General features: G+C 45.4%; 1 protein-coding gene across 2 annotated transcripts; it reads right to left on the bottom strand.

The window, feature by feature from the left end:
• Nucleotides 1–66,157: 66,157 nt before the first annotated feature.
• Nucleotides 66,158–283,829, bottom strand: PIPOX (pipecolic acid and sarcosine oxidase). 2 transcript variants are annotated; one of them, XM_069226217.1, is made up of 8 exons: nt 283,543–283,829; nt 212,721–212,869; nt 146,836–147,049; nt 136,493–136,675; nt 89,769–89,921; nt 88,906–89,064; nt 82,001–82,076; nt 66,158–67,109 (listed from the first exon to the last, which is right to left on the bottom strand). In XM_069226217.1, the coding sequence occupies exons 1-8, from the start codon at nt 283,663–283,665 to the stop codon at nt 66,994–66,996; spliced, it is 1,173 nt and encodes a 390-aa protein (XP_069082318.1). In that variant the 5' UTR covers nt 283,666–283,829; the 3' UTR covers nt 66,158–66,993. The 2 variants fall into 2 exon arrangements, with proteins under 2 accessions (XP_069082318.1, XP_069082319.1); XM_069226218.1 differs by lacking the exon at nt 283,543–283,829 and adding an exon at nt 244,579–245,576.
• Between the last annotated feature and the right edge of the window lie 4,529 nt (nt 283,830–288,358).

The raw sequence follows: 288,358 nt of genomic DNA, 5'->3' as shown, positions 1-288,358 counted from the left end.
AGCTCCAAACTTAACATGCAGTGCTATATATAGAACAAGCAGAGGGAGAGTAGAAACTGTTAGGCACCATGATAGCTGTGTACCAATGCATTACTTTCCTGCGGACTATTTCAGTTCTAACTGTGTGTATTGTTTTGGTTATTGGGGCTCACACCGAAATTCCTACAAGTCAGTTGTACACTGAAACTTCATATCCAACAAATACTGTCTGTGTCATTTGTGTATGGGAACATACCGGACAAGATAGAAATGTGTAGGACCTGAGTGACCACCACTTCCCTGAGAAGTCCCAAAGATGTCATGGGCTTGGACTTCTAAACATTCCTCTGTTGTGGGAGACCAGAGGCACTGCTAGTCTGTCTGAGCTAAATACAATATCTGGGTGACAGAGTTATTTACAAGTGGGTCAAACTTAGTCCCCCACACCATTAGCAATCCTGCTGCCTAGAAAGCCAAGAATCACATGTAGGATAATGAGAGCCCACCCAAACAAATGTCCCTCCATAACAATAGTGAAACACCGAGAGAGGAGTAGGACAAAAAAATGCATATTCCAAAATAATTACAAATCAACACCTAGAGATGTCCTGGCAGGCATGTCTGATAGCTCCATATCATATATGTGACACACAGGTGGGCCATAGGCCTACAACAATGCCCTATGACAGACAGCAGATACCAAGACAAAATCAGAGTACAAAGTAAAGGCATCCAAAGGCTTGTATCTTAGTGCTAAATGATCTCAACACAGACACACTAATTGTACCCTGTTTCTTTGCAGAGGAACACGGATCTCCTGCCGATATGCCTGTCCATGAGTTCCCTGATGACATGGATGACGAGAACATCAACCTCACACAAGAGACCATTGACATGGTCCTCGAAAGCCTCCAAACCCCCCCTTCAGTAACAAGGAGGAGCCAAGATGAAGCAGCCACCACAGTAGAACCACCCGCCACCCCAATTGTAAGACCTGCCAGCTCCAACACAGCTGAGGACTCTGACGACACTGGCACCAGCTTCGAAAGAACAGTCGTTGGGGTCCAGCGGGAGCTGGCCAAGGAGGTGCGGGTGGGGATGCAAACTATGGCAGCCAGCCTTGAGGGGGTGCGTTCGTGCATGCTGTCAACTGCTGATCAGGCAGCTGCAATGCAAGCCAGAACATCGCTGTTGGAGGAACTTTTAGTAACACAGAAGGCAATCTGCACAGCTGTCATACAGTTGACCAAACAACTCCAACAGCAAGCCAGTCAGCGTGTGCACGAATGCAACATCGAACCCCTCAGGGCAGACCTGGCTGCCTACCATCGGGATGTGGCTGCCATTCTGAAAAACCAGCACGCTCTCCTTGCTGCAGTACTGCCCTTCATAACTGGACAGGGATCAGCCCCCGGGATGTCTGCCTCCATGTCTTCTGACGCTGAGGTGTGTGTTGCCCCTTCAAAACCAACAACAACAAGGACACACCAGGCAACACACACATCAGAAGAAGAAGACATGGAACAGATAACATTCACACGCAAGAGTACCCGGAAGCCCTAGTCCCTGCACCATGCCCCACTCTGACCAAGGTCCTACGTTTTGACACATGCCAGCCTCACTCCAACTACCCTCAATGACTGTTCGGCAATCTACTGTTTAACTTGTCCACATTGGCTGTAAATGTTTCTCTCCTACCATTTGGCAATTCCTGTTCCTCTGCACCGTCTGTGACATCACCCCAGCATGTCAGGAGCATCATCCACACCCTGTAAATAGGATCACCATTTAAGAATGCACCAGAACGGACTCACCTAACATTGTTAATGGACTTTTTGCACTACTCCACCTAAAAATAAATATCACTTGCACACCAATTGTGTCTCTGTGTCATTTCACACTTCAACTGTGCAGTACATAACTCCAAAGTGGCTGTGTGGCAACCATGTTGATTCTCTAGACTACTGTCCTGATTTCATGTCTACTGAAACATCTGTGCAGTGGCCAGGATTGCATCATAGCTTTACTAGACTGAGGAAAATAACTGATGTAGGGACTAAGCAGACACAATCATGCTGTGTTGGACAGAATGAGGCCCCATCCATAGCTATTCTAGACAACTAATGGTGGATGAGAAATGTAGGCACCTTGCGATACTAACACAATACATTATGCTGTAAAATGAAAGGAATGTTAACCAAATTACACTGCATCAATCACCCTTACAGCGTATACTACCATGAAGGAAAGTCATGCTCAAGCAGTACACACATGATGTAGGTCAGCAATGACAGCAACAAGACAAGAGTGTGAACAAATACTCATCTACAAAGCTCTCCCTGAACTTCACAATGCTGTCCGACCTATCTATTTACCTACAAAATCAACTCTGGAAGCACTCTTTGTGAAGTAGGATACATACCAACCCCAAATCTTGATGATCTATGCAGACTACCAATGGTGGCTCTCCCACACGGTGGATACTTACCAAGTTAGCACACGGGTAGCTGGCATGTTAAACCTCAATAGCCTGGGGATAGCGAGCATAGGACACAAATGTCATACTAAAACTTTCTGCTACACTGATGTCAAGGCCATGAAAAGGTAGCACCTAACGCATCTGGTAAAGGGTTAACAAATTTTTTATTTCCAATAAGTAAGAAAAGAGGCAACTAAGGGAAAGATAAACCTACACTAATCTAACCTGACTACTACTAACCCACAACTGTCCCTAACTAACCTAAGCTAAACTTACTCTACACATGTAACGAAACGATCTAAACATCAACCCCCCACCCACCATTATGAGACAAGACACATGCAGGACAACACTTACTAACCTACACACATACTATACTATCCTAAACAAACATATATTTTTTTGTATTTTTTTTTTTTTTATATTTTCTTTTTTTTTTTTCTTTTTTTATCAAACAGGAATCCCAACATTGCCCCCCACCCACCCACACAAAAATATTAGATAGAAAGTATAAGGACCCCCCACCCTCTTACCTAACACTAACTAAGCTAATTACCTATACTTATCCTACAACTAACCCCCCAAACCCAACTAACAGTATGAAAAGAGGAAAGAGGGGAGAGGGGAGGGGTAAAAGTTCAGGAGGGCAAAATAACTAAGGATTTGCCCTCTGAAGTGTGCGCCGGATGGAGCGCACCTTCTTTTTGACCTCCGCCATGTCCTCCGTCAGGTTGTCAACCTTTTGAATTAACCTGTCCAGTTTCCTAGACAATGCGTTGAAGGCTGCAGGGTCAATTGGAGGGTCACTGCTGGTCTGCGTGCCGGTGGAGGTGGAGATTGTTGCTGGAGTGGAGTGGCCACGGGACAGCCCTGCTCCCAACACACGGCTGGGTCCAGGTCTTGAGGAAGATGGCTGGTCCGTCGCTGGGTCCCCTTGGGCAGACCTGGTGGTTGTAGGTGGCACAGTTGGTGGAGCCTGTGGTGTGGCATACCACGCCCCGGAGGCCCGTTCCGAATTGTATCTGCGGGCCATCCTCCGATACCCACACTGCACCTGCAGGATGTGCCTGTACCTCATTGCACGGCGCTCAAACTGGTTTCGAGCTGCGGCACTCAGGTTTGCAGCTGTGAAGGGAAAAGGCAAATATTGAGCATAGAATTGACAGTGGGTTGAATACCACAATGGGTAATTTGACCATTACTAGCAATGTATTGGTTGCAGCAATTGTTACAACATATGTCACGGGAAGGCTCAGAGGAAGTACATGTGAATCATGCATACTGAAGGGCATATCACATATAGCAGATCCATGTCTCTACATGATGGATGACATCACCCTAAACTACTCCTACAATTCATACCTAAGCCATTATACATTATGGCACCAGCTCGTCCGCATACTGACTTCACTACATATGTCATTCTATGTGATAAGAATCACACTCCTCACTCAATGGCATTTCAAAATAGTTGTGTGCTAAGATTGAACCCCTGGCCATGGATCATATGTCGACACTATGGGCCAGATGTAGGAATTGATGGGAAATCAACTAGCAAATTGCAAAGCTGAACGGTGTCTCTGACACCGTCTGCGAGTCACTATGGGGTCCCTAAATCCCACCTCAATGAACATCAATGATGTGGGTTCCAACTTGCACCACCTTAGCAACTATGGGCACTCACGGGGATGGAGGCCTGCTGGGAACAGCAGAACTCCATAGACGTGACTGCTTTTAAATGAAGCAAGTTATTTTTCACCAAGTGTAGGCCCTTTATCTGAAAGGAAAATGAGCTGCGATTTGTTTAAATTCACAACAATTGATTGTTCGTAATTTACACAATAATTATTGCTCCCCTAGACCACTGGCTGTTTTGTGCAGGAGTATTTTGGTCCACTCACAAAGGTGAAGGTTCACAATGAGGACCCCTTCCAGTCAGCAAGTTGGTTAGCAGCCACTTCAAGTGGATGATAACAGCTACTCACTTTGCAACCACGTACTCGTTAGCAAATGGGATTGCCTAACACTGTGATTTGCAAGTAGGGCTGGTAAACTCCTTTATTTTTTTACTTTAGAAAAGCATTTTGCGAATATGTACATGACCACCAATAACATTTTGGATTAGGAAACAGACGTTTGCAACTCACTAACATCAAATTATGCTATTTGCAATGTGGAGACATTTTGCTACATCTGGACCTAGGTACAAACTCAAGTCACAAAAGGTGTTAAGTACGTGTAACATACTGGTTGCTACAGTCCTAGGTACCCTGTTTCACAGTAACATCCCAGTCTTTGTGGGTGGTGTGGGAAGAACAAACAACAATCCCATGATCAATGCACAACCAGGAGTGTACTGAAAGTGCAACAAGCATGTGCCTTCACACACAACACCTATGAAGGGCTAGCAACACGTTGGAGTCAGCCCAACCTTGTCACATCCCAGGTCCACACATGTCAAAATGATATGACTTAGCCAAACATAACATACTATTAGTGAGGCATGTTTTACAACACACACAGAGGAGGTAGAACACCCATTCACATGATTCAACAGAACACCTAGGCCATTGCACTCAAGTCACACACACTTCGAGGTCACCTTGTGGAAGTACATGCCCCCGGAAGATCCGACCTACAGTGTACACAGTCCATCCTCAACTAGGAAGAAGCACTTGTCATCGAAGCCATGTGCCTAAGCTATCTGGGAGACTGTCAGTCTGATATGCTGACTCAGTTAATGGCAAGTTCCTGACCAAGTCTAACATTGACCAGTGTGTTCAAAATGAGTCATGCTATTCCCAATAGTCGCACTAATTGAATGACCTACTGCCCCTCAATCTGAGAGATGACTAGGGATTGCTTTACCGAAACATTATTCCAATTTGATATCACACCAAAACAACAAAGCCAATGAACGGCCAGCACATCATATCATGAATTGTCCTGAACACACAGTAATCCATCATGCTTCATTTCCAAACAATGTAAATAGCACTTAGGCAACACTCACTGTAGGTATCGGGGTCGTCAAAATGGGCTACCTCACCAACGGTGTACGGGGCTGGTCCACCTGTAAAGCATGAAAGGAAGATTATACTCAGACTGGGTGAACAGACAAATAATTTCTGTTACAATGACAGTGTGTGAATATTACATGGTAATGATACACTTTCACACATGCTCATCCTGCCTGGCTGACTTTGTATTCTAGATTATCATTGGATGAGTCTCCTGCTCCAGTGACACACCCTACTACACTCATGCAGTGGCCAGGACAGTCATGTGTCGTCCAAGTTACTCCTCCATTAGTAGGCCCGAACAATCACGTGATCCATACATCTCAGCATGTGCATCCCAGAGAGAAACATTTCACAACTGGTTCCATGAGGACTGCATGACCACTCACAATCAAACAGGCTATGGGGACAGGTTCAACACACAGCAACCAGACACACATGTGACATATGTGTGGACAACATGACTAACTTCATGTGACGTGAAGGCAACACACAGGTGTTGCATCATCATGTGTTTGCAATTTTCGGTCTAGCTATGGCGTCTACATATGTAGGTATGTTGTTTCTACATGACGTACTCACTGGCCATTATGACCAGTAGAGTACAAATTGAGCAGTTCACGTGGTGCTTTTCAGACACAAATGCAACACTACATTCCATGCAGCTACAGCCATCTGGTATGTGTTGCAAAGATAAGGCATCGGCCTGGTAGCATAGGTCTTCATACACACCCCGCAACAAATACACATTTGGACACATATGTATACCTTTGTAGCGCAGCATTTGCATCATTTTGTGACGCAGAGAGGGGGCTACTTAGCAAAATACTAATAGATGTTGCATTTTACTGCTGTTATTGGGTGTACATGTGTAGCAAAAATGGGGGTTTATGTGTATGCCCATGGGCCTAGGTTTCCCTAGTATAACACGCAGTCAGCTACTTATTTTGCAGATTGGCTACCAATCATCACATGTTCACGCACACATTCCTATTATTCCCATGTAATTGATTATTACTCACCAACATAGCCACCAATCCGGAGTCCCAGGTGGTCCAGCAGGTCCTGTTCCCTGGTGATCAGATCTGCCCAGCGGTGCTTGAGTTGATGGACATTCCTCATACTCCCGTAGACCCGGACCAGGTGATGGCGCACCTTCTCCCAACGTATTTTCCTCGCCTCCGTGTGATACCCCTGTATCACACGGCCCCCAGCCTCCAGCATCAGTGGGAGGAAATGGCTTACGAGCCATATGAAGCCCCCCAATTCGTCCTCACCCATCCTGGACAGGCGAGGCCTACCTGACATGATACGAGTTTGAAAAAAGTACCAAAGAAAAATGAAAGAAAAAGTGGGAAATGGGGAAAGGTAGAGGTGTGAAAGAAAAAGAAGAAGGAGAAAAATAGCCCAACTAACACCCCAAACTATGCTACCCACAACAGACTCCCACAGACAATACAAACTATCACAGGTATAGACTAAACAACACTAAACAGACTGAGACAATGTTTGACAACAATAAAAGATTGACACAAAGACAAAATACAAGGCACACAGGACACTAAAGCAGTAAAACACAGGACCACACCTTTCACACAACCACACAGTCTAGATAACTCTGAGACTGCAAAGTGAAAGTGAAAGTCAACTCCCAGTACAGATTTGGTAAACAGGATATCCTATTACATCACTTCCTGCATAAAATGGCCGCCGTTTTTATTTTCGCGTAATGCGTCATATTTTCACGCATACACAGATGTGCGTCATATTTTTTTGACGCATTACAGTGTACATGATGCGGAGTGTAAAAATATGCTATGAATATTAATATTTCCAATTGTACATGAGATGACCAACATATTGTGCATGTAGCGTCAATTACACCACGCATACATCATGGGCGTCGTTTTTTTTACACGTACAGTGGTGCACATGATGCGGAGTCAAAAAATATGATATGAATATTAATAATTGATAATGTACATGAGATGACCAACATATTGTGCATGTAGCGTCAATTACACCACGCATACATCATGGGCGTCGTTTTTTTTACACGTACAGTGGTGCACATGATGCGGAGTCAAAAAATATGATATGAATATTAATAATTGATAATGTACATGAGATGACCAACATATTGACCATGTAGCGTCATTTTGACCACGCATACATCATGTGCGTGGTTTTTATTACACGTACAGTGGTGCACATGATGCGGAGTCAAAAAATATGATATGAATATTAATATTGATAATGTACATGAGATGACCAACATATTGTGCATATAGTGTCATTTTGACCACGCATACATCATGTGCATGGTTTTTATTACACGTACAGTGGTGCACATGATGCGGAGTCAAAAAATATGCTATGAATATTAATATTGATAATGTACATGAGATGACCAACATATTGTGCATATAGCGTCATTTTGACCACGCATACATCATGTGCGTGGTTTTTATTACACGTACAGTGGTGCACATGATGCGGAGTCAAAAAATATGCTATGAATATTAATATTGATAATGTACATGAGATGACCAACATATTGTGCATATAGCGTCATTTTGACCACGCATACATCATGTGCGTGGTTTTCATTACACGTACAGTGGTGCACATGATGCGGAGTCAAAAAATATGATATGAATATTAATATTGATAATGTACATGAGATGACCAACATATTGTGCATATAGCGTCATTTTGACCACGCATACATCATGTGCGTGGTTTTTATTACACGTACAGTAGTGCACATGATGCAGAGTCAAAAATATTGTGGATGTAAATCATAATTTGAAGGTGAAATATCAAGACACTTTTGGATACATTTGTATCTGACTCTGCATTGTGTGCACTCATGTACATGAACCAATTATGACGGCCATGCTGTATGCGTAGAATATGGAGCAAATTGATCCAAATGTCTTCATGTGTTTAGCTTTGGAAAGGTGATTTGTCATGGTAAAACGGTGCGATGTGAGACACATTTGTGTTTATATCTGACAAATGTCCGTACTTTTATGTATAGACGGCCTTCACACTGTGATGTTTGGGATACGTTAACTAATGTATTGACCATATTTGACAACATATTTGGTGTAATTGCTGATGGCTATTTTGAAATGAGATTTTTGATACCATTATGTATTCCGTCTCCAAAATGTCCCCACCTTTATGATGGGGATGCTTTTATCTGTAGTCCTAACAGGGAGTGGGAGAGTCACTTTCAGTTTTTAGGGGGCTGACCATGTCCCATTATGATTTTGTGTTTCATATTTGTGTAGGACTTGTGACATTGAGGCCACATATGTGCCTTATGCATGTGTTTAGTTCACAAGTACATGATTCCTGTATGTTTTGGGGGTGGTAGAGGTGGAGTTAGTCCCCCAGCACCCTAGGATTTGACCATCCAGAATAGCTACTGTATCCATGGAGTATTTTTATCATATCCTGGCAAACCTGCAGCAGCGGGCGAATGTAAGGCCATATGGTATGAATGACTGTTGACCATTCATTCATCTCATTAGCCCATTTGACGTTTGCAGTATTGATGATTTGGAGCTAAGTTGCATACCATTTTCATATGACTAAGGGGGTCATTCTGACCGCGGCGGGCGGCGGTCGCCGCCCGCCAAGCGGTTCCCGCCGAAAGACCGCGGCGGTCATTCTGGCTTTCCCACTGGGCTGGCGGGCAACCGCCAAAAGTCCGCCCGCCAGCCCAGCGGGAAACACCCTTCCCACGAGGACGCCGGCTCAGATTGGAGCCAGCCGAGTGGGAAGGTGCGACGGGTGCAGTTGCACCCGTGGCGAATTTCTGTGTCTGCAAAGCAGACACTGAAATTCTTTGTGGGTCCCTCTTATGGGGGCCCCTGCAGTGCCCATGCCACTGGCATGGGCACTGCAGGGGCCCCCAGGGGCCCCGCGGCACCCCCTACCGCCATCCTGTTCCTGGCGGAAGACCCGTCAGGAACAGGATGGCGGTAGGGGGTGTCAGAATCCCCATGGCGGCGGAGCGCGCTCCGCCGCCATGGTGGATTCTCAAGGGCAGCGGGAAGTCCGTTTCTGGCCGCGGCTGAACCGCCGCGGTCAGAATGCCCATCGGTGCACCGCCAGCCTGTTGGCGGTGCTACCGCCGACCTCCGCCAGGGCGGTAATTACCACCAGGGTCTGAATGACCCCCTAAGTTTGCAAGACTCTCAGCGTTCACGATGTGATAATGCGAAGATTGTTTTGCTTGTCTGTGTCCCTTTCTGCATAAACTGGTTTAGTGTCATGTTACAATCTTCCTGCTAGGTTCAAACTGGGACACAACTGTGATGGTCTACTTTCAAATATTAGGTTGGTTGTATGACATATGTGTACATGTGTGTGGGAATGTGGATCCAGTATGACCTGTCTGTGTGTATGTTGTCACTGTAACTTCAAGGTCTCCTCCTGAGTTAGTGGCAGCTGATGTTGTTGCAATTGTGTATTGCTCACATCATACACTTGAGAGAAGCCATTGATGACATGTTCACGTACACATGGATGGTCCCACCCTGTCTCTGAACCCGTGTGATGTGACTTTCAAATGATCTCCAATTTTGGGCTGGATGAGAGACTGTTTCAGTTGTTTGGATCTGGCATGTCTAATTGTCACATTTGTACTCTTGTTGGGCTCTGTGTATGGTAATGTAACATGTCACATCCTACCCTCTGTGCATACAGTTGTGATGTTTATTTTTGGTGTGATGATTTTTAATGGCATTCTTGATCAATGAGACGACATTCATCTTCAGCTATTTCAAACTAAAGGTGGTCAGAAATGAATAGGCCAAAGCATGATGTGGTGTTTGTGATCTGTGTTTATTTACAAGTGTGGAATACAAGTGATTATAATGACTTAAGTAAAAAAATTGTTCACAAGCTGTTGGCGCCTACGCACTCCTGCTGCGGTGTTAGGTTGTTCCCCCTCCTGTTGCAGGCCAGCATCCTCCTCATCATCATCCTCAGGCATGTCTGGGTCCGGTTCAAGGAGGGGAATGTTCCTTTGTACACAAATATTGTGTAATATGGCACAAGTGAGTATAATTTTGCATACCATCTCTGGGGAGTATAGTAGGCTTCCGCCAGTGATGTCAAGGCAGCGGAACCTTGACTTTAGGATCCCAAAGGTCCTCTCCACAATGCTGCGTGTCCTCTTGTGGGCGTCATTGTATGCCCGCTCAGCAGCAGTATTTGGGTTCCCATATGGTGTCATTATCCAAGGCTGGATGCCATACCCCTGATCAGCTGAAAGAGAAACACAGAATGGTATCAATTAGATGTAGGAGGCACTGTTGTACGTATCTTTGATGGCAGTAGTTGTGTTGTGTTGTCTGTGACTATTTTGTGTACTAATGTGACAACCTATGGTTGTTGGTGGAAACTTTGGCATTGTTTATTTTCCTTGGCTGAGCAAGTGTTTGTTGTCTAACTGTTTGTCAGCAGGATGTATTGGTTTCTCAAGTACAGTGTGCCCTCCCTTGCATTGTGACTTGTGACACAGGTGTCCGTGTGTCCTCACTGGGGGTGTGATGATAGTTCCATGCAGAGTTGAAACATGAAAGGGTATTAGAAACGTCCATATGAACATAGCCAGGCCATCCCATCCCTTAAAAGTTATGCATTGTATTAGTGTACAGGTTATTGTGAGACTTCCAATTTGCAAGGTGACATTTAGCGAACCACAGTCATGAATGTCTTCACACTAAGCTGTGGAGTAAATTCAAATGTGTGAGAGGTTCAATGGTGACTTGTGACACATGGCTAGTGATGTGAGTACCTCAGTGTGTTCCTGTCTAGGTGTTGCTATTGTGGTGTATGTGTTGTTTATCCTAGAGGGTTTCTGTGCAGTGAGTATATAAGTAGATTTTTGTCCTTACCAACAAGTAGTCCATTGCCATACCGTCCATCCTGGAAGTGTTGGTTGATGGTGCAGTGACGGAAGATGAATGCGTCATGTACACTCCCAGGATATTTAGCCACGATGTTGCTGATCAGTCCTTGGTGATCGACTATGGCCTGCACGTTGATGGAATGTGTGTGCTTCCTGTTGCGGTAGAGGTGTTCACTCGCAGCAGGTGGCACAAGGCGTACGTGTGTGCAGTCGATTGCACCAAGGACGTGCGGAAAGCCACTGATGGCGTAGAACCCCTGTTTTGTTTCCTGCTGCTTCTGCAGTGTGTTAGGGAAGCAGATGTGGCGGGGTGTCAGTCCAATGATGGCATCCAGTACTTTAGGCAGGAATGCGGAGAAAGATGGTTGTGAGATTCCACCAACCAGGGCGCCAGTTGTCTGAAAGGAGCCACTTGCCAGCATGTGAAGTACGGCAAGCAGCTTTGTTTCTGTTGGGATAGTGCGTGGAGTCACTAAAGTGGGGGCCAATTGCTGTTCAATATTTGTCAGCAGCTGCTGAATGGCCTGCCAGTTCAACCGGTACCTCTGGATGATGTCTCGTTCCCTGAGGCCATGCAGGGTTGTTCTTGGGCGGAATATCCTCTCCTGCCTTCTGCGCTGTCTTTGGGGTCCCTGCTGTTGTTGTTGTGGCTGCTGTTGTTGCTGCAGGGCTCTGCGTCTACGTGCACGTTGAAGAAAAAGCACCTCCATGTCTCCCTGTTGCTGCTCTGCTGCTCTGTTGTTTGTTCTGTGTGTTCTGATTAAGTACAGGTGTGTTTGCCCCATTTTAACGCCTGCCCTGACCCAGGCGTTAAAATGTCACGCTATTCATGCTTTGCGCCATTTTTTTGCGCCGCCTGCCGCGCGGGAGTGATTTTTGCCCTGGAGCATAAATACCACGCACCGCTATGTGCGTCTGTTTTTAGACGGGAACGCCTTCCTTGCATCTCATTAACGCAAGGAAGGCGTTCACGCAAAAAAATGACGCTATTTGCCAATACTTTGGCGCTAGACGCGTCTAACGCCAAAGTATAAATATGGCGTTAGTTTTGCGCCGAATTTGCGTCGAAAAAAACGACGCAAATTCGGCGCAAACGGAGTATAAATACGGGCCAATGTATAGCTCCAGGGACTTCAAGCAAACTTTGAGAATGGGCTGCAAAGGGGTTAAGGAGCATAAATAAAGCACTGAATGTTTGTCCCTATTTTGTTTTCTGCTGCTTTGCCACGTTATGCCAGTGTGGAAGCTCGTAGCGTTATGTACTTGCTGCAAAGCTTTCTGTGTACGACCTGTGGTGGTATGGCGGACCAGGGGGTATATTATTTGGTTTTCCAAAAACAACCCCCTCCCACACAGAAGGTTTGTTTTTGGAGTACCGAAAGGCAATGCTCCTGGCATGGTGAGAGTATTTCTCAGTTCAGGTCTGGGCCAAATCGGGCTTCTTTGTGATGATCTGGTGGTTCGAGGTGACAATATTTCTAAAAATGTAGCTAGCTGAGGCTATGACATCAGTAAAATTAAAGTCCTGATTACGAGTATGGCAGTCCTAAGGCCACCATACCAGCGGTGGTGGTCTGACCGTCGCATTCTTGGCGTCCAGCCACCAGATTTGGGTGTTGGCAGTCACACTGCCACAAGCCCGTCGCCACTGCCTGGATCTGGGATCCTGGCACATTGGGGGTAGGGAAAGCCGTGGTCAAGCATGGCGGTGCCGATGTCGGCTCCGCCATGCTGATTACTACTTGCCTTTCCGCCAGCCTTTTCACGGCAGGCACACCACCATAAAAAGGCTGGCGGAAAGGCAGAGATGGGGCCACAGGGAGGCCCCTGCACACCCCATGCCTATGTAATTGGCAGTGCAGAGGCCCCACTGTCAGCACAGTTAGAATGCACACTGTCTGCAGTGGCATTAGTGCGCATTCTGACTGTGCTGGTGGCGGAAACAGTGCGGTGGCATTAGCCTTGGCTCTCCCTTAGGGCCGAAGCCAATGCCACTGCACTGTATCCGCTGTCCGGTCTGGTGAGAACATCATAATACGACATTGGGGAGGCCTCTGGCTTAGCGTCCTCTCCACTGCCGTATTGGCAGTCCGGTGGCCCGAACGCCAAAGTTCTGATCAGGCCCTAAGCCACTTTTCCCACCTCTGAAAGAGCCAGGTGAACTGGGAGGATGGTAGAGGGACATCTGGCAACCTTTGATTCTGTTACCTCCTACCTTTAACAAGCTTTGGCAATGCCAAAAGGTCTGGCTTTAAAGGAATATATGGAAATTTGAAGCATTACAAGTAAATAGCATGGGAATAGATATGTATTTGTATGGAAGCAAAGAACTGTTGAATAATATTGATTAAGTTTAAAAGATCAGGTGACAGTTGAACTTTCAAGCCAGGATTTAACAAAATTGAAAATGTGAAAACTTTGTATATATTTGCTTGTGAATTAAATACAATATTTCAAAATGTTTGAGCATTTGTTTGGTGTATAATTGGTTTTGTATTTTTGTGTATTCTTTTGAGGTTCAAATAATAGAAATTGCTTAGGCTTGGGTCCCCAGCGTCCAATAATGATTCAGTGGGGTGTCTCCAGATTCCAGTAATGTTTCAGTGTGAGTCCACAGAAGTCAAATGCTTAGGAACCGCTGACTTAGTGCCTCTCCAGTGTCTGCAGCTTAGCACATTAGAGGTACATGTTGAATTGGTTCATGTCCGTTGCCTGTTCAACCAATCAACAGGGAAGGAGTCCTCGAAGGTAGGAGACATTTCTGCGGAAGGTAGTTTGTACCTGGGTCAGTGCTGCAGCACTTAGGATTTAAATGCACTACATGGCCATTCAAGGAGGCACCTGGCATGTCAGGGCAATGCGTGGGCGCTTCAGGGTGTACCTGGGTATAACTTGGTGTGTTTGAAGCATTGCACGCTCATGTAATAGCTTTAGCCTTTATGCAAGCCTTTACACAGGCATATGATGCCTTTACCTGAGCATGTGATGCCGCTCCATGTGCATATGACTGCTCTCCAAAGCTCATGATGCCGTGAATAAGTATATAATGGCAGCAGGTGCACTTTTTTGAAGAGTAAAAGGTACATATCTTCCACCAGTTATGGTGAAGTGGGTGAAATGTTAATGGAGGTTATGCATTTGACCAAGAACAAGGCTCCAAATGCAAGTGAATCCGAGAATGGGCTGCCAGGGTGCAAAGGACCATAAATAACAATGGCTGTTTGCCCCTTTTTTGTTTTCTACTTGGTTTGCCATGTAATGCCAGTGTGGAAGCCCATTGCATTGAGTACTTGCTGAAATTCTTTCTGTGTATGGCCCATGGTGGTATGGCAGACCAGTGGGCATATTATTTGGTTTCCAAAAATAAACCCCCATACAGAAGGTTTGTTTTAGGAGGACCAAAACTCAGGGGCCTATTTACAAGGAACTGGTGCATTTGCCCTGCACCCCCCTTACAACATCATGATAGTGCTGTATTTACAATGCAGCGCACCATAGCCCACGTTAGCACAAGCTATCTGATGCTGTTGTGGTGCTTTGCTTGACTAGCGACAAATATTTTGGAGCTAATCCAGCAAAGCTCAGGGAGGCCCATAAGATATAGCACTAGTGTCAGTTTAACGCCTGCCCTGAGAAGGCGTTAAAAAAGTACATAGGAATGGTGCAGGGAAATCTTGTAAATTTCACTGTGCCATTTTTTTGGACCTGCCTGCGGGGGAACGCTTCCCTAGCATACATTATCCCTGGTGCACATATAATGTGTCGCAAGGGGTTACAAAGTGGCGCAATGGTACCATTGCACCACTTTATAAATACAGCACAGGTTGAGGGCCTGTTTAGCACAGCCGTAGTGATAACGCGTCCCGCCCTAGGCAATTTACTGACTCGGAGACTCGTTTTAGGCCAATGAACCTTTTGACCCTGATTGGAGACACCTTAAGACGAGATAACTATTCAGCATTTCATCAACAGATCAATAACCTCATCAATATTCACAATAGCAAATCAATCAAATTAGTTAATGACATTAATAAGAATCGAGACACACCATAGCCTCTCAGCTATGAATAACCACACAGAATTTAGTAAGATTTATGATATTTATTCCCTATTTGTTACACTCTACTAGTAAGTTTATTAGTCTCAATACCAGAAAACACATCAATAAAGTTACAATATGGCAACTTGAATAAGACTTCATCAAAGCAAAGATCACAAACATTAGAGCAAAGCACGACGTCAACATGAATCAACTTTTAGCAGAATACCATTAATACATTATTCAACAAAGCAAAGAATTCAGTCATTTGTCTATTTGCGTCCATTTAGTGTATCCCTTAACTAACCTCGAATTAGCATTAGCATGTTGGGCTTCATGCAAAACAATTTAGTAACACAAATTTAGAAAACATGTAACTATTGTCTCTATCAAAAGAGCAGTTGGTACCTAGAAAGAAAAGGCAAACAGACAATTACAATTTCGGTATCATATAGTTACCCTCCGTAATGGGTCAGCATACAGAGTCAGTCTTCGTCCTCAGGACATCAGTTGATTTGCCATCAGCCGGGGTACGGAGCAAAGTCTTAGCAGGGTAGGGCAGTAAGGAATACTTCCCTCATAAGGAGGAAAAGTAAGTATCAGGCAAAACAAAAGGTGAGGATGGTTTGAAGAATCAAACAGCAAAGTCTCTAAGACAGAAAGTCATAGAAACAGCACGAATGTCCCTATAAAGGCTCAGTAATGGCTAATTTCTCCTTGTGACACAGCATTATATCACTCTTGTTGTGCAGGCTCCTAATTTCCAACTGGGCAATCTTTGGTGCATCATAATCTCTATCCAATGATCACCTTACTAGAATGTTCACTTAGGACAGTTCTCATGTAGTTTATTGGCTCCTGTAATTGACGTCTTCAACGGGTAGAATGTCAGGTACGAAAAGTTCCACTTCACTGTTTCAGTCAGTAGTTCCATTGTCTTTACCAGTTCAGGTGACCTTGCACCTGTTACGAATTACACTGTTGCATTCAACAAGAATGTCTCCTAGAGCAAGTCAGGTCTCATGAGAAAGAATTTACTACAGATACACACACATCTCTAACTTCTGGAAAAGTACGGTTATATGTCATTCAGCAAGTCAGCACATTGCATGTTAGAAAAAACACATTTAATATGAGACCAGGCAGCTAGGCCCAGACCCTTGCTAACTAAGGCCTAATGATTAATTTAGCAAAACCTTAACATGTAACTCTTAATGCTAATACAAAATCATACCTTAGTACATTAATAATTCATAATTAGTCAATTTCATTAATTATCGTATACATTGGTGGCCACTCCCCGTGGGCACATTTTCAAACGCGTATAATAGAAGCACATTAATACATTTTCCATGTGGCATCAGTGTACATTAATTTGCAAGCAGTTCATGTTAATTTTTTATTATAAGAACTACACTCCAACAATCCCTCCTCTGATGACTCGTCATCACACAAATCCCTTCCTTTTACAATTCATTCATCTTCTTATCTCTTTCATTTCTATTTCTTCCCCTGATTTTGTCTTTTCATATTTTGCTCTGAACAATTTTTCCCTCTTCTTTTCTTCCCTCTTCGCATTGCGTTTTGCCAATTTTGCTTTGATCCTTTTACCAATTTTGCATGATACCCACAGCCCAAGTAAACAAGCCAGAACAATTACTATTCCCTGTATTAATTTTCAAAATATCCCATGCCAAATATTACTAAACCAGCTTCCCACATGAGCAAGTCCTTTTCCAACCTTTTCCCAAACTCCTGGTTCCTTCAGTTCCTTCAAATCAGCACTATCTCTTGTTAGGTTAATAAGCATACTTCTAATCTCATTACTATTTTCAGGTATGTAGGCACAGCAGTGACGCTCATTAAGCATCTTACAGACTCTGCCATTTTTTGCTAAAAGAATGTCTAAAGCAAGCCTGTTTTGAAGAGTCATAGCCCTCTCCGCAGCAAGTTCAATATCTATCAGGAGTATAGCTCCTGTGAAGTTTGTCAGCATGTAATCCACAATAGTAGACAACTTTCGAATCTTTATGGAGTTTAAAATAACCCCTATTGAAGGAATTATGGCTCCAAATATGTCTCCTACTACACCAGCTTTTGTCTAGTACGAAGTAATTCAGTCACTTTCGGGAATTTCTTCAAATCCTCTAGCTGGTAAATCTTTGGGAAAACTATTCCCAAAAAACATATCCTATACCATCCCTTTGGAAGACGGTAATCAGCACTAAATCCACAAATATAATAGACCCTTGGGATTGCTTGATCCATTCCATTTAGCATGAATGTCCATTTACTCTGAAACAAAAACACATGCTTACATTCACTCGTTCCCACAAACACATTGTCATAATATGACTTTGGCCGCGTAATGCAAAGCTTTCCTACATGTCGCGCATCTAAAGTTAGTTTCCCTTGTTCTTTCACCCCATTGTAACTACCACTATTAATAAAGGAACGTTGCTGCTAGCCTTTTTCTAATTTCCCCTTTAAAACCATCCTTCTATCTTCAGTGTGATCTAAAAAGCTTTTCTCTACAGGTGTAAGCAAGCATGTCAAGTTATTGCGGTGTGCATAAGATGTACTAATTGTTACTCTAGGTTCAAAGAACCCCTTAATCAGCTTTATGGCATAACATTTGGCTACACTAATCAAATCTTCTATGATAGGCACATAAGAGAACACAAGGTCATAGTTAGAATAAAAATATTGCACTTCTTCTTGGTTATAGAAATGTGTTAGTAGCAGACTACAACTTATCCCATAAGTTAGTGGCAAACTATGATATGTAACTCCCTCTTGCACTGAAACAGGAATTTGTGTACACACATAACAGGCTTTTGCATCCATAGTATCAACATACTCACTCAGCAAGCAATAGAAAACTTTAGTAGACAGTTCCCCTTTCGTGTCAGTTTCCTCATGCAGATACCTTGTATCTTGTTCAAACCTCTCCCACGGTGTTAGTGTAGCAGTCTCAGAAACTGTAGCATTGTTAGCTTCATTCTCATCCACCAATCGCATCTCTACAAACAAAGCTATAATGAATATCATGCATACAACACCCAAAGCGATGCCCAAATATTTACAACGCCTACTCCCCTCACTATCATCTCCCGGGCTAGGCATGATCTGTAAAGAATCAGAAAGTAAAGTGCTATGAGTGTAAACAACTAATTTGATGATGGTTAGAAACTCCTTTTTTTTTTTTCAGCAAAGCTAAGAAAAGTATTTCTCCAGCAAATATTTACAGCTTTCTCATTCACTCCCAGGATCCTTGTCAAATTAGGTTAGCAGCTTGTCACAATCGTTTTTCAAAAGTCAATTCAAGTTAACAGTGTCACATCCGGTAATTTATCAGTCTCTTTCTCAGGTTTCTTTTACTCAATTTCAACTTAACACAGTCTCTTTTATTTGTGGCCAACTTCATGTACCATAATATTGCCCTGGGACTTCTCGATCAAAACAGAATGCCAAGAACTCTTGTTGCCATTCAGCTGAAGTTGCATAAGCCCATTCAGGACCTGCGTATCTTCTGTTTGCTATTCTCTTTCTTTTCAACTTGCGGTCACCCTGCATTTCTCCTTCACTCAGATCTTCTTTCCTTGTGGTATCGACTTCTTCCTCTATTGTTTCATCAATAACCACCTTTCCTTTTGTTACTTGCGACTCTGGCCACTTATCTCCTCTCAGTGTCCCTTTACTGTTCGGCTTTCCAGGTTGCTGTTCAATGGCCTCCTCTTGTGCTATGGTGTTTTCTCTTGCTGGACCTGCAAGTGGCTCAGGAGGAGTCTGGACACCCTGACTTCCTTCTGCCTCTTCTCCCTCGCCTTCTGGGTCCGTTAGGGGTTCAACTTCAAACCTGTATCCGTCTGCTTCTGGGAGGACCTCTCTTTGGGTCGGTCCTCCTGGCACCTCAGTTGAGATAGGCTCCCTCTTGCACTGAAACAGGAATTTGTGTACACACATAACAGGCTTTTGCATCCATAGTATCAACATACTCACCCCTCTGGATCTCGTTTACTGTTTGAGTGACCAAGCCATCCTCAGTTCCCCTTTGATCGCTCTCCAGCCCTGAGACTTCCTTTTCTGTAGTAGTTATTTTCGACAACTCAATTTCCTCATCAGTTGGACACGTCACCTTCTTTGTGTGACTGGCATGGATCCAATTTGGAATTCCCGCACATTTCACAGCAGTAGTAGTTGTCAGTATCACTTGATACGGCCCCTTCCAACGTGGCTCCAAACACAACTTTCTGACCTGTTTCTTGACAACAACCCAGTCACCAGCTTTCAGGTTGTGACCTGGATAATTAATCGGTGGCAGTTTGGTTGCTTCCACCTGGTGAGAGAAAGAGCGGACCATGTCAGCCAGACCCTTGCAGTAGTCCAACACCATATCATCCGTGATATTCACAAGATCATTTGCAGGCACTGCGGGCAATCTCAGAGCTCGGCCCATGACAATTTCATGAGGAGACAGTCCTGTTTTCTTGTTGGGTGTATTTCTCATTGACATTAGCACTAAGGGCTATGCATCAGGCCATTTTAAGTTTGGAGCTGCGCACATTTTTGCCATTGTCGACTTCAGGATACCATTCATCTGTTCCAGTAATCCTGAGGCTTCAGGGCGGTAACTGCAATGCAACTTCTGCTCAATGTTTAATGCTGCACACAAGAGCTTAACCACCTCATTGTTGAGGTGACTTCCTCTATCTGATTCTAAAGAGATCGGGAACCCGAAACATGGCATAAATTCCCTAAGCAGCAACTTCGCTACTGAGAGACTGTCATTCCTACGCGTAGGGTAAGCTTCAATCCAGTGACTAAAGATACACACAATCACCAACACGTATCTCAGACCTCCACACACAGGCATTTCAATAAAATCCAATTGCATTCTGCTAAATGGAACTCCGGCTCTCCGAATGTGGCTCAAATTCACCACTGTCCCTTTCCCTGCATTCATCTGCTGACAGATGATGCACCTGTGACAAATCACTTCTGCAGCTTGTCTGAATTTCGGGTTAAAGCAATCAATTTTGAACAACCTGATCATGGCATCTCTCCCAATATGTGCTTGACTATGGTAAAACCTTGCAAACTATGACAAAAGACTGTTTGGCAAAACCATTTCCCCTCGTATGACACCCACAAATTATCAGGTCTTTCTACACACTGCATTTTAAGCCAAGAGCGTTTCTCTTCTCTGCTGGCACGTCCCTGCAACAATTTTAATTCTTCCATCGTGTCAACCACCCTCAATGCGTAACCTGTGCACGTCTCATTTTCTGTTTCAGGTAACAATTCCCACTGATCTTTGAACGATATACAGTTCAATGCACAAAACCTTGTGACTTGATCTGCATATCCGTTTCCCATTGACACAAAGGGGGTCATTCTAATCTTGGCGGGCGGCTCCGCCAGAAGACCGTACCGTGGTCAAAAGACCGCAGCGGTCATTCTGAGTTTCCCGCTGGGCTGGCGGGCGACCGCCAGAAGGCCGCCCGCCCGCCCAGCGGGAAACCCCCTTCCACGAGGATGCCGGCTCCGAATGGAGCCGGCGGAGTGGAAAGGGTGCGACGGGTGCAGTTGCACCCGTCGCAATTTTCAGTGTCTGCTATGCAGACACTGAAAATCTTTGTGGGGCCCTGTTAGGGGGCCCCTGCAGTGCCCATGCCATTGGCCTGGGCACTGCAGGGGCCCCCAGGGGCCCCACGACACCCGTTCCCGCCAGCCAGGTTCTGGCGGTCAAAACCGCCAGAACCAGGCTGGCGGGAAGGGGGTCGGAATCCCCATGGCGGCGCTGCCTGCAGCGCCGCCATGGAGGATTCTTCAGGCCAGGGGAAAACCGGCGGGAAACCGCCGGTTTCCCTTTTCTGACCGCGGCTTTACCGCCGCGGTCAGAATTGGCCTGGATGCACCGCCAGCCTGTTGGCGGTGCAACCGGGGTCCAATGACCCCCAAAGTCTTGTGATTTCACATGAGTGCTGCATTTCACCACGGCAATTTCAAGAGGTAACTGAATTGCGTGCAACAACTCCTTAATTCTTTCGCCATTTTTCACTGGTGAGCCAGAAGAGGTCATGAAACCACTCTGTGACCATAGCTGGCCAAAATCATGGACAATTCCAAACCTGTACCTGCTGTCAGTATAGATAGTGACTTTCAACTGTCAGCGGCATGGCATGCCCTAGTAAGAGCAACCAGTTCAGCCACTTGAGCAGAATATACTCTTTCAAGCCAAGATGCTTCTAGGATACAAGTGATTGTACACACAGCGTATCAGTCTCTCAGTACTCCTACTGAGTCTCTCAGGCATGAGCCATCAACAAAGATAATGTAATCATTTTCTTCCAATTAGGTATCTTAAGTGTCTTGTCTTGGTTTGGTGCACAGTTCTGTTACCTCAAGACAATCATGTTCTACCTCCTCAGCATTATCAACATCTGCATTCTCATTTGGAAGCAAAGTTGCCGGGTTTAACACAGTACAACGTTTCAGTGACACATTTGGTGACCCCAATATAATCGTTTCATACTTTGTCAATCTGGCATTTGTCATATGCTGCGTCTTGGTTCGGGTCAACAAAATTTCGACTGAGATGTCCCATCACTATGCCTTCACACTGAGTAAGGCTTTGACCAACTGCTGCGATTGCACGCAGACAACCCGGTAAGACTGCTGCAACTGGGTCCAAAGTAGCTGAAAAATATGCTACTGGGCGGTTTGCACCTCCATGGACCTGCGTCAGGACAGACAAAGAACAAGCATCACGTTCATGACAAAACAAGACAAAAGGCTTTGTGTAATCAGGCATACCTAAAGCTGGAGCCCTGCACATACACTCCCTCAGCTCAATGAACGCCCTCATCTCTTTATTGGACATAGTAAGGGTATCCGGGCCATCCTTAACCTCCTTAACAGTCAGTCTCACTAATGGCTTAGAGATAACTGAGAAGTTCGGGATCCACTTGCGGCAGTAGCCCACCATTCCCAAAAACATCCTAACGTCTCTCTTGGATGTCGGGGGATTCATTTGCAATATGGCTGTCACTGTCTCTTTAGATATTCTCCTCAACCCTTTCTCAATCAGATGGCCTAATTATTTCACTTCTTTTTGACAGTACTGCAGCTTTTTTGGGGACACTTTATGCCCATTCTTTCCCAAGTGGTTCAGTAGGGCAATAGTATCATACCTGCAGTCATCTTTCGTTTTGGATGCAATCAACAGATCATCAATGTACTGCACTAGAGTCGAATTAAAAGGCAATTCCAATGATTTCAAATCCTTCTTCAATATCTGATTGAAGATGGAAGGCGATTCCGAAAACCCTTGAGGAATTTGACACCAACTGTAAACCTTGTCCAGGAATTTGAAACTGAAAAGAAATTGTCTGTCCTCATGAAGAGGCACAGAGAAGAACGCTTGAGACATGTCAACGACTGTGAACCACTCTGCGTCACATGGGACCTGGAACATAATCACAGCTGGATTTGGCACTATTGGGCAGCATTTTACCCCAATGTCATTAATTTTCCTCAGGTCTTGGACAATCTGAACTTTCCCACAGTCTGAACTTTCTCAGTCCCATGATTGGTGAATTACATGGGCTGCTCATCACTTGCTTCAGGACCCCTTGCTTCACAAATTCTGCAATTATCTGCGTCACCTGTATAAGGACATCTTGTGCCATATGGTACTGCGGTACCTGGGGAAACACGACATTTGGCTTCACATCTACTTTGACTGGTTCTACTCCTTTTATCAGTCCCACTTCCTTTCCTGTCAAGTCCCACACCTTCTCTGTGACTGTGCCCTGTAATTCTGTTGGCAAATCGGTCACTGTGAACATCGGGAAGAAGCTTATCAAAGGGTACTCTTCATCTGTGGTCTCCGTCTCTGGCTCCGAGAGCTGACCATCATCCCCTTCATCATCACTGTTTGTCTGCACCTCAATTCCTTCATTGGAACAGGCGATTGAACACCTCGTCTTACACAGTAAGTCTCTTCCCAGTAGGGACACGGGACTTGAATCACAGACTACAAACCTGTGCAATCCCTGAAAGGTACCAATCTCAACCTGGACCGGATCTGTAATCGGATTAGTCAGGAGCTGATTTGCCACTCCTACTAGCTTAATTGTACGCCCTGAAAGAGGCAACTTCGGAACCTCTGCACTTCTGACTGTAGAGCACGTAGCTCCTGTGTCAACCCATCACTTTCCCTTGCACATAAGGTCCCCTCTGATCTACTTCGAGGGACACTGCAAGCCTGCACTCCTCACTATCTGAACAGTCATCCGACCATTCATCATTTATTCCATTCTCAACACGCAATGGGAACTGTTGTACTGCATTATTTTGACTCATGGTTTGACCTGTGACCTGTTGAGGAACCATCACCTGTCGCTTTGGAGCTAGAGGCAACTGCATTTGCTGTCTAGGTACCATGGGAATCTGCTGTTGCACTTGCTGCACCTGCACTGGTTGTACACGTGGTATTTGCACTTGTTGCATGGGTTGGAGACCCTGCATCTGAACCATGTAATTCTGAAAATTCGGGTTTGGATCCCTCATTCTTGGTCCTTTGACATTTGAGAATGCATTGACATCATTGCTTTGTTGAACAACACCCTCCTGCTGCATCATCAGACATTCCCGCTTCCAATGTCCCACGCCCCCGCACGCATGGCATGGTAACATCTTCTTCATCCCTTGCACGTCATTTTGGACTACTACAGTATTCATGTCTGGACCACGGTTCACAAAACCTCCTCGACCTCTCGTTTGCATCTGAAACATTATGGGGGTGATTCTGATTCTGGCGGGCGGCGGAGGCCCCCATTATACCGCTCCGCAGTCAGAAGACCGCGGAGGGTATTATGAGTTTTTCCCTGGGCTGGCGGGCGGTCTCCAAAAGACCGCCCGCCAGCCCAGGGAAAAACTCCCTTCCCACGAGGATGCCGGCTCGTAATCGAGCCGGCGGAGTGGGAAGGTGCGACGGGTGCAGTGGCACCCGTCGCGTATTTCAGTGTCTGCAAGGCAGACACTGAAATACTTTGCGGGGCCCTCTTACGGGGGCCCCTGCCGTGCCCATGCCATTGGCATTGGCACGGCAGGAGCCCCCAGGGGCCCCGCGACCCCCCCTACCGCCATCCTGTTCATGGCGGCTTTCCCGCCATGAACAGGATGGCGGTAGGGGGGGTCAGAATCCTCATGGCTGCGGAGCGCGCTCCGCAGCCATGGAGGATTCAAACGAGCAGCGGAAAGTCAGCGGGAGACCGCTGACTTTCCGCTTCTGACCGCGGCTGAACCGCCGCGGTCAGAATGCTCGTTGGAGCACCGCCAGCCTGTTGGCGGTGCTCCCGTGGTCGGTGGCCCTGGCGGCCACCGGCCGCCAGGGTCAGAATGACCCCCTATGTTTCCTTGCGGCTGTTGCACCATCTGCTGTACTCCATTACCCTGCATCACTGCATCCCTGCATCCCGGCCTGCGCTGCCCTAATTTGCATTACCATCACCTTCCCTTTCAGCTTTCTCTGCTTCAACTCAATCTCATCACTACAGTATTTTGCATACTGCAACACCTCATCAATCGGCTTCGCTTGCCAACAAATCAAATGATTTTTAACCATCTCACTAATCTCTGGCCTCAGTCCCTCAACAAACATGAACACTAGGTGATTCATATCTTTCTGCTCTATGACCTCTGTACCACTGTAATGCTTGAACGCCTTCAGCGATCGCTTATAATAAGCATGTATTGACTCTTTGGCCTCTTGTGTCGTTTGCTCAATCTTCTGCCAATCAATGTTTTGCGGCGACACCTTCTGCTTCAAGAATTCAATCACCTTATAGTGGTACCTCATCACCTCAGGAGACGGTGCTCCTGTAGCTCTGTCCCTTGCCGGTTCCACTGTCAGCCAATCCACACTTCTCTTGCACTCAAGCCACAAATCAGCTGGAACTATAATCTCAAACAGTGTATTCAAGTCTTCCCAAAGACATTTCGCAAGCTTCACAAACCTGTCTGTCTGCTCATACCATTCTATCGGCTTTTCCCTCAACCTGGGAAAGTCATTTGTGAATGACAAAATGTCACCTCTAGACCACAGTACATGGACTAGAACCCCTCCAGCTGTTTCTCTCATTGGTAACATCTTTATTGTTCCCGTATCTGGCACAGCTTTCGACTGCTGCTGTTCCAAGCAGTCACTTTTCCTTTTAACTCTCTTCTTCGCCCATCTGCCTTCCCACTTCTCTAATGCTCCCCAAACTTGAGCACTCTGTAGTATTTCTTTAAGGTGTGCCTTCATCCCAGTAGATCTCATGTGATCAAAATCTTTAGGCTCGAAGTCTAACGTGTAACTCCTCTTCAGATGCTTAGTATTGTCTAAGTCTATGCCAAATTTGTCTGCCAAATTTGCTAACCTCTGGTGCACCTTACTCACTTCTTTGGTTATCTTGGGGCACAGATACCTCAGTTCTGCTTCAGTGTATGATTCTAACCTGTTCACTCCCATACTCCCTTCAAGTAACTCAGCTGCTTCCACGCCCAACCTCACAAAATGTAGGTATTCCTCTCTTTCTGACCGCTCTGCTGTCGCAGGAGTAGTCTGTGGTGAATTAAGCTTGTCTAACCATTCATTTAATTATCATCATTATTAGCTTTATTTCGGTAAATATAAATACCATAAAAGCACATCAAAAAAGAAAGGAACGGCAAGCTACATGATAAACAATTTAAGTCATAAAAGATTGAAAAGGAGAGAAAAAAGAAAAGAGAAATATTTACACATAAGCAATTCCCTCATGGAAAATCGCACCTTATAGTTATGTAAAAACACATTATAGGTAAAAGAATAAGATACAAGCCTGGCAAACCATATCAGATAAAAAGGACATTTCTATTTAAAAAAATATCTAAGAAAAATAAAAACAGCAGGTAGGGAATGCATCTGAACCAATAAAAGTGATATGTGCATACAATGATAAATCCATCAATTGTTGTTTACCACATTCATTGTTAAATTTCCCTCTGCTTTTTTAAGCGTGTTCAGTCTGATACGCCAGATTGAGTCTAAATATTTTGACAAACAACAAACCACTAAAACCGATGAATCAGATTTAAAAATTCTCAAAGCTAGCAAGCAGTTTTTAAAACCCTTACTTCTGCACAGAGGAATAATCCAACGGGCTCTTTGTTTGGAGTATGCGGGGCATTGGAAGAGAATATGAGTTACTGATTCTTCTCTGGCACAGCCCATCGGACACATCTTAGAAGAACAACTAAAATTAGACCATTTATAAGTGAGGGAACGCAAAGGAAGAGAGCCCACCCTGAATCTAATGTATAATGAACGAGCAAACGGAGAAGATACTATATCCATATATTGTGCAAATTCATAATGGCATTTAAAATATAAAAAGTTTCCCGTCATGGATGATGACGAGACAGCGGACAATTGGGAAAGTTGAACGTGGAGCCAGAAAGCATCCTTTAGTGTCTGGGTTGCGTTCTTAGGGATAGATAATGGTTCCTTCCAATAGGACCCCAAACCAAGAAGCGAGAGGGTCCTTTCTACATATGCACACCACTTGATTTTGGAGCTAGTGTTGTTGGCCATCAAGTTAGCTAGCGCACATCTATAATGGACAAGAGAATCTGATGACCATAAGCGAATCCAGTACAACAGGGGCTTGAGTGCAACGATCTGGCTGATAGAAGGGAGATTTAGGTCCATGCGTATTGGGAGCAGTGGGGTACTGGAAGGAACTCTTAGCAATGACCTTAAGAAAGAGTTCTCCACTTTTATCAAATCATCCAGGCAACAGTGGCCCCACAGTTCAGCTCCATAGATTGCTCCCCCTCTTGCTTGTAGTTTATAAATTTCTACTGCGGGCGTCATGGCAAAGCTAGGAGATCTAGCTGCAAATCTTGCAATGCCACTCGCTCGCTGTTGCAATCGTAAAGTTGCCTTCTGGATGTGGCGCTGCCACTTGTGCGAGTCTTCTAGTTTCAGGCCTAAATAATCAAAATCGCTGACTCTTTCCAGCGCGGCACCCTCTAAATAGATAGGTCGTCTCATTCTGCCTTTCCTATCGCCAAACACCATGCACTTGGTTTTTAATCGGTTGATTTCGAGCCCATAATCATTGCAATAGACAATGAATCTTGAAAGCAGGGTTGAAAGGCCTGTGGCTGTTTGAGAAACCAGCAGGGTGTCATCGGCAAAAAGAAGGCAGGGGATCTTCTGCCCTCCTATTTTAGGCGAGTCATTAGAGCACTCCATAAGATAAGGGATGCATGCGTTTATGAAGAGAAGGAATAAGGTAGGGGCAAGAACACAACCTTGTCTTACACCTCGGGCAGTAAGGAATTTTTCTGTTAATTCACCTTGTGGGCCCCATCTAATTCTACCATAGTTGCCAGTGTAAAGATCCCTGATAATATTTAAAATAGAGCACGGGACTCCTATTTTAGACAGAACTTCCCACAGTTTGTGGCGGGGTACTAGATCAAAGGCCGATTTTAGATCTACAAATGCTACATATAGGTGGCCTAAGTCAACATCGACAACTTTCCATTTAATAGAAGTAAAACGAAATATCTGATCTAATGTGCTAATTTTTTCTCTGAAGCCCGCTTGTAGATGATTTAAAATTTGATTTTCAACTAGCCACTTGTTCAGCCTGCTCAACAACTGATAACAGAAATTTTTTTGAAGGTTGTCGAGGAGGCTGATGGGTCTATAATTACCCGGGTTGTTCCTCTCTCCTTTCTTATGGATGGGCACTATAATCGCCTCTTTCCATGAGTCAGGATAAATTCTACTAGTCAAGATGGCATTAGAAAGTCTGTTAATATATGGGCCCCAGGTGTTCTGGTCCACTTTAAACATATCAGAGGGGATCCCGTCCATCCCAGGGGCTTTTGCTTCTTTCTGAGCTGCAATGGCCGACACAGTTTCGTTCAGTGTAAAAGGGGGCAAGAAAGCCATAGACTCGTCAAAAGTTGTTGGCTCCTCCGAAATTATGTCAGAAATATGACTTGCCAACAATGGTCCATACAATTCCTTAAAGTAGGAGAGCCAGATGTCAGGAGAAATATAAGACTCCAGGTGAGATGCGCGGTTCTGATCACCACAGGAAACTAGGAGCCAGAACCGTTTTGAATCATGGACGGTAGCTGCCTCAAGTAAATTGCTCCATAGCCCCTCTTCGTACTCGAATTTACTTTTGTTGCAAGTGGAAGCATAATGACGTCTAGCAATGATGATGCCTGATCTGTCCTTGGTCTTTAGCGCGATGGCCAAAGTATTTTTGGCCTCCCTACACCTCTTGTTGAACCATTTAGTATGTGGTAGAATACAGGAAATAGTCAGTGGCCTTGGACGTTTAGTAAACAGCTCTTTCAAAGTAGAAAAAAGGTCCAAATGAAGAGGCAATATTTCTAATGGAGCCAGAATAAGGTTGGTATCAAATAACTGGTGAGAAGAGGTTAGGGCACGCAATTTTCCTTGAAGCTTGTTTGATTGCACAAAGGAGACCCACCTGACTGTACGCCTATTACTGGACAGCTCCATAGCAGTAGAGGAGACAGGGGGAAGTGCGACCCCTACTAGGAGAGAACTCTTGTATGTGATCTGGAGGGGAGCATGATCACTAGTATGGGGAAGACCCACCTCTAAGTCTAGAATATGGTGCCATAGTCTTAAGTCAAAGAGGATATAATCCAATTTGTTACTATATGAGCCCCTGAAGAAGGTTGGTCTGGCCGGAATGTCCGCTGGAAAGCGGCCATTACCCAAACGAAGGCCATGGGATATCATGAGGTCCACTATCTGTGAGGCCCTAACGCTTGGTTTATATGAATTTTGCTGGGTAGAATGAAAAGTCACAGGAGGAGGGATATTCCATACACTATCTTCAGACTGCATGACCTCTATGTGATCTGCATTAAGTTCAAGTAGAACGTTAAAGTCACCAGCTATTATGATATGATATTTGAGGCGAAGGTCTGAGATTAAGATATTCAGTAGCTCGACAATGGGAGATCGGTGATTTGAGGGTCCCGGTCTGCTATAAATATTTAGACAAAGGACAGGAGTGCCTGAGGCTGGGTAGATAGCAACGGCCAAAATATCATGGGAATCCACATATATCTCCTTTGTACCACTCCCCTCTATAGATTTTACCCATGTGATTAAACCCCCTGCCGCCCTGCCAGCTAAAGATGGCTTAGCAGGCTTGAAAAAGGAACTATACCCTTGTTTGTATGTACAATGCGTTGCCCATGTTTCCTGTAACATGCAGACGTTAAAATTTCCAACGAGTGCCCCCCACTCAGTGTCAACAAGTTTGCTGTTAATGCCAGCCACATTCCAGGATAAAAGTTTTGCTGTGTGCTGGACACAAGAAATATTTGAGTTCGTGGTAGTATCAACTTGGACGTAACTGGCAACGGGGTTCGCCTTGAATAAACTTGTGGTATTATTAATAGTTCCAGGTTGTGAGTCCGATAAAAGAAGAGAGGCTGGGCAGGGTGAATTAGATGGAAAGTTCATGGCTGCTGTGGCTGTGCAAAGATTGGTGAAACATCATTTAATTGTTGCACAGTCAAACCTTGCTACAAGATATTCCCAGCCTGCATCATCGGTGTTTGTGACATATTCGCACTTGGTATCTGTGGAGTTGGTAGTCCCAAACCTGCTTGTCTCATTGTCTCTAAAGGAACCCCAATCGGTCTGAAGTCTAACAAGGATCTAGATCTCCCTGCTGTCTGTTCTCCCGGTGTCATCCCTTGAGAGCTCCCTGCGAACCCTCCTCTCATCACCTCTTGAGTCATTACCCCTTGGTCACATACACTAGGCTTTGCCTGTGCATACAGCGGTATTGGTGGACCAACGGTAATTGGCAAAGATATGGCGGCTGGCACCTGTCCGTTTCCCAGACCCTGTGGAGCATTACCTCCCATAGCTTGATTCATTACAGGGGCTGTGACTGGCTGCGATCCTGTGACCGAATTGTAATTTGGAACCACCTGTTGCTGCGGCTGGGGCAGCTGAAGTGGAGTTGGCTCAATCTGTACTAACTTTGATCTCGTGTATACTGGATCAGGCGGCACCATCAAATTCGTAGTCGTCTCTGGGATTTCAGGATAGAGCCTCTGAACTGGTGGTGGCTGCAATTGTGTCTGCATCTCTGGCGCAGTGGATACACTAGCACCATTCTGTATCGGGCTGATGTGGTAACATTATTTGCCAGTGCTGTATTCGTGGTCCCCTGGGTCTGTGTCAAATTTACAGGACCTGCACTAGTACTCGGTCTATTGTCATTTATGGCATATGGTGGTGGTCGATCATGTAACAACTGATTGAGAAACTCATCATCATCAGAATCGTCTGCATCTACCCAAGACTTCTGAGTCTCCTTTTGCTTGCTAGAGCCTTTGTCCGTTTTACAAGTGGCATTTCTTCCCTGCGTGTCAGCTTCTTGAGTTATTGCCGGAAACATTCTAACTCCGTCTATTATTTCCCTTCTCCACATCCTGTTCTCACTATCCCATCTAGCCTCCGCTAGTGTCTTTTCTGCTTTCCTCATTCTCCTCTCAAATTTCTGTTGCCTCTGTCGTATGGCCATTAATTCCCAAATCGCTAACGCCTCAAAGTGGGCTGGCTTTGGAGGCGGCTTTTGCTCATTTAACGCCTTCTGCAAATTCTCTAGGATCTCTATGTTGATCGACCCATACTCTGGAAACGCCAAACACCCATCTTTCTCTGTTAATTTGCACCATTGCTTTAGCCAAAGACATGGCGCGAATCCCTTCTCTTCCATTACGGCATAAGCCGGAATATCCTCTGGTGGTGTAGGCTCCCCCACACTTGCTGTAATGTACACATCACCCCTCAAAGCACTCTTTAAAGCCTTAAAAAACTTCATCTTTGTGTCTTTTATTTTGTTTAGAATCGAATCAGGAAGTGACTTTAATTCCCAGAACACTCTTTGCCTACCTTCTCAACCAATTGCCTCTCACGAACGGCTGCCAATCCGTGCGCAACCCTTCTCACTAACTGACCTATCGAAGCGCAGCTCCAATGACGTCACACTCACACACACTGCGGCTGACAAAGTCTTGCGGCTTGTCTTCCTCACTCTCTATTCACGCAAAACTAATGCAATTGCGAGCACTTTAACAACAAAACTCAAATTTGCCGGTTTACTACAGGAAGGGTAACACAATTGCTTCAGAACTTTAGAGAGAATTCACTTGAAGCCTCGGCCGTTACTCTCTCCTTCTCAGATCCCGCATTCGCAAGCAGAATTCAACCCGCAAATTCTACTCTCGATTTGTCAATGGTTCGTCCTAGTGCACTTTAGAACTTGCCAAATCTCCATCAAAGGTTTTCACTCACGCACTTTGACTCAAACTTGACTCATCAATCACGCCCGATTGACCTATTAAACCGCGCAAATTACAACATAAACCAAGTGTCTCATACACTTATCAATATACTCCGGAGTCTTAGACCACGCAGGGTCCGTACATCACCAAAAACCACGTGGACAATTTTTTTTAGCACAAAGCACCGCACTCACATGAAGTTCACCGACTTCCCTACTCTCATACTGCGGAGTAGCACACTCCTACTAAAACATCACCTGGCCTAAATTCTCACAAACCTCAATTCACCCACCCACAATCAACCTTTTGACACTGATTGGAGACACCTTAAGATGAGATAACTATTCAGCATTTCATCAACAGATCAATAACCTTATCAATATTCACAATAGCAAATCAATCAAATTGGTTAATGACATTAATAAGAATCGAGACACACCCTAGCCTCTCAGCTATGAATAACCAGACAGAATTTAGTAAGATTTAAGATATTTATTCCCTATTTGTTACACTCTACTAGTAAGTTTATTAGTCTCAATACCAGAAAACACATCAATAAAGTCACAATATTGCAACTTGAATAAGACTTCATCAAAGCCATGATCACAAACATTAGAACAAAGCACGACGTCAACATGAATCAACTTTTAGCAGAGTACCATTAATACATTATTCAACAAAGCAAAGAATTCAGTCATTTGTCTATTTGCGTCCGTTTAGTGTATCCCTTAACTAACCTCAAATTAGCATTAGCATGTTGGGCTTCATGCAAAACAATTTAGTAACACAAATTTAGAAAACATCTAAATATGGTCTCTATCAAAAGAGCAGTTGGTACCTAGATAGAAAAGGCAGACAATTACAATTTCAGTATCATATAGTTACCCTCCGTAATGGGTCAGCATACAGAGTCAGTCTTCGTCCTCAAGACATCAGTTGATTGGCCATCAGCCGGAGTATGCAGCAAAGTCTTAGCAGGGCAGGGCAGTAAGGAACACTTCCCTCATAAGGAGGAAAAGTAAGTATCAGGCAAAACAAAAGGTGAGGATGGTTTGAAGAATCAAACAGTAAAGTCTTTCAGACAGAAAGTCATAGAAACAGCATGAATGTCCCTATAATGGCTCAGTAATGGCCAATTTCTACTTGAGACACAGCATTATATCAATCTTGTTGTACAGGCTCCTAATTTCCAATTGGGCAAACTTTGGTGCATCATTATCTCTATCCAATGATCCGTTGATCACCTTACAAGAATTTTCACTTAGGACAGTTCTCATGTAGTTTATTGGCTCCTGTAATTGACGTCTTCAACGGGTAGAATGTCAGGTACGAAAAGTTAAACTTCACTGTTTCAGTCAGTAGTTCCACTGTCTTTACCAGTTCAGGCTACCTTGCACCTGTTACGAATTACACTGTTGTATTCAACAAGAATGTCTCCTTGAGCAAGTCGGGTCTCATGAGAACGAATTTACTATGGTTACACACACATCTCTAACTTCTGGAAAAGTACGGTTATATGTCCTTCAGCAAGTCAGCACATTGCACGTTAGAAAAAACACATTTAATATGAGACCAGGCAGCTAGGCCCAGATCCTTGCCAACTAAGGCCTAATGATTAATTTAACAAAACCTTAACATATAACTCTTAATGCTAATACAAAATCATACATTAGTACATTAATAATTCATAATTAGTCAATTTCATTAATTATCGTATACAATGGTGGCCACTCCCCGTGGGCACATTTTCAAACGCGTATAATAGAAGCACATTAATACATTTTCAATGCGGCATCAGAGTACATTCATTTGCAAGCAGTTCATGTTAAGTTTTGATTATAAAAACTACACTCCAACTGTAGTGTCATAAAAAATGATGCTATGGCAGCGCTAAGGGGCGCAAGGGGCTTGTAAATATGCCCCTCAGTGTCCCTGACATGCTGAGAGTATTCTTTCAGCTTACAGCAGGAAAAAGGCAGTGCCATAAGTGCTGGGCTAATTAGGGCTTCTTTCTGATATCATGGATTTGGTGGTCCTGAGGTAACTGGCCCAAGACAACAATATTTCTGAAAACTGAGCTAGCTGATGCTATTGCATCAGAAAAACAAAGCCACTTTCCTACCATTGAATGAGGCAGGGGAACTGGGAAACTTTGATATTGTTACCTCCCACCTTTAACAAGCACTGGCAATGACAAGAGGTGTGTCTTTAAAGGAGTGTATGCAAATGAGAATCATTACAAGTAAAAAGCGTGGGAATGCATATGTATTTGTGTGGAAGCAAAGAACTGTAGAATAATATTGGTTAAGGTTAAAAGGTGAGGTGACATTTGAACGATCAAGCCAGATCTAAACATCCATGTAGATTAAGGACTTCCCAACTCATATCTGTGCTGCCAGAAAAATACAGCATAAATGTTCTAGTTATCTAAGACACTTTTGAGTTGCTGAAGGAAACATTTTAATTAGTAGAACACTGTGCTTTCCGAAAAGTTCATGTTGCTTTCTCTTTCACGCTCATCCGTCAAGTAATAGGATAAAACATATCCTTTATTGATACTTTTAATGCCTGTTACACAGGTTCTCTATGGGACATATGTACTGTTGTCACCTTAATGAGCACCTCACAAAGACTGTCTTCAAATAGTCATTTTCTAGGGACATTGGTACTGTGGAAACCCTTTCCAGATTGTGCTGAATATTGTATTTCAACACTATTTTCCTTTGCGTTAGACCTTTCCAGTCTTTTTTCCCCTTTCGTTTTTATTTCCTCTCCACCAATTTCCAATGTGCATCTTTTTTTTAACTGTTCGGTCTGGTACTTGTGGACCATGCAGCACAGCACCATCTTTCTACGTGCATTTGAACTTTGGGGAATATAAATATGCAATTTGAACCACCCCCAAAGATTTTGTAGGTTGAAAATTTGCTAATATGCTAATAGATAGGAGGAAATTAATTCTTCTTCATTCCTTTAGCTTAGAGGGATAAGAAAGGTTCAGAACCCTACTCAAATCTGAGCTACCAGAGAGACAGGCGGACTAGGTTGATTTGGCAAGACTGGGTAATTACTTCACACCCACTTTAAGCAGTGCATTAGAGAGATTTTTACACTAGACGGCAAAGGGAGACCCACAATTTGACTAATTTTTAACTACATTGAAAAACGTAATAAACCACATGAAAGGTTGATATTATAACCAATGATATGTTGAGGAATCAGGTGATGGTCAATGCCAACCATAAATAAATGCAAGAGAGACTATTTCAGTCTTGCTTACTGTCCTTGAACCATGTGTTCAATCCATTTATTCTTGTCTGATCTTTGTCATAGCACAAAAGCAGGGTGGTAGCACTTGAGCAATCCTGTACTTGCCAAAATGTGGCCTACAAACCATAGGCATTAACATTGACAGTTATAATGCAATTTACTGATAATGAAAGGTTGGGGGGTAAGAGGCTTTGATGATTTGTTTTTTTAACGTTCCCAAAAGCATCTTGCTCTTCTTGTTTCCACACGACCTCTTCACCTTTATGCAGCAGTTTCTTTAGTAGCTCCATTAAAGACCTTCTCAACATTACCACAGTATTCATGCACCCCATTAAATGACATAAGTTTCTCATTGTTGAAGGAGTGTTTTTAATTTTAGCTATTAAGGATTCTTTTCCACCCTCACACAGATGGTGTGTCCCAAATCCTCAATTTGTGCCATAAACAACTAACAATTCTCCTCAGACAATGCCAACCCTTTAGAAAGCAGCCTAGGGCATATTTCATGTAGAGTCTCATAATGTTCTTTGAGGTTAGTGGAAAAAAACTAAAATATTATAACGAAACATCTTACATTTTCTTCTATGTTCTTCTAAATGTGATACACTGATTGTTGAACGATGAACACCATAAGTACAAATAGCACTCCCTTGTACTGAGATACCGCAAATGGGCTTAAAAATGCAGTGAATGGCCTGGATACTTCATCAAGCTCAATCTGATGATAGGCGCCTTAATACCCTCACAGGTGATTTACCGTGCTTTATAAATGACTGATTGATTGATTGATAGACATTTCGTACGTCAAGAGTTGAAAAAACGGTTTCTCCATCTAGAAGGAAAATTATGTCATTTATTTAGCAAGTTATTTTTAGAGGACAGCTGTTAATTATCATGCAGGCATTCAAAGCTATGAGGTCTACACATAGATGCATATTTCTATTGCTCTTGTGAGCCAACACCACAGGTGTTGATGATTGATGATTCAGTCTTTTCAGTAATGTCACCCCTCTGTATATTTTATTTAACAATGTCTGCCTTTGAGACACCTCTCATTTCCTGGCTTCCAGGAGTTATTGCTCCATCTCTTAACTTTATTTGGTGCACAAAACCTCTCTATTTCCCCAGCTTGTTGGTGAATATATGTGGAAAAGAACTAAATAACTGGGTACTCCTATTATGTTCTGTAATCGTAAACACAGAATCTGGTGTACATTGATTTTGTGTAATTTTAAGCTTTCGTTTCCACCTAATACACATACACTTTTGAGTGTGACATAAATTTTAATCCATGGATTTCACCCATTGAAACTCACATTTTTTTTCAAAATGCCCAACAAAGTCTGTCCTCCTTCCATTGAAAGTCACAGCCTTCACATCAGGTTTTAGTAGTGTTAAACTTTATGCCAGAAAATGAAACATGTTTTCATGACGATGGTAAGGGAGAGCCAGAATCTGCCATGACTTCCACCTTAAGCATCTCTCAAATTGGATGATTGATTTCTCTCGGCCTAAGACGAGAGAACCTGAGCTACTTTCCCCATAAGCTTTAGCCCCAAGCCCAGACTGGTAACATCTGTTGTTGTTAATATTAATGGTTTCAGAAAGAAAAATGGAGTCCCTGCTTCAAATCTTGATGGAAGTAAGCACCATTGAAAATTACTTCTTATTCGATGTGAGACTAGGATGAGAGTCTTGTACTCAACTGATGAGGATGACCAGTATTGCAGAATATGACGAACTACACAACTCAACTGCACTGAGCCATAGGAATTATAAACACAGGCTCTACTTAAAGAAGGACACAAAAAAGAGAAAACCTTAAGATGTCCTTTCTCATTAGGCTAAGAAAATGACAAAGTTTGAAAAATCCTTGCCATAATTCACTCTAGTCCGGGTCACGCTGGTCACATCAAACACAAGGAGGCCCACAGAATCATCACTCAGCCCCCACACTTTTCAACATGTTCATGAATCCTCTGGCTGACATCGTCATATCCCACGGAATCAACATCGTCTTTTATGCTGACAACACTCAGCTAATTTTTCCATCTCACACAACACTGTCACCACCAAGACAAACTTCAAACGATGCATGACTAGCGTGGTGTAGTTAATGAAAGAAAACTGCCTCAAGCTCAACATCAAGAGAACTGAACTGCTGACCTTTGGGAATAAGGGCTCACCTTGGGACTGGACACTCTAGGAACATAGACCTTATTCTGGACACAACCTCACCATGAAATCCCAGGTCAATGCCGACACCTCTTCATGCTTCCAATCCTTCGCATGTTATGTAAAATTTTAAAGTGACCCCAACTGGCCACCAGACGTATCATCACACAGGCCCTAATCACAAGCAGATTGGACTACAGCAATGCTCTCTACGCCAGCATCCTAACCCATCTTCTTCAGAAGCTTCAAACCATCCAAAACACCACTGTCAGACATGTCTTCGACCTCCCTCAGTGATCCACTCTTCAGAGAGCTCTACTCTACTGACTCCCCATCCAAAATGCTGCTAGTTCAAATATCTCACACACACATTCAAATCACTACACAGTGCAGGACCCACAAAACTCAGTCACTGGCTTCACTTCCACCAACCCACCAGAGAACTTAGCTCACTCTCATTCACACACACATCCTGCTTCCACAGAACAGGAGGTCGATCATTCTGTTACAAAGCCACCAAATCCTAGAACGACCTCCCCCAACACATCAGGGCCCCTCTTCACTTCTTGAATTCTACAAGAAGCTAAGGATCTGGCTTTTTCATTATTTTTCTTGTTAGACCATGAAGACTGCCTGTAGTCAGGCCCAGCCTCACCACACACCTACTCAGCACCTGGATACCCTTATGGGTGACAAGCAGTGCTCTATAAATCCACCTTACATATTATATTCCTGAGGCTTGGTTTGGTAAAGTGGCTGTGCTGCCACGTTCTTGCCTTTGGCAGGGACGCTCCACTAGGATTGACCACACTAAATGTCAGACATCGGTCTATGATGGAGGGATTGCCGCTGTAGATGTCCAGCTTTATTACTGGGCATCCCTTCTTCTGGTAGTGAACCTCAAGCGCTTCCGGTGATCACCAGGGTAATCTTTCTAATATGGAAGAGGGCCCTCCTGCTTTTGGGCTGTGAGGACTGCCTGACAGGCCAAACACCTCTCTGGCGTGATCACCGACTTCTGCAGGTGTTGACACTGGAGGCGTTTCATAAATGGGACTTATTGGGAATCACAACACTAGCTGACCTGTGGCGCGGTTCGACCATATGCTCGTTTGCTGACCTTTAAGCTCAGTTCCCCGTCTGCCACACACAATTCCATAAATATCTTCAAGTGCAACATGCCATGGGTTGCTACTTGTCGTGTCTCCAGGATGTCCCAGAATTGAATCCCCTCTAAGCAAAACTGTTGATGGGAGGGATGGGCAGGATCTCCCAACTATACTGAACTTTGATTAAGAACGGTCCTGAAATGTTGGAATGCTTTTTCCAGACTTGGGAGAACTGGATTGATGAGGTGGACTGCTGGGAGTCTTGTGTGGCCCCAAATGAACTAGTGATATCGGCATGCCTACGCTTGGTATAGCTATAATATATCCATCACACATAATGTTGGTGCCTCCATTCAGCTAATCTTCTTCCAGACTATGTGGGAGGTGCGGGATCCACCATGCCGACTTCTTCAGCATGGTATGGAAATTTCCCCCTATAGCTAGATATTAGTCCACAATTGAGCGAACACTTTTGGCTGTCTTGGACATCTTGGTGCAGTTGACTCCCAAGCTGGCACTGTTGGGGGTAATGGGGGAAATGAGTGGTCTTCGGGGAGATAAAGCCTTGTTGGGCATTGCAACTCTGGTGGCCAAGAGAGACATTGCCAGAAGGTGGCGGACACCAGATCCACCGCAAATGGCTGAAGGGCATGCTGGGATGGAGTGGTGCGCCAAACAAGAAGAACCAATTTACACAGCCCAGGGATGCCCTAAGAACTTAGTGAAAATTTGGGGCAAATGGTGGGAATACTAGGTACTGGATGTTTGACTTACAGATGCCTATTGTATGGTTGTATGAAAGGTGGGAGCTAACATGTGGGAAGGAAATGCCAAGGACAGATATTGTGAGTTGTTTGGACAAAATGTTTCTCATACTGTCTCTGCTCCATTTTGCTAAGCCTTCAATGTACCTACTTATGAAAAAATCTATAAATGTATGTTAAACACAATTACACCTTACATTACATTACGTTATATTACTTACCATATCTCTCTGTCATTGCAGCCGTCTCATGGCTGAAACCATCTCCCTTGACAACAGTTGATGTAGATTTTGTAACAATTTGATTCCCATATCTGCCCAGAACCATGCTCCTGTGTATTTCAGTTCTTCAAAGGGCTGGCAATTAAATTTATAATGGTGGATTAAAAGTCCACATTCCTGAAGTGTCTCCATTGATACTTTGAAGTCCTTGGTGATTGAGTCCTTGATGGATACTGAATCAGGAGATCATCCAGGTAAGGGTGACTTTTGATCCGTCTCTGGGTGAAAACTTTTGGAGCTATTCTTAGGCCAACTGGTCATAAACGGAATTGCCACTGCTTCCCACCAGCGTGAATTTAAGATACTTCTGATGGAAAGCTCCCTTGACAACAGTTGATGTGGATTTTGTAACAATTTGATTCCCATATCTGCCCAGAACCATGCTCCTGGGTATTTCAGTTCTTCAAAGGGCTGGCAATTAAATTTATAATGGTGGATTAAAAGTCCACATTCCTGAAGTGTCTCCATTGATACTTTGAAGTCCTTTGTGATTGAGTCCTTGATGGATACTGAATCAGGAGATCATCCAGGTAAGGGTGACTTTTGATCCGTCTCTGGGTGAAAACTTTTGGAGCTATTCTTAGGCCAACTGGTCATAAACGGAATTGCCACTGCTTCCCACTAGGGTGAATTTAAGATACTTCTGTTGGAAATCTCCAATCAGATAATGTGGATATGCATCCAGTAAGTCTACCTTTGTTATGTAAACCACTTTAAAGATTATCAGGATTACCTGCTGCAGAGAGTTCATCATGAAATGAATAGTCGCCAAAAATCTGATGGATAACTTGAGATCGATCAGCATTCTGTATTCCCTTATAGATCTCATCACTAAGCATCCTATCCTAAACCCATATTCTGTTAAACTGGAAGAGTTGCTTTTTTAAACATCAACAAATCAATGCTCTCCAGTAAAGAATTCTTACATCACAAAAAAGGTAAGATTAAATATAGAAAATTTGCTTACCTCCATATAATAAGTCAGTCAGAAGATTAATTGTAGGATTCAGCTTGACCTAAGGCTTGTATCCCTATTTTTTCTTCATACTATTTAGTTTGGTAAATATATTTTACAACAGTTTCAGAGAAGAATTCTCTGAAAAGCCCTTTTTTGTAAAGAAGGCTTTTGTAATAATTCTAGTTATCAATGTTCAATGGTAAAATTTACAACCATTTCTTAATATCAACTTCCAGGTTTAGGACTGTTACAAATGAAAATCAAAATAGTAAGAGCATTACGTTTTAGTGACTTAAAATTATCTCTAGCTTTCAAAAGTGCAATGTATGTCAATCAAACAGACTTCACATCACCATGAGACAGCCTTATTTGCGAAGAAACACAGAGGCAAAAACAAAATCAAATTTTCTATGATTAAGATAGACATCCTTATACTACAGTTTGGAGGTAATTGGTTTAATCTCGCCAAGAACCAGACATTTTGCAATTTCTGTTCAGAAGTAGATGGAACATTGGAGCACATTATGGTCCCTAGCTATCATACTGGTGTGTCACCCTTGCACCATGCAAGGGAGCGCAAGGGCGATGCAACACTAAGATTTACACTCAGATTTATCAAGCAATGCAGGGCCAGCAAGGTGCCATGGCTTGATAAATCTGGAGTAACACAAGGCAACATACATCGCTACCTTGAGATAATATGCCCAAGGGAGGTTATCCATGGGTGGAACATGGGTGTTCCCAAGCATTCATCCATGGATTTTGGCACATTTCTAGATTTACCATTAGTGATAGACCTGGGAATGCATCAAAATGCTATCTCTCCCCAAGGGAAGTATAATGAGGAGAAATATTTCTCCTTGTTTTTTCCTCTTTCTTTGTGTACTGCATTCTGCAGCATCTCAGCCTCTCAGGATTGTTTTTGTGTAGGAAGGTGACCCTTACTGCACAAAACCAATCCTGCTTACAACTCAGGCACCCTTGCACCATGAAACAAGGGTGCCTGCGTTGGCGCTAGGCAGCCAAAAGTGTGCAAGTGCAAGGAAAGGACAGAAATGCACTGAATGATGTTAAATACAATGCATTCTTGCCCTTTCCCTTTCACCCAGCAAGGTGGCTTACTGCGTTGCGCTGTGTGAAAGTATGATAATATGGCCCGATATGTCTCTGTGTGGTGCTGATAGATCTAATGAAAACGTATTTATGACCACTTTTCGCTGTAGAACAGTACGAGAAGCTACTTTGCTGTTTTAATGTCATGTTTAGTAAATCTACTGCTGATATTGTAAAGTTTTTAGGCTGGTTTCCATCCGTTTACAAATGATATAGAAATCTTTTATTTATTTTTATTGATATGGAGATCTTTTATTGCTTTCTTTTTTGGTGTATTGTTCCTATGTGTATATGACATTATTTTACTGAGCTGTGATTAACCATTTTCCTACATTCTGGAAATAGGGTCAGCCCACAAGTATGTGAAATATGTATTTGTTACTTTGATGTTATTCTTATTGTTTTGGGTATGTATTCTGAATGACTTTATAAATATATACAATAAACGTTCATACTACTACATATGTGTAAATAATGTGAATTTGACTTATTGAATATTATCGAGAGGACACTCACATCCCTCTCTGACACCATTAATGATGGAGAAGCTGAGGTGGGAACTATGACAGGATTGAGTCACTAATTATTTTGCATGTTAGGCTATGTTACCCACAGAGGGAGAGAACATGATGGAAAAAGCTCCCACCTGGTGTATGCAGAGTAGCTGAGGATCCTTATAACCTGAGTGGGTGCTTGCACCCGTTTTGCAGACCTTCCTTCTGAACTATGTGTTACCCCAGAAGTGTGAAGTACACCTTAGTGTCTTGCTCCCCAAATGAGTGGTACGTATACACAAAGGTCCCTACTCACAAACAAAGAATGATGAGAAAGAATGAAAATAATTATTCAAGTTTAATGATTGGATTAATGAATTTCATGATCCTCATATGACAATTCCAACAGGTGAGAGGGTGCTACAGGTGACAGTGTAGTGCAAGAGAAATACAGTGAAGAAATGTGCATAAAGTTATACAGTGTGCATAATTTAGATTGAAAACTCACACAGCAGGACAAGATTTAAATATACAAGAATGTAATGACCCATTGTTGTGTAGCTATTTTAGCTATAGCTCCATGCACGTTATTTGAACGCACTAGGCCGCTGTGCACTCTAACCTAGATATATTTTATTCAGCTTTACTTTATTATTGTTACAGTTGCCACTTTTACGGTCTTGTTTTATTTTCTGCCTATCTAACTGTTTTGCCTAGGCCAGCACTCTGTTCTCAAACAAGACATTCTTGCTCACTCTGTGCTTCTTCCAAGAGTACAGCACGGTACATTGCCGGTGAACGTGGTAGAAGTTTAGTGTCCATCAGTCGTAGAAAACACACATCCTTACTTAGGGACTTTTTCTCAGAACATCAGCTGTGTTGTTATAAAAAACACTTCCTTGTCCCTTACACGTTAGAGGGAGATTCCAGCCAGAGAACCACGACTGTATGCTCGTTGCTGAATGCTTCGCTACCGATGCTAACGCAAACCGCAGGCCTTTGCTCAGGTATGGGGGATGATGTCTTCCCATGGGAACCTGAAGGACAGAATTAGAGCTTAACGTGCTGTGCTCTATTATAGCCTAGGTAGGAATTAGTCTATTGACCATAGTGACAATATGATAGCGTTATTTCTATGCTCTGCTCTCCTCGTCACAATTTTAATACAGTCATGCTGTGTCATCCTGGTTATTGCAGCTCACGGTTTGCTATCTAAGATGCAGTTGTTTTATTAAAGCCATTATTGAAACATATACTGCCTCTTTTTGTTATTTATATATGAGACTAAGTTAACTGAGAGAAACGGATGAGACCTGAGTGACCAGGGCTTCCCTGAGAAACCGATTACGTCATGCGCTTGGCTGCCCAGTCATCCTTGCCCTCGGGTAGAGATGAGGCACTGCTAGTTAGCCGGAGCAAAACCCGGTTTGGAGCGACAGGTGTCAGACTTAGGGGGTCATTCTGACCCTGGCGGTCCATGACCGCCATGGCGGAGGGCGGCGGAAGCACCGCCAACAGGCTGGCGGTGCTTCCTGGGCTATTCTGACCGCGGCGGTAAAGCCGCGGTCAGAAAAGGGGAACCGGCGGTTTCCCGGCGGTTTTCCCCTGGCCCAGGGAATCCGCCATGGCGGCGCTGCTTGCAGCACCGCCATGGGGATTCCGACCCCCTTCCCGCCAGCCTGTTTCTGGCGGTGTCCACCGCCAGAACCAGGATGGCGGGAACGGGTGCCGTGGGGCCACTGGGGGCCCCTGCACTGCCCATGCCACTGGCATGGGCAGTGCAGGGGCCCCCTAACAGGGCCCCACAAAGATTTTCACTGTCTGCTTTGCAGACAGTGAAAATCGCGACGGGTGCCACTGCACCCGTCGCACCCCTGCAACTCCGCCGGCTCCATTCGGAGCCGACTTCCTTGTTGCAGGGGCTTTCCCGCTGGGCCGGCGGGCGGCCTTTTGGCGGTCGCCGGCCGGCCCAGCGGGAAAGTTGGAATGACCGCAGCGGTCTTTTGACCGCGGTGCGGTCATTCGGCGGTAACCGCATGGCGGTCAGAATGACCGCCTTAGTCTCCAACACCACAGTGATTCTGCCGCTCAAAATCCAGTAGTCTCATTAGAATAATGAGAGCCTACGCGACATGGCGCCGCCAACATTTGATGAGGCACTATGTTTCGGGTCCTCCGGAGTATCTCTGTCTCAATATATACAATGATACCACAGTGTCGTATACGGAGATGTCCGTGGTACTGAGGATTTCCACTCCAGCTACGTAGGCTATCCTATCTGAGGCTGGAGGTTGTTCAAGCTTGAACTTTAAAAGGAAAAACCCTATTTGGTGTGCCTTCTCTGAACATTTCATCGCTCTAGTATGGCAAATCCACAGCAGATAGCAATAGCAGTCAATATGAGACAACCTCTGACTGCACATTTACTAGCAAATGGCCTACCGGCCCAGGTGGGTCCAGTCACATTTGTGGTGGATGGCCATCCAGCTTATTGAACGGAACCTTTTTATTCTTGGGTCACATTTCCAGCAATAGATGGGAACACAAATACATTTGATCATTATACACATGCAAACGTACCTGGACAATACAGGGCATATGCATATTTAGAAAGACCATTATCATATCAAGAACATAATAATTGGCTTGATGGCGCCCTACTCCACACAATATTACCAGTAAGGTTAGGTCCTCTAATTAATGATGGTCCTACCTGGCATTTATTGGCCACCTATACCCCACACCCTGTAGTAGTGAATTTAGCAGTAGCTGAGGTTCGTCGCTTATATACTGAATTAACAGCGACATATAGACGATTAGTACAGTTTGTGATGCAAACATTAAATACAAACCCAGCACGTGCTGCGCCAGCACAACCACATGAAGGGAAGCCAGGCATAAAACCTGCAACTGTACATTCGATCATGGGTAATGTACCCGCCAAACGAGAGGAAACTCCGTTTTGGTTAGCACAATAAATAAATGCACTGGAAGCAGTATTTCCCCATACGGGACCTCAGGATAAACATAGAATTCTAACAATGTGCTTGCCATTTGGGATGGTCCCTACAGTAGATAACTGTAATACTTGGTGCACGGTATTTGCTGCGCTCTCTACAACCGCACACGATACACCGACACTTGCCAATTTGTCGGAAGTGTTGAAACAAATTCAAGATGAATACGGGGCTGCCCCAGCCCTGGACTTGGGGATGCAACTAATGGGCAATTTTGCCACAGTATTCTCAATTATTTTAAGTAATCTTAAAGGGGAAGCGGTCGCACTGGCAGTGTGCATGCAGCTCCGTGACGTTCCTCAACAGGATCAGGAACGCAAGCTGCCTAAGATTATCGCAGAGACCTATTCCAGCATTGGTCAAGATAGTTTAGAGGCCAGACCAACTAAACCACAATTTCAGGGCAAATCTAATTTCCAAGCAAGCTCCTGAGGGTAATAAGAAATGCTGGGATAAAAAACAACAAACTCCTAAAAAAGAGAGGGGAGAATCTCCACGTATGGAGACCCCACAGAATAGATATAATCTCAAAAATAGAGATAATATAAAAACGCCTGATAGATATCAATATACTGATATACCCCAATCTCATTCCTTTCAGGACTCATTGGAAAAACTAAATGAGAGAGGTGGGCAATCAGAGCGGAGACCAGAGTACGTGAAACTGAGACAGGAATCACAATGCTCCTCTGAGGTTTCTGTTAAAAAGGAAGAGAAACCTGCCCAACAAAAAACCCAATTCAAAAATAAAAAAGTGACAGCAGTCGCAGTTCGACATGCCACTCGGGAAGAGGGTCCTCTTGAAGAACACTGAGTGAGCACTAGCACTGCTAGACAACATGGCAGAGGTCACACTAGTCTTCTAGAGCATCTGGAGGTGAAAGCAACTGATGACTTTATACAAGTAGAAACTGCGGATATGCGTGTCTCCACGCCTGATAGTGTGTATAAAGTAACGCTACAGTTAGGAGACATTGAGCGCAACATAGACGCAATCTTTTGGGATCGCGTAGTAAACATATATGATGTTTTGTTGGCCTAGCAGGATTGGCCACCTGAATTTGTCCGTACCTGCCCATATGGAGAAGATGTTATTAAACATTCTTTCTCGCCCCTTGTTCCAGAGGAACTCGCTGAATCCTATGCCATTGATTGGGCTTTGGCACAGGCACCTGCGTCATATCGCAATCACATAGGATGGGATAAAGAATCCCCCTACTATGTAATTCCTATTAAAAATCAACCCTAACCACAACCTCAGTATCCAATAAAACATGATGCAAAAGCACCTGCGAGGGAAATACTCACACAGCTAGAGTACCAGGGTGTAATTGAACCCTGTGTCTCCCAGTGAATAATCCATTATTCCCAGTAGCTGAACCAGACCATTCATACAGAATAGTCTTAGACTACAGACACTTAAACTGTCATACACGCACATATGCTATACAAAACTCACATAGCACAGCACTAATGAACAATATAGTGCGTAAAAAATACAAAACAACACTGGACATTTCCAATGGTTTCTTCTGCCAGAATATGGCGCCTGAGAGTAGAGACTTAACAAGTTTCAGTGCACTAGGCTCTCAGAAAAAAATCTGTTGTTTACCCCAGGGGTATAAGGACAGCACAGGATTGTTCGCAACTTGTGTTACTGCAATTTTGCACGAGATTGACCCTGAAGCATTGACCTATGTAGATGATATTTATCTTACGGATGATGAATTGCTACAACATTTAAGATGGGTAGCCTGCATTGTTGTCGGATTTGCTGAATTTGGCTACAAATTTAACTTTAAAAAAAACAAAAATTGCCTTCCTCAGCGTCCTGTTTCTGGGATATGAGCTGTCAAGTGAAGGAAAGAGCCTAGCGCCACAATTCTTAGAAAAATGCGCGCTACTACAACCCCCAAACACGATGAAAAAACTCCAATCTCTATTGGGTTTCCTAAATTTTGGCAGATCTTACATTCCAGATTATGCTTCACGCATAAAACCTTTATATGATTTGATACGTCCTGATTTTGCAAGTAAAGATTGGACAATTGAACATACACGCATTCTCTGAGAACTGCAGACAGACATGCTTGCAGCACAACATTTACACACAAGGGACAACAAAACACATTTGGTCATCAGAGTAATTGCTGGTGCCATCGGTTTCACCTATGTGACATTTAATGAAGGTGAGACAGTCCCGATTGCATACAAATCACATTTATACTCAGCAGCAGAACAACGCTTTGCTCCCACTGAGAAAATACTCACTGCTGTACAGATGGCGGTCATTAAAGAAAGACCTCTAGCCCAGGGCAAACGTATAATTGTTGTTTCCCCAATCCCAGCCCTAGAGGCTGTTACAAAAGCCAGTGTTCCAAACGCAAAAGCATTACATCCACGATGGATACAATGGGTCATGTCTTTGACAGCTACTGATGTAGACTACATTTGTGACCCAAATTACAAACTCAAGAATATTTGCAGTATGAACTAGAATCCCCAGTTCCAGCAAACACACTGCCTATCAAACAATATCATAGAGTCATGTACACCGATGGCTCTGCACAACCTGCAATTGGCACAAAGCACCAATATTCTGCTGCTTGCGCAGTCGTTAGCAGCTATATGGAGGACAATAAATTTTGTCCCCTACATACATTTACGCAAACCCTAGGGGATTGCACAGCACAATTGGCAGAGCTAAAAGCTCTGTTGATGGCACTGGAACATACGGATCCTGCACAGCCAATGCTGATTGTTTGTGATTCGTACTATTGTGTCCAGTCCTTCAATGAATACCTGCATTACTGGCGCCAGAATGGGTTCAGAGATTCTAAGGGCAACACCATTAAACACAGAGTTCTGTGGGGGAAAGTAGCAGATCTGAAATAAACGCTACCAAATGTCCATGTTGTACACACACTTGGACACCAGCGCGTTGGAATATACATTGCTGGGAATACATTGGCTGATGAAGCTGCAAAGTCAGCGACGGCTGTGGCTGCAGTTGCTGCAGTAACTCGTTTGAGTTCAAAACCGGACGCAGATATAAGGGCTACCGTGACAGCATTGGCGGATGGTACACCCTATTCAAAAGGATTTCCTGACAAATATTCCTACCGAATGGGAGGTATGCTGAACGCTGAAGTTAAGATACCAGGCGCAGGGGTACGAGATATTCCCAACAGAGATATAAGATCACAATTGATTAAAGCAGGGCATGAAGGGGTGGCATCTGCCCATGCTGGTGTGGCGGCTACAATTTTAATCGTACAAGCCCGCTATTGGTAGCCAGGCCTCTACAAAGAGACCAAGCAGGATGTCCTTTGCTGTGACATCTGCCAACAATGAAAGTGTCAACTGCCAAACGCCCACCGCAGACACACCTCTTGATTTCAAACAAACCCTTACAATGTGTGTACTTGGACCATTGCAGTTCCCTAACACCGGATAGTGCATACAGGTATATACTAGTAGCTGTTGATTCTTGCTCCAGATTTTTATGGGTGTGGCCACAACACTCGAACTGTTATTAAAGATTTGCAAGTCTTTATCGGTACATATGCGGTTGCGGCTTTCCACTCGGACCAGGGCCCTGCTTTTGCCTCAAGGGCATTTAGGGACACCATGGCTTCGTTCGGGGTCCAACTCCGGTACTCATCTTCATTTCATCCCGAGGGAAATAGTGTAGTGGAGCGAATAAACAGTGATTTAAAGCAATCCTTAACAGCCAGAGTCTTAGGTACGGGTCGTAGTTGGCTTAATCACCTGTATGGAGTTCAAAGAGCACCTAACAATCTGCCTAGAAGGTCCCTGGGGGGTCGTACTTCACATGAGTGCCTGTTTGGAACTCGAATGTATGTTCCAGATCTTGATGGTCCTGGCATGGAGGCGGCAGAAACACCTTTTGACATAAATGAATGTGTCACTGTTTTACAGGAATTGCAACAGTTCCGTGATAACAATTCTTCTATCAGTGCTGCCTCCACAGGAATCAAGGATGTACCAGCAATGTCTACCGGCTGGATTCCTAGAATCGGGGATCTAGTACGTGAAAAGGTTGCTGTGAAAAAGGAATTTGGTCCTTCTTATCGAGCACCAGTCCCAGTCTTGGGGATACACGGTACCAGAACTTTGATTCTACCGCCGTTGGCAGGTGCCAAAGAAAAGTATTTTGTCTCCATCGACAATGTCAAACTACACCATGTGGCCGATCCTGCACAGCAGACCAAGAGGAACAGCCAGTAGTTCCCGAATCCCTCTCACTACTGGTAAAGAAGTTCCTCTACAAGTTGTAAGCAGCAACACTGACACCTCTCCGAGCTTGGGGAGGGTGAAAAATGATCTTGCATTGGTTCCACTAACATCGAATAATACAGAGATAATTGATCGATTCGATACAGCTTCAGCACAAACGGATGGTGGTATTTATTCTGTGCCACCACGAGAAACACCAACTCCATCAATTAACACAGATCCATCTTTTGCACGAACTGCTTCTGGATATTTTGCTGACATCAATGACGACGTCTCAGACTCATTCACCTTTTCAACACTTGAACTGTCAAGAACACGTAAGCTAATGAACTGGCTTAAAATAATATACTTTATTTTTCCATGGAACTATCTATGGCTTTCCTTGACTGTACTAGCTTTCCTACTTTGGATTGGTTTTGTTTTCACTTTCTTTTTATTAATACATGGTCATTTTCTTCCTGAAAAGTCACCAATTGATTTGGTGGATGAGGTCCTAAAACCACATTTTTCATCACACAAGGTCCGAAGAGATTTATCTTTTGTGAACATTTCCGCGATACCAATTCCTGATGGTATTGTTTGGGCTAAAGTAATATTTGATATATACGGTTCCACAGAGAAAATTCAAATACCATATGTGTTCAAACTATCAATGAATGATATAAGAATGCCAGGCATTGTTTCTGATGATTGAGATGTGAAAGCAGTTGATTCTCTGATGACTGAATTGCAGTATTATACTGTATTTGAAAGAATTCTAAAAAGAATTATGATGATATGTTTAGCTATAATTATTATCGGCACCATTTCATACACAGAGCGAGCAGCCCCAAAACTGTTTTAATTATACACAATGGGAACATTGTCCGAGTCCACCACAAGGGAGTTCCAAAACATAGTCTGAAAAGTTTACATATTTTTCTGGGCATGATGTAAAAAAGGCTGAGTTGTATTATTTGAAATTGCCACATACTAAAGATATACATATATTATTGACGAATATGAAATTTATATATTCAGAATCCTTTGTTTCCCTGTTGACTATAGAGGGATATGAATATTGGCTAAAGTCGATTGACTTAAAAAGTGTATGGGGAACTAGACATTGGCAAATAAGGGGGAAGAAAGTTTTATTCAGAGCATGCCTGATACCTATACAATGATATTCTTAAATGAAACAGTACAACAAACAAGTTGTCTAGGCTTAGCAAATATTAAAGAATTAAACACGCCCAGTATACCAGCCCCTGCAAAATTTTATAAATGGCAAAAATATACAAATGCAACAGAAGATCAGCTCGGTGAATGGATCCAGAATGGTACATTTAATGTTTCACTGACACGTCCTGGCGGGTGGTTATTGTGGCCAGCAGATACCAATGGGTGTCACCAACGTTTTCTTAACTCCTTGGGGGTTTTTGAACTAATAGGCCGGACCCTCGCTAGATATCATCCGAACATGCGGGTATAGTTACAACATACAGGTCCTCATTTCAACCTCGCCGGTCTTTTTCCAAGACCGCCGAGATACCGCTGTGCTGAAGACCGCCAGTGCAGGCGGTTTTCGGCGCAGCAAATCATGACTGCTGGCAGCCCTCTGCCCTTTTTCGGACGGAGAGATGCCAGCAGCCATACTGGCGGGGAAGTGGAGGCTCCTCCACCTCTACCGCCATGTCATCAGAACACTGCCCACCGAATCCCAACCCAGTATTCGGCGTGGCGGTGTTCTGGTGACAGGGAGCTGGCGGCGGAGCAGCCCCCATGGATCCCGTCCCCTCCCGGTAAGGTGGTCGTCCGCTAGGGGAGGGGGGAGGGGGGGGCGTTGTGCATTGTGTGCATGCATGGTGGTGTGTGTGTGTAGAGGGGGTGTGTGAGTGCGTGTATGCATGTGGGGGATGTTTTGTGTGTCTGGAAAATGTGTGTGGGTCGGTCTGTTTGCATGTCTGTTTGTATGTGTGCTGGTATGTGTTGTTGTAGTGTATGTGTGCGTGTAGGGGGGGTGTATGTTGGGGATGGGGGTGGGGAGGGGGCTCCTGCCACCTTAGCAGGGTGGTAGGGGGGTCAGGAGTGTGGGGGGAGGACTCCAGGGTGGGGGAGGGGGTTGGGGAGACCCCTATCAGTGCCAGGGAAGGAATTTCCTGGCACTGATAGTGCCTACCGACATGGATTTTGTGGTGGTCCCAAACCACACGAAATCTATGGCAGTATGCAGGGTCCTGATACCGCCGGTGGTCTGGTGACGGCCGCCGGGCTGGAGACCGAAGTCTCCAGCCCAGCAGTCGTCACCGCAACTGGAGGTCAGAGTGGAGAAGTGGCGGATGACCATGGCGGTAACCGCCATGGTCATAATTCAATTTTTTTTCCGCCGACCTGTTGGCGGTATTACCGCCACTTCTCCCCCACTCGCCAGGGTCGTAATGAGGGCTACAGTGTAGGGAAACGATGCCAGCAATTGTTAACAACTTCCTCACTAGATGCGGTTAGAGAACACCTCAGTCTCCTGTCTAATAACACTGACTTACAGGATTTCCTGTTAGGCCCCAGAAAACACAGCAGAAAGTGTTTCTTATATGAGGTATATAATGAAATTTGGAAGCTTTCCCAACAAGAAGTCCGGTTAAAGCAAAGAGATCAGGAAAATCTAAAAAATGCATTGGCTGTTGTGGATAATGGGATTAATACCCTGTCCAACCGAATATACACCTTAAATAACATCGTCTCTTCTGCTATAGACATTATACAAACAGATATGTCTTCTTTACACCATGGACAGAGTCAGCTAAGGTCCATTATGCAGTTGGGTCGGACACTTCAAACATTGAGGGCGGGTCGCGTTCCCTGGCAGCATGTCAGCGCATGGGAAATATGTTCTTCTTTTAATTTAACGTGACAGCAACAACTAATGGCTAAGAAAGAAGCGACTTATGTCATGCTAAACATCGATAAATTAGAAAAGTTGCCTTTTACTGTGGCTGAAATACCATCTGCTGAGTGGCTAATACACGGGGTCATCAATCTGCCTATTTCTACACTTCAATTCACCTCCTGTTTAAAACACATTCCGGTAGGCAGATATGAAAGGCTGGGAGATAGTTATATCCATGAGGTGTGGGAGCGTCCCTTCTCATACACAAGTCTCAGTGGCATAAAAGAAGTCTTTCTTAGCGGTAGTGAATGTGAGACTTCAGTCAGCCATTCAATGGTTTGTAAGCAGCTGTCCATGCATGGGGCATGCAGCGAACTTGGCTTGTCATCTGAAGGGAGTTCCAGTCCCCTTGATTAGACCTACGTTCCAGGTGCTTTCAAACGGCAGCTATGTCCTCCTCAACGGTGAAGACTGTTGTGGGATGCGAGCCGGAATAGTTTATGTTGTTTCCGTCTCTATGATAGTTACATGCTGCGGGAACGTACTTTTCCCCCCACTAAGATAAAAGAGGTAGCAGACATTTGGCCTCATGTTGCTACTTCAAATGTGAATTTTGACAAGTTGAGCAGGCTCAAGGCTCTATTGTTTCAAAAGCATGTGGCCCTTACATCTGCACGCGATAGCCTACGCACTTCAGGTGGCAAGGTTATCAGCAGAAATACAGTCCCTTTTAAGTACAAACTTTCCGAGACACTTTGGTGAACTCATGGGACGGATATTTATTGCGTCCAGTACAACTGGAATCGCACATTTCTTCAAGGCTGTTGGTTCTGGTTTCATTCACACTGTCTCCTCCATATTCGGTTTAATACCATCAGCCATCTGCTCAATTTTTCTAGTATTTTGGGGGGATTTGCAATAACTTTGGCTTTATTAGCTGGAATTTTGCTGTTGCTATTTTTTATGTGCAATGGCTGTCCCGCCGCAACAAGGAGGAATGAAGGCGCTCCCATCACCGCAGCTGTGTTGTGAACGCATGATGCAGTATTTTGGAGCAACACTTCTGGAGCAATTGGAGTGTGGCTGGTCTCTGTCATTTAGACCGGTCTTATATTGTGTTCAGCCCGTGTTTCGGTGCCTCTGGTGCTCTTTCGAACACGCACTGAAAGTCTGTCTTTCTACGCAGTGCTTGCTTTCATTGGACGCTGATCTGTTGATGTGCTCGCTGGGGGCTCATTACCGGACATGCGAGTTGAGGTTGCCTTTGCTACGGGAAGCTACATATGAGTTGCCCTTCCTGGAGGATGTGGCTCTCAACTCATCTTTGGGTACACCACGGAATGCTGCCTTGGCTGAAGCTGAGGCTATGGAACACGACTGCTCCTTATTCCTTCTTGGCGATGCCTTTCCAACTTTAACATCTGCTGGAGTGGAAGATTTCCTGTCCTCCATGGTTCCGGAATCGATTGGAACTTTTCAAAAATAACTTTGCCTTTTGAAATTTGGTAGTTTATGCCACATGTTCACGTTTTAAATAATCTTTCAACATGCTCATGTGTCCCGCCGACTTGTTATACTTGACATTGCTTTTTTACATATATATCGTAGGTTGAGCTTTTAGTGGCAATTTTATATGTTCTTAGGCTTTGAACCCTCTTCAACCGACAAGGGGAGGGTGTTGTGTAGCTATTTTAGCTATAGCCCCATGCATGTTATTTTAACACACTATGCCGCTGTGCACTCTAACCTAGATATATTTTATTCGGCTTTTTTTTATTATTGTTACAGTATCCACTTTTACAGTCTTGTTTTATTTTCTATCTAACTGTTTTGCCTAGGTCAGCACTCTGTTCTCAAACAAGACATTCTTGCTCACTCTGTGCTTCTTCCAAAGCTACAGCACGGTACATTGCCAGTGAACGTGGTAGAAGTTTAGTCTTCAACATTTGTAGAAAACACACATCCTTACATAGGGACCTTTTCTCAGAACATCAGCTGTGTAAAAAACACTTCCTTGTCCCTTACACGTTAGAGGGAGATTCCAGCCAGTGAACCACGACTGTATGCTGATTGCTGAATGCTTTGCTACCAATGCTAACACAGACTGCGGGCCTTTGCTCAGGTATGGGGGATGATGTCTTCCCAGGGGAACCTGAAGGGCAGAATTAGAGCTTAACATGCTGTGCTCTATTATAGCCTAGGTAGGAGTTAGTCTATTGACCATAGTGGCAATATGATAGCGTTATTTCTATGCTTCGCTCTCCTCGTCACAATTTTAATACTGTCATGCTCTGTCGTCCTGGTTATTGCAGCTCATGCTTTGCTATCTAAGATGCAGTTGTTTTATTAAAGTCATTATTGAAACATATACTGTCTCTTTTTGTCATTTATATAAGAGACTAAGGTAACGGAGAGAAACGGATGAGGACTGAGTGACCACGGCTTCCCTGAGAAACCAATTATGTCATGCGCTCAGCTGCCCAGTCATCCCTGCCCTCGAGTAGAGATGAGGCACTGCTAGTTAGCCGGAGCGAAACCCGGATTGGAGCAACAGGTGTCACCCGCAGTGGGTCAGACTTAGTCTCCCACGCCGCGGGCGATTCTGCTGCTCAAAATTCAGTAGTCTCATTAAAATAATGAGAGCCTACGCAACACCATCAAATACGTTTTTTGGAAAAAGTCCTTTCAACAAGTGAATACATGGTTGAGATGTATTGGTCAACGTTTTAACCCTCAAAGAAAGAATTTTAACAGGGTCTTCTTCAGGACAAATGGAGCAACCTGAAAGAAAGTAGGAATTGTCCGAGTAAAGAGAAAGTGCCCCAGAAAAGAAATCGCATAAAAATATAGAAACTGGCAACTCAGCTGACCAAGCTAGAGGCTATGTCTCACAAATGAGACTTGCTGAAGAAAAATAATGAAATTGCCTGCACCAAGGAGGAAATAAACATTAGGGACAGGTGTCATCAATCATTTAGAGAGAAACATACCATAAACATCCTTTAAAGGACCAGTACAGAAAGATGTGGAAAAAAACACAGTCTATACCTTGAAAAAAGTATCCGGGATAGAACATATTAGGGAAAACATGAGTTTCTACCTAACGAATTGCAAACCAATTGATCAAGTCTGAACAAATCTTAGTAATAAGAGTGCAAAACATGCCTGTGATATTACCCAGATAACTGGTGAAACAATCATTCGAGTCATGCACCCAGGAAAACTCGTCACTGATCAGGTGAATTAAGGGGGAGCATCAAAACTTGGGCCCTCCGCACTAGTCTGAATGGGCTAGACCAAAAGGTTACATACTCAAGTGTGGAGTCCTTGGGGTAGAACAGTGCATATTAAAAAAACCTACGATTTGATGGGATATTACATTCTCATATATTTAAATTGTGTCCTGTTGGTTGAGTTTTCAATCTATGTTATGGGCACTGTGTATATTTATGCACATTTCTTCACTGTATTTATCTTGCACAGTGCTGTCACATCTAGCTCCCTGCCACCTGTTGGAACTGTTATATGAGGACTATGAATATGATTAATCCAATCATTAAAACTGAATAGTTTTTTTCATAATTTCTCATCATTCTTTTTCTGTCAGTAGGGACTTTGTGTGTACCTACATATTTGCTAGATCTTTTTTTTTAAATAATTGTGTTTGGAACACCTGGTATAATAACAGCTTGTATACCCTGGTTCAGTGGTTCGCAACCTTTTGACTTCTGTGGAGCCCCACTTTCTCATTACTTGAACCCAGGGACCTCCCAATTAATCATCATGGGAATCTAGCGCCCCCCCAACTGAGTCGTTACTGGAAACCAGTAACACCGGCCTAAACAGTGTTGATGATTTGAAACGCAAAACAATACACAAAAAAGGACAAAAACAAGCATTCATCAAACACATACACAAATTATACCATATTTTGATTTGCAAACAAATATAAATAGAAAAATTACAAAATGAATTTTAATAGGAAGGTTGCAGCTTTTCCAAATTCAATTGAAGCCACGCATCGTCCATACTATGTTCTGTTTGATGCACCTGCACTGCGCCCACAAATCAATTTGAGGATACTAATCAATTAATCAATCATTAGATTTATAAAGCGCGCTATGTACCCGTAAGGGTTTCGAGGCGCTAGAGGGAGGGGGGGGGGTAGCTGCTATCGTACGAAGAGCCATGTCTTGAGGAGTCTCCTGAAGGTGAGGAGGTCCTGGGTCTGGCGTAGTGAGGTCGGGAGTGAGTTCCAGGTCCTGGCGGCGAGGTAGGAGAAGGATCTGCCGCCAGAGGTCTTGCGCTGGATTCGGGGGACGATGGCGAGGGCAAAGTTGGCAGAGCGTAGTTGGCGTGAGGGAACGTAGAAGTTGAGTCTGGTGTTCAGGTAGGCGGGTCCGGTGTCATGTAGTGCCTTGTGTGCGTGGGTGAGGAGTTTAAAGGTGATCCTCCTGTCCACGGGGAGCCAGTGGAGGTCCCTCAGGTGGTGGGAGATGTGACATCGGCGGGGTATGCCGAGGATCAGGCGGGCGGATGCGTTCTGGATGCGTTGGAGTCGTTGGATGTCTTTAGTTGGGATGCCTGTGTAGAGTGTGTTGCCGTAGTCGAGTCTGCTACTGATGAGGGCTTGGGTCACCGTCCTTCTGGTTCCTGTTGGAATCCACTTGAAGATTCTGCGGAGCATGCGGAGGGTGTTGAAACAGGAGGAGGAGACTGCGTTGACCTGTTTGGACATGGTGAGAGCGGAGTCGAGGATGAAGCCGAGGTTTCGTGCGTGGCCGGCTGGGGTGGGTGGGGGGCCCAGGGCGGTGGGCCACCAAGAGTCGTTCCAGGCCGAGGGGGATCGGCCGAGGATGAGGACCTCCGTCTTGTCAGAGTTTAGCTTCAGGCGGCTGTTGCTCATCCACTCGGCGATGGATTTCAGTCCCTCGTGGAGGTTGGCTTTGGCGGTGTGAGGATCTTTGGTCAGGGAGAGGACGAGCTGGGTGTCGTCGGCGTAGAAGAGGATGTCGAGGTCGTGCTGACGGGCCAGTTGTGCGAGGGGGGCCATGTAGACGTTGAACAGCGTTGGGCTGAGCGATGAGCCTTGGGGGACGCCGCAGATGAGGTTGGTGGCTTCGGAGCGGAAGGGTGAGAGTCGGACTCTCTGGGTTCTGCCGGAGAGAAAAGAGGAGATCCAGTTGAGGGCTTTGTCTTGGATACAGGCTTCGTGTAGGCGATTCAGTAGGGTGCGGTGGCAGACCGTGTCGAAGGCAGCGGAGAGGTCTAGGAGGATGAGGGCTGAAGTTTCGCCGTTGTCCATTTGTTGTCTGATGTCATCTGTGGCGGCGAGGAGTGCAGTCTCTGTGCTGTGGTTGCGTCTGAAACCGGATTGGGAGGGGTCTAGGATGGAGTTGTCTTCGAGGTAGTGGGAGAGCTGCTCGTTGACGATCTTCTCGATGACTTTCGCTGGGAAAGGGAGGAGGGAGATCAGTCGGAAGTTTTTGAGATCGTTGAGGTCAGCCTTAGGTTTCTTGAGGAGGGATTGGATTTCTGCGTGCTTCCAGCTGTCCGGGAAGGTAGCGGTATTGAAGGAAAGGTTGATGATCTTGCGGAGTTTGGGGGCGATGATGACGTCGGCTTTGTTGAAGACGTTATGTGGGCAGGGGTCAGAGGGAGATTCTGAGTGGATGGAGTTCATGGTCTTTAGTGTTTCGGCGTCGTCTACGTGGGTCCAGGTGGTGAGGCGGTCGGCGTGGGAGGAGTTGTTGGGGGTGGGGTCAGGCAGAGGTGTGGTGTTGAAGCTGTCGTGGATGGCTGCGATTTTCTGGTAGAAGAAGGTGGAGAGATCGTCGCAGAGTTTCTGGGATGGTGGGCCGTCCTTGACGTTGGCGTTGGGGTTGGAGAGCTCCTTCACGATGCAGAAGAGTTCCTTGCAGTTGTGTGCGTTGTTGTTAAGGCGTTCTGTGAAGTGGGAGCATTTGGCGAGTCGGATCAGTTGGTGGTGTTCGCGGTTGGCTTCCTTGAGGGTAGCAAGGTTGTCGGGTGTGCGCTCGAGGATCCATTTTTTCTTGAGTTTCTGGCAGGTGCGTTTGGAGGTGGTCAGTTCGTCTGTGAACCAGGCTGGTTTTTTCTTTTCTTGGTTGACGGTGGGTCTCTTGAGTGGTGCTAGAATGTTGGTGCAGTTGAGGATCCATTGTTGGAGGTTGATGGCGGCGGAGTCCGGGTCGGTGGGGTTGGGTGGTGGGTTTTTGTCGAGGGTGATGGCTAGTTGGTCTTCGGTGACTTTTCCCCAGCGGCGGTGAGGCGGTAGTGGGGTGTGGTGGTGTTCGGTGTTTTTCTTGAAGGTGAAATGGACGCAGTGGTGGTCGGTCCAGTGGAGTTCGGAGGTGTGGCTGAATGAGATGTGGTTGCTTGCAGTGAAGAGTGGGTCAAGGGTGTGGCCGGCGATGTGGGTGGGTGTGTTGACCAGTTGACGGAGTCCGAGGTTGGAGAGGTTGGTGGTCAGTGATGTGGTGTTGGTGTCATTGTTGTTCTCCAGGTTGAAGTTGAGGTCTCCCAGGAGGATGTAGTCTGAAGAGGCGAGGGCGTGGGTGCTTGCGAGGTCGGAGATGGTGTCGCTGAAGGGGGCTCTTGGTCCTGGAGGATGGTATATGAGGGTTCCTCTGAGGGTAGTGTTAGGGTCCGTGTGGATCTGGAAGTGGAGGTGTTCGGCTGTTTTGAGGGTGTCGTCTGTGTGGGTGTGGATCTTGAGGGTGGATTTGTGGGCGATGGCTATTCCTCCGCCGATTCCGTTGGTGCGATCTCTTCTGGTGATCTTGTAGCCGTTAGGGATGGCGATGGCGATGTCTGGGGCCGAGGAGTCGTTCCACCAGGTTTCGGTTAGGAAGGCTACATCTGGGGCGGTGGTGTCGAGCAGGTCCCAGAGCTCGATGGCGTGCTTTCGTGCGGAGCGTGTGTTAAGTAGGATGCAGTGCAGGTGGTTTGTGTTGGTTGTTGCAGACTTCGTTGTTCTGTTGCAGGTGAAGTTGCAGGTGCGGCAGGAAAAAGGACCTTTTGTGTGCTTCGGGGTGGCCTGGAAGCATTCTGTGGAGGGGCCAGGGTTGAGGGCGAGGAGTTCGCTGGCCGAGTAGCGAAAGGTGGGGATGCGGGGGGCGTGAGGACCAGGGGGGGTGGCGCTGGGCGCGGTCCAGGCGCAGACGGGCGCAGACGCTGGCGCGCCTCCGGCGCACCAGCGGCGCAGACGCGCAGCGCCAGCCATTAAGAAGGGAGGGGGGAGGGGGGAGGGAGGAGCAGCTGGGAGGCGGGAGGGAGCGGCGAATGGGGGCGCGGCCGCAGGGAGGCAGCGGCAGTGAGAGAAGGCAAGGGGGGAGCGCACAAGGGGCAAAATACCAGGAAACAAGGCACAATAAAGAATACGGCACAGTTTACAACAGTCACAAAACTAGGCAAAAATGGCACAAATACAAATGGAATACAGCAATCAGAGGGGCACAAATGGGGGCTAGAGCGCCAGGAGGCAGGCACTAAAAAGTGGAAAAAACACTTACAGGAGCGGCGAAAAAGCGGCAGAAGCCACGGGACTCGAACACGCTAGCAGCAGCGTGGGCGGGGGCCAGGGGCACGAGACAGCAGGGTGGTGCTGCGGACGTGGGGGGCGAGATCTGGACCAAAACAGGTCAGAGGTCGCTCACTCGCGACGCGCAGCGCCAGCCATTAAGAAGGGAGGGGGAGGGAGGAGCAGCTGGGAGGCGGGAGTGGCGAATGGGGGCGCGAGGGGGGCGGGGCCGCGGGGAGGCAGCAGCAGTGAGAGAAGTCAGGGGGGGAGCGCACAAGGGGCAAAATACCAGGAAACAAGGCACAATAAAGAATACAGCACAGTTTACAACAGTCACAAAACTAGGCAAAAATGGCACAAATACAAATGGAATACAGCAATCAGAGGGGCACAAATGGGGGCTAGAGCGCCAGGAGGCAGGCGCTAAAAAGTGGAAACAACACTTACAGGAGCGGCGAAAAAGCGGCAGAAGCCACGGGACTCGAACACGCTAGCAGCAGCGTGGGCGGGGGCCAGGGGCACGAGACAGCAGGGTGGTGCTGCGGACGTGGGGGGCGAGCTCTGGACCAAAACAGGTCAGAGGTCGCTCACTCGCGACACGCAGCGCCAGCCATTAAGAAGGGAGGGGGAGGGAGGAGCAGCTGGGAGGCGGGAGGGAGCGGCGAATGGGGGCGCGAGGGGGGCGGGCCGCGGGGAGGCAGCGGCAGTGAGAGAAGGCAGGGGGGGAGCGCACAAGGGGCAAAATACCAGGAAACAAGGCACAATAAAGAATACGGCACAGTTTACAACAGTCACAAAACTAGGCAAAAATGGCACAAATACAAATGGAATACAGCAATCAGAGGGGCACAAATGGGGGCTAGAGCGCCAGGAGGCAGGCGCTAAAAAGTGGAAAAAACACTTACAGGAGCGGCGAAAAAGCGGCAGAAGCCACGGGGCTCGAACACGCTAGCGGCAGCATGGGCGGGGCCAGGGGCACGAGACAGCAGGGTGGTGCTGCGGACGTGGGGGGCGAGTTCTGGACCAAAACAGGTCAGAGGTCGCTCACTCGTGACGCGCAGCGCCAGCCATTAAGAAGGGAGGGGGAGGGAGGAGCAGCTGGGAGGCGGGAGGCGGGAGGGAGCGGCGAATGGGGGCGTGAGGAGGGCGGGGCCGCGGGGAGGCAGCGGCAGTGAGAGAAGGCAGGGGGGGAGTGCACAAGGGGCAAAATACCAGGAAACAAGGCACAATAAAGAATACGGCACAGTTTACAACAGTCACAAAACTAGGCAAAAATGGCACAAATACAAATGGAATACAGCAATCAGAGGGGCACAAATGGGGGATAGAGCGCCAGGAGGCAGGCGCTAAAAAGTGGAAAAAACACTTACAGGAGCGGCGAAAAAGCGGCAGAAGCCACGGGACTCGAACACGCTAGCAGCAGCATGGGCGGGGGCCAGGGGCACAAGACAGCAGGGTGGTGCTGCGGACGTGGGGGGCGAGCTCTGGACCAAAACAGGTCAGAGGTCGCTCACTCGCGACGCACAGCGCCAGCCATTAAGAAAGGAGGGGGGAGGGAGGAGCAGCTGGGAGGCGGGAGGGAGTGGCGAATGGGGGCGTGAGGGGGGCGGGGCCGCGGGGAGGCAGCGGCAGTGAGAGAAGGCAGGGGGGGAGCACACAAGGGGCAAAATACCAGGAAACAAGGCACAATAAAGAATACGCCACAGTTTACAACAGTCACAAAACTAGGCAAAAATGGCACAAATACAAATGGAATACAGCAATCAGAGGGGCACAAATGGGGGCTAGAGCGCCAGGAGGCAGGCGCTAAAAAGTGGAAACAACACTTACAGGAGCGGCGAAAAAGCGGCAGAAGCCACGGGACTCGAACACGCTAGCAGCAGCGTGGGCGGGGGCCAGGGGCACGAGACAGCACGGTGGTGCTGCGGACGTGGGGGGTGAGCTCTGGACCAAAACTAATGTAATTTTTAGCCTCCCGTTTTGAATTCCTTGACACTTACAGTAAGTTTTACAATTTTCAATTATGCATTTAGCCACTTTGTTTATATACACTATAACCCAGGCCCTTTCACCCTAAATATTAATCTAGATTGGAGGCATATGTCATGGCACCAAAACAAAGCTACATATTTGAGGCAGGAGGGCCAGCAAGGACTGAAGAACATATTGCTGGTGGCACTAAGGATGTCAGTGTCCGAGCACCAGGAGCGCTAGTTAAGGCACTGTCTCTGCCATAGATTTAGTACCCAAGTTAGATATCAGTTCTGAAGTGCCACTTTTTCTGCACCCCCCCAATGGCACCTAACGACACCATGGTTGCGCCGTATTTAAAATACGGCACACCACTGCAGTCGTTAGAACAATAGCATTAACATTTTTGCCGCTATTGTGGCGCTTTGCTGCACTAGCATCAAAAAAGTTGACGTTAGTGTAGCATAGTCCAAGGAGGCCCACTGATTTTAATGAATGCGTCATTTTAATGCCTGCTCAGAGCAGGCATTAAAAATTACAGGAAAATGGCACAGTGAAATCTGTAAAATTTCACTGCGCCATTTTTTCAGGCATCCTAGCGCCGGAACGCCCCTCCTTGCATAACATAATGCCTGTGCCAGGCATAATGTGGTGCAAGGGTTTACAAAATGGCGCAATGCAAGCACTGCGTCACATTGTAAATATGGCGTGGGGGAAATGCCACCTTAATGCCACATTTGCGTCAAATAAATGACCAAATATGGCACAAGGTTGTGCAAGGGGCTTCTTAAATATGTCCCTAAATCCCATAGAAAATATTGGGATTCAGATTTCAGCAGAAGATTTCTATCTGTCACCGTTGTGACAGAGTAACCCTTTCACTAATATCTAAATCAGGCCTTTAAACTGCGAGTAATGAGAATAAGAGCTGGAGCAGGGCTATTTGACCACCTTAGATAGTGGTAAATGGTTGCTTGTCACAGGACGTTGTCGAGATATCTAAAGTAATCAGAACAAAAATGTAATGGCATACACAAAGCAACATAACATACTTAAAACACAACAGGGCACACTCAACAAAACAGTCAAAACCGAATGCAACAAAAGAACATCACATTGCAATAATTCAGCACAAAAACAAAGCAGAATAATAAATTACAGAATACATCCCCACCACAATAAAATGCCACTCAGCAAATGTGCACAAAACATTGTTGTCACACATTAATAGCATCCTTCAAAAGCATTTTTTGATCCGGCTCTGGGACTGAGCCAGCAGAGTGAAAGTGTCTGTCCTTGTGCTCTTGAATCTATCCGGGTACCACTAAAAGGTTAAGCAGAGGAATCCTATTCTGGAAGATAGTGGTTACAGAGACATGCATTTCTATAGTAAGCATGGCATTTTGAAGGCTATTCTGGCTTTCACAGGAAGCCTTTGGAGTTTTTTTTAAAGTTGAGTGTCAAAAGGCTGGCAGTTCTGCAGGCCAAATAGGAGGCATTTTGCTGTGATCTGTTCTGTTTGGAATCTTTATATTTGGCATGAGCAGTGCGCTTACAACCATGGAATGGTTTTAAGGGGTATGGAGGACAGGGATTTTCTCTGTAGTTCCAGCTAGTGTGGTGTGATTTCACTGATGCCTGTAGGTGGCGTTGAGGCTGGAGTCTGTTTTTCATATGATGCCTTGGTTCCTTCCTGCGGCCTGGCTGGTACTGTTTCACCACAGAAAGTGTGGAAGGGAGAATATGGCATGGCAAGCCCATTTGTTATGAAACAGTGAGAATGCTGGAAGCACTGCTGAGATTTGAGGCTGCTTTGACCCATCAGAGACTCCCTTGACTTTAGGCGCTTTAGGCATTCTGAGAATGTATCCATGTCACTTGTGAAACAGAGATAAATTTGCTGACCATCACAGTAGAAGTGGAGGTAGTGGGATCAGAAAAGTTCGATGAGTGATTTTATTTAGATGTCCTACAGAGATTTCAGATCATACGGAATGCCGCTGATAGACTCATCCACAGCCTTCCCCGATGAACCCACATCACACCCCACCTCAGGCAACGCCACTGGCTCCCCGTACAGAAGAGATGCCAATTCCAGCTGCTAACCCACACACACAAGGGTCTACACAACCAAGGACCCACGTACATTAACCACCCCCTTAACTTCCACCAACCGTCGAGAAGACTACGTCTGCCTCCCTTTCACTTGCCCATTCTCTCCGCATATACTGAAGCAAACGTGGAGGATGCTCCTTCTCTCACATCCCGGCAAAAACCCGAAACAGCCTCCCCACGCACCTCCAGACCATTACCTCACTTCGGAATTCCGAATGGCCCTGGCTGTTCGAATAAGCCTCCGGGACCTGCAAGCACCTGGATACCCAATTAGGTGATTAGCAGTGCTTTATAAATCCTGATTGATTGATTTTGAGAAAAGGGGGAGAATGAGGAAGCTTCGCCAATTCTGCATGTGACAGGAGGAGGCAAGGGGAGTTCAGGCCACAGGTAGGCAGCAAAGATTTGAATAGTGTGATCTAAAATATTATCTGTTATGTGCTGCGATGTGGGTTTGAGATACTGTGGGCTGATTGGAGACAGGGAAGGAAGATGTTGTGGTCAACCATATCAGAGGTGGCTAGTCTTGAAGAATCAGCATACCAACAAAACCCAAGTTGGCTTATTCTAGTAAGTCATTCAGATAGTGACAAAGGCACCTCTCTTCCATGACCTTTGTAACCGACCACATGACAGAATTCTAATGGGGCAGGCTCAGGCACCATGCTTCGAAAAAATAAGTAGTTTCATGTGAGTAATAGTAGTTGTTACACAACTTATAGAGATAAATAGACACTTTGGGCACAGTACTGTGCACTATTCAATTACAGATGGTATTTTCCATTTAAGGAGTATACACAACACATATCGCAGGCACAGTCCAAATCAGTTGTACTTTAATGCATCACAGATTTTGGACATATCTAGAATGTTTTAGAAGTGCTGGAAATGTAAAATTCACAAATTGTTTGCAAGAGGAGGAGGTAGTGGGAGCAGAATGCAGGTGGAGGAATAATGAAGGGCAGAGTCATAAGGAACTCAGTGAATGGCATCCAGTTTATGGTCTGCCAGGACCTAGTCAGGGTTTCAAAATTCTACCCCAAAAAAAGTAATTGACAACAAGGAGAAATTCTATCGTAAATAGTTTCTGCCATTCTTTATTATTCACAAATAGATTTCATTTTAAAACACCTTTAGGGATATGTGGCCAATGTACAAAACCCTGTTGCATTTGCAAATTCTGCGTTTTGCAAAATCAGAGGGTTTGCCATTGTGAAAGGGCTTTTCTTTTTGACTTGTAAATGGGCTTTTGAAATCCTTTCTGAATTTGTAAATGGATCTATCTATGGATTAGAATGTAATGTGTCAATGGTTTGTGTCCGCCATTGCAGCTGCAAACCATTGAACAGTTACCGACCCTCCCAAACTTGGATAGTTACTTATTTCCAAAGGGGAAGTTGTCTCTGTGAACCATCTTCCTCTTTGGGAATCATGATGGGCAGCCTTCTGGAAGGGACCACATCCTACTTTCTCTGATGTTTTCCTATACAGGAAAACAATTTTAAAGCAGCACCTGGCCCTTTAATGCACACCACTTGCTATTTATTTAAAAAAGGTTTCTTGTTTAGGAAAGCAAATGCGTAAACTGAGGTCTTCTTTCCCTTGCAGGCCTTCATGCCTGCATTCCCAACGATCACAGGAGTCACAAATTGCGTCCTACCTAATGAACTCCCATTAAGCAGGTATTTTATGTCCCCCGCGAATGGACAATTTCCGATACAACTAATTAGTAGATATGTCACATCGCAGACTACATCCCCTGTCACAACTCAGTCGCCATGCAAATTGCACATCCCAGGTTGGCAATTTGGAAAAGTCCATTTTTGGCCCAAACACACATATTGCAGGCATACGGTGTATCGGGCCAGACCCAGGGCATTACATTGAAAACTAACGTGCATAGTAAGCACAATCTTCGCATAATTTCCTGGTCACAGGCTTAAATTATTACAAATAGTTTAAAGGAAAGAGGAATGACTGCGGTCAAACATGTAAGGCTGCAGCAGCAACGTAGAGATCCTAGCATCAGTGGTGACACTTACAGGGGGACTGATCGATTGAAATGGCAGCAGATCTAAAGCGAGGGTTCTGCTGAGCAGTGGACAGCTGCATAGTGCTTCTTTGCAGAGAAGCCATCCAGCTGCAGTCAGTCACCTAGTGAAGGATGAATGTGCCATGGACAGGTGTGCTCTCAGTGGCAGAAACGTGGAGTCGAGGAGGTTAAGTATGCAGAGGCCAGAATAGAAGGACGAGCAAAGGGGAGTTAAAGAGAATATGCTAGAGATGCACCGAGAACTATAACACTGTGAATATTTTAATTAGGTTGTTTTCTAACTTTGCCCGAAATAATGGAATTAAAACAATGAAACGATTTTGCCATAATTACATATTTTTTATATTACATTTTTTATATTATTTATATTTTATATTACTTTCAGAAACATTTATACATATTGTGACAGTTGTTTCTGCTGATTTCTTAACTTTTCCTTCTTAAACGTGACTTTCCCCTGTAAACATTTGTAAACATTTTTGCAGATTTTCACATATTCTTAAGAGGATTTGCACTTCCTTCATCAGCGAATAATAGGAGACAGCTAGGATAAGAGGCAAAACATTCTGACATCTACTGCTTCTTCCAACGAATTATAATTAGGCCACAGTGACACAGAGAGTGGCTCCCAGTCCCAGTCCTGTTCTGCACAAACAGTCTAAACAATGGGCTCCCAAAAGTTCAGAAGTGATGTCGGGGGACGCTCTGTAGCGGTCTTTCAGAAAGAGTGTTGGCAGGAGTTTAAATGGTGCACTTCTGCAAGCAAGAGGCCTATCACTGAGCCCAGGAGCCCGCTTAGCCAGCACTCCTATTGAGCTCAGGAGTCCCCTGCACACTGCACTACCACTGAGAACCAGAGTCCTCTGCACACAGCACTATCAGGGAGTTCAAGAATACTTTGCAAACAGCAGTACCATGGAGTCCTGGGACTTGAATTAGTCTCTCATGCAGTATTTTTATATTGTGATTCTCAGCATCTCTAGTGCTAGGTGATTGGCATCATTGTGAACTGGTGAAAAGATTGATTTTGATTTGGGAGACTGAAAGTATCAGTGTGGAAAACGATTGCTAATAAAGAATTGTGATTTCTCTGATTATACCCTTTTTCATAGCATGATTTGGCATCACAAGGGCACTCCACCACAAAGCGGATTTCAACTTGTTGAGAATCGTGCAAGGCGGAAGGGCTCCAAGTTGTGGGATGGCTCTTTACCCATGCTTAGTTCACACAGGATCTTCCCCACCACTGGAGAAAACTTAAATCCATGACCTAGACGAAAGAGGAAACAAAAAGAGGATCTCAGATGAAGCCATGTATCAAAAGACTAAAACCTCTTCCTAGTGAAAACCAGTGCCTTTGGGACACTTAGAAATCAACACCTTCTATGAACCCCATAGTGTAGCAGACGGTAGCAGAACAGAATGGGAAACATATCCTCTATGAACAATACAAGCTAGACGCACTGCAACACACAGCAGCTTTGAAAAATGTGTGAATGCAGACCCTCAATGAATGTCGACTCTAGGTCCACTAAGAACGTTATTACCCATGGCACTCACACAGTCTCAGACTACTTGTTAATTTAATAGGATCCTAGAACACCTAATAACATAAGACAGGAGAGCCTCTGATAATACAAGAGCTCATGATCTTTGGCAATGTATGTAACTTGTGAGCACAGATCCGCTATACTACAGAACCTGTGAATTTAGGATCCACTAAGGACTTGATCTCATGCAAAATCCATAATAGCCCACGCCCTACGTGAGCTCCATAAGACAGCTGCCCATCAGAGTCCCATAGGATCCCTAACCCACCGTGAGCACCCTTTCAAGCCCCGTGGGACAACAAAAATCTCCACAACCCTGATAGAACCCAGCAGCCCTGTGGAAGCAGGTCCTGAGAATGCTATTGTAGGATTCACCGGGAGGACAGTCTCTACCACTTCTGGCTCACCACATATCTGTTGGTTGGGCAAGATTGCAATCTAAATGATCTAAATGCATAGTTGTGACACTGTTCGAAGAGTCATGGCATGGACTCATCAGACCGAGGGCATCATTTACAAGGAAGTGACGCAGAGCAGCGCTGCAGCAAATTTTGCAGCGCCACACTGCGTCATTTCAGAAATGGAATACAGCACACCCTTGTATTTTCCTTAGTGCTAAAATTAGTTGCCTAACCCCAACACAGGCATTCTTGCACCATTGTGCAAGGGTGCCTATGTTGCAGGGAATTATTGTTTATGTGCAGGAAGGAACACCTTCCTGCTCATAAACAATCGTTAATGGAGTTTTGCTCTTGCAGGATGCAGTACACAGAGAAAAAGCAAAAACAAGGGGAATTAAAAGTATTTCTCCTCATCGGTGTTGCCTCAGGTTTACGTTTTCCCATAAATCTGGTGCAGTGTCAAAATGCAATGTGTGTTGCTGTGCATTGCCCACGGCAACACCCATTGCATGCCCCTTTCGCACAAAGTGATGTGGGTAAAGGGGCCGTATTTACAAGGCGGCATTAAATCACAAAATGTGGCTTTACGCTGCATTGTAAAAATGGAGCAGGGCATTGCGCCATTGACGTTACGGTAGCGCAATGCCCTTGTAAATGAGGCCCTGAGTGTGGTAGGTCTCTAAATTGTCAGATGTGGTATGGTAGGTCTTGTGATCATCAGATTGTTTGCTATACATTCCAGTGGCGGCCACTTGTCAAAGGGGGTGGCGGGGGGTGGCGGGGCGTTCTCTTATGTTATCTAAGAATTCACCACACTGTGTGCCGAGCAAGTGCTATTCAGAACACACACAGGGAACCAGAAACGAGTATGCGTGATCACTCAGTTATTCAGCCTTAGGTGAAGCACTGTTGGTAGAAGTAGATCTTTCAAGTCTAATCTAGTGAATTCTATATCACCAAAAAAGAAAATGTTGACGATTATGTAGAATTTACATAAAAAGCATGAGTGATTGCCTGTGTGTGGCAATGAACTCAACAAGGAAACTTTGAAAAGAGTGCATAGCCACGGCATAATCATCACCTTACAAAAACAAAAAGGCAAAAGCCTGCATGCAAATGAAAATACACCTGCAATGAAAGCTGCAGTCATTTCGATCACCCACAAAACAGACAACTTTATTTTCACTTTATCCAATCTTAGAAAAAACATGCAAAATTGTATTCATGGAAAAAGCATGATTTTCACGCCTCCGAAATAACCACGCTTGTGATTTTCCTTTGAAGTAGATGTTAGGGAAACAATAAATCAACATTCGCATGTAGTCCTATGAAAAAATCTTCATATACATCTTCACGACATCCACTTAACAATACATTTATGTTCAAGAGGCGTTGCAACTGGAATTACATGATTGCATGGCTATTAAGTTATTTCGCCACTTGCCACATAATGTACCATTTTATGCATAATTAGCATAGTCTTACAAAAGCTTGTTTTTAGCTCAGACAGAAAAAGAATACTAAAACTATGAACATGGGATTAAATCCAATGCAAGATGATTTGCAAAGTTTACTGGGCCCCTTTTAGGTGTTGGTCGCAGTATTCAAGCCGTAAAAAAGTTAATATTTCACCCAGATGGTATTCGTATCACCAGTGACTGACAGTGAGTCATTGTCCTGAAAGGAGCAGCTATTTCAGTACGACAGAGGGACTTTAGAAACATTCCAAGCATTCTTCATCTCTTTTAAAGATTTAGGTCCATATTTACAATGCCCTTGCAATTCCTTGCGCCACAATAGCATCATTTTTTATAACGCTAATGTGGCGTTAAGGAGGCAATTTCCCCGCACCATATTAACAAAGCTGGCATTGCGCCACTTTGTAACCCCTTGCGTCACATTATACCTGTGCCAGGTATAATTTATGCAAGAGGGGGCTTTCCCACCTAGGGAGGCTACAAAAAATGGTGCACTGAAAGCTACAAGATTTCACTGCAACATTTTTTTCAGTCATATTTAATGCCTGCTCGGGCTGGCATTAAAGTGAGGAACCCATAGTAACCTACGGGCCTCCCAAGTGCTTTGCTGCACCAGTGCCATAATTTATGGTGCTAATCCAGCATAGCACCATAAATTATGATGCTATTGTAGAAACGAGCCACATGATATGATGTATTGTAAATATAGCGCAGCCATGGTGTCGTTAGGTGGGGCAGGAGCAGCGCACGAAAAGTGGCGCATCTACTTTCTTGTAGATCTGGCCCTTAATACACTGTTTATTTATTTTGAAAAAAATGGGACAACCCAGTACCCTAGGACCTGGGTAAGTGAATAATATATCAAAAAATGTTTTGTTCCCTCTGGGGAAGGATATGAATTAACTTCCACAAGGAGGTTAATTCATATCCTTCCCCCAAAGGGACCAAAACATTTTTGATACCTTAATACATTGGGCCAGATTTACTAAAAAGAGGCACAGCGCGGTGCTGCAACAAAATTTGCAGCTTCGCTCTACATCACTTTAGAAATGCAGGGATGTGCCATAATTACTAAAGTATGGCGCACCCCTGTGTTTCCTCCTGCACCGGCGCTAAATTTAGCTGCCAGAGCCAACGCAGGCACCATAGTGCAAGGGCGTCTGCATTGAGGGGATTGATTGCTTATGTGCAAGAAGGTTTCCCTTCCTGCACATAAACAACAATGGCGATTTGGCATAATGCAGTACACAGAGTACCAAATCCTCATTTTTAAATGATTATTTATATGCAGGAAGGGACACCTCTCTGCACATAAACACTCATTTAGGGCCTTTGCAGAATGCAGCACATATGGAAAAAGCAAAAACAAGGAGGAATAAAAGTATGCCTTCTCGTTGCCCCATGCCAACCCCACCCCTGGAACGACATTAGTTTTTGGAGCTGCCACAGATTTACTCCTTCTTGTAAATCTGGGGCAGCGTCAAAAGCAATGGGTGTTGCGGTGGAACGCCAACAGCAACACCCAGTGCACACCCCTCTGATGCAGAAAACTGTATCGGAGGGGTCCATATTTAGAAAAAGTAGCTTAGCACCGCCTTGTAAATGTGGCACACTGCCAAACGCTTTCGGAGCGTCACAAAAAGTGACGCTCTGGTGGTGCTAGGGCATAGTAAATCTGGCCTTTTGAATCTTAAAGTTTCTGTTAGTGATACATGCACATAATGAGCAAGTTATGTGCTGTATACTTCTGCAGTAATAAAAAGAGATACAACCAGAACAAAATTGCGTGAACAGAGAATAAGTTTAAACCTGAAACAAAGTTTTAAACATAACTGGAAAGAAGTGATTTGCCTTTGTGGTGGGATGTAAAAGTTGGGTATGACTTTTATGTAGCAAGGAAAGAAAGCAAGCTTGATGGATATACATCCAGGGGGGCGGGGGTTCCTCCTGCCGAAAAACTATTGAAAAAAGTGTGGTGCTTTTTAAAGCAAATGAATTTAGTGAGAAAGCAAGGTTTATGAAGCAGTGGGAATGTACAGTCTTGAAATATTAAACACATTATAAACTACATTATATCCTACTGCATTCATATTTTCAACAGTTACTTTAACATGCAAACTGTACAGTCCAACAAGCCCTTTTAAAGTGGGTGCTACCTCAGTGTCTTGTACTGCATACTGCACTGACTTTAGAAGAATGTGCTCTAACCAGGCTTTGGGAAGCACCCAAAACTGCTGGCTGCAATCAGTCATATAGAAATATATGCAAACAGCTCTTTAAGTGCGATGAAAAAAGTGAGGTCTCTTTAAAATGGAACATGTAAAATACATTTCTATTATTCCCATAATGTTCCACTTGACTGATATTTCAGTTTCTCTCTGAGATTATACTGCTTTCAGATATATAACATAGCAACTGACATACACCTAAAATCTGCCAGTACGACTGGCTTTGTCAATGGTTGTTAGGTGTTAAAAAGAAATGAGTAACAACAATTATTTATTTTATTATAAATAATTAACATTGGAAATGGTTCAATTCTGAAAATTGTGAGATGGTGAACAGAATATTATTGAGCCCTGTGGAAGGGGTACTGGCTTTCAGTTATGTGTGTTTTATGTTCGATATGTATGCCCTTTTCCTCTGCACAACTTGTCTATCTGCACATCTTCAACCTCATCTCCTTCCTCTTCAGAACCCGCTTTTCACTCTCCCACAATGCTCATCCTCACTTCTCCCTCACTTTACCACCACCAAACGTACACTGCAACCACTGACATTTAAGTAATTTATTTTTCTTTTACTTTTGCCTTGTAAATATTTTGACATCAGCATACCCTCTTCACACACATTTTCACAGAATTTCAATTGCAACTGGAATACATGATCTTTGTTCCATGTGCTCTGCAGAGAGGCCAACCCACTGACAGGCACTTTGCTTTGCCTTCAACCACAGTGCTAGAGCTCTCAATCAAAGTCCCTCATAAAACCCTGGCATGACTCAAAGAATGCACTAAGAATAAGATGCATGAAAAAGATACAGAAACACAACATGATGAAATAGCTAACACTCATAAGAATGCAAGATAGTAAAACATGTGAAATAAAAGAAGAACTAAATTGCTGAACTGTATTAACATAAACATTTTTAACATTCATTGTTCGTAAATCAATCCATATTTTTGGCAATAATTTTTAGGGGCATGAATAGAACTAGTTTTAATGCCATGCACAATGTAATTGTCTTCACTATAAGCTCATATTCTTCTTTTGTGCTTGACTCCGATATATGGATCAACTTCGCAAGGGAAAAAAAGACCTGTTTGTCTTTTGGATCAATTTCACAGAGGAACAAATACAGCAGCTCTACTTCTAAAGAGGTCAGCGACCTACAGCCAGGGCCTGGCGTGTCACAGTGGGAGAGGTTTGCATGACTAGGAGGTCTCAGCACAACATACATGACACACGATTAGCATTCGATCACTTACCAAATCATACATGCTTGCATCCAGTCCTATTATGTGACAATGTAAAAGGGTGGGATCTGTATCTGTAAATGACAGATGTCTGGCCTCATGCAGTGATGCAGACTCTGACACCCAAAACCGTGATGCTGACAGCTTCACTAGCCTACAATGGATACCACCCTAGACTACAATGGCAATGAAGGGCTTTAGAAAGGTAAGCTGTGCGTCACATTGCAGAAAGGTGATTTACTGCCTGGCTTCTGGCTTCTGTTCAGAGCAAGGCATGGCAGGCAGCATGGGACAGGAAGCCCAGAGTTAAATACATTGATTTGTTTAGAGATACAATTGTATCTCAAAATCAATTGCTCTATTTATTATTCTTTGAGGTACATGTGCAGAAATTTCAGAGAGGAGCAGCCCCAGAGCCCTCCTGCAGAAACTGGTGCTGCACTAGAGCGTATGTGTGGGTGTGTTTCTATTGAGTGCAACTTTATATAATTTACCCATAATATTTTACAATGAAAAACAGGTAATACAGTGTTAATATGATGACATTTGGCATAGAATCTGCATATTGTCTATTCTTATTAGGCTCCTTTTTCCACCTCTGTGTAATGAAATATCAAAATAGTTGGATGAAACTGCCACAGAATCGGCCACATAATTTGCTTTTATTTTCATTAATTTGCTGAATACTTTAGTCATCTGTATCGGATTATGTCGTCCTCCAGTGGTGCATAATTCCAATGGTCTGGGCACTTACGAGTGGTAATATAACTATACGAACCGTGCCCAAAGCTTATTAAACGTCTGCTTGGCTTGCATCTACCAAACATGCAATCATATTTCCTACAAAAATTATACTTTTAAACAAAATTTAGATTATTGTGCATTAATTTGGTCTTGGTAAACACATACATTTTATCAGTATAACATATTTGTAGTTGAATGCTGAATAAGGGCTTTATTTTGCCACTATAGTTTTTATTTAACATAGGTCAAATAGGAACCATGATCAAGATGTACTGTCGAAATAAAAAATAATGTTTTCATAGCTGTATGATTTAAGTTCTCTGCTGTCTGCACACTATTAATGTGCTGCTTTGAAATGTGCTTAAGAATGCATGACAATTTAAATGCTACTGCTTATAGAGCAACCATAACCAGTTACTGTTTGTTTGTTTGTTTTGTCTTCTAATATTATGACAAATTAGACTGAATAACAAATCTCTCCCTCATCACCACTCCCAGTGTGCTTACATTACCATAATAAGGCACTTACTACCAAAAAAGGTGCCCACAGTAGAAGGGGATGTCAAATACAGCCTTCCCTTTGGGTGTGGTCAAGGGGATGCAAGAAGCAATCCTAACTACAGCACATTTACTTGCATGCATTGTTAAATCACTGCTAAGTTCCGGTCCACATCCCAAATACCCAGATGTAATTGCGTCATCACAGAAATCACAGTTCATTTAATTAGGCTCTCACTGTTTTCTGCAATCAGTTGTAATTCAGAGTGCCTCTTACAAGATGAGGTAGGGTCGTCAGCAGCCAGCCTTTTGTCATTATCTTGAGGTATTTGGAGACTATCAATTGAGATGTGATGGTTGATCTCAGGACATACACAAGAGCATGTGATAGACCTACCAGCATTAGGGTGGTCTTCCCTCACACTTTTTGCCTTAGTTCTGCATATTTTTCTGATCTAGTTTTTGTTGGCCTTAGGACCCTAATCACTTTACCACTGCTAATCAGTGCTAAGGAGTGTGTGCTCACTCCTTAAAACATGAACACATTTGCTTATCCTCAATCAGAATATTTAATTTACTTATAAGTCCCTAATAAAGTGGGACACCATCTATCCAGCACCTGTAAATTGAATGCTACCAGTTGGCCTGCAGCACTTGTTGTGCCACCCATCTAAGTAGCACTTGAAACATGTCTCAGGCCTGCCACTGCAGCCTGTGTGTGCACTTTTAAACGGCCATTTCGAAATAGCAAAGTAAACCTTTTGATAGGCCCAAACCTTCCTTTTTAAAACATATATGTCACCCCTAGGGTAGGCACTAAACAGACCACAGGGAAGTGTGCAATGTATTTAAAGTGAACACATATACTTTTAAGTTTTGCATGTCCTGATAGTGAAAACCCCTCACATTGGTTTTTAAATATTGCAAGGCCTAGCTCTCCCATAGGATAACATTGGAGTTATCTTACTACATTTAATAAGGATATCTTCCAAATGGGCACAGAAAAACACTTATTGTTTGGTGTCTTTGGAATTACAATGAAAAACCATCTTTTATGGTAAAGTTGGATCTTGACTTACAATTTTGAAAACGCCACTTTTAGCTGGCATTTTCCTGCCTTAGCGATTTAGTGCTTGCAGCCTGTCTCTGGGTCACATGACTAGGTGTAGTTGGCAGTTGGCCTTTGTGTATTCCTCTTAAACAGCCGCACACAAGAGAGAGCTTAGTTGTGTCTGGATGGGCCATCACTGGCAGGATGGTGGGGCAGAGCTAGGCACAGCCCCACTTACACCTGAAGAGGCTGTTTCCTGCCTTCACACAAAGGAGCGCGTACTGTCTATAGTTAGTCTGGAGCCAGGCAGGGGAGGCAGGAAACCTGAGCACTTGAAAGGGAATCCTCCACAAGCTTCTCCCACTACAAAGAAGGCACTAGGTATAAATACTGGCAGTCAGACACCAACTCTCTAGTATACTTCTGGACCTGTAGAAGACTCTGCCAGAAAGAATGACTACTGTGCTGCTGAAAGAACTGTCACCTCCCCAGCGCTTGGTTCCCTCTCAGCACTAAAGGTCCCCTAGGTACACCACCTCCCTGGGGTCATGGTAATTTTCAAAGGGGGAGGAGGCCATGGGGCCCCCATCCTGGGCCATATTCAGCCCCGGGAACCATCACCTCCCCGGGAGCTCGGAGAAATTTTAACTGTGGGGGATGTGGCCCTACTACCGGGCCGTTTTCACCCCCGGCGACCACCACCTCCCCAGGGCCGGCCCTTCAAAAATAAAGGAGGGGTGTTGCATGGCCCCCTCCTGGAGCCATTAATGGCCCTGGGGACTGTCACTCCCTCAAGGCTGGCTCCCTATGTCCCAAGGTGCCCACCCTCAGGACATAGTTGTTTGCCGTCACTTGGCTGGAGCCCTGACAGCTCCCGCCAAGTGATAGCAAATAGTAGGTCTGCTCCCAGTGGGTGGGTGCAAGAAAACTGCTCCCTCTGGCTGACAGCGGATTTTTTATCTGATTTCCTGTCCGCTGTCAAGAACTGCTTCCGCACGCAGCGAGCAGCAGTTCTTGCGGTAAGCAGAAAGCCGGCAAAGATTGCAGGGCTTTGAGGCTCCGCCCACAGTCCCAAAAAATGTACACTGGGTGCCCTGGTTGGGGCCAGGGCACCCAGGACAAAGTGGCGAGGCACAGGGGGATGTGTTGTATAGTGCTGTAGAGGATCGGACAGCACCATAGAGTGAAGTAGAGTGTTGTAAAGTGGCATACAGTATAGTACAGTGTTGCACAGTGGAGTGTAGGAGAATAAAGCAGAGTAAAGTGTCATAGAGTACCGTACAGTGTAGTACAGTGTTATAGAGGACAGTACAGTGTCGTACTTCTAAGCTATGTAGAGTGGGTTGTTGTACAGTGGTGTAGAGTGAGGTAAACTTTTGTTCTCTGGAGTACAGTGGAGTTGCTTAACTTCATGTGGAGTAAACTATAATAGAGTGTATAGGTGTGTCGCAGGGTAGAGTGGTGTAGAGCGGAGTGGTGTAAAGTGTATTTGTACAGTGCTTAGCTGAGCAAACGCTTATAAACTGGAGTGGTGTTTAGTATAATAGAGTGGAATGCTGTGTCGTAGAATATTCAAAAGTGTTGTATAGTGGAATAGAGTGTTACACAGTGAAGTGTATGAGCATAGAGTGGAGTCTAGAGTTGGGCAGTGGAGTGTATGGTGACAGAGTGGAGGAGAGTGTTGTAGGGTGACATAAAGATTAGAAGAGTTTTATAGAGTGGCGTTATATAGAGTGGAACAGTGTGTTGTATTGTAGAATGACATACTGTGGGATGGCTTACACTGTAGTGCTATGCAGTGGAGTCCCATACAGTGGAATATCATGTAGTGTAATACTTTGCAGTGTAATAGTGTCCATTAAAGTTTAGAAGAGTGGAGTGGCACAGAGTGAAATAGCGTACACTGCAGTGTCATATAGCCGAGTGGCATACAGTGGAATAGCTCAGAGTAGAGGAGCGTACAATGGAGTGTTACAGAGTGGAACAGCAGATAGTGGAGTCCATAAAGTGGAGGGCCAGACAGTGAAATGGCGTCAAATAAAATACAGTGGAACAGAGTGGCATAGAGAGGAGTAGCTTAAACTGGAGTAGTATAGAGTGGCGTATCACACAGTGTAGTGCTATACACTGGAATAGCGTGCAATGCAGTATTGTACAGTGAAGTGCAAACAGAAGAAAACTATACAGTTCAGTTTCATACAGTGGAGTGGTTTAGAGTGAAATAGCATATAGTGGAGTATCATTGAGTGCACAGACGTACAGTGTAGTGCTGTAGACTGCAGTGGCGAACAGTCTAGTGGGGTCGAGTGGAACAGTATGCAGTGGGGTGTCGTACATTGGAGTGGAGCCCAATAAAATAGCATATAATTGAGTGGTGTGGACCGGTGTAAACTGGAGTGGAGAAGAGAAGAGCAGCATACAGTGGAGTAGCATACAGTGGAGTGGAGTAGACTGCGGTGGCGTACAGTGGAGGGAGTAGAGTGAACAGCACACATTGGAGACGTACAGTGCAGTGGTATGCAATAGAATACTATATAACATAGTGCGGTAGAGTGGTGTCCAGTGAATTGGTGTACAGTTCAATAGCGTACAATTAAGTGGCATACTGTAGAATAGCATACAGTGGGCTGTTGCCGAGTGCAGTGGCATACAATGGAATAGAGTAGGGTGGAGTGGTGTACATTGGAATAGCATATAGTGCAGTAGCGTACAGTGGAGTGGCATACACTGGAGTAACATACACTAGAGTGGCATACACAGGAGTGGACTAGAGTGGAATATAATACAGTGAAGAGGTATAGAGTTGCTTGCTGTCCAATGGAAAAGCGTAGAATGGAGTGGCATACACTTAAGTGGCATAAAGTGGAGTACCGTCTAGTGGAGTGATGTAGAGTGGAATAGCGAACAGTGGAGTTTCATAAAGTAAAGTGGCATAACCTGGAACAGTGAAGAGCAAAGTGATGTTCAGTGCAGTGACAGAGCGGAATAGCATTTAGTGGAGTAGTATAGAGTGGAATGGTGCACAGTGGATTAGCATACACTGCAGTGGCATAAAGTGGAATAGGGTAGAGATGAATAGCATACAGTGGAGTGGCGTACAGTGGAGTTGCATACAGTGTAATAGCATGGACTGGAGTGGTGTAGACTGCAGTGCCGTACAGTGGAGTGGGGAAGAGTGCAATAACATACAGTGGCGTGGCATACAGAGGAGTTGCATACAGTGCAATAGTGTGGAGTGGTGTAGAGTCTAGTGTGGTACAGTGGAATAGCATAGAGTTGAGTACAGTGGAGTGGTGCACAGTGGCATGGCATAGACTGAAGTGGTGCATAGTATAGTGGGGTAGAGTGGACTAACAGACAGAGTGGGTTAGAGTGGAACAGCATCCAATGCAATGGAGTTGCAGAGAGTGGAATATTGAACACTGCAGTGGTGTACACTGTAGTAATGTACATTGGAGTCGTATACAGTGGAATAGTGTACTGTAGGCTGTTACAGTGGAGTGTCATAGAGCAGAATAGCATATTTGGAGTGACCATACAGTGGAGTGATGAAGAGAGGAATAGTGTTTCATAGAGTAGTGTACCTTGGAGTAGCATAGACTGGAGTAGGGTACAGTGGAATACCTTATAGTGGAGTGGTATAGAGTGGAGTTGAATACAGTGTAATAGCGTGGAGTGGACTGGCATACAGTGAAGTAGCATAGAATGGAGTGGCATAGAGTGGACGGGTGTTCACTGTAGTGGCATACAGTGTAATACCGTAAAGTGGAGTGATGTATAATGGAAAGGGGTACACTGGAGGGGTATAGAGTGGAGGTATGTGCAGTGGAATGTGGAATAGTGCAGAGGCATATAGTGGAGTGGCGTAGAGTGCAGTTGAGAGATGTACAGTGGAACAGCGTAGAATGGAGTTAAGTGGAGATTAATGTAGTGGCGTAAGGATGTAGATGAAATTAGGTAGGAATGTAGAATATGGTGTGAAAAGTAACACAAGACAGCAATTTGCTCTGCCTTGTATTTATCCAGATTTACCAACTCAGGGCCATGCAGTATTGTGTTTTCCATGCAACACTATGGGGTAGATTTAAGAGTCCCTTGCACCATCTAATGACACATTAGCGACATTTGTTTATGCTAATGTGCCATTAGATGGCCAAAAATGCTGAATCAGATTTACAAAGTGGCGCAATGCATGCATTGCGCCACTTTGTAACCTTATGTGCTACATCATGCATGCGCCATGCATAATGTATGCAAAAGGGGGCCGAAAAATGGGGCAAAGAAATCTCAGATTAGACATTTGTTTCAGCACTTTTAATGCCCTGCTCAGAGCAGGCGTTAAAAGGAGGCACACCATTATTCATAATGGGCCTCAATGGGCTTTGCTGGATTAGCGTCAACATTTTTGAGGGCCAATCCTGCAAAGCTCCCAACTAGCGTCTTAAATTTTGATGCTAGTTCCCTAATGATCGCGATGGTGCGCCGTATCTTCGATACAGTGCACACATGGTGGCGTTAGTGGGTGCTAAGGGGCGCAGGAAAAGTTGTGCTGCACTGGGTGCTGCACCACTTTTCTTACATCTGGCCCTATGAGTGGTGCAGGGGTAACACAATACAATAATTAATCTGGGTGTTAGGGATACAATGTTCCACGGTATACCACAGTACTTTAGCAGTATACCAATAGGATGGGAAGCCATTATATAATTTTTCCCTTACTTTGGCTGAATTTTGGATGAGGGCCTTATATATATAGATAACTAAGAGGTTTTCTTTTTCCCCTACCGATTACCACTTTCTTAAAGTGTTATTAGGGACAGAAAATATTTTTTTATTTTTGTATATATTTTTGTAAAGTTTATGTTATAGCACGCTAGCAGTTATCAAATATCAGTTAGATTTTTTTTTAACTAATTTACCTTTTTCTTAAATTTTTCTAACTTTTGCAGCTTTTTAGCACAATTTGTGCTATGCTGTAGCGTTTTTTAAATATGTAAAAAATGGCAAAATACACTTCAGTATACTATATTAGTAAAATACAATTTATCATTGTTTTTTATTTTTCACACGTTTATTTGATTTTCCTATTTTGTCAGTACCACTGTACTCCCAAAGCAATACTGTGGTACTTCATATATATATATTTTTTTTTAATTAAGCGTTATAATTATTTTCCCTGCCTATTACCACTTTAATTAAGTGATAATAGGAATGGAAGAATGATAAAACCAACTACTTAACTGTATTTTATTCCATATCCCAGAACACAGGCAAAATGCACAAAAAACAATGTGACTGCCTTTAAGTTTTGTAAAGGCAGTCATTAGCCAATGATATATTTTCTTGTAATCGGCATGAACTGTGGTAGTTTTGCGAACATCACTAAGTTTTATGCCCTTACAATGTAGAAAATACTTCCCCTACTTACTGGTAACCCTGAAAAGGATCATCTGCATGCCATAATGTATAATCCTGCCAAATTTCATCTAAATCTTACTTGCCCTTTGGCCTCTACATCCAATACAAGAAGTCTATGGAAGAAACATTGGGAAGAAAATTATTTGGGACCCCCCCCTTTTTTTGCTTCCCTTTCACCAATCACTGCAAAACTGTCCATCATACGCCAATGTAGAAAGAGAAATAGGTCTGGAAAGTTTTGTGGAGGCTCATCAAACAGGTGCAAAATTATTAAGGGGTGTATATATATATATATATATATATATATATATATATACATGTATATTTTTACTGAGACGTTATAGTTAGGTTGACGTTTTACCCATGCTGAGTGCCGCATTGCACCTGCTGATCGGCAAAAAAAAAAAAATAGAAATTGGGAAATTTTTGGCCAGGAGGGGTCCCTCACGGACCCCTCCATTTCTCCAATGGGGTCAGGGTTCCTGTAGCCTGACCACTTATGTCAGTTTTTTATTGCTTTTCCACACCCAGCCCAATGCCTTAAAGAAAATGGTGGCCGCAACTTTCCTGTCAGGTTGCACCCAGCTAATCAGGGCCTTGCTTTTCCATCAGATCCCCAGATCCTTTGTGAGTTGAGTTGCGAAGGGTTTGCATTCTTAGATAGCTATATTTCTTCTTCTTTAATAACTCCAAAACTTCTAAAGGGATTTACACCAAATAACAAAAAGAGGTCTTTCTGGACCAAGATCTAGCTTTCTGCCAAATTTGGTGCAATTCCATTCAGCGGTTCAGGCTGTTGTCATGTTTAAAATCCCTATGAGAAATTGCATGGGGAAAATGCGTTTTACGACTCCCCCTTTTTCTCGGTCCCCACTTGACGGACCACACCAAAACTTTACAGACAGTAAACTGAAGTGACCAGGACACTAGTTTTAAAAAATTTGCAAAGATTCGTCAAACAGCATCAAAGTTAGTAGCAAAACAAAAAATGCTGTATCTATGGAAACTAGGTTCTAACTATAACTACCTACTGATTATCTATAAATTCTGCAGTTATAGTTAGCAGCGCTAACTGTAACTTGCAGCCCCGCCATGCACTGCTGATAACTCCTGGTGTAATTACCTGTGATGAAGTGCCATACATCCATAAATTCCCTGTGACCCCCCACAGTATATCATAATTTTGCATTAAAAAGGTTTCTCTTAGAGACTTATGGCTATTGTTCCTGTTATGCTGCAGACTATCACTCATGTTTCACTGGAAATCTTTTGGCTAGCTTTGCGTGTTCTGAGATCCATAGTTCAGCACTGTAGATACAATTTGTGAATATTTGCAAATCCTGGTTGGGGTAGAGTGTGTCCATATTTATGAATATTCCTTGTCTAATATTGGCAGGGTCCTCAACAACAATGTCAAGCATGACTCTTGATGCTCAGCCAACCTGGTATATGCACACTGCCAGACACTTTTAATTTTTTTTTGCAATGTGGGCTTTAAGAACCGCGCAGCACCTGGTAATTCCTAATTAGCCTCTTTCTACTCACCAGAAAATCCTGCTCCCACAATGATGTTTTGGAATTTAGGATGGCGGTCTAAGATGAAGTTGTCGTCCGGTGTGTTCTAGAGAAGGAAAGAGAAGGCTATAGGTTAAAGTTAATGGACAAAGTTAATCAACGATCAAATGCTGGGGTAGGGAAGATGCTGCTGTAATCACCGGGCAATGTAAACAGAAGAGGTAAGCTGAAAAGGGAGAACATGTTGCTATGCAGTCTTCTGGCAAAGTAGAGGAAAACCAGCATAGCTTGTCTCATTGGCAACCAAACACATCCTCCACTACAACCTAACTATCCTGCAGCACGCTTGTAATCAACTCAGCTCCATGCGAGAAAAGGGCAAGATGTAGTCGGTGTCATCAATTTCAGTCTTGGATCCGGATTACCTATGTGTTGAAGATTTAGCCTTACTATCTGTGCTTTCTCCGAAAACTGCTTCAGTAACTACCCTAGAACAGCAAGTAACATGGACAGTGAGCCTCAAGCCTGCTCATTCAATATTTTAATACTGGGATTTATGAGCCTTATGCCTCTTCCGTAGAACTCCATCCAATTTACACAAGGCCAAACAGATCTGACAATTTCACTCTTTTCTGAGAGACTCCTGCTATTTCATTACTATGGCTTCCGGCTTGTCTGCTATGAAACCCCAGCTGCTTTCTGTATTGTGGGAACTGCCTTAAATTCAAAGCACTTCACAACACGGGAATTATATCTCACAGTCAGAATAAACAGTACAGAAAAATCCAACTCGCTGCTGTCCACTGATAATTCCAGTACTTCTAGAAAACTGGAAATCCTCTCCAAACCAGCACATCACTCTGGATCTATGAGACTTTACAAAAGCTGTTTCGAGTAGCCAAGCATTCAGCAGGTCAAAGGGTTGTCCCAAGTAGACTCCAGTATTGCTACCACAGACGGCTAAATGAGGAATTTGACTTATTCAGTTCCAGACCAAGTCTTTAGATCAGAAATACATTAAAAAAACAGGAACACTGGCTCAATTTTTCACTCATAGATGGGAATTCTCTAAAGCCAACACAATCTTCCATTCTGGTATAGTTCAAAATCTTGGTGTGATGAAAGGTGGCTAAGCAGGACAATTTTAAACTACAATCCTGATTTACCACTCTTCAGGACACCACATTTTATCATATACAGGTTTGCAATCAATAGTGTATAAGGGTGCAATTCCTCTTCTAGGATTATGGCTCAACCTATCTCCAAAAGCCACTACAAAAGCAAAATCAAGAATGGAGGTTTGTCGAAAGTGCGAGGCATCTAAGACCTGAATCATTCTTTACCTAATCCCATAAATGGCAACATAGCTCTCCAAGATATCAATGACAATCCCCACATAGTCGTAGAACTACCACGCCTGCCTCCAGCAGAGGATTGCACCCACTGTGGTTGGCAGTGTTTCATTGGTGAAAAGACTCTGGACAAAGGACCATTCAAAGATTCTCTAACAGCTGCACCTCCCCTTGTGCTGTTTGTCAAAGGAACTCAGAGAGCTTACAGTGGGGTTATCAGCACAAGCTAAATGTTTTTCCTCTAGCCTAGGAGACACAACAATCTATATAATTAATCTCTGGGTGCAACAATAGAAAATCTTAAAAGTTGCAATTTTTATCTCTTGGACAAAAATTATTGTATGCTGAAAGAAAATCACATTACTCCTTTTTACCCGAGCCACACTTCAAAAGAACTATGGCCCACATTACAACCCTGGCAGTCAAAGACCACCAGGGCTGTTTTGGAGTTTGTACCCCCAACAGGCTGGATATACAAACTCAGGCATTATGACCGCGGTGGAAGCGACACGGTCGCACCGTCGGGACTGGCGGTTTCCCGGCACATTGGTCCCGGTGGATTTAATCCTCCAGGGCAGCGCTGCTTGCTCTCAGCTTTGCCATGGTGGACATAGACAAAAATCCATCTTTTCTCTACTTGACTTAATATCCTGCATGCATGTATGTGGTATTTCTATAACGTGAATCTAGCCAAAAAATGTTGGCAGCAAAGCACTGTCAGAGAGAAAGACTGGCATGAAGTCAATGAGTGATATGAGATGTAGCTGGTTTGTGGTGAGTAATGCATTGTAACGTAGAGTTCTTTAAACGTGCATCTTCAATTCTTTCCTAAATTGAAGCAATGTTGAGGATGTCCTCGTGGAGATGGGTATGTTGTTTCAGTTCCTGGTTAATAGATGGAAAAGATAGATAGATAGATAGATAGATAGATAGATAGATAGATAGATAGATAGATAGATAGATGTGTTATTTTTTTCTTTTTTACATTTCTTAGTCTGCAGTCTAATGGTGTTCTGGCTGCTGGTGTGCCAAGATGTACCAGAGATGATGTCTGCAAGATACCCGGTGGTGCTGGGCACAATGGCTTTGAAGATGGTGTGGGCAGGCAAGGGGAGTCAACAGAGTTGCGTCAGGATAGGGGTGATCATATTTATTCAAACATTGGATAAGATGTGCTATGGCATGTAGGATGTCCTTAAGGGGTGCCAATATGGAGTCTGGGGGGCAATGGAGCACTGAGTTACCATCATTCAACTTTATGAGTATAAGGGCTTGAACTGCAGTTCAGAAGTTGCTTTCTGGAAGAAGTAGATTGTCTTTTTTTTAGAAGTGACAGCTGGTACCAGGCTGTCTTTGTTTTTTCAAAAATGTGTTCCTTGAGGTTTAAGCTGGTGTTCAGGGTGAATCCAAATGACTTGGCATTTGGCAAAAGCTGGGGTTCGAAACTGTCAAAGTTCATGTTTTTGAGCCAGGTTTGTTACGTTTCTAGTTTGTTATTCTTGGCAACTCTTGATGCTGTATGAGTAGCATCAATTATGGGGCACCCTTTATTCCCAAAAACAAGGGTAATAAAGTATGAAATAAAGATATGGTCTTGCAGGAATTTCTTGATGAAAGTCTGGGATGGGTCTCATATAACATATAAACAAGAAAAAATAACCCAAGATCTTTTGACAATCGAAGAACAAACAACCACAGAAATAAGGATGATTTGAAACAAAGAAATCAAATAATAAATCACCTTACTATGGTCAACCAAGTGATGCAGCAGTGAACTTGGTTGTCCTGCATTTTGAAGCGCATCTTCATTAAAAAAATGCCTCTGTGTTTGTCACATTTTGACCTGCCAGAGCATTTTTTGAGCCATATGTTTTCTTTTGTGCATGTATTCTCACCTTACAATTCACACCTCAGAACTATCTGTAGCACACCTTGCTTGCAAATGCATGATTGGAGATACATCTCCTCTCTATTAACTGGGTCTTTTTGTTTCTATGTTTAGAAAAAGACGACCTTTATTCTTTAACTAAAGCTTGACCCAGATTGATCTGGTTAGATAAGGCATATTTGCCTACTCTCATTATCGTTTCAATCAGGTCCTTTTTTGAGTCCAGACTTGCTATTTATGTATCTCACTCCATAGATTGCTACTGGTTACTTGTCCTGATGAAGACCCAGGATGATTTGTCTTAATCGAGGTTGAAACGTCAACACTAGATGGCACTACTCATATCTTTAATGGATGACCATTCATACTCAAATGCTCATGTCATTGGGTTTGTGATAGATTTAGTCTTAAACTCCATGGGTATTGACCCCTTGTACATATTGTAAATACTCATTGTATCTGTACTTCTTCCATTATTTTGTACGGCTCACTGTTTCTTACGTTTACTGACCTGTCACTTCGAGCACCTATGGTTGACCATAGTAAATTGATTTGTCATTAGAGTTCTTTGTTTCAAATAAAAAAACTGAATGTACTTATGTCTGTTTTTTTGTTCTTTGATTGTCAAAAGATCTTAAATGATTTTTTCTTGTTTATGTTATACGGGACCCATCACAGACTTAATAGTTATCTGTGAGTATGGCTCCAGCTGGAGGTTGAAAATGACAGGGAAAAGTATAGAATCATGTAAGACTTGTAAGGTAATAGGGATCTTTTGGGACCTGGAGGTACCCATGTCAACAAACTGGTGTTGGTTGGTAAGGTGGGAGAAAAACCAGTGAAGGATTTTGGCAGTGAACCCCATATGAGGCTCCAGGGTGTGCATGAGGGTGGGAAGGTCAACTGTGTAGAATCCAGCTATGAATTCAAAGAATATCAGGAGGCAGCAGTGTTCTTCATCTGTGGTTAGGAGGGCATTGCCTATGATGTGTCAAATAGCAGTATCCAGGCTGCACTGTGAACTGGAGCCAGACTGATCATGGTTAGCAATAATGTGATTTTGGAGTTGAAAATAGACTGCTTTTTCAGTGATCTTGCTGATGAATGGTAGGTGAGTGATGGGCTGGTAGATGACAAGGTTGTTGGGGTCTAGTGTCAGTTTCTTTAGAGGTGGGAGTATCTGGCCTTTTTAGAGAGCTTCTTGGAGGGATGACAATGGTGAGTAAGTGTGAGAAAGCATCACAAGAAGGAGCTATGATGAAACATGAGGAAATTAAAAGACATTTTAATAAGAAGTGGCTTTGAGGGAGTTGAATATGTCTGCAAGACCTGTGAGAGACAGAGCTTTGAAGGATCACCATTGTGGGATTTTATGGGAAAGGTTTGGCATTAAAGATGAAGCATGCTTGATATTGTTGATGGGCTGTCGGATCTTATGTGGAGTGAGGAATAAGTGGAGCAGGCAGGAGTTTGATACAGTGTTTGTCTTGAAAAGTGTTCTGCTTCTGTTGGTGGCCTCATTGATGGTATTGATAGAGTATTTTGCCTTAGGTGACGTGATGATCTGTCTGTGTGTTGTGGGGAGGGATTTCAGTTATCATGAGATCCTTTTTTCCATTTTCCTTTCTGTCTGCAGATGATTTATTTACTGCCAACAATGTCTTTAGAGTACCAAGGTGCTGAAGGATGTGGCTTGCACTTATGTTATTTAATTGGGGTGTGGATGTTCATATAATTTTCCAGGAAGCACTGAAGTTGGTTCAAAAGACAAGACATTGGGGTCAAATGTAGAATTGATTGGGTTAAAGATGAGTTTGAGCATTAGGTTGTCTATGGACAAGTCTTGGAAGGGTCTGAAGGTTTGGTTATCTCTTTTGGGTTGCCCTTGGTTTGTTGGTAGGGTGCTGAATGTTCTAATAAATAAAACAAAGTCCTCATGGAACTCGAGGGGATTGAAATCCCCTCCGGCTCCGTGAGGCCTTTGTTCACAGTTAGTGCTGTGAGGCCTTTGTTCACAGCTGTTGCTGTGAACAAAGAACATTGGAATGTTGGCGCTCCAGGAGTTTACCAGCTAGTAAAAGCCCTGAACACTTCATTGTCTCTAATGGAGCTTGCAACATTCCAATGTTCTACTATAGCTGTAATTGCCGTAGAGGGCTATACCGGCCATTAAAGGTCTGCTCCAGTGTTCGGCTCGGGACTTTAACAAGGGAGTGGGACTTTGATTGCTGGTATAGCCCAGCTACGAAGTGCTATAAGGCTATTAGAACATTCTGCCACTAGAGGGCAGAATGTTCTAATAAATAAAACAAGGTCCTCTTGGAGCCCGAGGGGACTAAGGTCCCCTCGGGCTCCGTGAAGCCTTTGTTCACAGTTTTTACTGTGAACAAAGAACATTGGAATGTTGACGCTTCAAGCTTTTATCAGCCAGTAAAAGCCCAGAGCACTCCATTGTCTCCAACATACCAATGTTCTAATTATTCGTAGTTAACTGGGTACAACTACTGATTTGCATATGGGTTCAGCAATGATTTTTATCTATTTAACTTTTTCTCAAATTATAGAACAAGACATTAGCTATGCCTTTTGTTTTTAGAACAGCTTTTAATCTCATGTAAATATTGACATGCATCACACAATCTATGCCCAGTAGTATGGCCTAGCTGGGAAAGCCAAGGTACAAACAGCGAGCCAAGAATACTTTACAGAACATAGTTTTTTGGGGGGGCACTGCAGGATTGTTCTAACAGGGTAGCTTCTTACACTGTCAATGTACCAAACGTCAACAGACATTAATCTGGGAGGAACTGTGAGATAACATATTAGCTTAAGCGTGGTCCAGCCCAGTGTACTGAGAAGGTTGAAAAAAGCATCACAGATTGAGACCCAAATAAGAATTGCATAAATAAAAGAATAAAAAATCTGCCAAAATTTCTAGGAATAAAGCGTTAGGTCATTAATAGGAAAAGTACTAGTTTTCCCCTACGAATCCATCCTTTCTAAACTCATTTTAAGATATATTTTTAGTCTTTCATGTTGGATAAGGTAATGTGTAATTTAACTTTCTTGCCTGATTCTGAGTTTCCCAATTAAGTGTACAGGCCCACACCTTTGTTTGTCTGTTCTTTTTAATCTGCTATTATATGTATGTTTGAATGCACCAAAAGCTATTTGCTGAAGTGTGTTTGAATAAAAACGTGATTGTTCAATACAGTCTTGACTTCCACAGATCTGCCAATGCCCCTCAATCCTGATCTAACTTTTGATCCCCACAAACCTGTAAATAGTTAGGGAGGGCATCTAACTCTGACCTGACCTTTCACCTTATATTGCACTACTCTTATCCAACACATATGAAGTAATGATCCTTAATGCTAACCAGCAGTGAATTGTGCTTGTGCATCGATCTGCCAATGTACCCAAAGACTACATCTCGCAGACCTGCGTCTCTAAGATGAAGCTCCACATATTGACCGGTATTATCTTTCCTGAGCCCTCTTAGCCAAGAAATAAATAAATAAAAACTATAAGGTGCTTTCAACTCACCTCTATCTGATAGTCATGCAGACCTGTAGACCAGTGTGGATATATATAGTGTGCCCAAACGAAGATGTGGCGCTTACACACTAATCATACAATGTAGCGTTAGAGTGTGAGCATAAACCCAACCCTCTCTGTACAGACGTAGCACTTACCGTGTACATGCAACGCTCCATAATGGCTGGCTCTGGTTCCAAACCTGGCAAATATTTCCTAACAAAATTTCGGAGTATCTCGATATCCTGTAGCGGTGGAGCCTCAAGCGAGCAATCCCGCATATCTGGGTCAGCCTTGTTGCCATAGTGATAACATACCTGTGACATTAGGAAACGGGAAGAGGACATCAGAACCTCAATGTCAAACCCCAAATGTTATCATTTTCATGTTGCTCCTGGTCTCTGTGCTCCACCCTCACCATTCCTGAATCCATTCAGTCTGTACAAGTTTTCCTGGAATTAATTTACTTTAGATCCTAAACTCGGGAACTAGGTCAGTGTCCATAATGGCAACCACAAATCCAACCATTGTCTCCTTTCAGTTCAAACCTTTTGTTTTTCTCACGTTTCTCTCAAATTACATACTTCCCTGTTTCTCATCTAACCACTCTGATCAATTTTCTTCTCTTTCCAAGAATAATTTAATTTTTCTCATTTCCCCCCCTCAAGGACCCACTTCTACATAGGAAATGGCAACCATTGTTTCTTCCTTTAATATGCATCATACCTTATGTTTCCTTTAAATTCCAGAAATAACTCAATGTCCTCCAACTCCCATATGTAGTAGAACATTCCAAGAATTGTAAGTACGCTGGAAGATACTCATGTATGTTACTGGACTGCCTAAATAATTATTGCTTGTCAGACATATTAAAGATTCCCAATTGATCCCTTACAGAGCTCCTGCTCTGGTATGATCTGAGAGTAATACTGGTACTAAAGTGGGTCCCTGAAATTGTTTATATTCAATGCTTCTGTTGAACCACACAGTATATTTCCTTAACATACAACCCTTATCTCACCTTCATAAGTCCAGGATATTCATTAGATGGCAGTCCATAGACCTCGTGTGGGGCCCCATTGGGCTCTAGTGCAACAAAGCATGGGAACTTTTGTGGGATACCATAGGCACCAGGAACCTTTTCCTTCCAGTAGCAGACATTGATTCCCAGAGGCTAGAACAATAAATTGAGAAAACAGCTAGGTTGACTACATAACCAATGAAATTCAGAGTGTGCTTCAAAGGGATTAATGTGAAAGGAGAACTTTTTTAAACTGACAAAGGGTGGCTCAAGAGGCCATTTTTGGTGCAATTCAAACATGGATGTGCTTGTGAAAAAAGTTGTATCTGAAATAGTAGGTAACACATGGCCAAGCAAAGGAAGTTCCATCATCTCTTAACTGATTTGGACCTAGTGAAACATTTTAATGGAGGTAAATGCAATATGTATTCCTCACAGAGGCGGTCTACAGTGCTATGGGACTAGACTTTTAATCATAGAATCAACACTTAGTCAAACTGCGCGATTCTAGCAGCTTTAACTGTCTGGCAATAACTCACGTGACCACAACGCACACCACACAACATACCAACCAACATACAAAATGGGGCTTTGGATCATCCCTCTTTAGCCAATGGCTTGTTTGCTTCACTAGCTGTTAACCACTACTTAGATTGGCTGTCTATCGAGTCTTTATCCTGTCCATGGGATTACATGGATTTTTTAATTACTCCATTAGCTTTTCTATTGGGCTTTCGCTGAAGTTGACAAAGTGCTTGAGAATTACATACAGTTAAAATGATGTCAGGTATGGTGTGTGCATACATTAGACGTAACAAGGCTATAAAACTCTTTGTACATACAGTGAGAATAATATCAGTGGCGATGTAGCCAGAATGGAGAGAGATTCAGGAAGGGAAGTACGGGGGGCCTCGACCACAGAGAATCCCTTCTTCCATGATGCCATCCATGTAAATGTGGAAACGTGACAATATTGGATGAGGATCTTCTCCTGTGATCAATGCTCCCATCCAGCTTCAATCAATTCCATTTCCATCATTGTTCCTCCTGCCAGTCATTGGTTGTCTCTGTCACTCCAATGGCCTCCCCTGCTGCCGACTTCTAAGGACTGGAGCACAAGAAGAGCAGGAAATGCTGGGATATTGACTACTAAATGAATGGGATCAAACTTAGTCTCGCCCATTTAGTACTCAATATCTTTTGACTCAGGGTAAAAAATGTGTCTTGCAGGTTGAGGTTGCAATTGCAACATGCACAAAGGCCTATGGGAAACACCACATAGTCCAATGTTGAAAGAGGCTCATTGCATCTGCAATGCCAGTCTTTGGCCTGGTTCTTGCATTGACTGTGTGTCTAATATATTTTACCTGTAGGTCGACACCAGGTACCCCTTCCCCCATAAAATGCATAATTACGTGGGATGGGTGGCATCTTTGTGATTCTATGTTGTCTGTCTCAATCTGGTATTTTCTTGGCAAATGGCAAAATGCCAAATGCGAGGTCTGGTTGTGTAAAGGCAGAAATGACCTAGTTCCACCAAGTTCCATCGGAATGGTCAATGATGACACATCCATTTGCTGATGGGCAATGGCGACCTCGATTTTCTCAAAACTGCACTGTCTGTTTGCATTTACTTTCTCTTTGCTGTGTTTACTGAATAATTTGCTTGGAGGGGAAACTAATCCTGAGGAATGTCTCCTATTTGTGTTTCTTCCTCAGAAGACAGCCAGAGTCGCAGTCAGAGGCGAATGGAAAGTCCTGTATATATCACAAACACTGATCCTGTAAGCTTCAGCCTTTTGCTACTCAGGGAAGGAAAAGCTCCCTTTTCTTACTGGTCCTGCTGGCAGGCCTTAGTATTGCAACAAGAACATTGTGGAAAAGAGCAGAGGTCTGGGTGAAACCGCTTTTGGTATCAAGCATTACTTAATCTAAATTTATGATTAAATGAAGTTTTATTAGTTTAAAATGGGATAAACTCCATCTACATACCCTTTAATACAATAACCACAATATATCTGGAGTTTCCACACTAGAAAAGAGATAAAGAAAACAGAAAAAGGAGCCGGTAGAAAGTGGGTGGAGGCATGAAACAAATGAGGGGCACGTGTACAGATATTGGAGTTCTCAAACAACCTGTCAACTGTGGAACACCATATATAAAGTCTCCTCACGCTCCCTTGCCATTAACAGTATGGCATAAGGTAACCAACCTGTCTATATTATTCATGAATGGCCCTGAATTTGTGTGCTTTGTCCCTGAAAGCATGAGTAATCTGTTACAAGTACCTTTTGTCTGCAATTACCAACACCTGTTGCACCTGTTCAGGGCAGGTCATCTCACAATGGTTTTAAGGATACACTTTCTAAAGTACTGAAGTATACAAAAAGTGACGGGTGGAATGCTTGACTGAAACGTAACCACTATTAATTACTCAGAGGTGCCTCTTAGTCCATCATTGTTTTGCACACCATGCCACCTCAGTTTGTACTCAGCCAATATACAAATCAGTCTTGACCCTTCTCCAATGGGAACAGTCTAGCCCGCATTGCCAGGCCAGGTCCTTCATGAACTGGAACACAAGCAACCTAGGACTGGTTTTGCACTTATCTGGGCTCATCAGCCAGATAGAGCTTGCTTCCAATGAAACAGTGTGCACTGGACCCATGTGTGGGCATACTTGTTCCACTTAAGACAACACATTGAAGTATACAAAAAGTGATTAATGGAATTCTAGAACTAAATCTCTGCAACTGGTCATTACTTGGGCCACATCCAAGTCCACTGTTATTTTGCATACCATGCCACCTCAGTTTGGACCCAGCCATGAGCGAATCAGTCTCCAGCTTGCTCCAGTGGGAACGGTCAAGACCAAATTGCCAGGCCAGATTCTCCTTGGATGGATATGAACAATTTCTTGATGCGTACTATCCACATGCAGCTTAGTAACTGCCAGTGGTAAAGGGGTTCTGGCTTGGACTTTTTAAAGAAGCTGCTGCTACGCTATAGATATTAATTGAGCCTAATGCCCACTGTTTTGTGGTAGTGATGCACTGTGCTGTGTGTGTTGGTGCACTTTGCCATTTGCAGAGGTACATTACTCAGTGGTCGATGGTGCATTTTGCTATAGGTGGTGGAGCAAGGTTTTGAGGGTGATGATGCAATGTGCTGGAGGGGTGCACTGTTCTGTGAGTAGTACTGCCCTGCAAAACATGTGGTGCTGCTGGTGGAGGTACACTATGCAGTGGTTAACAGTGCACTGTCCAGCGCATAGGGTGGTCCACGGTTTGGAACATCTCTGGTACGATGATCGAGGATTGTATGTGTAGGATTTGCAAAACTGTTGTCTGGCTCCTTTTCTCTCTTTTGTGTTTTAGGTTTTTGTACTTTTACTACCTATGGGCTGGAAACCCACATTTATCAACAGGGCACTACTTCCGGTAACGTCAGTCTAGGTGCTGCCTCGACACGGGGGCAACAAACTCCTTGTCTAGTTGTCCTGGTGCCACACAGTAAGTCTCACAGGGTTGAGCACTGCAGCTTGAAGGCCTCGGGTTAGAAGCTCCGGTCATATCACTTGCAGTTGGAGAGAGAAAAGAGGGCATAGTTTGGTATGAAGATTTTGGTGAGAGATTTAACAGGTAAAGAACGGAGCAGAATTCCCAAGACAAATGGACATCTTGCTCCTGAGATGAAGACGTCTGTAAAAAATACTGTTACTTGCAGATACCCACCGTACATAATCACACTCAAACAAAACAGATCTTTGTAACCATCACACAAAGTCCTTTCACCTCAGACACAAAGTCAGACCTCTTGGCTTTGGCGGTGGCGGGTTATTCTGCACCTTGGCCGGTGCGGTGTCTGCTGTGAGGGTTATGCGCAATCATCTAAGAGAGGCCGTGAATAATGTCACTGCTGCAGGCAGCTGGGTCCCTCCTGTACAAATGACATTCAGTGACCGCACTCAGAGTAAGCGAAACATCCATTCTGCTTGGCTTTTACAGTACATCTTCCCTAATTTGTGGCGGGAGCAGCCTGGTGTACCCGGAAACACTAAAGCTCTGGCACCGAGTAGCGAGGCGCGCAGGAGGCGCGAGAGGCGGAGGGCTGGAATCAGTCGATGGAAGTGTGCAGAAGCAGGCCCTACATCTTCCAAAGCACCTCGCTAAATGAGCTCTGGAGAAGGCCGGCCGTGTGCCTGTAAATCTCCCACTTACTCAGCACTTCTGCGCCTCGCTTGAAATATATCCCGTCGCCCTGGCCTGCGTGCGCAGGGCAGGCTCACGGGGTCCGTCTGGGCGCCTTCGGCTCAGCACGCCTGCACGGCAGCCCGCGGCTTCTAAGGTACCAGGCCGTGCCCCGGTTGACCCTTTGGTGGCCTCGAGTACTGGCCGTGCTACACCTCATCTCAGTGGCCGTGAAGACAGCTCTGGAACAAAAAACGTCATAGTCGGAGGGTATCAAAAGGAGTTAATGTTCTGATGTCTAAGAGTGTTTTTCACTTTATGCTCCTGCTACTTCCTTTATAAGCATTGAGACGGAGACAGAAGGGCACCAATAGAAAGCCAGGGTTAGCAGATGATAGCCTTGGAAGACTGAAGCTATCCATGCCCAAATCATCCACGTTCCTGTCGCACTCTCCGCGGAGGGCCTACCTCACCCTTGCACCACACCACCAAATATCTTTCCATTTCCTAAAATCTCAGAACTCTCTCCATCCTCTGAGAGGTGCCAGCACCCACTCCTAACTCTTCAACTCATACTCCCTTGGTGGGAGATCTTTAGCTCTGTATGGGGGGTTACAGTGACCCAGTCTTCCTTCTGAAACCTCTTCACCTTTCCATAGGCGTCCCTCTAACCATGGGCCCTACACCTTTTCACAGCGCACCCTTTATTGTAAATGTGGTTTTCAGACATGTGAAATTTGCCTACCCCTCTATCTACTCAGAGATTTTTCTCCATTTGCTGGAGTTTCCATTACACCATTGATGTCCCCCAAGACCTCTGCACCTTCTCTGAGGACTTGCACTCACAGTGTCTCGCAGGTGCCCGTGTAGTCTCAAAACACTACACATTGTGTCGCAGATCACACTGCTGGTACAATGAGTAAAACAGATAGAAATATTAAAATACCCTTGACATGCCATCACTGCAATTTGTCTGTACTTATAATGAACAGTTCTATGGTTCTAAGGTTATCTGTTTACTCCCTGTAGATTCTCTGAGATCTTCCTGCTGTGGCAGCTATGTTCACCAAATTACTGGACACGCCCACCAGTGGTCATATGAGAAGTTACATCAATGGTAGGTGCCATGTGATGCTTGGCTTCATTAGCCCGAGGTATTCCGGAAAAGACACAGGAATGGGCACACTCACAAAAACCCTTTAAACATGCATATTCCATTCACGTATTCATTTTGGTCAACTTCTGTCACCCGCTCCGCCTTCTATGAATCCAGAAAGGAGGGAACAAGCCCTAAAAAATAGTTTTGTAACCTAACTGCCATAGACAACAATGTGAAATGATATTCCATCGTCACAGGGAGCCATGTCACAACCTTATCACACCCTTCACTTTAAGGGGAATGAGTCAGCATTGAGTGCAAACTTTGACACAGACACACACACACTAACATTTGCCAGTTATGGTTACCAACACACACCATAACTTGTGTGCTACCTGCCGTGCTCAAACAACGAATTTGTTAGCAGTACAGAAACAAAAAAAGAGCTATCAAACCAACGCCAGAGCAAGTATAAATATACGCACTTGTTTACACTGGTGTATGTATCTACACACACCCATACACAAACTGAAATTTTTTGTTAAAATTGATCTGTGGTTCTGGCTCATGTGCAAAACAAATGAAATTCACTAGGTATATTACAAACTCACCCAGCACATGCCTTAACTACCACTGCTCGCCATACTCTTCGTTCAACAGCTCTTTTCTTTGTTTCTGTACCAAAAACAAATTAGTGTTTTGAGCATTGCAGGCAGCACATAAGTGATGGTGTGTGCTATACGTGTTGATAACTATAATTGGCAAATGTTGTTGGTTCATGTGTGTTTGACACAGAACAGTAACAGGTTTTTTCAGTGAATTTTCCTTGTTTAAAAAATATATTTTATGATGTATGTAATTTTCATCCCCACTATGCATGACAGTATGGAGCATGGGTTGGCTGCTGTGCTTGACTGCAGCCAGTCCCTACGCCTAATCCACAGTGAGCGACAAAGTTGCTCTGCACACAGCTTTCGGCCATATGCAGCAGGTGTCAGTTGCCTGTGGCCAGGCCCTGCGCCCAACCTGCCATGAGTCATGGAGCTTGGCCTTTGGCCTGGTCTTATTTTCGCTCCTACAGCTTGGCTTTTATTCGGGCTTATTTTGTATTATATTTTTGTATTACTGGATCCAGTTTTGCAACAACAAATTCTAGGCAAGCCTCAAGCCTGGATACCGGGAAGCCAGGGCTCACGTCTCCTACCCATGCTTTCCCATTCAAGAGTTTGCAGTTCTAGACTCCTATCTGCAAATCGGCTGTAGGAAATGCATGTGTCACAGATGCTCGCCTTGTGTTTGTGATTCTTGGGCATATAGCTCGCCTTGGATCCTCTGTACCTTTTCAGGATGCGCAGATTCCCAAATCCTAAAATGGCAGCAAGGGTTTGAAGTACATGTCTAGATGTAAATATATATCACACAGTGACAATAGCTACATGTAGTTATGGATTAATCACAAAGATAGTGCGCAGTAGGGGTTGGCTGCCCTTGGCGGGTTGGGACAAGGCCTGAATCCCATGGTTTGCTGTAAGCGTTGGCTTAGACGTTTTGTTTTGAGAAAAAACCCTTCTTTCAAAACGTAGAATGTATGGACAGCCAAGCCTGTGTTTATGAATCAAGAAACAGCTGCCTTTTAATGGCAAGCTCAAAAGAATACCTGTTTGTTCCTTTTTTGACAAAAGAAAGTCTGACTATCTATCAATCGTGCACTCCACCCGCCTGGGATGCACATCTGCTTACACTCATTTTGTTACATGGAAATATACATTATACATATTTTGTCCTTAAATCGCAGAAAATGTAGTGGTTTAAAACAAATTATTTCACAAGGAACCATGAAAAATTATAAATATTTAACGGTTGTCTGTGAAATGCAGAGTTCGTCTTCATAATAGAATCCCCCAACCACTTTGCAGAGCTTTATGCGGACACTGTCAGCCTGCTAGCATTATGTGACATGGAAGATCAAATTTGGCTGCAGAGTCATCTAAAGTCTATGGGATAGTATATGTAAATTGTGTAACACATTCTCTGTCAGCATTTGAGATAGAAATACAATTTTTTGTGAAATCTGCCTATTTAGCAAATTAAATTATATGGCAAATGCAGTAAAACCCTAGGTATGCAGTAAATACTTGCATCATTGCCCATTGTTTTAACAATTTATTCAGAAAAGTGAAAGAAAGCCTAAACAGTCTTTGGGGAATACAGGTTTTTAAGTTATCTGCTCCCAAATTCCCATATCATAGCTCCTCCAGGAGGGGTGTGTGCTTGTAGTCACACTTTACTCAAAGTGACACTCCCGCTCTCTATCTAATGCTGACCTCCCCGGGATCTGACTACAAGCACACCCCTCTCCCGGAGGAGCTATAATATGAGAGTCCAAATACTACAGAGTATCAATGACGGACACCATAAACTATAGGTATCATCTGATGACACCACATTAGTAAGGTGAATTGCACCATATCACAGAGCATGTATTATTTATGCTTTATTAGCAGTAGTCAAACAAGGAGTGGCACCAGGGAGTCCACCTTGGTCCAGAAGAGGAGCCTAGGGGTAAGGCTCTGAAACATGTAGACTAGGAAGTAAGGTACATTACATCCCCCACTTCCGCAGCCCCTTTTTAATCATACCGCCTCCAAGAGCCCTATTAAATTATTGGAATTACTAGGAGACATGTATTTTTAACTCACCCAAGACCCCACCACTCCTATCCCTCCTGTGATTCACATTGTAAAGAATACATCAGTGCTCCCACGTGTCCCGTACGTCGTAGCACGCCCTGCTTCGTAGCGGAACGGGAAGAAACCCAATGATGAAGCATGCCACCAAGGGGTAACCCTGGTGGGTGAGGGTTTTTCTAGCAGGAAAATCCTTTTTCCTATCCATCCTGTGGTAGTTCTTTTAGCTGGGCCTCTTTTGTAATGTTACATGTATATATACATGTATATATGTAATTCTTAATCACTGAAAAATAAAAAGAATACAAAGGCTAAAGCAACGTTATAGTTAGGTGAAAATGTCCCTTTATACTTAACATTTTGAACTAAAGAAACCTATATTCCCCCAACCACTTTGTTCAGTTATAGTTAATTCAAGTAACAATACCTCAGGCCCCCACCATGCACAGTGTTGTTGTCAATTATGACGGTTCAGTTGCCACTTGAAAAGGCTTGCAAGTTAGTGTTTTTTTAATTGTGAGGTGTAAGCCTCCTGCACCCAGTCTTCGGATTGGAGTCTTATTGTGGATTTTAAAAGCTGCTAAATTATGCAGAGGCTAGGTGAAAAGAGAACTCTGAGAAGGTGGCATTTGATTACATATAGAGGATGCTGCTTCTTTAAAAATCACTCCCTCTTGCAGACGTGACTATTAAAAAGCACCCACCTCATCTCTACCAGAGACAACCCAGCCTATGCTTTTGTTTATGTCTATGACACAGTGATTCATTAACACAACGCAAATCCCATTCACATTGTTATGCCTACATTTGGGACATTTTTAAAACAAGATATGCCCCGCCTGCTCTTAACCAGCGGTGCACTTGAAAATAATTCTGGAGCAATTACGGTCTGCTCCCACCCACCTATACCAAGGGCATTTTTTTAAAAAACATTCCTCGCGAGTTCACAACTAGCGGCACAACTGCAATTAATTCAGGAGCAATTATGACTTGCTCCCGCCTTCTTATACTGAGGTTAGGCAGTCAGCCTCTAACATTCAGGACGGGGAGGACACCTTGTGCACAGCAGCCGGAGACTCATGTTTCATCAAGTAAGTCAGGACCAAGTGGTCATAACTTTCAGTTTCTCTCCATAAGACACTCTTGTAACCATAACTGAACGTATCTAAATACATGTTTTTAAAAATAAGTGTTCCTCTGTAACGTAAGTAGTGCTTATGTAAAGCACTACAATACCTACAGGTCGAGATTGCGCCATATAAAATCACCCCCCAAAAATAATTAAAGAAAAACGTGTTACAGTGCTATGTAACTTGTTTTTTATTTAATTGTTTTTTGGGACTCTTTTATATAGCGCAAACGTGGCCCGAATGTATTGGATTGCTTTACATGAGCACCACTTACATTACATAGCAACACTTTCATTTTTAAAAACATGACTTAAAGTTTAAAATTAAAAAGCCCTACAATGCGGTCAACGCTGGACGCTCATAGCACTTTTTTATTTACATTTTAATCTATGTTATACAGCTCATGCTGCTGTGTAATATGTCAAACTAAACACTGACAAAACCAATCTATTGACTTTGCCATTGCTTGTTTTTTTTTTTCAGGACGTGGGACCAAGTCCTGAAATACAGACTGCAATATTTCTCTTCATGTTGCAGCCAGCCAGTCAGTGCACGATCTCTCACAGGAGTTTGTGGGAGCCTTTTCCTCACCAAGAGTGAGGCAGCCGACTAAGAAAAAAAAAAAGCTCCTCTACCATTCGGATTGCTCTGTTATGTGACATTGCGTGATTGCAGGACTTTCGCAAGCCTCCCAGGAACCCAGCTGTCCAAGTGCACAGACCTTTTTAACCTTAATTTTGTAAAAACTACTGCACAGATTCACATCAGATCATAAAAAGCATTATTTCTGGACCAAGATCTAACTTTCTGCCAAATTTGGTGTAATTCCTTTCAGCTGTTTTCGCAGTATCGCTGTTCAACTTTCCTATTACAATTTACATGGGGAAACTTTGTTTTGAGTCTTGGCTCCCACTTGACAGATCACCTCAAAACTTTCCACGAAGGAGCAGGTGTACATGAACTTTTCTTTTGGAAAATTTCATGAAGATTTGTCAAATGGTGCAAAAGTTATTATCAAACCAAAAAGTGCTTTTCTTATCTACAATAGGTTCTAACTATAACTATACAGTTGTGACTGCCACTGTATAGTATATAGTTTTACTGGTAGGTATAAATATGTTTCACTAGTGTCTGTTTCTGTAAAAAAAAAAAAAAAACATTGCCAACCTTACAGGCATGTTTTCCAGATATATTTTGTAAGCCCTAAAGAGTCACTTTTTTTCCTAGCCACCTTCCATTCTTTATTTGAAGCACCTCGAAACATCCTGACGTTTATGACCCTTAGCCAAGCATGATAGCTACAATTATATTAAATCTGTGCAGTGTCCTTCCTTTGGCATCACTGCAAGAAGACTTCTGCGACTTCACTGCCATCATTTTGGCTTGTGTGACTGCATATCCATACTGTTTAGAGTCCTTATGTCATCATCGCAATGCGGTCTGGCTTTAATCACACCATAGCTATGAGGAAATCCTATCTCATTAAATCCATGCTGTTTGGTTTCTCTGACAGCCACGAAGAAAGGCTTCTATGACATGGGTCCTATTCCAAGTTGAGTGGAGTGGTATTCCCAATTATACCTGGCCCGGTGTCCCTGCACCTGAAATACCGGAGTGTGGGAACATCAGACCTCTATTTTACAGTGCAGAAAATCCAGCCCGTAAAAATGTAATGAGGTAAGCAGATCATAGATCCAGGCCCTGACCAAGCCCCTCCTACAGCGTAAGAGATGCCTGTAACACTCCCGCCCCTGGAAGCGCACAGCCCACTGTGAAGACTTACACCCGTTTAGTCCAACTGCTTCCTTTATCCGTCTAGATTATGCACCGCTCTTTTCATTGGACACCCGGTCTAGTCTCTTCCCAGGATGCAGAGTATCCAAAATGTACCAGCAGGTCCTACTGTAGGTGTAAAGATCTACTCCCATATTTCATCTGGTGGTTCTGCACTGGCTTCCCATTCATAAGGGTTGTACTTTTACATATCTTTGTGTACTTTATAAGGCCTTGCACTCTCATTCTCCAAAGTACAATTCTTCCTGGTTCCAACCCTATTTACTTATCAGAGTTGTTTGATCCAGTTATGGTACCTAGGTGTCAACAGATGTATATGGTACACTGAGCTCCCTGTCCCCCCACATTTGCTCATCCCCTCTTCTGAGTTTTAGGCAGCAACTAAAAACCTCTCTTTTCCATATAATATTCTGTTCCTTTTCTCACGATGATTAAAGAAAAAACAATGGTCCCTAAACTTCCTCCACAACTATACATAACCGTCACTAGAATGGTTTAAAGAAGAATCAATTCAAATGTAATCAATTCATTTAAAACAATAATGTTCAAGATACCTTTTTCAAACACATTATGTTGCAAGGTGCTCCAAAAATACCACAGTGAAAGCGAAGAGTGAATTTGAGTGCACAAGTGCTACACAGAATACATATGTAGAAAACTTGTGACTGACATGGATAAAATTGTTGTTAAACAGCACTCTATCAGAGTATCATATTCCAACTCAAACTAAAAAGCAGTCCACTAATATCTTTTAGAATGCGATAACCACTACGACTTATTGGCAAATGCCACTGGCGCTGGTTGCGATTAGTCCCCCACATCGCTGCATTATAAGCCCACACAAGGGATTATCACCATTTCTGGTGCTTCCACAAATCCTTTTCCATCCTGATGATGACCCTTGTGTAGGGTGACCAGACGTCCCGGATTTCCCCGGACAGTCCCGGTTTTTAGAGGACTGTCCCGGTGTCCCGACGCTTCTCTTAATTTTAAACAAATGTCCCGGTTTTTGGGACAAAGGTCAAATTATTACATAAATGTCCCGGTTTTTGGGACAAAGGTCAGGTTATCTAGGAAAACATAAATTCAAGGTATGCTCTCCTTTAACAGACCTACGGAGTATGCAATAATTAAAGTAATTTATCTGTTACTGTTTTGCAACACAGTTCCCTGTCTGCTCTCAGCAGAGAGACAGAGTGGGGGCAGAGAGAGGTGGGTGCGGGCGGGTTGGGGGTGCAGGGTGGAAGGTCAAGCCATAGCTAATTTTATATGTATAGTCTTGTAAATGTGTGTGTGTGTGTGCCTGTGTATATATATATATATATATATATATATATAAACACATATATATACGCACACATTCACAAAGCTACGCAAAAAACGGGACAGGCCAGATTTAAAAGTGAGTGAAAAGTCGTTAGTCCTTCTTTTATGTCTGACCTGTCCCGGTTTTTGCTCCTCAAAATCTGGTCACCCTACCCTTGTATAAGTCGTATAATGTGGTCGAAATGTCGACAAAGATACTAGGGGTCTGTTTTTTTAATTTGATTTGAAACATGATACTCTGACATGGAGTGGTATTTAACAACAATTATACCCAAACCAGTCACACGTTTTGCATATATGCTTTTTATATAGCACTTGCACGCTTGAATTCACTCTTTTCACTTTCACTGAGCCGAGGTATTTTTGGAGCAACGTCCAATACAATGTGTTCGGAAAAGGTATCTTTAGCCTTATTGTTTTACATTGATTGAATACATTTGATTTGATTCTTGTTCATACCAATGCAGTGATGGTTGTTTATGGTTGCCGAGGAAGTTGAGGTTCACACTTCCCCTTTAGGCGCCATTGTGTTTTCTTTATTCATTGCCTTGCTGTGGTCCCAGGTTTATTGGGCTGGCCCTTTTTTCTTTGAGCCTTTTCTCACGGTGCCAAGACACACCCCATTCCTGGGTATCTGCGTGTTTTATAAAAAAAAATATTCATCCATTCATTCATCACCACCTACGCAGAACAGGTGTGTAAATGAGAGATGTAATCCCCACAGAAATGGAATACTGTGCGGCATCTGACCTGGAAAAATCAGGTACTCGTTGTTATTCCCCATTTCTATAGGACTGACTGAAAACAGGTGGACTCGGATGCGGAGACAGTGGCCGGAATCGTTCAGTCCAGACACCGGTATCCCTGCACAGAAATGCACACACCTTGCAACTGGGGGCATTGTGTGCTTAGCTCAGTGCGAATCTGGATCTGCATCAACATGTAACGTCCCTTGTGTGAATCTTCAATAATTCCATTCTTTCTGTTTCTAAACTTTCTTATAGTGCTACTGTGTTTGCCTTCAGGTTATACTGTGTCTACCATTGCTTGTACATTATAAATACAATTCTCACAACATACGCATGCAGTCTCGCCTCACTCACAAAAATAACTCACCTAAACGCCATAATAGTCATGCAACAACAGCTTGGCAGGCAAATCCGATCCCAAGGTAAAGAATGGTTTGTGAATTACGGTCTTTAGTCTGTCTGTGTTTTACATTTCACAAGCAAAGGGGATTTGTTGTGCTTATTAAATGTTTTTTACAGATCCTGTGGGGTTTTACGGTACATTTTGTGTCAGTTCAAACTGTGGTAATCTATTTCTGCTGACAGGAGGAAAAGACTATGCAAAAAACATCTCATTTTCAATTGTCTACAGCCTAAAATCCTGGTTTCTCTTGCCCTGGGAAGACGGCGCGTCCTGGTCCCTGCTCTCCGTCGACGCATCTGCTCCGGTGGTTGTTCTGGGGTTCAAGTCCCTTCTCATCAGTGGAGGTGCGTATGTACGGAGCCCTCGGGGGAGGGGCGTCCCAGGCATGAAGCAAATGAAGTGTACATGCCTGTGTGTCAATCAGCCACTAGCACACAGGTGTGTCTGTGAGGGGATCACAAGGATGGGAGAGACACGTGCCATTACCTGAGCGGCTCAAGTGATGCGCAGGTACCTCAGCTGGAAGCATGAGGAGGGTCCAGGTCCCCCGTCCTAGCGCGGCTCTCCTTGAGGCGAGCAGAACCCCTGCCGAGCGTAGAGGCGGCCTGCGACAATGGACATCGGTGGGGCGAGCGAGCTGGCACTGAGAAACCGGCCATGCCTTCGGGCCCAGTGCCAGACCTCTCAATCGTGGTTCGCGATAAATGGTGTTTTTAAAGAATCACGACTGCGAGCTCTGGAGTTGAGGGTGAAGGGCGTGCAAGTTTCTCACAGTGCCCACTCAGTGGCTCAAAAAAAAAGGTGCAGGCTTGAGCAAAATTGAATAAAACGCATGCAATAAACAGTAATTAAATTGCTGACATACATTACATTAACATATTCAAGTTAGAATGTTTAACTTTAAAACGTTAATGTGATGCGCGCCAGCAACTTAGTTACTGTTTCTACTCCTTAAATAATTAAGAAGAAAATGAAACATTTACTTACCGACTGGCTGCACGTCCTTGGGTCCTCTGTGTCCTTCTCCGGTCATCCCAGAGTGGGTTCCCAGCGCCAAAACCCCTATCCAATCCAGATGCTGCTGGTGTGCTGCTAATAATGTTAACCAGCATGAGAGAAGCACCAGTATTTTTTGTAGCAGGCTGGCTCAGCGCTCATTCAGGCACTGGGGGTCTGTGCCTTCTTTATACCCGGCTGTCTAACGTAGCTCGGGTTGGAGAGGTTCAAAGTGTGCCCGTCAGGCTGGCCATCGTAAGACAGGCAGACAAGCCGACATGCAAACTTCAAACTGAAGTGGGCACTACTCTTCCCCTGCTGCTTCCTGTCCTTGTCGTGAAAGAGTTTAGTCTCTCAGCGAGACTGCTGGATTAGGGGCAACAACCGTTTTGTTTGTGGGTGACTGAGTCACTCCTATGCCAGTTAGAAGTTGTCAGTCAAATCTCCCGGCTCTTTAGCAGTACCACACCCAAACCCTAATTAGTAAAGGTGATTTCTGGCAGCCTAGTGCATGGACTCTGGAGAACTCTCAGGGAAGTCATGGTGTAACAAATCTTACCCCTTTTCTCTCATTAGAAATAAGTTTCATACACACACATAGGCAATGACGAAGATGCAGGACAGTTCTCACTATATTTATTGAAAAGACTGCAATATGCGATAAAATGCATGTGCTGCAATGACCATGATGAGAAATAACAGAAGCAAAATGGTGAGGGTAAAAGTGGTAAATATGAACACCCCCAGCCTATTGCAATAATATGAATTATGCAGTTCCTAATAATAAGGCCTAAACCCTACCCTAAAGCGAGAGACGGGCATTATAAGCCTAACCTGCCAGTACAGTGTCCATGAGAAACACCCCCAACCCCGTTACCCTGGGATGAGATCAGCACCTTCAATCAATCAATCAATCAAAGGATTTATAAAGCGCACTAATCACCCGTTAGGGTCTCAAGGCGCTGGTGGGGGGAGCTACTGGTCGTAAAGCCATGTCTTGAGGCGTTTCCTGAACGTCAAGAGCTCTTCGGTCTGGCGAAGGTGGAGCGGTAGTGAGTTCCAGGTCTTGGCGGCTAGGTAAGAGAAGGGTCTTCCTCTGGCAGTGGTGCGGCAGATGCGGGGGACGGAGGCGACGGCGAGGCTGGCAGAGCGAAGATCGAGGGTGGGGGTGTGGAAGGTGAGTCTGTCGTTGAGGTAGGCTGGACCTGTGTCGTGGAGGGCCTTGTGTGTGTGGATGAGGAGCTTGAAGGTGATCCTCTTTGATACTGGTAGCCAGTGTAGGTCTCTGAGGTGGGGGGAGATGTGGTTGCGGTGTGGGACGTCTAGAATGAGGCGAGCGGATGCGTTCTGGATTCTTTGCAGTTTTGTTAGGAGTTTGGTTGTTGTTCCTTCATATAGGACATTTCCGTAGTCCAACCGCTGCTGACCAGGGCGTGGGTGACGGTTTTCAAGTTTCGACGGGGATCCACTTGAAGATCTTGCAGAGCATGCGGAGAGTGTTGTAGCAGGAAGAGGAGATGGCGTTGACCTGCTGAGTCATGCTGAGTGTGGAGTCCAAGATGAATCCCAGGTTGTGTGCGTGGGTGGTGGGCGAGGGTGTGGATCCTAGGGAGGTGGGCCACCAGGAGTTGTTCCATGCTGAGGGGTTGGTGCCAAAGATGAGGATTTCTGTCTTTTCTGTGTTTAACTTGAGGCGGCTTGATTCTATCCAGCTGGCGATGGCGTGAAGTGCATTGTGGAGGTTGTTCTTTGCAGTTGTAGGGTCTTTCGTGAGGGAGAGGATGAGCTGAGTGTCGCCTGCGTAGGAAACTATGTTGATATGCTGGGTTCGTGCGATGTTGGCGAGTGGGGCCATGTAAACGTTGAAGAGCATGGGGCTGAGCGATGATCCTTGGGGAACGCCACAGATGAATCTGGAGGCTTCTGACAGGAACGGTGGGAGGCCGACTCTCTGGGTTCTGCCTGCGAGAAATGACGAGATCCAGTCGAGTGCCTTGTCGCGGATTCCAACGTTTTGGAGGCGTGTACGGAGAGTGTGATGGCATACCGTGTCGAAGGCTGTGGAGAGGTCCAGGAGGATGAGTGCTGCTGTTTCTCCTTCGTCGAGCATGGTCCTGATGTTGTCTGTGGCAGCAATGAGTGCGGTCTCGGTGCTGTGGTTTTTGCGGAATCCGGATTGGGAGGTATTTAGCGCCTTGCTGTCTTCCAGGAACCGGGATAGTTGGCTGTTCACGATTTCTTCGATGACTTTGGCTGGGAAGGGGAGGAGGGAGGGCCGGTAGTTCTTGTGGTCGTCTTGGTCTGCCTTTGGTTTCTTTAGCAGGGGGTTGACTTCTGCGTTCTTTGATCTTTCTGGGAAGGTGGCTGACTCGAAGGAGCTGTTGATGGTTTTGCAGAGATGGGGAGCGATGATATTTGCTTTATTGAAGATATTGTGTGGGCAGGGGTCCGATGGTGATCCGCAGTGGATGGAGGCCATGGTGTTGGCGGTGTCTTCTATATTGATGGGGGTCCAGGTGTGGAGGAGGTGGGTGTTGCTTGGGGCGTTGGGTTTGTGGGTGTTTGTAGTCAGCTGGTGGGTCTGGGGGTTGAAGCTGTTGTGGATTTCTTCTATCTTTCGACGGAAGTGGGTTGAGAGTGAGTTGCAGAACTCCTGTGATGGCGGGGGTTCGTTGGAGCAGGTCCTGGGAGTGGAGAGCTCTTTGATGATGCCGAAGAGCTCTTTACTGTTGTGAGCGTTGGTGTCAATGTGGTTTTTGAAGTGGGTCCTTTTGGTGGTGCTGATCAGTTGGTGGTATTTGCGTATGGCATCCTTGAAGGCGATGTGGTTGGAGTTGGTAGGTTCAAAGTGCCAGGTTTTTTCCATTCTGCGACATAGCCGTTTGGATTCCTGTAGGTCTGGGGTAAACCAGCTGGCCTTGATTCTGTGGAGGGTGTTTGGTTTTTTTTGGAGCGGTGCAAGGGTGTTGGCGCAGTCTTCTATCCAGTGATGCAGGTTGGTGGCGGCTGTGTTGGGGTCCGGGATCCCAGGGGGTGGGGCCCGGGTGAGGGTGGAAATCAGTTGATCCGTTGATATTTTGCTCCAGTTGCGTCGGGGGGGATGTGTGCGGTGGTGGTGAGTGATTGGTTTCTGGTTGGAGAAGTGGATGCAGCGGTGGTCTGTCCAGCTGAGTTCGGTGGTGTGGCTGAAGGAGGCGTGGTTGCTGGCTGAGAAGACGGGATCGAGTGTGTGGCCTGCGGAGTGGGTGGGTGAGGTGACAAATTGTTTGAGGCCGAGGTTGGCGAGGTTGTCCAGCAGGTTGGTGGTGTTGGCATCATTGTTGTTTTCTAGGTGGAAGTTCAGGTCGCCGAGGATGATGTATTCTGTGGAGTCGAGGGTGTTGGCACTTACGATGTCGGCTAGTGCGTTGCAGAATTGAGAGCAGGGGCATGGGGGTCTGTAGATCAGGGTTCCTTTGAGGGTGGTGTTGGCGTTGATGTGGATTTTGAAGTGGAGGTGCTAGGCAAGGTTGAGGGTGTCAGGGTGCTACTCAAGACTTTGATGGTGCTTTTGTGGACTATGGCGATTCATCCTCCTGGTTTGTTGGTGTGGTCTCCTCTGGTGATTTTGTAGCCTTCAGGGATGGCTATGGCTGTGTCGGGTTCTGAGGCTGAGTTTGTCCAGGTTTCGCTGAGGAAGGCGATGTCTGGTGAGGTTGAGGTTAGTAGGCCCCATAGTTCAATTGCGTGTTTGTGGATGGAGCCGGTGAAGAGTAGGAGGCAGCTGAGGTGGTTGTTGGCAGGTCTGTCGTGGTGCTTTAGGGTGCAGGTGAAGCAGCAAGCTTGGCAGGAGAAAGTTCCCTTGGTGTTGTTTGGGGAAGACTGAAAGCAGGTGGGGGGTGTCCTGGATTGAGGGCGTGGAGGTCACTGGCAGAATAGCCACGTGGGGAGGTGTGGGGGCCTTGCGGGCCAGGGGGAGTGGCACTGGGCGCGGTCCAGATGCGGATGGCTGCCATAAGACGGGAGGTGGCAGGGAGTGGCAGCTGGGAGGAGGGAAGGATCGGTGAATGGGAAAGCAGAGGGGGGCGGGGCCCAGCGGCGGGAAATGGTCAAAAAAGGAAAGAGAATCGAGGAGGGGGGGGCGGGGCTGCGGGGCACAGCGGCGGGAAATGGTCAAAAAAGGAAAGAGAATCGAGGAGGAGGGATGGGGCGGGGCTGCGGGGCTCAGTGGCGGAAAATGGTCAAAAAAGGAAAGAGAATCGAGGAGGAGGGAGGGGCGGGGCGGCGGGGCTCAGCGGCTGGATCCTCTGAAGCACTCAGGAGAACGGGCAAGAACAGTGGCAGCAGAGTGGAGGCGGCACAGGGCAGCGGTGTATGGAGCGACCTGCCTGCCAGAAGCAGGGTCAAGGGTCACTTCGTTCACAGTGCCACGCCTGCCATAAGAGGGGAGGTGGGAGGGAGTGGCAGCTGGGAGGAGGGAGGGATCGGAGAATGGGAAAGTGGGGGGGTGGGCCAAGGGGCTCAGCGGCGGGAAATGGTCAAAAAAGGAAAGAGAATTGAGGAGGGGGCGGGGCCGCGGGGCTCAGCGGCGGGAAATGGTCAAAAAAGGAAAGAGAATCGAGGAGGAGGGAGAGGGGCGGGGCCGCGGGCTCAGCGGCAGGAAATGGTCAAAAAAGGAAAGAGAATAGAGGAGGAGGTAGGGGGGTGGGGCCGCGGGACTCAGTGGCAGGAAATGGGCAAAAAGGAAAGAGAATCGAGGAGGAGAGAGGGGGGCGGGGCCGCGGGGCTCAGCGGCTGGATGCTCGGAAGTGCTCAGGAAGCGCTCAGGAGAACGGGCAAGAACAGTGGCAGCAGAGTGGAGTCGGCACGTGGCAGCAGTGTATGGAGCGACCTGCCTGCCAGAATCAGGGTCAAGGGTCACGTTTAGTCTCCAGATCATGAGTCGTAGAGTAACAAGGCTAAGATTGGCTGCAAAGCGGCGTTGAGGCAAGATGGTGTATCCTGGTGGAACCCCCGCTAGCAACCTTGGTCTTGCAGGTATTTTTATAAGACACGTGTTATTATTTGTGCAGGATTCCTGACGGGAGTATTTACCTAAACATCAGATTGTGTGCGGAAACTTGTGTCGGCAATTACATAACAAATACCTGACATGTTTACGTTCTGTTCTTGTCAACGTAAAACAAAAAGAGCATGATGACATTACCCACGTACATCACTGATAATGATGCTTTCTCAGAATGACACTGATTAGGAAAATGAAAACATTTCTCTAAAATGCACGCATCTGCAAGCAGTGCTAAAAAGAAAGAAATAATTAAATACAATAAAACAGAGTATGATAAATAGGTCAAAGGGGACTAGGTTAAAAAGGGCAACAGGTCCGCAAGCTAAAAGCTATACTATCTCCTGTGCCCAGGCATGGAACTAAAATGGACCCACAACATCTGGTCCTCACACTCAGTTCGGGCTCTCAGTGGAAAACATAAAGTGAAAATAAAATCCTTTTATTACCATTATACTTTTCATGCAGCGATGGGCATGGGTGATGCTCCTCAGCCCTTTTCGAGAAGCTGCCGCTGACAAAGTGTGGAGATTAATTAAACAGTCGGAGGGGGAGTGTAGTCAAAGGAACAAAAATGGCAAGAACCCTACAGTTCCAAAGAGCATTGTGAGTACAGACAGTCAGGACAGAGTTGGAGACTCAATAAACATTTTTGCTGCTGTAGGGGGGTGAAAGCGGATATGTTTGTTTTTCTGGTGACAGCTTAAAACAGCTATAAACATGAATTAAAGTGTGTGATAGGCATTAAATAGTTTCTTCCATAAAATTCCAGCCCATGGCTAATTACTCCTTCAGTCATAGTATAATTCAAATATTAAAATTATACACATGCAGTGCTACCACATGAGAGAGAGACAAACAGTAGCTAGCCATCAAAGTAGTCCCTCATGCAATTCAGTGGAAGCCTTCCAGTAGAGTCCGGAGGGTACACTCAAACAGCCAACAGCATTAAGTGAGAGAAGCATACTCCATTGAGGTGAGCCTCCAGCCAATGGCTGCAAGAACCTTGCTGCAGAAAGTCAGAGGTTGAAAGTGGCGGATCCAGAGTTCACTCTAAGTAGATTGATAGGAATGGACGGGTTTGACAGCTACACCTCTTGCCAAGTAAAGTGCAGGCTCTGTTGTGAGCCTTATTCAATTTCTGAATTTAAAGGTAGCTATCACATTAAATATAAAATATGTCATACACATGTTCATAAGACCTGAGTTTGAATCAGGCATCATCAAAATCAAATATTTTTGGAATGTCTTGTGTCAGTCTTCATATTAGGTCCGGCAGAGGCTTGCATCTGCCTCCAGAGAGGGGGAGTACAGCTTTGCCACATTCAGCCTTTGGTTATCATAAGTGTCATATTCCAGGTTCTTCAGCCTAGGTATGATTATAACTGACATTCTTATGCACTTAAGAATACAGCCATTTCCGTGAGACAAACGTGAGATAACCCCTCATAGGGAAGGACAAAATCGTTTTTGTTTCCTTTATTTTTTATTGTTTCTGTCGGCTTCAGGAAACCTTTTCAGCACACAAGGCAACAATTGTAAGGAACAGACGTCGAATATGGTTTTGTACATGAAAGTGTTACATATCTGCTTTTTCATTAGGAAAATTGCACAATCCGCTTGGTTTCAATGATCAAAAACACACACTATTCCTTTAAGGCATATACAATACAGAAGTCGCACCGCAATGAATAAGCAATAATCATCTACAAAAATTCACATGAATTCAGCTAGCAACTAAAATTCATGTAGATTCACTCAATACTTGAATACTTGATTATTATATTCAGAGGTGTTTAATCAGATATTTATTCATGTATCCATTGCATGACACTCTTGCCATGTACTTAAATTGGACAAAACGTCTAATAGGACCTCTCCGGTGTCACCAACTTCCAGGCCGCAGGTGCAAAACAACAGAAAGATAGAGATATAATACATGATGATGCAGGACACTCGAATAAACAGGTGCTGAACAGTCTTGTTCATAACCACACACAAATGGCAAAGTCTTGAATCTCTTGGTCTAGTGAAAAAGTCTAGATCTTAAACACGAAGAGCCTCTGCGCTCGTGGGGGGGGGGCTCCACAGTTGTGGCAGAGTCTGCACTTGTGGCGGAATCCCTACAATGAGTAACTGCAGTGCTGAGATTCTGACTGTGGTGGCCCTTAGTGAATCGGGCCCCAAAATTTCCATTCTGAAAATCATGTGTTCCGCTTATGGCTAGCGATTATCCAGCTTCAAGTTGAGTGGTACGTGTTGAGCTTGACAACCAGCACTATGCATCAAAAGAGAAGAAACTGCGTCCAAGACCATGGGCCATTTACAAATTCATGTAGCTACCACTGTCTAGGACTGGGTATGCAAAAGATTCTAACGATCAAGTAAGGCCCTCATACGCCTCCAAATTACAATTCAGCTTGTGCATTCCATCATTATCAAATCTATTGGTTGACTTAAGCTGCTGAGCCTTCATAAACGACTGAAAGCAGATACAAAACACAATGCTAAGAGTTCCAAATGTTTGCCAAGAGAATACCGCCTAGTGTATTTTAGGGCTAACTCCAACTGCTTTAAAATGGATGGACTTTTATAGGCCAAAACTAGACTTTGATGTAGGACCCTGGAGTGTATCTAAATCATGGTTACCAGACAAGAACCAAATGGTGCTTTTGCTAAACACACCATCTTGTAAGCCAGCAGCAGAAAACCGTCATACATATAATTAAAGGTTACAAAACCGGCAGCAACCCCTATACCCTGCTCAATACCTCTGGAACAATGGTCTTCCCGTCCATAAACTGATCAATTTGGAGGCCAGACATTTGCACTTTAAGGTGTCTCAAGTCTGTTATTACCCAGAGATGAGCAGTTTCCGGGCCCACTAAAGCCAAAGCAAAGGTCTTTTTATGACTCACCATCTAAGTTATTCTTTCTTTTAGAATAGCATTTTTATTTGCATTTTTTCATTATAATAACGTGTGAAACACAGAATTACATTGGTACTAGATACATGTCAGTTTATCGCAGTTCCTTATGCTTACAGAGATATACATTGTCATTACAATAGAGAGGGATATTGACTGTTGTGGACAGTAGCTTCAATTTGAATCAGTGTGCTTCTTCTCCATACCAGTGAAATATACAAAATGGATGGAATAATTGAATTAATCTCAGCCACTGGTAATTACTCAGGCTGCATTTAAGTCCATTGTTATTTTGCACACACTGTCATGTTAGTTTGGACCAAACCATATCAAATCAGCCTTGAACCTGCTCCAATGTGAACAGCTTAATCCAAGCTGCCAGACCAGGTCCTCTCTGAACTGGAAAACAAGCAACCCAAGACTGTTTTCGCCCTAGTTAGGGACCATCAGCAAGGTGTACCTTGGGTCCAGAGTCACAGTGTACATGGGCCCCATGTCTGAGCATACCCATCCCACTTAGGGCGACACATCAAAGTATATTAAAAAAAGTGATGGATAGAATGCTTGAATTAATCTCACACGCTGGTAATTACTCGGGCCGCAACTCTATTCATCGTTATTTTGCACATCATGCCTCCTCTGTTTGGAGCTAACGATATGCAAATTAGTCTTGACCCTCCAGTGGCTCCAATGGGAACAGTGCAGTCTGACCTGCCAGGCCAGGTCCTCCCTGAACCAGAAAACAAGCAACTCAGGACTGGTTTCGCCCTAGTTAGGGCTCACCAGCAAGGTAGAGCTTGATTCCAGTGACACAGAGTGCACGAGACCCATGTCTGGGCATACCAAACACACTAAATACCTGATCTTCTTGTAGCCCAGTCCCCTCCACTCCGTGCCACTATGTGCTCTCCCCCTCTTCTAATGAACTATCTGTGCAGTCTCTTAATTGTGTGTGCTGGCTGTCAGGATCTTCTGTGAGGAGAGCAACCATTTCCCTCCAGATTTCCAAACCGATCTTTGCATTCTAATGTCTCTATACTTCTTGCAAGCAACACACCTCAGCAAGAGCCGATTCAGTCAAGTCTATAATCCATGTTTGCAGCATAGGAATGAGGCACTTGGAATTCTGAAGAATATAGGGAGAAACACCATCTTACTTATAGCTATCCTGCCCATGACCTACACCAACAAACTATTCCAGAATTGTCCCAAGGACTTTAGTCGCAAAACAATTCTGTCTATATTGCATATGTATTGTGCTGCTGGCAAATGTGTAACTGAGACACCCAAATAGGGAAAGCTCTGCAGTTCACAGGGCAGTCCTACATCAGGGAGAGCCATCATCTCCCTTCCCACCAAACCAGCCAAGTGGAAAAAGACTGGCTTGTCTTTATTTATATACAGTCCAGATTGGCCCCTGAACCATTCCAACATCGGTAATAGTAGTGGCACTGATAAATGAGGGCACTGTAAATATATGAGTGTGCTATCTGCATGCATCAAAACTATATGTACAAGGGCTCTTTCCATCACTGTGCTTTCTACCATATGCATCACAAATGAGTCTCCTTAAATTCACATGCATGCTCCGCCTTGGCATAAAACTACACTGACCCCTCTGGATGAGAGATGTTACCACTCAATATAACCACGCCACGAACACCTTAGATAAGACCTTGGTATCCACACTAATCATGGACAAAAGCCTGTACGAGCCCAGATTCATCGGGTCCTTGTTTGTTTTTAAAACCATAGTAATTGTGGCCTATCTCATAGATGGTAGGGGGACACCAACATCACTTGCTTCATTAAGGATGACTAGCAGCTTCTGAGAGGCTTGTGTTGCAAAGGTTTGATAGAACTCAGAAGGACTTTTATATGTCCCTGGGGCCTTGTATAGGGTCATAGCTTTTATGGACATCAAAAGTTCCTCTCCCTATATATTTACACCCAGCTCCTCCCCCTGTGCTATATAAATCCTAGGGAGTCATACCAATCCTAGGAAATCCTTCACTTGTGCTTCAGAGTGTGCAATGGGTTTCATGTATAGTGTGGCTATGTATGCGCACTGGGTCTTGTTAATACCCGTTTGTGTTGCCACTACGAAGTCACCGGGCATGAAGAGAGCCAGTATTAAGGAGGTGGTCTATTTGTTGCTGAAGATCCAAGCCTCTAGTCACCCATTTTTGTCACCCTCCATATGTAGCCTTTGTCTATATTCTCATCTGGTTAAATGATCCAACCTATCTCAAACCTCCCCCACTCTGCGCCTGCCAACCAACAACACATCATTGTCAGTCTTCGTATTCTAACTATCTCCTTCACACTGTCTGACAGTTAGCATTGCAATTGCCTGCAGGTGCCATAAATTTGGTATAGGCCTTCACCCCGAAGCACCACTTTAAGTGTCTCCCACTCATTCTGACGGGTATCTGTTGAGGTCCAATTAATGATAAAGTATGTAGAAATAACTGCCCGGTGGGTCCAACCGGAAGACAGAATCCTGTGAGGTTTCTGGGTGCAGCCTACTGAGGGGAACGCAAGGGTCAATCCTGTCTGTATTACATTTTACCATCAACAGAAGCTGGTGCCAACCCTAACCAAAAGTGCAGAAACCGGTTCAAGCATCAATATGTTTTATGCACAGGGGAGTCACATGAGAATTTCCTCTGACCCAGATGTTGTGGTCTCCAAATATCAATACAATCAAGATTGTCCATCACTTCGACTAATGCACTCATCATGAGAGGCTCTGGGAACCTCCTGGGTTGCTGCCTGTCCAGTTGGCCACCTAATACACAGTTGAATTCCCCTACATATACCACTGGGATATCTATGTATTTAATGATTTCCTCCTCAGTGTTTCATACAAAGCCTTATCAACTGTGTTAGAGACAAACCCAATCAGCAAGGATATTCTACCAACCAGTCAGGCACAGCAAATAAGGCCAAGCCGCAGGCCACAATGTATTGAGCACCAATACCGCTGCTTCTTTCATAACAACTACTTCATCCAGCCTCCCCAACTCCTGTATAAACACACAACAGAACAAACAAGCTATGCATGCCCATTTCTCAGATCATCAAATTAAAACCCCCACTCCAACTAATTTACTTACCCACAGTAACATTTGAACTATCCCTGATATGAAATAATTCAGGGATTACAACTGGTACCGGCCTGCTCTCAGAATGGCAGTGTGTCCCCAGAACTCCTAATCACCCCCAACTGTACCACCACACCACACTCATACAGTACACCGTGATAAACTATTAAGTAACAGCACAATGCAAACATGAGAGCCCTCTGGGATACTACAGCTAAAGTACAGGAAAACCAAAAGAAGGGGGGGTGAGACTAGAAGACCCCACTTCCTCAATCTAGTTTCCCTGGGCCTCAATTCCATCCTCACCCCAAGTGGTCTCTACAGACATCTTTCCCAGCACCAACAGTAATATGTATATATCCAACAAGCTCTTCCCATCACCATCAATCCCCACACAATGCGATCCTTCACAGGCCACTATGTAACCCATTTCATAAATAGGTTATAAGAAATCAAGCAGTCTCTAACTCTCTTGGCCAACACGAGTCTTGTCATTACCTGTCCCTGAGTCAAGCAGAGAGTTCTCTTTTTCCACTTCCTAAGCCTGGGACCACTCGCCACCATTTTGCCTGTCTTCCAGGTCTATTGTTCCATACTGGCAGATCACAGTTCTAGGGTCAGCCTGTGTGGTTGTCTGCCCAACAAGGGGCTGTGTCATCAATGAACTGGTCCATCTTGTTTTGGAGCCTAGCAACTGAATGTTTCTGGCAATTTCTTTGTGTGTTTGGTTGACCTCTAGCCAGTCCCACACCTCCTCTGGCAATGTGAAGAAGCTGGATCTCCCACCATGTAACACTTTCAATTTTGCTGGGAAAAACAACATATATTTTACATCCATAGTTTTGTGTAACTGCGGCAAACCATTTGAGTAGCATTTGGACCCTCTATATGTAGTTTGTAATGATTTTTCTCACCTCATCCTCATTTGTGGAATCACCAGACTTCCTGACGGTATGGAGGATTAAATCTGTGTCTCCACAATTAAGGCTTCTAGCAATGAGTCTTCTTATTGTTTTTGAGGGAGAGGGAGCAGGAGGTGGCTGAGAGGCCAAGGCTCTGTGTACCCTCTGCACCACATAGAAGTCAGACAGGCCCTCAGGTTTCAAAACAGTTCCAATCCAGTTTTCCAGGAAGAATTCAGGCACAATTTCCTACACTCTGTCCAGCAATCCCAAAAAACAAAAAATACATCTTCTCGACCTGCTCTCCACATCCTTCAATCTATTGTCGAGCTGCCTTATGAGCTCTGTGCCAGAGCTCACTTTGGATTTGAGGTTCTTCACTTCTGTCTACAGGAATTCTACATTTTGCTCCGTTTTCAGTGTTCTGTCAGTCATGTTCCTCAGGTCTTACAGAGAAAAGGTTTACCTCCCAGCAGATGGTGTCTATTTGGCCTTCAAACGGAATTGCGGTTTGCAATAGCTTCTATAAATTATTCTTACAAGCATAACTTTCCAGAAAAATGCTGAAGGCCAATAGGGGTCCTATCTAAGATGACCATATCGGACATTAATAAGGATACATGCTTTAAAACAAAAAAAGTGATAGCTGGAATGCATGAATTTATCGATGCCACTGGCAATTATTCTGAGATATATATCAGTGGGTCATTTTCTGCTCATGGTGCCAATACAGAAAGGGACAAACCACTTGCAATGCAGACTTGGTCCTGCTTCAATCAGAATGGTCCAGTGTGAACTACTAGGTGAAAGGTGATGCAAGTAATTCCAGACCAGTTTTGTCCTTGTTGGATTTCATCAGTGATGTGAAGCTTCGGTCCAATGCACAATGTCCTATGGGATCTATGGATGAGTATAGCCATCGCACTTCAGACAACTCAGTGAGAACAATAGGAGTGATGGGAGGAATGCAAAAATTAATCCTAACCTTTGTTAATTACTCTTGGCCACATTTCAGTCCATCATTTTTTGCTCACTGTGCCACGACCAAACAGGTACCAATTGTATTACTGAAACACACTAATTTTTCTGTTTTTTTTATTTTTTAAATCTGTTTTATAATTTTCAGCGCAAAACATAAGTTTACAAATACAAAAATTGGGTCAATTCAAAACACACTTCAGAAATTAGCAGGACAGCAGTTCACAGGTTTACTAATCAATGTATGTCTTAAACATCAGACAGTACAGTCAGTATTTGACGACATGGAGTATTGTCATAACACGCGGCACAGCCAAGTGCCATGGGCACACTGAGTCTATTCCATCTGCCCCAAAACACACTAGCCACCGCATCACATCACAAACATGTATTCCGCTGTAACTAATCTATCCTCTGTTGTGCTCGCATTCAGCTGGTGATATATGTCAGCTAGCCTGCTTTAGCCCCCTCATGGCGTGCGAAATGATAATATAGTCTCCTCCCCTCTTATTGCGATGGTCCTCTCTTATCTCTGGTACGCTTAACCAATGCAAACCCCTCGAGTATTACCTTCGTGTTATGACGAATCATGGTGGGCGCTCATCGCTTTTCGCTTCCAGTTTAGTCACCAGTGTATTCCATACATCATAACCCGTGTGTGCCTGCCCCCTATCCCGCAAAGCCCGCAGCATACGTGTCTCAAAACGCACCCATCGCAATGTCAGAGCACGCCAGCCAGGTATCTCCGGTGCTCTAGGAGCCTTCTAATTCATGGCAATCAGCCGTTTGTACATGATGAACGCCAGGTCAGCAAACTTATGAATCTATTTGTGTTTCCTGATTCTAACACGTACCCCCAGCAGACAGGACTCTGGCACCGACAAGAACACGTGACCTGTAATGTCGGACACTTCTGCTACTACATCAAACCAGGTCCTCTGTAAGGGACCACAGTCCCAGACCATATGATAGAAGTGCGCTGCATGATGACCACAGCGGGGGCACGCCGGCGGAGACGCGGGGTATATGCGCTGAATCTGAGATGGAGACAAATACGTCTGGTGTATAAAATTAAATTGAGTATAGTGGACCTGGGGTTCCTTGACACTCTCTGTACTTGCTGAAGGGCTACAGAGCACTCCTCAGAGGACAAGGGATTGGGGAGCACCGAGTTCCATCTGCGTCCCGCCACACCACACCATTCGCAGTTACTATGGTCAGAGCTTTGTATAAATTAGTGATTACTTTCTTCTGGGCACCATCTGAGAGCAATAAGTGTAGAGCAGGAGAAGTATTGGGTTCCTGATTCCCCTGCTTCCATGTTTTTTTGATCAGGTGGCATATAGCGTAATATGTTATGAATTGTCCTGAACTCACCGAGGTCAGATCCTTAATGGTTTCAAATGACATCAGTGTGCCATCGTCAAAACAATCCAGCACGGTCATTATTCCTGCCTCCACCCATGGTATTATGTAGTGGTGTTTGAGTAGCTGTGTGCTTCCAGGTATTTGGCCCAATGGTATGGGAGGAGAGTATGGAGAGCAGGATTTGCTCCTCTGTATATATCTCCACCAGCAAACACGTGCTGACGACAGTAAATAATTGTCATATACATGTTGCACTGTATGATCAGTAAGCTATGTGAAGATAGGAACACCTCGCAGTTGTGCACGCACCCATGCCGTCTCAGACGATTCAGGTCTATTCAGCCAATATAATGGCCACTGCAGCTGCGCTGCCGCATAATACTGTCAAAGTTTGGTGCTCCCAGCCCACCCTCACCAAATGGGCGCTGCAGGGTGCTGAGAGCAGCTCGGGGCCTATCGCGGCCCCAGATGAGCCCCAGCAGAAGTCTATTAAGGTCACGAAATAAACTCTTAGGGACAACTAGAGGTAGTGCAGCGAAATAGTAAAGGTGCCTTGGCAATATCAACATGTTTGCCACTGCCACCCTCCCCAGGGGAGAAAGAGGAAGTGAGCACCAGAACTGAAGTGATCCCTTCATGGAGCAAAGCGCGCGTCCCAGGTTGCCGTCCCTCATGTCGTCAGTCTTGTGATATATTTGCAATCCCAGATATTTAAAAGTGTCCAAGCACCACTTCAGCTGGCTTGGGGGAAGCACCTCCCTCAACTCCGCAGGCAACTCCACCATAGGAAACAAACAGGATTTAGACCAGTTAACCTGCAGGCCTGAAATTGTGCCATACAGATCCAACAAGGACATCACGTCTGGGAGGGTGGCTCTACCCCTCTTTAAGTAAATCAGTGCCTCATCAGCATATAGCGATATAATGTGATATGTTCCCATGCAGTATATCCCCCTTTGTGCGGCCTTAGCTCTAAACCTAGCGGCCAATGGTTCCATCGCGAGAGCAAACAACAATGGTGACAATGGACATCCCTGTCTCGTTCCTCTGCCTATGGTAAAGCTCTCTGATATTATTCCGCCTGTCTTTACCCTAGCGGAGGGGTCAGCATACAGAGTCTGCACCCAATGCACAAAGCCCAGTCCGAACCCCATGCAGCGCAGCGTGGCGAACAGATAATCCCAGCTCAGGGTGTTGAATGCTTTTTCTATGTCCAGGGACACGGCCACATTTTCATATGCTTCTTTAGGAGTATCGCCAATAATGCTTAATAATATGCGGACGTTTAGGAACGTGTTTCGCCTGGGTATGAATCTGCTCTGATCTTCATGAATCAATGTGTGTATAACTAGAGCTAGTCTATTCGCCAACACTTTACCTAAGATTTTGCAATCTAAATTAAGGAGAGTCAGCGATCTGTACGATTTCACATCCATCGGATCCCGACCAGGCTTAGGGAGCACCACGATGCTGGGAGTAACCCTCGGGTCCAAGCCTCCTCAAACGTAGACAGCAAAGGACGCGACAAATGCTGAGCATAGGTGGCATAGTACTCTATCGGTACACCATCTACCCCTGGGATTTTATTACAAGCTATTTGTGTTATGGCCACAGCAATTTCTTCCGGTCTGAGGGGCTCATCAAGTGCCGCCACTTGCAGCGCCGATAGCCTCACAAGTGGCGCTTCGCTGAGGAAGGACTCCGGCTGTTGAGCAGCAGATGCTGGACGCTGTCTGTATAGCCCCATGTAATAATCTTTAAAGGCATCACTAATTGCTTCTTGCGAAGACACCACCGTCCCTCTAGTCAAGCATATAGCCCCGATTGGAGTGTGCTGCCACTCCTCTCGTAACAGCCATGCCAAAAGCCTCCCTGAGCGATCACCCTCCGTACGTAGGCGCGTAAGATGGTAGTTATAATCATGTCTGCGGAGTTGCTGATCCGCCTCCTCATGTGCCCGTTTCGCCCCTAGGGGCTCAAATGGCACCCTGCGCTGTGCAACTGCTATTTCCAGTGTACGTAGTTCCTTTCCTAAGGTGACAACTTCATTGTGCATCGAGCGGCGCACCCCCCATGAGGCGGAAAGGCAGTGTCCTCTTACCACAACCTTATGTGCATCCCATTCTGTGGCTCTCAAACCAGTGGACCCAGTGTTTACTGCTCAGTAATTTTTAATGCAAGCATTTAAGTCCTCTCTGAATGGAGCGTCTAGTAGTGCCTTGTTTCTCAGACGCCATGTGGGTATAGCGGAGCGCATTCTCCCCCATTTCACAGTTAACAGCAAGGGGGAATGGCCAGACACCGTCCTAGCCAAATAACCAGAGGTCTTGATCAAAGAGCACACAGAAGAAGTCCCCCACATCAAATCTATTCTGGTGTGTATGTCATGTAATGAGGAATAAAAGGAGTACTCCCTATGCGTTGGGCGCCCCATGCGCCACATGTCATACACTCTGGCGTCTCTAGCCCAAGCTGTCAGCAAAGCAGAGTTTCGAGTGCTCACTGCTCCCTTCAATGGCAAAGATGAACGATCTACCAATACATCCGGGACACAATTAAAGTCCCCGCCCCATATGGCAGGCACAGCCGGGTCAGTCAATGAAGCAGGAGTCAGCGTCTGAAAGCATTCACCTAACGCGCTGTTGGGGGCATAAGTCCCCACTATGGTTAGCGGCTTACTATCCAGTGGCCCCTCCAGCACTATATATCTGCCATTCACATCTATCTTTACTTTATGTTGCACATAGGGGATCCCGGGCTCTATCCACACCAACACTCCTCTTGCATAGGCCGAAGAGGCCGTACCATATACCTGCTCACGCCAGCGCTTCCTCAGTGCCTGTAAATCACCACCCAGCAAGTGCGTTTCCTGCAGTATAGCAAAGTGCACCCCCCAGCGTTTAAGACAAGCATATATGCGGTGTCGCCTTCCTGGCATGGCCATGGTGCGCACATTCCATGGTATAATATTATAGTCCTGCATCGTGTGTGGACTGTGTGCACCCATAACGCAATAAACAGTACAGACATATTTGATGTAACATATACTCAGTACCCAGAAGGGAATGTCCATCCACTATCCTGACAAGTATACTCATTTGACAAGTTTTCTAACATGTGTTGTGACCCAACAAGACATATGAAATGTAACCCCCCCATCTCCCAACAGCAATCTCAAACCCAAAATATGGTGGCGTTCAGGCACGCCTATGACTACCTCTGTCAATAACAAAAGAAAAAACATATAATTATTGCAAAAAAACTGTTTCCTTGTGGATATCATCTGTGGGGACATGGTGATAATCAGGTGGAGCCTGCTGTGGAACCCCCAGTGCAGTCCGAGCAATGCCCACACCAGCCACGGACACATTATTACATGGTTCCCCCAAATGTGTGGTGTAAGAGTCTCACCACTGGAAAGATGCCAGGCAACTCCGCTATCCTCCCGGCTCCTGACATCCAGGGCTCGGAACATCATTCCAGCTATATGCACACTACTTTATCTCATCGACATGAGCATTCAGTCTGATGGTACAGATGCGGCCAAAGTCTTGTGCTGGAACATCACAGGACACAAAAGTGATTATTCAGTCAGTGCAGCTCATCTGCGGTACTCGGCCTGACCATCGGTCCTTTCGACACACTCAAAATAGTTGAGTCAGAGCCTCCGGAGTCTGAGTCTGTTGGTGCCTGCGAGGCAGCCCGGAGCGGCGCAAACGAATTCGGAGTGTGGATCGATGCATCCTTGAGCGCTCTCGCTCTTTTTCTACAGCAGCCTGTGTCCTGGTGGGCTGAGCTCTCGACTTCCTCCTGGATCTCCTGCGCACAGGTGAAGTCAGCCACTCTCCACCATTCCCATCTTCCTCTGAGGGTTGGGCAATTCCTTTGGCATGCATCCATGTCCAGGCATCTGCCGGAGTGGCAAAGATGTGGGTGTGATCCTCTGCAATCACCCGAAGCTTGGCAGGGAACATCAAGGCGTTTTTTAAATTGTGCTCACGAAGCCTCTGCTTAACTTTCAAGTAGGAATAGCGTTGGCGCTGCACTTCTGCAGTAAAGTCTGGGTAGGCCGTTATGGAAGCCCCTTCATGTCTCACTGGACCATTATTCCAAAAGTGCTGCAGTATCATGTTGCGGTCCCTATAGCTGAGAAAGCGTGCTATAATCGGACGAGGAGGCAACCCCGGGGCTGGCTGCCTACCTGGTATTCTGTGTGCCTGTTCCACAGAAAATAATCTCGCTGTTGCCCCTTTCAGCACCTCATCGACAAGCCAGTGCTCCAAAAATAGTTCTGTGCTAGGTCCCTCTGCTCTCTCCGGGAACCCTAGGAATCGCACATTGTTGCGGCAAGATCTTCCTTCCACATCTTCCGCACGTTGACATAGAGCTTTCATTTCTAAGTCTAGCCTCTCTACGTGTTTTGGGGTTTCCAACTCTGTGGGTTTCATAGTGTCCAGAATAATTTCTGTCGCCTCCACCCTCTCCGCTAGCTTATGATGTTCAACCCTGAGGAGGTTAAGATCTTGAGACACTGTGTATATCTTGTGTTCGAGGGACACCTTGGTATCCATAATTGCCTTTAGTATCTTTTCAAATTGCCACGAGTGTGTCTGCAGGGTGCTCTCTAAGGAGCGCAGACTCTGCGCATCCGATGGTACCACAGGAATATCCGTAGGCCCAGAGCGCTCTTGGGGTTTGGCAATCTTGGTCTTCTCCATCATGCTGACTGTGTAGAGCACTGCACTGTTAAGCCGGACCGCCTCTCCACTGTGGCTGCGCCACCCAATACTACACCAAAAATCAAAAGGGAAGTAGAGGAGGCTCCAGTACCATCCGTATATCCTGTGTGCCAGTGCCCTGCCACATGAAGAAAAGGAAAAGCCCCAGGTATTGCGGGTCACTCTCTCCTTCCCCCGCAGTGTCGCTCCTCATCCGCTCTCCCCTCGTGCAGCCTCCATGGGCATAAGTGTGTCCAAGCGTTTCCGCCTCAGGGCAAAATACCAGGGGGGAAAGCAACGGCGCGGTTTAGGCCCCAGATATTTGCCGCGTGTGCTGCGACTGCAAAGCCAGACGCCGGCGCAGCACTCTGGTAGGCCGCACCCTCGGCCGCACGCCGCTGGCTCTCCAAAGCCCCGCTCACCTCTGCGATCGTGCCGCTCCTGATCACATACGCGGCCCCGACCGCGACTGTAGCATCACAGCAGAGTCCTGCTGTCTCCATGCCGCCCCCGACATGTTCCGTGCCACGTAGCTGGTTTTAAGGCTGTGTTTTACAGGATAATTTTCAGAGGCCCAAGTCGAGCTCTTTCTAAAGCTTCCGACTCGGCCGCCATCTGGCCACCCTCTCACCCCCGAAACACACTCATCATCTCGCTTATCCTTGTTCACATTGCAATTGATAGCTTGTTGTGCATTTTAGCAATTGTACTGCAATGTTCAGAACTGCAGCTTTGTTGAGCAATGCTGAACGTTACACAGTGACACTTTATACAACAGGCCATTACTAGTACCTGATTTACGGTCTATTTAATGGCATCCTATATATGACAAAATCAGCAATAGACAATGTGGAAGTGATCAATCTGATCAGTTGCACTTCTAACTGGAAGCTACTGTCAGCAGAAGGGCATCATTCACTCAGACTCAAGAGACTCAACCCTCAAAAAGAAAACTTTCGAGAATATCGATTTTTAAGAACTGTTTTATCATGCAACATAAAATAGCTTCCCTAATTTCCTTTCAACAACAACTAGTTTGATACAAAAGTTTTTTTTCTACTTTTAATGTTTGCTGCCATCTTGTTTTGCCAGGTCGTGGCGGAGAAGCTAAGGGCCCTACCTGTGTTTGACAGGGCCAACATTTACACAAAGGGCGACAGAGCTCGAACAAAGATGTATAAACCGAAGATAAAAAAAAAAACACTGTAGCAGGGTAAGGCAAAAAAGGCGAGAGAGTAATTCGGAAGATAAGGTTTTCTTTGGAGAGAAATATGAACTTCCTCCAGACAGCGCGAAAGGTTAAATGAAAAGCAAGCGAAGGGCCAGGACATCTGCGAGTTTAATCCTAAAATGATGCAAGTGAACAGAGCACAAGTAATTACACCAAGGAAAAGGCTAGACTTCTCCAGACTTTTCAGGAGGCACCTAGAGGTGGACGAGCCAACAAATTAACAGAGAGAGCTTAGATAAGGGTCTGGTTTGGTTCTATGAGCCTGTGCACCACAAGTACATGCATGTACACGTTTAGTACGTAAACTGTAAAGCGTGCAACAAACATCAGATGAAAATATGATAAAAGCTCTTCAAACTTAAAAAAGTGTATATATTTATCATGCGGAAGCGTTTTACTTTAGTACATCAGATTAGATCACTGCATTGAAAGGCATTAAAAGTGATTCTTTTTAAACACCAACTTTGAAAGATTCTTGCTTCCCTTCTCTGATGTCAAAGCCATTAGTGAACTGAGTGGCAAAGTGGTTGTCATGTGACCCCTCTAAGTGGCATAGGTTTTTATTACCCATGGAGCAACATTATAGTCTACTAAATCAAATGAAAGAGCCGCACATCTTGAACTCATGTATTTGAAGGTGCTCTCATACCACATAATGAAAAAAGGAGGCTCAGAGAAATGGAACATTTGCCCAGAAGCACACAATTTGTGAGCTGGGCAGTTAGGACTGATCACAGGCTTTTTGTTTCACACTATCCACTTCAGCCACTTAATAGGTTTCACTTTGTGTCTCCTGTTTCACATCAAAGGTTAATGTTTTGTCTTTAATTATTCGTTCACAAGGTTAGAATGTGGGTGGCAGGTAACATGCAAGTTCAGCTTGTTTACCGCTCGAGAGTCCATGTGAATATTGAGGATATTGAGCAGTCAGGCACCTGGCTGGAGCTTTCAGCTGCTCCCCCACCTCTACCAGCACTGAGATGTATGTATTGATTGTGCTGGAAAGGGATAGGCCTGGAGTGATAAGGATTCATTTTCTTTTTAAACTCATAGTCTTAGTACATCATAGCAAGTGTTAAATAGCATCAAAATTCATGAATAACAGTTTTTAAAACCCAAAACTGACAGCGACGCCATAGGCGGGTACTTAAATGAGTAGGGAATGAATGGCTGGATAAGTAGTGATACAATGCCTGTGTGGCTGGATGGGTGACTAAGGCCCTCATTATGACTTTAGAGGTCCCACCACGGGACAGCCAAAGCTGTGGGGAGGATGCCACTGCCATAGCAGTGAAGGCCCCCCGCCCCCCAAAGTGTATTACAATGTTCCATCGGTCTGACCGGCAGGAACATTGCAATATGCGTTCTCGCTGGGTTGACCGGTGAGAACAGTGCTAGGTTAATCGACTCTGGTCAGTTAAGGGAGTCAAGGCAGATATCCTAGCACCCTTGGAAAGCGCACTCCTACGAGTGCATAGGAGTGCGCAGACAGTGCGCATTCCTACGATGCTGAGCAGGGGGGCCCTGTGGCCCCATGGGCATGGGCAGTGCAGGGACACCTGTGGCCCCTGGCACTAGCTTTTCACCTGACTTTTCATGGCAGGGCCCCGCCATGAAAAGGCTTGTGGAAAGTGGGGTTGTAATCAGCCAGGTGGCACAGAGTTCAGCACCGCCCTGGCTGGTTAAAACCCCGACTGCCGTTACCACGTCGGGAACCATGTTCCTGGCAGGGACAGTGGTCTTTAGGCAGGTCCGCCCTCCAAAGTTGTAATTTTGTGGTCAGACCGCCTGGAGTGCGGCAGTTCAACCACCACCGAGTGGCTGGTGGTTCCTAGAAACGGCAACCTTGTAATGAGGCCGTAAGTCACTGAGATACTGGTGAGCTGGTAGGTCCGAGAGTGAGTAAGTGAGTGAGTGGATATGTGCTTTATGCTGACTGGTGTATGGACTGAGTGAGTGTGTGGTGAATGGATGACAGGGGGATGGATGCATGAGTCATGTGTAAGTGAGTGAATGACTGGCTGAGCTAATGAGTGAGATATTTTGGGGTTTGTGATATCCATGTGAAAGACAGCACAAGTGCTATGTAAATGACTTGGTGGCTATATGAACAAATAGGTGCAGACGTGAATGAGTTAATGAACAAATGTGTGACTGGATAAGTAACTGAATCTCTAAGTCAATATATGGGTGAGTCGTGGATGAGTGAATTAGTGAGTTGCTGAGAGGATAGACTGAAAGACCGAGTGGGTTTGACAGTGGCTGGGTTGATGGATGAGCGAGTGAATGAGTTGCTAGAAAGCTCAACTAAGTGAGAAAGCAACCAAGTGAGTGAGTGAATACATTTGCAAATGAGTTCGCCAGGAAAGTGGTTGAGTAAATACATTGGAGTGTTCGTTTAAGCAGAGTAGGAGAGCCAGAAACCTGCAGGCTGCACTTTGTGAACTAAAGCTTATTTTAAGTTCCGGGCTGATGATAGAAAACATTTTGAGTTGGAAGAAACAATTAGAGAAAGTGATGCTTATGCAGGGTTGAGTCCAGGAAAACATAGATTTTGCCCATGGTAGTACTCAGAAGTACACAAGCTCATTCTCAATCTTGCATCTGGTAGAACTCTGTCACGCTCACGCTCACTGTGTCATGCCACACACCCTACCACATCTCATGTTAGCAGTAAAGCCATCAAATGATGAAAAATTATAAGGATCCATATTCAGCCATGTGTCTCAGTTTATACCCAGGTGAGAGAGTTTCATTGGCAGTGCACTCTAGGTAGGAAGCCAAATGGAACCAATGTATTAGCATATAGTAGAGAAGGACTTGTACCTGAATAGGCAGAGAAAAAAAGATGGTTGCCTTAGGAGAACAGGCAGGATACGTCTTGGATATGCAACTCAATAGAGCGGTGTGAGTGGTATTATACGTTGTGTTTCTGTCTGTGCTGTCCATGTTTGATAAAATATGAACAATGCAAACTGGGCTTCCTGACAGACTAAGGCCCTAATTTTGAACATGGCGGATTGGCCCGCCTTGCCGGCATTGGCGGCTGAATCCGCCAGCTGGCATGGCGGGCCAACCCGCCGCATTACGAACATGGTGAGGGCCGCCATCGGCAGCCCTCACTCACCGCCAGGCTTCCGCCGTCAGGCAGCCTGGCGGTGAGTGGAAACACTATCCGCTACCCTTCGGATAATGTTTCCATTTCCACCAGCCTTTCCCTGGCGGGTTCACCTGCCTAGGAAAGGCTGGCAGAGGGGGTGCCCTGGGGTACCCCTGGGGGCCCCTGCACTGCCCATGCACTTTGCATGGACAGTGCAGGGGCCCCGGTGCAGTGCCCCGTCGCGCAGGTCACTGCCCGATTTTCAGGCAGTGATCTGCGCGATAGGTGCAGCTGCACCTGCCGCACAGAGGCATTGACGACTGCTCCAGGTGGAGCCGCCGTCAATGTCCCGGCCAGGCCTTTCTGTGAGCCGGCGGGCGGAAACAATGTTTCTGCCCGCCGGCCCACAGAAATGTTCATTATTTGGCCGGCTGGGTTCCGGGGTCGCTGGCGGTCAGTGTTTTGACCGCCAGCATGAACACCTAAGTGATTTATGTGTAGTAGGTGGAAGATTCTTCCGAGGAGACCTGACAACAAAACTCACACCTCCCCATCCTCTCTGGGAGTCACAGGCCCAGAGACAATCATTTGACTTTAGTTAAAGGACAGATTAAAGTAGCATAAAACCTTTCAAGGGAGTCTTGTTGTATTGATAATCACTTGAAAGTGTGAAAGTGTTGGACAATGTTCTTGACTGGTTCGTGACAGGTCATACAGAGAGCAGAAGGACAGACCAAATGACCAGCGCTCTAATCAGAGAATCTGAATCAGAGAAGGCAACTGCTGGCCCTCGTACCTAGAACCGCATAATGGCATAGAAATAAACAAAATACGGCAACACCACACACCTAGAACTAAGTTATGAGCAAGCAACCATTTATTACTCAATGTATTATGAAATAAAGGATGTTTGGCAAATGTTCACAAAGTAATTGGGGACCACAGGTCATGCTGTACAATAAACAGGCTTTGTAATGTACTCCGTCCCAACCTAGAACGCACCCTAAATGCATTTTAGTGCTCTGGCAGCAAGCTTGGTGGTAGTACCCAGAGCGGATACTAACACTGCAAAGCAATTTTTCACACACCCCAGGCATTTCTCTCTCCACAAAGTAGACCATGAAAGGACTGGAATAGTTTGAGTCTCCTTTCAGAGCCTATGTGTTTAGAAAACGTAAGTGACAATTGTGCTCTACAATGTACCATTTGTTTCAGTTGTGCCAAGATTTTCTTTGTATGAGAACTCCCCCCCCAACCCGAGTCCCCTTTGAGGAAGACAATCAAGGTCACTTGGCCACTTGCGCAATCCAGGACAGGTTTTATAGCCAAACCACCTTCAAAGAATGTCAGCTACTAATGATCTATCATGCTAGAGTTGTCTGAATGTACTCGATCGGACTCTGATTGCACCCCTTTGGCCATGTTTCTCAGATGTGCAAGGGGGTAATATATTGTGTCAGCTAGACGCACTACCTCCAAAACTGAGCTAAAAATCAAAACACACACGGCCCCCCTAACCTCAGATAAACAATTTGCTGGAGGGTTAGTGAAAGCAGAAGTGAGTAGCATCCGTGGTCTCTGAAAAGTTTTGAGTGCCAGTACTATAATTGTTTTTTAATTAAGCACTGGTGGGTGCCTCTAGAATTGTGAAGATTACTGTAAATACTGCCTCCAGAAAAATATGTAAAACTCTAGATGGGGATTCGTGACGGGCACAGTTCTGTAGGTGGAGCCTCTAGAACTGGACAATACTCAAGATTCCAGGGGAGTCAACACTAGCAGTGTGGTCAGTGGTCCAGAAGTTCTTTTTGCTGGTGGCTGTACCTGTTCATGTGAAAACTAACATATATGTTGCTCTGCCTATGAAATGTTTACATTCTTTGAAGGACCCAAAGTTCTAGCTCCTTTTATGGTGTCACATCGTCCCATCACTGAGTGATCTATAGGAAGCCCTTATTCAATTTAATTTGTGTTTAGTTATTACGCAACGGGGAAATGAATAATAGAGCCCCAAAATATGCTCGCCACTGCAGTGGTCCTAAATTACATTGTATTACATGGAAAACAACAAACTAGTTGGGGAGCGACCCTTGACCCAAGGGTAGGTCGCTCCCCCTGCCGCTGCAGCTCCTCCAAGTTCCCGAGTTCCTGTGTTCCTGAGACCCACCTAACTGTAAGTACCCCCCTCCTCCCAGCCCCTCGCCCTGCCCCGCGCCACTCACCTTCTCTCCTGCTCCTGCTTCTTTTCCTCCTCTCTGTCTCTTCCTCCTCGCTCCCCCTCTGCAATCTTCTTCTGTGTTCTTCTGTTCTTCTCTTCTGTTCTTCCCTTCTGTTCTTCTGTGTTCTTCCGGTCTTCTGTGTTCTTCTTCTCTGTTCTTCTCTGTGTTCTTCTTCTCTGTTCTTCTCTGTGTTCTTCTTCTCTGTTCTTCTCTGTTCTTCTGGTCTTCTGTCTTCTGCTCTTCCGGTCTTCTGTTCTTCTGTCTTCTGTTCTCCTGTCTTCTGTTCTCCTGTCTTCTGTTCTCCTGTCTTCGGCTCTTCTACCTCCTCCGTCTTCTTCCCCCGAGCCTGCCCTCCTGCTCCTTCCTCATCCCCCTCCCTCACTCGCCTCCCCCTCTCTCACCCCTAGCTAACCCGTTCGCTATCTACCTCCCTCACTCCTCCTATCTTCCTATCTCTCTAGCTCCCTATCTCACTATCTAACTCCCCCACTCTCCACCTCCTCCTACCTACCTATCTGTCTATCTATCTATTTCCCTATCTATCGACTTCTCTATCTATTTTCTCTATCTATTTCTCTATCTCTCCCCCCCTCCCGCCACCCCCTCTACTACCTATCTCCCTATCCTCTCACTCTACCTCTCTCCCTCACCCACCTCTACAACCCCCCTCCCCTATCTTCACAACCCTACTCCTATCTCTCTCCCTAATCTCCAAACCTCCTAACACTCACCCTCCTCCACCCTAAACCCCCTCCCCCAGCTCCTCTCACTCTACCTGTCCCCCCCCCTCCCTCGCGCTTTCCCGCCGCGACCTCCTGCACGCCCCGCCCCCCAGCTCCCATTCGCCCCCAGCTGACCACTCCCCCCCCTCCTACCTCTTATGGCGGCCGCTGCGCGACAGTGGTAGCGACCCTTGACCCAAGGGTAGGTCGCTCCCCCTGCCGCTGCAGCTCCTCCAAGTTCCCGAGTTCCTGTGTTCCTGAGACCCACCTAACTGTAAGTACCCCCCTCCTCCCAGCCCCTCGCCCTGCCCCGCGCCACTCACCTTCTCTCCTGCTCCTGCTTCTTTTCCTCCTCTCTGTCTCTTCCTCCTCGCTCCCCCTCTGCAATCTTCTTCTGTGTTCTTCTGTTCTTCTCTTCTGTTCTTCTGTTCTTCCCTTCTGTTCTTCTGTGTTCTTCCGGTCTTCTGTGTTCTTCTTCTCTGTTCTTCTCGGTGCTTCTGTGTTCTTCTTCTCTGTTCTTCTCTGTTCTTCTCTGTTCTTCTGGTCTTCTGGTCTTCTGGTCTTCTGGTCTTCTGGTCTTCTGTTCTTCTGTCTTCTGTTCTCCTGTCTTCGGCTCTTCTACCTCCTCTGTCTTCTTCCCCCGAGCCTGCCCTCCTGCTCCTTCCTCATCCCCCTCCCTCACTCGCCTCCCCCTCTCTCACCCCTAGCTAACCCGTTCGCTATCTACCTCCCTCACTCCTCCTATCTTCCTATCTCTCTAGCTCCCTATCTCACTATCTAACTCCCCCACTCTCCACCTCCTCCTACCTACCTATCTGTCTATCTATCTATTTCCCTATCTATCGACTTCTCTATCTATTTTCTCTATCTATTTCTCTATCTCTCCCCCCCTCCCGCCACCCCCTCTACTACCTATCTCCCTATCCTCTCACTCTACCTCTCTCCCTCACCCACCTCTACAACCCCCCCTCCCCTATCTTCACAACCCTACTCCTATCTCTCTCCCTAATCTCCAAACCTCCTAACACTCACCCTCCTCCACCCTAAACCCCCTCCCCCAGCTCCTCTCACTCTACCTGTCCCCCCCCTCCCTCGCGCTTTCCCGCCGCGACCTCCTGCACGCCCCGCCCCCCAGCTCCCATTCGCCCCCAGCTGACCCCTCCCCCCCCCTCCTACCTCTTATGGCGGCCGCTGCGCGACAGTGGTAGCGACCCTTGACCCAAGGGTAGGTCGCTCCCCCTGCCGCTGCAGCTCCTCCAAGTTCCCGAGTTCCTGTGTTCCTGAGACCCACCTAACTGTAAGTACCCCCCTCCTCCCAGCCCCTCGCCCTGCCCCGCGCCACTCACCTTCTCTCCTGCTCCTGCTTCTTTTCCTCCTCTCTGTCTCTTCCTCCTCGCTCCCCCTCTGCAATCTTCTTCTGTGTTCTTCTGTTCTTCTCTTCTGTTCTTCCCTTCTGTTCTTCTGTGTTCTTCCGGTCTTCTGTGTTCTTCTTCTCTGTTCTTCTCTGTGTTCTTCTTCTCTGTTCTTCTCTGTTCTTCTCTGTTCTTCTCTGTTCTTCTGGTCTTCTGGTCTTCTGGTCTTCTGGTCTTCTGCTCTTCCGGTCTTCTGTTCTTCTGTCTTCTGTTCTTCTGTCTTCTGTTCTCCTGTCTTCGGCTCTTCTACCTCCTCCGTCTTCTTCCCCCGAGCCTGCCCTCCGGCTCCTTCCTCATCCCCCTCCCTCACTCGCCTCCCCCTCTCTCACCCCTAGCTAACCCGTTCGCTATCTACCTCCCTCACTCCTCCTATCTTCCTATCTCTCTAGCTCCCTATCTCACTATCTAACTCCCCCACTCTCCACCTCCTCCTACCTACCTATCTGTCTATCTATCTATTTCCCTATCTATCGACTTCTCTATCTATTTTCTCTATCTATTTCTCTATCTCTCCCCCCCTCCCGCCACCCCCTCTACTACCTATCTCCCTATCCTCTCACTCTACCTCTCTCCCTCACCCACCTCTACAACCCCCCCTCCCCTATCTTCACAACCCTACTCCTATCTCTCTCCCTAATCTCCAAACCTCCTAACACTCACCCTCCTCCACCCTAAACCCCCTCCCCCAGCTCCTCTCACTCTACCTGTCCCCCCCCCTCCCTCACGCTTTCCCGCCGCGACCTCCTGCACGCCCCCGCCCCCCAGCTCCCATTCGCCCCCAGCTGACCCCTCCCCCCCCTCCTACCTCTTATGGCGGCCGCTGCGCGTCCGCGCCCAGCGGGCACGCCGCTGGCGCGCCAGAGGCGCGCCAGAGGCAAGCCCGTCTGTGCCCGTCCGCGCCTGGCCCGCGCCCAGCGCCACGACCCCTGGTCCCCAGCTCCCCCAAGCCCCGCTGATCCGCTACGACCCCACCACCCTCCACGCCCTCAACCCAGGGCGCTCCAAAACCTGCTTCCTAGCTCACCCCAAACGCACCCATGGACCCTTCGCCTGCAACTCCTGCAAACGCATCTTCCACCACGCAACTACCACGACCACAAGCCCACGCGCCATCAACCACCTCAAGTGCATCCTGATCAACGCTCGTTCCGTCCACAAGCACGCCGTTGAACTTTGGGACCTCCTGGACTCCACAGCCCCGGACGTCGCCTTCATCACGGAGACATGGATGAACGCCTCCTCTGCTCCAGACATCGCTACCCGCCATCCCCGAAGGCTACAAGATCTCCAGAAAAGACCGCACCAACCAAGTAGGAGGAGGTGTCGCCATCATCTTCAAAGACTCCATCAGCGTCACCACCTCCACCGAAGACCCCCCCCTCGCCGCTGAACACCTGCATTTTCAGATTCGCACCGACCCAAGGACCACCCTCAGAGGATCCCTCGTCTACCGTCCTCCCGGACCTCGCGCCTCTTTCAGCGACGCCATCGCCGACTTCATCTCCCCGCACGCCCTCGCCTCACCGGACTACATCCTCCTAGGCGACCTCAACTTCCATCTGGAACAAAACAACGACCCCAACACCACCACCCTGCTCGACAACCTCGCCAACCTCGGCCTCAAACAACTGGTGAACACCGCCACCCACATCGCCGGACACACGCTCGACCCTATCTTCTCCGCCAGCAAACACGTCTTCTTCAGCCACACCTCTGCCCTACACTGGACCGACCACAGCTGCGTCCACTTCACATTCCGACGCGAGACCTCCCACCTCCGCACTCAACCCACCCCTCGTCGACAGTGGAACAAGATCCCTGAAGAGCAACTCTTCTCCGCTCTCGCCGCCAACCAACCCACCCTCACCACCGACCCCAACGACGCAGCTCTCAACCTCACAAACTGGATCTCCAACTGCGCTGACAACCTTGCTCCCCTCAAACGCACGCATCGACAGACCAACACCAAAAAACCTCTCTGGTTCTCTGACACCCTCAAAGAATCAAAGAAAACTTGTCGTGCCCTTGAGAAGGCCTGGCGCAAGGACCACACCGCGGACAACATGACCGCCCTCAAGAACGCTACACGCGAACACCACCACCTGATCCGCACTGCCAAAAGGAACTTTTTCACCGACAGACTAGACAAAAACAGCCACAACAGCAGAGAACTCTTCAGCATCGTCAAAGAGTTCTCCAACCCCAGCGCCAGCGCCAACGCCGTCACGCCCTCACAGGATTTGTGCGAATCCCTCGCCACTTTCTTCCATCGCAAGATCAGCGACCTCCACGACAGCTTCGGACACCAGACCCAACCATACACCACTGAACCCGCTTCCCCGGACATCACCCTCAACAACTGGACCCACATCAACACGGAAGAAACCAAATCCATCATGAACTCTATCCACTCCGGCGCCCCTTCGGACCCCTGCCCGCACTTCATCTTTAACAAAGCCGACGACATCATCGCCCCGCACCTCCAGACCGTCATCATCTCTTCTTTTTCTTCTGCCACCTTCCCCGAATGCTGGAAGCACGCTGAAGTCAACGCCCTACTAAAGAAACCTACGGCTGACCCAAGCGACCTGAAAAACTTCCGCCCCATCTCTCTTCTACCTTTCCCAGCCAAGGTAATAGAAAAGACCGTCAACAAACAGCTGACCACCTTCCTGGAAGACAACAACCTGCTCGACCCTTCACAAACCGGATTCCGAACCAACCACAGCACGGAAACCGCCCTCATCTCAGTCACAGACGACATCAGAACCCTGATGGACAACGGTGAAACAGTCGCCCTCATTCTCCTCGACCTCTCGGCTGCCTTTGACACCGTCTGTCACCGCACCCTAATCACCCGCCTACGCTCCACCGGGATCCAAGGCCAGGCCCTGGACTGGATCGCCTCCTTCCTCGCTAACCGCTCCCAAAGAGTTTACCTCCCTCCGTTTCGCTCAGAACCCACCAAGATCATCTGCGGCGTACCTCAAGGCTCATCGCTCAGCCCGACACTCTTCAATGTCTACATGAGCCCCCTCGCCGACATCGTACGCAAGCACGACATCATCATCACCTCCTACGCCGACGACACCCAACTTGTACTCTCCCTCACCAAGGACCCCGCCAGCGCCAAGACCAACCTACAAGAGGGTATGAAGGACGTCGCAGATTGGATGAGGCTCAGCCGCCTAAAGCTGAACTCTGAAAAAACGGAAGTCCTCATCCTCGGCAACACCCCGTCCGCCTGGGACGACTCCTGGTGGCCCACGGCCCTCGGCACCGCACCGACCCCCGCAGACCACGCCCGCAACCTCGGCTTCATCTTGGACCCTCTTCTCACCATGACCAAGCAAGTCAACGCCGTGTCCTCCGCCTGCTTCCTCACTCTCCGCATGCTCCGCAAGATCTTCCGCTGGATCCCCGCCGACACCAGAAAAACCGTGACCCACGCCCTTGTCACGAGTCGCCTGGACTACGGCAACACCCTCTACGCCGGGACCACCGCCAAACTCCAAAACCGCCTGCAACGCATCCAAAACGCCTCGGCCCGCCTCATCCTCGACGTACCCCGCAACAGCCACATCTCCGCACACCTGAGACACCTGCATTGGCTCCCAGTCAGCAAAAGGATCACCTTCCGTCTTCTCACCCAAGCACACAAAGCCCTCCACAACAAGGGACCGGAATACCTCAACAGACGCCTCAGCTTCTACGTCCCCACCCGCCCCCTCCGCTCCGCTGGCCTCGCACTTGCTGCCGTCCCTCGCACCCGCCGCTCCACGGCGGGTGGGAGATCTTTCTCCTTCCTGGCGGCCAAGACCTGGAACTCCCTCCCCACCAGCCTCAGGACCACCCAGGACCACTCCGCTTTCCGGAGACTCCTAAAGACTTGGCTGTTCGAGCAGCGATAACCCCCCCTTTTTTCCCCCCTAGCGCCTTGAGACCCGCACGGGTGAGTAGCGCGCTTTATAAATGTTAATGATTTGATTTGATTTATACTGTGTGGAAGATGTTCACCTAGCTATAACTTCTTAATTCACACAACACTGCATCCTGGATTTCGTAGTTTTACTTTTCCCAGTATAAATGCACGTGCATTAGTATCAGATTACAAAGTGACACATGCTAAAAAGTCAGGATTGGCTCCACATCTCACAACTGAGAAAAATACCAGACATATTTTAAGAGAGCACATTTACCCCCGACGAGGTAGCTGTTTTGGCGTTACTGTCAGATAACTGATGTTTATTGTCACACAAGTCAAAAGTACTCACTCTATCAACCTCAGAAGAAGAAACAATAGAGTGAGCCCATGAGGATGGGAAGCTGTGGCCATAGAGCTGAAACAGGTTGCTGGAGTGGATGCATTAGTCCACTGAGCCTCCAGACCTGAACACAGGCCAACATCAAAGCTCTTGCACTATAGCAATTTGGTCAAAGTCACACAGTGCAAAGGTTAAACTGGACCCTGTCCTCACTAAATCTTCGACCAACACAGCTGGCCTTATGTGATGGCCGATAACCCATAACATGGGACTTTTGGTTCAAGTGAGATGTCTCTTTCATCCATGGCCCTAGCCCCTCCAATAGGCAGAACCCTGCAAGCTGCATTTATTCTTACCTGTAGAGGCAGTCGCAGGCCTAGGGGGCTGAGGACCTTGCTGGCCCAGGGCCCAGCTGTGATCACTAGGCTTTTGGCTCGGTACACCTCTGAGGCAGTGTTCACTGTCACTTCTGTGCCCGGTGTGATGTTAGTGACCCTTTCCCCATCACAAATGATTCCTCCCAGCTGCCGGAAGCGGTCCTGCCAAAGAGAGAAGAAAGTAGATCCATTAGTAAGTCTGGTCTGGCGGATCACCAGAACTGAAAGCTTAAGTTGTCGAACTCCGGGTACAAGTTCAAGCTGACTTTTTTCCTTTGCTTTCTAGTTCTCGTAGAAATTCAGTCATAAAAGGGCAATCAAAACTGCAAGTACTAGAATGCAAAGAAAAAACAGGTATTACTAACTTACTTCTTTGAATGGATGAATGAAAGAATTAATTTATTTATAAAGTACAAAAAGCTGCCTTAATAGGGCATCCCGCCACTAGAACAATAAATAAGGTTAATAGTCTACAGTATTCTGCACTGCCAAAAAGAAGCAAATAACAAAGGGTCAGATGTACAAAACTTTTTGCACGTCGCAAACAGCTAATTTTGCTGTTTGCGACGTGCAAAAAGCACATCGCGATGCCCAATCCCCATTTTGCGATTCGGTAACCTGGTTACCGATTCGCAAAATGGGACTGCGAGTCGCAATTAGGAAGGGGTGTTCCCCTTCCTAATTGCGAGTCGCAGCGTGATGTTGTATTGTTTTGTGACCGCGGTCGTAAAACAATCACAGTTAGCACCCAGTTCAAATGGGTGCTAACCCATTCGCAAAAGGGAAGGGGTCACCATGGGACCCCTTCCCCTTTGTGAATGGCATTAAAAACATTTTTTCAGAGCAGGACCACTTTGTGAATGGCATTAAAAACATGTTTTCCTATGGGCCACTGCCTGCTCTGAAAAAATGAAACGAAAACGTTTTTTTTTTTAGTTTTGTAATGCATCTTGTTGTCCTTTAAGGAAAACGGGCTGCATTACCAAAAAAAAAAAAAAGCTTTATTTAAAAGCAGTCACAGACATGTTGGTCTGCTGTCTCCAGCAGACTACCATCCCTGTGACTGCCGCGAATCTCAAGGAGGTTGCAAATTGCGACCCACCTCATTAATATTAATGAGGTGGGCCTTTGCGACCCCCTTGCGAGTCGCACATGGTGTCAGGGACACCATCGTACATTCTGAATTGTGACTCACAAATTGCGAGTCGGTCTGACTCGCAATTTGCGGGTCGCAATTCAGAATTTTACTACATCTGTCCCCAAGTCTTTACACGTTTACTCGACTGAAGTTCATCCTTGATGATACATAAGTATAAGGCTAGCGCATGTTTTTGCTGCTAAAAACGAGAAGGCTCTACCTCCCAATCATTTTATCTAAAACATAGCACCTTCAAAAACATGGCCTTATCAGGATCTGAGGTCCTTGCTCGGAGAGTAATCTTGAAATCTTTTTCTTAAATATCTGGGCCCAGTTTTGTGATATATTCTGTGTACCAGGACAAGGATATTAAACTGAAAATACTTATGCACTGGCAACCAAAGTAAACGTTTAAGTTGTTGAGAACTAGAAGACTGACAGGGATCTCTGAAACCCAATCATGCAGTAGGATTTTGTATCACATGCAACATGTTAATCAATGCTTTGGGTAAACCTAAATATAGGCTGTTTAAGTAGTTGATTCTGGAAGTAATTAGTGTGACACCACTGGTTTCAGGGTCTCCATAGGAGGACGTTCCAAAAATGTCTTCAAGGTGCGAAATAAACAGAAATACATTCCTATGGTACTGAAAATTTGCTGATGGAGAAAAAGTTTGTTGTCTAATCTTATTCCCAGATTTCTAACTGCCAAAGCTGGAGGGGAGGGATAGGTAAGCACCTGGGCTACCCGCCACTAATATTGAAATTGTTGGCCTTAAGAAGACAAGAATCTCAGTACACGTTAAGTAACTCTGTTGCATCCAGTCAATACCCTTGGATAAACACCTTTAGAAGGAAATGTCTGAGATATGGAAGGCTTTATCTATGGATACAATCAACTGTATGTCCTCAGTGTAAGACTATGCTTTAATACCAAATGTCCTTATCAATATTGCCAATGGACCAGATAAACAGAGTAGGGCTCAGGGATGATACCTGAGGAACACTAAAATGAAGCCTTTTACTTCTTGACGAAAAATGGGACACTGTCAAGGATTTGATGTCTATTACACAGAGTCGAGTGAAACCATTTCAGTGTTTGACCGCAGATACCCATCGCCGAATGTCTTTTCAAGAGATAAATATCTTTGATTGACAAGATAAGATTTAATCACTATCCAGCACTTTACAAAAAGCTGCCTTATGCTTTTGATCATATTATGCTCTTCTTTTGGTTGATTTTTTATAAAGGTGTTCCACTGTGACAATATTGAAGCAAAGGCAATTCATCTAGTTTTGTTATTTTCTTTGCATTCTGGTGCGTGTAGATTTGTGTTTCACAATGAAATGCAGGACTCCGAGCACAAGAAAGCAGCAAAGAAACCAGGACAGGATGTTTCCATTTGCAACAATGTGAGAGCTTTAAAATAACTGTAGCTAAGATGCCCCGAAGACTCCATGCCACTACCTCACAGTGTTTTCAGTCCTGGATATTCTATTGACACATTCTTGTTTTCAGGTTTGTTAGATCAATTGCTTAAATTGCAGTGAACCAAAACTACAACTCCTAGAATCCACTAATTTGTTAAATAAAAGTCCAGGCTGGGGATTAGTTGCATCAATGTCATACAGTCATTTGGTGATGGTAGCACAGCTGCTCCTATCTCGAGTCTCGGGCGAATAACTTTGATGCGACATTAGCCATATATCTGTTCTATTTTACAAGTTTAGGCCTATTGATGCTAAACCTCTGGATCATCAGAAAGTACAATTACAATTTCTGCCAGGATTCTACAGCCTTACTTGGAAGAAGTCACAAGTTTACCTTTCAAAAATGCCCTCCGTATATCAGCATCATCTGACATTACTGGGGTTGGAATAGAAAAGGCTGCCGCTGGTGTTAATTTGCACCATGGTAAAAGTTCACAGTTACAAATTGAAAACATTCATTTTGAAGCCGCAAAACTGCACAACAGTAAGGTACGACAAAGCAGGCATTACAATATGTAATTTGAAGGAGCACGTAGTGAACAAAGCGAAATATGTTTACCAAAGAAACAGATATCCCATGAGCGAAATGAAAGGAAATGGGCACATACAGGGAGTGCAGAATTATTAGGCAAATGAGTATTTTGACCACATCATCCTCTTTATGCATGTTGTCTTACTCCAAGCTGTATAGGCTCGAAAGCCTACTACCAATTAAGCATATTAGGTGATGTGCATCTCTGTAATGAGAAGGGGTGTGGTCTAATGACATCAACACCCTATATCAGGTGTGCATAATTATTAGCCAACTTCCTTTCCTTTGGCAAAATGGGTCAAAAGAAGGACTTGACAGGCTCAGAAAAGTCAAAAATAGTGAGATATCTTGCAGAGGGATGCAGCACTCTTAAAATTGCAAAGCTTCTGAAGCGTGATCATCGAACAATCAAGCATTTCATTCAAAATAGTCAACAGGGTCGCAAGAAGCGTGTGGAAAAACCAAGGCGCAAAATAACTGCCCATGAACTGAGAAAAGTCAAGCGTGCAGCTGCCACAATGCCACTTGCCACCAGTTTGGCCATATTTCAGAGCTGCAACATCACTGGAGTGCCCAAAAGCACAAGGTGTGCAATACTCAGAGACATGGCCAAGGTAAGAAAGGCTGAAAGACGACCACCACTGAACAAGACACACAAGCAGAAACGTCAAGACTGGGCCAAGAAATATCTCAAGACTGATTTTTCTAAGGTTTTATGGACTGATGAAATGAGAGTGAGTCTTGATGGGCCAGATGGATGGGCCCGTGGCTGGATTGGTAAAGGGCAGAGAGCTCCAGTCCGACTCAGATGCCAGCAAGGTGGAGGTGGAGTACTGGTTTGGGCTGGTATCATCAAAGATGAGCTTGTGGGGCCTTTTCGGGTTGAGGATGGAGTCAAGCTCAACTCCCAGTCCTACTGCCAGTTCCTGGAAGACACCTTCTTCAAGCAGTGGTACAGGAAGAAGTCTGCATCCTTCAAGAAAAACATGATTTTCATGCAGGACAATGCTCCATCACACGCATCCAAGTACTCCACAGCGTGGCTGGCAAGAAAGGCTATAAAAGAAGGAAATCTAATGACATGGCCTCCTTGTTCACCTGATCTGAACCCCATTGAGAACCTGTGGTCCATCATCAAATGTGAGATTTACAAGGAGGGAAAACAGTACACCTCCCTGAACAGTGTCTGGGAGGCTGTGGTTGCTGCTGCACGCAATGTTGATGGTGAACAGATCAAAACACTGACAGAATCCATGGATGGCAGGCTTTTGAGTGTCCTTGCAAAGAAAGGTGGCTATATTGGTCACTGATTTGTTTTTGTTTTGTTTTTGAATGTCAGAAATGTATATTTGTGAATGTTGAGATGTTATATTGGTTTCACTGGTAATAATAAATAATTGAAATGGGTATATTTTTTTTTTTGTTAAGTTGCCTAATAATTATGCACAGTGATAGTCACCTGCACACACAGATATCCCCCTAACATAGCTAAAACTAAAAACAAACTAAAAACTACTTCCAAAAATATTCAGCTTTGATATTAATGAGTTTTTTGGGTTCATTGAGAACATGGTTGTTGTTCAATAATAAAATTAATCCTCAAAAATACAACTTGCCTAATAATTCTGCACTCCCTGTATTTTTAATTTTTGCTTTGTGGTAGACATTAACATTACAGTTACTGTACCCAGAATGGGGAATAAAGTGTGGAACTGAGTATACCAGGTCCTCCTTATGGCCAAATAATGGGCCCTTTTCTGCTGCTCTTTTCCACTTGCTTTGAGTGGGTTGTAAATGTCAGCTTGAGTCTTCAACTATTTCCCAAACTGGAGCAGTGTTGGCATGGTCCTTATGGATACAGGGATTTTTTTCCTGAGCCTGGGCAGCGGAGGCCGCTGCATAGGCCATGGTGAGTGGCGGGGGGGACAACGGTGGAAACAATGTTTTTTTGTGTAAAATAAAACACTTACAGTTTCTTCGCGCCGCCCCTCTCCCGCCGCCTCACTACTCTTGTGGTGTCCCAGCGAAAGCACAGGCTCCCCAGCAATCCTAGTGCTGCTTACATGCTAAACATAGCATGAAAGCAGCGCCAGGATTGGTCTGAGCAGCTCGGACTGCCGCTCAGACACTGCATGGAAGTCTTTGCAGTTTCTCCAACCTGGCTCTGTATACAGCCAGGCTGGAGAAACTTAAGTGCACATGTGTGTTTGGCTGGCCTCAGACGGCCGGCCAAACACACATGCGCACTAAGTGCACTCTCCCCTTCCCCTCCACCTTCCATGAGCTAGCAGATGAAAAATGATGACAAATTAAATGATAGCAAGCTATTGTTTTATTTTTCATATGCTGACTCATCCAGGGTGTCGATGCCCCTCGGCCACTGTGGAGGAGTCGCCCCTGAGCCTGGGTGTATAGATGGAAAATCCTGCTGTCTTGTTTTTTGTATTTCTTAGCCTGATATTGTCCTTGCTGTGGATGGATACATTTGAGTTCCAAATAGGCACTCGTATCAAGTACGACCCTGCCAGGGACCTTCAAAGCAGATTGTTCAGTGCTCTCTGGACTCCATACAGGTGATTAAGCCAACTATGACCCGTACCTAATACTCTGGCTGTTAAGGGCTGCTTTAAATCATGGTTTTGTCGCTCCACAACACTATTGCCCTCGGGATGAAATGGAGACGAGTAATGGAGTTTGACCCCTAATGAAGCGATGACATCCCTGAATGCCCTTGAGGCAAAAGCAGGGCCCTGGTCCGAGTGGAAAGCCGCAACTGCATATGTGCCGATAAAGACTTGCACATTTTTAATAACAGTCCGAGCGTCAGCCGAGCGTTGTGGCCACACCCATAGAAATCTGGAGCAATAGTCAACAGCCACTAAAATGTATTTGTATGCAATGTCCGTTTATTGGAGACCACAATGGTCCAGGTACACACATTGTAAAGGTTTGTTGGAAATTAGGAGGGGTGTCTCCGGTGGACGTTTGACAGTGGAGCCCTTAATTTGTTGCCAGATGTCACAACAAAGCGCATACTGCTTGGTCTGTTTATATAGACCTAGCCACCAAAAAAATGCTAGCAATAATGATTTTGTAGCCGCCACACCAGCATGGGCAGACCCCCTCATGTGCTGCTTTAATCAACTATGGTCTTATGTCTTTACTGGGAATTACTCAAACTCCCACACCTGGTATTTTTACTTCTGCGTCAAGGAAGCCTCCCATTCTGTAGGAATATTTAGCAGCACATGCTTTCTGAGAACCACCAGAGATGGTGAGATTGTTTGTAGGATGCGCGTGGGTGCTGGTCGGATGGAGAAATGAAGAGTTGTCTGAGGCCTTCATGGTGCTGCAGAGGCCACTATTGGCATCTGCTCACTGCCTCTGTTCACAATTTCATCAGTTGTGAACCTGTACCCAATGAGCGCAAGCCTGGTGATCCCAGATCTGGGATTACCAGGTCCAGAATTTGAAGGACAGGTAACTCCAGAATGGGAAACACCAGGCCACTTGTAGTTGCCTGTGTACCTCTCCAGATTTCTCATAAGAAGGCCCAAGTGCTGTTGATGGAGAGAACAGCTTACAGATAAGTGTATGTTTACAAGTGGGGTTTATCTTTATTGATTATTTTGACTTCATTGTTTTAGGAGTTCATTGGGTGTGATTTAATTGGAAAATGTTTTGATCTATGTGAAAGTGTATATTTTTATTAACATACATATTTATAGTAGATATTGTGAAGATCAGATTGTGTGCTTTCTTGCTAGTCAGGAGAGAAAGGCTATGATATATTTTGTGCACGTGCAGGCAGAGAATCACTTAACTCATGATTGGGTGGATATAGATATATAAAGAGTGGATGACCAGTCTGTATATAGTTACAGCATTGGGCTCTATCTGCCACTTAGGAGCTAGGAGCTGACCCAGTGATATCATGGGAACCTCGTTTTGTAGAACCCTTTATAAGGCTCTGAAGCACATTAGTGTTGGCTAGCACACTACACCGTGGGCTGTGCATGGTTCGAAAAATTTTGGATGGCAGTGAGGGCTATGTGGGAATTGTTTCGTTATTGTTTGTGACTAAACTTGTCTTCTGTTGCTTTAGTTAACTGTGCAGTTGAGCTGCAAAGAAAAGTGAGGGATAAAAGCCTTAAGGTCTGCACTACTGGTATGGGAAGTGTTTCAATGTTGTGTATGTTGATTATCAGACTGTCCTACTTTTGCTGTGATCATGTAGCTGCACTTATTTATGCCTGGGGTTGAATGAAGCAGAGTGAAATATAATTGGCCATGTTATTGTGTCTACTGTCCACAGTGGGGGAGGGGGACTATGTTTGTGTTCTTCAGCGTGTATAGTTCTGAGTCATCCAATGTCCATCCTCTTGCTGTGTAGGAAGCTGGAAATCTTTATTACTTCATTCTAGGCTGAAAGTCAACAACACTTTGCTTTATTCACTATAAATACATGCCTGCAAGCCACAGTGCTACTGGTTGAAAAGTCAGGCCTGGATGCACAGCAAAACATGACATGGCAGCAGTTGCATAATTTGCTGGCTATAATCCAGCTGTCTAGTCGAGAATATGTCCTAGCATCCAGGTCCCAGTATTATCATTTGTGTCACTGCTAGGGAATACAAGACAGTGTGGTGATCCGGCAGATGTAGGAGCCACACAAATCCTTTGTGTGCAGGTGAAGCAAAATTGTGAGTGGTCCTTTGTGGAAAGAACCCACAGCCGATGCTGCAAGGGGAGTGACACCTGGGACCTGCACTGGTGAATGGTACTGGGAGGACCTTGCTGGCGGCACAGTCCAACTGAGAAGGCGGTGTGCTCCAAGGGAATGAACGGCAGACCAATGACTAGTATTCCGAGGCTGCAGGGTTCCATGTAAAGCGGTGTCCAGCTGTCAACTAGGGCCTCTTCTCAATTCCTTTTTTTAAAAACTTTGAAGGTTTTGCATTTTGGGGAGGTTGCAAAGCAGTCCACTTTGCTACTTCTCACACCCACAGGGCTCAGTAGCCTGTTTGGAATTTAAAACATTCAGCACGTATACAGATTGGCTTATGAGAAAGTGCTACATTCCCTTGATGACATAGCAGGCCTATGGTACCCGACAGGTAGACATAAGACTAACATGAACACAAGGGGTCCTGAGTGGATTTTGCCACAGGCCACACAGCACAGACATTGCCCTAGCAGGGCAGACAGAGCAAGAAGCTAAGCTCAGAGGAGAAGAGGTGTAGAAGCTCTGGAGCCATGAAAATGGAATGGAAATGAATGCCAATGAGTCCCAATAGGTTTCAACACCCGCACACAACTGGGATTTTTCGCGAAGCAGGGTGAGGTAAAGAACAAAAGGATTTTACTGTCAAGTCAGGTTGTCAGGGCATGAAAGTGGGAGATCGGAAAGCGATGCAGCATCTTGCACCATTGCATAGGGGTACCAGTGAGAGGACCCAGCAAATCAAAAGTGCGAATTTGTGGCTGGTCAGTTCTGAATTTGGTGGGGCTTGCATTGGGAAAGGGTGTTAGAGTAGAGTATTCAAATGAGTAGTTGCAATCGTTTGGCTAAATGTGTATGAGGTGGGCCCAGCTTCTTCCCACAGTCAATTACTTAGAAAATAAATCACCACACTCTAGCTTGATCATTGTACATGTCGGTAAAAATTATGTGGTGCATTTTAGGAGCTCAGATTGAGAAACAGGTTTGAAACAGGAAGGGTATGAAAAGCTGGTAGATGAACTGAACTGAGGGTGCTCATACGCATCCTCATAGAGTGGTAAGAAGAGAAAATGAGGAAAAGACAAACAGGGAAAAATGGTAGGGGCGAGGGTGTTGGAACCGGGTTAAATGTTGTAGGCTTTTCAAGGTATGTAGATTTTCAGGCCCTCATTACGAGTGGTATAATTTCACCCTGAGCAATAACTAAGGGTAGAAATCCACCAACTGCAATAAAAAGAGCCTCTGGACCCAGTATTATTGGGTCCACAAACTCCCTCTGCAGGGACTGCAGGCAGCAGCGCAACCCAGCCCCGGTCCGACCCCTGCATCAGCACAGGGAGAGCAGTCAATGCCTTCCTTAGATAGGCTGAAACCTATTCCTATTCTTTCCACCTTCCCAACCGGATGTCCCACTGACCCTTGCTCTACCTAGGTGGAAAATTCCACTGATCCTATTCCTGGAATGATGAAAAATGCTCCTAAAAAGTCCTGGTATTTCCGTGACCATGAAGTTATTCTCCATTGTGGGGAGAAAAGTTGTGATTGCTGGCATTTGGTGCAGGGATGCTGGCTAGAGCTGCAGGTCCTGATCCCCTTCTATCCCTGCTCTAAATTCTAGCAATCTTGTAATAAGGCTTATAGGGTTACCTGTAATGAAATCCTGATCTCAACAGCCTAAGCTGCTAAGAAAGATGCAGAAATATCTCAAAGTCTCTAGTTAGGTCAGATATTAACTCTCGGTTTCATTATGCAAGTGCATGATACGTGGAACTTTCAACCAGATTTGTGCAAAAAACTTCAGAGGATTCAATATCAGGTAGCCAGGAAGATTCCTAACTTAAGTCGGTTTGATCAGGTGTTGGAAGCCTGTGTACCTTTATATTGGATTGTGGTTTAAATAATGCACAGCTGAAAGCAACTTTGTTACTGTTACAGACCTATAACAGGAAAGGTTCCAGGTTTTTCAAGAACTATTTCCTGAGTAGACCTGTTGTAGGGCAGTTCGCTTTAATCATTTTCCATTATTGTTCACACATCGTGATAACCAAAAAAAGAATGAGTGGTGGAGCTTTTCCCTTCAGGTTCCTACTTTGTGGAATTCTCTCCCAAAGTCAATTCAATTGTAAGAGAATATATCCTCATACAGGAAAGCTTTGAAAACGTATTTACTTTGTTAGAGTTGCTGGCATATTTTCACTGACTCTTATATTTCAATTTATTAGCGCCATGGGCCATTACACTTACGCTTACCCGTATAAATACTATCTTCATTAATTCTACTTCATTCATTTGTACAGTAATGGGTCATACTCTTCAAGTGTTGTAAACCTCACTCCACCTGAAAATCACTTTTTAACAACTTAAAAGTGTGTGGGGTTGATTTTGACCAGCTGTGAAGGAGCCTTTTGCAAATTATGATAAATATTCTTGCACTTAACCTGGACAGCTTTGAGTGCCTTGTCTGCGTAGAGGATCCCAGCACTGACATCACTGAAGGCTGCTTCCCCTGGCTGAAGGAGGACTCCAGGAAACCGCTTCTGGAATTGTTCGGTGGTGTGATACTGATGAGGGCACTGGTTCCGACCCAAGGTTTTCAAGATGGTTTGAAACTCTGACTTCTGCTCATCACCGATCACTAACAGGCCGGTCTGCCTGCAAGACATAACAGGAAAACACAGATGTCTATAGTGGTTAAGGTTTACAGGCAACCCAAATAATAGAGGCAAAGATGTCACATTGTTCTGCTCCCTATTTCTGTAATTCAAATAGGACAAGACCTGGAATTGTTTTGGTTCTAACTGACAAAGTAGACTACTTCTGTCTTATCTTATTATCAAATAATTTTCAGTACCCGGTGCCATGTGCTGGTAGAATGGAAAGGCCGGGTTCTGCTCTATCACTTACAAACCAAGCACATCCTTAGAGTCTAAGGCAGTATGTCACCACACTGCATAGACAGGGAGCGTCTCTCACAAACAAACCACCCATTACACCAGAGGTCGGTGCACTAGGGAGCTTCCAGACCACTAGCAAACTATTGCTAACACAAGAGCCAAATGTGATGTGCCTGCTACTATACGCATCATTTCAACGCCAGAGGTGACGCACACCACAGAACCAGGTAGTTCTACTATTCACACCATTCTAACACCAGAGTCGATGCTGTGTGTGCACACCGCAGAACAAGGGGCCTCCTACTATACACATCATTCCAACGCCAGAGGTGATGCTGTGTATGTACACTGCAGATCCAGGGAGCTTCTACTGTGCACATCATTCCAATGCCAGAGGTGATGCTGTGTATGCACACCGCAAAACCAGGGAGCTTCTACTATACACCCATTCTAACACCAGAGGTGATGCTGTCTGTGTGTACCGCAGAACTATGGACCTCCTACTAAACTCATCATTCTAACGCCAGAGGTGATGCACATCACAGAACCAGGGAGCTTCTATTATACACACCATTCTAACACCAGAGGTGATGCTGTGTGTGCACACTGCAGAACCAGGGAGCTTCTACTATAAACACAATAGTTGATGCAGTGTTTTGCACACCACAGATCCATGGAGTTTCTACTATATACTAGTAGTGGACTCTACTTTTAGCAGGAGGGGCAGGAGGATACAAACACACACATAATAAACACTGGCTCACACCCATGCATTCACATGTGCATGCACACAAACACATATCTATTCACAACACTCACTCCCAAATACTTATGCACACATGCACCAAGCATTTAAAAAAAAATCTTGCATACGTGTGCAGCTCTGCCTCGGAGATCCCAGGAGAGTTGGAACTGCTGCCTCCTCCCATTGGCTGAGAATGAGAGGAGGCAGCAGTCCCTACTCACCACAGAGCAACTCTCACTGACCCCACCTCACTCTGTGACGAGGTGTTAGTGATTGACACTCTGCCATGGGCACTTCAGGGCTTAGAACTGAAGGGCCCAGGTCCGAGACAATCAGTGACGCTCCCCCTCATCATGTGGGGGAGGGCCTTGAGGTGCTTTGCCAGGCTGAAGTGGTCACGCCCACAGGAGCTGTGACATCTTCAGCCCGGCAAAGTTCAGCTCAGGCAGCCAGGAGCCTGCACATTTCGCACGTCTAGCTCCTGGCTGTCTAGCTCTTGGGTGCCTGACCTGAAAATAAAGAGTGACCCTTGCTTAGCCTTACAGACACTTTTCTTGAGCAACAAGTGAGAGAGCATGGCCTCTCCACCCATTAGGACAGGATGTGGCTGCTATACACACCATTCCAACACCAGAGGTGATGATGTGTCTGCACACCACAGAACCAGGGAGCTTCTACTATACCCGCCATTTCAACGCCAGAGGAGATGCTGTGTCTGCACACTTTGGAATTATTTGTCTTACAAACAACAAATATGCTTTCTAGTATCCAGATATATTTTGCTTCTATTCATAGAATGTTTTAGTTTAGCAGATGGCCTGAGCTTAGCCCTGACCGTCATGGGTTCAATGGCAAATTTAAAATCAAGCATCTACCAATTGCAATCTTTCTTATCTCGTCCAACCCTTTTCCCAAAACCGGGACAATGACAATGGCATTTTCTTGGGATTTGGAAAGGTTAGCTAAGAATCTACACTAATATACCTGTTGCATAATTTCACTTGAACTTTTGTCTCTTCTCAGCCTGTCTGAACTTTAATGTATTTGAATGATTAACATTTGTGTTTTGGCACCATCATACAACTGCTGCCCACATTATGCAAGCAATTACCACTGTTGTGTCACAGTGAGCATGTTGCCTGGGATTACCACTATTGAGTCAAAGCAAGCATGTGGTCAGGGATTACCACCACTGTGCCTTGGCCAGTATGTTGCTAGGAATTACCACAACTGAACCAGGACCAACATTTAATCAGAAATTACCACTATCTGCCAGGACCTGCATGTTACCTGGAATTACTGTGACATGACCAATATTTTACTAAGAAATACCACCATTGTGACAGGGCCAGCATGTTTTCTGAGATTACCATCATCGAACTGTTGAACGCATGTCAGAAGTTATCACCATTGTTCTAGAGACAGCATGGTACTAGGAATTACTGCCAGTCTGCCAGGGTCATCATGTTGATAGAGATTACCACTATTGTACCAGAACCTCTGTTTAACCAAGAAATACCACCACCATTGTGTACGGATCAGTCTGTGGCCAGGTGTACCCGTCATTGTCCCTGGGTCGTTGTGTTACTAGGAAATTCCACCAAGATGGTATGGAGAAGTTGGTGATGAGGCAAGTGGCATGATGGAAAGTAAGAAGGACTAGAAAAGATGGAGATTAAAACAATCAAAGGTGAAATACATAATAAAGAAAGTGATATTTTGAAGATCCTGTGTAGGTAATAGAACAGAATGTTGGCAGATTTTTATTTCATGACTGTGCAGGAAGTGCTGATTCATTTTTATAACATGCGTTTTCTTTCAGACTTTATTCCCATGAGAAGACTAGCTTTGGTTATAGACCCTTATTGTCTAAGACAGAAGTGTAACTGTGTCCTTGAATTTGGAACATCCCGAGCAATGAACTAACAATTTATACAAATGTTTCAATCCTTTGTGGAGCTACATGAATGGAAGATGTTCCCAAGATAGGCCTGGGAATAGATGTCAATGTTGCAACCTGGAGTCGTGTGATAAATTTTTGTTGGATAATGCCCCTTCAACGTAATGTGGACTGTCAGTTTTGGTGATCAGAATGCTGTATGAACCTTAATACCTTGATGACCAGTTGTACCTTGTTCAGATCCAGACTGAGATGTTCGAAGATGAGATGTTGAGGCCCTATCCTGGATCCTGAATGCCGAGCCCCTTGGAGAGGAATCTTCCTCCATTCTTTGCCCTTTGCAATGCCCCATTGAGACTTAGAGATGTTCTCCCTATCACCCTGCAGAAGACTTGTGATTGAGCTTCTGACACGCTGACGCTTTACCTTTTACCTATCTTTTGCCGACCTTAGTTATTAAATTGTTGCCCAAGATTATCTTTTTACAAATTCTTTTTGCTCTTTTTGTCTTTTGTCCACATGTGTTCCGCCCCACGTCATTCCCTGATTTGGCCTACTGTAGGGTTACCCTATGCCCAAACCAGAACTATAACTTTGATAATTGGAAACTGACTGATGCTTGCTAAGCTTGAGCAACTTGTGATTTCTATATCACAACCAATTTTTTAATGTTTTGTACTTTTCTTATTGAATGCTTAGTTATTTTAATGTTAGTTTACCTTGATCTATTTTGTTGCCTTGGGCAACCCTTGGTGATGTGATTCTGTACCTTAATAAGTGTGTCTTGACAATTGTCTATATGACTTTGAGTTTGAATTTCTAATAAACCTCCTTAAATGTATTGCTGACTGGAGTTTTCCTTGTATAGCCAAACGTGTCATACAGTGTAATTGTATTGGTTCGTATTGCAAATGGTGTTAATGGTTCTACCACACTCTTAGCAGGGTCCAAAGGTCCACCGGCCTCATTGAGCATTGATTCCTGCGAAGGATGAAAATGCACACACACAGATACATGCATAGGCAGATATACACTCACTATTGCACAGACATACAGACAGACGCACATGCACACACAGTGCAGGAACGTTTCTTTAACTGCTCCTTCTGAATTAATATTACTGATGCCCGGGGGGTGGAGTAGAGGGGGCTGCGTCTCCTCTCTTCCCTCATGATCATGCAGCTATTAATCAGTGCTCCCAGGAGGGGGAAGTGTCTCAGGCTAGCTGGGAACCAGGGGAGGAGGAATAAGCAAGAGGGAGTACTGGCAGAGTGGAGACTGGAACATAGAGCCTGACATGGGAAGAAGTTGGCAGGGATGTCAGTAGGCTTCGGGTGTTTTGGGGAGGTGGCAGGGCAGGCACAATGGAGGTGGCGGCAGAGGGATTTGCTTTCCTCTGCAAGTGTAGCTCTAAGGCCAGGCAGATTCAGTGCCAGCTCTGCTGCAGAACTCTCCTTGATATGCGAGAGGAAGAATACATTTTCCCGCTTGCATGGCAATGGGTTGTACTAAATATCACAATGAGTTATACATGTTATACAATCAGCAATTGTAAATAGACCTATATATTTACTTTAGAAGTTAGTTGAAGAAGGCACTGGTTCACAGTTTAGTATTGACTCCAACTTTGTTATTGCTGTAAAGGAGCATGGCACTAGGCAATAGGATGGAGCGATGTGAGGGTTGAAGCTGCCTCTAGAAAAAGTGCTTAGAGTGATCCCTAAAACAGGCTTGGGTCTCATAGGTGAAACTGCAACCAATGCCATTAAGAATGTGCACACTGGTTTTCTGCCTTCATATGATGGGTGAATTGCTGCCAGAAACAAATCTGCAGAAGGAAGTAGCAACAATTGGCACCATTACTAGGTTGGAAAGAGCAGCCAGAGACATGACTGCTCCTGCAATGATATTATAAGGATGAAGTAGTGGCAGCTCCCAAAGGCACATATACTTTCCTTGCCCGGGTTCTGCTCTAAGAGTCACTTTCAAGTACAACATTCAGTCTACTTCACTCGTATCGATATATGCTCTATAGCTCCAACAGAAAACTGATAGAAATAATAAATTTAGGCTCAACCACTCCGCCCTCTCTTTGCTCTTATAACAATGGTGCAATGCACCCACCAAAACAAATTAGATGTCATTGCCTCCGCTCTCTACAGCTTCCAACCATACTGTTAAAATGCAGACTCTAAAGACTATAATAAACCAAGGAGAGTATTTATTTTGTTCTGACGTCAATTAACTGTATTTCCACATTTTGATTTTCCCAGACCATAGGACATTCCTATGTTTGATAGTCAGCAAGCTTGAGGGGTTAACGATGGGTGGGATCTGAGGGGTTTCATCACTATCAAATCAAGGTCCTTGTCTTTGGGTTTAAATATAACTTTCATGTCGACAACCATATTCTGGTCCCACTTTTGACAGCACTACATAAAAGAAGGGTGATCCTTCTATACTTGGCTGCTTGTTTAACAACCCCAGTTCCAGCAGAACAGGGACAAAACTTGGGTAGTGGTAAGGTCAACAGATGTCACACTGTCTGCCCGAACAGAGATGAATGTTGTAGAAGGGATCTCCGGGAAAGTTGTGCCTAAGGGCTCTACACGGAAAAATACACAAACACATTCAAATGTTCTAGGTGCTAGTCTTTTGACCTGGTTCAGTTCTTGAAGAAGAATCTTCATTATTTCAAGTATTGGGCTTAAGAAATGGAATAGGAGTCTGATCTTCAGACTGGTTACTTCTGTGTTAGAACAGCTAGATTGTAGCCCAGTCTTGTATGTAGAAAAGAGGCCAGAGTACAAAGACAGGAGCATGAAGACACAGGAGTAAAAGTCCAACCTCTCAGGGGAACAAAGAGAAAGAGTTGGGATGCAATGGCACCACAACTCCAAGACTCCTTATGTTGTCCTAATGTGTAATTTGCTTAAAATGAAGGGAAGACTTAGAAGCCACCATCAAAGGGTGAGTTTGACCCCCAACTAGAGAATGCCCAAAGTATCATGATGCTATAATGACAATGTGGGGAAAATGTATTGGCCTCTGGAACAAGGAATTACAAACAGAAAAAGATAAAAATCATGGGTAAAAATAAATGGTGCCTATACTGTCACCATATATGCCAGCAGCCCAAAAGAAAGCCCTCCCTGGGGTACACAGTGCCTGGACTTGTCGAATCTTCCCATAAGAGTGATTCACAGCTTTCAGGTGCCTTTAATCCCCACTACTACATGTCAGAGGTGCTAGGATCCATTTTCAGTACAGAGCCCATAGAACAATCAAGGAAGATGACTGAGTCAAGACATCTTTCAGCTACAATGATCTGTTCACCATTTTATAAACTAAGGACAATGTCTGTATGATGCCAAAGGGATGGGACGGACAATCTGGTGGTAGAAATCATATATAAACCAATAGAGATCTGCTGCAGGCATTTGGCAGACATGACACACCAGCTAGCTCACTTCCTTCTCTCTGGCTTTCCTATATTGCTGAAGTGGAGGGTGTGTTAGCAAACCTGCTTATTCTAATATTTCCATCCTCCCAAGGGTTCTCAATCTGTATGGCAGTTTTTAGTTGGATCAGTCTGATGCTTAGCCTCTGTGGCTGAACGTATTTGTCTTTGGCAATAAAACTTTTCTTTTCATCTACTGTGCCCAGGACAGGGATCCTAAAGCCTATATGACAGATACTCTTTTTAGGTCGAGCATAGCAGCGTGCAAGCACTGCTTTTCCTACCTGTTGTAATGTATTTGTGGGGTTTAACCATGCCCAGCTCACGCCCATCACTTTCATTCGTTCCTGGGCTGGGCTTGCAAAAATTCTTTGATGTCATTGGTAAAAGCTTAACTTTTGTCCTGCCTTGAGACTGTTTTGTTATGCCTTGCAGACTGACCCTGTTGCATGCAAAATTGCACCATTGCCTAGATGCTTTAGTGTGGGCAAATTACTTTTTATTTTGTCTCTCCTCTTCATGCTCCATGGCACTTTGAAGTTTCATACAGCGCAAACTTGATCGGCGGTATTAGAGTGCTTTGCATAAGCACCAGTTACATCACATGTTTCCTTTGTCTCTCCCATTCGCGCTCCATGGTGGCAGGAGGGCCGAAATGCTTTGGCTTGTTTTTTCAAATTAACATTTTCTGCCCCAGAGTCATGCCAAGGAAGGTCATGACTTTAAGCCCAGTTGCCCAAGCCAAACAACCCTTCCCCAGCAATCCTGAAGCCCGCCAAGACACCTCTCTGACTTGCAGGCTGAAGACGAGTGAGTGGTCGTGGGGCAGCCCCACAGTCCACTACCACCGCGGGAGGCTGCTGCGCCCGCTCCCCATCAGACAACACGTCACTCAGGTACTGTTCTATGTGCTCTAAGAATTTGTGACCCACTCCTGTTCTTAGCTCATAGCTTTTTGTCTTTAAAAATGCCAGTAGAATCCATTGCAGTTTTCATTGTATTCGAAATCAACTCCTGCAAAGTTCAAACATGCCACAGATGAAGTTGTTGCTTTAAAGACCGGAGAGTTTACTTTAATCAAACACAGGATCTCAGTGGGTGGCTTTCTGCCATTGTCCATGATGAACAACCAGATCCATTGGCCAACGGTCTAAAAGCCCATTCACTGACACTGTGATTAATGCAGCTACCACCATCCTCATAGTCCCAGGACATGACCCTGCGCCTGCTCTGTCCCTGCAGACCTACTGGTGGTCACCATGCACAAAGGTAAGTGTGGAGACTGTGACGGCACCCATGAAATGTTCAGCTGCACCATACAGAAGGGAAAGTGATTATACCGAGGCCTTGACTAATATTCAGCATAATGTATTTATTCCTTGGCGCTTTGGTAAAGTGATGTGTGTTGCTGTGCGACTGCATCAGTGAGCTGAGCAGATGCAATAGGTACTTTTGTGCCCAGTCCATGAGCAGATATCCCAGTCTATTTTTTCTTAGTCGCTGCCCCCTACAAGTCGAGAAATACACAGCACGCAAAAGTTAAGAGTTGGGTAATACATCTGTCCTGTGCTCCTCTCCTGATCATGCAACTAAAATGGAGTTTGTGATAGAGACCTCTTTGCAAACCACCTACCTCTCTGTAGAATACCTAGAAGCAAGTAAGTTACGCATTGTGTGCTATACAAATGGATCAATACAAACTTCATCTCTGGTTTCTTTTTAAATCAATCACGTTAGGCCTGGATGCTCTTCGTTTACTGTCCCTGGATTCATCAATAGTGAAAAGTGTGGGTACTACACGGGAACAGGAATTATGTGGCAAGAAAAGACCAAATTAGGAGGCAGGGTTGACCAATTTATTTGGCAAGAAAAGTCCAGTTATCAATTTACAGCGCCAATTGCAAATGCTTGTTCTTCATTTACCAGGGCTCATCCTAGTTGTTCTTAGCAACCCACGATTTCTTTCCTTTCTTGGGTTCTGTGCTAGACCAGCTGAAAGAGGGGCTGAAGAAATTTTGGTCGCTCCTTAGGGGAGAAAGATGCCATGGTTCCATGTTATGTGCCATGTGGTAGAAGTCACAGAGTAGATCCTTCCACTGGATCCATCAACCCTCTGATTGCCTACTAGCAGAAGCCAATCAATTGTCTGCTGCCTTGCTTTGTTTGCATACTCTAATGCGGAGTCACTCAGTAGAGGTCTCTTGGAGTAGGTGGAATCAGCGGTGTAACAGTCCTGGTAACCTTCGATGCTAAAGTCATACATACCACAATGACATTTATTTTCACTCTGGTGCTCATTGAAAGGTTTTCAGACTCTTCTGTGGCACACTCTGGATCATCGTTTTCCTTATGGAGAGATTTTTGCAGGAATGCTATTAGATATTTGTGGAAGCCAACAGATGCAGTATTCCTTAGCGTGCATGGTTGTGTGCCAGGTGTGTGAATAGGATCTTCCCCTCGATATTGGTATCTATAGGTGTTAGTTTTTATAGGTTATTGACAAGATTTATATACAATGATACTGTCAAAACGTGTGAACAATTTTGCCATAATACTTTGTTACAAAGACTAGCTCTAGGGATTGTTTTGTTGATCTTCTATCCATTAAACCTTTGGATGTTGGCAAAGCTATGACCATTCATTCATCTTGAATCACAACTACCACATTATCTGATTGCCTATACCATATTTTGATAAACAATCATGGCTATTTTACTTGGGTGCAGCAGCCAATCATCTTCAGCTATCAGAAGCAACATGGCAGATGCATAGTCATAGCTGGCATTTGCAGAATAGCCTACTTTTTTGCAATACAGATTTTAGATTGTGGAATGTGTTCCCACTTCCCAGTTTGACCTATCTGTTCCCTCTGCAATGTCAGAGTAGTGTGAAATTGTCTTGTGAATGCTTTAGTTGTGCCCGTTTTGCAGTATTTGGCTCTGTGTCACTTGAAGTCTGCTTGGTATATCCTCATAACTCATGGGACTGTGAAATGAAACAGGGGAAAGAGGTGTAATTCCCAAACTACATATCACAATCATCATTACATCGTCATACTCTTCTTCATCACAATCCTCTTTCCCAATTATGCTAAAAACAAAATAGAGAAATGTAAAACCATGAAAAGATGATTACAGTATTAAGGGCCACAATCTGTAAACGAATAAACTGCCCCCAACAAAACAAATGTAAAGAACTAGGACTAAACAAACGCAAGCCTAGATTCGCCATAAACTTTGAATCTAAGTCTAGCACTAACCTCAGGCCTAAACATAAATGTAATCCTCGGTTTGAAGACTAAAGCTAATCCTGAGGCCCAGCTGAGGCCTGTCTGTATGGGCTGATGGGTCTCGTCCGCTCACCTTTTTTCCAGAGAGGGAAAGTGTCTGTCAGGATGAGCGAAGGTCAGCCTGACAGCCACTCTTTTTCTTCAGGTCAGACAGCCAGGGACTAGACATGCTCAAGCTCCTGGCTGCCTGAGCTGAACTTTACCAGGCTAAGGATTTCACAGCCCTGTGGGTGCCCCCCACCCCCAACTTGGCAAAAGTGCCTTGAGGCCCCCCCGTGACAAGAGGGAGCGTCACTGATTGCCTCAGACCTGGGAGCTTCAGTTTTAATCAGTGACACCTCGTCACAGAGTGGGGTGTGGTCAGCAACTCTCACTAACCCCATCTCACTCTGTGGCGAGCGAGGGGCTGCTGCTTCCCTTACTGGCTGGCCTCAGGTCAGCCAATGAGGAAAGGCAGCAGCCCCCAACCCTCATGCAACCTCCGAGGATTTCCTCTCCCGGAGCTGCAGGGCAAGTAAGTTTTATGTTTTTGAATGTTTGGTGCATGTGTGTGTGTGATATGCATTCATTGTGAGTGAGTTTTGTGAATAGGTGTGTGTGTGTGCTCATTTGTGAATAATGTGTGAATGTCTATGTTGGCGTATGTGGCCCACTTTCCCCTCTCCGTTAAAATGTCTGACTGCCACTGCTGAGCCGTGAACTGAAGCCTAATGCTAAGCCCATGAATAAACATAAACCGAACCCAAGTCTTAAAGACTAAAGGTAACCCTGATCCCTGAATTGAAGTGTAGTGCTAACCTTAAACCTAAACATAAGCCAAACCCTCGTTTTGAAATCTAAAGCTAACCTTGAGCCCAGGATTGATGCTAAATGTTAACTTCAGGCCTAAACATACTTCTAACCCTAGTTTTGAAGACTAAAGCTAACCATGAGCCCTAAACTGATGCCTAATGCTACCCTTCATTTTACATTTCTGCAATTCCGGTTGGAAACGAAAGAAAACTAAAATATTTCGGAGTTAAAATACTAAGGCCCATATTTATACTTTTTTAGCGCCGCATTTGCGCCACTTTTTGACGCAAATGCGGCGCAAACTTACAAAATACTATTGTATTTTGTAAGTTTGCGCCGTTTTTGCGTCACAAAATGATGCAAATGCGGCGCTAAAAAAGTATAAATATGGGCCTAAAACTTTGCAGCTTTAGTGTGTTTTAGGTGTTCTCTTAGTATGTTATCACTACATATAGAATAAGAATGGTGGCTCTGTATCCCTAGAGAGCAGTAGCCAAGTAAGAAGGAGATAGAGGAAGGGGAAGAAAGAGAAAGTGAAAGAAAGAGAGTGCGAGGGAAGGTAAGAAAAAGAGACAGAATCTGTGTCCGCATCTGAGACACAGCACTTATTTATCACTAGCAAACTATACTCTAATACAGCGGTCCTTAACCTGTTGACGTCTGTGGACCCCCACTGAATCATTACTGGAATTCAAGGATCCTCACTGACTCATTGATAGCCAGAGACCCCCGGTCTAAGCAATTTGTAAGATTTGAACATAAAAGGAATACACAAAAATACAGAAACACGTATACACTAAGCAAATGTTGATCTTTATTTGTATACACTGTGTTAATTTTAATGTACTCATTTTATTATTTAATTCTGTAAAAGAGCTGCAGTCCTTAGTAGGCCTCAAGGTCGCCCAGAAGTCCTCGGACCACAGGTTATGAACCACTGCCCTAATACTTTGTGTCCACCGAAGGGACAGGCTCTTGTCAGTGACTTTGCGCCAAGCAGTGGCAGGCTGCCAGAGAGAGTATCACTATTCTAGGTACCTTGTCGCCCCATTGATCAGCGGTACTCTCCATGCTCCAGAGACCTTACCAGGCGCACCCTGTCCATTTGCAGGATTATGCTCTTGTCTACATGTTGTAGAACAAGCGCATGTAGGCAGCATCTCACGGTGTGCATCAATGAATGTCGTGGCCACTGAAGCAGGTAACGCGGGGGGAGAGCAAGCAGGCCTATAGACCTCACCATCATAAGCTTCAGTGTGCGAGGAAGTGACAAGTAATACATAGAGGCAGACAGAAGCCACGTGCCCTGCTGTCATCGCTGCTCAGAGACTTGTGAATCCCCAATTTCTGATGGGGATATGGCACCGTTTTTGGGCTCCTTTGATAACTACACTGAGTCTTTTTTTGTTTCAAAACATTCCCAGTAGTCTAGGTAGCATGTCTTTGTGCAGTAAGGTCTGTACCGCCTGCTCCCCCAGGGGCTTCATCCGCTGTCTGCTCAAAATAGAAATTATTTTGTTTTTAAAGTGGAGAAAGTGGAAAGAGATCATGCTGGAGCAACAGCTCGGTAGGTAAAGATAGATACCTGGATGGGGGCAGACAGAGAGACACACACAGACATTTTTTCAATGAAAAATCAAAGGTTACAGGGACGTTATAGTTATGCTCACATTTTACTTGCAAAAAAAAAGAAATTCAGCAGTTATAGTTTTGATTATCTCAAATAATTAAATCTTGTGCCCTAAGGGAACTCTAGCTCACGCCCTCGCCATGCACTGCTTTTTACCCCAGATATTACATCACTCATGACATCTTCTATGACATATGATATGAGAAAACTGTGTGTTAGAGATGGGGTATCTAGTTGGCAGTCGACTTGCACCCTGTCTAAGTAGGGACCCTCAGTCTAGTCAGGATAAGGGAGATACCCAGCTCAGATAACCCCCTGCTCACCTCCTTGGTAGCTTGGCACGAGCAGTCAGGCTTATCTCAGAAGCAATGTGTAAAGCATTTGCACATAATACACAGTAATACAGTGAAAACTCTACAAAAGGACATCACATCAGTTTTAGAAAAATAGCCAATATTTATCTATGTAAAACAAGACCAAAACGAGAAGGATTCAACATACAATAAAGAGATATGAATTTTGCAAGAATTAACTTAAAAATACAGTTTCTTGAAGTCGATAGCTCCTTCTGGGGTTATCACGGCATCATGAACAACAAATCCAACAGTTCAGGCCGGCTGCAGAGATTCGCGGGCCAGCTACAGTGTAGGGAAGACCCGCAAATAGTACCTTGGAAATGCAAGGCGTTGTGATCCTCGTGATGAGATCTAGAGTGCAGCGTCACTGGCATCAGTTCTGGAGGCCAGTGCGGTGGTCCTGGGGCCCTTGAAGTCACACGCTTTGTAGATCGATCTCCGGGCTAATGATGAAGTCACAAACTCTGGCGTGGATGGTGTTGGGGCTGCGGTGTGAAGCGGGACGATGCGTTGTGCGGTGCCTTCTGGTCACGGTGCAGGCAGCAGCTCGGTGACAGCGTCCTGCGGCGTCAGTGAGACCAGGGCTAAAGTGTGAAGTGGGGTGGTGTGGTGCGACGTGCGGTGTCTCCAGGTCACGGTGTAGGAAGTGTTGCCGTCATTGCTGAAGTGCTGTCATCGGTAGGCCTAAAGCAGCGGTGCGGTGCGGGCTCCGTGCGGTGCCCAAGGCTGTGGTGCAGACAGGGGCATCTGTTGACAACACTGGAGTCGATGGTGCTGGCATCTGTGGACAGGGGCTGTGGTGTGGCACGGGACGGTGCTTCGTGTACCTCACGAGTGGTGTCCACAGCCTCAGGCAGCGGCACCGGTATCAGCGAGGAGCAGCGTCATCGGGGATGCCAAGCCTCCGGTGCGAGCAAGGTGATGCGGAGTGCAGGGCCCATAGGTCATGGTGCAAGCGGCGCCTCGGTGGCGGTGAGGCCAGGGTTGTGGTGTGACATGCGACACGGCTCCGTGTGGCGGCGTCAGGTCACGGTGCAGGCAGCAGCATCTCTGATGACGTTGCAGTGGTTTTTCTTGTGTTGCAGCACAAAATACAGTTCCCAGTCCAGTAGGCAGATGAAGCTGAAGTCTGTGATATCCCTGAGACTTCCAACAGGAAGCAAGCTCTACTGCAAGCCCATGGAGAAACTTCACAAGCGGGATACACAGCAAAGTCCAGTCTTTGCCCTCTTTAAGGCAGAAGCAGCAACTGCAGGACAACCAGGCAAAGCATACGCAGCAAAGGGGCAGTACTCCTCCTCCAGCTCTTCTCCTTGGCAGAGGTTTCTCTTGATCCAGAAGTGTTCTTTAAGTCTGGGATTTTGGGTCCACTACTTATACCTCTTTCTGCCTTTGAAGTAGGCAAACGTCAAAGAAAAGTCTCTGTTGTTGACAAGATCCTGCCTTTCCCAGGCCTGGCCCTAAACATACAACAGGGAGTCAGAGACTGCATTGTGTGAGGGCAGGCACAGCCATTTCAGGTGTAAGTGACTACTCCTCCCTCCACTCTAGCCCAGAGGGCCCATCAGGATATGCAGGCTAAACCCCAGCTCCCTTTGTGTCACTGTCTAGAGGAAATTCACAACAGCTGAACTGTCAGTCTGATCCAGACGTAGAATATACAAGCAGGCAGAGGCACAGAATGGTTTAAGCATGAAAATGCCCAATTTCCGAAAGCTGCATTTTCAAACTGACAATCTAAAAAACAACTTTACCAAAAGGTGTATTTTTGAATTGTGAGTTCGGAGACCCCAAATTGCACATCTCCATCTGCTCCCAATGGGAAACTGCACTTAAAAGATATTTAAAGACAGTCCCTGTGTTAACTTCTGAGAGAGATAGGCCTGGCAACAGTGAAAACCGAATTTGGCAGTATTTCACTGTCAGGACATGTAAAACACATTAGTACATGTCCTACCTTTAACATACACTGCACACGTACCAGAAAGGAAGGTTTGGTCCTGGCAAGTGGGTACACTTGCCAGGTCGAATTGTCAGTGTAAGACTGCACACCCAGACACTGCAGTGGCAGTTCTGAGACATGTTTAAAGGGCTACTTATGTGGGTGGCACAATCAGTGCTGCTGGCCCAGTAGAAGTATTTGATTTACAGGCCCTGGGCACACATAGTACACTTTTCTGGGGACTTGTTAGTAAATCAGATATGCCAATCATGGATAAACCAATCACCAATACAATATACTTAGGGAGCACTTGCACTTTAGCACTGGTCTGCAGTGGTAAAGTGTGCAGAAACAATAAATCAGCAAAAACAAATCAGAAAGAATAGGAGGACGAAGGCGAAATGTTTGGTGATAACCCTACAAAAGGGCAATTTCCAACACTGTGCATGGCGAAGGCGCGAGCTATAGTTACCTTAGGGCACAAGTTATAGTTACTTGAAATATCTTTAACTATAACAGCTGAATTTCTATGTTTTTGTGCATTTAAAATCTGAACCTAACTATAACATCCCTGTAACCCTTGGTTTTTTAGTGAATTTCGAAGAGTTTTTTAATTCTATTTCCTAACTATGATGTTCCTGTAACTTTTGTTTTTTTCAGTGAATTTCTGTTTTTTTAAACGTTAAGTAAGATGTCTATCGCAAGGCAGAATGGAGGGGGCTTGGATGCAGGCATTGTGCTGCCCCGACCCAAGCTTGCTGCTTCTGCTCCTCCCTTGTCATCCATTGTCCAAGTCCATGCCTCTGCTCCCTCATTACATCCCTGTGAGGCCATTGTTCTGCCACTGCTTTTACCACCTGCCCTGAACAGTTAGCGTGCTGCCCCATCCACCTCCTTCCTACCCTCTATTGTCCGAGTCCAAGCACCAGCCCCCTCCCTTCTGCCCTGCATAGTCCGATGTGCTGCCACTGTTCTCCATTTAGCTTGCTGTCCCTGCCCACTCCTCCTGGCCTCCGTTGCCCAATTCCATGCCCCATCACTGCCTTCCTGTTTAGCCTCTGTGCTTAGCTTGTTGCCCCCACCCTCCTTCCCTCTGCCTTCTGATGTTGGTGTGCATGCCCCTGCGTCCTCCTTTCTGCCCGCCAAGTTCCATGGACCTGCCACTGCCGCTCCTATTAAGTCAGAGTGTTCTGTAGAGCTGCTGCTGCCCCTACCACCTGCCTAGTATGGTCATTTGGTTGCAGCTTGTCCTTTCCACTTCAACCCTGCCTGTCTGAGTCTGTGCCCCTATCCTCTCCTTCCTGTCCTCCATGGTCCATTTTGTTGCCACTCCCTTCGGCCCTATTGTGCTGCAACTGCTTCACTTGCCTGCCTTGCATGGTCTGTTGTGAATCCCCTTCCCCTGCCTTCTCTTGTCTATGTCTATCCCCTATTCTTCGCTTCTGTCCTCCATGGTCCTTTATGCATGCCACTGGCCACTGTGCTGCCACTAACCCTCCTGCTTGCCATGCATAGTCTTCTGTGCTGCCACAGCCCCTCTCACCTCCCCCTGTGTGGTCAGCTTGCTGCCCCTGACCCCCTCCCACCTTCCCTCAGGTGTCTGTGTGTATGCCATTAGAGTCTAACGTTTGCCCCCCATGGTGCTTGTGTTTCCAGTGACCATCCCACCTGCCCTCCATGGTCGGCCTGCTGCTCAGCTCTGCTCCCTTGCCCCCTGCCCTTCATTTTCCATGTGCAGGCCCCTATCCGCTCCCTCTTGCCTTGTCCGGCCCGTTGTTGTGGCCCAGCCTCCTCCCTCCTGCTTTTCATGGTCCGTTATGCTGCAACTGTCCCTCTTGACTGTCTGGTATGGTCAGTTTTCTGCCCTTGCCTATTTCCCCACTGTTCTCTGTTTTCCATGTGCATGGCTCTGTCCCTTCCCTATTGCTTTCCATGGTCCGTTATGCTGCACTGCTGTCCCACTTGCCTTGTGTGGTGTATTGTGCTTCTACAACAACTGACAGCTTCCCTGTCAGGTCAGTTTGGTGCCCCTGCCCATTTTCCTCCTGCCCTCTGTTATCCGAGTCCATGTCCCTACCCCATTCCTCCTGCCCGCCATAATCCAGTGTGTACCATACTTGCCAACATTTTAAACTTGGGAAGAAGGAGATTCTGGATACAAAACCTGGGGAATTGATTTTCCCCACTGACTTATATATAGTGGTTTTAGGCAGGGGACAGATAAAATAAATTCATTTTGTGGCTTAAAAACATCTGAAGTCTCCTGCCTGAATAGGGTCTGTTGGCATGTATGGTTGTACTGCCACTGCCCCTTCCGTCTGTCCTCAATGGTCTGTTATATTGCCACAGCCTCTCTTGCCTGTCATGCATGGTTGTTTTTTTGCCCCTGCCCTACTTTCCCCTTCATTTTCAGGACACAGGGGCCAAGTCCCTGAGTTTTGTAATGGCTGCCTAAACTTATTGTTCAGGTTGTCACCAACCAATCAGGATTGACTAGTCTCCCTTAAATTGGCCAATTAGAGCATATCTGAACACGAACTGTCCAGATATACACCTTACTTTTTTCTTTAATATCTCAAAAACTACTGAACGTATTTATACCAAATCACAAGAAGGACTCTTTCTGGACCAAAAGCTACCTTTTTACCAAATTGAAAGTAATTCCGTCCAGCTGTCCAAGCTGTAGTTGTGTCTAAAGATCCCTATGTGAATTGCATAGGGAAAAAGCATTTTGGGACCCCACTCTCTTTTTCTCGGCCCGCTTGACGAATCACCCCGAAACTTTCAACACAGGAGCTGTACTGACCATCATACTAGTTTGGAAAATGTTATGAAGATTCTTTAAACAGCAACAAGGTTATTGGCAAAACAAAAATCGCCTAACTATAACTACCTACTATATATCAGTAATTTGTTTATTTCAGATATTTCAATCCATAAAACATACATCATAAAACCCCAGTGTCATAAAGACGTTACATTAAGCAAAGACTACATTCTTTTTAAAACCAACATAAAAGAAAGTGGACTTGATGATCAATAATACCACAATCCTATTATACACAATATTCCACATTACAATTCCCTAAAAAGAAGCTCACTATACAGCGTAAAAAATGTTTTTCTCTAAATTAGCAGCTTCAATACTAGTTCATCATCACAATAAGTACAAGCTGGAGGCTCTGGGAAATAGGATCACATAAAAATTAAATCATCCAAAAATAATTGCACAATTCTTGCTTGCCTGATCTGGGTTAATGTCTATGGCGAACTCTCTCTTAAACTATTGCGGGCAGAAGAAACTTGAATAACCACATCTATAACAAGGGTCAGGATTCCATGTTTCCTGAAAAACGCATACGTTGTGCTCATCAGTCTGGATCCAAAGGTTTTGCCTTTTCTCTGGCTAGATTCCTTGAAAGGATGTTTCATGTTGCTTTAGCAGCATTCAAGGGGACACTCAGAGGTGCCTTCTGGTGATCTATTAACTTATCAGGCACCTGCTCAGCGAGTCAATCACAAGCATCCAGTGAGGCTAGCAGAGCAAATTTATTAGAGGTAACCACCCTGTTACGAGGTATAAGCTCACCCCCTGCTCCCTCACAGGGTTCTCAAAAAGATCTAACCTGTGAGGATGTGATGACAAACCCACCCTAGTGGGTCTATAAAAAATAACAAGGGGAGGTTTACAATGGAGGTTAAGAGACAACCAGGGCCAGGACGACGAACTGAAACAAGAACACTTCCTGTGGCCAGGTGTTGAATGAAATTAATAATCATACAATCCCCTTCAAAGGATTTTGGGCCCTTACTAATCCAGCTCACCCTCCTAACCAGGTTCATCCATCATCCCACCTCCCTGTCTAGTGACGAATATAATTGCATCCAGTACATGATCTTATTCCTTAACTGGTCATAATTTTCCACCACCCCTGCTTTTAATGGTGGCACGCTGCCTAGAACAACGACATAAGGTGCCACTTCTGGGGCAGGTTGTTATGCGTCAACCTTGAAGATAGGGACTCTCTCACCACAGATGTGACAAAAGCGTTAGACACCAGGATCTACGAGCTATTTCTGAAACCAAGGTTGATAGTCAGGCCACTAACCAACCTACCCGGGACCACGGAGACTGCACTGTGTGACCCGTCCTCCATATTGTGGCTTTTAGAATTTGTCTTTTTCGAGCTGCCAAACCTTGGCTGCAACAAAATACAATCTTGTGTGACACTACATGGTCGAAGGATGACCGGGTATCTTTCCACAGACACCATCACTATCATGGATGGATATAGAGACTGAGGTGGAGAGGTAAGTACACAGGTAGGAACAGAAAGCCCCTTGGAATGTAGCAGTGGTAGCCAGTTGGAGAGTTTATGTTCAATGGCAGTCAACCTTACAAGTAATAGTTCCAATTTTTCATCCAGAGCAATGTTCAATTTGTTGTAAAACGAATTTAATAAGGCTTCAAACTTTTGGGACTCCCTAGAATCCACATCAGAACCAATTGGGGACCGAATATTAGTCCCCTCAGAGCACTCAGGTTCACAAGTAGGGGCAGAATAACTCAGGGCCTCACTCCCCTTAGACACCTCCTCGGACCCCACAGCCCCAACAGGGCTAACGGGGTCATCACTAGCAGGGGGACCTGAAAAAAGAAAGGAGAGGAACAGCCAGCACTCTGCCAGTTCAGTTTCTTTTCTGATGGCTCCCACAGCCCTTTGCAGCAAGCCATTCAAAGATGTGGGCGTGAGCGTACGAGTTCTAGAGGAGCTTACTGGCTGCTTCCTCTTCCCCGTCACTTTACAGGGGGTAGATACTAGTGCGGGGGAGGGGGGAAGTAGACAGCTGGAAAACATGCACTCTCATGAAGTGCTTTACCATAAAGAAAGTGGTGCCTGAAAAGTAAGCAGTTGGTAGCACACAGTAACAGGGACAGGGGAGAGAAAGCCCACAGAAGCTAACAAATAGAAAGCAAGCAAATAAGAGTGACAATAAATCAACCCATGGAAAGTAATAGGATTGCTGTAAGTCCACTGTAAAGAGACAGTAGGTATTTTTGCAAACAGACAGCTGGTGCTGTCTGGTAGGCGAGACCTAACAACGGGATAAAGGAACTATGGAGTTGGATCCAACACACCGCAATGCTGTCTGTTGATTGCATTATTTTGATTCTGGGTAATTTTTTAGGATATAGTTTTTTTCTTACCTTTTAGAGGGGCCTCGCAGAATGCTCTGATTAGCAGCACTGCAGTCTCTACTGATTTAACTCCGCTGTTTGCAATTACGATACACTTAAGAAGATAGATCGGTGGGTTAATGGGTTTGCAGAACAAATCCAGTGTAAAACCTGCAGGGCATGAGCTGCCCAGCCGGTGGGAAAGACTGGGCCTCTCATGCTTCTAAAGCCGATAAACTAATATTGAGTCAGGAAATAGAAACATGTTATTTATATAGCTTGGAAGTCACACGGCTGTGGCTACAAGCTGTGAACAAAGAACAAGTTGTTTCTGTTATTTTTAGGTTGCAGTGATTCTGCGTGTGCTTGTGTTTTGGCCCAAAAAATATTTGACTATTTAATTGGTTATGAACAGCGTGCTGGGTGGTAGGCCAAGCTCATATATCATGGCGCAAACAGCAGTGTGGCATTAAAGCTGCTTCTATGAGTATCACACCTTCAACCTATAGAAGGTCTTAAAGACTTCTTGAAACCATAAATTCCTCGAGGAAAATGCGAGATAGTGAAGTGGCCCACAAGCCCTTTACAAGCGCAGTGGTTTTTAGGTCAAACGTGCAAGCGCTCTGGCCTGTTGTAATCTGTCTGTGGGCTTTTAACCATGCCCACCGCATGCTCTCTTTCATGGGCTTGCCTTTCAAACGTCCTTTGTTATCATTGGTAAATGCTTTATATTTGTCCCTCCTTGGGGCGGTTTGGTTACCACGTTGGACATCGACTTTGTTAAATGGATAACCGCATGTTTGCCGATACGTCTGACTGCGAGCGAACTTCTTTTTCCTTTCGTGTCTCTTCTTCGTGCTGACGCTCATGGCGGCCATGGCGCTTTGAATTGACTTGCTTATGTCAACTGTTTAACTTTACATTTTCAATTTATGTGGCGAGAAAAGTCCACTTAGGAATTTACAACGCTAATAGCTCTAACTGGAGCAAACACAAGACCCATTGCACTGCAAATGCTTGTTGGGATTTACGTGCAACCTGCGGTCATAGGTTTCAGTTATGGCATGGTCTGTTCAGCCTTTCATCGGACGACTTAGCCTTTCAACCTTAGTACTAGGGTAGCAAGTGCAATATAAACAATAAAGAGAGCATTTGGTAGCCCTGACTGGAGAAAAAGACACAAACGAGCCAGGCGCAGGAAGAGAGCATATTCACTATTTGTGAGCCAGGATTTATAGAGGCTAAAGATAAACCACAGGGAACAGAGACCCGACATGGAAGCCAGGAAAAATGGCTTCTGTTAGGTTCCACCAAGGAAAAACATACAAGATGTGCTTTGCAAGAGAATGGTTTAAGGAAAAAATCAAGGTATTGGCACAGTGGTTCTAGTATGGAGCCACATCCAGATACAATGGGTCTACCCGGTGGATTTTCCAAACTCTTGTGTACTTTAGGTAAAGTGTATAGTACGGGGATGCGGCCTTAACAAAAGCATATGTCAGGAACAGTATGCACGTAATCATGCTATATGAAGGGCAAGAATTCTCTTCCAATTCTGAACTATTAGTCACAATGGACATACAATCCCTGTATACCAACATTCCCCAACAGGAAGCTCTAAGAATGCTAAAGTACTTGATTCCCACACACAACCAGTGCAGGTACCCACTTGGGTCTTAATTTCCATGATGGAAATTGCAATGGGCAAAACTATTTTTTGTTCAATAACAATTTTTATTACCAGACTAAGAGAGTGGCCATGGGAGCTGCCTTCGCACCTAACTTGGCAAACCTTTACATGGCAGAATATGAGACTTTAAATATCTTTAACCAAACCAATCCTGTCCTACACCATATACACAAATGGTCGAAATACACCGACGATGTATTGCTCATTTGGCATGGATCTATTATCCAACTTCAGGAATTCCACACCTGGCTGAATGGCAAGTCCAAAGATATCCAGTTCACCATTGAGTCCAATAGAGAGAACATTCCCATCTTGGATCTCAAATTAGCACTGGACAGAGGCAAACTCTTTGTCACACTATATCGTAAACAGACAGAGAGAAATACACTTCTACACTATTCTAGCCACCACCCGAGAAGCTTGAGAGATAATCTCCCGTTTGGCCAGTTCCTCCGTATTCAGAGAAACTGCAGAAAAAGATTTGATTACTTCAGAGAATCCGATATCCTTATTAAAAGACTTTTGGAGAGAGGTTACCCCAAAAGGCTAGTTAAAAGAGCAAGAAAACGAGCTTGGTACAATCACAGAGAAGCTCTTTTAGAACCCAAAACATGTAAACAAGACTGTAATAGACTAGCTTGTGTTACCACATACAACCTGGCCAGCAATGACATCAAAAGAATAATTCTACACCATTGGGAACTAATTAAAGAACATCTCAACACACAAGAAGCTCCACTATTCTCTTTCAAGAAAGGGAGAAAGCTAAAGGATACTCTCACTTGTGCACTACTACCGGAAATGCCCAAAAGAAAGGTGAACACATTATGGGATTTACCAGCAGTTGTTGGGCACTATAAATGTAGCAATTGTGCGGCATGTAAAATGAGCTTCAATGCAATGGAGTTTTGACATAAAGAGTACACATTTCCTCTACCCACGTTTACTAACTGTAACAAACAGGATGAAATTTACGCAATCTGGTGCCCCTGCAAGTTATTATACATCAGACAAACTACTCAGAAGGTCAAATGCAGAATTCTGCAACACAAAAGCAGAATCAAATGTAAAACAGTGGGAGCACCTCTAGTGGAACATAAAGAATTGATGCAACACAAATGTGATGATATAAAATGGCAAATTGTGGAACAAATCTCCTTGGGACCAAGGGGAGTTGATAAAGACTATATTTTGACTAAGTGGGAATTATTTTCGCTAGAAAAATGTGGCACTATCATAGAGGGATTAAACACCATAGAAGATTGGCGTCACGCCGCCCTGTAATCTTATATCATCTATGCTATATGCTAGGCCTCTGAATGAATTGGCGCTTTCACAACCATTAAAGGAGGGGCCATTGGCCCCCCTTTTTTGACACGTCCAATGGACCCATTAAGTTCTTTATTCATTTGATCGCATGTCTTCCGCCCGATAGATGCACTCAGGGACCCCAGCTAGTAGGTACCCCACCGTTAGACACTTTTGACAATCTTATGCTTTTCACGATTCATTTTGACATCAGCCACATGAAACGTCGTCTGCTCAAGGGCACACAGGCCCCTTGGTTGATAAAGATCTGCCAACATGTGAAAGAGCCAGCCTAATTATATGGTTGGCTCGCTAGACAGACGTTTTAATACATACGGTCCCTGTGGTTTCGGTATAATCTCCTGCTGACTTTAATATAGCACGATTCTTAGACGCACATCTAGATGGACCAGAGAGGAAACCTACCCTTTAATGGTCTTGCGCCGACTTGCTGCCGGCGTACTACACCGGGGAATACTTTCCCCTGATTGGCCCGGACTCGGACCAATGGCAGGAGTTGTTGCTCCTTTCCACATGGATGTTCCGTCTTTTTAAGCTGACACGTCGGACGAACGTGCAGCTTTCTATTTATAATCCCGACCGCACGAGTAATGCATGCGGCCAACCACTTAGTTTCCCGGCGACACCGATGCCCTAAATCTATGAAAATAAGTAAGTGCTCACACATATAGCCTTTATAATGGCTTCACCATTTAAAATCCTTATTTAGGCCACCTCCATTTTTATTTCTTTATTTCTAGATACCATGAGCCTTCAGCCTTTATTTATGTGGGGCAGAGTCTGTGACTGAACTACACCTACATAATACAGCGCAATCTTTATGTAAGTAATTACTCAAATAGCCTCATATAGTGGCTACATCCTATAAAACCCTTTACTGAGGCCACCTCCTTTTTCATAATTTTTAGATTCTGTGAGCCCTCAGCCTCATTTTTGCACACCTGTGTTTGTGACTGAACCACAGCTACAGAACATTGCACTACCTTGACTGACATCCTTAGACCAAAATTACTGATCATGTAAGTAATTACTGACATCCTCATGATGACTGTATCTTTCACTACACAGAGAGAAATAGGGTACGATTGTGTATCTCAGTTTCCCATTAGGAAGACGCCCTTGACCTAGAAGATCCTTATCCCTAACCGGATTCCCTAGGAGTTTGCTCATTATTGGCCCCACCCACATATTGAACGATTTACAGTGATTATATAAGCCCTTACTTACTAGGATATTTATACTATCCCTAGGTGCTACCGACCAGATATTATCCCCAGTCCTGGTGATGACCCACCATTGATTTATGTCAACATATGGGGTCGAAAAGTCAACATGATTTTGAATGTGGATTAAAACTATAAAGAAATTCTATGTGACTTCAGGGCTTCCTGGATTGACGGAGCCATCTGAAGTCCATATTGTTCTTAAACCACCTTCCGTATATATTGTATATATCACCTTCCCTTCTTTTCACAATATTCACTTTCACTGTGCTTTTCGAATTAGGAGCACCTACCAACATAAGTATAATCTTCTTTTGTGATGAAAATGTAAAAAGAAAAAGCAATAAAACTTTATTTATGCTACATTTATTGTAGATTGGATATTCATAATCGTTTAATCAATAGATTACCGTGGGAGTCTAGGAGTACTTCCCCCTTGCTTTGACCATATTTTCACTTTCATTTTGCTGCAGCGTTTTCAGCATCCTTATGAGCAAGGTTCCCAGGGTTCAGTTTTGACTGATATTCACAGATAAATACAGACCACAAACAATGTGTTTGAATTTATATTTAAAAGTGGAAAAATAAAGAAAATTTTTCTTTTGTGAGAGACTCTCCATGCTGTCCTTTATGAATGCCAAACTGACCGCTGAGCAGATAGATAGATTGGGAGTTTAAAAAAAGGATGATATTTCCTTAAATACAGGCATGTGTTAATATATATTTGTATTGCATGCTAGTATTTACTGTGGGTGTGGTGTTTTGTTATATGCAGCTGCTTAATTTGCTAAAATGCACCAGGCATCTGAGTTTGAGTGCATGTTTATCAGTTAAATATATATTCATATATAGCTATTTACGGCTCTATTAATTCTCAAAACACTAAATAAATATGGATAAATACCAATATGATTGGCAAAAAATAAATATGGATAAATACAGATGGAAATGTTGAAAAAACAAATACCATAAAACCAGGAGCCCTACTTATAAGTTTGCTGCATTTGCTACATAATCCACCATATGCTGCATAATCTGCAAATTTTGCAAAATAAAAATGTTCCTAGCTCAAACGGATGAAAAGCTATTAAAAACATGGTCATGTGTGTTCCTACAGTTCGCAATGGTTGATTGTTCAACTTTCGTTTGCATAGTGATGTATTTGGATATTAAACTGGTACTAATAAGGTGAAAGCCTTTCTCAGACAATATTACCATTGACAAAAATGACATGAGAATGAAGTAATAATATCACAAAACGTGATGCATTAACTTGCCTTTTCTTGCAACATAATTTAATCAACTCTGCTGCATTACTTGGTTAACCCTGCTGCATAATTCCAGTGTCCCAGGCTATGGATGGAAGAGCCAACACGTCAAACAGACATGAACCAGGACCCAGCCACTGGTCTGGCTTGGTTCTAAAAGACCATGCACGAGCTGAGACAGGAAAATATTTGGCATGTGAAACATGCAATAAATATCATGTAAAAATATGAAAAGTTGCTTTAAAAAGGTGTTATTTCTTATACATGCGGATGCGTTTTACCTTAGTACTCCATATTATATCACTGCATTGAGAGGCATTTATTAAAGGTGATAGTTTTAAAGCATACCCTTACAAATATCCATGCCTCCCCCTAGTGACGACATTGTCACTACTGAAATCTTAGGGAACTCAGATGTCATGTATATCCCATATGTGGCCTACATTTTAATTAAAGATGGAGCAACTTCAAAGTCTGTAAAACATAAGAGGTTTTTGTACAGCACAATTCCTGAACTAATGAATTTAAAGGTACTGTCATGTCTGATAATGAAGAAACAGGATGCTCAGTGAAATAAACGATTTGCCTAGGATCACACAGTTTGTTCCAGGGTGAAGCCGGTGTTGACACCAAATTGTCAGGTTTCACACTGAGCAATTTAGGTACTAAGTTTTATCTCTCTCTCTGACCCATTTTATAACAAAGGTCACTGCTCTTTCATTAATTCTTGTTGTATAAGGTTAGAACAAGGGGGCAGGCAGATGCCACATGAAAGCTTGGTTCATTTTGGGCTTGAGGGTCCAAAAGATCCCTACCAGGCATTCACTCCAGATCAGGGTGCCACCTATAATGCTTTAGTTAGGGTGGATCCTGCCAGGTTTAAGATGCAGCAGAAATTAAAAACTTAGAAATGGGTCCCTTTCAGGTCCTAAATTCTTGTCCTTTAAAAATAATGCTTGAATTCTCATCAACGACTGTAGACAGCCTTGAAGTAATCCATAGCAGCAATGCAGTCCAGGTTTATGTGTCATTTTAACTTCATCTTTCATTCTATGAAAGTATTTGTTTTTTCCATAAGTTGTGTTTCTGTAGTTTTTTCGTGCAACATTTGACTTTTAATGAAAATCAAGTTGCTTCTGTGTGTGGCCGAGTTCCCTTAATACTTGAGTATTCATGATAGGCACGAGTGAGAGCTCTGAAGAGGAGTCTCAAGGCACTCGGAATTTCTCAGGGAGCCTATTGGTGTGTCATAAACATGTTCAGACTTCATGCACATGCAATCTGGATACTTACAGGCTTGCTGTTGATGCCCATCCTAAGCCTGGTCTGCTGATAGGTGTTGTGAGCTTACACTAGCCTGCTCTTCTGAGCCCTACATTCCTCTAAGGAGGAATTGGACAGGGGTGGATAACATAGCCCAGACTATCTCATAGAGGCAATACACTTGGTAGCCTTACTTTTCCAAAGCGCTGGAAACTAACATCCCTAACCCTGTCTATTACCACCGACTAGTGGTGCCAGTTTGCCCTATCATTTTCAGTTGGGCACATCTTGGTGCTTGTTGGGAAATCTCAGCCTCACATCCCCTAATGTTATTCACTAAGCTACACCCCTGAGGATAATGGGGGATGGTCACAAGAAGAGGTGTGTAGACTGTGTAGAGAACACAGGTACAGCATGTGATTCACATGAGGTCACATTAACTAAATGAAGTTCAAAACTAAATAAACTGAACATAAGTTAACTTGCTTCCCTAAAAGTACCCTTCATAGTCTGATAGCAGCAGCTGTGTTTAAAGTAGATTAAATGACTCTCAGATGTATTTCTTAGCCGTTTCCCATCTAAATTTCGATTCAAAACAAAACAAATAAGACATTAAAACAGGCACAGATACTTTGTAACTATTACAAAAACATTAATACACCTTTTCTTTAATATTTAAAGTCCACCTCGACTTGCAGTAAATTTTAGTTTATCAGTGCTTCGAAATAACAAGCATTTGCAATGCAACGGGTCTCGAATTTGCTCGAGTTAGAGCTATTAGCGATGTAAACTCCTAACCGGACTTTTCTTGCCACATAAATTGATGAAAATTAAAAGTAATACAGTTTCACATAAGTGAGCCGATTCAAAGCGCCACAGCATTAGCGTGAAGCAGCACAAAAAAGGAAAAAGAAGTTTGCTCGCAGTCAAAAATATCGGCAAACGTGCAATTAGCCATGTAACAGGTGCGATGTCCAAGATGGTAACTAAACTGCCCCAAGGAGGAACAAACCTAGAGCATTTACCAACAAAAATAAAGGATTTTTGGAGGACATGCCCATGAACGAGTGGTAGTGATGTGCGTGCGGTGGGCATGGTTAAAAGCCCAGATACACACCAACACGTCAGAAAAGCAGCGCTTGCGTGCTGCTATGCTCAACCTGAAAATAGCTTGGTTTGAATACTCAACTGATTGGCCCAGTGTCTGCTTATTAAACTGCCCACAGCTGCCTCATGCTCTATGAAGATGCCTTATTTTCTTCAACTACCCTTCCCTCCTTGGAAAGGTCTAATAAATGGCCATTGTTTGAAGTGAGAAGTTGAAACAGGCATTGGCAATAGGTCTGGCTTTAAATGAGTGTTGTATGGTAAAGTGAAGCATTATAGGTAAATAGCATGGGAATGCATAAGTACTATTGTGGAAGCAAAGAACTGTAGAATAATATTTGTGTAGGTTAAAAGGTCAGATGACAATTGCACTGTTAAGCCAGACAATTGTTCTGTCAAGCCAGATCTATAAATCCATAATGGTTAATAGCTGCCCTCCTCCCAGCTCTGCTGGTGCTAGAGAAAGACAAACACCATAAATTACTCAGTTATATAAGACACTTTTACAGCATTACAAAGTCATGTGTTTGCCTCTCAACATTTAAGCTCAGCCAGCTCGATAAATACACAAAATTCTCACAGCTGTTTATCTAGTACGCACTTTTTTTGTGGCAGCTCGCAACATCTGCACAGTCAAAACATGTACTCCTGGCTCCCAAAATGTGGGCCGTTCTAAAGTCCATCTAGTGATGCTTACATAAATGTCTTCCGACAGCTGCGCTGGCTAGACAGACCATAAGAACTAGTCTGGACTTTGTAGAACCTCCAGCTTACAAACAGATTATCATGTGAGTCTCCCATGGTAGGTGTTTCAGGGCCAGAGATCAGACAGGAAGCCCCCTACCAGAGAGAACTGCATTGTGATACCAAGTGCAGCTACCATTGGTGCAGTAGGTAGAGTGGCACCAGGCACAGTGAAAACAGTAAATTGTGGCATTTTATTATGCCAACAGCAATCAAAGGGGCCATTTTACTTGCTTTTACCAGGACGGTGGCATCCTTGCTCTGCTACTAGCAAGCAGCCATGCCCCCACTTCACTGCAAGATTTTAGCAATTAGTGCATAGGGGCATATTGTAGAAGTATTTCTACCACCTCAAGGGTCCAAGTAGAGGGGGGTCACTCCGGCAACTTATATTACACAAGTGTTGTTTAGCTGCCCCAGCAATGGACTGTAGCAGTAGAATCAGGTGTTGTGAGGTGGTCTTTGCTACTACAGTCTTCTCAGCTACCTTTCTGCACCCCTTACTTTTACAGCAACCCGAAGCTTGTGTGTGCCAACATGCCTTATTAATGCATCTCACTCTAGCCCACCACTCATGCATAAGAGAAGGGAACCTGAGACTGAATAATCACCAGAGAAGGGAACCTGAGACTGAATAATCACCATGACCTTCAGCCTTCCTCAAGATTCAAATAAAATCAAAGTAAATGGCAATTAAGAACTCTGTCCACCTGTCTTTTAAAGGGCTCGAACTTATAGAGTTGGACTGAGATATCTTTATCCCCACTGTAATCTTAAAATCTTTATTAGAAGAAGTAATTTTCATTATTGGTCCCTGGGCTTCAAGTTAGCTGTGTCCTCCCCGATATCACACCTGGCAGCAATTAAAAACTAACTGAAACAGGTCCGTCGTGGGCCCCATATTCACGTCCTTACCTTTACACTAATTAATTACATACAAATAACTGTAAAAACACTTTTTTTTTTAAATATATTTTTATTAACATTTTGTTATTATACATTTGTATGTCTATTCAAAGTAATCACTTGCACTCGTTATACATGATCATTAAAACAAGCCGCACTTGTGGTATACATTACATGTGCTTCATTGTATATTCCTGTGGTGCACACATTAGCATTTATGGGTTTGTCGGACCCTAACTCTAATACTCCAATCCCATTGACAATCTGTGCAGTGCTCTCCGTTGATCTATAGCATTGATTTGTGTCATGCATATGAATAACAAGTTTAAGAAGAAGAAACCCGATCCAATCTATAACTTGGAGGAGAATCCATAAGGAAAAGAAGAACGAGAATAAGGGGAAGAAAAGGAAGAAAAAGGAAGAGAAGGGAAACTAGGGGGGGGTAGGAAGGGTATGTAAACTAAACAGAAGGTCAACTTTACAGCATTGTGTGGGTGAGATTTGTGGTTGATAATCTTTAAGGAACTAAGGCATAGTAACATAAATGAAAAGGCCATGCCCAGGGCACACCAGTGTATGAATTGGGCAGCAGTCCACTCACTCCACCCCCCGACTCTTGTGGCGTTGTGGCTGGTGGCGACTCGTTCAACTCTTTTTCGCATTTCTCCATGCGGACCAGGTATCAGTACGGGGATCTCAAGGCACCACTTGGGTAACTTCCTCCTCGGGACCACCCCTTGGGGTGTACTAACCCTCTCCCACTCCTACTTCGGCGTTTGTTGTTCTCTTGGATAGCCCATCCCAAGTCGTCACCAGGTCTTCCCAGGTCGGGGCAATAGGAACCTGTTGGATGCCCTTGGCCTCCTCAGCCTTCAGGACCTGCAGTTCGGCCCTGGACCATTTCATAACATCCCTTTTCCAGTCAGCTAGCGAGGGGTGGACCGAGGCCTTCCAGCCCTTTGAGATCAGCCTTTTATAAAGGGCCAGAGTTAAGTCCAGGAAACGCCCACTTACTTTCCCCTTTAACACAGTCGGCCTGAGACCCAACAAGCACAGGTCCGGGGTGGGCCGTAGCTCCGCTCTGAATAACTGAGCGAGGACAGCCAGTGCCTCCTTCCAACCAACTTGAAGTACTGGGCAACCCCACACCATATGGTCAAAGTCCGCTTCACCCCCCCCAGAATCTTGGGCATGTCCTGGGGGCCCCCCCCGTATATTCCGAATAGTCGGTGTGGTGTGAGGTACGTTCTGTGTAGGTAATTATATTGGATGTATCTTAATCGCGCGTTACGAGAAATCACCCAAGGGTATGCCAGTGCTTTGTTCCATTCTAAGTCAGTCAATTCCCGCCCAATAGTGCCTCCCCATCGCTCCCTCAAGGATTGCAAGGGGTCTAATACAGCCTGGGCCTGGGCCCGGTAAATTTTGGCTATCAGATGGGGTTCCTCCCCCGATGTCAGCAGGAGATGCAGTACCCCATGGACTGCGGGCTCTGCATTTATCATGCACCAGTGGTCTTTCAGGGTGTGAACCTGCCTCCCGAAAAGCAGGAATTGGCCCCGGGGAACACCCACTCCCGATAGGGCAGAGAATTCCCTCAGTACTCCCCCATCAAAAAGCCCACTCGCCGTCTCAATCCCTGCTCTTGTCCATGGGCCAAGCCCGAGGTTTCCCGGGCCCTTCCCCCCAGATTCCAGAGCCAGTGCCGAAAGCGGTAAAGCCAGAGAATATGGGGGGCCCACTCCTACCCTTTTCATACACCTCTTCCAGCATGCCAATGCGACACTCGTCATTATGTTGTTACCAGGTAGGGCTACTTTCCTGCCTATCATACGTGCCACAATCCATGCTGCTTCCATTATCCCCTGGGGTGTACATAGGTCCAGGAGTCCCCTGCCCGTCAGCTAGCCAGACACCCACTGCAGTTGGGATGCCAAGTAATAAGCCTCAAAGTTGGGGGCGCCCAGTCCTCCCATATGAGTCGGCCTGCACAGGGTCGTAAGTGCAGTGCGTCTACGACCATTGTCCCAAATTAGTTCTCTTAGCAGCATGTTCAGGTCACGGAACCATGATGGGGGGGATCAGCAGCGGGAAGTTAACGAAGTAGTAGAGGAGTCGGGGAAGCATAATCATTTTGGACAGTGCCACTCTGGCCATTACTGATAGCTTCAGAGAGCGCCAGAACCCAACCGAGGACCTCAGGGATCGAAGCGCCCTGCCCAGATTACCCTCCCTGAGATCTCCCAACTCGTGGAAAATCTGAATACCCAGGTACTTGAAGGTCTGTGGGGCCCAGTTCACGTCTATCGGGCATGTTGCTGGGTGCGCGCTTCCAGGAGTCAGGGGAAACACATACGTTTTGCCGCGGTTTAGGTGCAGTCCGGAAACTTCACTGAAGTCCTCTAAGACCCTAAGGGCCCAGGGGAGACCACCAGCACCGTCCCTGAGGTATATTAGTATGTCGTCAGCATACAGGCAGACAATATGTTCAGTTGGCCCCCATACTACCCCCCTTCCTGCTCCCTCCCCCCGCAGTCGGGCCGCGAGGGGCTCAATCGCCAGGGCAAACAGTAGTGGGGAAAGGGGGCACCCCTGTCTGGTTCCACGAAACACCGGGTATGTTCTGGATATTGTTCTACCCGTCTTCACTCTTGCCAATGGGGACGAGTACAGTAGGTCCACCCATCTCACCCAGTTCTCCCCCAGGCCCATTCCTACCATCACCGACCTTAGGTAGTCCCACCTAATCGAATCAAAAGCCTTCTTGAAATCCACCGCCAACAGGAGCCCCGTCGGCGGAATCAATTCTTTGGGCATATGCATGATAGAGAAGATACGCCTAAGGTTCAAGGAGGTGCTGCGACCAGGAATGAAGCCGTTTTGATCAGCATGTATCAGCATGGGCATATGGGGAAGCAGACGGTCGGCCAAGATCCTGCTGAGGATCTTAAAGTCGCTGTTCAGCATTGATAACGGGTGGAAGTCGGTCACCGAGGCTTCCCTGTTGGTTGTCTTAGGGAGTGGCACTACCAGTGCTTCGCGCAGCGTGCCTGGTAACTCTCCGCTCTGAACTGCTTCCGCGTACATCCCCGCCAAACTAGGAGCTAGCAAGGATTTATATCTATTTTTTAAATCCATAGGAAGACCGTCTGTACCGGGGGTCTTCCCAGGGGCTAGTTGTACTATGGCATCATTGATCTCTTCTACGGTCACCGCCCCCCCCCCAGGCTGTCCCTGTCCTCTAGTCTCAGCACCTGGAGTGGGGTCTGCCGCAGATAATTGTCAAATGTCACTGGTTCCAGGTTGCTAGGTCTCCTATACAGGTGCGTGTAATAATCTCTGAATGCGTCATTGATAAGGCCTGGGCTAAGTCTGCAGTTTCCCTCTTTGTCTGATACACTTGTGATGGGTTCGCTGTCCCCACCCGGGCGCACCAGCCATGCCAGAAGCTTGCCCGACCTCCCCTCCTCTGATTGTAGGGATGCCAGGCATTTCTGCATGTTATGACATCTGAGCTTTTCTTCGGCCTGGGAGTGTTCCCTGCGGGCACGGTTATATTCTTCTTCTACTTGTGCTGCAAGGCCCTGTCTTAGTTCCCCCTCGTGTATGACCTTCTCTCAGGCAGTAAGCTCCTTTTCTAGCGTTTTCCTCACCCCTGCCGACTGCCCAAGGCAGAAACCCATTGTCACCACCTTGAGTGTCTCCCACTCCACTGCCCTGGAGGGGGTGGATCCCTTATTAATTTCGATGTGCTCTGACAGATAGCTACGCAGCGCCTCTCTGTACGCCTGATCTTCAAGCGCCGCGGGGGCCAGCCGCCATGATGGTATGGGGGGTCTATCCTGTGATACCCTCAATGTTAACAATAATGGGTTATGATCCGAAATTGTGCAGGCAAGGTATTCAGAATGTGTCACCCCTCGAGCCAGACCCGGGGTGCAGACCACCCTGTCAATTCCAGTGTGCACCCGGTGGAGGCCCGAGTAGTACGAGTAATCCCTGTCGGTCGGGTGATGCACCCTCCAGACATCCACCAATCCCCATGCTTTCAGCCACTTGACCAGGCTTTGTGCTATCTTAACTGATGTTGCTCCTTGTAGGGGCGGGGTGGACCTATCCATGTTTATATCTAGTACTGCGTTAAAGTCCCCTCCTATTAGTACCTCCCCTACGTGTTGGTGGGTGAGGTGTCACGATAGGCCCGTCATGAATGAAACCTGGTCTTGATTAGGGGCGTCGATGCAACTCATGACTAATGGAGTCCCATGTAGTTTCCTTTCTAGTATCACAAACCTGCCCTCCTTGTCTATGTTTGAGGTTTCAATTGTCAGGGGGACACCCGCTCTAATACATATCATTGCGCCCCTTGCATAGGCTGAATACTCCGTAGCAAACACCTGCCCCCTCCATCTCCGCCTAAGTTTCTCTCCCTCTCCCGGGGCCAGGTTGGTCTCCTGTAACATTGCTATCTGCACCCCCCTTCTCTTTAGGAATGATAGTATTCTATGTCTTTTGGCCGGGGTGCCCATCCCCCTGACATTCCAGGTTATGATGTTGTAATCTGCCATCTTGTTCTTGGAGTCTGACAATTGGGGGACTGGTGCGCCCGGTATTCTAATTTACCCACTCCTGTGCCTGTTCCTGTATTGTGGTCAGATTCTATTACCCATGCTGTTGATTTAACTCAAAACTGCAAACCCCAACTCCCCAGCCCCAGGGCACCTCCGGAACTATAGGTAGCCCAAAAAACTGTGCAAGAATGCAACTTTTCCAAACACATAACTGCAGTACTTGCCAGCCTAGCCAGACAGGCGAGAGGTATGGTCAGGGGGGAGCGGCCAGGTTCAGAGGGGCCACTCGTTCATTCAGCTCGCCATGTCTCCAGGTGCAGCCACGCAGCCGGGCTATCCGAGTTCGTCGGCTGTTTGCGGGGTCACCTTCGGCGCCCGAGACGGGCTCCCCGAGTCTCCGGCCGAGGACACCATCGTGTCGTCGGACTCTACCTCCGAGCCCCCACGGGGGGACACCTCGCCACTCACTCGGGCCGCCGCCTCCAGGTCCGCCCTTCTGCCTGTTTCTCTCTGCGTTTGCGTCGGCACCAACCGTGGACGATCTCTGGACCTCTTCCCCCTCGGTGCACGGCGGGTCCCGCTCGCTCCAGCATCCACCCGCGCTGGTCGTACCGTTTGGGATCCGTGCCTCTCAAGCCAGTCCCATACCTCCTCCGGGGATTGGAAGAATGTGGTCTTTCCCTCTACGATCACTCTCAGCCTTGCTGGGTATAGAAGCGAGTACTGAATCCCCTCGGTTCGTAATGCTCTTTTAACCGCTAGGAATGAGGCTCGCCTGTTCTGGACCTCCAGAGTAAAGTCCGGGAATAGCGTCACTTCCCCATTTGCTACTTTAAACGGGCCCATCTTTCTCGCTTTCTGTAAGAGAATATCCCTGTCCTTGTAGTGCAAGAGTTTAGTGATTACAGCACGGGGGTCTGCTAGGAGCAAGAGGTCTCGACGGCACGCGGTGGGCATGTTCCAGCATGTAGTAGGGAGTCAGGCATCCCGGTGCAACCACTGTGCTTATCCATTTCTCCAGGAATTCCACCATGTTCGCCCCTTTGGACCCTTCGGGGAGGCCCACCACGCGTACGTTGTTCCTCCTATTTCTCCCTTCCGCGTCTTCAGCACGTTGTTCAAGTCTTGCTACTCTGTCAGCCAGTGAGGTTACTTCCGCCGGCATGTCTTTCTGCCTCGGGGCGATGTCCGCCAACGTGGTTTCCGATTCTTTGACTCTGCCAGCCAGTTTATGATGTTCAGCTCTCAAGAGTCCCACCTCAATCGCGACTTGGTTGATGTCTCATTGCAATGTTGACTTTGTGTCCTCTATAGCTCCCAGTATCTTGTCTAGGGTGTCTTGGACTTTGGCGTGTGACTGGTTCAATGAGTCCGCTTCGCCGTCCCCAGGCGGTGTCAGGGGGTCCATGGCTCTGCTCTTGTGTCGGCCCTTGAGTGGCATCGGTCCAACCAGGTGGTGCACCCCGGGGGGGGCCGGCAGTCGACCCGTGTGCTACCGTGGGAGTCGCCACTGAGATTGACCCCTCGTTTCGGTCTCCGCAGCTTTGATGTCCGTTCTTGGGCGTCGCAGGACAGGCCCCAGACACTCCGCCGGCCGCGCTCAGCCCCAGGGGCAGGGGGCTCTGCTGTAGTCAGTTGCCACACCAGCCGGAGTCAGGTGCACGCCGCTGCAGGGGCCCAGCCGACCCCCCACATAAGGCACCCACCTCTTCTCCAGTGGTTCCACTGCGCCCGTGGTTGTTCTCCCGCACCTGCACGACGCCCACGCTCAGTGGCCGGTGGTGCCCCAGGATGCCCGGAAAATCCATGGTTCCTCCATGCTGACCCCCAAATAGTGGTTCCAAACTGCCTGCGCCTCTTCTGAGGGGTGAAATAAGGGGTGTCACACCCCCTCCCGGCGACCTCCCAGTTGACCACCGCTGGGGGGTCCGCCGGCCGCTCACTGCCGCGGCTCACCGGTGCTCCCCACGGGCACAAGTCAGCGCTCCTGGGGCGGCCCCAATGGGAACAGGGCTGAGCCCGCTCCTCCAATTACAAATGAGGCGCCCCTTCATGGAAGGTCTCATCGGGTCCCCTGGTGCCCCCATAGGGCTCACCGGGTCCCGCTGTCCGACCACTGGGTCCGACCGCCGCCGCCGTCTCCTGCGGGCCGCTCCCTCTGCTCCCGCCGCGGCCCGCCTTTCCACGCGAGGCCGCGGCTTTACAGGGCAGGAGGGGCCGCAGGCCTCCGCTCGATCTGGGCAGCCCCGCGCAGCTCACAGCGCGTCCCGGGTCCGCCGCGGGGACCCAGCCGCACCGCCCACCGGTCAGCCACACAGCAGTCGGACTTCGTGCGCGGGCGGCCCGGGCTGGCGAGCTAGGTCGGAGTTTTTCGGCTGGCCCCTCCGTAGCTGGATCACTAGGCGTCCGCCATGTTCCGGATCCCGGCCACGCCCCCAACTGTAAAAACACTTAAGGTTATCCATGTCACCTTGGCAATCCCTATGTATATTACACATGTTTTACATTACACATGTTGTCTTGCATTCCCTAGCAGTATTTGCTTTTTCCAGATGTTGTGTTTCAGTAGTTTTTTACAACTCTTGAATAGTGCATACTATGATCCGAGCCACTGCTATCTGTCTGGGTAAGTTCAAGTTGATGGATATCCCATCCGTCATATTACGATTTCCATAGGATAAAATGGAATCATAATACGGCGGACAGGATATCAGCCTCGTTTGTGGCAGAGTAACCCAATCCGCCAAACTCTAAATCAGACCCTATGGGCCTGATTACAACTTTGGAGGAGGGTGTTAATCCGTCCCAAATGTGACGGATATCCTTCCCACCGTATTACGAGTTCCATGGGATATAATGGACTCATAAAACAGCGGGTGGTATATCCGTCACATTTGGGACAGATTAACACCTTCCTCCAAAGTAGTAATCAGGCCCTATGTCTTTTATTATCGCTTTGTCCTGGGTCACTATGCTATACCGATGATATCAAGGTGGAAAAGGTACGGTGGTGGTACTGGGACCACTAGACCTAAGTCTCTGCAAAAACACCAGAGCCTAATACCAGTGCCTGCAAGCGGCTGGCAGCCATCTTTTATTGTGTTCAGGATTTAAGGAGCCGGGCTACGTTGGAATGAAGCAGGGGTGACAGAATACAATAAATGTTGCCTTGAGCCGAGGAGAGGGAGAGGAAGAAAGAAATGGAAAGGTACAGAGGCAATGTGGAATGAAGAGCAGTGGAGTTGCAGGTGGGGGCTTAAAGCAACCTGGAGGTGGGGAAGCAGGGAGGGGAGTGAGGGACCCATGGCTGGAAGGATGAGAATAAGGAGCAATGGCAGGAAGCTGGGGCAGATGCAGCATAGTGGCGGGGAAGTAAGGTAGTGAGGGAGCAACGAGGAGTGAATAGATGGCAGAGGGTGAGAAGCTACACAACAACAGAGGAGCAGCAGTGAGATTAAAATAGCTTCTCACTCCCTGCAATGCAAGTAGTAGACAGGAGTAGGAAGGACGCATAAAAAGCCAGTAGTAAGGGTCGAGAGATCTCATTGCCTGTGAGCTGATCTAAGATTGAGAATATCCCAAGCCAGTGGCTGAAAAAAAGGGCGAACACAATGAGCCAATGCATGAACTGACCTCACCCAAAGTACAGTTGATGTATTGGAAAAAACAGATCTGTGGACAACAGATTGCTAAAAGTGTCTGGAGAGAGATCGAAGTATAGAGCTCTGTTTACATTCCATATCACGCACACCTTGCCCTCAATAGAAGACTTGTGAGTGGCAAAGGGTGAGACATGAAGCCAGCCCGGGGACGTTATCGAGACCTGGCAGGCCCCGAAATTATGGTAAACTGACATTTATGAATATTCAGAATGTGAGCTCCCCGTTGAAAAATGTGCATTCTCACACGTTATGTATATGTCTCCTTCTGGGAGAGGGTGGGCTCTTAAGTCGGAAGGCGCAGGGAACGTAAATGATCATGTGGGATGGCGCGAGGGAGCTATGCATATGACAGAAAAGTAAGTTTGTGTTTACCAACGACAGACCTTCAAGAGACTACAAGCGGGTTCCGGTACTGAAGCAGTCTCTTCAATAGTGGTCACTGCTAGGGAGATTACACAGACTGGTGTGTTTCGTTCAGATGTGGTATTGTGTGTCCCAATCAGGTGTGGTATTCCTCGGGCAGATGTGGTATTGTGTGGCCCGGTCAGGTGTGGAATTGTGTGGCCGGGTCAGGTGTGGTATTGTGTGCCCCAGTCAGATGTGGTACTGTGTGCCTCGGCCATATGGGTATTGTGCACCCTGGTCAGACATACTATTGTGTGCCTTGATCATATAGATATCGTGTGCCCTGGTCAGATGTGGCATTGTGTGTCCCGCGTCGGATGTGGTATTGTGTGCCCCGGTCAGATGCGGCCTTCTATGGCCCGGTCAGATGCGGTCATGCGTGCCCATGCCAGATATGGCACCGTGTGCCCGGCCATGTGGGTATTGTGTGCCCCGGTCAGATGCGGCCTTCTATGGCCCGGTCAGATGCGGTCAGTGTGCCCATGTCAGATATGGCACCGTGTGCCCGGCCATATGGGTATTGTGTGCCCCGGTCAGGTGTGGTATTGTGTGCTCCGGTCAGATGCGGTCTCATGTGCCCCGGTCAGTGTATTCTGTGCCCCGGTCAAATGTAGTATTGTGTACCCCGGTCATCTGGGTATTGTTAGATGTCACTCTTCTTCAAGACAATGGCTGATGGTATGGAAACAGAAACTTGGAGCACTCGACTGTCAACTTCGTGGCGTCAGTCCAAACACCAAGGAGACAGCGTAAAAATACATCCATGCTGTACGTGTACATTTGTGCATGGTGCGCAGACAGAGACAGACGATGAGAGGAGTCCAACACAAAGAAAAAAAGAAAAATATAATAACTGCTGCCAAGGATGCTTCGGAGGTTAGTGCTTTTACCCGTGACCTTCCTGGAGCTACACTTGTTCCTAGGAAACAGCTTGAAGTGCGTCACAGCTCTATGCGGATAGGGAGGGGGCTGGTTGGTGGCACATCTCAGAAGAAATCAATCAAGGAATATCTTATTTTTCTCTTTCTCAACCGGCATCCATGTGATGGGTTGGAAGTGGAGCACAGGTTTGTAGTAAGAAATCCAGAAAGCGAACATTTAGAATGGGGGTCTTGCCAAAATCCTCTTTCAGTCCCAGTAAAGAGGTCCATGGCGTGGCTCCTCATTGCTCCATTACACTGCTCAGCAGCGCCCCCTGCAGGAACACACACGTCACTGCACTACCCACCTTAATCCTCAGTTGAACCCCTCCAAACAAGCTATTTGAATGCACCCTTCTCATGATCTGCAGACCCCCGCGCATACACACACAGCTCAGCGGACGCACTTTGCGGTAACACCTGGTTGTGTAGTTCTAACGCTACAAAACAAGACTGAGGCTCAGAATGCCACTCGGCAGCGATGCCTCGGGGGAAGAATCCTCTTCTAATTTAGGCAGCATCACGTATGGGCCACTTTCAATGTGGGCGACAATGCTCGCCTTCGTTCTACCATGTCAAAGGCATCTCCAGACAAGGGCGTCTACTTGTAGGTTACCCTTGGGGTTGGCTCGTCCCCTTTGGGCCACTTTGCTCCGTGGAGGTGGGTGGTTTAGTTAATTCATCCCACTTTACACTGATCCCTCTATCTTGTATTGCTCTGTTCTACAGAAAATAAGAAACTTGGAAGGACACCTGCTCTTCCACCTTAAATAAAGCTCATGCAGCAAATTCAAAAATGCTTCGCCGACTTTTGCTCCTTTAGGCTGAGGATGCTGTGACTATGTGAAAAACATGTGTGACTGTGGAACATTCAGTAATGTGCCAGAAAAGGACATGTGACTCCCCTGTACAAGCCCAACAAGCCTTCCAGAGTTACTGGACAGTAGGGAAATCGCCATTTTGCCTGTTTCTACAAGGCCACTGCGAGTCTGCTTGGGACAAGATATGGTCAGCTGGCCAAAGTGGTCAGAGCTTTTCGTTTAATAGCATTTGACCTTCTGACAGGGCCAGTAATTGCATGCCCTATCACCTGGGTGGTTTCATTTCTAAAAGAAGGGCAGCTCTGGTTGGATTGACAGCACAGTTGTCAGCAAGAACTATAGTCAACTGTTCTTCAACGTACATAAGGCAGACTTTGCCTTCTTCAGAGGAATAAAACTCTCACTCGATGCTACTGGTTTTCGGCAAATCATTCCATCTTCTACTGAGAGCTTGCATCATTGTCATGCGCGATGGACTATTTTAAGTCTCAAACGTTCAGTGAATCATCACACATTAAGCTTTTTAAGCTTTTTATCTCGTAGATGTAAATGCAAGTCAGAACATTGGCTTTGACAATGCTTGTTGATGTTTTGGTTTATGTTTTTAATATTACATTCATAAATTCAGTCAGCCTGGGCACGTGTTTGGAGTAGAATGATATGCATGAAGTTAGTCTATTTCTGCAAAATGTTTATCCTACAAAAAACAGAACACATCTTTTCATGTATTTTTCATACAGTATTGCCTAAAACAGGATCTGCACACCACCCTTGAGTGCAGCAGCATAATGCAGCCATCGAAGAATGCATTAGAAAAAGCAGCAAACATCAAGCTTTTTGTGACTGCACGACCTACTGCTGCACAAGTAATGCGGTTGTTTCCCACTTGTGGAAAACACTAGTCCAAGCTTAAGTTTTATTTACACTGTCAGGCTTCGGCCTTTTATCAAAGAGAATGAATACAGTAAAACTTGATGTTTCACAGGTCAAGAGGAGGAAGGTGATGCCAGTGATACAGAGTAAGGAGGGTCGGGAAAGGAGAAGGGATCCGAAGAATGCAGGGGAAAGGACTGAATTCTTTTTTCCTCATGTTCCTTCTCAAATGTGAACTTTCTCCCTATAAAACAGATAGGCCTTTTCATTTTGGACCCATTGCTCACATTTAAAGTAAAAAAAGATTTTTATGACTGTGGTGCTTTTGACAACACATTGCTTTGTATCACTCCAAAAATGCAATCATCACATTTATCCACTTTTGAAGAATGTGAATTAGGTGTTGGGGCACATATGTGTTTTTCTAATGTTAGTACATGCCATGTACACAGTGGTTTACATAGTGGCAACAAAGGAGCAAAATTATTTTTCACCAGGTTTGATGCTAGTATTATGCAATAAGAAACTGACAAACTGATTTTGCTCTGCAAAATGAGACCTGTGGGTCTTATGTAGACATTGGCTGGTGCCAGACATCCTTCATAAAATGGTACATGTGTCATGTACCATAGAGTGTTATTGACATCAATGCACAAATCACACTAAATATGCCAGATAAGACATCTGCCACTTTTTGGCGGGTGTCTGCCATTCGCCAATCTCGAAATAAGGCCCCAACTTGCCACATGATGGAGCAATATGACTCAGACTAAGCTGATCATAACATTTGTCGGTCCGGTTCCTTAACAAACAAACAGTCAGAATAGTCCCCATGTTTTGGCTGTGAGTATCACGTGCCCAAATGTCAGTAATAGAGCACAGTCCCCACTGCTCCCCTACCAACCTCCTCAGGCACAGGTCACGCCCCTTGGCTCTTGCAGCAAAATAATTTACCCCTTGACCCTCTCATTTCCCAGGTTACAATGGTGCAATACTAAAACGTAGGGAAAAGAAAAAAAAAAATCTTAGCTTACCAACAGAGTTATGTCTACATAGGTCCTTGCAACTTAGCTGCACAACCTGCACAAAAGGGACCTTGTCCATTATAAAGGATACTCAGTGTTTTAATTGGGCAAGTACTGTTTGGTACTGAGTACCTGCACTTTTTTAATTTTAAAGGGAGAGTACCTGCACTTCTCAGAATACACGCCATAGTTTTAATGAAAGTACTGGCACTTCTGAGCAGCAAACTTGTACTTTGCTATTGTGACTATCCACACCTCTAGGTGTTCATTTTAGCACTAAGGACACCTTTACATAAATAAGGTCCATTGTTCTCTTTGAGATCAACTGAATTCTAAAAATCCGAGAATTGTGAAGGGTGACCAGATTCTTAAAGCGCTTTTAGATCACAGAAATGCTGAGAACGGCCATAAAAATGTACTTAATATAACAAAGGCAACCCTAAGGTTAAATTGTTCAGTTGGTTAATGCATCTGTTGCCGATGCTCTGACGCTGAGCGCAAGGACGCTGCCCAGCACACCGCTAGAATCGTTGTGGCCGCCGTCTCACCGAGGATGCTAAGCGCATCCAGGACACATAGGGGGTCATTCCGACCCCGGCGGTCAAGGACCGCCGGGGCCGGGGTCGGCGGGAGCACCGCCAACAGGCTGGCGGTGCCCCGCAGGGCATTCTGACCGCGGCGGTTTGGCCGCGGTCAGAACAGGAAAACCGGCGGTGTCCCGCCGGTTTTCCGCTGCCCTGGGAATCCCCCATGGCGGCGCAGCTTGCTGCGCCGCCATGGGGGATTCCGACCCCCTCACCGCCATCCTGTTCCTGGCGGTTCCGACCGCCAGGAACAGGATGGCGGTGAGGGGTGTCGTGGGGCCCCTGGGGGCCCCTGCACTGCCCATGCCAATGGCATGGGCAGTGCAGGGGCCCCCGTAAGAGGGCCCCACTTTGTATTTCAGTGTCTGCTTTGCAGACACTGAAATACGCGACGGGTGCCACTGCACCCGTCGCACATCCTCCACTCCGCCGGCTCCATTCGGAGCCGGCATCCTCATGGAGGGGTGTTTCCCACTGGGCTGGCGGGCGGCCTTTTGGCGGTCGCCCGCCAGCCCAGTGGGAAACCCAGAATACCCGCGGCGGTCTTTTGACCGCGCAGCGGTATTCTGGCGGTTCCCTCCAGGCGGGCGGCTCCCGCCGCCCGCCGGGGTCAGAATGACCCCCATAGACAGGAGCTCAGAACCCACTTGGAGCTCGCAATCCTTCCTGGCTGCTGATCACCGCTTCCCCACTGACTGTACAACATCTTCACCCGGCCACCTGCTGGCCCAGGCCGATCCTGAATCCGGAATCAACATCTATATCAAGGATGGAAGACTTTGTGGAAACACTCCTCAGGGGCCTCCATGCTGAGGAACTATCCACTGTCTTCATCGTGGAGCGTGCCCACCACTCCCTGGCTCCTCTACCTGCCCAATGGCGCCTCTGCATCCCATACCATCTTGCCCACTGTATTACAAAGACCGCGGCATGGTGTTACCACGGACCCAGGAACGAGGTCCTCTACAATACCAGGGCAGCACCATCTCTCTGTTTACGGACTTCACCTTGGCAGTATAAACGGCATGGTGAGAATTCCTGCAGGTTGAAAACCTTCTGCAAAAGAGTCAGATCACATATGCTTTCCTATACCCAGCTAAACTCCAGATCACGACTGAGAACAAACATCACTACTCCACTGACGTGAAAGCAGCATTGAAATTCATAAAAATGGCCATGAAGAGCAGGAGGATCCCCGAGGCCCGTCTCGCCACGCCTCCGCGACAATGACTGAACTCACGTATCCTTACATTCCGGGGGACTAGGACGGCCCCACCCTGGGGTAGCCCAATGCAGCAAAAAAAAAAATCCTGAACTATGTGGCGCATTACATACAATATGGATTCAGGGATGCCACGGATGCCACTGCCCATTAGGACAGGGCCAATTGAGAAGAGACCTGGTGCCATGTTGGACACACTCATCCTAAGTCCGGCCACCTGACAGATCTGGAAGGGATATGCCCCCAGGAATGAATCCAAAGTTGCTATTGGTTATAGTTTTGTTTTGTAAGGGTGGGAAGGGAGAACATCTACTCTTCTGAGTTTGAGGGTTGGAGTGGGAGGAGGGTTGGAAGGGTAATTTTTCTACTTGCCCGTTTGTTGCTGTTTGAGTATCATTATCCGGGAATGAGTCACAATTACCGTACAAACAATACATGTTTCTACTTATCACATGCAAAACATGTCGATTGGTCCTGCATCTACAGGGGTGTATGTAGATAGCATGGCCACAATATCCTGCATCACTTGGAATATTCGAGGCAATAATGATCACAAGAATGGGGAGCCTGGTACACTCTTATCTTATGCGACATAAAATCGACATATGCTTCTTACAGGAGAGACATCTGGCAAATGCATTGCACCCTGGTCTACAGGTACGGTGATGCAGGAAGACACACACAGCAGCTTACTCTAATTACACCAAAGGGGTTGCCATTGTTCTGTGTAGAGGATTACATTGGCAGTTGACTCATTCCAACATAGACTGAGAGGGATAATTTATTATAATTGCAGGCACACTGCACGGACACCCAGTGATACTTGCCGTTATATATGGGCCAAATACAGACGACCCAGACTTTTTCTCTGAAGTTTGGAGACATATCTCGGGGCTCGGACCCTGCTGAATTATATGTGAAGGAGACTTTAATGTAGATCTACAGGATTCCTTAGATCGCGGTGGCATCGCCAGGAGTTTATATCCCCAAGCCACAAAGGCTTTAAACGTTCTCATATTAGACAATTCTCTCCTGGACTCATGACTCATGGAGGCATGTACACTCCACATCCCGTGAATGTACGAACGTCCCTATCAGTATGCAAGAATGCTTGGCCCTGCATAGACTTTTGGCTTTTGGCGCGCAACATTTTCACCTGGGTCACAGAAGTCTCACACCTCCCACACACACTATTGGACCACACACCAGTTAGGCTAACACTACATATCCCACAGACTCCACTTAGAGCATTCACATGGGGGCTCCCACCTGGGGCACTGTGCAATGTGGTGTTTTGCGAGGTGGTCCAAACCACCATAATTGAATACTTTGAATACAACAAAGGCTCGGTCCAATCTCCCTCTACACTATGGGAAGTGTTCAAAGTAGTGAGTCAAGGGACCTGCATAGCCTTCCAATCGGGAGTCCCAAAGGTGATCCACTCCACGTTTATTAGACTAGAGAGTGAAATCCATTTGCTGGAATTTGATTACTCCAAACAGGGGACCCTTCACTATTAGCCAATATCCAGGGTCAAATTTTGGAAAAGTTGAGAAGAGGCAGATAGGGAGACACATTTTTTAGTTAAAGAAGTTCAAGCACGTCGCTATGGGGAAGGTGAGCGCCTGAGCAAGACGTTAGCCAGACTACTACGTAAGCCACATGCATCCACAAATGTAACACACCTTCTTGACTCTGACCTCCATCCTGTCTCTGCACCTACTGTGCTCCTGGGGGTGACATTGTCTTTTTACTCTCACCTATACTGGCAAACAGTCACATCAGAACCATCGGAAATTAAAGCATACTTCAATACCATACAATTGCTATGGCTCGACCCTACGCATCATGAGTACTGAGATGCACCCATAAGAGTAAAATAAATCATACAGGTGACTAGGGGCCTCCTGGGGGATAAGGCACTGAGACTTGATGGCTTAAATACTACTTTTTATGAGGAATATGCCCCCTCCTGGCCCCACACCTGTTGACGATGTATCAGGACTCATTGGCCACTGGAACACTCCCACCCACTCTGAAAGAAGCTGTTGTCATTACCATGCTTAAACCAGACAAACCAGAGGAACACTGTGATTCATACAGACCTCTCACTCATCAATATTGCTACTAAGATATATGCCAAAGTTTTAGCAAATCGCCTGTCCCCCCCTGATGATCGATCGTGTTTCATCCGGAACATTCCACCTCCCACAATCTCCACACTGTATTTGCCATCATGCATCACCTTGTGACTCACGTTCCTGCAGGCGGCGCTATTAGATGCCACTAAGGCATTTGACTCCCTATAATGGGATTACCTCTTTTTATTCCTAGCACGCATCGGGTTGAGTCCACAGTTCATCAAGCAAATCATACTCCTATATACGAATCCCACTGCTCAGATAAGGTTGAACATACTCCTCTCGGAGCCATTACTCACTTGCTGTGGCACACGACAGGGATGTCCATTATCCCGCATATTATTTGCTATTGCAATGGAGCTCTTAGTGGCAAGACTTCACCAACATCATGCAAATAGAGGTCTAGGCTTTATCTCCAGGCGACTTGTAGTCACTATGTATGCAGATGACGTTACTCTATGTATCTGCAACCCGAAGGTGAACCTTAATCCAATCATCCAAGAGGTGATACAATTTGGCAGCTATTCAGGAACATCTATCACCTGGGCCCATTTATGGACTCCACATTACCCTTCCAATGCGAATATCCACTAAAATGGGCGTCGGAACAATTTGATATCTAGGTATATGGCTCAGCAGAGACAAGGAGGAGGTGTGGTGAGTCAACTGTGGCTGCGCTATAGAATGGCTTGAGGATAGGATGGATACCCATCTGGAGGTACTTGCCATTGACCATAATGGGATGTATAGCAATAGCCAAGATGTTTGTACTTCCCAAGCTGCTTTACCTTTTCACCAACATACCAATTCCACTCTCTTCCCAATTCTTCAAATGGCTGCGGTCTAAATTAATATTGTTGTACTGGGCTGGGAAACAATCAAGGGTTTCCTATAACATACTCACTTTACCGCAATCACAGGGCGGACTAGGAGCTCTGGATATGGTTCTTTATGCACTATGCACGCAGGCCAAATTCCAGCAGTACTGGATTCATCCCACACTATATCAACCACACATAGCTATAGAGACAGATTGAGCCTCTCCTTGGCCTCCGTCGAGTGCTCCGTTCCTCCCATACACAGCATCCAGAGCCGACATCGACAGTTTAGTGTATGTGGTGAGTGTGGAAGGGATTGCGAAAGTGGGCTGGTTTGACAGTACTATATGCTCCACTGGCTAATAACGTTCCCAAGACCTCTGCTACCACTCCCACTACTGGAGCTTATATACACGTTCACCTCCTCTCACAAATTGATAACTAGACTCTATAACTTCATGCAGACTCAAGCCCCAATTAAAATTCTGAAATCACAAGAAGCATGGATTGCTTAGACTCTCCTTTGATGGAAGCAATATGGACGTACTACTGTCACCAATTGACACTGTTAATGCCAAATTATAGACTGTGTCTCATCTCCATCGGTTATATTACACCCCTATACAACACTTCAAGATGGGACTATCACCTGACAAAGGTGTCTGCGCTGTAACGTGCCACAGGCCAGTTTCCTCCACCTTGCTTGGCACTGCCCCCCTATAGCACACTACTGGGCAGAAATATACATTAGCCATGAAATCACTGGTGCAATGCTTCAGCCTGCCCCTTTGGACAGCCTCCTTGGTTATGTGGAGGACGCCCCCCGCCCCCAGGACCGTAAACTTATTACTATGCTGTTCTTATTAGCAGAGTGGCCATACATTCGGGCAGGAAACCAGTTCATACCATAAAAGCCTGGTTGGAGGGTGTGACTAATTGTCAAGTACAATTGACTAACTACTGGGACCTCATGCCGCCTGCTCTCGCCACAAGGATATTGGGGAACCATTCTTGGCATACCTATGCCAGAAAGCTGACACCCACGACACAGCAGAGGACAGGACTACGGAAGAAGGGGAGGCGCCAGACAGCCCTGAATTCTGAGCTACTGCCTAATATCTATGTAATCACGCAAAGGGTCAGCCGACACATGGGCAGATCAGCCGGGTGGCTGCCGGGGAGTGCATCCCTCAACCCAGGTGGGCGGGCTGTGGTACGTGTGCCCCACTATGATCTCCTTTTAGGCCATTTAGTCACCTTTGCAAGCTACAAACATGTACCTTCATTATTGACTTTGCAATTATGTGGTATGTTGTGACATTGTATTCATTCACTGTGACATATGCTCATGTTGTGATTGTTATAACCTTGAAAGTACAATAAAAACTAATTAAAAAACAAACAAAAACAATAGCTACCTGGAAAAAATATCACTGATGCACAAAAGATACTAACTGAAAGTGCTCAATTTGCTAGCTGGGGGATCCGAGTACAAATGCTAAAACTAGAAAGATACCCACATATGCTGATGGAACACTCCAGTACAAAGATGGTGCAACAGGAAGGAAGGTGTATATTATGAGATATCTCCTCAGGCCCTCCAACCTACGCCTACCCAAACCTGAGAATATAGTGCTCCATCTCCCCAAAGAGGTCTGTGGCAGCGTGTAGAATCAAAGCTGACCAGCAAGCTCCGCATGGCACAAGTGACTGGGGCTGGCTACCTGCCAACCTGGCAGGGATGCATTACACCCATTCCTAGCACCCAGGAATTGGACGACAACTTATAATAAAACAGCGGCAAAGCCCCTACTAATGATATCTTGGAATGTTTTCAGGCTCAAGTATACCTTAAATAAGTCCCAAACTTTGAACTTCATTCAAAGTGGCGACCTGCTATGCATTGAAGAAACCTGGATACGGTCACCCTTGATAATCCCAGGCTCTGCAGAATTCAAGCTACCAGCCAAAAAGACCTATCTATTTGGCAGATCATCTGGAGGCCTGTTCATGTATGTTAATTTGGCACTGAGAGTAAGAGAATTAAAGATTAAACCATGCAGGCAATACCTTAAGTACATTCCTTAAAACTTACCAACTGAAGTCCGCACAAGGCATATTCCCTTCTATAACAATGCCCAAGTCACTCAACAACACCTCAACACTGGACTACGTGTTCTTGAGCAAACTCATCTCCGAACAACTTCTGGGCTTTTCAATAACACAGCAGCAGTCCAGTGATCATTTTCTCCTAACTACTGTGATATCTCTGAAGTCAACCAGCCCCCATATTCTAAACACTCTGGGGACCCCTACTGGGGAAGAAATTTGCACACTCATACAAAGAGTGAAATGGAATAAAATAGACTCCTCGTGCCTGGCAGAATGGAAAAGCAGTTGGCAGTCAGAGATCACTAATAGCCCTAATGCGGATATTTCTCACAATGGCCATCATTAGCAGCAGCACTGTACCATCTGCCCCGAGGAAGCTCAACCAGCAAGTTTCCAGTGATCAAAGAAAAGGCGTGCTGCCGGCGACAAAGCTACAGCGAGAAGGTGAAAGAGAGTAAAAGAACCCTGGGCAGGCCACTCACCTCTACAAACGAGCTGGATCCAAGGTGCTCCGCCATAAATGTGGAAAAGCCAGAAAACTGCACAATAGGTGTGTATGATAGCACAAAAAGGAACAGGAGGACTTGCAGTGACTACACAGCCACAAAACAGACAATTCTGGTGGTACATTAACAATCTTAAGGGACACCTTCAGGACAGATGCGATGGTGTCCCAGGGACAAATGGAGCAAGCATGTTCAAACACTCTATTGCACGTCCCCCATTCGACCTAGAGAAGCCACTGCTCTGGTGCCATGGGTCAACACAGTGCACAACCACTGACGCTCCGAAACATGGAATGGCATACAGCTATCCCACCTTCAACCTCCACATACTACAACCCATACTCAAAAAGGGAGATAGCACAGATCCAACAAACTATAGTATCATTGCCCTGATGGACATTGAAGTCAAGGCATGTGCAAGTCTACTACTAAACAATCTGGATACCTGGGTCAGAAACAAGGGCATTCTGCTGACCTATCAATCAGGCTTCAGGGAAGTGTCTTCCACTATGGACAACATCATAACCTTAGATTATTTGGCTGAGCAGGCCACCCAGCCCAACAACCATCCCCTCTTCAATGGCGTAGACAGGATCATCTTTTGGAAGAAATTACATAACTAGAGAATCCGGGAGAAACGGCTGGGTACCATAATAGCACTCTATTTCCAAACTCGGGTCTGTATCAAGCTCATCCAACACACAGCGACTGCTAAAGTGTACACGGACCAAGGCCTCAAACAAGGATGTGTCCTTGCACCAATGCTTTTCAACCTGTACATCGCCAACCTAGGAAACCCTTTAAATATGCAAATCTACTAGTTCCTAAAATCGAGCAGGAAAGTTTGTTCTTGATGCTGTATGCTGACAACATCATCGTAATGGATCACACAAAAGTGGGAATGCAGAGAGCCTTGGATGCACTAAATGTGTATAACATCATGATTAAATTAGTGGCAAACAGCAAAAAGACAAAGGCTATCATATTTGGCCGCTATCCCAATAAACTCAAACTGCAGTGGAGATTGGGAAACTTGAAATAAAGACCTCTTCCAACTACAACTACATGGGGGTGTTGTTTGGAAGCGACAGCAAGCACAAGCTGCACATCACTCAGAAGAAAGAGGCAAGTCCTATGCCTTGTGCAAACTTCACTCCACTCTACACAGTCCAACTACAGAGGCCATCTGCAAGGTAATTAATTAGAGCAAAACTAATACCTTTCATCTACTACAGGCAGCCAGCTTTTTCAGATGCCTTAGCGGACACTATGTAGTGGGTGTAATCCCACCTACAAGCATATCTTTCAAATTCTTATATATGTACACAACTCTTTACTATGCCTCAAGTTCGGTTTGAACAAACTAGCCTTGGGAACTGAGCAGTCACAGTCCGGTACTACAGCAGACTTTGTGCATTACCTGCAATCACAATGAAAGAAATCCTGAAGCACATGTTTATAAACACAAAGAACTCTTGGCTGGAATACCTGGTGACAGCCTGCTCTAAACTAAACCTGGCCGCGGACAACTGGGAAAACACTGTAAATTATCCCATGTTTCTAAAAACCGCCCTGAAAAAACACGTTAGGCTACAATCTAGGCAGGAAGACCTCAGTTGTACTGAGTGATCTAATAGTCACAGCCAGGATAGTCTGTACTCATAAAGAGAAAAGCACTGCCAGACATATTTAAACTGTGCTCTAATAAAGCCAGTTCTTAAGCAGTTTTTTTTCGAAAGGCTGATGGCTCTTTCACTTAAAGACCTAAATAGCACTGACCACTAGCAAACACCGGGGCATGCACTCTATGTCACTTACAAGAGGAATCCTTGGCCCATCTAATCTGCACTTGCCCGGCCCTCTTAAACGTTCGCCGCACTTTTATAAAGCCTCTCTTCCTAAAATATGGTATATGTTCCTGCAGCAAGGTGAAAGAAGTCCTTCTTGATCTGGAATACCCAGCAGAGCTGGCGAGATTTGCCAAATTCATGAAGTTATCTCATCAGCTGCTAAATCGACCAGCCTGAACCCAGGTGGAGAAAGAAAAATAGATAGTTCATGGGACAAATAGTACCTTTCACTCTAACCCATGGTGCAAACCTGATAGGCCTAGTACTCAGTAAAATCAACTCAGGTCTCCTAATCGAACATGAGCCAGGAACCGAAGGCTAGATGTATGACCATATGTTATGCGACTTGCAATTAGCGATTCATTTGCGAGTTGCAAAACCAAATGTACAACAGTGTCAACGACACTGTGTGTGGTTCCCAGTGGGGTTGCAATTGACCTACCTCAACAATATTTATGGGGTAGGTCGTCATTTGTGACCCCACTGGGAATGGCCAAACAAAAAAATTAAAAGTTGTCTTTTTATTTTTTCAGAGTAGGCACTGGTCCGTGGGACCACTACTTGCTCTGAAAAAAATACTTTTGCTTCCATTCACAAAAGGGAAGGGGTCTTTTGGGGACCCTTTCCTGTTTCAGAATGGGTTACCACCACTTTGAAATTGGTGATAACTGCGATTTTTTTGAGACCGCAATTGGGGGTCACAAAACAATCATACATGCCAATGCAACTTGCAATTAGGAAGGGACGCCCTTGGAACAGCCCTTTGTAATTGCGAGTCACAAACCCTATATTGCAAGTCGGTATTTGCATGCCACCTTACAAAATACGGATGGTACATTAGAAAAGGCCATTTTGCGGTCGCAAAAAGGAGAAATTCTCCTTATGCGACTGCAAAATCGCATCATACATCGGGCTTCAAGTTTACAATTAGCACTCTGCACTTTAGTGTCCCTGCGTAACATGATGCTCGCTTGTAAAATATGCACAGTCCATGCTCCTACTTTTGTCACTTTGCACTTTTGTCTGCGCTACCCTGTTCCGATGTCCTTAAGTGTCATGACCTACAGGCCCTGCTCACTTTTGATACTCCAGCACTTTAGTACCCCTGCGCTCACGGCCAGCAACTAAAAGCACAGATGTCCTTCTTATTAGCACTCTGTGCTCCATCGACTCCGTGCTCTCTGCTGGTCGCTGGAGAAGATCCTTAAGCATAAGTCCAGCTTGACAGACTGAGATCTGGCTGAGGAGATAAACTCTTTTTTACTCCTCAGCCTTTCCTCGAAAGCCTGTCCAAGACGAATAACTTCGTAAATTACTCAACTGTTTTTAATGGGTGGTGAATGCTATCTTATTTGTATTTTGAAACATGGCATTTGTCAACAATTTTAATAATTGACCCAAATAAAGTATCACTCACTTACATACAAATGTACTTAATATAACAAGTGGTTATGTTTTTCTGTTGTACAGCATTTAATTACTTTATAAATCATTATTTTTCTGAGGGCCGCTGCTTTCCAGTCTGTTCTTGTATGTGTGTGTGGGAGGGAGGAGAGTGGGCTTCATTGCTACATACTGACGTTCCTTTACTTTTCTACTAAGGACATTGAACTATACAGCATCAATTGAATTTGTTCTGCTCTAAAGGTCAGCTACAATTGGATTTCAATTATTTCTTTTCTTTGTTTCAGCGCCCAATGTTCTTTATTTTTTCTGCACTTGAGGGAGTCAGTACAGCTTAGCCACCACCTTACGTCCTATTCAGTTTTGTAAAGCACTGCAGCCTGGCTGTAGCCACAGAGCCATGCTCGGTATTTTATATCTGCAGTTTCAAATATTCTTGGGGTTTGTAACCTTTCTCTCCGTACATCCATGTTTCTTTTCAGCCACCTGTTCTTCTCTTCATCCTTCTATCCATCGTATCTCCTTCAATCTTTCTTTTCTCCATCCATCCTTCATTCTCTCCATCATCCACCCTTCTTTCTATGCACCCCCTCACCCACCTTTCTATACAACCTTCTTTCTCCCTGTCCATCTATCTTCTCCATTCATCCATATCTCTATTCATCCATCTTTCTCTCCATCCAGCTTTTCATTCTAACCTCTATACATTCACCTTTCTCTGGATCCATCGATCTATCCTTCTCCCCATCCATTCTTCCATTCATTCACTCTTCCTCCCTTGCTTCATCTGTTCCTACACTCCACAGTTCATTATATTATGATACTGAGGTATTTATGACCTTCTGTTTGGAGAATTGTGCAGCCTATTAAAGAGTAAGGAGCCACAAACCACATTTTAAAGGCTTTATGTTACACACAAACAAGCCTAATGACAATTCTACCCATGCTAGTCAGATCCCCAAAATGGGCGCCGGTCCTTGATGTGCTGGTCAGATTGTAGGGAGTGATGCCCTTGAAGTGGTGCAGTCCCCTAATGTCGGGGGCAAATACGTTCTTAAGATTCTCAGTGCTTTTTTACATGGTCTGATCCCTAGAAGACGACACACTGGCTTAATCCATTTCTTATGGGGGACTTTATAGGCTTTCCAAACAAATGGTTAACTGTTTCAATCACGATTCTGCGAGTCGGGTACCTATTTCTAGAGCATTCAATTCAAATGCTATTAATCAGCAGAATCTCGTATCTAACTTTAATATATAGCTGCTTCGCAATAAGCATGTCATTTTATCGAAAAATGGTTCAAATAGTGGGATACATTTATTTTATAAATATCTGTCCATTAGACTTCCAGCTTTATATTTTCTCAGCTCCTCTTCCCATAAACAAAAACCTTTAGTTGTTCTTTGATGTCAGATCAAGTGGGCATCAGCAGGGGACTCACAAAAAACAGCTAGATCCAAACTGTAGATCATATTCTTGAATACGCTAGCCATGGAATTTTCGTTTGACCCTTTGAGTGCGGTATTTATTTGAAGGGTGATCTATATGAGTGTAGCTCCTCTGTTGACCACAATCTTCGCCAATACAACAGAGGCCTTAAGTGGACTATATTGGTAATCGGATAGCTACCTAAATCAGGTAATAAGGGTGTATGAGAAGCACTCGGAGGAAGATTTAATAAGGACTGCATACATTTATTTTCGACCATTGCTAGCTTCGTATCCTTTAGATATCCCCATAACTCAGATCCGTTCAATCCTAAGTGAATGATGCATCTGATGTGAGCAGGGAGGATTGCTAACCAGCCTAAACTCCTAAATAATCAAAGTCTGATACTTGATTGAGTATTTCATTGTGTGATTTTACACGTACATTCATAGATCTATAAGGGCTGAAGGACATTGTACTTGTTTTTTGTGTGTTTAACTCCAAATTCTTTTCCATACAGAAATTGAAAAAATGATCAAGGTCTACAACCCAGCGTGGGTTTTAGAAATAAGGAGAGTATTACCTGCACACAATGGTGCTGGTACTCTTAGGGCTCCTATTTTTGGGACGTCATTGCCTGGAAAATCTAAATATTTCACAGCATTATTTATATACAGAGAAGAGAGCTGGGGCCAGGACATAGCCTTGCTGAACTCCCTTCCCTATTCTGGTGCGACTAGTCAGCTTGCCTCTAACTTCCACACCTCTTTCAGGCATAATTGGTCTCATGTAGCCTTATTAAAATAGAATTTTTTTTTACCAGGAACTCCCTTGGTACCCAGGGTACCCCAGAGCTTGTGGTGTGGGATTAGTTCAAAAGTTGACTTAAGCTTAATAAATACCACGTACTGATGGCCCTTCTCTAGTATCACAGTTTCCTAGTGTATTGCACAAAATATTTGCTTGATTATGCTGATTTTCAGAATGAAAAGCTGCTTGAGGGTCTGGTTGGATCCTGTTATCATTGGCCCACTCAGTGAGTATCCCCAATAATTGGAGGCAGAAAAGCTTTAGTAGCCCTTTAATCAAACTAATGGGCCTATCATTATGGGGGTCTTCATGACTGCCCTTCTTATAAACGGAGACGACCTCTGCTTCGTAACAGGATTTGGTAGCTAACTGCCCTCTAGAATAAAACTTGTGAGCATGTTGAGGTCTGGGTCCTATACAAAAGGTTCCAAAGCATACAGATCTCCTGGTATGCAGAAAGGCCACAATGCCTTTCCAGGAGCTATCCAATTAAGAGTATAGAAAGACTCGTTAAGTGTAATAACAAGACGGCTTGACATATGATGGATCTACATCTAATATCCCGCTGGGCACCTTACCAGCTTCTTCCAAATGTAAGCCCTCAATGTGCTAAACGTAAGCCTGGGCTGAGGGTGGAAATCATCTTTGGTTATTGAATAACAGCTACAAGGAGGTACTATATTCCAATATGTTTTGTTGTCCCCTGTTTTGGCTGCGGTCATCAGATCTTGCCTTCAGTTTCTCATTTGAATCTAGCTTTGCTCAACACATGCTTATATTTTCTCCTAGCAAATTTTGTTTGCTCCCCATCTGTAGCTTTAATGGAATTTTGTCAAGCCACCTTGAACAAAGTAAATTGTTTGTTGTACTATTGATGTTTTGGTCTCTTTTTAGATGGTCTTTTGCACTCCGTAGTGATGATTCACAGAAATAATCAAACAAGGCTTCATTGGCCTTCAGTGTGTATGTAACTCGCTTCCCAAATGCTTCTTGATTTCCCATATGCTTGAGTGTATCTACCACTTTGTTGTAAATTCGGGGCATTATATTTGGATGACCTCTTACGTAGGAGCACTTTAATGCCCGCTTGTTATTCGAAAGACTTAGGCCCTCATTACAACTTCGGCGGTCTTTGCCAAAGATCGCCGAAGCTGTGGGCGCCAGTATACTGCCAGTGCTGGCAGTATATCTGGCTCCCTATTTTTACTTTTCCGCTGGGCCAGCAAACGGTAACAGTGTTACCATCCGCTGGCCCAGCGGAAAAGTCACATCAACATTGCAGCCGGCTCGTAATAGAGCCAGCGGTAATGTTGATGTGCAGCGTGTGCAGTAGCACTCATCGCGCATTTCACTGCCCGAAATTCGGGCAGAGAAATGCGTGAAGGGGCTGTGCCTGGGGGCCCCTGCACTGCCACTGCACTGCCCGGGTCCCCCTTACCGCCAGCCTTTTCATGGCGGTGTTACCTCTGCTTGCATCGCTGCCCTGAAGATTATGACTGCCAGGCGGAAGCCTGGCTGTATGTTGGAGGGGCCGGCGGTATGGCTTTGGCTATTGTGCCACAGGCATAATAGCTGTCGGAGCACCGCCAGCCTGTTTGCGGTGTTACCGCTAGCTTACCGCCGGCTGCCAGGGTCGTAATGAGGCCCTTAGTTCACCAAGATGTGTAAAATTATGGACATTAAGACTGATTGACAAATAACCTTTCATTGTTAGGTGTAAGGCATTGTGGTCACTATCATTTATCTCAAGGACCTTCAAGTCCACCAAGTGTGGCCACAGTTTGAGGGCTTGCATAATGTAGTGCCATGTGTTTTCCCTCCAAACTGCTACGTGTCCTTGCTGGTCAAATGGCTGTCCTCTTTTTTTGTCTCCCTTCCTTTTTTTACTTTGTTTCTAAGTCTAGATAAAACGGCGATGCTATTCAGATCAAAATGATTGGCATGCTGTATGTATGGGGAGAAGGTAAGTCATCATCTATTGAAGGGGTTGCCAATGGAAACTAAAGGACTGTTGCAAAGTGTTTCAGTGCCTCAGCGGTTTTTCTGTAGCAATAAATAGAATGCGGGAAGCATTGTTCCTTTGGAGACACTGCACCTGCATCTACTATCCCCACCACCACCGCACTACAGAACGGCAACTGCAACAACACAACTATAAGACAATCTTTAGGGGCCCCTGTCCAAAACAACTTTGTATTTTCTTACACTTTTTTTGTTAATTCAAGCCCACGGTGGCAAACAATATTGAATATTACATTAAAGATTAGATGGAGAAATAGACAGATGTAAAGTTCACTTCCTAAGGGGCCCCTTGAAAGGTGAGGGTGCTGGGCAATTGCCCACTTTGCCCGCGCCTTAAAACGTCTCTGCTACCAATGTTGCAGCATTGTGAATACAGGGTTACCCATAGCATGTAAACCTACAGCAATACAATAACACTAACAGTACAACACAACGAATACCACATTACAATACACATATGCCAACACACCACAACACTAACACTACAACCACCATGCTGGAAGTAGAATGCTAAAAAACTTTGAGGTAATTTAGATGTTAGAACTTGGCAGTGTGGCAAAACGGCCTCAAATGGATGATTCACCTGCCCCAACAAACTCCTGGACACCCGTCCCTCATTTAGAAGTGCGAGAAGGGGTCTGTGGTCAGAAACCTTCAAGTGGTTGCCCATAAGCAACTGGACTGCTGTGGTCACGATGTATTTAGGGCTGCTGGCCTGCGGTCCCAGACCTTCCTTGACCAGGGAAACGCCTTTTTGTATTTCAGAAGCAACTCCTACTTTGAGAGGTGGTTTGTGAAATATAAAAAAAACAACCTGCCACCATGGTGTTGTGGACAGCCGGCATTATACTTGTGCCATGTCGGATCAGTAGGAGTACTTGCCATAAAGCGATCCCGCCAAGTAGGCAGGAATTTCTAAATGCATTGGAAGTCCTTCGCAGGGTGTGCAGAGGCTGGACGTCCAATGCACGAGTCCGCTACCTGATGAATTTTAAATGACAACCTATGTTCTAACACTACGTCATTGCGACACTAAAACTACAACCGCAGCACTACAATTCTAACACTACAACTATGACAAGTATCAAATTAAAATTACCATAAAACACAACATCAACAATTCAACTGCATCGAACAGTGCAGAATGGCAGATACTATAACTGCACTAGCACAACTACACCACCACAAATCAAACTTACAAGCAAGACAGCACCATGTACCCCTAAAACTGCATCCCTCAATATATGTCAAGCCTACTGCAGCACCACCTGCATCCCGAGTCCCAGAGGCAATGAACTTCTGACATCCCCTGGTTCCTCTGGGCCACACAAGCGCACACCACATTGTTGTCTCGCACTATACTAAAGTCTACTCCATTGCATTTGTGAGGGCTTGCATTACTGTTTTTCGTTTTTTTCTTTCTTCAACTTTCACTTTTCGCGTCTTCTTCATTTTAACCTTAACTCTGTCCATTCCTTCTCAATTTTTATACCTTTTATTCCCCTTTTCTACATCTTTGTCTTCATCATTTCCCTACTTCTTCTCCTTTTCCCTCTTTTATCCTCACTCCTTTAACCTTAATTCTACATTTTTTCTCTTTTCACATCCATCTCCATCTTTTTTCCACCTCATGTTGACTATTTCTCTTGCCCTCACTTCCCTTCTGTTACTTCTTGCCCTCTGTTCTCCTCCTCTTTGTAGTGTTGTTGATATCATGTGCACTACGACCCTCGCGGTCCAGGGTGGACTCTTTACAGGAATTATGTGAACTGATTGGAGGTATTAAGGTGTGGTTATGACGCAATGCGTGCAGACCGCGATAGTATCTTGAAGAATAAAGATGTCTGCTACAGAGCTCCATGTGGCATATTGATTTGTATGCTCCAGGGAAGATGCTACACTCTTCACTTTATTTCCTCTTTCCACTCAGTCTTCTCCTCTTATTTATTGTGTTCCCTCCACTTTCCTCTTTTTTTTGCCCAGTGGCGTAACAAAACTTAAGGGGCCGCCCTGCAAAGTACATGGAGGGGGTCTCCCCCAACCCACAATCTACCAGTTTTGCTGAGGGCCCCCCCTCAACCCCGGAGCTCAGGGCCTTCACCTGCACCGCGGTGCGTGCGGGGCTACCCTGTTGGACCGTACTTGTATCCTTAACTATTTACTCCAACTCTTGCCGTTTCTTTTCTTCCCAGTCTTGCCTCGGTATTTCTTCCTGTTTTCATGCTCACATCATGACACCTGGTTCGCTCTGTAGCGCCTTTGCCACCAGTAAGCAGGTAACAAGTCTGCGAGTAAAAAGGAACGGGAACGAAGGGACAGGGAGGGGGTTATCGGGTGGAAGGGGTAGGGAACATGTCTATGCATACTACAGGGGAGCAAGAGCTGCAAAGGGGCACGGAAGAGAGAAGGAGGGATAGTGTATAGTGCAATGCTAGCCTCGCGAGACTTCAAAGCACCACCGGGACCTAGAAGACGGATGGAGGATACACAAGAGAAATAGAGGGAACATAAGTCTCGTTGGTTGATTTAATAGTGCCTATAGCAGCCTTGCAGCACTTCAAAGCACCAACAGATGACCGAAGGAAGGCACCCAATTCCTGTTGGTTGATTATACAGTTCTTGGATCGCTCTCGGCCACCCTGGAGGGACAGCATAGGGAAGGAGGGAGCAGGCAGAAGGGAGTCAGAGCTGACTCTCGTTTCCCTCCCCCTTTCTCTCCATGGCTTTCTTTTTTCACTTCTTCGCTCCATGCTTGCATTCCCCTCCCAGCCCTGCAGCCCGGACCTGCAGGTGCAGAAAGGTAGAGGCTGCGGATGGGTCCAGGGCTCAAACAAAGTATTTATTGCATGAGAGGTTTCCAGATGAATATCTGCCTCGGAGAACACCTTATTTATAGCATGAGTGAGCTGGTTCCGAGTGAACAAAGCAAACCTGCTTCTGCCGTGGCTGATCCTTTGTCTAAGGGCCCATCAGCACAGTTCCATGGCAACTCCTCGCCTCTCCTTGCGATGCCTGCCAGTACCTGCGGCAAATATCTGAACCAGCAATCAGAGAACAAAACATCGCAGTGGGCTTCTGCAACCCCACTTCCCTTCTATTCTCCGTCCTCTCCTCCGCCCGCCCTCTTCCGCGTCTTTTCTGCTTATTGTTTCTTTTCGGAGCTGTTCTTTTCCGCTGTTCTCGATGTCTTTCATGCTGGTACCATCTCTTCTTGCATCCTTTTTTCCTCTTTGTTCTTCTCCTCTCAGTGTTCTCTTCCTCTGGGAATATTTAGCTTTGTACTTTTTTATGCAGTATTCTCACTTAAGTATTTTTTCAATACATCCTTCGTTCTTTATCTGTGTTTCCTCCTCTAGTTTCACTATGTCTATTTACTTCTAAGCAGTGCTTTAAACAGAAATGTAGGAGTGCAGGTACTCACTATTTAGAGCACCCGTTTGCTCCTGAGAAGTGCTGGTACTCTCCCATTCAATGTATTATAAGAGCGCCGAGAAGTGCCGGTCCATTTAAAGCACTGCTTCTAAGCTTGGTAGAAGGTTTATTCTTCCCCAGAGAAGTCAGGTGAAGTCACGAATATGCACCCTTCCCAAGACGGGATACACTCTTAAATTCATAAGACATTGCTTTAAATGGAAATATAGAACTGCTGGTACTCGCACTACCAGAGCACCAGCCTCAAAATACCCCTTCCCTTTTTGTGTCCTAGTATCTTTCTCTCTGCTTGTTCTGTCTCCTCTCTCCTCCTACTGGTCATATTTCCCATCCCTTCCTCTTCCAATCTTGCTATTCCCTCTCTTGATGAATCCTCTTGTTTCTCCCTCCCGTCCCTTCTTCTTAAAGATGCTTTATTCTATCTGTTCTTGCCTCTCCAGTGCTTCAAATGAGCCGGTACTGTCAGGTAGTGAGTACCAACACTTACTTGTTTTGGTGTGTGCGAGTGAGGGCTCTTCTCAGCAGAGGTGCAGTACTTTTAAATGGAGAGAATCAGCACTTATCGGAAACAAATCGTTACCATGGTATAGGGTACTTGCCAGTCGCGGCATGTGGGAGGAAGAAGGGGTGGGGTGATGCGGGGCGGGGCGGGTCTGGGGGCTGAGGGGTGCGATGGAGCGCAAAAAAAAAAAATGAATGAAAAAAAAAAAAACGTACCTGTTTCACTGCGCTGTGCCACCTCTGAACCGCTCCCCACTCCTCATCTGCAGGGACAGGCTCAGGCTCCCAGCCTGCCCTGCGTCCAATCCTACCGCTGCTTTCATGCTTCCAGCAGCATGAAAACAGCGTTAGGATTGGACAGAGTGCCCTGGCTGGGCGCTCCGAGGCAGAGTGGGAGCCTCTGCCTGCTCTCTCCAATCCGGCATGGCGGTGCCAAGTTGGTCAGAGCCTACTGCGCATGTATGTTTGGCCGGCCCGAGACGTCTGGCCAAACATACATGCGCACCGAGGGGGAGTGCTTTGCACTCCCCCTCACTCCCTATCACACCAGTGGCCCGCCCCTTTGCAATAAAAACGTAATAAACACAGTTTATTACGTTTTTACTATAAAAGTTTTGCAGCTGCTGATGCTGGGGGGAAGGGGGAGTTGCTCCTCCGCCATAGCGCCATAGCGCCATAGCGGAGGATCCGCCCCTAGAACCTGCACTTCTATGTTTGCACTTCAAGCACTGCGTTTTACCTAATTATTGTTGTGGCTGTATTCTCTCTGTCACTTTTTTTGCGCTCTACCCTTCTCTCTCATTCTCTGTCCCATGTTCTCAGCATTCACTCCCTTTACCCTTTGGCCCCTTCTCTCATATTCTGCCCTCTGTATTTTCTTCTCCACACTCTTCGTCTTCTTTTCTGACCTCTCTGCTTGGACTGCCCCTAATCTCTCTCACTGTCTCTGCTGTCTACCATCCCTGTCCAGTTTCTAAGATCTACACCCCTCTCTTATGCGTCAGGAGACATACAACCTCCAGCCAGCTCACCTTTGCCCAACCCCACCTCATGCCCGTGGTTGGCTGATACCTTTCACTAGCCAGGCCCAGTCACTTTTACTCTTCCCTGACCTTCCTACAAGTCCAAAGGGGGTTTTGATTTAAGACACACATTATAAAGGAAGTCCATGGATCAGGTACACAAATGCTTTTCTACAGGGCTGAACATGTCAAGGTGACGTCAGAGCGCTTTAATTATAATGCAAACAGTGGATACACTCTACAGATTCAAGAGGAATGATTAACATAATTAAGATGCAACAATAAAGCTTACATGCACACACTCTGCAGATTTCATAATCAGAGTTTCTTAGAAGAATAAATACACAGAAAAGGATTTACATTCGTTCTTTGTCCTTGTTATATAGAAGGTATTCTTGGTGTAGACTATTTTACCAGTATTTGAATAATTTTCTTAAGCACCTACTGAATTACCCGAGTTCTTTACATTAATATAAAGGGCTCTCCAACAGCTAGAGTTGTATTTATAGAAGGCATTGTTTGTCTTGACTACTGGGAAGTTTGAGTGTTCTATTGTTCAGAGAGGAAATATACAGGAGTGCATTTTTGTATACTGTTACGTGCCTTTTTGGATCAGCCCTGAAACGTGCAGCTCCCAAAATAGTAAAAGTGCAAAGATGGAACAGTCCTTTCTATTTGAGCTCGTTGTATACAAATATTTCCACAATATTTGCATTTTAGATGTTTTGGGGCCTGGGCAGAAAAGCATTTAAGACTATGTAAAAGAGTTCTACAGGATTACTGCTTTATGTACTCCAAAAATGTCTTTGTGAATGGGGCCTCTATGTGTTTTTTGGTTGAGGCTCAACTCTTTAGCTATGTTTTTTTGTATATGATCATACTGGCTATTTGGTCAAAGCAGTTTCATCCATTTTTTAATGTGGGGGACCTAGAGCTCTGATGGGATAGTGTTCCAAATTCTCAGGGCTGCTCCAGAGATTGTTGCATTTTTCTGTTTGGAGAATTTTGTAATTTCAACCATGAAATTGTTCTAATTTTTTTATTTCTGTTAGGACTTTAAGATTCTGTAGTGGTTATGAGGGATGCTTTGGTACAGCACCAGTGTCAGCCTGTAATGCGGCTGAGCAGTGGAGGACACACACTAGCACAGTCAGCTTCACCCATACACATATACGTGCACACATATGCACGGCCATCCATCCACATGCACGCTCACTCACACCCATCCATTCACAAGGGCATGCACATACTCCCACCATTCACAAGCACATACAAACACACACAACGGTTCACAGCATGCAAGTGCAAATACACATACAATTATAAATACAAACATTCACCCAACTTTCAGCAAACAGCGGGCAATCGCTGTGACATTGGCTGTGGAAGCAAAAAGGCTGTGGTTGTTCGTTCTGTTATTCCTGAAGGCTTTGGGGAAGGATGAGACTGACAGAAGATCTCTCCACCTCCTCATGTCATGGGCCTGTCAATGAGAGGACCGCTTTCCCTAACTCATCACCAGCTGGGATGGGGTCAGTGAGTGTTGCTGAGACTACTTCTGCTCTGTGATGAGATGTCACTGATAGACAGTCAGCCCAGGGCATTTCAGGGCTTAAAAGTAAAGTACCCAGGTCTGACATGAGGGGGAGGTTCTCAAAAGACTGTTGGGCTGAGGAGTTCATATCCTCAGGGCTATGAAATCTTCAGCCAGGCAACACTTGGCTCCAGGCGCCATGTGCCTGTGCATTAGCGAATTCAAAGCACCTGGCTCCCTGACCAGAATATGAGAAGTTGTCTGACCAAATATGTAAAGTATCTGTTATGCTTATCTTTGTTCAGCCTAAAAGAGCCTCATCGTGCTTGGAAAAGGGAGGGTGGCAGGGCCCTGAATGATGGGCCGTGCCTGCATAGAACTTGTATAATGCGGATACCGTGCATCTGCTTGCCATTGGAAGCCACTATGGTCTTTTAAGGACTGGTTGGATGTATTTTGTCCACCTTGAGAAGGGAGGTTATCTTGCTGCTGAATTACTTACCGCTTTCATGGGCACAGACTTGATTTTGGTAATCCTGTATATAGTGCCAACCCTTAGACTAGTCTGGAAAGGACAACTTTTGCACTCGGAAATGAAAAACGTGCTCTATCAATACGCATTTAAAGTTTTAAATCATAAACAATTGTGATGAGCATGTTTTGCTAAGTTATTTATGCTGTTTTATAGTGCGAATTTGTCATCTAGGCTAAATCCCACAGATTATGTTTTATTTGCAATGGTCGACAAAGTCCTGAGTAGAGAAATCCAGCCAGATGCCCGTGTGCTGTTTGAATTAAAGACAAAAGAAGGAATTCGGCTTTGTCTGGATTAAGTTTGAGGAAGTGGTTGTAGAGACACTTTTGTTTAATTTTCAGGGCTTTTCTTAAGAGCAATGGCATTTTACAGGAAGAGATTTTTAGTTACATCTGTGGGTCCTAAGCATATTGATAAATATCTACCCTACGTTCTTCATGATAGGGTTCAGCACATTACTTATATTGTTGGCCCAGAATTAATTCCCAAGGGAGTCCATGTGTGGACAGAGAGGGTCCTAAAGAAAGCTGCTCCTTTTTCACCTGTCAAGCGGATTTAAAGCACTTTATCACAGTGCTGTCCTAGCATCATGCCATTTTTAAGGATGTTGATAAGAGTTGAATCATAAATTGTCAAATTCTGCGGTTAGGTCTAGAAGCAGCAAAGTGAAAGATGTTCCTGTGTCTAGGATTCGTCCTGTTAGACACGGATTCCAGGTAGATCCTACATCTAAACCCAACCAGGAGCAGAATGACTTGCCTACTTGGAACCTCATTCTCACTCTTACCTCGCCTGTCGGATTCAGCATCACCCTTCCAGGCAACACCAACATCACATGTTCTATGCTGAACCAGGTAGCCCTCCAGACCAGCACAAATCACACGGATATTCACACAGAAGAGAGCAAAGTATGGCACACCACTTAGGCCTAACTATACACCCAATGCAACACAGTACACTATACCTCTGCTTCCTAAATCACTCAGTGCAACACAGTGCACAACGCACCTAACACACAACACACCCAATGCAACACAGAACACTAAACGCCTCTCTCTTTCCGCACCCAATGGACAACTCCCCTCTGGCATGGATTGAGAATACGCTACATCCCTCAGCTGGGCCCTGGGCTGGATGTCCCTCGTGCCTCCCTCAACACTGCTCAGAGGTGCATGTGAGCAACATGTTATGTTGTGTTATGATAGAAATTAACATGGTAAATGGACAGGAAGAGCTGGAACACAAGGTCTCCTACTAAACACACCTTTAGAAATATGTTCGTTTCTGCAAATCCGATAGTCTTGCTCTCCGAGCTCTTTGTTTGAGAGCTCTTTTCTTCATTAAAATAAGTTTCTTCGCTCTCTTCCTCTGCCTTAGTCCCTTCTTCTCTCACTTCCTGTCTTCTTCTTTCTCTCTCTTCATGTTCCCTCAGCTTCCTCTCTGGCACCTCATCTCTTCCATTCTCTTTCTTTGCCCCGGTTTCCTTTTCTGTTCTTCTCTTTCTTTATCTCTCATTTCTCTCTCCTACTACTTTGCTCCTACTTAATTCTTCTCTCTAAGTTTTTCATTCTCCTTTCTACACCTTTTTCAATATGTTCTCTTCTTGCTTCCTGTGCCCTCTCTTGTTTTTCTCGTTGGACTCTTCTCTCTTCCAGTCCCCTTTCTCCCCCCATTTCCTTTTATCTCCTTCCTGCCTCCTTTTATCCCGCCCCTTCTCACCTCCTCTCTACTCCTTTCTCTCTTCTTCATTGTACACTTCCTCGTTCTTCTTTCTCTCCCTCCTGTTATGTCGTCTTCTCTCCTTCTTACTCTACTTCGTCAGCTGGTCTCTGTTCTCGTTTATCTGTTGTCCTGCTTTCTCTCCATCATTAACAGCTCACACTCTTCTGCTCTCTCCTTCTCCCTTCCTCTTTGTTCTTTACCCTCTGCTATTTATTGTCGTTTCTCTTGCTCCCGGCCTATTCGCTCTTCTTCTTCATGCCTGTCCTTTTATCCCGCTTTGCAACCTTTTCGTATTTCTTTATTACCATCTCTCTTAATGTTGGTATCATCCATTTCTTCTGGCCCATTCTTCCTTTCTCTGTCCACTCCTTTCACTTCCTGTTTGTCCCTTTTCTATGTTCTTCATGGTGCACTCTGTCTCTTTTTTTATCGTCCTTTCCCACCTTCTCTGTCCCATTCAATTTCATTCCCTCTTCCCCTCTTCCTCCTCTGCCCCTTACTCCTTGTTCCCTGTCCCCTGACCCCACCTTCCCCAACCTTATCCTCCCCTTTTTTTTGTCCGTTTTCTTCCTGTTTGTCCTTTTGCGCTCGCATCTTGATTGTTATCAGAACTTAGGCCCAATGGTTCAGAATATAGCCACTAGGCTAGATCTATAGCTCTCGTTGATGACAGCTGCAGCCTCACCTGCAGAGTACGGTGTTGCTCTCCCTCTCCAGTTGAGCCCACAGCTGGTAGCTTTCTTCCATCATCTTGGTATAGAAGTCCTCGGGATAGGCTTTACGGATCAACCGGGTCTGGCCATGAGAGCTTCCCCGCGAATGAGGCAGGGGGAACTGTGAGAAGGAAACAAAATGTAGATTACTGTTCGACAGACAGCCCTTCAGAGCTAATAGAAGCTAAGCCATTTCAATGTCATGCCAAATAAAAAACAAAATTGGAAGAACTACTGACTGAAACGCCAAGTCGTTTTGAAAGATTTCTGTGATTTTTTTGAAGTATCAAGACGTGAGCAGAAGCTGTAAGTATGCACGTTTATACTCTCAAGACCCTGTTCTGAATTCAGAAATTCAGCCAATCAAATCTCTTAGGCTCTGGACTGGTAAGCTATACTAGGATGAAATTGAAATATTATTTACAAAGTGCACTAATGCCTAAATGTGTCTATGTGCTGCCAAAACAGAAGCAAAGTAGAAATTAAAAGAATACCTACACTAAAAAACATATATAAAATGCTTATTTTTGCCACGTTTTAATTGCTTTCCTAAAGGGACGGAGTCTTGTCATTTCCTTCAGGTTGGAAGGAAGAGTGTTCCATAGTTTGTCTGTGCAGACAGTATAATTTCTGGTACCACAGTTATGTCTCCTGAACCTTGGAACAACTATGTTGCTTGCCGTGGACGAGCATAGTGACCTGGAAGGAGTATACCAAGAAAAACAACATTTGTAATAGTCAGGGCCAGCATCATGAAGTGCCCTAAACACAATACAAAATGCTTTAAAGTCAATACACTTCTTCACAGGAAGCCAGAGAAGTTGGATTAGGGCTTGTGAGGCTGACTGATGTCTGGGAATGCCTACCAACAAACAAAGTGCAGCATTCTGCGCAATCTGTAATTTGTTAACAATTTGTTTTGTAAATTCATAAAGAGCGCATTGCATTAGTCAAATTTGGACACTAAAAGAACCGAGACCAGAGTCTTTTGCAACTCTTGTGGGATGAAGGGGAACACCTTTCTAAGGATCCTTAAGTGAGAAAAGAGGATAAAGTGATAGCATTAATCTGATTTTCAAATCAAAGTTTGTTATTGAATAAGATCCCTAAGTTTTTAACTTTAGCAACGGGTTTAGGTAGGGGGGCAAGTGTCGCGCTGCGGCCGCGAGCACGGGCCGCCGCGGCACAACACTCTGGGGCCGCGGCGGGCCGCGGTCGGGCCGCGGGGGAAACCGCGGCTCGGGTCAAGGGTCGCAGCACTCGCCGCGCTCTTTTTCTCCGGCCGCGGATTCCTGGATGCACGCGGCAGGGCCAGAGGACCCAAACTGGGTCACGGTCCTTGCCGCGAGTACAGCGTTTGCCGCGCTAGGCGCACACATAAATTAAACATTGGAATTCTTGGATTCCACTCCTTCCACCACTTACCGGTCACAACAGGCAAAAGCCGGATGCCTGCACATGGTGGTGTTTTATGCATGCCTTTCCCTTTCCCAGCATGCTGCTCACTTTCTCTCTTCCCAGCATGCATTGTTTCTCTTTGTTTGGACGCATGTTCTTTATTCATTGTAATAATCTCTTCCCCAATCCAAGATGGTGGTGTTTCTACTTCCTGTTTTCTACTTCCTGTCTAGGGGTATATAAGGGGAATTCAGCTTCTTGCTCATTGCGTTGCAACACTCCTTTGGTGGTAGTCACGCTCCGGCTGGTTTCCTCTTGTGGATCCAGTTATTCCTGACCTGTCTTCGTCTCCAGTTTTCCTGTACTCTCGGATCTTCAGTTCTAACGTCCTTGTGTCCTCCTTCTGTTTCAGGGAGTTCCTGTTGGAGGTTTTTTACCCTTTTGGGGTTTTTCCTCTGGGACTCCTTCTGGAGGGCACGGACTGTAGTGGCTTGCTATTGTCAAACAGCACCGTGGCTACCGGAAGGGGTCGCCCCTACCTCGGCCAGAGCAGAACCTGCCGGAATCAGGGTCGTTCCCCAACTCTCATCAACTTCGACGGTAAGCCCAGTGAAAACCGTGACAGATTGCAACGCCCAAAAATCCAGTTGCAGTCCGCAACCATGGATAATCCAGTGGCAAATACCGAACCCACCAGCCAGACCCTGCTCATGACTATACAACAACAGGCTCAAGAACTCCAACAGCTACGTACTGAAAACACCGTCTATCGACAAGCCTTTGCATCCAGGACCACTGATGTCCCCTCAGTATCTGCCACTACACCTCGTTTCTCCGGGATCCTAACAAATTGAGAGAATTCCTGGATGCCTTGACGGTTTATTTAGCTTTTCGCCCCTCACAATTTGTGCAAGACAAGACCAAGGTGGGGTATTTGATTAGCGCTTTATCGGGGCCAGCCTTGGCTTGGGCCACTCCTTTAGTGACCAGAAATGACCCCTGCCTGTCTAATTATTCCAACTTTGTCACTACCTTTAAACAGATGTTTGAGCGCCCTGGACTTGAGTCTTCAGCAGAAGAAGCTCTCTGCGATATCCAACAAGGAAATCAAGATGTATTACAATACATCACCTGTTTCAGACAATTAGCAGCAGAAACATCCTGGGTGGAACGTACCTTGGTGACACTATTCCGCAGGGGTCTCAGAGAGGACATTAAGGATGAACTGGTGCACTCTGCTAGAATAGAGAACCTTAAAGGATTGATGGATCAGACCCTGACGATAGAATATCGGTTGAATGAGTGAAGAATGGAGAAAAGGAAGAATCGTTTGCCATCACACTCAGTGACGTCTCGCACCTTCCCTCATCGTACCGAAGAAGTCCGTCCTGAACCTAAGGGGGCTACCGAGGAAGAGCCGATGCAAATTGATACGGTTCGAGGACCTTTATCAGCTAGTGAAAGAGAACATAGACGAAGGAAGGGACTTTGTCTGTATTGTGGTGCAGCTGGTCACCTAATTCGCACCTGCCCCGTTCTTCCAGCCAAGCCTTTGGGAAACGTCAACTTCCGTCCTCAGTGAGAAGGGTGAGGACGGGATATCGTGAAATACCTTCCATTTGTTCTTCCAAGGAGGAAGGAACTGCTCTTTTTCTTTTACCAGTTATCCTTCACTTAGCTGATGGCCAGGAAGAAAGAACCCTGGCTTTATTGGACTGCGGAGCCAGTGGCATCTATTTAGATGAAGCATGGGCCAAAGAACGACAGATAGCACAAATACCTAAGGAATTACCAGAACAAGTCCACACGGTGGATGGATCACTCTTGGCCTCAGGACCCGTACAGTATACCACCCCTACTTTCTGTCTCCAGTTTGGGAAACACCAAGAAAATCTTTCGTTTGATTTAATTTCTTCACCACACCACGTCATGATCCTGGGAATTCCATGGCTCACACGGCACAACCCTTACATCAACTGGGAAACAAGAACTATTTCTTTATCCTCTCACTTCTGTCAACACCACTGCTACCTAGCAGGAGATTATTGGTCCCCAAAAGGTCTCTCAGCAGCACCCCCTAAGGTGGGATGCTCCATTAACGTCCTACATGGAGTACCCAGTCATTATCAAGAATATGCCAATGTATTCCAGAAGCCAGAAAGACCTGAACTGCCACCCCATAGAGAATACGATTGCGCCATTCCTTTAGAACCAGATACAGTGGTTCCTTTCGGGCGAATGTACTCTCTAACAGAACCTGAGAAGCAGATTCTTAAGGAATACCTTGATGAGAACATACAGAGCGGATTGATTGCTCCCTCCTCTTCGCCTGCAGGGGCTCCTCTCTTCTTTGTGCCTAAAAAGACGAAAGATTTGCGTCCCTGTATTGATTTCAGAGGATTAAACAAGATCACTATTAAGGATCGGTACCCATTACCCCTTATTAAGGACATCCTAGAAGCAGTTAGAGGGGCAAAGAGATTCACCAAGCTGGATCTCAGAGGAGCATACCATCTTTTAAGGATCAAAGAAGGTGATGAGTGGAAGACCGCTTTTAGAACACCCTTCGGTCACTACGAATATCGAGTAATGCCATTCGGACTCACCAATGCCCCATCCATTTTTCAAAGGTTCATGGATTCTATTTTTTCCGATCTTCTACAACAAACAGTGGTTGTTTATCTCGACGACATTTTAATATTTTCTGTCCACCCAGAGCAACACTCTAAGCATGTTCTCCAAGTTCTAGAGAGACTCAGACAACACCATTTATTTTGTAAACCCGAAAAGTGCGAGTTTGATCAGACAGAGGTAAAATACTTGGGATATTGCATTAACCAAACTGGGGTCGCCATGGATTCAGACAAGGTGCAAGCTATATTGGATTGGCCATCTCCCTCTTCCATCAAGGAGACTCAGGGCCTCATTATGACCCTGGCGGGCGGCGGAGGCCGCCCGCCAGGATGCCGCCCTCCATAACACCGCTCCGCGGTCAGAAGACCGCGGAGGGTATTATGAGTTTTTCCCTGGGCTGGCGGGCGGTCTCCAAAAGACCGCCCGCCAGCCCAGGGAAAAACTCCCTTCCCACGAGGATGCCGGCTCGTAATCGAGCCGGCGGAGTGGGAAGGTGCGACGGGTGCTACTGCACCCGTCGCGTATTTCACTGTCTGCTACGCAGACAGTGAAATACTAGCAGGGCCCTCTTACGGGGGCCCCTGCAGTGCCCATGCCATTGGCATGGGCACTGCAGGGGCCCCCAGGGGCCCCACGACAATCCTTACCGCCATCCTGTTCCTGGCGGGCGAGCCGCCAGGAACAGGATGGCGGTAAGGATTGTCAGAATCCCCTCGGCGGCGCAGCGAGCTGCGCCGCCTTGGAGGATTCTTAGGGGCAGTGGAAAACCGGCGGGAGACCGCCGGTTTTCCCGTTCTGACCGCGGCCAAAGCGCCGCGGTCAGAATGCCCAAGGGAGCACCGCCGGCCTGTTGGCGGTGCTCCCGCCCCCGTTGGCCCTGGCGGTTCTCTACCGCCAGGGTCATAATGAGGCCCTCAGTGTTTTTTGGGATTAGCCAATTTCTATCGACAATTTATAGCAGACTTTGCCCAGAGAACCAGCTACATTACTCAAACCCTTAAAAAAGACCATTTAAAGAAGGGCTTTTGTTGGACACAAGACGCAGAGTTAGCCTTTCAAGACTTAAAGAAAGCATTTATTCAAGCTCCTATTGTACGACTCCCAGACACCAGCAAACAATTCATTGTTGTCGCAGATGCCTCAGAAAGAGCCATTGGGGCTGCCTTACTGCAAAAACAAGCTGATGATGATTTAGAGCACCCTGTATTCTACCTGTCACACATTTTATCCGATTCAGAATGGAACTATTCTGTGCTAGAATGTGAATTACTCGCCTTAAAGACCGCGTGCACAGAATGAAGACACTTTCTGATGGGCTCAAAAGAACCCTTTGAAGCCCGGACAGACCACAGAAATCTACAATGCTTGAGAAACTTTCAGTGTCAGAATAGCCGGCTTGCTCGATGGGCTTTCTTTTTCAGCCAATATGACTTTTATATCACATACATCCCTGGTTCTCAGAACATCCTGGCGGATGCCTTGTCCCGACGTTACCCTGAGTGTAGCGATTCTCAGGTACAGAACCTATTTGACAATAACAAGATCATTGGTTTAGTACAGACTTTTTTAGACCAAGTCAAGTCCGAATATTCCCGTCTAGAAGATACAGAGCTGAATAAGTTGCGTCCGCAACTTCATATAGATCAAGGGTATTATTATCATGATAAGGCCCTGTTCTTACCCACTAAGCTAGTACAGACTGAAGCCTTACGTATGTGCCATGATTCCCCCATCGCAGGAATGAAAGCTACCCAAGAACTTCTGCTTCGCTCCTTCTGGTGGCCAACTCTCAAGACAGATACTGAAGATTATGTATCATCCTGTCCTATATGTGCTCAAGCCAAGACACCCCGTACTACACCAGTAGGGTTACTTCGCCCACTACCAGTTCCCCCAGGTCCATGGCACACTATCTCCACAGATTTCATGTGCTCTTTACCCTCCTCAATGGGAAATCAAGTAATTATGGTAACCGTGGACTCCTTCATTAAAATGGCTCACTTCACGGCCTTAAGAAAGTTACCAACGGCAAAAGAATTAAGTCAAATCTTTACACAAGAAATCTTTCGACTTCATGGATTACCTCAGGTCATTATATCGGATAGGGGTCCTCAATATATCTCCCGATTCTGGAAACAATTCTGTAAGACCTTGGGAATCGAAGTGGCCTTATCATCAGGGTTCCATCCTCAAACTAACAGACAGACAGAACGACTCAATCAAGGCCTCGAACAATATTTACGTAGCTTCTGCAATGCTACGCAGAGTAATTGGTCTACCTATTTACCAATTGCAGAATTCTCCTACAACAACTCAATACACAGTGCCTCGAAAGTCTCCCCTTTCTATGGCTCTTACGGTTTCCATCCTAAGGCCTTCCCAACTCCCCTGAAAGATACTTCCAATCTTCCTGCCATCTCCTCCTATGTTCGACAGCTACGGGGTGTCCAACGTGTTATCCATTCTAACCTTGTGGCCACTAAGTCACGCATGAAAAAGATGGCTGATAAGAGACGTTGTGAGGCTCCTCACTATCAGGTCCATGATAAAGTTTGGCTTTCCTCTAGATTTCTACCTCTCCGACTTACTCAGAACAAATTTAAACCCCGTTATTATGGTCCATTCCTGATTCTTAAAAAGATTAACCCAGTGTCTGTGCGTCTTCGCCTGCCCCAGACTTGGAAGATACACCCTGTGTTCCATGTCTCTCAACTTAAACCTTACCTTCCTGATCCTTTTCACAGACAATTCTCCTGTCCTCCCCCTCTGTTGATTGACAATGTCCCCGAGTACGAGGTCCAGGAAATCTGTGACTCTCGGTTTTTCCATGGACACCTCCAATATCTTATTCATTGGAAAGGCTACCCTATGAGTGAGTGTTCCTGGGAAGATGCCCCTTCAGTTCATGCCCCTCTTTTGGTCCGTCGCTTTTTCCAGCTTTTCCTTCACAAGCCTTGGGCCTCGGGGGGGGGACCTACTGCCGCGCCGCGGCCGCGAGCACGGGCCGCCGCGGCACAACGCTCTGGGGCCGCGGCGGGCTGCGGTCGGGCCGCGGGGGAAGCCGCGGCATGGGTCAAGGGTCGCGGCACTCGCCGCGCTCATTTTCTCCGGCGGCGGATTCCCGGATGCACGCGGCAGGGCCAGAGGACCCAAACTGGGTCACGGTCCTTGCCGCGAGTACAGCGTTTGCCGCGCTTGGCGCACACATAAATTAAACATTGGAATTCTTGGTATCCACTCCTTCCACCACTTACCGGTCACAACAGGCAAAAGCCGGATGCCTGCACATGGTGGTGTTTTATGCATGCCTTTCCCTTTCCCAGCATGCTGCTCACTTCCTCTCTTCCCAGCATGCATTGTTTCTCTTTGTTTGGACGCATGTTCTTTATTCATTGTTAAAATCTCTTCCCCAATCCAAGATGGTGGTGTTTCTACTTCCTGTTTTCTACTTCCTGTCTAGGGGTATATAAGGGGAATTCAGCTTCTTGCTCATTGCGTTGCAACACTCCTTTGGTGGTAGTCACGCTCCGGCTGGTTTCCTCTTGTGGATCCAGTTATTCCTGACCTGTCTTCGTCTCCAGTTTTCCTGTACTCTCGGATCTTCAGTTCTAACGTCCTTGTGTCCTCCTTCTGTTTCAGGGAGTTCCTGTTGGAGTTTTTTTTCCCTTTTGGGGTTTTTCCTCTGGCACTTCTTCTTGAGGGCACGGACTGTAGTGGCTTGCTATTGTCAAACAGCACCGTGGCTACTGGAAGGGGTCGCCCCTACCTCGGCCAGAGCAGAACCTGCCGGAATCGGGGTCGTTCCCCAACTCTCATCAACTTCGACGGTAAGCCCAGTGAAAACCGTGACAGCAAGATCCTTTGACCACAAAAGCCATACATTTTTATAAGGCTGGCTAGGGGGGTAACATAAAGATTAAAACGGGTGGGGCTTAAGGAGGACCCCAACGGCACTCCACATGGTAGTGAAAAAAGGGGGTGATGTGAATTCATCAAGAGTGACAAATTGCTATCATTCTGAAAGAAAGGATTTGAGGAGAGAAAGTGCCATTCCCCTGATGCCAATGAGTAAAGGTGTTCCATCAACAAATTATGGTTGACGGTATCAAAGCCGCTGAAAGATTTAACAAGATCAGTGTGGCATTTCCTCCTTTGTCCAGGGTCAGTCTTATTTCTTCAGATGCAGTAATAAGAACCGATTCAGTACTATGCTCACTTCTAAACCCGAACTGAGTCAGTTGTTATTAATAAAGGAGGTAAATTCTTGACTAATGGCTTTTTCTACAATTTTCACCAGAAGAGGAAGGTGATAAATGGGTCTGTAATTGCTAGGGTCCGAAGCATCAAGATTAGATTTTTTTTAAAGAGGCTAGATTGATGTTTTTTTCCCACTCCTTAAGGAAATGGCCAGAGCTGATCATCAGGTTGAAAATTCTGCTTAGATGTAAAGATATAACCTCTGGAGCCAGTGAATAATTTTTGAAGTATAAGGGTCCAGTGGAGAGCTGGATTTAAAAATAGTACGAAGTCTCCGAACCTGCTTGGACATGAGTAGAAAAAAAAGAAGACAGTGATGCCGAATTACTTAGTGACAGGAGGTTAGCCTGAGAACAGGGAGTTGATCCTAGTAGATCTGAGTTGCAGGAAAGGAGGGAGTCAATATCAGAGTGCTGAAACATCAGATTATTGACAGCAAAAGTGTCACACACATCTTTAACCTTAGTTTGAAAAAAGATGTTAGGGTGTTACAAAAGGGTGGCCTAGAGATAGAATTCTTTATTTCTGGAAGATTGGCTAGTTTTTTCAGAGTTGTAAGCAGCTCTTTAGAATAATTTTTAGCCGATTCGATATTATGAGTAAATATAAGGCTTTTTCATTTTGAATGAAAGCTTTGTAATCACTGACATTGGGGCTGTACATCTCTTTTCGGAGTTATCATAGTTCGTTCTCCATTAATGCTCTTGCCTACGGCAAAATTGTTTTTGGGTTCTAAGATTATCTTAGAACCAGGGTTCTGAGGGGGTGGCTCTATGGGTCCTATAGACCCTTCCTGGCACTAATTGATTTAATGTAGTACCTTTCCACTGGTAGTAATTAGTTGTGGCAGTGTCAAGATTATTAGAAACCATAGGCAAAGATTGGGCGAAGGATGAATTTAGCATATTGACATCTATCTTATGCCAAGGATGGCAAGTGTTGGTTGAATGGAATGGTTTGGCCATAGAGGCCTTGGCCATTATGCTCAGTACAAACACGACCACCATATCATCAGACCAAGTGAGTGGAAGTGATGGCACTGAATGAAGACATGGATTATCAGAAAAAAAAATCAGTTCAAGCAAGTGACCAGCTACACGGGTTGGAGCTTACACCAGCTGTGCCAGACCTAAACTGGCCATCATATCATTAAGGAGTTCAGGACAAGGGAGTAGCCAGAAAATTCAAATACCCCCCACTTTGAACTCAAGCTCTAATGGCTCCAAGCAAGTAAGGCATGTGGGCCCAAACCTCCTAGAAGAGTTCTGTTGTCTCTTCCATCCAAAAATTGATCCATTCATCCTTCCACCCTTCCATCCACCCGTTGATATCGACCATTTTACCTTTACATTCTCTCATCCATTCATTCTTTTATATATCATTTCACCATTCCATCAATCCATTTGTCATTCCATCCTCTATGCCTGCGTCCATCTATACGTCCATCCACCTATACATCCATCATTTGACTTATCCATCCAACAGTAAAGCCTTGCATACATCAATTGTAACTTTAGCCCATTCATCCATCCAACCTCTAAGAATTACATTTACTATCCCATCTATCCTCTCAGATTTCCATTTTACTTTATCCTTTCACCCACCCATCAATCCTCAGAGATTTCCATTTACTCTGCCAGCCATCCATTCAGATCCCCATTTTATTTACTCTGTCATCCTTTCAATCCACCCACCCATCTATCTTCAGATTTCCATTTACTCTGCCCATTTACTCATCCATCCTCTCAGATTTCAATTTACTCTGCAATCCTTTCATCCATCAGTCAATCAGTCACCCATCTCAGGTTTCCATTTACTCTACCATTTTTCCATTCACCCAACCTCTCGGATTTCCATTTACTTTGCTATCTTTTTATCCACCCATCTCTCCACTCTTCTATCCACCCTTTCACCCACTCATCTACACATCCTTTCACTCACTCACTCACCCATCCATCCTTTCTTTCACCTTTCCATGCTTACACCCACCCGTCCATCCTTTCACCTACTCATCCATCAACCTATCATCCACCCTTTCACCTATCCATCCTTTTACCCACTCACCCTTTCAACCACACATCCATCTTTTTACTCACCCACCCTTCTACTCTTTCATCATCCATCCTTTCAGCCACTCATCGATCTATCCTTTCACCTACCCATCCTTTCCCCTGCTCACCTAGCCTTTTATCCACTCATCCTTTCACCCACTCATCCATCCACCCTTTCAGCCATTCATCCGCCCTTTCACTTACTCATGTATTCAGTTGTCATCCTCCTTTTCCATCAAACTTTCATTTTTTTCTTTTTAATATTAATTAACAGCTTTTATCTGCCAAGTTCCAGATGAGAGGCCCATAAAGAACCCTAGCCCCGCTGTAGCGGGTAAAGCGGGGGGTTCATGACGCCCCAGGTTCAGAATCTGTGTCCAACCTATTTTCCAGATGAAAATTAAAATCCCCCAAGACAGTGTATACTGAAAAATTAATTTTGGTTTCCATTAACTGGCTAAAAGCCTCAGTGAAGGTTACTCTAGGACCTGGAGGACGATATACAATCAGTCCATTAAAGGTGTTGTATTCTACTTAGGGCTGGATGGAGTAAACGGATTCCGACTCCGCAGATTTCTGCAGAGATGAAGAAAAACTTTGTGGAATTCCGTGGTGGCGAGTTCCGTGACCCGCGGAGTCCTCCTGAATGCGCCCATCTCGGAAGGGCTAAGCAGGGATGGGTGTGGCTAACCGAGATGGGCACATTCAGGAGTGCCATAGGCAGTGAAACCTGATGTATGAGGCCTCTTGTGCACCAGCCTGCTGCATGTGCACTGCACACGGGGTAGACCGTGCATAAGAGGCCTGAAACAGCAGCTTTCTTTCGCTCTCTACGGCACTAATCTTGATTCAGGCCAGGGACGTAGGCAGTGAAAACTGCCATTTCAGGCCTCTTGTGCACCGGCCTGTCGTGTGTGCAGTGCGCACAGGGGCCAGTGCACTCGAGGCTTGAAAAAGCAGCTTTCTTTCACTGCCTACTGCCCTGGCCTGAACTCAGGCCAGGGCAGTAGGCAGTGAAAGCTTCTGTTTCAGTCCTTGTTTGTGCACCAGTGTGCACAAACAAAAAAAGAAGACTAGGACGTACCTTGGTCTTCCCAGGGGTCTTCCTCTCCTCCTCGCCCAACAGCGAGAAGTCTTCTCTTCTTCAGCGGCTGCCTCCTGTGCCCTGGTGCTCGCTGCAGCCCAGTTATGGGCTGCACAGCGCAAGTGCAGATTGTCTGCGCTTGCATTGTGCAGCCCATAATGGGCTGCAGCGGGCACCGGGTGAGCTCCGCTGGTGGTGCTAGTGGAGTTTTGGGGATAATTCCACACTCCAAGCAGAGCACGGAGTTTAAAAAACTCCGTTAGGTCGGCCAGTGGTGCGGAGCTCTCCGCACAGGCCTAATTCTATTTTAAAAGTGTGTGTTACATTCGAAAGTCGGGGAACCGCTGAGAAAGAAGGCTTCGGCAGGTCCCAATAAATAATGGCTAAGCCCTCACCCTTTTTAGCCAGGTCCACCCTGAAGATGGAATAACCTGCTGGAATCGCAGAGAATAGGTCAGGGCCTGAGGAGCGGTCGGCCCAGGTTTCTGTTATAAACGCTAAGTCTAAAATGTGAGACTCTAAGAACTCCGCAAACTCAATTTTGTTTTGGAATGGAGTGCATCACTGGGAGATAGTAGGATGATGGCTTAAATTCGAAGGATGAATTAGGGCCTTTCATGAAAAATGTCCAGCTTGGGCCAACATCCAAGTAGAACCACAGAAAAATTTTAAGCAATGAAGAGTGTACCATGGTCTCTGTCAAGGATACTGAAGTCAGATTACTGGCCTAATGTCAGGTACAGAGAAGTTCTCTGCCTCTTGCTGTAGCCTTGTGTGCCTGGCGTTGAAGCCCCTAACTCTGACATCTGTGAAGTCCTGAATAAACAGAGGATCTAGAAACGTCTAGCAGTTATAAACTATTTTTTGTTTAACAACTTGGGCCTCTATATTGCGCTTCACACCAATGTTTTGCCATTTATAGGCAATGTAAATTAACTGGTGTTCCTATTACCTAATTTACTTATTCTTAATTTACTGACTCGGGAAGGATGAAAGCCTCAGATGGCTTTGCTGGGATTTGAACGTGAGACCTGCATGTTTCACCAAATATCAGCAGAGAAGCCCTTAACTTGTGGCACCGATTTGCTGGAATGCAATGACACTGTTTGCAGATGTGCGCCGGTCTTCTTTAACCCCGTATCCCACCGTGCAGAGAAACATTGAGATAAGTCTGAAACCTTTGTTCACTGGTAGGATAGCACTTGTTGCTTATGACTGGGTTGAAGATTCCTGCTTTATTTGTTGTTAAAAAGACTGCAAAACCCCAGCTATAATTCGTTTGTGAGATCCATCTGATGACTGGGATGAGTACCAGCAAATGTCTGGTAAAGACAGTATACCTGACCCTCACCAGCACTTTGAGATGCTCAGAACTTTGACCACTCCACAAAGCTTCTTGCGGTATGCACCCGTGAGCCGATCCAAGGCCACTGAACCTGGTTAGGCCTCAGCGCAGGGGTGGCGGGACAAAAATAAAATCAGGCCAATTACTATTCAGCCTTAGGTGCAAGCTGAAGGATGATCAGACTTGTTTCATTATCTGTCTCTGAGTTGTGCTGCACATTTTTGTGTTTGACCCAGAGCATTTTGAAGTCACTGCTCTCGCTCTACTTCTGGCTATGTGTATCCCACATGCAGAAAAGCTGTGCCTCGTGTTGTTTTGAGGCTGAACTGTGTTCAGATAGCTCAAGGCATGGGTCTGCAGGAAGGTCCTTCTCCAGCTGGGGTCTCTGGACAGAAACACAAGTGCTTTTATATTTGTTACTTCATTTGTGCATCAGTTTTAAAAGCACTGAAAAGTTCCTTGTATATCATTCAGTTTTTGGGCAACTATAAGGGTGTCAAGATAACTCTTGTGAATAATGTACCTGCTGGAGAGAAATGGGAGTTTTGTCTAGTGGCAGTTTTGACTCATCTAAGGTAGCACAGATGGTTAATGTATCTGCCGCAACAAATGTGTACCATGCACATTAAAGAACAGCATTTTATGTGCATAGCTCAGTGGGTTACTGCTTTTGTCACAGAGATTCTTTTATTACTGTACAGTCGATAAGTTACACTCAATGAACTGTCATCAAAGATCTGTATGCAAACTGCTGGTACAAGTTAGAAAATTAAATTTTTTCCCCAGTCTTTCATTATGTTGATGCTGCCTAAAAAGGTTTGTTTGGGTAGAAATAAATTCTTAATATTAAGGTCAATACTAACCACTGCTTTATGCTCTGAATCCTGAGTCTGTGCTTCCCCAGACCAAGCACTCTTCAAAAAAGCCTACCAGTATAGATGACATGTGAATCCTACATCATGTAGTCCCCTTGGCCTTCTGTAACATTTTCTTTACACAGATTTACACATATATTGTTTCAGTATGTGTGTGATGTAAATTGCTCCGACACTCTACACTGGTATGAGAGATGCTATAAAAGAAATGAAATACACGTGACAGAGAGGCTGTGGAGAAATGAGAGGCACTTAAGATTTTACTTCCTTTCCCCACCACATATTGTGATGAAACAAGCTTTCTCGGATCTTATGTACCTAAAAAGAAAATGCAGAAATCGCTTGGGAAATGTAGCATCTGAGCTGAGGATTCAATTTTTGGAACTAAAAGCAAATATTGAAAAGTTACTTGCTGAGATGCAGCACCAGCCTTCCCATTAAAATGTTTCATTTGTGCATTGTTTATTCAATATATAATAATAAACTCTTTAGTAATTTCAGTATTTGTTTGCTGTTTATCTATTTTTTGTGAATTACTGTTTTAATATTTGAAATTTAAATCGTACAATTTGCTTGGGGGTCACCCGCTTCCAGTAGTGAGTCAGTGGGGGTCCTCAGGAGTCAGAAGGTTGGGAACCACTGTATTACTGGCTATTTGTTCTTTTTTATCCTTCTCCACAACGACCCGACAAGCATACCTGACTTTAGAAACCCAGTCTGATGAAGCACAGAGATCCTTTCTGCTAGTAAACTTTGGGCTCTAGAAAAGGGTTTAAATTTGAAGATAACTTCCAACAAAACTAGATACCTCGAAGTCTGATCCAAGCGAATCCATTAGTGAGTCTGCCTAACTTTGGCCCCAGAACAGCTTTAAAGACCCATACCAATTACTATTCAACACAGATTAGCACTGAGTTACAAAGACTTTCATGTTACCATTCACTCAAGTTGTTGAAGCTGTTTTGTGTGCCTTTGTTTTGATTTTGTCTGAGAACTACCACCTTTAGCATGCTTCATACTGAGAAAACATCAAGGACAGTGTATAATTATTCTCATGAACAAGGACAGCGACCTACACCATAGTGTGAGTGGGAATTACTTGAATTCCACAGCCAGCATCTTTTGTCACTGGCTTCCTTACCAGGAGGACAACCTGGACAGGATCCCACAAAGAGAGCTTTAGACCTTTTGGAGAAGGAGCAACTGCCTGCTGGAGAAAAGGGAATGTTGAACTGCATCACCCAGAGTGGGAGCCTTCCATGTGTAGTCATCAGTCAAGCTGCCTGGTGACTAAGGAGTTGTGCGAAGGACTTTGGTCATAACCCTGCTGGAAAATCTGAATTTGCCTTAAGGGGAGAGGCTAAAACATTGTGGATGAGGGTGCTGGTAGTGTACCGTGCAGGAGCACAATGCCTAGAAAAGGAGACTGGAGCTGTGAAACAAGGACAAAGCACTGAGTCTGGAGACCAGGAAGCTTCTGAGAAGTAATGAAAGGGGCTGGAATCTACCACCAGGAAGAGAACACAGGTATTGAGAGCATCTCTTCAGAGAAACCTGTTGGGATCTAACTTTGGTGAAGGTCTTAAACTGCCTGAACCTGGCAAAGCTTTCAGGGTCCTGATAGTTGCTAGGCAACCAAACTACAAAAGTAGGGACCTGTGGCTTCCATAGTGAAAATTTGAATCTAGTTGGAGTTTCCCTTAGTTCTTTGATGTGAGTGCACTGTTAATGCATTATTTCTGGTGTAGTTAAATGTTTGTCATCAAGTGAGGGATTCATGGCTAATGTTTAGCAGCATTAGGTCTACTTACATGTTATTTAGATCTGCTCTGGCAGAGGCCTAACATTAATGTTTCAAAAATGTTAAAGACTGTAGACATGGGTGGCCAATTGTGAATGCCTTGCCAGAGGAAGTAGACTTTTCATAATAGCTATGACTCCATTGACAAAGTCTGTAGGCCTTTGTTGATCATGAAGACTTTGTGTTTTGCAGTAGAGCTGGTTAGTGATATTGAGAGCTTCACTTTTCTCAAAGGGTGCCTTGTGGACAATTTACACTAGATTAATGGGGTTACATCCAATCTGTAATAATTACTTAGGGAAATTGATTTGTCCCCAAGTAATCTGTGAAGCTTTTAGGAAGAGTCTGGTTTTATTATTGACACCAACACCGATGTGTATAGATACAGCAGTGGTAAACTGACTCAACTAATACAATTCAGGCCCAGTAATCCCTGGATGGTCTTGACTCCCCACCAAACCAGTCCTTTACAAAGGTGTTGAGGCAGTTTTGCAATATAATGTATATGTTTGAGTCACTCTCCTCATCAAAGCTGGTTTCTGACAGACACATTAAGCATACTCTTCATTTAGATGTTGTTTATAAGTGATAGGGTTTACACTGTTTCCCAAGTTGCCATTTGCACGCATTAGAGGAGAACGTATGAACATTGTGCAGCTTCTTGTAGAACTAAAGTATCTAGGTTTTTGCAAATGTTTAAAACATGTGGTGATCAAACATGGGGTATTCCTAGGGTACTCATAACTCATTCTCTGATCATTTTCTTGCTGGTGTGTTCTCAGGGAAGCTATGGAAGTCCGAGCATAAAGAGTTGGATCAGAGGTGCTCGCAGCATAGATGGTGGAAGAGACCAATTTTAAGGGAATTCAAAATATGGGAAATTAAAGCAAACATTTAAAGGAAAGATAATCTTAAAGAAAAATCCAACATTATACTTTTTTGGTTAGAGTTTAGGATAAGTGAGGGTTTTTTGGGTTCAAGGCTAGGTGGTGTTTAGGGGGTGATGAAGGCTTTTTAGGGGCCAGGGGTGAATGGAGGTCAGGTGAAGAAAGGATGTTTTGGTGATCAGGGATGGATAGGTTTTAGGGGTGGTTAGGTTTTTTTTTAGCCATCAGTAATGGGTGGAGTTTAAAGGTAGTGAATATTCTTTAGGGTTTACTGTTGAGTGGAGTTTAGGGGTTATTATGGGTTTTTCGGACTCAGGGATGGATAGAGTGTAGGGGGTTGAGTGGTTTTAAGGTTCATTGATGGGTAGACTTTAGGGGTGGTGAAGTGTTTTTAGGGGTCATAAATATGTGGAGTTTAGGGGTGGTGGTGATAAGTTCAGGGGTAAGAGATGGGTGGGGTTTATGGGCATATGGGCATATTTTAGGAGTAAGGATTGGGAGGAGTTTAGGGTGGTGATGGGGGTTTAAAGGTTCAGAGATGGGTGGAGGGTAGATGTACAAAGAGGTTTCTAGAGTTCAAGGATGGGTGAAGTTTAGGGGTGATGTGGGGTTTTAGGGTTCAGGAATAGGTGGAGTTTAAGGGTAGAAATGGCATTTATGGATCACCGATTGGTGACGTTTAGGGGGTGATGAGGGGTTCTTGGGCTTCAGGATGGATGTGTTCAGTGTTGGTGAGGGGTATTTAGAGATCTGAAATTGATGTTTTCAGGGGGGTGAGAGTTTGTAGGGGTCAGGGATGGGTGGTGTTTAGGGTGGCACAGATTTTTAAGGGTTTGGGATGAGGTGGGTTTGGGCACAGAAAGGGGGTTTTAGGGTTCAGGAATGTGTGGAGTTTAGCGGTAGTGAGGAGTTTAAGGTTTAGAAATGTCTTTTAGAGCCAATAAATGGGTGGGGTTTAGGGGTAAGGAATGGGTCTAGTTTAGATATGCTTTTAATGTTCAGGGATAGGTAGAGTTTAGGCATTAGGGATGAGTGTAGTTTAGGTATGGTGAAGGGTTTTTAGGGGTAAGGATGGATGGTGTTTAGGGATGGTGAAGGGTCAGCAAACGAACAGCTACTGAAGTAAGTGTTTGACAATGTAAAAGATATAAATGCAAACCAATGTCTTTTGAAGTAAAGCGCATAAATAAATACCTCAGACAAAATGTTTCTGAAAGTAAGACCTGCAACTAGTGTATTTACATCTTAAAAAATAAGTATGCTAAAGACAAATTTTGGAAAAAAACCAACATTGTATGAATTAGTTTCGCTGAAATGGTTAATAGCGTTTGTCATGCAAATTTCCACTAAGCTGTTTAGGAGAAATGGTTTCTCAGTAATGGGCTTCTATGCAGTTGTTTTTCGCTGAAATCACATACACCCGCCTTCCACAGCTACCTCTGCCCTCTTTTCTTCCATCTGCCGTGTTCGTCACCAGTTTCTGAAAATGACTCACTCTCTTGCTTACCTTGCACCTCCTCAGGGCATTGACGAATCTCCTTTATGATGTCTCCTATTGTCTATGGCTTTCAGGTGGTTGGTTGTGATTTCATAGAAAAACAATTTCATGGAATACAAGAACACTTTGCACTCAAAATGCCAAAAAAAAAACAACGAATAATGAAAGGGTAGAGGTAGCTGTGAAAGTCAAACTAGAGGGAACAACATAGTAGCTGATTTGAGAAGGAGCAATATGCGGCAAACAAAAGGTTCCACTTGTCGGAGGGCCAGCTAATGGAATAATTCACTGCAGTGAGAGAAAGGGAAACTTTCAGAAGAAATGGGATTGAAGGGGGTATGTAGTTCGATGCTATGATTCAACACCTGTATAATCTGACAGGAACCCAGATGAAGGTGATGGGAGTTGCAATGCAGATTCAAGATAAAACCTTAAAGGTGAATTTGTGTGCAGTGCTTGGCGAGTTGCTGAACATGGTGGTAATACAATCAATGGTGAAGGATGCATATTGACTATCCCAGGAGGGAATGGGAGATAATGCTGTATTCGCTTGGATCAGACTTTAGGGTATCTAGTTTTGTTGGAAGTTATCTTCAAATTTAAACCTTTTTCTAGAGCCCAAAGTTTACTAGCAGAAAGGGTCTCTGTGCTTCATCAAACTGGGTTTCTAAAGTCAGGTATGCTTGTCAGGTCGTTGTGGAAAAGGATAAAAAAGAACAAATAGCCAGTGATACAGTGGTTCCCAACCTTCTGACTCCTGAGGAGAAGTAACACTGTAAGTGCCTGTCATCTCTTCATGGCCCCGCTGTCACGTGTATTTCATTTGGCATGGGCAAGACTGCAGATGAGTAAGATGCACATTTGTCCCCTCCATTTCAGGCAAGTATCAGTCAAATATCACCACCATTCGAATTCAGAAATTAGACATTCAGCTCCTTGGGCTTATAGACAAGGCAGAGGTGAACAAGAAAGCAATGAAGAGTGTACCGTAGTCTCCGTCAAGGATACTGAAGTCAGATTACTGACCTAGTGTCAGGTACCGAGAAGTTCTCTGCCTCTCGCTGTAGGCTTGTGTGCCTGTCGTTGAAGCCCCTAAGTCTGATATCAGAGGATCTAGAAACATCTAGCAGTTATAAACAATTTTTTGTTTAACAACTTGGGCTTCTGTATTGCGCTTCATACCAATGTTTTGCCATTTTTAGGCACCACTGTAAACTTAGCAGAGCTGTAGACCTTTTGGAGAAGGAGCAACTGCTTGCTGGAGAAAAGGGATGGCTGAACTGCATCACCCAGAGCAGAAGCCTGCCGTGTGTAGTCATCAATCAAGCTGCCTTGTTATAAGGAGTTGTGCTAAGGTCTTTGGTCCTAAACTTGCTGGAAAATTTGAATTTGCTTCAGGGAAGAGGCTAAAACACTGTGGATCAGGGTGCTCGTAGTGTGCCCTGCGGGAGCTCAGTGCCTAGAAAAGGAGACTGTAGCTGTGAAACAAGGACAAAGAACTGAGTCTGGAGATGAGGAAGCTTATGAAAAGTAAATATTAGGACTGGAACCTGCCACCAGGAAGAGAACACGGGTAGTGAGAGCATCTCTTCAGAGAAACCTGCTGGGATCTTACTTTGGTGAAGGTCTAGAACTGACTGAACCTGGCAAAGCGTTCAGGGTCCTGATAGTTGCTAGGCAGCCAAACTACAAAAGTCTGGACCTGTGGCTTCCATCGTGAAAATTTGAATCTAGATAGAGCTTTCCGTAGCTCTTTGGTCTGAGTGCACTGTTAATGCATGGCTAATGTTTAACAGCATTAGGTCTACTTACATGTTATTTAGATCTGCTTTGGCAGAGGCCTAACATTAATGTTTCAAAGATGTTAAAGACTGTAGACATGGGTGACCAAATGCAAATGCCTTGCCAGAGGAAGTAGGCCTTTCATAATAGCTATGACTGCATTGACAAAGTCTGTAGGCCTTTGTTGATCATGAAGACTTCATGTTTTGCACTAGGGCTGGTTAGTGATATTGAGGGCTTCACTTTTCTCAATGGGTGCCTTGTGAATAGTTTACACTAGATTAATGGGGTTATATCCAATCTGTAATAATTACTTAGGGAAACTGATTTGTACCCAAGTAATCTGTGAAGCTACTTTCAGGAAGAGTCTCATTGTTTTATTGCCACCAACAACTATGTGCATATACAGCAGTGGTAAATTGCCTTATCTAATACAATTCAGACCCAGTAATCCCTGGATGGTCTTGCCCTCCCCACCAAACCAGTCCTCACAAAGGTGTTGAGGCAGTTTTGCAAAATAATGTGTATGTTTGGGTCACTCTCCTCATCAAAGTGGGTTTCTGACAGGCACATTAAGCTTACTCTTCTTTTAGATGTCTTTTATAAGTGATAGGGTTTTACACTGTTTCCCAAGTTGACATTTGCAAGAATTAGAAGAAAACGTATGAACATTGTGCAGCTTCTTGTAGAAATAAAGTATCTAGGTTTTTGCAAATGTTTAAAACATGTGGTGACCAAAAATGGGGTATTCCTAGGGCACTCATAAATCATTATCTGATCATTTTGTTGCTGTTGTGTTCTCAGGGAACCTATGGTAGTCCGAGCATAAAGAGTTGGATCAGAGGTGCTCGCAGCATAGATGGTGGCAGAGACCAATGTGATAGCAGTGGTGCCCTCTCTGTTCACTAAAGTAATTTGATCACAGTGCAGCACAATGTCATAATTGTTTAAGGATTTGGCAGCTAGCAGTGGTAGGCAAATATGTGGGGTGCCATCCCAGGCAACCATGGAAACTCTGGCCCACCATTTACTGCAGTGCATGGGACGAGAAGTGGGGATGCCGCTCTGGAAGCCATGGTTTAACTGGGACCATAGCAGCTCAAGGCAGTACACAGAGAGTGCAGCAGACAGAGCACCCCTTAGAGGAGACAGTGTGCTGACCTCTAGAGGTTAACCAGCTGCTCTTCTGGTCTTGAGGGCTGCTGACAACACTTCTCGGTGTAGAAATGACCAATGAAACAGCAAGTGTGTGATACTTTTGGTGAAGACTGTCAAACATGCCTTTGACTTCCTTGTGAATCCTGCCATACACTATGTAAGTGAAATAAGGGAAAAACTAAAACTGAGAAACCACATTGGTGGAAGCCAAATCATGGAAACTCATTTTTAAGGAAAGACAATTTTAAGGGTATACAAAATATTGAAAATTAAAGCAAACATTTAAATCATTTAAAGGAAAGATAATCTTAAAGAAAATTCCAACATTATATTATTTTGGGTGGAGTTTAGGATAAGTGAGGGTTTTTTGGGTTCAAGGATAGGTGATGTTTAGGGGGTGATGAAGGGTTTTTAGGGGCCAGGGGTGAATGGAGGTCAGGTGAAGAAAGGGTGTTTTAGTGATCAGGGAAGGATAGATTTTAGGGGTGTTAGGTTTTTATTTAGCAATCAGTAATGGGTGGAGTTTAAAGGTAGTGATGAATTTTTAGGGTTTACAGATGAGTGGAGTTTAGAGGTTGTTCGAAAATGGGGTCTCTAGTTGGCAGTCGGTTGCACCCTGTCCAAGTAGGGACCCTCACTCTAGTCAGGATAAGGGAGATACCCGCTCAGATAACCCCTGCTCACCCCCTTGGTAGCTTTGCACGAGCAGTCAGGCTTATCTCAGAAGCAATGTGTAAAGAATTTGCACATAACACACAGTAACACAGTGAAAACACTACAAAAGGACACCAAACCAGTTTTAGAAAAATAGCCAATACTTATCTATTTAAAACAAGACCATATACGATACAAATCCAATATACAGTAATAAAAATATGAATTCTGCAAAATTTACTCAAAAATACAGTTCCTTAAAGTCAATAGCTCCAGCTGGGGCTATCACGGCATCGTGATCAACAAAACCAACAGTTCAGGCCGGCCACAGCGTCACGGGCCAGCTACGGAGTCGGGAAGACCCACAAACAGTAACTTGGATTTGGGCGTCGTGATCCTCATGGCGAGCTCCAGAGAGCGGCGTCGTTGACGTCACGGTGTTGGTTCCAGAGCTGGTGCAGGGGTCATCGGGCCCTTGAAATCAAACGCGTTGCACATTAAACTCCGGGCTGATGAAGTCAGGAGCACTGGCGTGGATGGCGTCGGGCTGCGTTGCCAAGTGGGGCGGTGCAACGTGCGGTGTCCCCAGATCACGGCGCAGGTAGGGGCGAAGTTGTTGTGAAAGCACTGTCGTCAGTAGGCCAAAGCCAGGGGTGCGGGACAGGACGGTGTTTTGTGACCCTCACGAGCGGTGTCCACAGGCCACGGTGCAGGCAGGGATGCCTGGTGATGACACTGGAGTCGATGGTGCTGGGTGGGTGGACCGGGACTGCGGTGCGGGACGGTGCTTCATGCTCCTCACGAGCGGTGTCCACAGGCCATGATGCAGGCAGCGGCGCCAGTGTCAGCAGGAGCAGCGCCGTCGGGGAGGCCCAGGCTGTGGTGTGAGAAGGTGATGCCGGAGTGCGGGCCCACAGGTCGCGGAGCAAGCAGTGGCTCGGTGAAGTCGGCTGATGACGGCATCGGTGAGACGAGGGTCACGGTGCGAAGCGGGGCAATGCGACTCCGTGCAGCGTCGGCACGTCACGGTGCAGGCCAGTGGCGTCGTTGGCGGCGTCGCAGTGGTTTCTCCTTTTGAACAGCACAAAACACACACTTCCCAGTGCTGCAGGTCGAGGAAACTGAAGTCTTTGGTCTCCCTGAGACTTCCAGCAGGAGGCAAGCTCTACTCCAAGCCCTTGGAGAACTTTCTTAAGCAAGACACACAGCAAAGTTCACCCTTTGCAATCTTTTCAGGCAGAAGCAGCAACTTCAGGCCAGTCCAGCAAAGCAGCACAGCAAAGGGGCAGTACTCCTCCTCCAGCTCTTCAGCTCTTCTCCTTGGCGGAGGTTCCTCTTGATACCAGAAAGATTCTAAAAGTCTGGGGTTTTGGGTCTTCTTCTTATACCCTGTTCTGCCTCTGAAGTTGGCAAACTTCAAAGCAAAGTCTCAAGTGTTTGCAAGATCCTTCCTTGTCCAGGCCAGGCCCCAGATGCACACCGGGGGGTCGGAGACTGGATTGTGTAAGGGCAGGCACAGTCCTTTCAGGTGTGAACGACCACTTCCCCCTCCCTTCTAGCTCAGATGGCTCATCAGGATATGCAGGCTGCACCCCCACCCCCCTTTTGTGTCACTGTCTAGAGAGGTGCAAAACAGCCCAACTGTCAAACTGACCCAGACTGACAATACACAAACAGGCAGAGTCACAGAATGGTTTAAGCAAGAAAATGACTACTTTCTAAAAGTGGCATTTTCAAACAGACAATTTAAAACCCAACTTCACTTACAGATGTATTTTTAAATTGTGAGTTTAGAGACCGTAAACTCCACATTTTTATCTGCTCTGAAAGGGAATCTGTGTTTTAATGATATTTAAAGGCATCCCCCATGTTAACCTATGAGAGAGATAGGCCTTGCACAGTGAAAACCGAATTCAGCAGTATTTCAATATTAGGACATATAAAGCACACTAGTATATTTCCTACCTTAAGCATACACTGCACCTTGTCCCTGGGGCTACCTAGGGCCTACCTTAAGGGTCCCTGACATGTAGTAAAAGGGGAGGTGTAGGCCTGGCAAGTGGGCACAAATCCCAAGTGGAATTGGCAGTTTAAAACTACACACGCAGACACTGCAGTGGCAAGTCTGAGCCATTTTTACAGGGTTACTAATGTGGGTGGCACAATCAGTGCTGCAGGCCCACTAGTTGCATTTGAGTTACAGGCCCTGGGCACCTCTAGTGCACTTCACTAGGAACTTACCAGTAAATAAAATATGCCAATCATGGATAAACTAATCAACAGTACAATTTACACATACAGCATATGCACTTTAGCACTGTTTTAGCAGTGGTAACGTGCCCAGAGTCCAGAGGCGGTTTGTAATTTTAGGAGGGGGGGCGGGCGGGAAGCACACTCACACTTATTCATTCACACACACACGCACATCCATTCACAACACTCATCAACATTCAAACATACACGCACGCACCAAACATTCATTTAAAAAACACACTTACCTTCAGCTCGGAGGTCCCAGGAGGGTTGGGATTGCTGCCTTACCTCTTTGGCTGACCAAAGAGTGGGAAGGGGTCAGTGAGACTTCTGATCCCTCCCCACTCTGTGATGAGGTGTCACTAATTGACACTCGCCCTGGGCGCTTCAGGGCTTAAACCTGAAGTGCCTAGGTCGAAGTCAATTGGTGAGGCTTCCCCTCGTCACTGAGGGGAAGGGCCTTGGGGCCCCTTTGCTGAGCTGAGGAGGTCACGCCCATAGGACCTGTGACCTCTTCAGCCCAGCAAAGTTCAGCTCAGGCATCCAGGAGTTTGCGCAAATCGCCATGTCTTGCTCCTGGCTGCCTGATCTGAACATGAAGAGTGTCTGTCAGGGTGACCTTTGCTCAGCCTGACAGACACTTTTCATGAGGGATGAAAGGTGGGGGGGCATGGCCCCTCCACCCTAAAGGACGGGCTGTGGCTGCTAGAGTCCTAAAGTCAACAAAAACTGGTCTGAAAAATTAGGAGGAAGGAGGCAAAAAGACTGGGGATGACCTGCAAAAAAAGCCAGGTGCAACAGAGGTTATGATGGGTTTTTGGGGTTCGGGGATGGATGGAGTGAAGGGGAGTTGAGGTGTTTTAAGGTTCAGTGATGGGTAGACTTTAGGGGTTGTGAAGGGTGTTTAGGGTTCAGGAATATGTGGAGTTTCGGGGTGGTGGTGAGTTTAGGGGTTGGGGTGGGTGGAGTTTATGGGCATAGTTTAGGAATAGGGAATGGGAGGAGTTTATGTTGGCGAGGGGGTTTAAAGGTTCAGAGATGGGTGGAGTTAAGATGTACAAAGAGGTTTCTAGAGTTAAGGGATGTGTGAAGTTTAGTGGTGATGAGGGCTTTTAGGGTTTAGGGATAGGTGGAGTTTAAGGGTAGAAACTGCATTTACGGATCACAGATTGGTGACGTTTATGGGTGATGAGGGGTTCTTTGAGCTCCAGGATGGATGGTGTTCAGTGTATTTAGAGATCTGAAATGGATGTTTTAGGGGGGGTGAGAGTTTGTAGGGGTCAGGGATGGGTGGTGTTTAGGGGTGGCACAGTTTTAAGGGTTCTGGGATGAGGTGGGTTTGGGCATAGAAAGGGGGTTTTAGGGTTCAGAGCTGTGTGGAGTTTAGCGTTAGTGAGGAGTTTCAAGGTTTAGAAATGTCTTCTAGAGTCAAGAAATGGGTGGGGCTTCAGGGGTAAGGAATGGGTCTAGTTTAGATATGCTTTTAATGTTCATGGATAGGTGGAGTTTAGGCATTAGGGATGAGCGTAGTTTAGGTATGGTGAAGGGTTTTTAGGGGTAAGGATGGATGGTGTTTAGGGATGGTGAATGTCAGCAAACAAACAGCTACTGAAGTAAGTGCTTGACAATGTAAAAGTTATAAATGCAAACCAATGTGCTTTGAAGTAAAGCGCAGAAATAAATTCCTCAGACAAAAGTTTTCTGAAAGTAAAACCTGCAAATAGTGTATTTACATCTTTAAAAAAAGCATGCAAAAGACACATTTTGAAAATAACTACATTACAAGAATTAGTTTAGCTGAAATGGTTAATAGCATTTGTCATGCAAATTTCCACTAAGCTGTTTAGGTGAAATGGTTTCTCAGTAATGGGATTCTATGCAGTTGTTTTTTGTTGAAATCACATACACCCGTCTTCCACAGCTACCTCTGCCCTCTTTTCTTTCACCTGCCGTGTTTGTCACCAGTCTCTGAAAATGACTCACTCTCTTGCTTACCTTGCACCTCCTCAAGGCATTGACAAATCTCCTTTACAATGTCTCCTATTGTCTATGGCTTTCAGGTGGTTGGTTGTGATTTCATAGAAAAACAATTTCATGGAATACAAGAACACTTTGCACTCAAAATGCCAAAAAGAAACAACGAATAATGAAAGGGTAGAGGTAGCTGTGAAAGACAAACTAGAGGGAACAACATAGTAGCTGATTTGAGAAGGAGCAATATGCGGCAAACAAAAGGTTCCACTTGTCGGAGGGCCAGCTAATGGAATAATTCACTGCAGTGAGAGAAAGGGAAACTTTCAGAAGAAATGGAATTGAAGGGACTATGTAGTTCAATGCCATGATTCAACACCTGTATAATCTGACAGGAACCCAGGTGAAGGTGATGGGAGTTCCAATGCAGATTCAAGTTAAAACCTTAAAGGTGAATTTGTGTGCAGTGCCTGGCGAGTTGCTGAACATGGTGGCAATACAATCAATGGTGAAGGATGCATATTGACTGCCCCTGGAGGCAAGGGGAGATAATGTCAACAAAGTAGGCACAATGACAAGCCTTGTGAATAATGAGTGGGTAGAAAGACTGTTAAGATCCAAAATTCAAAGGGGCAAAGTGATGACTGGGATGACAGGATTCTCCTTGATCGGAGCCCTGACAACGTTTGGTGGTGAAGGACATTGTGGTGTTGGTCAGTTTTCCACTGAGGCTGAGTGACAATGGGGTGGAGACAATATGTGTTCTCCCAAGTGGACTTATCCAAAAACTGTTGGAAATCTTGCTTGCAGGTATAAAGGGTGACAATGAAATGGAGCACCTTGGTAGCTAGCTGGTGGTTGCCATTTTGCGATAAGGGGGTGGGAACCTTGGGCGACGAACCACAGATCCTCCTCTAGAGGGGTGTAGTGGGTGGGTGATTGTCCTAGGGATTTTGAGTTATGCTGCTCTGCCCATTCTCCTTTGGGGCGTGTTTTGGCTCAATGAGTTTCAATTCATGTTTGTGAGCCAAGTATAACTACATTTTTAATTTTGAACAAACTGTCATTTCTATTCTATTGTTGCATACTCAGGGGACTGAATATTCTAATTTTGCAATGCTGTTGCTGATTTTCCTGCAGTATTATGTAGAGAGAATACAAAGATTAAAATGTGCAAACAGAGTGGCATGGGCAGATGAGTAAGATGCACATGTGTCCCTTCCATTTCATGTAAGTATCAGTCAATTATCACCACCATCTAAATTCAGAAATTAGACAGTCAGCTCCCTCGGCTTATAGACAAGGCAGAGGTGAACCTGAAACTGGGCTAAAAGTAGATGGAGACAACAGCCCGTTGTGCCTATGCAGTGAAGGCCTCATAGCCAAGATCGCTGTGGGAAGATCATCAGAAAGGGGACGCAAAGCCTGTATCTGCACACAACTGGAGGCAACAGTAGTTCAATGATCGAAGACAGGAGCGAGTACCAGGTGACTTCAATGCAGGTGACTGATCAGCAGGAGGACTGGGGACCTAATGTCCTGTAGTGAAGAGTAGAAATGGCAAAAAAGCACCTCCCATAAGTGTCCCACAGTGCTCAGGTAAACCGAGTGTATACATAAATGTCTACCAGTGGAGCTGTATGACTGACTACCCTGCCACCCACGGGTAGAGGTATGTATTCTTCAATACATTATACTTTTGTACATTACAACCAACCCATTCAATCCATTTGAATAATAATAAATCCTAAGTCATATACATTTCAAACAGATCCGTCCTGCGTTGACAATTGTTCTTTTATTCCGAAACCCCAATTCCATTCATGCTTTCTGGACAATTCTCCAATAAAGTTAGACAAGGCTGTCAAGTACGAACCAACCATATTGAAGAATTGAACAGAAAGCATGAATGGAATTGGGACTTTGGAATAAAAGAACAATTGTCAACGCAGGACGGATCTGTTTGAAATTAATATGACTTTGGACTTATTATCATTCAATTGTATCGAGAGTGTTGGTTGTGATGGACTGGGGAGCTAAAGCGGCCTAAATTGGAACAGCAAAGTAGAGAGGCACTGCGGAGGATCGACTGCTAACACGTGTGACCACAGATATGAGAGTGACACTATGACACCCTCTATGTGTGGACAATCTGGCATTAACCAAAGCAATCCAGAAACCCAGAAAGCAACCTTCTAAAAAGACAGCAAACAGGCTGATCATCTACTCTGTGTCCTGTGCCAACAGATGACCCAGACTCGGAAACTCCCATCAATAAGCAATTCATGACAGACCTCTTTCAGAGCCTGATGGAAGATATCTGTGCTTTATGTAAAAGTCCTGCAACAGACGTTTCAAGAGGTTAAAAGGGCATGAATGAGCTAGGGAAACAGTGTTCTCATTAGAAAAAACAAGAGATGATGAAGAAATGGAAAAAGATTCTATGTAACAAGAGCTGATATCCTTGCAAGTCCAGGATAACAACTTGCAAAGCCATCTAGTATACTTGGAAAATCGTTCAAGGAGATATAATGTCAAGAAACTAGGGTCCCTTGCAGAGCTGAGGGCATTGACATAGAAGCATTTATGCAAAGACTGTTGAAAAACTTACTAGATAGGCTTTAAATGGAGGACATATTGCTAGCTGGTACTCAATGTGCACCAACACTAAGCGCACAGATCATGCAAACAACTGACATTTTCACAAGGATGCACTTTTTCTATCAGAAGGAACAGGTCATAGAGGTAGGGAGAAACAGTGCCGACAAGGCCAGTAACAGCTGTTGGATCATAACAGGGTATAATGCACTCTAGCAAGAGTCACCGAAAGATATTATGAAAGAGGAAACAGAGCAGGTTGGATGCTGGGAGCCACACTGAATCAATCAAACTCAGACATTCATAGTATCTCTTAGGGAGTTGTGACACTACACTAAAAGAAGAACATAGAAATTTAAAACATTTCATCAATTCTATCTGGCTCCCTATACACTAGGGGGCCTAACTGACCCAATCTGAATAATGGATGATTATTAAAATAATCTACCGTAGGGATCATGTTGGAGGATTAATGTGGCAGAATGGAATGCTCAATCACTGCAGAAAAAATAATAGCCATTAAGACTCTTGGGATGGGATAGCTCATGGCACATATTGGTACTGCCAGAATTTTATAAAAAAAAGAGTGCAGGCCTAACTTGATAGATATTTTAACTAGGGTGTTCAATAATACAGTCCGCAATAAAGTGGCAACTCTCTCCATGGCTAAAGAACAAATAGCTCTTCTGCTGGAACCAGGACGGGACCAGTAGGAATTCAGTGCCTGTCATCCCATCTCTATGTTGAATGTAGATGTGAAGCTTTTCACGAAGGCATTGGTTCTTTGCTTAGAAATATTTGTACCTCTATGATCCACTCAGTTCAATCAGATTTCATAGCAAGACACAAAGTAGGACACAACACTAAGCAGGCCTTACATCCAATACGAGTGGTGAACAATCAGAAAAACATAGCAATTCTAATCTCATTGGATGCTACAAAAGAGTTTGACAGAGTCAGTTAGAACTGTTTCAATTCAATCTTCGTGGCCAGAGGATTCGCACTACGATTCAGATTCATGGCAATTGCTGGTCATTCAGGGGCTCTTCCAAAGTTTGGCGTGCAAAAGGATGTCCGCAATCACCTCTGCTATTTGTATTATACATGGAACCCCTGGCACAGCAGATTTGTAACAAGCCAAAGGTAAAGAGGGTGAAACCTGGGATCGATTAATTTAGAATGTCATTGTTCAACAATGACATTTTGTTCTCGGTGCCTAGCCCTATGGGATGCTTACCAGCACTTCTGGGGGAACTACTAGCCTTTAGCAAGATCTCCAGTTTTCAGGTAATCCTGCGCTAATTCAAGACCATAAGCATCAAAATGCTGTAAGAGACATCACAGTGGTTATGACCTACCTCTCATTCCAACCAGAAACAGAAGGGGCACCCTTTAATTCCTAGAACAATGGTAATACTGTTATTCAAACAAGAGTGCTACTGGGAAAAATATTTTTATCAAAATATATGATAACGAGACATAGGAGATGTATTGACCTTTCGTCTAGGTCAATTTTTCTTTAGAAGAAAGAAATTACGAACACCATTTGATAACATTATAAACTTATATTTATCGAAAGCATTATATGGAGGAAAGGAAAGGGAAGGTGCTCCAAGAGATGGCACAGTGAACGAGTGATAATAGGTGAACAAAAATAATAATTATATGAACAATATACAAATAATGCACCAAGCGCCCACACCCTTCGGATTACTAAATTCAGAGATTAAAACTCAAAATAATAATGTATAAAAGTTTGTATTCAACAGTAATGTTAAGGGTCGGCGAAAGTTTAAGTCGACATTTCGACCCATCTATTAGGATAAATCCTCTTGGGTCATTATCAGGACAAGATAAAGGTAGACACCTATGAGGAAAGGTAACCAAAAATCAGTCTTGTCTCAATAATCTAACTGTTTGAGCAAATGGTAAAAGGCTGAAAAAAATCGTACCAAACCCAAATTTATCAGGGGCAAAATTTCCAAATATCCATGAAAGAAACCCACTCATATTTCTTTATAAGGGAGATGAAGAAAAACCATGGTCATTCGATAAAGGGAACAAATCCCATGCAAAAAAAGAGAAGGAAACAGAGCAGTGTTAAGGAGAGAAGAAAAAGAAAGAAGAGAGGAATTATGATGCGCACCGGATGAGTGTGTAAAAAGAGCCAGGGATTTCAGGGTATCCATGCCAAGGAGAAGGCAAATCCATGTTACTGTAGTAAAACTATGGTGGCCATCAGAACAAGAGAGCATGCAAACGCAAAAGTGTGAAAGGAATGTGAGAACATGCAAGTGTTGTACCATCAGCCTTCCACTAAGTAACTGCATTGCATAGCCCCGTATTCAAAAAACAATAAAAGGCACTGACCTGCATGATCTAAGATGGGGTCACAGCGTGCTGTAAAGGCAACCAATGCACAAAATCTTAAAAATATATTATCAAGGGAGAAAAACGAGGCCCGAGTAAAAGACAAATTGCAGTCCTTCCTACCTGAACAGATGCACATATCGTCAGCTTTACTGTATGGAATATAGCCCCGGGACAGAAATACAAAAAGGCACACAGGTGGAATCACCAGCCCCTGGAGTTAAACCGTTTACTCTGGTTGTATGTCGGAACCACGCATTCCGTTGCAATGCACGTCGTTACCATGAGTGTGTTACAACGAGAATGCCATCACTACGCATATGCCTTACCATGCATGTCTGTGCAACAAATTATGTTGTAAAAGCACGTGTTTTAAAGGTATATGCTTGGTAAAGGTCCCTCGCGGCCCAATAGCCCTCCAAACCCAAAAACCACCACCCCCAGCCTAAAACCTAACCCCCGCCCCTCTCTAAAACAACACTCCCATCCCCAGACCAAATCCACCTGCCCTAATCCCGAAAACCTACCCTGCCCAAAAACCTAACCCCCGCCCTAAAACAGTCCCCTCAACCCCAAGCCCAACCCCCTCTGCACTTAACCTGAAAAACGCCCCCTGCCCTAAACCATAACCCCCCCTGCCCCCTCCCTAAAACAGTAACCTCCCCAGGCCCAATACCCCAAGCCCTAAAACCACCCCTGCCCTAAAACAGTACCCCCTGACCCAATCCCCCTCACCTTACTCCTACCCCCACCCTAAAACCTAGCACCCCCCACCCCTGGCCCCTCCCTAAAACAGTACTCCCCAGCCCCAGGCCCAATCCCCCAGGTCGTTCTGAGGAAACAGAATGATCTTTCCGCTCCCTCTAAAGACGCCGATAGCCTTCACCAGCATTACAACACATAGCCCTTACCATGAATTCCATTACAATCGTAATGGTATGTGTGGTAAAGGCTATTAGTTGTAATGACCTGTGCGTGGTAACGAATGCATGGTAAAGGCTAGTCGGGGAAACAGCCGTGTAGTAATGGCTGTTTCCCGTTAACTCCACTTCAGCGTTGCAAACCGGGTACAGGAATCCTATTCTTCGGTCCCCCCACCTCTAACCTGAACCAAAAACCATCTAACCAGAATCTAAAACCAGTTTCAAAACGGGGTGCCAGATTTTTCTTGTCACAGCGTTACAAACCAGCTGCCAGAATCCTATTCACCTTACCGTTATTTCTTGGTTTGCACAATTGATGCTGTTGAAACTCTGGGATTGCAGATATCCTTGTAACTTGCATGTTGTATCACATAATCTCTTGTGTTTGAGCCTTTTAGACAGCATGATCTTTGATGCTAAGCTTGGTGGCACGTGTATTCTCTACTGGTCAGCAAGATGAGCTGTCTGCTGGGTCACAGTACCTTACGGTGGAATAAGTCCCTTTCTTTTGACATGCTGACTAACCATTTGGCTGGCCATTTTTATTATTAGTGTTCATCAAGCTGGCACCAGGAACTTTAGTTTTGAGACTTTAATGATAAGGTTTCTTGCATCAAGCTCCTAGCGTGAATATTTAGGGATAATTCTGTTTCAGCAGCCCTTCCTCTGGTCTTCAGCATGTTGAGGCTGCACGGCCACGCCCACACTACATTTACCACTGAGTGGGTAAATTCTTACTTAACTTGCATGAGCCAACTTTCAAACATAGCAGTTTTTTTCAGATATAAGGATGGCCTAGACCTGCCTGCATTCTGCTCTGACAGCGGGATCACTGAAGCACTCCCAGCAGCCCTCCATGCCAAGCTAGCAGTATGCCAGATCTGTTGACAGATGGTTCGGCTTTATCTTAATGCTGTTAGTTATGTCTGGGAAAAGGCAGATTCAGCTCAAGGCTTCTATGTATGAAAAGGCGACAGAAGTCTGTAAATCCCAAACAGATTACCCCCAGCCCCCTTTGTTGTCCCGTCCCTGTTCTATGAGGGCCGCTTCCAACACCAGGTCTACGTGCGCTAACCGCTCGACGCGTCGCACAGTCCCTTGGTATCCTGGGTGTGCAAAGACGCGCTTCCCAGGCCTGCCTGCCCACCCTGGGGGTACCGAGGAAAGGACGGGTAAACCTGGCCTACGGCTGCGAAAGTCGTCTCTCAGATCTTCTGAGAAGACACGGATCAGAGGCTGGAGATGCTTCAAACCGCTCCTCCGGTGACGTCCCGCCGGCTTGTTGACGGAGTTTTCTGCCGGATGGCCCGGTGCCCGAGAGGAGTGAGGCGGGGACTCGAGGGGCCGCCGTTCTGACGGGCTTCTATTTTTAAACATGTTTATTCACCCGTCACTCAGACTCCAACACTTTCTGGAGTGCAATTTTGGCATGTTCCAATTTGCCATGTTCCCGTCGCAGCTTGCATAAGAAAGACCCTCTGACAGACTCCATCAGAGCGCGTCACTTAAGAAGAGGCCGGGCCCACGCAGATCCCGGACTTCTGCAATTCACAAAATATTGGAAAGACGTGTCTGAGGGAGGACCCGCGTTTCGCGGAGAAAGCCAGGGTTTTAGGCATGGGCGTAGGAAATGTGGGGGACGCGGGGGATGTATCTCCCCCAGATTTTGGAGGGTGGGGGACGCGGGGGATGTATCTCTCCCAGATTTTGGAGGGTGGGGGACACGGGGGACGAAGGTGGGGGGACAAGGGGACAAAAAAAGTCCCCTCTCACATCTGTTATTCAGAGGGCCATTAGCGCACAAAAGCGCTACTTATAATAGCCCTGTACCGACCATCCTCCAATCTGATGGTAACAGAATAAAGGTGAGTCCGGAGGCCCCCTGTGCCCTCTGCCCTTTTGTTTGTCCTGTTCACAACTGTGGGCATTAAGGGTGCTCATTCTTCCAAAGGGCACAAGGAGGAGAAAAGAGTTTTTGATGATTACTGTCTGCATCACCTGCTGCCTTGAAGAGGAGCACTGCAGGAGGCCTTCAAGAGGAACTGCAAGACAATGAGGAAGATCTAAAGAGGAAACAGAGTCAGAGACTCTGTGAGACACAATATTTGTATTTGCCTAAAATCACACCAGTTGGTGAAACAGTGAAGTTGAGAAGTGGAGATTGAGCCCAGATTTTACCTTTTCACACAACAATTTAGCTATTAGATGGGTATGTTTTTCTAACATTTATGTTTAATGTTTTGTTATCTAGGTAATAAAGGGCTTGATTACAGCTTGGCTAACAGGGAGAAGCCATATTTCATTTTGGGCTGTTATGCCTAGCGTTATTATTTATGTTGTTGTTATCGTGACATACTTCAGCATATTGAAGTATATTATCTTTTCTCTATCTTTTCTTCACTCTACTCTGAAACAATCTACCCTATGCCACTGCACCCTACACCACTTTTCTCCACTCTGTGCTACTCAATCTTTGCTGTACCACTCCACACCACTCTACTCTGCAGCACTCTACACTACGCCACTGCAATCTATGCTATTCTACTCTAACCATTGTACACTACACCCCTGCACTCTGCCAGTGCACTCTTCACCACTTTACTCAAAACCAATGCACTCTATCCCACTGCACTCTATGCCAATCTACTCTGCACCACAGCACTCTATTCCACTGCTTTCAATGCCACTGTACTCTGCGCCACAGCACTCTATGCCACTGAACTCTATGCCACTCTACAATACACCACTGTACTCTGCAACCCTCTAATCTGCAACATTGCACTCACTGCCACTGAACTCCATACCACTCTACTCTGCACCACTGCACTCTTTTCTGCACCATTGCACTCTAATCTACTCTACAGAACTCCACTGTAGGGCACTTCATTCTACTTTGAAATCATCTCCTCTATGCCACTGCAATCTACGCAACTCGACTCTATGCTATGCCAGTCCAATCTACTCTGCACCACTCCAATGTACTCTGTCCACTCCAATCTGCTCTGCACCGCTCTATACTACTGCACTCTACATCACTATGCTCCTCTCTGCAACAATCTTCTCTTCACCACTATACTGTACTCTGCAGCAATCTACTCTATGCCACAGCACTCTATGCCACTCTGTTCTACTCAGCACTACTGTACTCTACGCCACTCTTCTCTACTCTGCATCACTCTACATCACTGTTCTCTACACCAATGCATTCTATGCCACTCTACTCTACACCACTGCCCTTTATGACACTCTACTCTGCAACACTGCACTCTGCCACTGTACTATACTCCTCTCTACTCTGTACCACAGCACTCTACTCTGCACCGCTCAACTATATGCCACTCTACTGCACTCTACACCAGTGTACTATATGCCACTACACTCTATGCCACTCTACTCTGCATCACTGCACTCCACCACTACACTCTACAGCAGTCTACTCTACCTTGCACCACTCTACGATGCACCGCATCACTCTATGACAAAGCACTCTGAGCCACTGCAATCTATGATGTGCCACTCGACTCTACCATGCACTGCATCATTCTATGACACAGCACTTTGCCCCACTGCACTCCGCACCACTGCAATCTATGATGTGCCATTCCACTCTGCTCCCCTCTACTCTTCACCACTCTACACTACTGCACTGTACGCTAAACCCGTGCAGTCTTCGCCAATGCACTCTACACCACTTTACTTAAAACCAATGCACTCTATACCACTACACTCTACGCCAATCTACTTTGTACCACTGTACTCTATGCCACTTAACTCTAGACCACCCAACTCCACTCTGACACTTCACTCTGACATTACATTCCATGATACTAGACTCTGAAACTCTATTCCATTGAACTCTAACACTTTCTCCACTCTGTAATGCCACTGCACAACCCTGTATGCCACTCTACTATACAACAATGTACTATGCTCAACAACACTCTACCCAACTTTCTCTATGCCACTTCACATTACTTTACTTCACTCTATGCCATTTCACTCTTCTTTCTGCCTTTCCACTCTGACACTCTGCCACTCCACTCTATGACACTCTATTACACTACTCCACTCTACTACTACTTTATGGCATTGGCGCTTGATTAGAGATTCAGATGTCCGTTGATTGCCTTCTCACTCATATGAGACGTGAGTCAGATTTATCTTCGCCGTTTTGGTTACAAGCACTCTGTAACCCTTTTAACTCAAGCTTAACGAAGGCTTAGGTTGATCCTGATACTTGTCTAGGGGATCAAAATATCGACGGCCAAAGTACCTTGACTTGAATTTGTGATATTGTGCATTAGTTGGCATGAGCATAGGCACTATGAGCTAATGACTTTTTGATTCACTATTTGAGTCATTCATGTAAAAGTCGGCGTATAAAAGCTTGTAAATCATTATTGTGGATGCTAACCTTGTAGGAAAGTAGCCTCTTTCTAGCTTGGTTACCCACAGTTTTGGTCTGTTTGCCAGTGTGTTTAAGTGTGTGGCTACTGGGATCCTGCTAATCAGGACCCCAGTAGTTATGCTCTCTCCCTTAAATTATGGCTGTTGCATACTGGTAACCCAGTATTTCACCCAAAATTGGCATACTGGTGCCCCCTTATAAGTCCCTAATATATGGTACTTAGGTACCCAGGGCATTGGGGTTCCAGGGGATCCCTATGGGCTGCAGCATTTCTTTCACCACCCATAGGGAGCCCATGCAAAGGCTTCTGCAGGACTGCCATTGCAGCCTGTGTGAAAAGGTGCATGCACCCTTTCACTGCCAGTTACACTGCACCAGGTCACTTATAAGTCACCCCTATAGCAGGCCCTCCAGCCCTGAGGGCAGGGTGCAGAGTACCTGTGTGTGAGGGCACAGCTGCACTAGCAGAGGTGCCCCCACGACCTCCAGGACCATTTCCCCAGACTTCGTGAGTGCGGGGATGCCATTTTACACGTGTACTGGAAATAGGTCAGTACCTATGTCCACCTACATAATGGTAACTCCGAACATAGGTATGTTTGGTATCAAACATGTTGGAATCATATCCCAAGCCTTTTGCAAGCATTGGTTGGATGATTTCATGCACTCTGGGGGCTCCTTAGAGGACCCCCAGTACTGCCATTCCAGCCTTCTGAGGTTTTCCAGGTAGCCCCAGCTGCTGCCACCTCTCAGACAGGTTTCTGCCCTCCTGTTGCTTGAGAAGCTCAAGCCCTGGAAGGCAGAACAAAGGATTTCCTTTGGGAGAGAAGTGTTACACCCTATTCCTTTGCAAATAGGTGTTACAGGCTTGGGAGGGGTAGCTTCCATCCCCAGGCCACTGGAAATGCTTTGAACGGCACATTTGGTGCCCTCCTTGCATAATCCAGTCTACACCGGTTCAGGTACCCCCAGTCCCTGCTCTGGCACGAAACTGGACAATGGAAAGGGAAGTGACCACTCCCTTGTCCATCACCACCCCAGGTGTGGGGATCAGAGCTCCTCCAGAGGGTCCATGGGTTTTGCCATCTTGGATTCTAAGTTGGCAGTGAACTCTGGGAGCATCTGAGTGGCCAGTGCCAGCGGGTGGCGTCAGAGCCGTCCTCTGATAGGTGCTTACCTGTTTAGCTGACCAATCCCCCTTTCAGGGCTATTTAGGGTCTCTCATTTGGGAGGTTCTTCAGATTCGGATTGCAAGACTCCAGCAGGAATCCTCTGCGTCCTTTACTTCACCTTCTCACTGAAGAAACTGCATCTGGACCCTCCAGGAACTCCACAAACTGCAACAAAGGAGCAAAGACGACTTCTGCAACATTGAATCTTCAGTTCTTGCCAGCAAATGCAACTGTTTCCCGGTCGTGCATCCTCAGAGGACAGCCTGTCTCAGCCTGCACTAAAAGAATGAAGGAATCTCCCTTGGAGTGAAGGGAGTCACTCCCCTGCTTCAGCAGGCACCTCTCTGCAACAACGACCATCTGCGTGGGTCCCCTCTCCTGATGAGTTGCATTGATTCTCCATCACAGGTGGTGGACTGAAGTGGTTCCGATGGTCCCGACATCCTACTGTCCAACTTTGGTGGAGGTAAGAGCTTGCCTTCCCACGCAAGACAGTACCCCTGTGCACCACGTGTTTTTCAGTTGCCAAGGCTTGTTGGCATCCTTCTACGAAATTCTTTGTGCACAATGTAGCTCCAACCCCCCCCCCCGCACTCTTTGCTGCGATGCACAGCTTCCTGAGTGGTTCTCTGGTGGCGTGGGATCCTTTGTTTTTGTGCTGCGTGGACCTCCTTTTGCAACTCCTTTGTCCCCGTGCTGGGGGGACTCCTGTGTGCACTGCCTGGTCTTCTGTGGGCTCTCTGAGTTTCTGGGAGCCCCCTCTGACTCTCCATCCTGGGTAGAGTCCACCAGGTTCCTCCTGGTCCTGGGCCTTGCCATTTTCTGCTAACCGTGAGCTTTGCGTGTGCCAAGGCTTGTTGGCGGAATCCAGCGAGGCAAACCAAACTGCAATCATCCATCCGGTGTGGGATATCATCAGAACCAACCAGGAACCCACATCCATCTTCTTGGGTGCAGTACTGACTGTAGTTCTTCACCAGTGGTTCTTCTTTTGCACCATGATTCGGGTTAGCAGGGGCTCCTTTCCTCCCTGGACTCTTCTGTGCTTCTTGGACTTAGTCCCATTCTTTCAAAGGTCTTTAAGTCCAGGAAGCCACCCTTTATGTCTTGAAGTCTCTTCTGGTTCTTGCAAATTCTTCTTTCTCGTGTTCTTGTGTGTTCTAGGAAAGTAACTGTGATTTACTCCTGCTTTCCTGGGCTCTGAGGTGGGTTCTATTACTTACCTTTGGTGTTTTCTAATACTCCCGGCGCCCTTCTACACACCACACATGCCTAGGTGGGAAACCGACATTCAAATTCCACTTTCTTGGTATATGGTTTGTGTTTCCCCTAAGCCCTTTTCTAACCATTGTGATTTTCACTAATTGCACTGTTTTCTAACTGTTTTTATTGCTATTGCTGCATACTGGTGTATATAATTGGTGTATTACTTATCTCCTAAGGGAGTGTAGTCTCTATGGTATTTTTGACATTTGTGTCACTAAAATAAAGTACCTTTATTTTTGTACCACTGAGTATTTTCTTTCATGTGTGTGAGTATTGTGTGACTACAGTGGTATTGCTTGAGCTTTGCATGTCTACTAGATAAGCCTTGGTTGCTCAGTTACAGCTACCCCTAGAGAGCCTGGCTTCTAGACACTGCCTGCATTTCACTAATAAGGGATAACTGGACCTGGTATAAGGTGTAAGTACCATAGGTACCCACTACAAACAAGGCCAGCCTCCTCCGAACCACTGTACTATATAGGTTACTTTTTACATTTTTCTTGTAATTGGTGACATTTACAGATAACTTGTGTAATGCCTGAATACCAGTCTTTCTTGATTTCCCCTGTTGATGTTTTCCCACTACATTTGATCTTTTATATTTTGATTGAATAAATGCATGACACATTCCATTTGCATACCACTTTAATATCATTTTTTATGGGAGTGGTGTTGCATTGTATTCAAGGGACCCCTGTTCCTTTAAAGTTAGTTTACTGCTCCATTCTAGGACACTCTACTTACTCCATGACACTACGCCACGCCAGTCGATGACACATCATACTCCTTTATGCCATTAACTTTGAGCCATGCTGAATAGTAGTCTTACTAGTGTACAGCATGGCTAAAACACATTGGCAAAGGCAATAGAACTTGCATAGGCGAGACCTATTGGCTTTGCCAATGCTTGTTTATAAGGTATGAACTTCAAGGTGGCTTGCAATATCCTTATGTACGCAGGGGGTATTTTACCCCATATAATACATGGTCACACCACCAACATTCCCACAAACCACTTAAAACCTTAGTGCATAGCTTCTGTCATTCCAAGCTATTAAAGTAGAGCAGAAGAAAGAAAAGCAACATTCCATTTTTTGCTTTAAACAGCTGCATTAATTATGCTCTGCGACCTGATCTGCCTTTCACCTTGGCTGCTAGCTCTGGCAGAAGGCATTGCAATGTCAGAACTCGACTGTAATAACCATATCATAGTCATTTTCTGATGTCTTTTCTTTATAATCAGTGACTTGGTGCATCACAAACAGCCGATTATAAAGAAATTAGTGACTGCAGTTTATACAGAGATTAAAGAATCCATGTTTATATAGCCTGTAACTCCAAGAGCGTCTTCAGTTGAAATGTTTCTAGGAATGACTGATGTGGAGCTGAGCTTCCCAAGATCCCATACAGGAGTAGAAGTGTTATTAGAACTATGGTTGCCGAGCACAGTTTACAGCTGTTGTACCTAATCGTTTTTGATATCTCCAGTACGGTTCCAATTGGCATGAGGCGAGGGGCATGACGGGTGTGGGGCGCAAAGGGTATGTTCTTCCTTTTTACCCTCCTACCTTTATTTGCTTGGTGCATGAAGATGCAAGGTTAATCAACATGTTATTTTCACGTTTGAGCTAATTACTTTGTGAATGTAAATAACAATAAAAGATACTTTCAGACTTCGAAAACATGCCTTCCTTTCTCCCTATATCACTTCCAATATATATGATTGTGTATATTTATCGGAGCCAGCAGTTCGCAAACAACAAGCGATTTGTATAGGGTTGATTGAAAGTCCCCAAGGCTGTCCCTGTCCCCCCAGAAATGTATTGTCTCCTACGCCCCTGGTTTTAGGAGTCGGGTTTTGGAAAATCAAACCTCAAGCTGGAGCCGTGCATTAACAACTTAAGAAATTCAGTTATTTTCTACTCAGTGTACTGAGGTAGAGTAGATAACCGAGAAGACTGGAACACAAGGAGAGATTGGGAACCAGGCAAATGGAAGAAGAAGGGTCAAACCACCACCAGGCTCTCTGCATCAGATAAAATAAGTTTTATTGTAAGCAGGTAGTGCCAACTTCGCTTACATCCCTGGACCTCTCCACACACTCTAATGAACCTAAATAATGTTCTTACAACATCAACTATCTAACCAACCCTTAAAATTGTACACCCCCTCACATGGCTAATGCCCTCTCCCTCCTTGTGTCCAACTTGAACTGTAAGTATATCTCTATGGCCAGGGTCTCACAGGACGAACTATCCATTCCTTCCTGATCGCTGCTTCGCTCCAGCCTCGGTTGTCACCTATTTCAGAATTTACTGCATGATGTACCCCAGTTTTCAGCTTCATTCCTCTCTGCTCGCCCTTCTTCTGAGCTCTCTCTCTGCACCACCGCCCCTATTCGTACACCTTCTTCCATCAATCCGTGAACTTCACTAATACAAAACTGTCCGTGGCATCATGTCGGAATAGCACTAGGCACCTGCAAATATTATCAACGTGTCTCACTACTCCTAAGTTCCTAACCTTGCAGAATTAAGACAGTTCCCTGTTCACCTCTTTGCTCTCCCAGCTGAAGGTCACTGGCTTCCTCACCCTCCCTTTAAACCATTCTTGCAAGTAGCTGCGTCGAAAAAACTTCAGCCCGTTCCGATTTATCCTTCAAGCCCTTCAGGTCTCTCTTTATCAATCTGATTGGCGCCAAACCCAAAAGGATGTAACAGGATTGAATCTGGTTACAGCTTTCTTTCTCTCATTTCCCACTGCATGGGCAACATTTGGCCCCCTTCTCATGGCCGTTTGTCTGTATCAATAAATCCCCACAATCTGCTTATCCAAGCCCAGCGGCTATCTGCAGCTTTGCCTTTCTGGATGCTTCTTTGCCCCCTTTGTACTCAAGTGACCCGCTAACCAACCCTCCTCCACTTCTTTCAAGTACCCGGTCCTGCCACAAATAAACCCATCAACATTACAGGCCTGGAGTATGGTCTTGCAGTGTACATAACCCAGAGACAATTTTTATAGACCCCACTCATTCAATCAGCTTTCATCCTATGGGAAAATTGTATCTTTCCATAGCTGCCTCCACTTTGATGAGTATGTGATGTGCCAAAGCTCACAGGGCACCACCACCTTTCTTTCAAACATTTCCTCAATAATCTCTACTCTTGCCGGTCTGTCACCTAAGTCTTAACATCATGATGAACACCCCTTCCACCGCTGCAGTCTTCTCTCAATGCCACATAGCTCCTGTATACTCTAACTTGACATATCTTCCTGTCCTATCAAATTCTCTATGCCACCAATGTTCTCACACTCCTCTGATTGGTCTTGTACTACTTCACACAAATGTACACCCTGTCCATCTCCATGCGCATGCCTTCGAAATATAAACCCCTATAGATTCAACCACACACAATGTTGGAATCTCTAACAACTCCAACAAAAAACATCACAAATATTATCAAAGCAACGTAAACTCCATTGTGGACACACACATGCAGATCTAGCATGGGCAATGAAACTTCACTATATGTCAACCACGATAGCCATTCTCTTGTTCCGTCCCCGTTCACTTTTCCCTTGCCTACCATTCCAGGATATGCCCCACAAACTCTCCTCCTGAAGGCTAGCATCCACAAAAGCATTTTTGCTAAAATGATATAGCTGTAATTTTCCTCAAATTTAACTGACATAAGCCCTTTCTAAATCAATGCCATAACAAAATTGACATCTTTCCTTTCATATTCAAGTCTAGCTCTGCTGTTGCACCTCCTCATTGTCTCACTCTTCAAAAAGGCTACCCACGCCAGAAACTAGGATGCTCTTAATGATGGAGCAAATGAGCCTTGATCAAAGCTTAAGGTTCTTACCGCTGTAGGTTTCAAATATCTTCCAGTATTCGCATACCTAGCATTTCCGCATCTGTGGCTAACCCATAGATCCTAAACTATTAGGAATGAGAAAGTGCCTCAGCTACTGCATTATCCTGGCTTGGAATATGGTGCACTCATAACAGTGTGTTCCATTACCACCGTCGCAGCTCTAACTTTTTAAGCAAATTTAGCACCCACAAGTCACTGGCAGACATTTTGTTGACCATCTTAATCACTGCCTTGCTTTCACCACAGACATCACATTCCTATTCTTCATCTCTCTTCCCTATAGTCTCACTCCTAGAAAGGCAATATAGCCTCTCTTCACCATCCAGTCCTTCAGGCCCAGTACCACAATTCTGCATCCAAAAGAACAAGTTATGTATCTTCAGTAACACTGTTTCTAATAGAGACTCAATTTAACTGCAGATTCCTCATATTTTAAATGTTCCCCAGGTGACAGAACTGATGCAGAAACTTTTCAGCAGTACCTCGACACTCTGGTAGGTGGCACCTTAGAGCAGGTCCCAGGCTCAGCTTTCCCCGTGCTACTGCATCGCTCTTGCTCCTGTCTTCTTCTTGATTTTTTCCCTTTTTCTGAGTGCCTCCTCCTTGCTTTTTCCTTGTTCTCACTGCTTTCTCGTTTAATTTTGCCGTTTTTATGAGAGCCTTATCTTTGGTTTTCCCTCATTTTCACTGCTTTTTCCTTGCTTTCCTCCCTGTTTGTATGCCATCTACTTGCTATTCCCTAATTGTCACTGTCTTCTCTTTGCTTCCCCCCATTTTTGAGTGCCTTCTACTTGCTTTTCCCTCGTTTTCACTGCTTTCTCCATGCTTTGTCCACAGTTTTTGTGTGTGCCTTCTCTCTGTTTTTCTCTCATTTTCACTGCTTTCTCCTTGCTTTTTCGCCCATTTTTAATATGCTTTCTCCTCGTTTTACCTGCTTCCTTCCTTGCTTCCTCCTGGTCTTTGTGTGCCTTCTCCTTTCTTTTCCCTAATTTTCACTGCCTTCTTGCTTTTTCCCTCATTGCTGCTCCTGCGTGCTGCCTGTTATTTCCCACCTCCCATCTACCCCTGCCTCCCATCACCACTCCATCCTCCCAGGACCTACAATGGAGGCCGCAGCATGACCCCATTGAGGAGGTCCAGGGCACAGAAGAAGAGGTATAGGAAGAAAGGCATACAGGAGTTCAGAGTTCCACTTTATGTCTAACAAGTCTCCTAGCAAGAGACATCTTGGAAACTCCAACATACAGAGCTTCCTGCATTGTACATTCTCAGTGGTGGCAAATAGATTGAGCCCAGGTTTTACCTATTTGCAGAAGAGACCTTGCACCAGCTTTGGATGTAAGTGCCACTCGTGATCTGCTAGATGGTGATGGCTTAGCTCAACCGCCCTGACATTCGAAGGTCCTGCCAGGTGGTTCACCACCAGGAAAATTCCTTGATGGCCCAGCCATTTCCAGAGGCACTGTGCCTCCTAGCACAGGGTTCAAAAGCCCACCCACCCTGTTTATTGCAATACCACATAGCAATAGAATTGTCTGTAAGCACCTGCCCCAGTCTTCACATGATGGATGGAAGGGAGGCCTTCAGTTCAAAGCGGGTGGCCCTCAGCTTCAAAGGTTGATAAGGAGCTGGTGTCTGCTAGATACCAGAGACCTCGGATATCCACCTATCCCAGGTGGCCATCACAACCCAGTAGTAATGCATCGGCTACCACAGTAAGGTCTGGGTGGGGTAGGGAAAGGGGACTGCTGCTGACCTAATCGCCGCCCAGGTCCACTTCGTCTTCTGACACTGTGCAATAAGCATCCACATTGGTGTTGATCTCAGAGCCAGAGATGGAGTTAGTGTTGGAGTTGGGAGAGATCCTGCGGCCTTTGGGTTAATCGATTTGCAGTCACTGCAGGCATTGGCATTGTGACTCACCCCGTACACCACAGACAAACCTGTTGAGGATCTATCACAGACATTTGCTTGCGAACCTGTCACTTTGAGAGGTGACATTTCCCTTGCACACTGTAAAATGTCTGAGGTGAGGAGTCTCAAAGAAAAGAGTGGTACCCCGGATCCACATCTAGTGGCATGGAAAGAAAGTAACTGATGTCATTGCATAGGAGTGGCATCTACATAGGCCCTCTATATCATTTCCAAAGTGGAACAGCTTCAGTCCTGAGCCACATAGTGCCACTTGCCACTGTACAGTATTACTGCTGAAAAGGTTCCTGATCTAGTCTTACACCAGAACAACAGAAACTAATGTTAGAGGTGTCTATTAGAATCCAGGTGTCATAAGAGTTGCTGTAGTTTCCTCAACCCACAGATCTTTTATCATGTCTTGTAATAGCAACTGTAGCTGCTCCAGTTTGTGAACTGGTAACCGAGGCACCATGGTTATCAATTCCAACCTGCTTAACAAACACAGCACCAACAAAGCCAGCCCTTCCTTTTTCGATGCCAATGGGATTCCAGATTCCTGTTCCACCTTTTCCAGTGTATCCATCAATCTCCAGCACGCATTCCAGTATCCTGCTCTTGTCACTTGAAAAAATAGTTGAGGTAGTGCAACACTTGCTCTGGCCCCACATTCCCATTAACTACTCACTTAGCATACAACTTACCAAACTTCTCAGAGACTGTACATGCCATCAAACATCAAATTGGCACAACTTTGTCCATAAATATCTGGCCTTAAAATGAACTGCTGAAAATGGTCTGGTGAACCAATAACAGTTGGAAGCAGATTTTGTATCCGTTTTTCCCATCTCAGCTCCTGTCCCACAACTAATCATCATCTAAGAGGCTAGACCAATGCTTGAAAAAGACAGAACATCCTCCTTGGTTGATGTTGTCATTCATTGTTTTCCCTTTTTGCCACAATAGGTAGTGGATCAGCCGGTGATCTCACTTTGCATTTTTTGGTGCCACTTTCAATGCAGATATGATCAGTTCAGAAATTGGCAAAATCTATATAGGTCATACCACCCTGCCACCTCATTTACAGGAATGCCCTATAAATGCCAACTTTTCACAATTGTTTGGTGTATTTGTCATCTTTTTGCCCTTTCTCCCAAGTTGTTTATATTAGGAAAATCAGATATGCCAGTGGATCTGTGCAAACAAAGAGGCCGGTACTATTGGGCTAGATCAAGCCACTGTGACAACATTCACATCAATAATTGCAAATTTATGGAAAATCCCCGGTTCCTTTAGTGGGGTTCTTTTCCTGCTGAAGCCAATAACCACTGGTCAAATACATAAGACTGCAGATTTTCAGTCTGAGACAAAGCCCAGTAATTATTTATGCAGATATTGTATTAATTATTAAATCCAAAGAACATTAGTTAAATTACTTATAACTGACATATTATACGTATGAACAACAAAAAGAGACAATAGTCAATTTCAATATGTACGTGTATACTCAGACTAGTGAGAAAACAGTAGCAAATAAAAAAAAACAGCAAATTCCCTTAAAGGCTACAGCCTTATTTAGGCCAGAGAGGCTGTCATAGATTCAGTGGTTCTTTATTTAAATTGGTAGGGAGTGCACTTCTAAGGAGCAAACCATTACCACCAGTGGTAGAGTACTAACTCTTCTCAGGTGGGAGCAGATACTGGGAGATATAGATGACCTGCACTCTAACTGGCTATTATCAAGCACTGCCTGTAGGCTAGCCCTCTCCAGACACAAGGCTGCCCACACTCACACTCCCAAAGACATATGGGCCCTCATTCTGACCTTGGCGGGCGGCGGAGGCCGCCCGCCAAAGTCCCGCCGTCAGGTTACCGTTCCGCGGTCGAAAGACCGCGGCGGTAATTCTGACTTTCCCGCTGGGCTGGCGGGCGGTCGCCTTCAGACCGCCAGCCAGCCCAGCGGGAAAGAGGCTTCCACGATGAAGCCGGCTCGGAATCGAGCCGGCGGAGTGGAAGCTGTGCGACGGGTGCAGTTGCACCCGTCGCGTATTTCACTGTCTGCGCAGCAGACAGTGAAATACATGTAGGGGCCCTCTTACGGGGGCCCCTGCAATGCCCATGCCAGTGGCATGGGCACTGCAGGGGCCCCCAGGGGCCCCGCGACCCCCCCTACCGCCATCCGGATCTCGGCGGTCCGACCGCCGGGATCTGGATGGCGGTAGGGGGGGTCGGAATCCCCGCGGCGGTGCAGCAAGCTGCGCCGCCGCGGAGGATTCAATGGGGCCGCGGTACACTGGCGGGACCCCGCCAGTGGTGCCGGTCCGACCGCGGCTTTACCGCTGCGGTCGGAATCCCCATTGGAGCACCGCCGGCCTGTCGGCGGTGCTCCCGCGGTCCTCCGCCCTGGCGGTCAAAGACCGCCAGGGTCAGAATGACCACCATGATGTCTATACATTGAACAACCAATAACAAGCTGTATGCGTTTACTGATATACACCGATTCCTGGGTGGAAAGACCCCGGGCAATGAGAAAAAAAAACAAATAATACGACAATGTGAGAAACAGACGACAAATAGAACGCTGCAAAAAATCCACGTTAGTCACTAATTATTTCAGGTGAAACGCCCAGAAGTTTGGACTGCCCTATACTGTAGACTCTGGTTAAAATGGCTTTACATCAAACTCAAGAAGTCGAGAGCTGTTTTATTATGCCAAGGGGGGACATTCTCAATTGTGCGGTAATATTACATTGGTAATTTCGCACTCCCAATTACAGATACCTAGGGAATTGCTAATTCTAGGATTCGAATCACAGGGAAATGTGAGTTTGTGCGCTCATATCCACAGGCAATTCACTATTTCCAGGACATTTTCTAGGGATATATTTTGCATGTTGCTACCTGTTGATAATGCTCTTGGAAACACCCGAAGGTGTGGTAATTCCACTTAATGTGGAATTGCCACACTGCTCAGTTTCCAGAATCATTAGCTATTTCTTTGGCTCTCTGTGAGGGTCGAGGTGCTACGTGAAATGTCCGACCTATGGCCAAGTGAACTTCCTTCCCCTGCCCTGTCTGCACTATCCCACATTGGTTGCTCTCTATAACACACAATATACAATCAGCCCTCTGGAGCCCACTGCCCCAAACAAACCACATCAGTAGAAACAAAATGTGAAGTTGGCAGTCTGTTGTTGAATTGTTAGACTTTGAATCTTTGGGTGATTTTCTAAGCCAGAAGGTTAACTGTTTCTTTTTGCCATGAATAGTGCCAAATAACCTTTGGCTTCCAGAGATTTCAAGCATCTCTCACTCCTTTGCTAACTATTCGGTTGGCAGTCATTTCTGGAAGAGCGCCATATAAAGTTGAGAGGGTGCTGGGGCGAAACAAGGCTTGTTCTCTCAACCGAGGCTGAGGTGTCACAAACCTTCTCTAACTGGTCGAGTTCCTGTCCTCTCAGACTCTGCCAGCCACCCTCTTTAGATTAGCTCTTTAAGCAATGAGCTTTGTCTCTCCTCACTACCTCCTCATCACGTCTTTATCCCAGTCTTTACATCTTGAGGTGTTTACACACCCTGGAAACAGGCACGTAGGTGTCTACCTAAAAGGAAAAATTAAACTTCTTCCCTCCAGAAGCGCCTATGAAGGGTCACCTCTACCCAGAATGCTCCTGTTTTGTCCGTCTTCTCTGAGATTGCAGTTGCCCTGTGTTTTCTATCTCTAATAGGTATTTTCAACTTATCATTTCTTGCCCTGCCTGCCCTTTGTCCTTGCTGCTGGCATTTTTTTCTTCTCTGGGCATGTTTCTGCTTGTTTGGACTCATGGACTGTTGCTGAGATTGTTGCCTGAGTTCAACTTGCGGTGTGCACCCTTGCCTTCTTGCTAGGCTTTTTTGGAGACTGTGTGGTCCGGTTCCAATGTTTGACTTGAGCTGGGTTGTGGTTGCTCTCCTTGATGTCATAAAGGGCCTCCCTCCTGAGATTGGACCTGTTGTTTTCTTGCTATGTTACAAGTGCTGAAGGCCCCTTCTCTGGAGGACAGGTGAGTGGCCCGACTTTTTCTTCCATTGATGACGCTAGGCTTCAGCTTCCAACTATGTTGCCCGCTTGACAAGTGTTTGTGGGCTGTTGCCATGTCTTCCTGTTTCCTTGCCTGCTGCTTAGGCTAATTTGTGCCCCAGCCTTCTACTTGGCTAGTTGGGGGCTGCTTGGTACTGCTGTTATATCTGCCCTGCAGTTCCCTGGCTCTCTTCCGTGCCTGGGGCCAGTGTTGGGTTTGCATCCTTTGGCTATGCTGTGGAGATCTAATGATAGATATGGATAGCACCTTGGGTAAGGTGGCTGACTGTGTGCCCTCCACCCTGTGCTCCCTGCTGTTTTCGGGTTGGGGTGTACCTGTTCTATGTGTGGTACAGAAGCCCCTTCACTAAAATACAGGTGAGTGATTCCTCTTTTTACTGGGGTGACAGGTGGCACTGCTCTCTGCTGGGCTCGGGGCTTGTAAGATGTGTGCCCTGTCTCCCTAAGTCATAGAACCTTGCTTCAGCTGTATGCATCCCAGCCTTCATAGTGGGCTCCTTGGCAAATGTAGAGTACCAGTTTCTATGATAGTCCCTGTTCATTTGATCAGTCTGCCCTCTGGCTCCGTGCTGTGCTTGAGGCTCTGGAAGGCTTGCTCACTGTGGGACTCCTTCTCCGGTGGACAGGTGAGTACCCCCTACGTTTGTTCCTAGGATGGGGGTTGGAATGTGGCTTCTTCCTGCACTCTGAAAATCTGTTGGCTTGTGAGAGGTGTACCATGTCTCCCTCTCTTGTGTCCTTTTTATGTCCCCACCTCCCTTCTTGACTTCTTGGATTTGCATGGTATTGGTACCAATATCTGGCCCGCCCTGACTCCATGCTGAGCTTGGGTTGTGACTTCGCACATTGGCTGGGATGTGGAATTTGAACTTCTTCATGTGCATCCTTCTAGGCTGGAGCTTGTGGGGTGGAGTGTTTTGGTTCCCTACCTTGGCTTATGGCCATTTTTGATAGCCCCTTTTTTAAGTGGTGTGAGGGTCGGTGGTGGACTTTCCTTTCTGCTCCTGTGGTTAATTTGGGCTTCCTCTGTGATGGCAAGTCCAGGCTTCTCTTGTCCACTTTTTTGCTTTTTTACGTGCAACGTTGCGTGTGGTGTAGTCTTCCCCCTGTGCACTCTGCTATGGCATGGTGGTTCTAGGCTGGAGGCTTTGCCTCCAACTACACCCTGCAGCCCTTCCCATCCACTCCCTTCTTTTCTTTGGAATGAGGGCTGCTTGTGGGCACGTCTGTGAGCCCTGTTTATTATAGGGCTTCGATTGGGCCTGTTCTTGGTGTGATGTACGCATGCCCTTATACCTAGTTTGGACCAGAGGCTTAAGTTTACAGGTGGCCTCCCCCTTCTCTGTATACATTGCTTCCTTTTAGCTTGGCCTTTCGGCTTTGTATCCCACCCCTTGACCTACAGGAATATTTATTTCTGTCTTACTGAGCACTGTCTGGTTCTAGGCCGTGTAGTTAGCCCTTTTTCCCCAAATGCCCTAGGATGGAGTATAGGCAGACATGGTGGTAGAGGTCTTTACATACATGATCCTGCCTTTACTCTGCCCACCAAATTCAGAACTGTACAATGGCCTCACAGACATCTCTATAGAGTGACAAGAACCACTATCTCAGTGGTTCCTGTCAGTGCTGGAAAAGTTTGACGGATGGCTCCATCAAACATGACTCCCGCTGTCTTAACTTTTCCAAAGTTTTTTATTTCACAATAACAAACATCCAAAGCTGGAGCTTGTTTCTAAAAAAATGATCCCCAAATTATGGAAGTTGTCTTCCATGGAGTGTGTCATTTTTTTAGGGTTGTGCCTGCGACAGCATACGCTAGCATATGCGTGCGCTTGTCAGACACTATTGTTTTCAGTAAAGGGCCTGAAACCCTGGCATTGCTTACCATTTGTTGGATTCAATTCCACTATTCTTTGCTGTCTCCCAATTGACCAGCGCTGGCCAAACATCACTTCCATTTGTCTCTGTGGAGCAGGGTCCAAGCTCAGATTGATTCAACGTAATCAGTGCCCGTACGCTGTTCCAGACACGATTCAGTTACTATTTCTTTCTCCCCCTTCAAGCTCCCCTGCACTGTCTGGTACTCCCATCCTCCTCCCCCACATCTTCCTTGTGTTATTTTCCCTATGCCCCCTCGCCCTCCTCCAGCTGTCTGCAATTCATTTTTGTGTTGCCTTTGTCGGTGCTAAAGTGCAAAGGTAATGTTTGTTGGCTTTGGCAGCGCATGTTCTTCCAACCTCCAGTGTACAGTGGTGGTTTTCCAGCTGGTTGTCCAGTCACAGTTCCACAGTTCAATAAACTTTGCTGTATATTCACTCCTCAGGCAGTGAGGCCTTAGTACTATCGTATTGTCTCTTCAGAAAGACGGGGTGGCGTGGGGAGGTGCGATGCGCCGGAGTAAACTTTTACCCCTGCTGTCTTGCAGCTAGACAACCCTTTTATGAATTTAGTGGTAGGCTAGAGGTCTTACTAGTCTCTTATTATGCACATGGGTAACACATTAAGGTTGAGACGTGTAGGCTTAAGTGATTATTTCACACAACTTGGCAAGTATGGTGTGGCTTTTCCCCAATCGCGAAGCACATGTGCACTTGAATGATAGTATAAAGGCCATTATCGAATGCCCTTTTGTTCCAGCTCTGCCTTCCTCTGTACTGACATATTTTCAATGCTGCTTTGTATGCTGCTATGGCCAGTCAGGCGGCTTCAAAGCGCTCTGCATCATAGCTCCCAATAATGACAAATCCAGTCGCCCTGCGTTACTTCCTAGTTCTGTCTCCACTACACCCTTTCCAAAGATTCTGCTGCGCCAGTTCTTGTGGGACATTTTGTCCAAGAAATCTTTTAGCTCCTTGTCAGCTTTGAAGTGACGCACCTGATTGTATCACACCCTTGTTATCAGCACCTCCGTCGAGTGTCACACCTCCGGAGTGTATGAGGCTTCTTCGGAGCCTGTGGGGGCACAGTGAGCTGGCATTACCTGTTTTTTTTTCTAAATCAACTTAGAAAGCGCTTCCTATACATTTTGGTGCTATCCTGTCAACCAGGAGAATTGAGTTATAGTCATGACTAGTGCAATTATGTGATTCTGTTTTTCCAGTATTTTTGCATTAAAAATAAAATTGTTGCAGTTGCCACATAATCCAGCATTTGCATATTTTCTAGCACAGACGGATCTAAAAGCTACTAAAACGCTACTACACGTTTGCCGTGCAATAGAAGGCTCTTTGCAAAGTGTAACTCCTCACCTTTCAGTTGGCGATTTCAGGTATTTAGGTGATAAACAGATGCTAATGAGATGAAGCCTTACATTAGCAAACCCAATAGGTCTCGCACATGACAGAACTATTGGCTTTGCCAATGCTTGTATTATTTTTTACAATCTCTCCGTGCCAGTTTTGCCTGTCAGTGACAGACAGCAGAAAAAAAGTAATCAAACCACTCACTCTAAATTGGGCAGATGGGTGGAAGGGCTACATCCGATGACTCAGATTATGTTGGTGACAGTGTCACAGTAGGCACAGCATCGAGATTCTTTTGGTCCGCCCAACCCTAAATCGCGTTGGTGGACCAAGAGATTGGCGCAGAGGGTACTCTGTCACTGTTCTGATCGAGTACTTTAGCTGCCAATGTCTAAATTGGTCTAACAGTCTCTTATCATGGCTTTGGACGCTCGTATTCACTGCACATTGGATGCCTGCACCTCTGTGCCTCACGCCACTGCTCCATGCTGGCATTGGAGTTTTGAGGTATGTAGTCCTTTGTGTATCCTGGTTGGTTTTCCCGTGCATGCAGTGTTCTGGGATTGGGGTGTTGGTTTCTTTTTTGAGAGTCTTGCTCATTGCACTCTGTGGTGCTTGCTTAGTTTTTACTTCAGGAGTGGCTCTCTCTTCTGGACCAGTTTGCTGCCCTCTATTTGCCTCTCCACCTATGCTCCTCTCGTGGCAGGTATGATGTTTTCTGGCCCGATGATTTGTCGGGCCCTGGAGCTTGCTGCATGAAGATGCTCTCCTTCTTGTTTGGACCATAAGCTTCCCCTTTTGGTGTGTGCCCTTGTGATGGACTCTGTCTTTCCTCTATGTTGGGTGTGAAGTTTTATAATTCCCGGGGAATGCTTTGCCTAGAGCTGCCCGCCTTCTTGTTGAGGTTTTGTCATCCCTCTCCTCTTGCCCTTTGCTATGGGCTATGATCATATGTCTAACCTTCTAGTGGCTAGTGTTGTTAGAGTTCCTTGCTCAGATTCTCTGGTGTTTCTCTGGAGTTCCACTGCCCATTTATGCTTATTTTCTGGCAGACCTGTCCTTGATTTGCCACATCTGTTGTCCAGTGGGTAGGTGCACTGGGTGTATGGTGTGCAAACCTGCTACTTTCTTGAGATTATTTACCTGTGGGTGCACGATCCACTAGGCTGGTTAGTCACTGTTCTACTTCCTTGCGGGTGGCTCTTGTCCCCAGTGACGGCCGACATGAATTAAAAGTGGTGGGGCAGGTGGAGGGAGTGTGGGGGAAGCACAGGGGGAGGAGTGCCAGGGGGGCACGAGGGGGCAGTGAGGGGGGTAATTAAAAAAAACACTCACCTGGTGCTGCCAGCCACCTCGCTCTCCTTCTCTTCCTGCTCCCAGCGTCAAAGACTCCCTGTGCTAATACCTAGCATGAGAGCAGCACAGGGATTGGCCTGAGCGGGCTGGTGTGCCGGTCGCTCAGACACAGGGAGTCTGTGCAGTTTCTCCAACCCAGCTGTCAAATAAAGCTGGGTTGGAGAAACCTAACAGCGCATGTGTGTTTGGCCAGCCTAGAATGGCCGGCCACACGTACATGCACAGTTAAGAGCACACTCCACTCCCGACCCTCCCATGGCCAGGCCCGGCCTGCCCCTCCCTGCACAGACTGGCTCAGCCAGCAGCAGAAAAATAAAACTATAGTGAAATATTGTCTTATTTTTCTGGTGCTGGCTCTGAGCCAGCGGGGCAGCGCTCCTCCGCCATTGTGGAGGAGCCGCTGCTTGTCCCCACTTCTGGTATTGCCCTTTGATTAGTGTTTGGGACCTTAATCAGGCTGGTGTGCTCCGGTTTCCCCATTTTGATTATTTCACTAAAAGTAATTGTGACCTTCCCCCGGTGATCCCAAAAGTGCTTGAGGGTGGGTTTGGGTTTATGTTCTTAGCCTCAGGTCTTCTACTCACTCCTGGTCTTTTGTTTGTCTAGGACCCTCTCTCCATGGTGACTTCTGCCCATTGTCCAATTTCTGCTCGGGCAGCAATGTGCCTACTTTGCGTGGGGCCATTGGGGGCACTGGTCGAATCCTTTCTGTTTCTTTTGACTTTTTCCCCCTGTCACTGCATGTGTAAGAAAAGATCCTTGACTGTCAGATACCTTTGGATTCCTTTCCATTTCTGTTGCCTTTTAGGGGTTTCCTGTGTCCCTTCTTTTAGGGGTCTGGCGGTCTGGGAGCACTGGTTGTGATTCTGCCTTTCGGGCTTCTGGAGCTTGTCAGCTTGCTTTGGCATTGGCACATGGGGCTGTGTTGGTATTCTGGACTTTGCCCTTGTTGGCTGGCTGCGTTGGTGGGCAATGAATGCCCTTCATGGCTGATATGGTAGATCCTGATGCTGTTAAGACTTAAAGAAGCGATGTAGAAGTAATGCTTCAATAATTGCTTTACTCTGATTCTACTTCCAGTCCTTGAAACCCTCTTACAATTCCTGTTTGCCCAGATTCAGTTGCAGTAGGCGGCTATGGGAGACAGCTAAGGCGGATTCTGGGTGGTGATGGTCCTTTAAAGCACAGCTGGAGAACCAGACTACTTTTTTGTTTTAGGTAATCGGGGGAGATTGTTTTCAGGGTGAGGACACAGCTTAAGGTGTGAGGACTGGTATGTAATCAAAGTATTACCCTTGGGCTCCACGATATTTGAGAAGGAGATGAAGCTACTTACAGATGTTTGTATAACCCTAAAATAAAGAAGGAGGGCCCTAGAGATTTCACTGAATCCTTCTGGGGGGTCCAAAAGGCACAGACTTCGCCTTGTTTAGGAAAGAAAATGGGAAAGAGAGCTAGTAGTTCAGGGAATCCAACCTACAGGGGCCATTTTTTGGTAGAGTGAAATTGCAGACGGCGACAGCTTCAGCTGTTGATGGGAGTTAAGCCGTGCAGTGGGTCAGGAGATGAAGGTTATGGGTGTGGTTGGAGGAGGAGACCGAGGAGTTGAGTGATAACTGTAGAGTCAGTGGACCACAGCAGGCGAGGTTAATCCAATAATTATTTATTAGCTTTTAAAATACACCTAACACTCCTGGGAGAAATGTCGGTTGATTCCGGCTATAGCTTCAAAGTGAATCCCAAAGCAATTAATTCTATTTTATTAGTATTTAATGCAATCTACTCAGACATTTTTATTTAACCATTTAAACGCCCCTTTGCTCATTTGTTTTCCTATATGTCAAGCTCCATATGATGTCTGAATCATGAATAATCTATTTCAAATACATTCAAATAGATTTCCTTAATCTATGGTACTAGGGGCCAGATGTATCATTCATCCAAATGGCAATTACTTAATTGCGATTATCTGCGAATTACAATTACGTAATTGCTATTTGAATGCATGAAACTCCAGGAGTTTCATTTAGCGATTCCCAATGGCTCGCAAACTGACCTACCTCATTGATATTCATGAGTTAGGTCGCAATTTGTGACCCACTGTAAATGGCTACAATCACAGGGATGGTGACCTGCTGGGCTAAGCAGACCACCATGTATGTCTGTGACCGCTTTCAAATAAAGCAATCCTTTTTTTTTTTTTTTAAATACAGTCCGTTTTCCTTGAAGGAAAACGGGATGCGTTTCAAAAATAAAAATAAAAAGTTTTTGTTTCATTTTTTTAAGAGTAGACAGTGGTCTGTGGGACCGCTGCCTGCTCTTAAAAAATGTCATGCATGCATTCAGAAAGGGGAAGGGGTCCCTTGGGACCCCTTCCATTTGCAAATGGGTTACCACATACTTGAAGTAGGTGGTAAAATGCGAATGTTTTGCGACCGCATTTGGGTCACAAAACGTTCCTACATACCGCTGCAATTTGGTATTAGGAAGGGACGTCCTTGGCACGCCCCTTTCTAATACCGAATCGTTATGTAGTCGCAATTCCACTTTGAGATTCGGTAACAAGTTACCGAATCGCAAAGTGGAATTCATACGTACCAAAATGCATTTATGCGACTGCAAAAATGCATGATACATCTGGCCCATAGTTCCTTAAATTCACGTCTGATGATGTGCAGACTGCAACTCCCTGGAGAACTTACTTGTACCAACCAGCATGGTAAGTGCTGGTCACCAATGGCTGCTTCATCATGATCAGCACCACTGTCTGGCAGGGGAGCCAGGAGCTTCTCCTGAGGCTGATATCTGTACTTCTACATGCTCATTGTAGAAACAGCCGTGCTATTGCTCAGATTGCGTAGATCTTCCATTCTTATGGTCCCAGATTTTACGGCCCAAAACGGAGAAAGTAGAGCCATCCATCAGGAGTCTTCCTGCTGAGTGATTTTATAATAAATATTTTTTTATTCTCTGATAAGCAAGCAGGTAGGTGGTTCTATTAATGTGGATTTTTGCCTTTCTCAATTTAGATTCTTTAGCTCTGCCCTAACTTTTATTCTTTTTTGGCCAGTGCTGGTTAGAGTTTACCGGGCTTTTAAGGACTGACTACTGCATCAAGTGATCAGCTCAGGCCATGGTGTTCGGTGTCACTGCAAAAGGAATGTGATAAATGACCAAGGACCGAGAGATGAGGTTTTTTTTTTTACAGACTTAAAAGAAAGGGTTTTACTGACTTGGGTGTAATGTTCTGTGAGCTGGCGAGGGAGGGTGGGGAGTTGTGGGGAGCAGAGGAGTATTTGGGGGATAGGAAGCTTCCATAGGAGGGAAATGTCTCCATATGATAGATGGCAGATTTTTTAGAGCTTTGTATATACATACAGACACATGTGGAGATCCTTCTGTATACCACATTTAATGCATGGCTGACTCAGTGCATAGGAAGAGTCTGTGTGGAATACATAAGCACATTTTCCATTTGAATGGTCATAGCAGATAATTCGGTCCCTAAAGAGAGGATGTTAGGAAACAGAATACTGATGCACTCATTAGAGTTGAGCACTTAGGTCTTAATGCAGTGCCCCGGAAGGGTAATAACATTACCACTCAGCATGTCCTATTTAGTTTTCAGTGGAAATTAATGAGGATTAAAGTACGGGAACGTTGTTAATGTATGCTTTCCTTATATAATAGTGCAACCAGCCTTGTGCTGGCAAGAAACATGCATAATATTTTTCTGCTGTGATGTAGAAATACCGCATATCTGACATTAAAGTAGTCCATCACTGATGCAGTATTATTGCATTACTAAATCTCTGGGATGGGAAAAATGAGCAGGGACCAAGTTTCTGCTCATTGTTGCTTTAAAACGACATTAGCAGCAGACGATCATGAGACTGTCGGTATGGAGAGAAGTTGTGCAAATTGTCTACTAAGCACTGTGTATCTTTTGACTTTCAGTAACACCCTTTCATTGATGAGCATTCTGAAGGCTGGTTCTGCGCTGTTGTTGTTATTTGATTTCCACCTGCTAGCTCTAAAGTTTGACCGTCTCAGACACTTCGAGACATAAACTATCGCCATCCTCAGCAAAGCTCTTGACTGCTCCTGAGAGGGAGTATCCTTTTCAACAAGGTAGTGTGCATGTAGTGGTCTGAAGTGTGCATGTAATAGTCTGATGTGTACTTTCCAGTACAATGGAATCCCTTTAAAAAAAAAAACTTTTTAGCCAGACATATCCCCTTGTGGAAAGTAGAGATGTTTTTCTGGCCAAAAACAGGAACTCCACATAACAAGCTATTTATCTCCTGTCTGCCAGAGACTGGAATTCACATCCAGCCTTTAGCAAGATACATTCCCTGTACTTAGGCTGCGAAGGGTGCCCCTGAATTGCCTCTCTCCACTAATACACTGGTGCCTAAATGTTTTTCAGTCCTATACGGGGTCTGATTAGAGATGTAATTGTGTTCAAAATCCCAGAACGCTAGCGCCTTGTGCTGGTAACTCAAAGAGTTACAGTCTTGGCCTAAGTAAGCATGCAGTGCTTCCTGTACGCCTGCCCTGGACTAAATCGCTCGTATTGACCTATGACAATCCGACATGCAATGAACAAAGACCCAAAGGATGGCATCCAGAACGTGCTTCAGCCCTCCTGTGACCATCTCAGCAGAGGCACAGTACTGTTGCCCCCATAAATACTAAGACCCTCATTACGAATTTGGCGGTCTTTTCACAAGACCGCAGCGGGCACCAGAAGACCACCAGTGTTGGCGGTCCAAAGACCGCCATATTACAAGTCAAGTTGGATTTATGCCCGTTTACAGGTGGAAATCCGACACCGTCAGCCTGGCCGACAGTGGAAGATAAGCATTTCCACTGCCACGCAAACAGGACTCTGCCTGCCGTATTACAATACGTTGTATGGTGCAGCTGTTTCCTGAACGGCGGTGCAGTGCTGGCGGCGGAAACGCTGAGACCCATCCCCTCCCGGACAACCGCCTCGTCATGACAGGTAGGTGGACCATCCAAAAGGGGGCAGGGATGTTGTGTGCGTGTATGTGTAGCGGTATGGGTGTATGTGAGTGGGTGTGTGTATGTATGTGTGCGTGGAGGGTGTGTGTGTCTGAATGGAATTGGAAGGGAGGGGGTGTGTGTCGGGGCATGAGTACGTGTGTATTTGTATAAAGAGCGTGTATGTGTGCGAAGGGGGGTGTCTGAGTGCACATTTGTGAGCGAGCGAGTGGGGGTGTTTGGGTGTATGCGTGCGGTTGGGGGCGGTGTCTGCATGTATGTGGAGGAGTGGGGGTGTGCATGAATGCGTAGGGGGTGTGAATGACTGCGGAGGGGGATGCGTATGTGTGAGTGCATGTAGGGATGCGTGTATGTCAGTGTGAGAGCAGGTGGGATGATTGTATGGATGTGTGCCGTTGTGTGGGGGGTGTTTGCAAGTGTGTGGACGGGTAGGGGGGGTGACTGCATGTATGTGGATGTGTGGGGGTGCCAGCAACAGGAATGGGAATTCCGGTCGCTGGCTGCATTACCACCAGGGTTTTCGTGGCAGGGCGACTGTTGTGAAAAGCCTGGTCGTTTGCTGCCTCCTAATAATGCCAGCGGCCTTAAGCCTGCTGCTGGCCCGGCGGATCTTACCTCCAGCTGCAGCGGTTCTAACAGACTGGCTGTGTTGTGGCGGTTTGGCTTTGGCCAAACTGCACAACTCATAATGCGGTGGTGTTTACCATCGGGTCCACGGCAGTTAGACCGCCCTCTGCGAGTTTGGCGGTCTCATGACCTCCAAACTCGTAACGAGGGCCTAAGTGTCCTTGAACAGATCCCAGCATTGCTGACTCTACCTGGTGAGCAATTACCACTGCCCATAAATGTTACTTTAGCCACATAGCCTTGTGTTATTCCTGTCCTTTTGCTTCAGCCTCATGTGGCACCAGCCATATACTTTCTCACTGTTTTAGGCCTGAACACTGGAAGCAGTATCCTTTCAGCAGCAACATTTGAAAAATCTTCATATGTTGCAGACAGGACCTCATCTCAACAGACCTAAAAATTTACATATGCATTTATGAACATCTATGAATGACATTAGAGAGATTGAAGATTACATTACACCACAGGTATGGAGACCCTAACCTATTATAGTCATACAATAAAATACTTATGTGTGGCACTAGGACACCTTAGCCAAAGAAACACATCCAAAATTGTAGAGTCATTGCACCTACCAACACTTGGATGATGTCAGGTGCCTGTTAGACGTTCTTGCATGGAATACAGCATTAGTTTGTGTGGTGCACGGTTTGTGACTCATTAGCACTGTGTATTGTTTGTAGGAGTTGCATGGACACTTAAGGGATGCAACAAATTGGTGACATAGCACTCATGTTTTACATATTTTACTGGCTAAAACTCGGTGTAATTGACATAATACATTGTTTTGGATTTTCAGACATTTAGAATATCAAAAATCCAGTTTTTTTGGTGAAGGTGGTCACTAAAACATGAAAATCTGTAATGGTACCCAACACAAGACTAAGGGGGTGATTCTGACCGCGGCGGACGGCGGTCGCCGCCCGCCAAGCGGTTACCGCCGAAAGACCGCTCCGCGGTCAAAAGACCGCGGCGGTCATTCTGGCTTTCCCACTGGGCTGGCGGGCGACCGCCGAAAGTCCGCCCGCCAGCCCAGCGGGAAACACCCTTCCCACGAGGACGCCGGCTCAGAATGGAGCCGGCGGAGTGGGAAGGTGCGACGGGTGCAGTTGCACCCGTCGCGAATTTCAGTGTCTGCAAAGCAGACACTGAAATTCTTTGTGGGGCCCTCTTACGGGGGCCCCTGCAGTGCCCATGCCATTGGCATGGGCACTGCAGGGGCCCCCAGGGGCCCCGCGGCACCCCCTACCGCCATCCTGTTCCTGGCGGGAGACCCGCCAGGAACAGGATGGCGGTAGTGGGTGTCAGAATCCCCATGGCAGCGGAGCGCGCTCCGCCGCCATGGAGGATTCTCAAGGGCAGCGGGAAGTCGGCGGTACTCCGCCGACTTTCCGTTTCTGGCCGCGGCTGAACCGCCGCGGTCAGAATGCCCAGCGGTGCACCGCCAGCCTGTTGGCGGTGCTACCGCCGACCTCCGCCATGGCGGTAATTACCGCGAGGGTCAGAATGACCCCCTAATTGTTTAAAATGTTTATGTCTTGGCAAGCCCTGACAAAGTCAGAGGGTCACATCTGTTTTGACAAAACGTGTGTTGGTTGGCTGGAACATAGCTGATCAGAAGCACAGAATAAAAAGAAGACCTTAACAAAGTGTTGTATTTTGTTCAATGAAGTAAAGACACGTGCAACGTTATCTTTTGTCTGGTTCTGTATTCCAGGCGATTTATTCCATCTTGCAATGCAGAAGTCAAGCAGTTGGACCCCGACCTATGGATGACTAGCTGTGAATCTTATTGCTGTGCTGCACTCAATAATCCTACTTATTTCTATTATATTATATATACGGAGTTTCTTACAATAGGGACGAATTGAAGAGGCATTCTGTCGCTATCGGCAACACAGGAGAGGGTCACCTCTCCTCCAACCATGTTTCTGGGAAGCCTTACTACCTGGCAATCTACTATTATCTACATTATTTCTTTATTTATTAAATGATTCTTGCCAGCGCATATCGTTAAGGATGACATAAATCTACGGAGTCAAGGAAAAAAAAAGGAAAAGAGATTTCCCACCAAAAGAGTTAAGTTTGAAGGTAAATAATTCCCGTGTACAATTACGGTAGCTCGCCTCCTCGAGGCGCGTGCTTTCTCACGACCGATTGAGTACATGCGACCTGCTGGCCACACTAGGCACGTTTCTGTGAGTATTCTTCTATGTGTGTGCCTTGCTGTTCTGCTGGGAGTCCTTCAAGACTTCAGTGTACTGCAGGTCTTGTGAGGTCATCATGCGTGGGTGTGGCGACCATTTTGGATGAAATAGATTGTATTGAATGCTTCGCTGAGGAAACTACTGAACATTATCATCACTGCTGTGGAAAGAACTTATTGGACATCGTTTTGAAAAACGTTTGTAGTTATTATTGGTCAGTACATCTTACATTTATCTTTAGTAACTTAAGCTCTGAAGCTGCTTATTGGAATTTTTATTGCACATTGTGTTACATATATCTCTGTCACATTATCAGATTCATTCTTTGCAAGATTAAACTATCATTATTATTCTAAGGAGGGTCCTATTTTGCAAAGTATTGTATCAACATGCAGTTTGATCTTCCAGCCAAGTTTTTGCAGACTAATGGGAAGCCCCCTATTCCTTGTATTAGATGGCGGGAGCTTCATTTCCCACATGAAGGCAATTGCAGCTTATTTTTACACTGCCTAGGTTCCGAAGGGCAAGTCATCTTCAGGACGTTAACTCAGGCTACACCCATTGAGGGACAAGGAGACACTAATGTTTACACAGAACCATTGTTAAGGATTGAACTGAGATTCAAGCCCACTACCAACATTGCTCTAAATAGATTCAGGTTTTACACTAGAGCACAAAAGGAAGGAGAATCGTGTGACGAGCTTCTGACAGCGTTGAGAGCTTTGTCTATGAATTGCAACTTTGAAGCTATGGAAAACGAAATGATCGGAGACCAAATTATTGTGCATGTAACAAAATAAGAAAACCCAAGAACCGCTATGGGTTATGGGTGATCCCAAGTTATAGGATGCTATATCTATGGTGAAAGCATTAGAACAGTCTGAAAAATGGATGTCAACTGTAAAAGGGACAAGTATACATGTAGTTAATGCAAAGGATGTGTGTGTGGTTAAGCGGTCTGATGAAAATTGTATGGACATTTCACAAACTAACAGTTTTGAGAATAGTAGAAGGTCAGAAAAAAAGGAAAAGGGAGGCACATGTTATAGATGTGGTAGCAATCCACATATAGCTTCTTATGCTTGGTGGCCTGCCATTGACAAGGAGTGTAAGAAGTGTGGTCGTGTGGGGCATTTTGTGCATGTGTGCAGGGAAGTCAAAAAGAACAGTAATCAAGTGCGAGGTAAAGTGTCATACATGTCAGAAATGACTGATGTCAGACCAACATGTGAATGTCAGAAGGTAAATATTAGCAATCATGGTACTGTTTTGTCTGTTCAAAAGAGTAAAAGACTTCAACTAAACAAGATTTTAAAAAGTATCCCAAGTGTGTGGTTTGGGTGTTCAGTATAGATTTGGAACTTATGGTAGATTCAGGATCTCCTTGGACTATAATTACAAGGCAGGATTTCAAAGAAAAGTTTGATGGAATCTTGAACATGGAGAGTTTGCAACCATCAGACATAATTGCTGAACGTTTTGATGGATCCACTATAAACATAGATGACCATATGGATGAGATGTAAGAATTTAAAGGAAGAAGTGCCAAAATTAAGGTATATGTAGCTGTCAAAAGAGTGAATGGATTTGTTTGGAGAGACCAGTGGAAATTGAGGATAATACTAAATCCCCGTAGTAAAAAGCCTGTACTGTTATGTGATGAATGAAATGCAAGCGGTCCTGAGAGAGGTCGGTTTAGGCGCATAGAGAGCGCCCGCCTTTGATGCAAGTCTGACTATAAGGGGACGCTCCCTCTCCTGGACAACGGAGGCTAGTAGCCTCTTGTGATAGGGTCCTCCCTAGGTAGTTCCTTGGCAAGGTAGGCCCCACCGCCCACTCGGGCATCACTCACTTATTATTCCCACTGTATGGTTGTTATTTGATTCAACGCTCACTGAGCATGAATAGCAGAGATCCTTCGCCCTGATGAATGCCCCGAGACCTTCCAGAGCTCATTTTTAAGGGCAGAAACATGTCGGCTTCTTCTTCTTTTTAGATAGGAGACCCAGTGAGTCATTGCTCTCACATTGGTGTCCCAGTCCTCCTTTTAATCACATCAAACGGAACCTCCTATTAAAAACTTTCACGGGTATCTGTTTAGGTGTTTTTATTTCTTAGTCTAGCTGGATCCCTTTTCCAGAACCAAAATTGATTTACGCACTCCCTCCTGTTCCTTTAATAGTGAGGTTGAGTCCGCCCAGGTGGCATTGTCCTACCTGGGTGGGGCTAGGTGGTTATATGATGAAGCATGACACCATTGAGTGTGTGAGACCACCTAGTCCGTAAAGGAAATTCCCCCTCCCACCCCATACACCTCAGTCCACCCATGTCTCGCCTCTAGTTGCGGATGACAAAGGGCCTAGTGTTTTAATTGATACACTACTAATCCGCCCCCGTTACAAGAACCCCGTACTCCCAGTTGTGTTTTTTGTATTGGTCGTTGGGAGCTGAGTACGGTTGCGTTCTCCGTTTACCCCCCTACTCCCACATTTTCTCTCTCTGTGTGTTTTGAATGAAATGAAGAGCAAGTATTATCCATTAAAGAGAGAGATGGAGACAAAGTGGTTAAAGAGCATTTTCCAGAAGTGTTTTCAGAGAAGTTAGGAAAACTAAGGGACTTTGTATATAGGATTAGACTAAAGAAGGAAGCTGTCCATGTGAAGTAAAAATTGAGGGGGGTGCCTATAAATATCAGAGAATAATTGAAGGAAATGTTAGATGAATTGGTTGAAGATGGTGCAATTGAGGAGACTGAATCTGCTGAGTCGGTTTCTCCAATTGTTTTAGCCCGTAAGGCCAACCAAAAGTTGAGATTATGTATTGCTGTAAGGGCACTTAATATTAATATTTTCACTTGATAGTCACCCGCTGCCCAATATTTACAAAGTAGTCTCAATGTTAAAAGGAGCAAAGATTATTTCCACTTTTAAGGTCTGTGCACCACCAAACTGAATTGGCTGGACAGTGGCGGCTGGTGACATTTGAAAGCGGTGGGGCGTAATAGTCTGGGTACGACTTTTATGTAGCGAGCAAGCTCAGTGGACAAACGTGGGGTCCAGGGTGGGTCCTCCACCCAAGAAAAAATAGAAAAAAGATTGACAAGTGGTCCATTTGAAAGGAAATAAATGTAGTGAGAAAGCAAGGTTTATAAAGCAGTAGGAATGTATAGTCTTGAAATATTAAACACATATTTTACTGCATTAATACGTTCACCCTTTAATGTGCGAATTGTACACTGCAACAACTTCAGGCCCTTTCAAGTGTGTGTTTACCCACTGTCTTGCACTCCATGCAGCATCAACTTTGGAAGAATATGTTCTAACCAGGCATCAGGAAGCACACACAACTGCTAGCTGCAACCAGTCATACAGAAACATGTGCAGACAGGTCTTTAAGTGGGATGAAAAAAGTGGGGGCTCTCTAAAAAGGAAAATGCAAAATGAGATGTTATTGCATCCAGAAATATAACACAACAATTGACATCACGTAAAGCCTGTCAGTACATTTGGCTTTGTCAATGTTTGTTAGCTGTGGAAGATAAATGAGTAACAACAATGATTAGTTATAAATAATTAACATTGAAAATGTTTCAATTCTGAGACTATGAATTAAATATTGTTGAGACCTGCGGAAGGAGTAGGGCCTTCAGTTATTTGTTCTTTAATGTTAGATATGTTTGCCCTATTTCTCTTCACTTCTCATCCATCTGCACATTTCCCGTCTCCTCTCTCCCCTTCAGCACCCTCTTTTCACTCTCCCCTGAATGCACTCCCTGCATCTCCCTCATTTTACCACCACAAACATACATTGCACTCATTCACATATAAGCACTTTATTTCCTTTTGCTTTTGCTTTCTAAATATTATGACCTCTGTGCATCCTCTTCACACACATTTACACTAAGGGCCAGATGTATCAAGGTTTTTTGCATTCGCAAACAGTGCGAATGCTCGTTTGCGAATGCAAAATGCCAGTTCAGAATGTAAGAAAGACATTCCTATAAGGATTCCTTATTTGCGATTTCTTAGCACATATATGAAGCCATTCCTAAATGCGATTTGGGCATTTAGGAATCGCTATTTACCACCAGGTTGAACCTGGTGGTAACCATGTGCAAAATTTAAAAATGCATTTTAAATGCATTTTTTAAATGTACATGTAAAGCACACATGCCCTTTTGGCATGTGTGCACCTTACATGTCCCAAAAAATAATTTTGGGGTGCAGCAGATGGGGCCCAAGGCCCCCAGCACCCTGGGGTTTTGCATTTCCAAAATTGCGATTTCTGGTTAAGAAATCGCAATTTTGGAAATGCAAAAAATGTGCAGATATGGGCAGGCCCATAGGTGCGAATGGGGCCGGTATCACAATTTGCGATTCGGTAATAGCATTTGCGATTTTTAAGAAATCGCTTTTACCGATTCGCAAATGTGATACATGCCATTTTGCGAGTCGGAAATAGCGATTTCCTAAAAATCGCTATTTCCGAATCGCAAAATGCCTTCATGATACATCTGGCCCTAAATGTCAAATGTAACTGGAAAACGTGACCATTGTTCTGTGTGCTTTGTGGAGACGCCTACACACTGACAGGCACTTTGCTTTACCTTCAGCCTCAGCACCAGCACTCTCAATGAAAGCCCCTCATAAACACTTAGCACGAATCAAAGTGTGCACTAGGCAAGACAGAAACAGATCATGATGAAACAGCTAACTCTCTTGGTGAAAGCAACATTAATTAAAACATGTGAGTAACTAAATCACTTTTTAATATTCATTGTTTGCATATCAATTCATGTTTTTGGCATTAATGCTAAGGGCATGATGATAGGAACAGTTTTAAGGCCATACAGCAGATAAATGCCTTTACTGTAAGCACATATTTCTCCCTTTGTGCTTGAATCCAATATTTTGATCAATTTTGCAAGGGATCAAGAACCATGTTTGTCTTTTGGATCAATTTCATGAGGGAAGAAATGCAGCACCTCCACTTCTAAAGGAGCCAGTGATTTGCAGCCAGGGCCTGGGGCGTCACAGTGGGGGAGGTTAGTGTGGCAAGGAGTCTCAGTACCATAAAGATAAAGCATTATAACACTTACCATTACCCAAGACAAGACACCAAGTTACTCATGCTTGCATCCACTTCTACTGCGTGAGGAATGGGGGAAAGAGTGGGCTCTATGTCAGTGAATGTTAGATGGCTGGGATGAAGTTTCAGTGATAAAAGGTACACGTTTATTTGAGCTGCGGATTACATGTTTAATATGACATATTACATCATTAGTCTGCAGAAGAAATACAACGAGCATAACTAGCCATGATAAATGACTGGAACCATTACTGCCTTTGAGAGACGAAATCACCTACAGAGGCAGTGAAAGGAGAGGAGAGCTGAGAGAACAGATTTTTTTCTTATTGTCTGTAAAAAAAGATAGAGCTCCAACTTACTTGTGTGCAGGGTTGTCTTTGGCATATTTGTGACTTGAGGACTTCAGGTCACACTCCTGTCTCCCAGAGAGCCCTGGATGGAGTTATTTATTGTATTTATTCCATTTGTCTGCCACAGACTGCTTGTAATGCAAGAAAAGGGGATTTTCTTTGCACAATGCCACATTCTTTTAATATAATGTGACCTCTGGTACGTAGACCCTTCTGATCACACCCCACCATTTGAGTAAATAGGAAAGGGTGGATAATAATATTGGAGTGACATTAAATTTTCAGAAACCCGGGCTGAACAAAAAACGCTCCAGGCTGTTTACTATCAGGGCTTCTGGTGGAGGAGGAGATAAGCCAGGGACGTCACTGGTTCTGAGAAAACATAAGGGCTTTGCGTGGGCAAGCCCTGTCAGCCCTACTGTGCAGCTTTCAGCCACATACTGAAGCAGGCGCAGTGGGGCTTTTCAAAGTGCACAACTTTCACTTGGAAAATGTTGTGCAGAAAATGTTTTACTTTCATCATGTAATTAAATATATGCTTCACTAGAGAGGCCAGAAAAGGCTAGGGGCGCAGCCCCTTAGCTCTTGAACACCAGCCGCCCCTGTGGCTGGAGAATCCAAAGAAATAACTGCATTTATCACACTGCAAGGTGGCTTCTGAAAGTGTGAAAGTAGAGATAATAGAAGTCCCTATATTTAAGTCATTCTGTGTGAAGAAGGAACACATTATCACAGTAGATACCAGCACGTATTTAATAGATGTGTTATCTCAAATGAGTGGCAGGGGCGTGGGGAACGTTGAGTTTGCATCACGCACTTTAATTGAGACAGAAAAGAGATATGCTGCTATTGAAAATGAATTGGTTGCATATGTGTGGGCCATTGAGCACTTGAGAAACTACATGTGGGCTAGCAAATTCCTACTCAGGATAGACCATAAGCTGTTAGTCAATATTCTATTCCCTGGATGTGGGTGGAATTCCACGGCACGTATTGCCAGGCTTACATCAAGGTTGCATGAGTATACTTTCAGTAGTGTGTTTACGCCAGGAAAGAAAATGTTACAGATGATTTCCTGTTGAGATTGCCATGCCAAGGACTTGTAGGGGAGTGAGAGTCTAGTGACAGTGAAATAATTTCTACCATTGAGGATATGGTAACTAAAGAATTTAAGGTGATTTCAGAAGAAAATAGCTGATGAAATGTGGCAGGCTGCCAAGAACTGTATTTTGGAGGGATGGCCCAAACGGAGAGAGGTTATCTTCAATATGTGCTTAATAAAGTGTATTTTAAAAAGGTAACCTGGTTGGACAGAGTGTGCATGTGTGTGTATACAAATTCTAAAAGATGTCTGCCTCAATCTCAGACCACTAGGTCTCTTACATAGGCCTTGACGGCTTGACCAGGCAACCCAGGAAAGTCTGTCCCAGACCAGGTAACTAGCATCCTAACCTACAGAGAGTACTTGGAGGCTTGCTTTTAGTATTAATAGATGTTATCTTCCACCTCTAAATTGTGGTAAAAGGCCTGGCAAGATAGGATACGGATTTCAAAGCAAGTCATATTGTCTAACATTTTGGTGGTACTACAAAGTGGTGGTGGTAAGAAAATTGTGAGGGTAAGGACAAGGATCTCACTTTGTGGTATCATATACATGACTAAGCACTTAGAAATGAGATATACATTACCCAAATGGTATAGAAAAGTGGTAGGAGCTACAGTCAACAGCAGATGGGTACGAAGACATCCAGACTTGTTGAACCATGAGCTCTGATGTGAATGGCATGTAAAAATATGAAATCTGTAACATTTGTGTGCACAACCGGCACCGTGCAATGGGATCTACTGGTTAATGGTTTCTTGATTCCTCCTTCCACTTTCTGGTAGGCATGGTAGGGCATCAGTGTAGAACATGTCAGCTCCAGAAGCTAAGCAGAGATGACAGAAAGACCAGATGAGCAGTGGCATCCAAAGTGTATTCACCAGACCCAAGGGTATGACTGAAGTGGCAACAAGTGACCGGCTCTTGGTCCTGGTTCTGCTTCTAGAAAGGTGGAGATGCAGTAAGGAGTGCATTAACTCCAATGTTTAGGCAAAAAAATAGGGTTTGTGACCCATTGAAACACACTAGGGCCAAACGACAGCAGTCTGTGTGAGCTGCAGGCAATCAAGCATATCCCAAATATGGCAATGAACGATCCTCGAGGGCTACTCATTTCTTTGAGTGCCACTCAAAACAAGAAAACAGGGAGGCGGACTGCCCTGAGAATAACAGATTCCTTTTGAGACTAATGAGCAGAGTGCCACTTGGTTGGGTGGTACCAACACCTATGCTATAAGTACCAAGGAACGATATAGTCAGTGGTGTGTGCTATAAAAAATGATCATCAGTGGTTCCCAAACTTTTAGAACCATGACCCACTTTTTAGAACAAACTTCTGCACCAACCTACCATTAATGGACATGAGGAGGGGTGATTTTTTAATGTAACTAACGCATTGTGTGGTACTGATAAAACTATATAGCACACAAATGATAATGTGTGAAAATTAGGTTTCTGTGAATATTAATCATGTGTGCCTCACCAAATAAGAAGTTTCCTGATTTGTTTTGATCCTATTAAAATCTGTTTCCAGCACACGTGAAGATTACAAAAAAGGTGCTTCATTTTTGCTTTCGTAAATGCTGGATGCATACAGTTCTTTTACACGCATTTACATTTTATTGTGTATTGATAACACCTACATTGTCATATAGTTCACTTTAAAAGTCTCTCATTGTAAACGGAGAAAGAAAAATAAACACCAATCCCCATGATAAAAGAATAAGGCAGTTTAACATTTGACCTCTGTCTTCGAGTCATGACAAATGTGACAAGTTAAATACAGAATTCAATAGCATCTTTATTTATTGCTCTGACTTTCACAACCCACCAAAAACCAGCTTGACCCACCAGTGGGTCACACCGGTCTATATTTAGAAAGATGGATCTTTTTTGTATCACGGTATTTGAGAGCTTCTTGGGCTCCTGGCATTATTAGGGACGTTGGTCGCCACCACTGTCACCTGGAAGGGGGAGTTTGGCCACTGAAGGGGGCTCAGCAGGCAAACTTTGTATTGCAGTCTTTAGTCAGCTCCATTTAACTGTGCTCAGTCTGTGTGTTGTGGGTAGCCCCAGTAGGAGATGCTAAGAGGATGTGGGGTGCCTTCTGAATGCTGTAAAGCCCGCTGGGGATGGAGTGTAGAAGTTCTGTATGAGAGATCTGTAGATGGTGAGATATGCTGTTAGGCAGATGTCTTCAGGCGTAGTCTGAAGTCTACACTAATGACTAAACCTAAGTGAGCTGCAGCATGCCCTAATCAATATAGCCAAAGGCATCAGAGCCTGTCCAAATCGCATAACCCCTTTATCGGAAAGCTGCGATAATCTGGAAACACTATTTAAGACAGCATGTTCTCATCACTAATGTCAGCCTGCCCGCATGCTTAAGTACTACAGAAGAATAGACTGTCCTGATTACGAAATACCAAGGTGGATTGTCCCTCTCTTTTCACCTTTGTTTGGCCGTCTAGTAGGTGTGCTGTTCTCCAAACAACCAGGTTTAGGAACCAGTAGCAATCATTATACACGAAAGTCTTGGAGCCTGTCCTAATAATATATACATCAATACCATGGCATGATACTCGTGGGATAAAAACAATCTACTACGTCAGTGGTACACTGTAATGGTGATAGTAGTTGAAAGTCGGCCGCATAGAAAGGAAATTCGACGTTCCTCAAAAATCGAGGTAGTTGCAAAAATAGTACAAATGTATAAATGTAAATTTCTAAATACAATAAATGTCTGTATCAACTTGGGGCAAGCTTTTTATCAATTAAAAAAAAACATTAAATGATTTATTTAATCATTTTGTGGCACAATGTCAATGTTTCATTCAACCTGCTAACAAACATAACAGTCACGCCAAACTTTTAACAAAAGTATGTAACCCTACTGAAGAGGGTTTACATGTTTTTGTTGGTAAATTTGTTCCGAAACTTACAAATCCCTTTTATAATATTTTGCTAGGGAAAAAATCGTGGGCAGTCATCTTTGCACGTCAAATTCAACGTTGTCCGGCATCGCAGGAATAGCCAAAATTGAGCATTCTGTTCTATGTGCTGTATGGTGTGGTTGGATTGAGGTTGAATCTCTGAAAACACAGGTCAAGACCGACAGTCCTGCACTTTCAAGTTGGCACGCGATTGGGTCGTCCAGTCCAGGCTTTTGCTTTCCTTTCTAGTACTTATGTTGCTCATTTCAGATGGTTATAAACAAGACTGCGACTACCAGATTCAACAGCACAAACCCGGACTGAATGGACAACCCGTGGACCGGGAAAGCCTCGGGGCTCAGCCCTGGAGACATATCAAACACTTGAGATGACTTTGAAAAGCTCCTAATTTCCAATGAGGTGGGCTGTGCAATTTATTATGTGGGGGCCCAGGAATGAAGCCTCTGATATCCCTGTGTTCACTAACTCTTCCGCCTCCCCCGACCCTCTCTCCCTTTTTAGAAAAAGGCTAAGCTATTGCTGGCTGATTACGTCATTTACCGGCGATTTACTGCAGTGACCGTAGGTGCGCCTCCCTACCTGCTCCAGCTGAAGGGTCTTTTGTCCATTCTTGGCCAGGTGGTAGGCTGTGAAGGAGCCCTGGATTCCAGCCCCCAGCACGATACAGTCGTACACGGTGCTGCGGTCAGTGTCCCCGGCCATGTTTCCTCAGGCTCTGCCTCTGAATGAACTTTATCCAAGCCTGCGAGGAGGGAGAGGAGCCCAGGCGCGAGGGGAGGAAATTGGGGCGGCACTGCCTCTCAGCTGCACCTCGCCCACTTTTGCTTGAGGGCAAACTTAGGAAGCAGCATGGCTTCTCCCGTCCCCATGCAGTTTACGAGTTATTACTTTCAGTTATTCATTGCTCCAATTACACGAGGTATTACTTTCAATTAATCGATGTCCCCTCCTCCAAGTGTCCCTTCTTACTCCCTTTTTTTATTCTCATGCCCCTTACTGCCCTCTCCCTGATATCGTGCGTCTTACCTTGCTACCCTACCTCTTTTCTCATATTTTATCATGCTTCTGGTTAATTTATTGCTCTTACTGCCTACGTTTACACTTCTGCCCCTACTGACTGCCTCCCTTGCGTGCGCACGCCTTTTCCTAACAGCCTGTTCACACCGCTCTACCCACTGTTGCATTCCTCATCTTTCTCCTAGGTGTTCCTTCTACCCGTTTACGTCCCCCCTACTTTTTTGTTACTCTTTCCCTTGCGTATTCCTACTTGTGGTTTCCTTACTCCTCACTGTCTCACACCTGCCGTGTGCATTTAGCCTACCGCTTGTTCCGCTGGTGTTATGACCTCTTTCTCCTACCGTACTCCCCCCCCCCCGTCATTTTCTTATACTATAGTTGAATCTGCTAAGCCCTCACCCCTCGTCGTCTTCAATCTGCCTACACTTGTTCTACTCTCCTACTGCCCTCCTCCCTTGCTCCTCTTAATCTGCCCCTTAGACTTAAAATTGCATCCCACCTTGTCCCTGCGTTATAAGCATTGCTCACGCCCCTGACGCTTTCCTCCTGTCCTAACTCTATTCTGCCTATTCCTGCAGCATTTTCATGCCCATCCCACCTTCCTCCTGCCCTTGCTCTATTCTGCCCACTCCTGCAGCAAGGTCACGGCCCTTCCACTTTCCTCTTGCCTCTGTTCTATTCTGCCCACTCCTGCAGTATGGCCACGCCCCTTCCACCTGCCTCTGCTCTATTCTGCCCACTTGGGCAGCATGACCATGCACCTTCCTCCTGCCCTATTCTGCCCACTCCTACAGTATGGCCATGGCCCTTCCTCGTTCCCCTGCTCTATTCTGCCCACTCCTGAAGCATGGTCAAGCCCCTCCCACTTTCCTCCCGTCCTTTCTCTATTCTGCCCACTCCGGCAGCATAAACTTGTACCCGCCAGCTTCCTCTTTCCCCCGTTTTATTCTGCTCACTCGTGCAGCATGGGCATACCAGTGCCCCTTGCCTTCTTCACCTTTGTAGTCTCTGCTGCCCCTTTTCTGCTACCTTCTCTCTTCCTTCGGTCTATGCTCATTTTCTTGCCACCTTCTTCTGCACCTGCTCCATCGTTCGCGGTGACGTAACGTAAAATGATGGGGGCGGGGGCTGCAACCTGCGGTGAGGCGCCCACGCGACTTCCATACCACACACAATCACCGCCGGACTGGGAACCCAGCTTCCTTCTGCCACGCCCCCCTTCTTCCGCTGCCCCCTCAGCTCTCTCCTGGCCTGTTCCTTCTGCACCGTTACTTTTGCCCCTTACTCTCTTTGGCTGCTCTATTCAACTTACGCCAACATTTTTCCTCACTGCCCCTAACTCCACCTAAATCCATCCCGCTTCTTTTGAACCACCATGTAAGATGTTGGATGAGTGTGCTCCCCTGGACATCTATCTCCCTTCCTCCCGTCCTCTATCGTGCACCGCCTCCGGCCTTCACCCCAGGTCACCTGCACATCAGATCGCTTTCATTACAGAACAGTTCATGAGTGCGCGCGGTGCCACAGGAGGCCCTGTGCCAGGTGATTGGGCAAGCCTGGATGACTCCTGACGCAGGGCCTCCTGGGGCTGCTCCGATCTGTAATATTCCTATACAGCAGTCATGCAGTGTGTGCAGTTAAACTGTTCGTTAGCTAGTAATACACATAATACTTGTACACTGACATCATAAGCATAAGGAGGGGAATAGCCGCTACGGAATCGCCCGAGGTGCCCTTGAAAGAAACGATGAAGGGCCTTCTCTAAAGTGCAAGAGGGGACATTGCACAGATCCAGTCCTTTGGACTCAACCAGCTGCCAAAATAAATCTTGCGTATCTGATGGGCCAAGCGCCACTTTGTTCTTTTTGGCAAGACATATGATTTGGCTTGATTTGAGCTGAAGGTTGCACTGCGGTTCTGCTCTCTACAATGAGGCAACACTTGCACCCCTATCCAGTTATGCTGCTTTACCAGGCTGGACAGGCCTAGTGTTCAAGCACAGCTCATGCAACGTGAAGCCTGCAAACCACCATGCAGCTTGCCACAGTTTTTTGGTGAATGGCTATATATTACAGGCCCACATTGTGCTTATCAGTGTAGAGTCTCCATGATGGAGGAGGAATCTGCTTTTTCAGATCTTTTGTACCAGACAGAAACAGCTATCTGGTTGCCTGGCGCGGCCCGTCCTTTAGGGCGGAGGGGCCACGCCCCCCCCCACCTTTTGCCCCTCATGGAGCGTGTCTGTCAGGCTGAACAAAGATCAGCCTGACAGACACTCTCCATGTTCAGCTCAGGCAGCCAGGAGCAGACATGCGCGATTTGCACACACTCCTGGCTGCCTGAGCTGAACTTTGCTGGGCTGAGGAGGTCACAGCTCCTAAGGGCGTGACCTCCTCGGCTCAGCAAAGGTGCCTCGAGGCCCTCCCCTGGGTGATGAGGAAAGCGTCACCCATTGACACTCGCCCTGGGCGCTTCAGGTTTAAGCCCTGAAGAGCCCAGGGCGAGTGTCAATCAGTGACACTTCGTCACAGAGTGGGGTAGGGTCAGCAGTCTCACTGACCCCATCCCACTCTGTGACGAGGCTGGGACTGCTGCCTTCCCTCATTGGCTGACCTAAGTCAGCCAGTGAGGGAAGGCAGCAGTCCCAACCCTCCTGGGACCTCGAGGCTGAAGGTAATTGTGTGTGTGTGATGTTTTAAAATGAATGTTTGGTGCGTGCATGTTTGAATGTTATGAGTGTAGTTAATGGATGTGCGTGCGTGCATGCGTGTCTGTGTGTGAAAGGATGAGTGTGTGTGTGTGTGCTGCCCACCCCCCCTCCCCCCTAAAGCTGCCGGCCGCCACTGCTGGTTGCAAGACCTTTTGTGGGCTATACCACGAAATTTCAGTGGGTTTAGAGCCCACGTATTTCTTCCATAGGTTGACTTTTTATCACTCTTATTTGCTTCTTATTTGAAGCCTCTTTTTGCATTTCCCCTGCGTCTTTTTTGCATCTGTCCGTGACCTGGAGCAGGCCCTCTTCCCCCATCCATTTGACTGGCTGATTTGAATCCTTCCCCTACTCGCTTTTAAGGAACTACTTTTTTTATTTAGCACTCTATGAGGATTGTGCTTTTTCCAAAAGGTGAGACCTATGCCTGCTTTCTGCAGCGCTCAAGGCCCCTACTCAGTCTTTAGCATGAGCAGTGCTTAATTTGAGCTGGTGGTTTCCGGTGCGGGGCAGAATTGAGTGCGTTGTAGGGGAAACAGCTGATCATGAATGTGATGCAGGAGCTGAGTGACAGCCAGTGGAGTTTTCTGAGTGAAGGCTGGATTCTGTTCTATGTGATAAAAGTTTTGGAAGGAGGAAAGCTTCGTTATTATCTTCATGTGTGTTTGTCCTTTACTTGTGCATATGTTTGCTCGTTTGTGCCAGCATACATATCCTTATGTGCGCCCCACATGCGTCTGTGGCCACTCTCTGAAATTAGGTGGTTGCCACAACTGGCTTCATGTGGTTACCCCAGCACAATATGACTGGTGGTATATTGTATAAAGTGTAAATATAATGGTGCCCTTGCAACTAGATGGCCCTTCATCGCCTATTGTGACCATATGATCTATATTTGGAAAATGGTGGACACTGAACACATTTTAAATCATACATTCATGTCGTGTTGTTGGCGTCTAGGCATTGCGCTTTCCCCACCATATAGTGGTAATATATGGCTTCGCTGACGTCTGGTGGCCTTGCTAGCATCTAAATTATAAACCTAGGTTCAGGCCATCATATGTAGACATGTGAGCCAGAAACTGTGAATTTGGGGCAGCAGTGCATGTATTAATGATAATGGATTAATGAAAATAAGATGGTATGTCGGGACTAAATCTGTCAATTTACCAAATGAAAATTACTGCTATTGATTTGTTTTCTCTGGTGCCACAGGGCAGTTACTGCTGTGAGTGTTAATTCATGACTCGCAAAGGTAGTACATCATCTATATCAATAAAGAGTGTTTATGATATTATAAGAACTTCTGTTCGAGGCTAAAAGCCTTAATGTTAGTGAGACATGGTGGATGGGACGGCTGCTGCACCTCAAATCTCCCTAACTACCTTTACCTCTACCCACTCCGGAACCCTACATTCACAGTTATTTCCCATTACCTGTACCCACCCCTGTACCCAAAAATCATCCTTAACTCCCAGTGCCTCTTCTCACCCCTTCACCCTAAAATCACTCTTACCTCCCTTTACCTCTACCCACCTCTGGACCCTAAAATCACCCTTACTACATTTTACATTTACCTATCCATGAACCCCAAAATCATCCTTACCTCCTTTTAACTCTACTCACCCCTGAACCCTAAAATCACCTTCATCTCCCTTTACCTCTACC

The sequence above is a fragment of the Pleurodeles waltl genome, chromosome 3_1, assembly GCF_031143425.1.
Source record: "Pleurodeles waltl isolate 20211129_DDA chromosome 3_1, aPleWal1.hap1.20221129, whole genome shotgun sequence".
Classification (NCBI taxonomy): domain Eukaryota; kingdom Metazoa; phylum Chordata; class Amphibia; order Caudata; family Salamandridae; genus Pleurodeles; species Pleurodeles waltl.
The sequence above is the reverse complement of the archived record's forward strand: the minus strand, read 5'-3'. Positions and strand labels throughout refer to the sequence as shown.

Coding starts and splice junctions, on each gene's coding strand:
- PIPOX (XM_069226217.1), bottom strand. CDS start 283,665: ATGGCCGGGGACACTGACCGCAGCACCGTGTACGACTGTATCGTGCTG. Junction 147,050..212,720: donor AGCAACACCGTACTCTGCAG/GTGAGGCTGCAG, acceptor TATGTCTTGCAG/GCAGACCGGCCTGTTAGTGA. Junction 82,077..88,905: donor TGGAGCGTTGCATGTACACG/GTAAGTGCTACG, acceptor TTCCTTCTCTAG/AACACACCGGACGACAACTT.